At 49.1% G+C, this 236400-nt stretch overlaps 6 protein-coding genes and 2 long non-coding RNA genes across 17 annotated transcripts; 3 read left to right on the top strand and 5 right to left on the bottom strand.

Annotated features, from left to right (window-relative positions):
• Positions 1-15460: 15460 nt before the first annotated feature.
• Positions 15461-48760, top strand: OSBPL2 (oxysterol binding protein like 2). Of its 4 annotated transcripts, XM_064391179.1 has the most exons (16): positions 15461-15596; positions 16628-16717; positions 21750-21925; positions 27464-27621; positions 33230-33377; positions 33622-33697; positions 34895-35029; positions 36064-36161; positions 36838-37020; positions 39522-39629; positions 40551-40640; positions 41280-41400; positions 43216-43344; positions 44063-44186; positions 44826-44916; positions 46081-48760. In XM_064391179.1, exons 4-16 carry the CDS (start codon positions 27585-27587, stop codon positions 46181-46183), a joined length of 1443 nt encoding a protein of 480 aa, XP_064247249.1. In that variant the 5' UTR covers positions 15461-15596; positions 16628-16717; positions 21750-21925; positions 27464-27584; the 3' UTR covers positions 46184-48760. The 4 variants fall into 4 exon arrangements, with proteins under 4 accessions (XP_064247249.1, XP_064247247.1, XP_064247248.1 ...); XM_064391177.1 differs by lacking the exon at positions 21750-21925 and having other exon boundaries at positions 15464-15596; XM_064391178.1 differs by lacking the exons at positions 15461-15596; positions 21750-21925 and adding an exon at positions 16516-16540.
• Positions 48761-49865: 1105 nt separating this feature from the next.
• Positions 49866-56581, top strand: ADRM1 (ADRM1 26S proteasome ubiquitin receptor). Of its 5 annotated transcripts, none has more exons than XM_064391967.1 (10): positions 49866-49949; positions 50645-50855; positions 51103-51219; positions 51299-51422; positions 51845-51931; positions 53966-54047; positions 54268-54497; positions 54820-54977; positions 55646-55748; positions 56356-56581. In XM_064391967.1, exons 2-10 carry the CDS (start codon positions 50646-50648, stop codon positions 56460-56462), a joined length of 1218 nt encoding a protein of 405 aa, XP_064248037.1. In that variant the 5' UTR covers positions 49866-49949; position 50645; the 3' UTR covers positions 56463-56581. The 5 variants fall into 5 exon arrangements, with proteins under 5 accessions (XP_064248037.1, XP_064248038.1, XP_064248036.1 ...); XM_064391968.1 differs by having other exon boundaries at positions 49883-49942; XM_064391965.1 differs by lacking the exon at positions 49866-49949 and adding an exon at positions 50417-50567.
• Positions 56582-56724: 143 nt separating this feature from the next.
• On the bottom strand, positions 56725-142067 carry LAMA5 (laminin subunit alpha 5). 2 transcript variants are annotated; one of them, XM_064391963.1, is made up of 80 exons: positions 141706-142067; positions 136018-136170; positions 106249-106366; positions 102872-102990; positions 102175-102345; positions 101629-101726; positions 96693-96808; positions 95336-95454; positions 94476-94566; positions 94208-94342; positions 93740-93802; positions 92463-92603; positions 91958-92095; positions 91595-91729; positions 91001-91135; positions 89424-89561; positions 89208-89260; positions 88940-89039; positions 88374-88426; positions 87862-87967; positions 86891-86990; positions 86580-86736; positions 84850-84988; positions 81965-82107; positions 81766-81872; positions 80917-81070; positions 80489-80649; positions 79867-79975; positions 79319-79416; positions 78695-78896; positions 78163-78289; positions 77834-77973; positions 76973-77088; positions 76109-76320; positions 75790-75994; positions 75500-75644; positions 74853-74993; positions 74336-74497; positions 74094-74195; positions 73925-74008; positions 73475-73705; positions 72936-73049; positions 72539-72666; positions 72237-72317; positions 71613-71827; positions 71254-71354; positions 70631-70811; positions 70249-70392; positions 70018-70169; positions 69821-69931; positions 68863-68974; positions 68176-68346; positions 67173-67369; positions 66972-67088; positions 66741-66895; positions 65980-66121; positions 65648-65750; positions 65450-65563; positions 65154-65333; positions 64646-64788; positions 64316-64492; positions 63937-64073; positions 63704-63857; positions 63487-63620; positions 63233-63395; positions 62668-62796; positions 62317-62468; positions 61799-61931; positions 61372-61512; positions 61046-61176; positions 60797-60964; positions 60572-60704; positions 60308-60465; positions 60004-60190; positions 59631-59783; positions 59356-59515; positions 59134-59264; positions 58946-59036; positions 58134-58253; positions 56725-58009 (listed from the first exon to the last, which is right to left on the bottom strand). In XM_064391963.1, the coding sequence occupies exons 1-80, from the start codon at positions 142009-142011 to the stop codon at positions 57855-57857; spliced, it is 11091 nt and encodes a 3696-aa protein (XP_064248033.1). In that variant the 5' UTR covers positions 142012-142067; the 3' UTR covers positions 56725-57854. The 2 variants fall into 2 exon arrangements, with proteins under 2 accessions (XP_064248033.1, XP_064248034.1); XM_064391964.1 differs by having other exon boundaries at positions 78695-78893.
• A 31607-nt stretch (positions 142068-173674) lies between these two features.
• On the bottom strand, positions 173675-177034 carry RPS21 (ribosomal protein S21). Its single transcript, XM_064391621.1, has 6 exons — positions 176965-177034; positions 176447-176533; positions 175737-175800; positions 174676-174747; positions 173913-173968; positions 173675-173732 (listed from the first exon to the last, which is right to left on the bottom strand). Exons 2-6 carry the CDS (start codon positions 176494-176496, stop codon positions 173723-173725), a joined length of 252 nt encoding a protein of 83 aa, XP_064247691.1. The 5' UTR covers positions 176497-176533; positions 176965-177034; the 3' UTR covers positions 173675-173722.
• A 190-nt stretch (positions 177035-177224) lies between these two features.
• LOC135281926 (uncharacterized) lies at positions 177225-179768 on the top strand. Its single transcript, XR_010348330.1, has 2 exons — positions 177225-177981; positions 178418-179768. It is a non-coding gene; the product is annotated as an uncharacterized LOC135281926 (long non-coding RNA).
• CABLES2 (Cdk5 and Abl enzyme substrate 2) lies at positions 177979-199458 on the bottom strand. 2 transcript variants are annotated; one of them, XM_064391264.1, is made up of 10 exons: positions 198919-199458; positions 187408-187479; positions 187123-187215; positions 186293-186370; positions 184741-184849; positions 184026-184191; positions 183197-183300; positions 182703-182809; positions 181186-181390; positions 177979-180770 (listed from the first exon to the last, which is right to left on the bottom strand). In XM_064391264.1, exons 1-10 carry the CDS (start codon positions 199422-199424, stop codon positions 180630-180632), a joined length of 1581 nt encoding a protein of 526 aa, XP_064247334.1. In that variant the 5' UTR covers positions 199425-199458; the 3' UTR covers positions 177979-180629. The 2 variants fall into 2 exon arrangements, with proteins under 2 accessions (XP_064247334.1, XP_064247335.1); XM_064391265.1 differs by lacking the exon at positions 187408-187479.
• Positions 199459-207816: 8358 nt separating this feature from the next.
• On the bottom strand, positions 207817-220979 carry RBBP8NL (RBBP8 N-terminal like). Its single transcript, XM_064391729.1, has 13 exons — positions 220863-220979; positions 219531-219573; positions 219056-219151; positions 218587-218699; positions 217406-217478; positions 216003-216166; positions 215446-215534; positions 214343-214506; positions 212407-213187; positions 211902-212010; positions 209876-209937; positions 209437-209557; positions 207817-208308 (listed from the first exon to the last, which is right to left on the bottom strand). Exons 1-13 carry the CDS (start codon positions 220927-220929, stop codon positions 208190-208192), a joined length of 2001 nt encoding a protein of 666 aa, XP_064247799.1. The 5' UTR covers positions 220930-220979; the 3' UTR covers positions 207817-208189.
• A 6942-nt stretch (positions 220980-227921) lies between these two features.
• LOC135281884 (uncharacterized) lies at positions 227922-231486 on the bottom strand. Its single transcript, XR_010348323.1, has 3 exons — positions 231421-231486; positions 230037-230153; positions 227922-228085 (listed from the first exon to the last, which is right to left on the bottom strand). It is a non-coding gene; the product is annotated as an uncharacterized LOC135281884 (long non-coding RNA).
• Between the last annotated feature and the right edge of the window lie 4914 nt (positions 231487-236400).

Below are 236400 nucleotides of genomic sequence, written 5' to 3'. Positions count from 1 at the left end.
ACCAAGCAATGAGAGAGGGAGGGTTTAAGCCCATTTGTGGAGTCCATGGGTATCTCCAGAGCTACCACCAGGTTCTCATGTGAGGAGAACTACAAATGTCAGCTGGCTCGCTTCCTGCAGGAACTCATTGGTAACCTCATGTAATATTTAACACACTTCCTGGGCTAATTAAGTATATTACTTTATATAGTAACTAACATATCTCTAATATATATCAAAATTTAATTCAGTTTAATTTATTATCGCTGCTCAACGTGGGCCCAGGTCTCTTTCCCCTTATAAAGATGCAAATCCATTAATTCTTTGTGTGAATCAAGGAGGGTGGTGGAGCCCTGGGTTCACCAGATCCCTTCCAAACACAAATATAGACAACTTTGCTCTTGTCTCTGCCCAACTTAACTGCACCAAAGAGTTTCTTCTGAGTCATGCCAGGGCAGTTGAGAGCAAAAGCTGTTCCCAGATGCTCCCATCAGGTGTCTTACAAGCTGAAGGGTCCTTCAGGCACAGTATTTGAGGGATTTAAGCAAAAGCTTGTATTTTCTGTATGACACTTCTTCCCCAAGCATATGTGGTTGTATAAGCAACATGGAATAGAGGAAAACACTTTTCTCTGGAGAGTAGAGGGCAAACAAATCTGTGTCTGAGATTAGGAGAATCAGCAGTCTAGCTAACTTTATCTTGTTTATTTGGCCATTTGGCTTCTGTGAAAATGAAAAATGGTGTCCCCAGGTGCTGAGCAGTGTCTAGCCAAGAGGGTCTGAAGCTTGTTGTTATTCTCTCCCTCTCCAGTGGCTCCTGTGAAAGGATGCAGCAGCATCTGCCCAGGCCCTTTGGGCAGCACTCCTTCACCATCTCTATTATCTCTCTGGAGATGTTGTCATTTCAGGCAGGAATTTCAAGTGTTTGTGTCTCTAAAAGCTCTCTCAAGGTTTAAGGTCCACCACTTAAGCAAGAGCATTTTCAATTGTCAAGTGCATTTTCTGCAGAGGTAGGTGCCCTTCCTAGGGAGAGGGTGACACACCCCCTGTCCTTCCAGCCCTTGCCACCTCTGCCAAGTTCCCTGTCTCACCCCTGTCAGCCACCATGGCCACTTTTCCCTTTTTGAAGGGGCTGGATGCTGTTCATCTCCCTGGTTTGAATTTGCTGCCAGAGGATTCTGCTCCCCTTGCCTGCCCGTTGCCTCCCAGATCCTGACCTGCATTCTCCAGATCACTCCAATTCAGGAAGACCTTCATCTGTACAAGGATTTTCCCTGACTCCTGGCTTTTCTCATAAAAAACCCCATGTCCCAACCCCATCTCTGCCTGAGACAAAGCCAAGCCTGCCCTTAGATCTGTAGCAAAGGCAGATGGAGAATGTATTTGCTATTGAGCCGTGGTGTGCCTAATGTTCCCTTCTATGATTGCTCTGGGTCCTGATCTCCAATTCATCATTGTCATTCTTTTGATGTGCGTTAAAAGGCAGCAGAAACTAACAGAGTATGTCAGGCAGCCAACTACAAAGGCATAGGGAAGAAGAGTGAAAAGGGACAGTGACAGGAGGAAGATGAAGATTTAGGAAGCATCAGCTCACTGCAGGCAAAGCTGCAACGATGCTCAGGATGTTTCTGCCTGTGCTGTTATCTACTGTCTTCCTCTTCCAAGCCCAAATCCGTGTTGCTGAAGCTAGTCTGACCTCTAGAAAAATCATTTGGAGTCAGATTTGTGTAAAGATAGTGCAGGGCAAAGGAAGCAGAGCCCTCCTGGGTCTGGAGAGCTGAGACCTCCAGCAGGTCTCTTTATTGGTCTGGCTTGCAGCAAACAGGGTTTCAGCAAATAAATCCATCTCATCAGCCACCCTGGGCTTTGCTGAGGCCCTTGGCCTGAAGGGAGGGAGTTTGCTGTGGCTGTAAGTAACAGGATTCTCCTTTTCCTGACTGTGATGGTGAGAGGGCTCTACCTGTGAAAGCTGTCTTGGCAACTGCCTGGGGGACTTCAAACACTACAGAGCTGCCACTGGATGTCACAGCTGCTGTGGTCTGAGCTCAGACCATCCTGGAACTAAAAAAAGGGAAAAAGAAGAACTGAAAGTCCTTCCCTCTCCAATGAGTAATCATGTCCTGCTGGTTCTGACCTCTGCTAAAGCAGAGTGCAGCCGTGCTGGAGGGAGAAGGTGAGGACAGGGAACATTAATCACTTTCAGTGTAATTTAAGGGACTGAATAACACAGGAGCTGTGGCAAAGCAAGATGTGCAGGTGCTGGGTCATCCTTCTGAAGGGTCTTTGCTGTCATCCCCCTGGCTGTTCTCTGCTGATTCCCAGCACAGCAGGATCACAGCTCAGATCCAACACCTCCACAGGACGATGGTCAGTCAGTGAATTTCACGATGGTCAGTCAGTGAATTTCCTGCATGGTGTAGGCCCAGAGAGTAGAGAAAGAATTTGGGGGAATGTAGAAGCCAGATCTCCTTTCAGGCTGCATGACAAACTGTACCTGCTTATCTCAAATCCAGTGGCCACAGAAACTCCTTTTACCCTTTTGCTTCACACACATCTCTTCCCTGTGGAGGCTGAAAAACATCACCCTAGCAGGGCAGGGGAAGCATGAAATAATTCCCCTCTGTCTCCTTCCTTTCTTTTACAGCGCCTAAAAGGCAAGTGTGAAGCTTGAAAATGAATGTCAACCACACAAAAATCCCTGTCTTAAATTTTTTGCAGGCAGTATTGTTTGATGAAGGCTGGGTTGGTACTTGGTGGGTGGAGGATTCCTCAGTAATTTGCTTGAAAAAAAGAGAAGAGCAGCAAAAATAGGAAGGAGATGCAGACCTGAGCATGGAGTGAGGATGCCAAGGGGTTCCAGAGGTTATACAGCTCCCCTGGAGCCCAGGGGTACCTCTGGTCACTACAAAGAGGGAGTTTTCCTGCTTTCCAACCAGTTGTTGAGGGAGACAAAAAGCAACAAGGTCCCATGGGCAGAGAGGTTCTCCTGGAGCTGTGGCTGAAAAAGCAGAGCCAGGGCAACTGGGAATAGAGGAGGGGACCAAACTGCAGGCAGGTACCACCAGCATCTTCCTGGTGGCTAAAAGTTTTGGCAGCACCTGAGGAACTGGGACATTCACCTTCCCCACACTGCCACCCCTCCCACGGTGCAATTTCTCTTTTAATCTCCCTTGTTCTGCTCTGCTTTAACTCTCTGAGTGGGGTGCTTTGTGGGAAAGGCTCTGCCTGTCATTTCAGGTGCTATTTGCCTTTTCAGGTGCTATTTTCCCTTTTCCCTTCCCTAGCTTGATGCTGTCCATCAGCGTTGTCTGACAGCACGGCATGGCTCATTAAAAAAGGGAGGGATCAGGTGCAAGATGAATTTTCCAAATAAATTTGCAAACGACTGCGTGTAGAGGCACAGAACAGCTTTCTGAAACAGAGTTAATAATTCCAGTTGTTAATAATGCACCACTCACAGCTGATGCTGCTCCCAGCACCCACGGCCAGGCTGTGCTGATCCCACTTGTTTGCAGGCAGGTTGGGAAGGAGAGAGAAGTGATTCTGAATAATATTTCATGTGACATCTGGCATTTAAGAATATTATGGCATTGTTTTACAAATCTTCATGATTTCTAAGCAATCCTGCCACAGACTGCATGTACAAAAATGTGCTTATTTGTTTCTATAGGTTGATTTTATGCATGTGATCTCAGCTTGTCACAGCACTTTTTTGAGTATTGGGACACACCACAGACTTCCCCAAATTAATTGTGCAAAGTGCACAGTGTTTTGAAAAACATTTCCTAAATAGATACTGGGTATTGAGCAAGAAAGGTAAGCAATTGGGAAAGCACATGAGCTGCTATTTGCAGCAGCTGGATTTCAAAAGGTTTTAGCAAGTGCAAGCCCTCTTGAAAACAATATTCCTTTAATTCAATTATCATGATTAAGTCAGGTTTTTTTAATGACACTACTTTTAGCAGCTCAGACCTCCTGAAGTGGACCTCCTGCTCGCTGCCCTGGCCAGCAGGGCTGCAGGAGCATGAAGGGATGATCAGGGCTCATGGAGCTTCAAAGAGCTTTTTTATTACTCTGCCCATCATCCTCAGAGCTCTGGTCGCTGTGTCAGGCTCTCAGCGAGTGTGGCACAGTGGGAAAAACACTGCAAGGACAAGGAAGAGGGAAGATTGTGTCTGTAATTGCTGGGCTGTGACTCTGAGCCATTGTGCATTCCGTTCCAGCTCCTCATTAGCATAGAGCCGGGAGAGTGTTTAATTGCAGCACGGCTCTGCCCGTGGCATTATCTGCGAGCAGAGCAGCGCAGCTCAGCCTCGGGGGGCTCGGGAGGGATGCACAGCCCCGATGGGCACCGGGAGGGGCAGCAGGGCACAGCTGCTGCAGATCGAGGGGCAGAATGCAAATCACAGGGTGCAGGTTACACAAGTGCTGCCAGGAGCAGGCTGCTCCCTTCTTTCCCCTGATCACTTGGGGGTGGCAGAGCCCCACATCCCGCTCAGCATCCCAATGGGTTTTGCAATGCGAGGCTGATTTTCCAAAGCATCCTCCTGGCTGTGGGGACAGGGAACTGCAGGGACCTGGATTTGGGATTGCACACTCCTGGCTGTGGGGACTGGGAGCTGCAGGGACCTGGATTTGGGGTTGCACACTCCTGGCTGTGGGGACAGGGAGCTGGATTTGGGGTTGCACACTCCTGGCTGTGGGGACAGGGAGCTGGATTTGGGATTGCACACTCGTGGCTGTGGGGACAGGGAGCTGCAGGGACCTGGATTTGGGATTGCACACTCCTGGCTGTGGGGACAGGGAGCTGCAGGGACACAGATTTGGGATTGCACACTCCTGGCTGTGGGGACAGGGAGCTGGATTTGGGATTGCACACTCCTGGCTGTGTCTCATCATCCTGTCCTCTGCATGGCCACTGAAATTCAGTCCTGGGGTTGCACAATGGCAGCAGCTGCGTGGAGAGGAGAGGAAGGAACAGAGTTGTGCTCTTGGGAGCTGTGTGAGGAGGAGCGAGGCTGAAGAATGCACTGAAGTCAAGCCATGGCTTGCAGCAGGGAGGCTCTGTGGCAGTGAAATGTGCCTGGCCACAGCTCGCTGTGTTGAGGCACAAGATGAGTTTTGAGGTGCTCTGTGTGGAGCAGCCAGAAGTGGAGGGAAACTCTCAGAGTTTACCTTCAGTGTGGCCTGCAGCACAGGGGGGGATGCTGAAGCTGTCCCTTCCTCAGTCCCTGCTCCTGTCACCCGGGCTGAGCCCTGTTCACCCAGGTGCTCAGGCTGTGGGTGAGTGCACTCTGGTGACCTGGCTCCGTGCTGGGCACACAGCTGGGTACCAGGGGATTCCACAGAGCCCTCTGTGCCACTTTTGTGCCACAAAGTGAAGGGTGAGGTTTCAAACCAATGCTCTCTGCTCTCAGCTGCCCTCTTCCCTGCAGGAAAATGAGTTTTTCCATGGCCTGGCTGGATCTGTGCTCAGGAGCTGATCTGACCAGTGTGGAGGATAAAATCAACACTTACTTTGGCATGTTATCCTCAACATCCAAGTCACCACAGAGCTCTGCAGCCACCTCATCTCCTGCTCCCACTCCCACAGCCTCTGTGCTGGTGCCCTGAAACGCTGCCACCAGCATTAGACATAACAGCAGGCTTAATTAAAGGGTGGCAGCCTGCCAGCATCCAAGAGGCAGAGCTGAGCTGGCTGCACTGCTTTCAAAGGGGTACTGGAAATAAAAACCACACTGGGAAATAGCAGGGCAAGCCTTGTCACACTGATGTGGCTGTGGGTCAAGCATCTGCTTGGCCTCAGGTCCACCCTGGGAAGAAGAGTTGAGCAGGGGCTCTGTGGTTCCTGACCCTGTGGCTGATCCCACTGCCAGGATGCTCACAGGGGCCCTTCCCAGTGGGATGCACAGTGTGGTGTGGAGTCACAGCTCCATCCTGCTGGAGAGGGAGATGGAAAAGGGATCCACCCTGTTCCAATTCTGCAGGCTGGGCTGGAGCTCAGGAATCTATTCCTTTCTGTCACAAAATGAGATGACACCATATATTTCCATGGCTATCAGAGATCTCCACACCTCCCCAGAGAGCCCAGCAGGAGAGAGGGTGCTGACCCCCTGAGCTGTGTCCCAGCCCTGCTCTGGAGTTTTCAGGGCATCTCCTCCACCTGGTGGTCCCAGTGCAGTCTGGATGCTGGAGGATCCCCATGGATGGATACTGACCATCCCTCCTAGAGGAAAAAAGCACTTTTGCATGTGGAAGCAAGTGCCAGCAGCTGCACAGAAGCAGGACAAGGACAGACCCCTGTGGGAGGAGAAAGGTGAAGCTCTGCAGCAGGCACATCCCTGTGGCACATGTGCTGCTCAGCTCGAGGCAGATAACAGACAAAACCCTGATTATTGGAATGCATTTAGCACTGTGCAGTGCCTGGTTAAAGAATAGCTCTTCCAACACACACACAAAAAGAAAAGACCAGAGAGAAAGAAATCAGCCTTTAGCTTCTGAGTCCTCGCTTTGCTTCACCCTCAAGATTTGGTCTGCTGTGTGTCCAGCATAATTATTAAGCAAGTTCTGATGGAAGAATTTTATTTACCCAGCCTCAAAAAGGAAGAAAGGAATCCTTAATAGTGGATTAGATCAAAAAAACCATAATTTATTTTTCAATAAGTGCTTCAGATGTAAGATCAATGGCTCGAGGCTGATTGATAGGAGCTGTTTGCAAAGACCTCAGATCTAATTGTACCCAGGCAATCACCCAGACCTTTTCTTTGACCAGCACTAGACACCATCCCCCTTGTGCAGATGGGGGAAGGGACCAGAAAATAGCAATACTTTGCACTGGAGAGTTGCTCAGCAACTGCCCCATATTATTTTTGAGTTATTCTTGAGCACAATCTCTTTTCTCTTTGATCTTCACGCAATTTTTGTTGCTGTTACCTCTCAAAAAGACAATGTTTTAAAAGAATTGCATCTCCATTTGCCACAATATTTTCTTTTAAACATTTTTTTTCCCTCAAGCATGACCAAAGCCTGATGACACCAGGGAAAGCAGTGCATTACTTTGCAGAGGAAAGGAAATTAATGTCCACCTACTCTGCTAGAGCCTTTCACAGGGCATGGAAGACAGAGATTTAGCATATTTTTCTCTACATGTTGCACAGATGATATTCAGAGGCAAAATAACTGTGTTTAACTCTTGCCACCAAGCAGCCACTCAGCTGGGTTTGGGCAGGCAAGGTGGTGTTAGAGCTCCCATTTTGGCAGCCTTTGATCAAGAAATGCCAGTGGGGTGATTTGTCAAGGGAGGAGAGTTCCAGGGCTGGGATTTCTCAGCAGGCTGTAATTCCAGACAGAGCTTGGCATGGAGAACATCACCCTAAGGTCCTGATTTGGAAGGAGCACCACATCTCATCCACCAGTTATTATGAGCCCTGCTGATAAATGCCTTTGTGTGACACAAAAAGTGATGAAACCCTGAGCTGCTCAGCCTGAAGCAGAGCTGCCTCCATGCTCTGGGTAACACAGGTCCCTCATGGGGTGCAGCAGAATGGAGCTTCTGATTATTGGGGTGCATCTGATCCTTTTCTCTCTTCATTTTCTGCTATTGCCACACACAGAGGGAAACAAGAGTTTTGCACTGCTTTGGTCTCTCCTTGGCACCACACAGAGAAGAAAAGCAGCAAGTAAAACACCAAGTCCCTGAAATAGATTTAAAAAACCCAAAAAACCCCTTAAGAAACACAGTGAAAAAAATAACCCAATATCTTAAACACCATTTGCAAATATGAGTCAGGAGCATCTTCTGTGAAACTGCTGCCAGCTACATGGACTAAAGATGGAATGATTCCAGCACAGCCCCTGCTCAGGGAGAGCACAACCACTCCTGAGCCAGGTTCCAGCCCAGCCAGAGGATGTTCTCAGAGGAAAAACCAATTTCATCACTTCTCTGCCTCAGAGTAACCCTGTTGGGCAATCCCTCACCCAGACAGAGCATGGGGATTTCTTCTTGCACTCCTTCCCCCGAAAGCAGCTTGTTTGTTTTGCTGGTTTCAGGTTTGACCCCCTGAATGACAGAAAAACAAAACCCTGAAACTTTGCACGCAAATTAACCCCCGAGGCAGCAGGAGGGAGCAAATTTCTACATCTAGTAAAAGTCTCAGCTGCAATGATCTAAAAATAGACTCTTCTTGCCTGGGGAATTCTAGCCTTGCCTTGTGAGTCGTGGTGCTGAAGATTATTGCATTCATAATTTAAGTGCTGGATGGGTATAAAATTAGTGGTGTGGGAGTTATTCAATTTCTGGTAAGTACCTTTACATTAAATAGCGGCTGCAGACACAAAAGATAGGAAAAAGTCCTTCCACTTCTGTTTGCCTGAAGCACTGAGAGCATGTGCAGCCCCACAAGGCTGCTTTTGTGATCAGATAATATGTTTTTCCTACTAAAAACCTGTTAAAGTTGTATCTCCTCTCTTGGCATAGGGCTGCTCCAGACTCATCCCTCTCCAGGTCAGAAGAACTCCCAGGGCTGATCTGAGCACTGCCAAGGGTGGGTGATGCTTTGAAACTAAAAAAAAAAAAAAAAAAAAAAAAAAAAAAAAAAAAAAAAAAAAAAAAAAAAAAAAAGATTCAGTGTGGATATAAGGGGAAAAAAATTACAACTAGCATGGCAAAATACCAGAACAAGTTGTCCAGAGAAGTGATGGATGTCCCATCCCTGGAAGTGTTGAAGGTGAGGTTGGACAGGGCTCTGAGCCTGGTCTGCTTCAAGGTCTGCTTATTGCAGGGGGGATGGACCAAAATTTCTACCCCAAACTATTCTATAATTCTATGACTAATTTGATGAAATACTATAATTCTATGACTAATTTGACGAAATCCTATGATTCTATGACTAATTTGAGGAAATGTGAGGTTCATTGGTTCCTTCCTCACCCCACTCCTTCCTGCCTCAGTCTTCACTCCTTCTCCCCCCATGCTCCCACAGAAGGGCTGTTTCTCCTGGCCTCTGCAGAGCCACTTCCAAAAAACTGCTGGCTGCATCTGGAGAGCCATTGCTGGACCCTGCCTGAGCTGCATGTCGGGGGCTGCAGCAGCTGCAGCCCACTGCACCTGCAGCAAGCAGCCCTGGCATCCCACAGCAGCACATCGAGGCTCCTGGGGCACTTGACAGCCAGGCAGCCTGGGGGTTTCAGTGATTTATTTTTTTCTTTGTTCTTTGTTTTAACCCAGAGAGTGTGAGCCTCCCAGTGAATCACACCGTGGTCAATTAGAAGTTTCCTGTCAGTCGTGCCTTCTTGGACATTACTCCCAGCAGTGTAAATGCCATGCTTGGAGCCAAAATTGAGCTCTGTCAGCCAGGGAGAAACCCTCACTTGGTCTAAACGAGGAGAGAGGACCTGCAAAATCCCCCCCAGAATGGCAGGGCTGGAAAAAGACAATTGTGCTTTGCATGCAGAGCAGCTGTGCACAGGTAAAGCAGCTTCTGCTCCTTCCAGGTTCCCACCCCTGGGACAGGAATCCATGGAAATGCCCAGGAGCCCAGGGCAGTGCTGCAGGCAGAAGGGTCCCTGCTGCTGGAAGGCTGAGCAGGCTGCCAGCTGGCAGGGCTCCTTCCTGCTGCCCTGGGCTCTGGCAGGGCCAGCCCAGCCTGGGCAGGAGCTGCCCTGGCAAAGCTCAGTGCCTGGATCTGCAGCCCTGCCCCAGAGCAGGGCTGTGCTTCAGGACATCATTTATTTCGCATGGAAATGAGGACAAGTGGGGATTTTTGCCGTCAGGGTGAGCTGCAATTTCCACCAACCCACCTTCACCATTAGAGATGTTTAATTTGACATTTAGCTTACTTACGATAAAAAAGTCAATTTTTTCAGACTGAATCCACCTCATTCTTCTGATGTCCAATTTACAAACAGAAACCAAAATGATTCATGGTACTTTAATACAAAATAAAACAAACTCCTTCCTCCACAACAGGGTCCTTTCTGTCCCTCTGACAGCCATTCTTCCACCTCATCACTTGTTTTCTCCCATTTTCTGAAAGAGCTTCCTGGACAAAAATAATGCTGATCATGTAAGACAGCATTGTGAATATCAATGAAGGTTTCTCTTCTTTTCCTTCTGCTCCCAGTTCCTTCTCTGGGCAAAAAGTAAATAGAGTCAGCTGTAGCTGACACAGAAGCTGAGGAGGGAGGCACATTAGTTTGTCTGCCTGTCGGGGATTTCTTGTGTAGCAGCCTTCAGATCCAGAGCCAAACTTCCCAACTCCATCTGGGACAGGATCTGGGACAGGATCTGATTTTTTTCTTTTTGTTCATGCTCAAATATCTTATTTACTTCATTAGTTTTTTCTTTTTTTTCTTTTTGGTGGAATTTCATAATGAGACCTTTTTAATACCAGTCTGTAGATTAGTATAATTTATTTTGGGAAAGGTGAGATGTTAATTTTTAAGCACAGAAAATACAGAAGCACCATAAAATTAACCTGGGTCTTGTTTTGATGCATATGTGTGAATTTGTAATTACTAATTAGTTTGTTCTAGTGGTTGCCTAGGGACAAGTGGACAGGACTTTGTTATAAAGTACAGGAGACTATTCCAGCAAGTAATATGTGCATATAAATATTTGCTGGATCAAAGGTGCTAATTTTACTGATCTACAGAAAATTACATGCTAAAACAACCTATAGTCTATCAGTAAACACAGCTGACAGTCTGCTTTACAGAATTTTTTTCTTTTTTCCTGCTTTTCATTTATTTTCTTTTTTTGTAGGTGTTGCTGGTTGTCACAAGTCACAGGGTTAAAATCCAGGTTTTTTTTTTTTGCAAAAATTGCAGGGCAGAACTGTGCTGAGCCCCTTGCTGGGGTCAGCAGGTGCCTGAGCTGCATGGTGAGGAGGTGGCACCCTGGGTGTCAGGGCACTTCTCTTTGTGCTGTGAACCCTGCCAGGGGGGCACAGTGCAGATATGCCATCAGGAGCCCTTGGAAAATACATGTCCATGCCACAGAGAACATTTCACTGCTGTCCCTTCATCCACAAAGCAGCAAAATGGAGAGGGAGCTGGTGCTGCCTCGGGGAAAGGCTGTGCTGCTGGAAAGTTAAGTTGGCTGCTGAGGTTAAATTAGCCAACACCAGTAACACCCAACCTGGGCAGTAGGAATCTGCCTGACCTGGCAAAGGGAAGATCTAAAAGGAAATGTCCCTTCCCCTGTTGCCTGTGAGGAGTTTTCCCTCACTCTGCCCCGTGCTCACCCGCCCTGCTCAGCTGCTCCTCTGACATCCTGGTGACAGAGGGGAGTTACCAAGGAAGCACTCAGGTCAAATTTTACTCCCACGTCAATCCTGACCTTGCATCAATAAGTATAATTAACTCCTATTGACTTGAGTTTCCAGAAAGAAGCCTCACATGAGCTGCTGAATTGATCCACTGCCATCATGGAGGGAAATGTGGCCCAAGAGTGCAGGGGTCACACGCAGCTAAACCCACAAGTGGGAATTAACTCTAAATAAGATGCTTCTGTGGCCAAGTTTGACAAATAAACACCTATTAGTGTATAAAGCATCACTGGCTGAAGACAGATCAGCTGGCAGCAGTGGTGCATAGGCATTGGTAAAATCCAGTTTTTCAGATCTGCTCCTGGAATTCAGGCTGAAGCTGAGGTGTGCCAGCCCTTATTGGGAGGGGGTTCCTAAAAGTCAAATTCCACAGTGTCCCCCTAAGGAGCTTCCCAAATCCTATACAGGTGTGTGATGGATTGAAGTTGTGAGTTAAATCTCATCTATCCTCATCTTCCCTGCCATGAATATCCAAAAAACCCATGGACCTCCATCCCAGGGAAGATGATGTATGAAAGTGAGCTACTTTGGCCCAAATGCTTTAATTCTGAGCACATTCTCCTGCTCATCTCTACTCAGCTCCAGGAACAGGATTTTCCAGCACCAGAATCATACAGGGAACTAGAAGAATTCATGGTTCAGCAGAGGGGTGCATCACATATTCCAAACCCCTGTGGATATGGCACCTGAGGAAATGTTTTAGTGCTGAACATGGTGGTGACAGTTGGATTTGATGACCTAAAGGTCCTTTCCAGCCTCAACAATCCTGTGATTCTGTGCTTGTGTCTAGACTTTGTGAGAAAACGTTTTTAATAAGCTTTCTGGCTTCCTGCAGAAAGCCCCTTGCACTCTCAGGTTTTTAAGCTTTCACAAATTCGACCACAGAGATTCTCAGAACTTTATTTTATATTGAATGGAAGTGGCTCAGCCCCTGAATTGCCCTCAGCTGAATGGGTGCAGCTCCCAGGGAAATTATCACTGAAGCGGAGGATACAGGCTGTTGTGTCTTTTCCTTTCCATGCCATTACAAAGAACATGCTTATTCAGCCTTTTAACAGACTGGCTATTTCTACTTATTCAGCTTTTGCCATGTTCCTCATTATTTACAGATTCCTTTTTCTCTTGAATTGCTTTACTTCAAGGTACTGGTTAAAATTCATGTGGTTTCAGCATTACCACGTTTTTCATTACAGCCTTATCACTCTTACCAATGTCTGCTTTTTTAGTATTTTCTTATATTAAATAAATTTCTGTGACTGTAGTCAGACTACAGAACTGTAGTTCTTTCACACTATCTTCCCTTTTTTAGTGCCAGCAGCTCAAAACAATCTATTACTGCCAATAGAACTCAAAATTACCGTATTTTAAAACGAGGTAGATTGCAGGAAGAAATCTTTATTATTTGGATTATGGAAGATTTGAATGTTTCCCATTTTGCAGAGCTGTGTCAGGCTCACTCATATTGGGATGCAGGAAGACAGAGACCTTGAAAACCCTTCCATCAACTGCTTCGATAACTTGGGGCTTTTTTGCCCAGAGATATTTTGGGATTCCCATTTGCTTTCAAATCACACTGTCCCTCAATCCCAACAATCTTTCAAGTGTGGGCAAGCCCCTCACTCCTCGAGGTGAAGCTGTTGGTGACCAGGAGGGCTGGGAGCCTTCCCAAGGACATTTGGACAGAGCTGTGGGGACTCTGCTGTGGCTCCGAAGGCTGGGCAGGAACAGGGGCTGGGAATTCCAGCCTGGAGGAGGGACACGAGCTGGAGATGCTGGAGCCTTCACTAAACAAATGGGTTTGGTTATGAAACTCCCTGGCAAGGAGTCACGGACTAAAAGGAGCTTCCCAGGGCCGGACAACTTGCCCAGACATGTTGGGACTGAGCGGCTGCTTTGGCTGCTGGATGGTTTGGAGGAGGAGGGAAGAGGATTTTGTCTCACGGGTGATGGACTGACTGCTGGCAATCAGCACTTCTGCTGCAAGGTGCCACATTTCCTTGAAATATCATCATCAACACCTCTAGGTTTTTTTGGTTTTCCATTCTGCCCTTGTATCACCATTTATGTTCCCCAATCTGCTGCAGTGACAAGGTTTGCTGGGATCAGTTTTCCACAGGACTGTGTTTCTCCACAGGAGGGAAGCACTTGGGTTTATGGTAGGTGGAGCTGATGGTTACACCTTTGCCTGAGACAGTTGCCCAATACTTTCCCCCGTGAACCCCCTGTTTAATTATTTAACGTTGCAAAACTTTGCCAACAAGGCAAAATTTCCGTGCCATCTCCTTTAGAAGGTAACTGCTCTCCTCCCTCACTGCCAATGCAGAAGGGAGGCAAACACAGAGTTAAATTCTTCTCCCTGTCCAGTTTTGGGGTTTTATGGAGTTAAATTGCTACAGAATAGCCTATGAGTATTTAACAAAGGAAGAAATTGTCAATTATCCTCATTTTTGCTAAGCGTGGATATCTAGCTGAAATGCTTACAAACTGGACTGGAGAAGGATGCCCATGCCTTCAATTAAGACCAGAAAAAGCTACAAAAATTCAATATATCTTGGTCATCTAATCAGTGGATTTGTCTTGCTGTGGTCCTTTTGGAGAACTCTTCCAGATCAGCTGCTCAGTCATGACACAGGCCTGCACCATCAGAAAATAATAATTTAAATTCCTGATTACTTTCTGTTTGTGGGCTTTGCTTAAAAGCTGCAGCAGAAATATTTCTGTGCTTCATGTGGAGACTTCTAAGGTTGAGCAATCCAAGAGGGGTGGCTGAATTGGAGCTTACAGGGGAAAAAAAGTATTTCTGGGCAAATCAGGAAAACCTTATAAAGATATTTTGAGTAATACAAATTACCCTTTAGCCCCCAAGATTTGTACTCCCTAAAGATGGGTAAATGAAGGGGTGAAATAACATGTGGGTATGGCAAAATTGGATTGAGAAGGACCAAGAGACATCCTTGGAGGCAGCTGTGCCCACCCCAAAACACTCCTCAGTGCCAAGGCGTGTGAGAAATTTCATTAAATGTTTACACTTGTGCCAGAGCAAGGAGCATTATCGCTGTTCGTGTGTGTCTGTACATTGTCAGCATTGTCAGCTGGCCAGGAGCTGTCAGCCCGTTTAGGGGTGACTAACACTCCAGAACTGTGCCAGCAAAAGTTTTTGGGGATAGCCGGAGGGAGCCCTGCGGCAAAGGAGAGGCTCAGATTTTGAGATGAGGTTTGGTTCAGATTTTCCCCACTGCCCTTGCAGCCATTCCCTTGTTAAAGAACGCCTGTATCCACCCCTGATGGGCGAGCTGCAGCACGGATCTGCTCATCCCTCTGCGTGCTTTGCACTGGGAGCTGAATCAACGGGAAGAGAAGATAATTTTGAGGATGAGTGTTTGTGTCTCACCTCCCTCCTTCACTCCCTGCCATTTCATGGTCACACATGGCTCCGTGCACTGTTTCTCTGGGGTTTTGGGGTGTCCATGGAACTGCTGTGAGTGCCAGGGCATGGAGGATGATGATGGGATGGAGGAATTCACAACCACAGGGACGATGGTCTGTAAGTTACATAACCCCACAAACCAGCTTGATTTCACATTAAGGAAATTTAGCTACAGCATTTAGAAGTAAATTTGCAGCTGGAGACCTGCACTCTGATAAACCATCAGGACAACGATAAACCATCGGGACACCGATAAACCATTGGGACACCGATAAACCATGGGGACACCAATAAACCATCGGGACACCGATAAACCATCGGGACACTGATAAACCATCGGGACACCGATAAACCATGGGGACAAAGATGAAACAGAAGGATTCAACCGTCCACCTAACTTTATGGACACCATATTTCCCCACACGGTTACAGCGAGTCAAGCTTGCACTGTGAAACCATCCACGAGCTGAAATTTCCCACAAATCCCACAGCTGAGAGCACCCACAAGGCTGTCATTCTTCCCGGGGGACCCAAAAATCCTCTGGGAATTCTCTCGGTGAGGCGTCCCCGGCCGCGGGGGCTGCCGGTACCGCCTCATCTGCATAGCCACGCCCTCATCTGCATATCCCCTGCGCCATTGGCCAGCGGTCTCCCCAGCGGTGGCGCGGCCCGGGGCGGTCAGGCTCGGCGCCTCATTAGCATTCGCCCCGCCTCCCAGCGGAGGGACGGGGAGCTGATTCGTCGTCTTGGCAACGGCGGGGCGCGGCCTCGCTCTGCGATTGGCGGAGGCGCCTGTCAATCCACCGCGTCCAGGGCCGCACTTCCGCCTGGGTGTCCGCGGTGCCGTCGCTGGAGCCGGTGCAGGTAACGCCGCGGGCCGGGCCCGGGGCCGCCGCGCTGCGCTCCGCGTTCCGCTACCGCGGGGCCTCCGCTCCCCTCGCAGCCCCAGCGCCCCCACGGCCCCGTTCGGGCCCGGCTCGGGGGTCCCGCCCCGTCCCCAGCGGGCCGCGGGCCGCGCTGTCAGCGCGGCGGGGGCGGGCGGTGCAGCGGCCGCCCCAACGCTTCCCTCCCGTCGCGGCGGCCCAGAGGGGCCTGGATGTGCCGGGGGGGCTCGGGGCGCTGCGGGCCGCAGGCCCGGGCTGCAGCCTGGGCAGCGCTGGGGCGAGGTGCTGAGCTGTGCCCGGGGCTGAGGATCCTGCCCGGGGCTGTGGATCCTGCCCGGTGCTGAGGCAGTGCCCGGTGCCGAGCCCTGCCCGGTGCTGAGCTGTGCCCGGTGCTGTGAATCCTGCTCGGTGCTGAGCCGTGCCCGTACAGAACCGTGCCCGGTGCTGTGATTTCCCCCAGGGCTGTGGATCCTGCTCGGTGCTGAGCCGTGCCCGTACAGAACCGTGCCCGGTGCTGTGATTTCCCCCGGGGCTGTGGATCCTGCCCGTACAGAACCGTGCCCGGTGCTGTGATTTCCCCCGGGGCTGTGGATCCTGCCCGTACAGAACCGTGCCCGGTGCTGTGATTTCCCCCGGGGCTGTGGATCCTGCCCGTACAGAACCGTGCCCGGTGCCGCGATCCCGTCCCGCCTGGGCCGTTCCCGGTGCCGTGATCCCCCCGGTGATCCCGTCCCGGTCCTTCCCCGTCCCCCCATCCCTGGGTCCGCGCGGCTCCGGCAGCCCCATCGCTGGGATTTTTCTGATTTTACCCGGTTTTTCCGATCGCCCGTGCAGCTGGGCGGTTGAGCAGAGGAGGCCCGGCTCCCCCGAGGAATGTGCTGGGCTCGGTTTCAGCACAGCGCAGAGCCTCAAGGGGCCTTTCAGGTCACAGCTGAAGCAGTTGGGGTTTATTCGGGGTTGGCTTTTATTTAATTTTGTTTTTCAGTTACCTACTCGGTGTTTCTCTTACAGAGAAGGGGAAAAAGCAAGATGGGAAAAACAGCAGGAAAAAAGGCTTCTTTTTAAATAACATGCCACCAGAACTTCTGCATGGTAATAAAGGTAAAAGATCAATTTATTTAATTTGGTTATTGATCGTGTTTGTCCTCTCTGTATGTTTGGATTCAGGGCTTCTTTTGGAAGCAGTTTGTTGGTGTGCAGCACTTGCAGGCCAGAATTTCAAATGCAGTTTCAAAATCACCTCCTGGCTTTTATGTGTGCAATAACCTTGTGTTTCCTCTCAGAAGTGTCTGCCAAGCAAGCAGATACTTCTTCCATTTGCTGTGAATTTTCTCAGCTAAATTACATAGCCTTCATTTGAGATTCCAAGAAAGTAAAAGGAAGCATGGTGGATCTGCAGTGTTCACTTGCACCACTCTTCCCATATTGTTTCCTTTTCTAAAGCTTTGCATGTGAGGGAAAATAAATTTGATCATTCCAACTTAACCTTCTGAAGTTCTATAAATCCACGTTCATGTTGCCATCTGGGGGCAACCACATGAACAAACTTTACACCAGCATGCTCAGGGACTTCTAAAAGCTCAGGGCAGTTTCTGGAAGCAGTGACTTGGGTCACATCCAAACATGAGGCGCTGTGCCGTGGGATGGGACTAGGAGAACTGGCTAAACTAGCACGGAAGCAAGAAATTCCAAGTGCTGATTTTCCCCCTGAATAACCCCTTGGGTTTTCAGTTACAGTAAACACAGCTTTTTCTTAAAATAGTTGTGGAGCCATGCACGTGTTTGAGCACATGGCAGAAAGCTGAGGGCAGTCTGGGAGAGGATCAGCAGTGATTGTTATGGTTTTGCTTTCCTGGACCAGCAGCACCTCATGATGAACTTGTAACTTCAGGAAGTCCTCAAAAGGAAGTTGAGTTGTCTGCTGTCCAGGAAAAAATATATGGCTTTTTCCCTCCAGAACTGGCTCTTCAGCCATGCCAAAATAATCTTAGAAACAGAAGGCAAAAGTTTGAGGTAGAAAATGGTGATTAGACAACAAACCCTGTGCTTGCAGGCAGTTAAGGGCTAGATGGGCTAAAGGTTTCAGCTGATGCAGTATTGAAAAGCAGTGTGGTTATTTGTTTGCTGACATCTTTTGGTAACTGATCAAGAAGATTGTTTCCACTCTTGGATGGTTTCTTTAAGTCACTTTTAATACTGTTACTGCTTTCTATGATATGTACTTGCTGGCAGGTCTTATGACTGAAACTGGAATTTCTTTCAGTCTTTCTTCTTGTGAATTCTTCTGTGTGAACTTCACATATGCTGACCTAGAACAAAGGTGGAAAGCTTTGCTTTCTGTTATCTTAGTGTTGGCTGGAAAACCAGCCAAAAATCAGGCTTTTTTTTTTGCTTTGATAAGGCTATATTTTTAAATCACTGTTTGTAGTGCCAGTCAGATGATATTTTTTTTTGCTGTTGTTTGAAAGCAAGATTAGCCTGCAAGTACGCTGAATTTTTAAGCAGATAATTTATTAGCTTTGATATTTGAGGTAGCTTGTCCTTGAACAAATGCAATGTTACATCATGCTGTTCATATCTGGGCCTTCTGTTTACAAGGTGCCATTTTTCTGGTCTTTCACTCCATCAGTTTTGTCACCTGCCTCATGGAGATGTAAGAAATGTCTGTATTTGACACTGGTATGATGTTGTAAAATGCTTAGTGTTTAGTCTTTTTTTGTGAAGTAGCTAAAATGTTTGGTTCTTACAATTCTTGGAAGAAATGCACCAAATGAGGCGTGCAAAGAATATGTGTTAAATTAGGAGTGCTCAAGAGCAGGAATGTTGTTGCTGAGCTTGCAGATATGCAGCTGATCACATGGGTGTCTTTTCCAAGCTGAATAAATTGGAAAGTGAGAGCAAGGAACAAATTGGTCACTCTGTGTCTGCCACTTTGGAGATAGGGGACTTTGATGTTTTTCCTGTTGCAAAAAAAAATAGAGGTTATGCTTTATGGCAAATCTTTAATGGATTTTATTATTTTATGGAACAGAATTTGGAATTCAAGAATTCATTATCTCAATCCTTGCATCTTAATAATTACTGTGCAGACAAATGTATGTGATGTAATTATTTACTTTGTATCCTTAAAGGCTTGTAAAAGCAAGTTGCAGGAGAGAGCAACAAGCATTTCAAATGTGGCTTACCATAACTTTCAGTTATACTCTTTAAAAATGTATTGTTGATTCAGTGCACAAAGATAATGTCTTAATTTTCAGGATCAATAAGTTACAAGAATAGACTAAGCTTACTTAATCTTGATTTTTTTTTTTCTTTCCTCAAATACAGTTACAATTGGAAATTCATTTGCTGGTCTAGACAGATCATTTAGATTAATTCAGTTTATTTTATTATGCACATAATTTAATGAGACAGGTTTGTAGTAGATTGCAGCAGCTCTCCATTCAGAAAATGCAGAGTGTTGTCTTCCTGGCCTTGTTTATCCATCTGCTGGGAGGGAGGGTTCACAAAAGGTGAATTGTCCCTGCAGCTGCAGAAGCAGAGCTGGACTTTTTAGTCTTGGCCCTCTTGGTTTTGTAGTCCCAAACTTGAGCTGTCTCTGCTCTGTTGGACACCTGATGGCTGTGCTTGGTGTTAGACCAAACTGGTCTGTGCTGTTCCTGCTCCAGTCCAGCTCCTTTGCTGTGCTGGTCAGTTTTGGATGAGATAAAGGCTCTTGGGATGCTGTGAACCTCTGGGGTACTGCAGAGTTTGTGTGCTTGGGGTATTTGTCAAGAAATGTGTTTTTGTGACTGGATAAATAACTTCATTATGTTTTTACTAGCATTATTTTTACTCTTCTGAGTAAATTTTTTTTAGGCCTTCCAAAAGAATCTGTTAGTAGATCTCATTGTTTTGATTCTAGTGATAGTTACTGGATAGTTACTCCAGGTATTGGAGTTTGAAGGTGGTAAAGTGTGAGAATTCTGAGGTGTCTGTGGTTCACATCCCTCTTGCTCAGCTCACTAACTCACCAGCCGGCTCCTCTGCTCCCTACAGCATGTCAGGGCAGTCAGGTGAGGATGAGAATCCCTTCAGGAGCTCTCGGTGATGAATCCTGTGTGTGTTAAGGCTGCAGAGAATTCTCTCTCCAGCCTGTTCCTAAGGGGCCCTTCAGCAACCTGTGCTGACTGAAATAAAAACTTTTCCAGGAGAGCAGAACTGCCCCGTGCATGGATTCTTTCTGGGTGGTGCACTAGAACAATGAAACTGTTGAGTGGTTGTTTAATAGTGGAACAAAGATGTTACCCATCTCCAGAGGTGTAAATAACTTTGTTTACATGCCCTTGTTTTGTTTTAAACAAAGTGCTGTGCACGTTTTGTTACCCAAGGGGGTTAATGTTACTGAGCAGATAGCTGGGTGGGTTCTTTATTAAAACTGGGCTCTAAATGGAGATATTTGTCCTGTCTTGAGAAGTCCAAGTTAATTTTGTTTCATTTTTAAGCAAACGGAGTAGCAGCCTTATACTGGAATTCAGTAGGTATTTACTATAAATGCAGCTTTAAAGGATATTCAGTCATAGCATAAAATCTGACTTCCTAAAGCTTTTGCTAATTTGTGGTATCACCTTAAAACCCCCCTCAGAAATAGGCTGTTAGCTGTGTGCAGGTGCTCATGCTGGAATCTGTGTGTGAGGAGGCATAAAAATATGGTTTCTTCTACTGCAGGGCTTTGCACTGGCTTAGTCACTGTCATCCTCCTGCTTTATTTGCAATATAATTGCTACCATAATTGTCTAAAAGTCGCTGTGAAAATTATTTACAAAATTCCTTGTGCAGAGTGAATGTAAACCTGCATCTTCCTGGAGAGAATGAGTCCACAGAGACAAAGCTGCCTTTGAGGAGGAAGATCTATGAACTCACACACAGAACTATTTTTGCTGTTCTAGGGGTTTTCTCCAGTGATATTTTATGCTGTAACTGTCTTCATAAGCTTCAGTGATCAATTTGCAGGGGTGGTTGCATTATGATGAGAAATACCCAAGCATCCTTAATTTTATCTTCAAAGAAGTGTTCCTAAATGATTAATTATGTATCTACTGACACTTGTGTCCAAAGCCACTGTGCTTGGAGTTATTGATTACTTCCCACCTTCTCTCTTACAAGTAAGATAAAATAGATCCCCAGGAAACAACTATGAAATAACTAGTTTTACAATCCAGTATTGAATGATTTATTTTTTTAACAGTGTGGCTGGAAATGAGCTGATTTATCACTCCTGATCAAACCTAGCATTATGCATCATGCGTGGAGAGGTGTGCAGAACAGAATTTTGTCATTTTTTACAGTCATAGGCCATGAAATAGTTTCCAAGGGAAGGTTACAGAGTCTGAAAAATGCTGTATCAGATGCTCTCAGGTGCAGAAATGTCTCTGATATTGAGGTATTGTTAAGAAAGGAGAACATTTACAGAATTCTGTATGAATTTCAATGAAGTGTTTTGTACCAAAAAATATTAATCTGCTGGAATCAAGTTTCCTTGATCTGTTTGTTACATTTGAGGGAAGTTCTGCAAGCCAGTATCCTTGGCTGTAGAACAGAATTTTTGGCTGAAGTGAAAGTGGGGAATAGCCATTGATTCCATAGGTAATTGAGGTTATTCTGGGAGGATGTGTTCTGTCCAGATTCATCTTTACAATTTTTATGTTCAGTAAATAATGCTTCTGGTGGCAGCACTGGAGCTTTGTGCTGGGACAATGATTAGTGTGTGGGACAGTTGCTGTCATTTTTCTGATGCAGAAACAAGTTTTGTGGCCTTTAATCCTTTGAAAGCCAGACTTGTAATGTTTCAGTTGTCTCTTAATTCCTGTGAAGCATCACCAAAAATTGCTATTTCTGAGAGAACAGAACGTGGTTCTGTCTGCCATGAATGGCTCAGCTCATTTGTTCAGAGCTAACCTTTCAGATGTTCAGTTTGTTGTCATCATTGTTTCAAGTGCTGGCACTGAACTGTCCCCAGGCCATTTAATAACTCCCAACTACATAAAAGCCTGTGGTAGGGACAGCTGCAATTTCCCAAGAAATGGAAAAGTGACAGTGGGCTGAGTGTTCAGCTGATGCTCCTCATTCAGCCTCTCTGCCCTTTATTTAACAGATCTGAGAAGGAAGTTGCCCTACTCTTGCTGTGGTTGCAGAGAACTTTATCTTGCCAAGACATCTGGCAGATGGTATTACATTCAAACTTTGGACTAAGAAACAAATCTCACTTGGGAAAGAAAATCCTCTCTTGGATTCTGCTGTCTGTGTGGCTGTTCTCTGGCTGAAGAGATTGTAAGTGCATAACAGTTAATCTAAATTGCCAATTAAATTTGCTTCTTGGCTAATTTTTGTGGATGCTTTAGATCCAGTGTTGCTGGTAACCTAATTTCATGAGTCAATTAAGATTCATCCTTGCTGAAGCTTTCATTCAGAGATGAAACACTGCATGTTTGATGTTTTCAGGAGATGTGTATGAATTAAACACACATGAATATTTATCTGTTAGTTCAAGTTATTTATTTCTGTCCCTTGAAGCGCTACAGCTATGTTTTATTGCAGCTGGCAACTCAAGAGATTATGGGGTTGGCTCTTATTCCAGCAGTCGTATTGTACACTGGGGGATTTTGTGTTCTTTGTTTCCCCATTTCTTATTTTTGCTGTTATTATGAAGGATGTGGATGTGTAATCTTCTTTTGGCTCTTTGGGAATCTCTTTCTGGACAGAAGATACATCCTGAACACAAAGTGTCACAGAATCAGTGAGTAGTTTGGGTTGGGAGGGGCCTTAAAGCTCATCTCAGGGGGACACCTTCCACTGTCCCAGGCTGCTCCAGGCCCCTTCCAACCTGGCCTTGGGCACTTCCAGGGATCCAGGGGCAGCCACAGCTGCTCTGGGCACCCTGTGCCAGTGCCTCAGCACCATCACAGGGAAGAATTTTATTCTAATATAAAATGTAAACCTGCCCCCTGTCAGTTTGAAAATTCACGTTCTCCCTTATCCTGTCAAAGTAATGAAAACGTTTTTCATGAGGAAGGTCCCAAGTGACTTTTTTTTTCTTCTTCCTTTTTCTTAATTGCTTGCAATTTTTCTCTTTTCATGTTGAAAAACTTAAATGATTTTAAAATTTGCTGTGAAAATGCACACCCAATAAAACCTTGTTAGGCGTGTGAAAAAGCTGATGAATGTGCTAGTTCATGAATTCTTTGGTGGCACTCTTAATTCCAGGGTACTGAACTCCTACCACCCTACCTGCTTGTGCTGGTGAACCTCTGGGGTTATTTTAATGACTGCTTATTGATTCTCTGCTTGGTTTTACTTAAATGCTTCTGGATCTCACAAGTAGATTCTGTGTAATGAATAGAACCAAGTGTTTTATATGTTATGTACAGCTAGAACATGTGCTTTCAAAAAAAAAAAAAAAAAAGGATTTTTAATTTAGAAGGGTGGTGTTAGCAAAGCTTTCCAGAATTGATGCATGATGAAGATTTCAGCTTGAGGTCTGGAGGAAAAAGGCACTGCAGCTGTCCCCAGCCAGCTTCAAACCTGAGCTTGCTGAGCCACATTCCAGCCCAGTGAGCCACTCATTGTAAATGCTGCTCTTTCTATAGAAATGTAAATGTTTCTTTAAGGAGGAGTAACTTTTGGTTATCCAGCTGGGTCTTTATTGAGGATTAACCTGGAAGAACAAGTTAGGATAGAGGAACTAGTCCATTTAACTTAGTGTAGTTACAGGTTTAAACTCTTTCAGGGGTACAAATTTTTGGGGTTCTTTAATTGGTGTAGAAGTTCCTAGGATCCAGGAGCATGGTTGACATAAGTTGGTTGTTTTTGTTACTTTTCTCCTGAAAAATGAAATTTGAGTGGGAACAAGCCTACGAAGTGACAAATTTGAGGGATTACTAATTTCCCCAGATAAAGGCAGTGCATTCCCACACGCTGGTTTTGGAGAGCAGCCCTGGAGGTGGAACGTGCATCTCCTCTCAGGGAGATGCTCACATGCACGTCACAGAATGCCTGGAGCAAATTAGGCAGTTTATAAAGTGATTTTCTTGAAAGTCTTGTGCTTTTGTTGTCCTGGTTTTAAAAATAAGTTCAAGTGGGAGGAAATGGTTTAAAATAGAAATTGTGCAGAGTCTGGGACTGGTGTATTTCTGGAAGAGAATTTGTGTGCCTTCTACTGCTGGGGCCTGTGACCTTGTAGGGGACACTGTGACCTGCAGAGAGCTTTGCATGCAGAGCGTGTTATTGGCAGCCACATCAGCTGGGACTTGTCACTGCCGAGTGACAGGTTCAGCACTTTGTGTGACATTATTCACAACCACTTTGTGCTTCCTTGGTCGTGGGCCCTGGCTGGGGCTGGCTGGTGTGAATAGTTTGTTACATGCTCTGCATCAAGGCTCTGGGGGTCACTGGGAGAAGGGATTTTGCTCCTGAGCTCCTCCTGGGACCTGTCTGGTGTTTAGGAACTGCCCTTTCTGTTTGTTTCCTCTCCTGTGACAGACCTAGTTCTGGAAGGCAGGAATTCTGGAATTCTGAGTCATCCCTCCCTTCTGCAGAACCTATTTCAAGGTGTGCTGTGGAGGTGTTCCTGCAGTTTTTATTTCAGCTGCATGTTTTGTTTTCTCCTTTAAGGAAGGGGCTGGCCATGCTCATCAGTCAGGAATGTGTGATCCTCTCTGATGAACTATAAGAATTAAAAGTTTTAATGGTTATCACATAGTCATAGGGTGGTTTGGGTTGGAAAGAGCCTTAAAGATCATCTCATTCCATCTCCTGCCATGAAACATAATAAATTAGTTCATACCAATCCATAGCCTTGAAATATGAGGAAGTAGATAAGCTTTGTTGCTTACCCTGTAAACCACAAAATCTATCCTGGTTGTGGCCAGGGGTGTGTTGTCATCATTAAATGAGGATTTTCCAGTTCTCTGAAGGTGCCTGTACTTGCAGCTTTTCCCTGTTATTGATAAGATGGTTTGGGGAGTGCAGCTGGGCTGAGATCCCCTGGAAAAGCACATTTTGGGTATCTCTGTCTCTCAGCTGGGCTGAGATCCCCTGGAAAAGCACATTTCTGGGTGTCTCTGTCTCTCAGCTGGGCTGAGATCCCCTGGAAAAGCACATTTCTGGGTGTCTCTGTCTTGGGCACCCAGGTCCAGCCCCTTGGCCCTGCCTGGAAAGTGAAAGCCACTGAGATAATTTATTTTAGCCTGTAAAGCAGCAAACCTCATCTGCTGACAGTGTTCTCTCAACAAGCAGAGTCTGTGTGGAATCCTGTTTGTTACATCCCTGTTGGTTACTGTGTATGCAAGAAAATGTCCAGACAGACTTTTTGTGTTCCTTCAGCTCTGCAGGGCTGAAAGGTGAGACCATGACAGGATGTTTGTGCTGTATGAAAGATTTTCCAGGAGAGCAGCTGGGCCTGAGTCCTGAAGGTCTGTCTGACACAGGAGTGTTGCACCCTTCTTTCAATGGCAATTTTTGATAATTTCTTTTTGATAATTTTTTTTTAAAGGGTGCTGCTAACCACCCTTGCTGGTGTGCAGGTGAATTCTTCTGGGAACATCAGGGAATGGAAGAGGAAATGCAGGTTACAGATGCTGAATATGAAGCCACCAGGATGTTTTTGTCTTCTGGTATTTCAGCCTAGTTAAAAGTAACTTTTGGTGTTGCTCTTAGTAAGAGAACAGGATTTAATCCCATCATCCCATTTTTTTGGCTCATGAAAGCTGAATGCTGTTATCACTCTGTGTTCAGCTACATGCAAATTCATGTTAATCTCTGCTGTATAAAAGAACTGAATGTAAAAGAAGTGATGCAAATGGAAAGTTATTCCTAGTGTAACTCAGCAAAATATATTATTTTTTCCTTTTTTAAAATGTTCCTAACACCTTGGGACATTTTATCGCTGTAATTATGTAAAGTGATTTCAATGAATATTTTGTATATGACTTACTGGCATATGATTGAATTTTCAAACAGCAGTGAGCTTCAGGTGTGGTGTGAGGCAGATGTCAGGAGAGCACAAGCTAACTCTGCTTTTCATTTGTCTCTGATTCTGGTCACTTTTATTTGTACTTGGTGAGTGTTTTTATGGGAAAGCTTTGTTGTCTCTGCAGTGAAACTGCACACTGTGGGATGTAGTTCCACTTCACAAGGCCTTTTGTAATGCAATTATTATTGTGCAGGAGAGGGGAGAGGAGAAACTGGCATTCATCTGTATGACCTTATTTATTCTAAGGCTCTTAATGATATTTGACAGTTTACTGAGTCATAATTTCTATTTCTTAGTGCTTTCTATACAACACTAAACAGAAAAAGGGAAGATGCAAGAAAACATGGAGAAAATAATGTAGTTGTAGTCCTGATCATGAGAGGGCTGTGTCTTGTACATATATAAGCTTCCTTCTGGAAATATTGGCAGCTGTTTTGTGAGAAGGATGCAATGCTTGCAGACAATTGAAAGCATAAATGTCTTCCATCTCCAAAGATACTTGGAGGGTGAGGATTTGTAAATATGATATTGCTGGTGCAGAGATTGTTATAAAATCCTAGAGTAGCAAGGAGATGGGAGGTTCCTAAGGGAAAAGTGACAAACTGAAATAGCTATCCTTGAAAGACATAAACTACCTCAAGGCAAACACTAAATTAATTCATTAACTTAGATGAGCCCCATAGTGGGCTGGTTTAGCTCCTCCCTCTGAATGGACAGTTAGAACTGTATGTATGTGAGACATTCAAACAGCTTTTGTTCTGGGCAGTGAGGGGAAAAAGACCTGAAACACAGTCTGGTTTCTTGCAGAGAAAAAGAAGGAATTGGCTTCAAACATGGTACACTCTTCTCCTAGGAGCAGAGTGCACTTCTGGCTTTGTTTCTCTTAATTGGAATGGAATTGTGCAATTATAATTACTCTGGAGAAACTACTGTCACAAAAGCAGTGGAATCTTCGGGATCAGAAAAAATTGAGACTGACAGATTGAGGTTGTTTTGGAGGAGATATCGATAGCATTGCCATGCTGTCATTTATTGCTGTGCACTGGGCTCGTTGTTGCAACCTGGTGAACGTTTGTAAGATTGAAAATGAAATTTTCCCATTCTTCTCCTTAAACTAAAATTGGGTGAGGTAAAAATATTTGCATTACACCATTGTCAACCATCTGGAAAAAATCTAATTTAGTCCATCCATAAAGTAGAGCTGGAATGCTACATAAATCTGTAAGTTATTTGCAGAGTGCATGGTTCTCCTGAGGAAAAGTTTGTTGGTTCTTTACATTCCTTCTAGAGGGAAAAATCTCCAGTTTTCTCTTTGAGAGTGCATAGCAGTGGCCTGACAAAACTTCTCTCAGGGTCACTGCATATTGATTGCATGATGGAGAGTCAGGCCCAGCATTTTCATGCAGTGGTCAGACTTTGAGATACCAAGGTTCTTTCTTGTTCCCAGCTTTCTTGGTTAAGGATGCAATAAAGCTTATCATCTTGCTAAGGAGAATTTTTGGTTTGCCAGCTGGCTTTTTCTTCTGTCAGTTCTCTGTTCCTTCTAGCTGTACTTGCCTGAAGTTTAACTTGCTGTAAATAAGATACATTTTACAGTAATGTATATGAAGTATTGATACAGAGAGAAGTGTGACACAGTAAATCAGCTGTTCTCGTGGCAGGTAATAGTTGTCTTCAAAATTACTGTGGTTATCAAAGAAAGCTGTTTACTTATGAATGCAGAAATCCATCTCTTGCCATGGGAAGAAACAGGAAAATTAGTGTTTGTCAAGTGTGAGCGTTTGTACACAGGAGAAATGTGGAAGCTGCTAATTCTGTTTCCCTGTCTTGTCAAATAGATCATCTAAAGCAGCTGGGTATTTGCAAAAGAAGACCCTGACAACACCCAGATACTTTAAATCAAGTTCAAGGATGCATTAGAGAGAGCTGCACTGGCTGCACCAGATTTCACCCTGAAGGATGAACAGTGAAGAAGAATTTTATGATGCCGTTACGGGTGAGTGATGGGCACGGTGCCAAGGGGAGAAAACCCCTGTAAATTGCATTGTGTCTGTGGTGGGGGGCTGGCAATATATGGCTGTTAATAATAAATCAAAAGTGAACTTGGGTTGGTAAAACTTGTAGTGCTGTCTTCTGAAAAGTAGAAAAGGAAAATTGTAGCTCGTGTCCAGGCTTGCAAATGAGGGGGTTTTTTGTTAAAGCTTAATGCCAGTTATTATTTCATCACTAGAATGGTCCTTTAGTGGCCAGGTCTTGCTTTTATTTTCTGTGAAAATCAATTTAATAGCAGCTTGAGAAGCAGACCCTTTGAAAGGTGAAATATTTCCTGTGGGTTGTTTTTATTGTTATTGTATTCATTTTTTTTATTTTAATGGAAAACTTATTCTAAAGAATTGAAGTAGAAAATGTTTTTCTAGTCAGAAACAAATTGCTGTAAAAGCATGTTTTCAAGATAGGGAGCCAAAAGTCTTTGCAATCCTATTTTCTCTAAAAAAGCAAACATGAATCACTTCACACTTGAGCAGTGTATCAAATAGTACTTTGCTTTCAACTAATGAGGATGAATAGTTATTTATAAGAGCTTTAGATGGCTTTAGTGGTAAAATAAAATGCTTGAAGTATTTTAATAAAGAAAAAGGAAATCCTCTTAAAGATTTCAAACAATTTTAAAGATTTCCACTTAAATGTCTCTCAAGAAATCCTGTAGCAGAGGTGAAATGAGAAATATTGAGTGTGCAGTAGTGAATATAAAATCACAGGAATGAAAAGAGAATAATGGTAAGTGTGAAAGCTGCAGGAATGGAAGTAGCATGGTAGATAGAAGTGGGTAAGGTAGACTTAGATATGGATGGTTGGAAATTCATGTGAGGAATAAACAGAGGGGGCTGGGTGAAGCAGTGTGACTGACAGCAGACTGTACAGGACTTGTCACAACTATGTCACAGGGGAGAGAGGAAATTTGGTTTGCATTCATGCCAGCTGGGAGTGATGGGGACTAGTACTCCAAATTCGTCTGTAAAATCAAACCATTGTACCATTAAAATCTTTCTGTGTGTCATTAATAATGGTGAGCTCAGGGTCACTGCCATAAATGAACTAGATTTTTTTTCCACTGAAAAAGGTGTGAAAAGAAATGTACCTCTAAACATGAGGTCTGCATTGTGCAGCTTTGATGGTGATGCATTCCTTTGTCCCTTGCTGCAGAAACTGCACAGCCCTTGGTGTTTGACCCATCTGTATTTAGACACTCTGGTTTTGTCAAACTCTTTCCTCTTCCTCCTCTTTTTTCCCCCTACCTCAAAAAGTTGATTCCCCCTGCAAGAGCTCCAGGTGGTGGTGACTGAGCTGTTCTTGTACCTGCAGTCCTGGCTGACTCTGCTCAGAACTGGACATGGTCATGGGAGGGAATGGTGTGCTGTGTGATTGGGAATCATCCTGCTGGCACATGGTTTGTCCCTGACTGGATGATGATGGCACTTTTGGAGCTGCAGCATGGACTGGGCTGTTGATGAATCAAGGGGATGGATGAGTTGGTGACAAAATTTCCATGGGGAGAAGTTTCTTTGCAGTCAGAGGTTATTAGCATTGCTGACACTTGACAGCCTTACCTCATCAATGAGTACTGCCTAGGGAATCCCTTGGGAATGTTACCTGTGATCTCACTGAATTCCAGACATCACAGTTGCCATGAATCTGCTTTTTCTCAAATTCCAGTGGCTGCCTTCTCTGGGGCTGGATCAGGACAAAGGTGGTCAATCCTTAGATGAATTTCATCTTCTTAGAATTTTTCTGAGAGACAAGGAGCATCTAGCTTTGATCCCTGTCACCTCGGGTGTGTTAATGTCATCACAGACTTTGTAAAGACTGTGTGCCATCAGGGACCTCTTCTGAGCTGTATCCTTCATTAATATTGTCAGGTATCTTTTTGCCAAAGTGTTTTGTGGAAGTGTTGCCACAAAGCAGGAAAATGCCTGGCTGTTTACCAGGGTAGTTTATTTTTGAGAACACAAATAATTTAATTTTGCTTTTTTAAATATTAGCCTGCAGTTGCACAGAAATGTGTTCTGTGCCCATGAGGCTCAGCTGGTTCATCCAGCCAGGTGTATTTGTGAGGGTGTTGTTGCTTTCACGTGGGGAGGAGGAAGTGAGGTTATCTGCCAAACTGATGTATTTTCATCTGTCTGGATCACACTGAATCAATGGCTGTGTAAGAATTGCAGATGTTGTGAAAGGCCAACCTGCCTCCATCAGCTGCAGCTTGTGACAATTGACTTATTTTGGAAAGGGGAGAATGGTTAATTTCTGGCAAATAAAAACAATACCTCTTGCTTCACTTGCTGTCTGCACTTCCAGCATGTTTATCCCTATTCCTTTTTTTAGGGGTGAGGGCTCTCAGTACCAAGGTGTTTTGATTCCCTTTCTGCCTTGGCTGACAATTAATGATTGCTCAGGGAGGTTGCTGACTGTCCAGGGGGAGGGCTGCTGTCCCTGCCCATGACTCAGAAGCAGCAGGCTGCTGCCTTGGCTCATGGGCAGCACGCTCTGGGTGGACTTGGTTCATCTGCAGGATGTGGAAGAGGAAGGCTAAGAGATGTAAAGTTACTGGCAAGTCACTTTTCTTTAAGCTCTTGAAATGTATTTATGTTGGCACCCAACTTAAGTATTTTACTTTGAAAGTTTGTCTTTTTAAAACCTTTTGTTTCTCACTCTTAACACATATAAGTGGGACTTCTGATAAAGCTAATTGTTGACATTGTATTTCTGTCTCTGGTTCCCATCCTCCTTTTAAATCTCCATTTTTATCCTCACTCCCAGTGGCTTTTCAGTATGAAAACTGTCCTGTAAGTAACTCTAACCTACTCGGTTTCTCAAGTTCAAAGCTTTATTGGCAGGTGGTGTAAGGTTCTTTTTGGAACTTAGAAAAACTACAAATCATTTCTGTGTGCTCTTCTTCTGCCTCTCCATAAAACAGTGTCTGGATAGTTCTTAATGGAGCTATAATACCTAGAACTTCATTGAGAAGCACCTTGCTAAGCTTTCTCAATGGGCTTGTAGTGGATAAGTCATGTGATGCTAAGGTGGAAAGTGCAGCTGAAAGTCTGTGATTATCTGGCTATGTACCATAGTGGTTTTGGTTTGGTGTTTTTTAAAAGTAATTAGGTGGAAGTGCACTCTAATAAAAGCAGACTTACCCTTCTGATGTACTTCCTTTTCTGGAGCAGGGATTTAATTTTTGTTGTTTGTCTGCAAGACACTCATTTGAATTGGCATTTATTTACTTACCAATGACATATTGTTGTCCATAAATAATATATATACTTGAATCTAAATTCCTCTTGTCCTTTACAAGAACAGGACAAAACAATTCTGAATCGTAGGAAACAAACACTAATGTGGACAACACAATGACCATTTGACAGGATTTGCAGGGTTTCAGGTACAGTATAAAGACTGAAATCACAGTAACCTTTTTCAGAACTATTCCCCTATAAGCCAGTGGACTATCCCTGTTGTGAAGCTTTACTTTTACATTTAGGTGTTTTAATCCCATTGAAGTGATGCTGTTCCTTGTTGTTGTGTGAGTTTGATCAGATTTTTGGATGAACTTGAAAAAGCTTTTTTTTTCCAACTTATAGTTAAGCTAATAAGTTATTTTGCTGCTTGTACTGTAACAGGTTCCAAAAAAGCTAATATATGGTTAAACATACTATTTTAAAATCAGAAATATTTTGTTGTGAGTTGACTGAAGGTTTTTTTAAGACAGGTGTTTCAGGGTACTCCTCATTTTAATGACCTGAATCTATGTGTGACTGACATGCTTTCCAGTTGAGTACTAAGAGTGCCAAGGTGTGATTATTGCTGTGTAATTACATTATTGTGACATCAAAATGTAGGAGACAGGGCAAGACATGACATCACTCATTACACCTGCTGTTTACCAAATAAAATCCTATCAGTGGGACTTCCTGGTGCAGTTCTGGATATTATTGCCATGGTCTTGATCCCTGAAAAAAGTGCAGCTTTTTGTTTCTGGATTGTGTGCCTTGCATGAATTGCTCTAATGTATCAAAAGCAGCTATTGGAGAGGTTAAAATAAAGTTGAAGTACTGTTTTGTGAAAAAGTTAATGGCAAAAGATCACAGCATTTTAGTCTATTTAAAATGGAATAATCTTTGTCACAACTGATTTCTTTACTCCATTAGAGTGTTTGCAGGATTTGTAATATTTCAGAATCTTTCTGTGCCCACAGCAGACTCTGGGACAGGCCATAGCTGGGTGTGATGGGAGCTCAGTAAAAAGACAAGGGGCTGCCCAGGCTGTGACAGCTGGAACAAAAGGAATGCAAAAATTATGTATTCCTTAAAACCATGGCAAAAAGTGTATGCCAGCAAATACCCTCATTTAATGTTGCTTTTTGACTCTTAAATTGGAAGCTGGAAACTAAAGTCTTGAGGAAGAATTGACCCCTATGGCACTCAGAAAGGATTAATGATTTCAGAATTAATTTCAGCAAAAATGTTCCTTTATTACACTGCCTGATCAGCAGTGATTTGTGTGGCAGTGCTGTGGCAGCTGTGAAGGATTGTATTAATTGATCATTTTAGGGTGTTCTGTGGTGATGCTGTTGTGGTTTACAAGTGGTTTGTTTCTGCAGCACTGAGGGGAGGCCTCTTGCTGTTGACTGAGACCAGGGGTGTGTGTAGAGGTGCATAGAATGCTTTAAAAATCTTCTCATTCAAAGCCATATGCAAAAATTGTCATTATTTATATTACTATATTTGTAATTTATATGACTAAAAATCATTAGGAATCTTGGATACTTGGTTTAATCCAACTTTCACTTAGGGCTGCTTGATAACACAAATTTGTGTTCTACAGATTGCTGCTGGTTTAACATTTAGGGATTAAAGCTGGTCCAAGCAGGTTGCTGCAGGCTGGGCTTTGGTTGCAATGGTGTTTCCAGTAGCTCTGGACCAAGTGGATGGATTTGGGAGATGGGAAGTGCAGCCACCTCCTGCAGGTCACTTGTAGAGCTCAGGGAATGGTTCATCCTGGTGTCCACATGTTCCTGTGCAGCCATTAGGGAAGCATTAGATGGTTTGCAGGTATGGGTGGCAAAAAGAAGTTCAATGTCCTACATTTCTGTGGTTCCAGTTGTCTGGGTGTTTGCCCCTGCATTGTGAAATAGCTGTTTTCTCTTTTTTTAAAATTTTTTTCCTTGCCTATTAGTAATGTAAATTTAATTTATTTGATGTCTTTGAGGAAAACTACATAACTGAAACAAATTATTGTAATTACACTGCAGCTCTGGAAAAGAGAAAATGCTGCTAATCTGATTAGGAGCTACTCAAGAGCTTTTAAGATTCTAAATTAGTCTTACATTCAGCAGCGTGAAAAATGATAATTCTTTATTCTAATGCAATAGTTGGCTCATAATACTCCTGGAAATTAGGTTGCTTAATAAGGGTTTTCACTCTAATAGTCTTTGAAATAAACTAACCTAGTCTAGGCATTCTTCAGGTGTGAGACTTGCAAAATGTGAGTGGCACTCTGTGGCATGGGAAGGCTCCTAAGAAAACTGTTGCATTTTGGTTTTTATACAGGCTTTGATTCTGACAATTCTTCAGGAGAGTTTTCAGAAGCAAACCATAAAGGTCCAGAAATGCTTGATCTAGAGCCACACCAAAGCAATAGCACTGGAAAGCATAATGGAGAAACAGAGATCCAAGAAAATGGGATTAAGAGACACAGGTAAACACAGAGAGCTGCAGAGGAGATGGGAGTGGAGCACGTGCTGGCTCACACCTTTTGGGACATTGCTGTCCTCAGAGGGTAATTCTGTGGGGTTGGAAAGGCATTTCATGGTCTGCTTCCTGTGGCAAGTCTGGGGGGATGCTTTGCTTCCTTTATAAGTTGCTTCAATGGAAAATAAAATGGCTTGTTGTTTAGTGGGCTGATAATGACAGTTGGTTTTTGTTTTTTTTTCCCATTACAGGACATCATTACCTGCCCCAATGTTTTCTAGAAGTGATTTTAGTGTGTGGAGCATATTAAAAAAATGCATTGGACTGGTAAGTTAGCTTGAATGAAGCATCTGTGTTAGGTCTCCTAATGTCAGCTAATTAATTTTATTGCTTCAGCATCGAGACACAAAATAACATATGGTGCATTTTCCTTTTTTTTTTTTTTAGTAGGAAACAGTTTTAAACTGCAATTCCCAAAATCTCAACATTTATTTATTAACAGTACTATTTCCATATCTTCTTTAGGTGTTAGAGCAGCATGTGGATTGGCATTTTTGAAACTGTCCTTTAAGAACTAGACTAAAGCCATTAAAATATAATCAAATGTTTGATTGACACAATGCTCTCTTACCTGCTCTCTTTTTTAAATTCTTTACTCAGCAAAAGGTGATTTAGGACTTTATTTTATTAATTAATGTCATCTAGGAGATGCAGTTGTTCCCTCAAAACTCCTTTTTGGTGGGATGAGTGACCTATCTACTCAAGCTTTTGCTTGGACCAAATCACTTGAAGTTAGTTTTTTTCCCTTGCTTGTGCCAAGGTGAGGAAAATGTTGCATAAACTTCATCTACTGTCTGCTGAGTTTTAAGCATTTACACAGATGTTTTAATGCTCATGAGTGCAACTTTGTAATTAAACAGCCAGATTTTCTTGGGTGTAGTAAAAGACCTGGGGAGTTGGAAATCTCTGTGTGAACTTTGTGTCTGTCTTTATCTGCACAGGCAGAAATGGTCTGACACAAATAACAGGCTGCTTAAATAAACCACTAAAATCTGTTAGAGCAATTCAAGTGCTATTCTTTATGTAAATGTTCCTTTCAAAGAATAATTTGTGGTTGCTGCAGTGAAATAGATAGATTTTATGCAAATAAGCATGTGAGGTTTTCCAAGGAGCATGTGGCACTTCAGTATCAGCACAGAGCTGGTTGGCACATTATTGCTGCTACCTAGGGAGATTTTAACCTCTTCTGCTTTACACAGAGCACAGCAGAGAAGGTAACATTCTCTGTGGATTTATTAGGTTAGCTGAATCAATGTTTTAAGTTGTTATTTCAGATTGCAAGTGGGGTTCTGCAGTGCTTCCAGCCCCTTTCAGCTGTAGCAGATCTGCTTCAGGCTTGCCAAATATCCTTTGAGGAGTACTATAAATAAACTCACCCACAATTCTTTTTCCAAAATTCTTGTTGTTGCCAGTTGTTTACTTAATGTTGTGTCTAAGAAATCAACCTGCCCTTTGGTTATGTAGGAGCTGTCCAAGATTACAATGCCCATTGTCTTCAACGAGCCCTTGAGTTTCCTTCAAAGGATAACAGAATATATGGAGCATATATACCTCATCAATAAGGCTTGTAGTCTTGCAGATCCCCTGGAAAGAATGCAGGTAAGAATCCCCACCACCTTCTGGGTAATTCACAAGTCTTTTTTCTCCCAGTCTTTGATTTTAAGACAGTTTCTCCCTTGAGTGTATCTCTTTCTCAGGGGCTACAGTAAGAATGCCCAGTTTGTCTGTCTAGATGAGTTTCTTCTTTCATAGTGGCTGTGTAAAATATTTGTGACATTTTGACCCTTCATGCATACACAGAGCTTAAAAGAAAAGTGCCACAACTGACCATGCCCAAGGATCTCAACTCATTTCTTTAACTGTGACTTTTTAAATGGTTTTATGTGTTGTGAAGATGAAATCATGGCTTTATATCACTCTAAATTGGTTTGCTGAGTGATTTTGAAGTTCCTGGATGAAAAATTGTTGTGACAGAGACAAATTTACCACAATTTTCTTCTCCAAAACTGGTTGTTATTGGGAGTAGGATACAGCACCTGGCTGCTCTCCCACCAGGGCAGTGAATATGGTGACACCTGTGTGCATCAGGTCGTGCTGGTGTTGCTCACAGCTCTGGTTTTACTCAAGTGCAGTGGAGGGTTTATCTTGGTTCCTGTGGTCCATACCTCCATTTCCCAGCCTGAAGGAGCTCCTCAGTGTCCCCTGACACTGGATTGTCCCTGAACCTGCTGGCCTGGCTCAAGAAGTCTCATCTGTGCTAGAAATGGTTCCTACCTGGCACTAGGAGAGTGAGGATCTGTTCCCAGTGAGCTGAGGGTGGGGGCAGTCAAAGCTGGGGGAAAAGTAGATTTAAAAAACCAGGCTGATCTTCTAGAAGTAGGTGAGGCAGAGTGTAATCTGGCAGAATTTACCACAGACAATAATTCCTGTTGGAAATGAGATTCTTAACAAGTGCTTATATCTCCCCACTTCCTTGTCACTTTTCTATGGCTTACAAATGTTTTTGCCTTAAGAAATATAAAGCAATTCCTTTCTGGAATAATAAATACTGTAATGTGCAACAAATAAAGTACAATAAACTTTGAGTTTTAATGCACTGTTCTCATAACAATGTGTTCTCAATTTGTTTACAGGCTGTAGCTGCTTTTGCAGTTTCTGCTGTAGCTTCTCAGTGGGAGAGAACTGGCAAACCATTTAACCCACTGTTAGGAGAAACCTATGAATTAACCAGGTAGTAATTTAATTTGGGAGCTGGGGCTGTTTGTGTTCTTGAGTTAGCAGACTCTCACACTGGTTTGGTTGTAGTAAAATGCCACTAAAGTATATTTCTGAGTATAGCTAAAATTCTTTTCCTCAAACTATCTCAGAATTTCTGAGAAGTTGTTATAAAAGCTAATAATTTTATTTCTAAGTTTAGGCAGAATATTCTTTGAATTATTTAGAGAAAAATTGGTTCATGTTCTTCCACCAAAAATGCTTCCTGAGCAGACACTGTTAATTAATTTTAATATTGTTTTGTTGATCATGTCAGATAGAGAAATTAGTCTGAAGGACTTTGAGATTTCTCAAATAAATGGGTGATATGTCTGCAGTAGAGTAAAGAATTTTCTGTCAGACCTTTTCATGTTGCCCAAAGGGTTTCTGTATTTTCATGAATTATTTCAGTGAAATTTCTTCAGATGCCTTTCTGGGTAGAAATCTGCTTTGGGGTATAAAAGGAAAGTGTTCAGAGTAAAAATCCTTTAATTTCATTAATTGTAAAGGTGTCACAGAACTAGAAAAGGAAAAGTCTCACCTTCAGTTTAATCTAAAAATAATTCACTTTTTTAAAAATAGCAAATCTTTTATTTTCTCTTGCAGTATTAAAATATGCTTACTGTTTAATGCTCTTTTTTTGTTGTTGCCAGGGAGGACTTAGGATTTAGGTTTATATCTGAACAAGTCAGCCACCATCCACCTATTAGTGCATTTTATTCTGAAGGCCTCAATAAGGACTTCATATTTCATGGATCAATCTATCCCAAACTAAAATTCTGGGGAAAGAGTATAGAAGCAGAGCCTCGGGGAACAATTACTTTGGAGCTTCTGAAGTGAGTATGAGACGTAAATAACTTTTTTTTTTACTTTTTGTAATAACCATGTTGGCTTTTCAGCAGTGATTACCTTAAAACCCCTTGCTGAAGAGGTTCTAAGAATTGATTTACAAGTTAATTTTCACTGCTAAATTTCAGAGCTGGGGTTTTTTTTTGTGTTGTGCTTTCATAGCTGTAGCAATTTGACCCAGTTTTTCCACCATGAAAATTAGCATTTCTTAGATATTGGTTGTTACTGAAAGCTAGTTCTGTGAAGGCATGTTAAATTTAAATATAGAGATGAAATTCTCTTACTGGGCTGTTCACGCTCATCTCAATTTTCAGTGTTGCTGTTGGTTTTGGTGGTTTGTGTGGAAAGAGCTGCATCTCACAGTAACTGTTCTGTGTGGTAAGGGAACGGGAGAAACCTGTCAGGATCCTTCCAGAGAAGGATCAGCTTCCTACTGAGATCAAGAATGCCTCTCCAGCTTGCTCCCAGGCTCGTCTCTCATGAATTACGTGATGTCCCACGAGTTGTTTTGTGTCCTGGTGGCACAAAGACTCTGGAGCTTTCCAAGTGGGACATGAGGATGCACTAGAACAGTTGCAAATAAAATATTCTGCATTTGCTGCTTTTATAAAAGCCTTTCTGAGGCCTAACTCAGGTGGTTTTAAAATGTTGACTTAAGAAAGTTGTAGACATTTGGTTTCAATAAAAAACCAACTTGTCTTGCACAGCAGGCATTGGCTTTTCCTGTACTTTATTTTGGAAGAAGTTTAATTTTTCAGCTGCTGGCATCTAATATTCCAAAGTTCATAAAAGTATGAACTGGTCTTGGAGATAAATGATGATGGAAATAAAGGAAATTTCTGAGGTAGAAGGAACTGTGAATGTTAGTGTAGAATGCAGGTGTTACCAAAATAATGTTTGTTCCTCGAGAGCCTTTCTTTAGAGAATTATTAAAATTCTTGCTGAACCTAATCAAGGCTGAGATTTAAACTGGAAAATAAACAGTTAAAACATTTCTTTTCAATAATTGCTTCAAGTTAGCAGCAGGAGTTGAAATCAAATTTTGAGCCTCTCAGTGTTGTGATTCAGACCATTCTGTTGCTTTGAGGAGTCTGAGAACTGCTCAGGGCCTGAGTGAACAAGGAGCTGTTTGGGAAGCAAAGCTGTGAGTCAGTATTAAATTGTGCCTTTATATTAACCATGACTATTTTTCAGAGCATTTAAAGACACTTTTCTCTCACTTCTCCAGCACAAAAAGTGCTTCAATTGTTCAGCCCTGATCATAAGTGCCTTGTATTGTGTTTTGGTTTATGCTGTAAAGAATTTGTGTCAGAATAGTTCAGGAATAAAACTGTGTTTAAAGGCTGGGGGGTGAATTTGAGGGATTCTGGTATTCTTTCCCCCAGCTGAAGAGTAGTCATTGTTCTAAAGACTCCTTGAAGAAAAGGAGCTGTGGGAAATAGTGAGACTTCAATGATCTCTTGTTTCTCTGTACTGGGAAATGACAGATGGGTTGGAAAGATGACATGGGAGTGTTCTCTCCATGCTCACTGGAAGCAGAAGTGCAAGGCACTTTTTACAGAGGACGCTGCTTTTTTCTGTATTTTCTGTTAAAACTGAGTTTACAAACTTTTCTGAGATGGATAGATTGTCTACCAGGTAACTTCAGTATTTCCCTTACCAGCATGGAAAGATGACTGTGAATAGATGGCTTTGACTCTGCTAGTGACAGTAGGAATCCTGTTGTTTAACTTTTTGATCATTTCTGGAATAATATCTTTTAAGGATTTTGAATCTGTAAACTCACCTTCAAAGCTTTTCACAAAACAATAAACCAAAAATAAAGCCAAGTGGAAAATCAGTTCTAGGATTTTTCCTTCTTCTCAGCAAATCTTTGGAGAAAGGATGGAATTGAGTTGTGAACTGAATTTTAAAATGTCATGTTTGTGGAGCTTGCAATAGTGCTGTTGTGTCCCAGTGGTGTTAAACAACCAAATAAAAAAAAGCAAAAACCACTGACACCCCCAAAATTACCTTCAGTGGCACTGGACCAGGCCTCAAATACAGATGAGAAAACTTGTGGCATGTTTGTGGAAACCACTTATGCAATTTACTGCTGCTGCAGCAATTGAACAGAAGACAGGCATTAGTCTGGTTCTCCTGCAAATACTATGTTTTATCACTTAAAACTTCAAAATTCAAATGAAAAAGTGGAATTCCTGGACTGCTCTTTATGTTGGGCTGAAATTTGTAATCGAAAGCACAGCAACTGTAAAACTCATGTGAGAAGGGAGAAGAATAATGGCAATATCACTTCATTAACTTGCACCAATGCTTGGATACAACACGTTGTTGGCTTGTAAAGAAAAGTCTGTTTCTCTTCTGTTCTGAAGAGAGTGCTGGATATTCAGAGAAATGCTAAATATTTTACCTTGCCATGAACAGAATTGAAAGCAGGCTTCCATCTCAAGCTCAAGAAAATGATTTATTTCTCTTATTTCCTTGACAGGCACAATGAAGCTTACACATGGACAAATCCAACCTGTTGTGTACATAATGTAATTATTGGTAAACTGTGGTTAGAACAGTATGGAGTGGTAGAAATTATAAATCACAGGTAATGCTGATCATGAACCCAGGGGCTGTAGGGATTGTTGTGGTCTTTTATGTTACAGAGCAGATTTTGATTTTTGTCAGACACACAGGAAGCTTTGCTTTCTAGCTCCAAAGTCTTGGGGTTTTTTTGTTTTTTTTTTTGTCTTTTTGTGGGGTTGTTTTTTTTTTTTTCTTCTCCTGATGAATGCAAACTCTCCCTAGGCCTGAGATTACTTTTATAATATTATTAATGAAAAGGCACAAAGCCAGATGGCCTATGAAGAGCAAAGGTTTTACATTTGTGAGTTACCCATCCAAATTCAGCACCATTGCCAGAGAACAGAAATTAAATTCAACTGCAGAACCATTGAATGGAATAATTGTCAGAGGCAGGTTGGGCCTCCATTGTGTTGATTGTGATTTTTCACTTTTTTAGTTTAGATAATGGACAGTGTCTTAAATTAAGGGCACAGCACAGAAAAATGACTGCAGAGTTGGGAAATGGGAACTTGGAGACTGTCAACTGCTCTGCCAACTGCCTGTATCAAAGCTTTTTACTTGGATAAAATAAATTACCTTCTAAATGAGAGAAGGAATTTTGTGAGAAGCATTACTACTGCACACATTGCTCTGTCAGTAAATGAGAGCTTCAATCCAACAAGCTGCTGTTTGATACTTCTCATAGCATCAAATCTGTAACCCTGTCTTCTGTACTTGCACAAAATTTGGTCTCTGGAATTTTGAAATTTGTGTGTCATTTTTCATGTCCTGGTCAGTCAGATAATCAACCATAGTTAAATAAAAATAATTTTTTATATATATATATAACCATAACTAACCACCAGCTAACTGTGACTATATTAAAAATTTAAATAAGGTAAAATAAATTTTCTCATGTATTTAGGGGCTTGCTTCTCTAAGCATGTACTTATTTCCTCCACAGTACTGGAGATAAATGTGTCCTTAATTTTAAACCGTGTGGACTGTTTGGGAAAGAGCTTCACAGAGTAGAGGGATACATCCAGGACAAGCAGTAAGTGAGAAAAACCTCTTAGTCTCTCTGATTTTAACACTGGGGCATTTCTTTTGCTGGCATAGTGACCACAATGATGTGAGTTTAAAGTTGCTAGCAATGTAGTTTGTAACTCATTTTTGTTCTCTGTGTCAGTATTAAACCCCCTGATTTCAGTTTGATAATTTTTAAGCATTATTAGAAAAAGTCTCCAGTCCAGATTTTGGAAATGAAGGGAAAATGCAGAGTAGCTGCAACTGATTTACTATTGTACAGTCATAATTCCAGTCTTCAGTTTAAAATAATGAGAATGTGGTTGTTAAAAGTTTTTAATTAACCCAGACCTGTTTTGTGACTTTGAGTCTCTGTATTATAATTGGCTTTGATGTACCCACATTCATCTAACAGTGGCAAAAGCATGTGACTGTCATGAGGATCTGTTCTGGAGGGCTGGAATGAGCTGAAACCTTTTCTTTGCCTATCAAACATCTGTGTTTTCTAAGAATCACCCATTCTGTGCTTCTGTGAAATCTGCAAATAGAAACAAAATACAGCAAAGTAGGAAGCTGAGTATTTAATATAGATCAGAATCTGCAAGGCTTGGCTTAGCAGCCCAATCAGAAGGAAGAGCTCAGTGTCCTTTGCTTTGTTTCTGTGCAGCAGGAAGAAGCAGTGTGTGATCTATGGCAAGTGGACAGAATGTTTGTGGTGCACTGATCCCACCACATACGAGACCTACAAAAAGAGTGAGAAGAGAGGCAGTGAGCCGAAGAAGAAGTCGGTAAGGGGAAGGATTCTTTAGGGAGAAAAGATTCTGAAATATCAGAAATTAAATCAAAACATCTTATTTGGGTGAATGGGGGATAAAAGCTGCCTTTGGTTGGGGTTGGATGGGGCAGTGCAAAGGCACTTGGAGCTTTGCAGGCTGTAGTGTGAGCTGCTGGCATGGAGGGGAGCTCAGAGGAATGGTGTCTGCTGGAGATTGGTCAGAGAAATCATGAATTATCAACCCCCAAGCTGATGGTGTCCAGTCCTTGGATGAGGAAAGTGGCTCTACTGCCAACTCCAGCAGTAAAAATAGTTGGATTTGGGCAGGAAAAACAATAGCAGTTTTGTTCAAGTCAGATATGCTTTTTGGTGATGCAGATTTTCAGAAATTAGGATGTAGAAAGTCTTTACAAAAAAAGAGGTCTGGAAACATACAGGGTTTTTACTTCATATGTAAGCAGTGTCAGGGAAATTGCTGCCAAGACCTCAGTGTCACATGGAAAATGGGAAATATTGTATGTGCAGCAGAGGACTCTGGATTTCCTTATATCAACAGTTACTCACTGAAAATGAAAAGTTAAACAGAAGCTAATCACTCTTGATGTTAAGAGCCTCAAACTTTAAAAGTATTCACATCAGAAGAACCTAGAGCAACAACAGGCCTTGCTTTTGGCTCTGGATTCCATCATGGTGCAGGCTTATATTTTGACTCTTTAAAAAAAATAATAAGGTTCTGTTCATCTTAAGAAAATCAACTCTTTCTTTCCTTCCTTCCTTCCTGTTGAGACTATTTTTATATGGGGAACTCTAACAGTAAACCAGATGTTGACATGGAAAGTAGCCTAGAACTGTCTTTTTAAATAATGAATACTCAAACCAAATGATTGAAATTAGACTCTTAACCATATGGAGCTGTTTTCTAGTGTATAAAACAGGCTCTGTTTAACCTAGTAGGGTATTTTTGATTGAAACAAATGAGCCATGTCAAAGAGGGCAGAAAGAAAAGGGGTGGGAGCAAGGAAAACTGTTACTGTCACTCCAGGATGTTACTGCCTCAAACTCCCCTTCTGGTTGTTGTGGTTTTAAATGGGTTCTCATGGTGAAATGCTCTGAAATTCCACAGTGCTGCTGTCTGTGTCCTGCAGCAGTCAGATTCTCTCAGGTTCTGAGAGCAGCCCCCTGAGCCATTGGAGTTTTACATGTGCACACAGCAGTGCAGCTGGTAACAAAGGAACTTGGAAGGAAAGTCACTGCATTCATAAACTTAGGGACACACTCTTCACAGTGAGAAAACTGGCACTGATAATTGTGATTGGAGTCTGGATCAGACTGAAATGAGGGCCTCTCTTCTTTTAACTGAATGTTTTGCAAACAGTGAAGCAATATCCAAAACCAGGCATGCCCTGTTTATGACTTAAGAACTAACTTGGGAACTGGTGTAAATTTCAGTCTTGGCTTATTTGCACCTGTAGAAATAATGGTCATGTGAGGTGAAATTAAGCTATGGCATAGGGTAGAAAGGAAGCTGGAGAAAACACTTCTGAAAGACATTCATTTACTATTATTACTATTACTGATTTATTTTTAACAGATATTCAAGTTTTATTTAAGTGTTGGGAGACTATTCAGGAATATCAGGAGCAAGACATGATAAAAATGAGAGGGGCTGTATACAGAGTGAGGAAAAGCAAACAGGAGGGGTGAGGCAGAAGTACAGGAGTGTTCAGTATCTGAAATGTGAACAGATTCTTCAACAGTCACTGCAGAATCCGAGATGAAACCATCCAATGTTCCTTTGTTCCTCTGCCAAATGTTATCTCTGTTTCAGAATGAAGAAGATATTAAATCTGAAAATGATGAGGCTGATGATATGCCAGAGGTTCAAGACACAGTGCAGTTCATACCAGGCAGTAAATTGCTTTGGAGAATAAACTGTAGGCCACCAAACTCATCACAGGTAACTGTTTCAATCTGCCCCTGCCTTGCTCTTGCTGGTCCAACATGAGTAATGGTCCAGGGAGCCTTGTTGCAGTGTCACTCCTTGGCACAGGACCAGGCTCTGGCAGTTCTCGCTGCACTGAAATTATACTCCAGCAAGCTGTGCTTTGGTCCTGTGCTGAAAGCAGCCTGCTGTGCCTGAGCTGGCACAGGGAATGTGTGCTCTGAGTGCAGCTGGGAATCTGGGGACTCAGCTTAACCTGTCTGGGAGATCTTTGCACTGAGAGTGGCTGAAGTATGGATACACATTCCCTTCTGCTGGCCCTGCTGTTCCAAGACAAGCTGCCACAGGGTGCACTAGCTGGGCAGCAGGATATTAATATCCATAGTTTCAACAAGCCTCTTCGGTCTTTTAGGTGTGGGTGGTTTTGTTTGGTTTTTTCTAAAAATGGTGCTGTTAAATATCAATATTGTAGGCAATCTGTCTTAATCCTCACAAGCAAAGACTGCTTAAAAAAATGAAAGCTGTGATTTCCATCCCCATCTGTCCTTTCTTGTTCTTCCCCTCCAACAAAAAATCAGCTGGTGTTGTATGAACCTAACCTTGCCTTCAGGGCAGGCAGTAGGGGTTTGACTCAGCAATTTCTCTTGGAAGCTTTGTTGTATCCACTCATTGCAAGGAACCCAGCACTGCTTTGCTGGAATAACTTGAGTGTTCTCTTCAATTTGCTGTTCAGATGTACAATTTCACCAGTTTTGCTGTGAGCCTCAACGAGCTGGAGCAGGGCATGGAGGCAATCCTGGCTCCCACGGACTGCCGGCTGCGTCCGGACATCAGGAACATGGAGAACGGGAACATGGGTATGTGTTTGCTGCAGGAAACACTGGCACAGGAGTACGTTCTGGGAGGGCTGGCTGAAGGGAGGTCGATGCAGGAAACAATCTTCAGTTTCTCATTCTCAGAGCAGCCTTATCTCTTTTTCATCCTGCACACTGAACATGCTTTTGAACAGTGTATGATGTCTGTTTTCTCCCCGAAGAGCCTGGGAGAGCAGATGCATCCCAGGGCTGCTGTCCTGTGTTGTGATGTGTTTGCGTGTTTGTTGGCTTGGGAGGAGCTGCAAAATGTGCTCCACTTGCTCTGGAGTTTGTCTGGAGACATGTGGTGAGCAGACGTGCTCTGCTGCTCTGGTGTTTGTCAGAGGAAACACAAAGTGAAAAAAAATCACTCTCTCTGTTGTTGCCTAATCTGAGTTCTTCCCTGCTGGCTCAGTGCAGTGTTTCTGAGAGATAAAACACCAACATCTCAGTTTCAGCTCTGTGTTTGTAGCAGCAGCTTCTCTGAAATGAGTTGTAGGTTTTTGCTGTTAAAGACTCTGTACAGCAAATGCTTTGTCTTGCTTAAATGAATTCTGTTTCATTTCTCTGCTCTTTCCTGTGTTTTCTGCATTTTTGTTTCTTTTTTGCTAAATTACCAATTTCTCTTGAAACATTGGCTAGATGTGGCAAGCAGAGAGAAGGAGAGACTGGAAGAGAAGCAAAGAGCTGCTCGCAAGGAGCGTGCGAAAGACGAGGTGGAGTGGCACACACGGTAAGGGGCAAGGAAGGAGGAATTTGTTTAAGCTTGGAATAGTTGGGTACTGCTTGAATTGTTTTTGTTCAGGAGAGCATGTGTCTGATTGCTTCCGTGACAGCACAATTTATAGTGTCACTTGAAGCATTGCTGGGTCAACAATTAAATATGTAGCTGGAAGCTAAAATTGTTGATAAGTCTGTCTTGGAAAAAATACCTAACAAATGCTGAAGCCTGTCATAATTAACTACTGTGGTAATGCTGAATTTTTTTTTTAACCTACAGAGGTCATGTTTTTGTTAAAATGAATGTTAAAATGTTAAGTGTCATCTCTCCTTTAACCAATTCCTGTCCAGCTTTTGGTAGTTGAGGAAGACGTTGTGGCCCTCTGGGGCTTTTTATTTTCACACTCTTTGGATTTCTTGGCTTGGATACTTCAGAAATTGCCTTTTTGATTGCATATTCAAGTGATTTCTGAGTCACAGAGTGCATCAGGGAGTGATGTGTGATTTGGCTGCTGCTCCCACAGGGTGCTTTTCACAGCTGCCAGTGCTGTGCAGTCAAGTGTGTGCTCATGGCCAGTTGCTTCCTTCAAAGGCAAGAACTTTGGGATGCTCCATGATTTTATGAAATTCAGAAGAGAAAGCATTCTTTTCCCAGAGCTGGAGGAGTAGCTACAGATTTTTTCCAGTTAATGCCTTGAAAAATCTCTTCCAGAGAATATAAAATTGGTTTTGGTTAACGTGGTTTAAAAGTGAGCAGCTGTTGATGTTCTGTGCAGGGCACAGCTCCATAGAACAGAAACTGTTTCCCCTTGGGAGAAATTTCCAAAAATGATTGTGTAACAGATTTGGCATTCTTTTAAAGTAAAAAATAATATATATAATCTAGAGAGTCAATGTTATTTTTACTTGGAATAGGACAGGAATTTTAAAATCAATTTAATACTCCTTGACTGTATGCTAAAATAAAAGGTGCTCTACAAGGTGATGATAATTGTGTAGGAAGTTCAATTATTTTCATGTTCAGAATATTTCCAAAGAATTTTTTATAAGAAATACCAGTGTATTTTTAGAATGGTTTGTCAAAGAAGCAACACTGGGGGTTTTTTCCTCTGCTAATAACTATTCATTGTGTTTCCTTTTTTTCTTTTATTGTTTCTCTCCTTTTTTTGTTTTACAGATGGTTTCATCAAGGCACTAACCCATACACTGGGACTCCAGATTGGCTGTACTCAGGTGGTTATTTTGATAGAAATTTCTCAGACTGTCCAGACATATACTGAAATTCCAGAAGCAATTGCTCATCTCATCCGGACATCTAGTTACTAGATTTCATTCCAAGCCAGTTACTCTGGTTTTGTTGATAGCAAAAACCAGCTTTTCAAAGTAAATTTTAACAGAAATTCTATCAGTCAACAATCAATGATTTAATTCTCACTAACGTTGGATTGCCAAATATTTAAATACTGCTGCGCTCATTCCGTAAAGCTGCACCTGAAATCATCAAGTTTTCACTAATTTTCAGAGGGACCTTTGGTTCTCCATTTCCTCCCCTAGTTTCTCTGGCAGGAGGATATGCTGTATCCGTAGAGCACATAACATCCTTGAAAACTACATAACTTAAATAAACTAGAGATAATATCCTTGATACTTAGTACAATAGAGAAGAAGCTGAAGTTTTTGGCACTCGGAGCAGGGATGAAAAGCCAACGTGGTACCAACAGGATCAAACCCAGTCCTGTCACACTCCCCATGCTGTATGTAGCACTCCCTGGGGCAGGAGCTCCTGGCCCCACTCTCAACAATTCCATAACTGAGAGCCTTGGGAACACAAAACCCAGCCCCAGGCTCTCTCACTGTAGTTGTCTGTTACAGAGTCTTCACAACTTTGGGACACTGTGAGCATTAAACTGCATACCTGTGATAAATCCCATAGAGCATACGTTAGGAGAAGGGAAGGGCACACCCAAAATGTGCATTTCCTGAGGTCAAATGCTGTCCTTACCATAGGAGAAGCTTTGGAAGCAATAGCAGGAATGTCGAGGTGGTTCCAATGTACAATATATTGCTTGCTACCACTTGGAGGCTTAACTCTTCTGCACTACCTTTGGCAGCTTTGGCACTGTGTATGCTTCTAGACTAAACTTTCCTTTGGGAGCACTTCCGTGTGTGTATCCACGCAGGTTCATGTTTTGGGGAAGTTTTGGTTTGCATGTTTCTCATTATTAGGTCATGTCTGTTTTGTATGTGAAAAAGCAGAATCAGTTTAAAGCTTTGGCAGAGTTATACCTATTACAAGTTTCCTGTGAGCACGTGATGTCAAAAAGTGGGATTTTTTTTTTTAATTCCATATCAAACCATCAAAGCCATATAATACTGGAAATAATCAATTACTGAACTGATGCTTTCATTTTCTTTCAAGTGGTATACTTCAGGGCCAGGCTGTGGAGGAAGGCTTGAAAAATTTGGTCCAGTAATTAAAACTTATCCTTATGTTGCTGCTTCTTTTATGAAAGTTTTTAATTGAGTAACCAGGCAAAAATGGAGAGCAGCTGTGCTGCTGTGTAGTTTACAGTAATTTAGAAATTGTTGGTGTTAAGTGCCAGCAACATGAAGAGTCCAAGAAAGAATTGGTCTGATTTTTGTCCAAAACATCTGTGATTTCATCCAGAAAGTAGATTTTTTTAGTGTTTCTCAGAAAATTAAAAAGCAAAAGAAAATTAACATATTCATAGAGAAATTGTTCCAGCAAATCATGTGTACAACAATTGGATTACATTTGGGGAAAATTTAGTTGTCTCCATTGGAAAAATAAGCCGTAAAACTTCAAGGCAATAAGGAGGGGCACAATCTGAATCTTGTTCTTGGCAACTTGATTCTGTTGCCAAAATTTGTAATTTGTGTTGATGGAAGTCCTCAGAACTTGAGCTGGACTTAGTGGCACAGTGGGGTTGTGTTTGTTCCTAGTATGGGCACAGACACTTCTGAAAAGACACTGCTGATCCACATGGAACAGCATAAAATAGTTTTGATAAAAACCTGAGCTTTAATGACTGTGTCAGGCACTGTTAACCCCTTTCCAGACGTGCTGCAGATACCATAGGGAATTTTTTGTTAGGTGAGGATTAAAATGAATCCCATATTAGACCAGTGGGAGTTTAAAACTTACTTTAATTACATGGTATGTTCGATGCTGGAGTGACGTTTTTAAAACAAGGCATATAAATAGAAATTGCCTGAATGGAAAAAAAACTGTACAGTTGTTCTGTTTCCAAGAGGAGGTGTACAGGTTAGCATCCCTTTTGTCTAAGCCAGGATTTAAATTCAAAGACCTAAAGCCTTGTCATTATGTGAAAGCATGAAACAATTGTACCAATGTGTTTAATCCAAACTTCAGTATAGAATCTTCATGGGATATAAAAAGAAACTGGGAACATTTCCAGTTTAAGAACACTTCATTAGTTGCATCTTCACCCCCGTCTCCCTTTCCTTTAGTCTGAAGTTTTCAGTAAAATTTCAGATTAGTTCCAAACCCATTCTTTTAATTTATTGTTCTTCATTGGCAACACTTTCAGAACCCTTCCCTGCGCTGCCGACACGGCTCTGCTTGGCCAGCCCTGGCATTCCTAATGCTCTCAAAGTCCAAAAGTTTTTATTTTCGATGCAGATCTCGCCTCAGTAGTTTACGTGTCAAAACATTAATAACTTTGCACCTTTTGAAAGAATGTCACTTTTATAACTTGATTAAACACTGTATATAAGATAACTGTGTTAGTATATGTTAATACAGCTGCATAGAGAAACCAGCTAGAAAGAAATTATAATAAATACTTAATAAATAAATACCCTTTGGGCCTCTGGATGGTGACAGAGATTTTTGTGAGACCCGTACAGCTCAGCTGGTGGGGGGGGGCCAGGAGGCCTTTGGCTTTGCTCAGCCAGCTGTGGGGCTGTACCTTGATTTCATTGGGATGGTCACTGGGCAGAGATGATTTAAATCAGAGCTTTGGACACCTCCAGCCCCGGGTGGAGGTGCTGGCTGGAACTGGCAGGGGGAAGAGCCTCGGGAGCATTGCCAGCACTGACCTCGCCTGTGTGAGGATGGAGAGGGAGCTGGGGAGAGTGGGCTTCTGGTAAAAAATGACTTAAGGAGGAAGTTTTTCACAGAAAGAGTGGTCAAATACTGGAATCATCTGCCCAGGGAGGTGGTGGAGTCACCATCCCTGGATGTGTTTAAAAAAAGACTGGATGTGGCACTTGGTGCCCTGATCTAGTTGAGGTGTTAGAACATGGGTTGGACTGGATGATCTTAAAGGTCTCTTCCAGCCTAGAAATTCTGTGATTCTGTGATGTTATCAATGTGAAAGTTCACTTGGTATTGCTGTCAGCATTTGTGTCTGGGAGGTGATGTCCTGCTGTAAACGGGGAGCAGCTTTTCACACATCCAGCGTTTGTAGAACACTTGGCACCTGGATCAATGAGAACAGGAGCCATCGATCCTAGAAGACACCTAATGAGAACTATTTATTCTCGTTTAATAATTTAAAATAATTTTCCAGTAAGTTTTTAGCCCAAAACCGCTTTTAAAAAGCAAACCCAAGACTCTTCACCCAAAGCTGCTGTTGGGAACACACCCGTGTTGACTTTTTTTTTGCCCCTGTGATTTGGGGCAGGGAAGCAATACTGAAATACTGTGAGGCAACCCGGGCTTTGGCCATGGGCCCGGCGGGCCTTTCGTGGAAGGATTTATGTTTGTAACCATTCCCTGCCCTATAAATAAAATAAAGGCGATGTTGGAGACGCGCTGGCGCTGGGCTGTGCTGGGACGGGGGCGAGGGGGTCATGAGGGCCTGGGGGGTGTGAGGGGGGAGCGCCGCCATGTTCCGTGACACAGCAGGGGCGCCTCGCCCCGCCCCCTTTGATTGGCAGCCGCGCCAGCCAATAGCGCGGGGCCGCGGCGGCGCGCGCGCGGGGCGGGGTTCCGGCGCGCGGGGCAGGAAGAGCTGAGGCGGCGGCGGCCGAGGAGGAGGAGGAGGCTGAAGGCTGAAGGTACCGCTCGGGTCCCGCCGCCGCTCCCCCGGGACCGCGCGCCCAGCGGCGGCCGGGCTGGGGCTCTGCTGCCGCGGGGAAGGCGGCACGGCGGCCTCGAGGGGCCTGGCAGAAGATCGCGGCCTCTGGGCGCGCGGGGGGTGCTCGGGCCGGGCCGCGACCCCCCCCCCCCCCCCCCCAGTCCCGGCTCGGCTGCGAGTGTTTGCCCGGCGGCGGGGCCGGGGCCGGCCGGGCTGTGAGCGCAGCGCGACCCCGGAGCAGCCGCGGGGCCGGCCGGGCCCGGCATCGCCGCCAGGCCCGCGGGTCGGGCCGTGCGGAGGAGGGGCCGGGGCAGCGCGAGGGGCAGCGCAGCTCGGGGCAGCCTGTGCGGCTCTGCCCGTGCTGGAGCCGCTGTGTGAGGATACAGCGGGGCTTCCTGCTTTGAGCCATGGTTCCAATTGAAGAAGGAAGCGCCGGGGGACGGTGGTTTAATTTTCAAGCGCCTCAGTACACAGGCTGTCCTTTATTAGTGAGGGGCTGTAGAGCCTCCTGTCTTCATCCAGGGTTCTGCTTTAGCTCAGTTGAATCACCGTGGAACTCTGCAGGCAGCAGAACAGATTGCTTTTGTGAAGCCACCTGGTAAAGGTTGACATTTGATACTGGGAAGAGAGGATATGGGAAGGTTTCTCATCACACCTGCTGCTCTCTCTTTCCAGGATGTCTTCAGGTGCGTTATTTCCAAGCCTGGTGCCAGGCTCTCGTGGCTCCTCGAGCAAATACCTGGTGGAGTTTCGGGCAGGGAAGATGTCCCTGAAAGGCAGCACTGTAACTCCAGACAAGAGAAAAGGCCTCGTTTACATCCAGCAAACTGATGATTCCCTCATTCACTTCTGCTGGAAGGACAGGACTTCAGGCAATGTGGAGGATGTGAGTATGAGCTGGTGTTTCAGTGCTGGGGTGTTATGTCATGCTCGGATCTGCTGGCACTGCAGAAAGAGCTCCTGCAGGACAAATTAGGGTGAGAATGTCACTGACAGACCTGCACTTCCACATGCTCTCTGCTCTGAGGAGCAGATGGAAGAAAGTTTGTGGAGTAGAGCAGTGGGATTTGGGAGGTGAAAAGGAATGTTGATGTAGTTTCTCAAACATTTGTTTCTCCTGACACACTTTCCAGGATTTGATTATTTTTCCTGACGACTGTGAGTTCAAGAGAGTCCCGCAGTGCACCACAGGCCGTGTGTATGTATTGAAGTTCAAGGCAGGATCCAAACGACTCTTCTTCTGGATGCAGGTTTGTGGGAAGCCAAGGACAAAGGTCTTGGATGAAAATCCCCCCAGTGTGACTCATACCAAGAGCAATTCTCTTGCAGGAGCCCAAGACAGACAAGGATGAGGAGCACTGCCGTAAGGTGAACGAGTATCTGAACAATCCCCCCATGCCAGGGGCATTGGGTGGGAATGCCAGTGGAGGCCACGAGCTCTCAGCACTGGGAGGTACAGTCCATTCTCTGCTCCTTCATCTCAGAGGCTTTTTTTTTTTTTTTTTTAAATTTATGTCTAGACTAAGCCCCTAGAGTTCCCTAGGAAGAAATCCCTGATGGCTGTGGAGGGTGAGCTGGGGACAATGTTATTAACAGAATGTGCCTTTAGCAGAATAAACTGTGCTGTTAAATAGGTGTAGGCTGAAAGTTAAGACTGCCAGGAGAAATCTCTTTGTTTCCAGTAGATTCTCTGGAGTCTTACCTCTTTATGAAACCACGTTACATTTATCTTTTATGAAGATCATGAATCAGTAAACACTTGAAACTGTTTTTCCATACAGAATGTGATGCCAATTAATCTCCTGCTGTTTGAGCCGGAGTGCTGTGAAAAAAACCATGTGAATATGTTGTGTTTCAGAATGTTTTTGTTTTTAGGTGAGGGTGGCTTGCAAAGCCTTCTTGGAAACATGAGCCATAACCAGCTCATGCAGCTGATCGGACCAACGGGCTTAGGAGGACTTGGTAAAATGCTTTAATATCTTTATGCCAAAATGGTCTTTTCTCCTGCCAGGTTAAATCTTACCTGACAATGTTCTCAAGCAGTGCTATTGATCTCAATAGCGCTTCTTTCATGTGAGAAGGCAAAGCCCTGCCTCAGAGGTGAGCTCAGGGACAGAAAAAAGGGTACCAGATTCTACACAGCACTCAGCTCAGGGCTTGATCTGCAAGGAACTGTGGTTCTGCTCCTTGCTGTACTGAATCTTCTGCTTTTTTCTTCCTTGTTTTTTTCTACTCCACTTTTTCCTCCTAAATATTCACTGGAGCAGGGGCTGAAAACCAGTGATTTGCTCCTGGTGAATGTGCTGGTTACCAAGCTGTGGGATTGCTTGTGTTGTCTCTGATTCAGTGAATATTTGTGTGCAAAGTAGAAAGAGTTCAAGAGGAAGGTCGGAGTGGTCCCACCCCACAGCACTCCCCAGTCAGGGGGCAAGGCTCAGGGCAGGGCTTTCTCTCCTGGGCAGCCCTGGGGGAGCTGGAATCACTGGTTTCTGAAGGGGCTGGGGGCTGTTCTCATTGCTGTCTGTGCTCCAGGAGCGTTTTCTGATGGGTCAGACCCTCGAGTGTAATTAGGCAAAGGAGCACAGCAGTGACAAAGGTTCTGTGCTTAAGCTCAGAAGTCCAGTTTTGTGGATCTGGCTGGTGTCTTTTTAGCCTCAGATGCATATTGGTGGGATGTTCAGATGCAAATCTCATGGTAGTGTTGGAAAAATCTGGCCTTTCAGGATGTGTTTGGAAAAGATCTTCCTCTTGAAGCTTCACATAATCCTGAGACTGTCCTCCTTTTTTCAACACTTTTCCTCAGCAATTCTTCTTTCCTTGCCTTTACGTTCAGCCAGAACCAGATTGACACGTAGCAGAAAGAGAACCATCTGCTTGCTGCTGCAAACAGTGGTTGTGGTGAGTCCCTGGGGATCATTTCCCCTGGGAGTGTTGTCTTCATCACAGCTGGTTTGCATCTCTTGGGGCTCTGCAGAGCTCCAAAGGAGCTCTCTTGCTCCTGGATCACTTTTACCATGAAATGGAGCAGAGCAGTGTGTGGTGAGCTTCACCTGCCACGCCTGCTGCTGGGGAAACTCGGGAAAGTGACAGGAAGTGCTGGTTCTATGGGCTTGTTCCTGTGCAAGGAGGGGCTGGCAGGGGCTCATTCTGACCTGCAGGGTCTGTAGCTGCAGTTGGCCATGGGTTTGCTCACTGAATGCTGTTCTGTCCTCTGATCCCAGGTGCTCCCAAAGGTGGGTGAGAAATGCAGGTGCTTTGTGTGTATAATCAGGTGTGGTGCAAGGAACTGCTGATGGGAAATGGAGTGTTTGGCTGATGTGGCTCAAAGGAGTTGTAGGGGAGCAGTGAAGTCCCTGACAACTCCAGGGGGCCAGCAGCCAGGCCTTCTCCCAGCTGAGGTTCTTCTCCCTGCCACAAGTCCTTGGTAGCTGGAGGAGGCTGGTTCTGGTTTCTTTGGCATAAGGGTGTTGGTTTCCTGCTGGCTGCTCCCCTGAGAGCACTTGGTGTGTGGAGCTGTCCTTCCTTTGCCTGTGAAGTGTTTAAGAGCTTGGCTAATTCTGTTGCCACATCTCTGCGTTAGGTTTGAAGCTGCAAACCCCTGGTCTGTGAGGAGAGAGTGGTGGCGACTCAGAGATACCTCTGGGATCTTCTGCTGAGGGCCTTGGTTTTAGAGTTCATAGAAAAGTTGGATTTTTGGTGTAGCAGATAAGAGGAGAGGGCTGTGTCACAATGATGGCACAAACCAGAGTAACTTCACACCTAGAAACGGAGTAATTTCTGGGATGTTCAGCTCTCTAATGGGGATGCAAGATCAGAAAAGAAGATTCTGTTAATTTGGAGAAGGGGATAGGAGGGCGGGTTGGGCTCTTTCACCCCCTCCTCTATTTTAGCAAATAAAACCTTTCAGGTACAAGAGCAGCCTCTCCAGAGAAGAGAGGTGCAGAAAACCTGAAGAAATAAACGTCTAAACCTGTTCTTCTTTTATGTTCACGGAAGGTGGGCTGGGTGCACTGACAGGACCTGGGCTGGCCAGTCTGCTCGGCAGTGGGGGACCTCCAACCAGCAGTTCATCATCGAGGTAGGAGCCCTTGTCTGCCCTGGGCTATTGCAGTGGGAACTTGCCACTGCTGTGGGAGGAATCATGCCTTATTGAATGGGGAATATGGTGGGAATCAAGGCTGCTTATTACCTCTCTAAAATGAGGTAGGAGTTTTTCATACTGTAAGGGTTTGAAAAGAAGCTTTTCAGAATACAAGAGGTTTTTGCAGGGGATTAATGACCCTAATTATCTTGCCCAGCTCTCGCAGCCAGTCGGCTGCAGTGACTCCATCTTCCACCACTTCTTCCACGCGGGTAACGCCGGCCCCGTCCGTTCCTGCGGCTGCCTCGGTGACCAGCCCCAGCCCCGTTCCCAGCTCGGGTAATGGAACCAGCTCAGCCACAAGCCCAACACAGCCCATTCAATTGAGTGACCTTCAGAACATTTTAGCTACTATGAATGTGCCATCTGGAGCAGGAGGACAGCAAGGTAACAGTGCTCTGACCAGGCAGCTGCTGGATCCTGGAGTCCTTTGGAGCTGTTTTACTGTCCTGTCCTGTTCCACATTGGTTTGAAAGGTCTCTTAATTTTTTTGTTCCTGTTTTTTGGTGTTTTTTTTTTTTTTTAATTTCATTGCTGGTTTTGACTGCTTCAGGAGACTTATTCTCACTCCAAAACTGAGAGGGAGAAAAGATGGTGGCAGTGTGGTAATTATTTTAATTCTCAGACCCTGACTAGATAATTTGATTTACATGTCAAAAACGTGGGGTTTGGGTGTAGTCTAACAGCCAACCCTTTTGTTTTCTCCTAGTGGACCTGGCAGCTGTTCTGACTCCTGAGATCATGGCTCCCATCCTGGCCAACGCTGAGGTTCAGGAGCGACTGATGCCTTACCTTCCCTCAGGGGAATCCCTGCCGCAGACTGCCGAAGAGATCCAGAACACCCTGACGTCTCCTCAGTTCCAGCAGGTAGATGCTGGCTCTGGGGGGAACTTCTTCCCCCTTTCCCATCCTCCTGATTCACCTTGCCCTGCTTTTCCAGGCTTCTGGCACTGTTCCGAGTGGGAGGTTGCTCAGTAGAAGTGGAAAGGAGTGACATGGTTTAATGGAGCATTAGTTCTTCCTGCAGTCACTCAAGGGCAGATGGGGAAATCGTTTTTACTTTTTCTTTTGGAGTTGAGCTTTACCTTCTTTACTATAAATGTGCTCTGGCAAATGACAGAAGTAGTAGTAGCAAATTCATTACTCCCTTTCCAAATGGCTCCTTAAAGGTAATTTCATGTGACTGAGCAGAGGAGATGCTCATGGTTACTACACTACATCCCTTGAAACACCAGTCCTTAATTGCAGGACACTGTGTGATAAAAGTTGGCATCTTACAGACCAATCTGAACTAGTAATTTACATCAATTGATTAAAATTTGTCCATTTACAAAATTTCAGGAGCTTAAATGACTGGTTTAGATTAGACTGTAGCTACTTCCATGCAAAAGGAAGCGAGGGACATGTAATTGGTGATTATTTTATTGCATATCTGTTCCCAAGCCCTGCCCTGACAGGACTGCTGTCCTCCTGAGGTAACTGCTGCAGGAATCTGATGCAAACTTTATTTTGATGCTGTTGACTCTAATCCACAGGCTTTGAGCATGTTCAGTGCTGCCTTAGCTTCAGGACAGCTGGGGCCACTCATGAGCCAGTTTGGGCTACCTGCAGAGGCAGTAGATGCAGCAAATAAAGGCGGTGAGTGCTGGTGGGAGCAGAAGGGATTGTTGGGGGTGTTGGCACTGCACACCACCACTGAATAAGGGGTGTAAAGATCAGCTTCTCTCTAACTCTCCCTCTCTGAGAGGTGTCAGTCTGCAAGGTGACTCTTGCACTGATGTTTACATGGAAAAGGTGGGTGGGACAGGTATTCCAGCAGAGAGAGTGAGGTGTTCTGTGCAGTGAGAGAAGTTGGGGCTCTGCAGAGATGTGTTAGCTTTTTTTGCTAGAGATGCAGAAGACTCTGGAGGTGGCACAGTCACCTTGTTCAGGAATGCCTTTCTTGTGGGAGCCTTGAATGATTCACATGAAATCAGTGAACACAGTCAGGGCCAGCTCTGGCAGTGAGACAGTCCCTTTCCCCTAATGAGCTTTTAGCATCTCTCCCATTAATGTCAGAATTCTGGTCTTGGGATGCTCACACACAATTAAAGTGCATAAAATGCTGTGTCAGAGAGATCTGGATGTGTGTTACTTAGTTTAAAATTTTCCTCCCTGTTTGCTTTCTAAGTAACAAAGCTTTAACCTTGTGTGGACAATGAGGTCCAGCCCAGGAAAGGCAATAACTCGTGTGTTTAACTTCTAGATGTGGAAGCCTTTGCCAAAGCCATGCAGAACAGTGTCAAGTCAGACCAAAAGGAAGGAGACTCTAAGGACAAGAAAGATGAAGAGGAAGATATGAGTTTAGATTAAGTTATTTGCTCTTCCTTACAGATATTCCTAGATACTAACTTAAGCAACTGCAGTAGGATTACTAACTTCATATTATGCTTATATAAATCTACAAATAAAGAAATTTTCTTTATCTGCCATACTGTTCCTTCCAGTCTGTATAGCATCCCTACAGTGCTGATTATCCCTCTTCCAGCTCATCAGCCTGATGCTTACTCTCCCCAGGTAAAGTGAAAGAGAGTAACATAAAACTTTATTTTGACTCCAAAGTATGTACCAGTGATTTACAAAGACCATCTTTAATACTACAACTTTAAAAACAGGTCATAATTACATTTAAGATGGACATGTTAAAAACCCATTTTACAATATTTACCCCTCATAAAAAAACCCCACAATATAATGATATAAGTTACAAGTCCATTTCAGAAGCAAGATTTTGTCCCCAAGTGGCCAGAGATATATATACACACACAAATATATATATGACGTGTAAGTGCACGAGTGAACTGGGTGTCTTGGGAGAAAAAAGCTGCTTCAAGTGGAGACTGCACTACACCAGGGCTGAGGGAGGCTGAGCAGGAGCCAGGGTGGGTGAGGGCCAGGTGTGGAGGTAACCTTTCTGTTTCTTCCCTTTCAAGCAATGGTTTCTTGCTTCACACAACAGGACTTTTGTCAGTGTACTACCAGTGCTGAGTGCAAGTGCAGAGCCAGTGGTGGTTGTGCCTTTCTGCTTTCCCTCAGTTCTCCCAGCCTATTCTGTTCTTTTTTTTGATTCTTATAAATTATTCTGATAAGAAGATGCTAATTCTGTGAACAGAATTTTGTCCAAGTTCCCCCTTGCAGAGCTCTTTGCGTAGCAGTAGCAGGTGAGCTGAGCCTGCCCTTGGGGGGAGGTTAAATGTGCCCTTGCTTATAAAACCCCAAAACCAACGGAATTAATCCAGTTTGTCCTAATTGCATTTATTATAAACCAGAAACTGCCTGCAGCCTTTATCACCAGACAGTCTGTGACATTTATTAACAGCCTCAAGTGTTCAGTGAACTAAATCTATGTGCCTTGTACGTGTGGGGTGAAGGGACAGGATTCAGGACGAGCTGCAGGGCTGCTCTGTGCTGCACCACCACGGGCCACGGGGCAGCACGAGCCCTGCTGCAGATCCTGGACCACCCAGCAAGGACTCACCTGTCGCCACATCCCGCTCCAACTTTTTGGTTCTATTTGTGAAACATCCCCAAAGTGCCCCTTTCTCCCCAACCATCCTCCCCTGCCCTCCTTCCCCTGGGATTTGCGGCCCAGACCTGTGCCTGCAGTCACTGGAGAGAAGTGTGTCTGAGCACGGTCAGTGCTCTCAGTGGTGACACCAGGGCTGCAGCAGCGTTCTGTCCCTCGGGCTGTCCCTGGTGTGGCACTTAGAGCACGGGGCAGCCCTGCAGGCTGACAGAGCCCCGGGCAGCCCCTGCTCGAGGCAGCTCCACGTGCCTCTGGTTAATCTGCAGGTTCCTGACACAGCCCACGTAGTGAGGGAGGGGAGGTAACAGCAGCCCTGTGCTGGCCTTGTCTGTCTCTGCAGAAGAAACAAAAGCAGGCATTAGTCTGGCAAAGGCTTAAACACCTCTTCCTCACACCAGGAATAGTATCTGCCTTGTCCTTGGGGTATTTCATCCTGGAGCACATCTTTCCCAACTCACCTGGCAGCCCTCCCAGGGAGAAGGTTGCCCTTGTGCTGGGTGCAGGAGGTTGGCTGGGTCCCACTGTGTGGTTGCCTTCTGTGTCCACATCCACCTGGATTACGTTTTTCCATTTGGTAACTTCAAAAGAAAACAACAGTCAGTGCTTCTTCCTTACCCATGGAGCAAGCCCACCTCTGCTCTCCAGCCTAGACCCACTGCTGGAGCAAGAGCTAAACTACTGAGGGTCAAAGGGCCTGGCCTAGCTCTTGGGAAATGCCCAGAGTTGGGACAATCTCCCCAAATCCTCACCCAGGGCTGGCTGAGCAAGATGAAGGTTTAAAATGCAGCTGTGACAAGATGGGGCTGCAGCTGTTCCCCCAACCCCAAAAAGGGCTTGATGCAAACCACCACTTGCTCAATGGCAGCTACATTAAAGGCTGAATTTCCTGTGCAGGTATGAATTCTGCAATCCCCCCTCCCAACTATGGGCTTGGAGCCCTTTGGATACACTCGACACCAAAGCAAATTGGGCTTTCACTTCAAGCTGGACACAGTCCAGGATGGATCAAGTCCTGTGGCACATCCTTGGCCTTGCCAGCAGCTCCATGGAGTGGAAAAACAACCTGCTTCGCCTGACTACCAGAGCTGACAGTGCTAAGATCAGGGAGGAGTTCTTGTTAATTAGGAAATTGCCCTCATGGCAGCTAAGTGCACACGGCAGGTGGATAGGGTTTAAATTCCTGAGCCTGGGCTTGTCCTGAGCTCCCTAGGAGATGTGGGCTGAGCAGGGCTGGAGCAGAGGCACAGAACCAGGGGAGCTGTCACCTCACCTGCAATGGTGTGCCACTGCCCGTCGCAGAGAGCTGGGCTTGTCACCGACGCTGAGAACTCATCAGCCCCAGAGCCCGCTCTCACAGTGACCTGGGGTGAGAGAAACCCATCAGAGCTGGAGAGCTGAGAGGGACAGGCAGCAGACACCCACTCCCTGAAAGCCTGTGGGGGATCCCCCTCCCAGTACCTTGGTCTCCTCCATGTAGAGCAGGAGATGGTGGCTTCTCCGCGTGCCGATGTGGAAGATGAGGCCAGAGGCACCGCGGGGACGCACCTCCAGTGTCACCTCCAAGTCCTGCTCAGTCATCACTGCGTCAGCTGGAAGAGAAACGCCACTGGTGAGGAGTGGGCATTCCCAAGGGGATTCCCAGGGAGTGTGACCTCCTAATCCCTGGCCACAGTGGGGTACCTAAGGCGATGGAGCCACCATCTGCAGCAAAGAAAACGCCGCTCTCCAGGGCGCCCTCGTAGCACGGCGTCACCCCAAAAGTGCTTGAGGGGGGACCCAGGGGCCTCCCGTCCAGCTGTGGGTTCCTCAGGCAGCCATCAAAGCTGGAGGCCGATGCAGCCTGTGGAGAGAGGCCCCTGAGCACACAGCAGGCAAAGCTGGGAGGCACGAGCTAATGCCATGGGACTGGGAACAGGCTGAGAGAGGGAGATGCCATGGGGCCGCCAAGCCCTTACCGGTATGTGAGCCTTGGCTTTTCCAGCTGGAAGCCCCCCCACGTACAAGGGGGTCTGGGCCACGAAGAGCCCCGTGGTGGCCACTGCAGCACCCTGGGCTCGCAGCCCATCGATGACCAGCTGGGCCCGGCTCTGGTCCCTGCTGAAGAAGACCTGCAAGGAGCAGAGGTCAGTGCCAAGACTGGGAGGAGCCCCAGCAAAGGGAGGCCTCAGCTCAGAGGTTCAGCCAGCCCCGGCTGTGATTTCGCTGTCCCCTTTGCTCCCCTGGAAATGCAGTGTACCACACACCCAGAGCAGGGCTGCACTGAGCCAGCCCCTGCAGGGGCACTGCTGTGGTTCAGGGAGGTCCTGCTGAGCCCCGTGCCCCGCTCACCGTGTGCCAGCGCCGGTCACGGTACTTGTCCTTGCTGCGGATGCGCAGCCGGCGCCTGCCCACGTCCACCAGGAAAACAAAGCGCCCGTTGGACACAAAGAGAGCCATGGAGGAGCCCCGCTCGCCCGCCACGTAGAACAGCAGCCCATTGGAGGAGTTCAGCTTCACCTCCAGCGAGAAATGGGACCTGCAGGGACAGGGAGTGTGGGAGCACCCGGCTCTCCCGCAACTGCATGGCCCATGTGCTTCCAGGCCATGATCCCAGGGCCAGGACTGCACGGGGTGGGCACGGGGCGAGGCTCACCTCCACCCAAAGGAGGCTGGGATCTCATCAAACTCCCAGCGGCTGCTCGGGGCCCCCCCGAAGCGGAAGGAGCCCCTGGCTGTGCGGGGCTGGGGGTGCAGCTGGCACAGCCCGTCCTGGTCGTGGCGGCGGCCCTTGGGCGCAGGTTTGCCCGGCACCTGCAATGTGCACCAGGGAATAGAGTGAGGGGAGCATTCCTGCCCTGCCAGCAGAGCTGAGGAGGATGAGGAGGAGGATGTGGGGAGTTCAGGCAGCAGCTGGTACCTTGGGTTTCCGCCTGTCCTTCCTCGGAGTGACTCTGAGCTGCTGTGACTGCTCGCCCAAGGGACAGCTCATGGTGACATTGATGCTCTCCACGTTCTGCTGCAGGTCCACCACCATCTGTGGCTCTGACATCCTGCTCACGGGGAGAAAAGGTCCTTGTCACGGCAGCTGGGAGGCAGGAAGGGGCTGAGCCCTGCTGTGTGCAAGGGGCACGGTGTCCCTCACCGCCTGACGAAGACGTTCCCGATGCAGCCGGTGAGGTTGCTGAGGGCCCCTGGCTCTGCGGAGCCCCCGAGATGGAAGAGCCGCCGCCCGTCCTGGCGCCGCTGCCGCCGCCCCGGCCCGGGGCCCGGCCTGGTGTCCTGCAGCTCATCATCCACGTACAGCCGGAGCCTGGGGGGCAGCAGGGGCTCAGCAGGACCCCGAGGCTGCGGGCACCCCGGCCCCCAGCAGCACCCCCAGCGGGACACCTACCCACGGGCATCGCTGTAGAAGGCCACGTAGTGGGCCCTGCCATCTGCATAGGCACTGGCACTGGTGACTTCACTCCCCAGCAGGTTCAAGGCCAGCTGGCCCCTCTGGAGGGACACCTGGCATGTCCCCTCCTGCAGAAAGCATCACGCAGCAGCTCAGCAGCTGAACCCCAAGGAAGAGCCCATTCACCCCCTAGGAGCTCAGGGTGCAGATCTCACTGCAGATTCACATCCTGGACCCATCACAATCCCCTCTTGCCCAAGGGGAAGCAGCACCCTCTCCAGCAGCCCCACTGCTGGGACATCTGGGGGTCTGCAGGTGCCCACCTGTGTGGAGTGGTGGTAGAGCAGCCCCTCAGGCTGGCTTGTCTGGAAGCTGAAGCCGCTGTAGAAGTCCCGCAGCCCCGGCACATCCGTCAGAGCCAGGGTCAGGTAGCCATGACCATGGACACTGACTGAGCGGGCAACCTGTGACAGACAGCACAGAAGCAAGGTGGGAGCCTGGCCCTGGTCTTGCAGGAGCACTGGGACATGAGTGAGGAGCTCTGCTTCCTTGCTGGCTCTGGCTGTTGCTATAGCCAACCATGTGGAGCAAGCTCCCCACTACAACCCCTCTGCACTAAGGACGTGGGAGGTTTCTGCCTGTTTCTGTGTGAATGAGGGGAGATGGGGGCTGTCCTGGGGGTCCTGTGCTCCCTTTCCCTGCAGACCCTTGCCCAGCACGCTGGCCAGGCTGCCAGGGCTTTGTGCTCACCAGGAGGTCCGAGGTGCAGCCGTAGCTGACGCCCACGGTGCTCATGCGCTTCAGGTCGACGTATTTGCCAAGAGCCTTCAAGCCCTTCATGCAGCCCCGGATGGGCCCACCCGTGGGGAAGAGAGATTTCAAACTGCAGGAGAAGCAGACAGAGTTAACGAGGACAGCCCCAGGCAGGACACAGCCCTGGGCAGGATCTGGCCCTGCAGCTCTTTCAGGCAAAGTGCCTGCGAATGAATTGTGATGGTCACGGGTATCTCCAGTGTCAAGGCTGCTCCAAAGCACTCAGCGTGGCAAAGGAGGACTTGGTGACACCCACCAGCACCTCATCCCTCACCAGAGATGGAACAGTTATAATCCTTAAAGGCTCAGGATGATGGACAGGGAAAGGAAAACTTCCCCCTCAGTTTCAGCAGGGTTCCAACAGCCCTGGATGTGGCTGAGAAAGGCCCAGGGCCACCACCAGGGACTCGAGGGGAACATGCTGACTGTCCCACCCCAGTGCAGGCTGGACCCACCTGGGGGGCAGCACGGCTGGGGGCACACCCCCCAGGTAGTAGGAGACAGCGTTCTCCAGGGAGTTCTCCTGCTCCACCACGAAGATGGTGAGGCGCTCCACCCGCACCAGGATGCGCTTCTTGTTGTTCATTTTGAGGAGGAAAATCTGGATCTGGAGACAGAACAGAGAAATGATCTGTCGGTCTGGGGCAGTTAGGTCCATCACAGAGGGCAAGACAAAGTGTCAAGTTAATGGCTCAAGTCAAAAAACGTCTTGCAGCTCTGACCCCCTCAAAAACAAGGGTCCATGTGCCTCCCACCCTGGATGAGGAGCCCCCTCTCCCATCCAAGAGAGCCCCATTACCTCTTACCGCTTTGTTTGTGGTGCTGCTGATGGTGAGGGATGAGGAGTTGCTCGGTTTTGCCATCTCCAGGCCAGAGCTGAAATCATAGTAAAGAGCCAGCTTCCCATCCCGGATGGCCAGACACAGGAACTGACCCTGGGGGAGGCAGGATGGGCACTCAGCAGGTGCCCAGGATGCAGCTGTGGCACTGAGCCCACCTGCCCTTCAGCATTGGTGGGAGCAGTCCCACTTCTGTGCCCTGTCACAGTTATTTGGGATTTATTTTCAAACAGCAGCCCTGTGCTGGGGCAAAGGGATAACACTGCAAGCTGGAAACGCTCCTTGCAGCACTGCCTGCCCCGGTGAACTCTGGTCTAGCTTGGAGGGTCTCCCAAGCTCTGCAGAGCCTCTCCAGCACCAGCCAAGTGACTGCTGTGAGGTTTGGGTCCAGTCCTCTCATGGCTTTTAACAACAGTGCTGAAATCCTGCTCCAAAGAGATCCCCAAATCCCTCCTCTCCAAGTGTGCTGAACTGGGAACGCCTGAGACCGTCCACTGAGGGATGAAGGCTCCCCAGGGGAGCAAGCACCTGCCTGGTTCTCCAGGAAGAAGATGATGCCGTTGTAGGAGACCACGCGGATCTCCTGCTCGAAGCGCTTGGTTGTGCCGAACTGGCTCTCGAACTTGATCTCCGCGTAGCCGGTGCCATCAAAGTAGGATCCATCTGTCAGCCAGGGGTCTCCCGTGGACTTGGACCTGAGACACACAACAGGAGGGATCAGTCCCAAGGCACGGAGCGAGCAGAGCTGAGCTCCTTGGGGCAGGCTGCTCCTGGCCCGGTGCCCACCTGGCGCAGGGTTTCTCGGCAGCGGTGTCCAGCTCGAAGGTGTGCTGGAAGTTGTAGAGGCTCACCACCTCCTCGTTCAGCGTGTCCAGCTCCAGGCACCCGCGGTAGTTGGGAAAGCGCAGAGCAGGAGGAGGCTGGGAATGAAAAACCCAACACTTGAACGGGGTTTCCCTCCTGTAAGAGCCTCCTAAAGCCCGCTCCCCGCTGCCCGCCTCACCGTGAAGCTGGAGGGGTAGCCCCCCACGTAGAAGACCACGTTGCGTGGGTCCAGGTTGAGCAGCCCCTGCTCTCCCTTGGCCACGCTGTCTCCCTTGATCTCGTGCACCCTCTGCCTCTCCACGATCACCGACATGTGCCCATACTGCAGGATCCTGCAGCAGGGAGGGATGGTCAGGAGCAGGGGAGACCCCCAAAGGAACGAACCCTGCCCTCCCTGAGCAAAGGCCCAACCTGTTGATGCTGATGGTGACAAACTGCTCTCCAATATCCTCATCGACGCTCAGGGAGGTTGGGTCCTCGTCTCCAAGTTTGTAGATCCAATGCACTCTGCGGTCCTTGAGCACAATGCCCAGGTAGTCTCCAGTGGCCTGAATGCAGGGAGAGACAGGGCCACATGTTGGCATTTGGGACAGGCAGGAGCTCTCCCTGGTGCTCCCAGGGCTGCACTGGACAAACAGCCCCCCATTCCACCCCTCACCCAGGCTGATGGATGCATCCAGGGGCTTTGTGTCCCCCACAAAGATATTCAGGGACCAGGTGAGGTGCTGATGTCCAGGCATGGACATCACTGATGCAACATGGGCTCCATCACCCTCTGGCCCCATCTCACCTCTTGGCTGCCCAGGTACAACACGAACCGCCCCTCCTCTGCCTCGTCCTGCTGGCTCCTGGGCTCGGGGTTTTGGATGTAGAATTTGAGGGATGTGTAGGCTGCTAAATCCTGCAGATTGCTGGGCATCCGGACCTGCACCCCTGAGCTGCCATTGAATTTCATAGGCACTTTCACCTGTAGGGAGACAAATCCAGCCCTGTGGCACTGAACCCACTGCCTGGTCACTGCCAGTTCTACCAAACCCCAGGAGAAAGGGACACCAAACACCCTTCCCTGTGCATGCCACCCTCGGGTGAGCCCTCCTGCACCCAGGCCCCCTGAGCTGACCTTGCTGGCAGCATTCCTCGCCTGCGTGATGAGCTGCCGGATCCTCACGATGTTCTCCGACACCGTGGCGTTCTTGTTCCTCCTGTTCTCCAGGCTGCTCAGCTTCTCCAGCAGCAGGGGAATGGTGCTCTCCAGGCTGGACACTGGAGTTGGAAGTGGAGCCAGGAGTTTTGGAGGTTAGCAAGGAAGGGAAATGCAAAGTTCAGGCAGTTTGAGAAATGCAATGTGAGCAAGTCACAGAGAGACTCCCCTAAACCCATCAGCCTTGAGGGGGGGTCTGAGAATGCTCCACTGCATGCAACCTCCTGCAGTAAAGCTACAGGTGATACAGACATTGCAGGAGAGGAAAACAGAAAGGGCCAGGACTTAAAGCATCAGTATTGGCTACCTCCCTCTGCTCTTGATCTGGAGCTGCGAAGCACAGCTTCCAAAAATACTCTGGGGGCATCTGTGCATGCAGTGGCCCGTATCAGACTCACCCTGATAGCCCACCTGGCTCAGCACTCACCAGATTTCCTGGCATCCTGGACTGCCTGGTTCAGGTCTTCATTTCGGAGACCTCCATACTGGTTTTTCCACTCATCCAGGTTCTTCTTCATGGTGCTCAGGGCATCCTCCACTCTTGCAGCTGTTTCATTCGCCTCAGCAGCAGCTGCTTTGGCATTCTGGATTGTGTCCTTTGTGTCCTCTGCAAAGAAAGAAATATCTCTGAGGTGTCCAGGAGCAGGGAGGAAGCACCTTGGATCACAGAGAGTGCACGAAGAAGGGAGCAGAGAGAATCAGTCCAGCTACCCCAGAACAAACCTTGCTCCCTGCCCAGCATGTCCTGCACAGACTGGAGCTGGGTCAGGAGCTGCTCCTTCCTGGCACGGAGATCAGCCAGCTTGTCCTTTGCTGTCTGCAGAGTTCCTTTAATAGCTGCAATTAAAGAAATGCACATGCTGTTTGCTAGAGCTCAGTGCAGCCCAAAGGACAGCAGATCCTGCGAGCAGCCTCTCTCACCCCCGTTGAGTTTGCTCTGCTGTCTCCTTGCAGCCTCCTCCAGGCTGCTGCTGTTCCTCTTCAGCATTCTGGAGGTGGCCCCGAGGTTTTCTGATATGACATTCTGTGAAAAAAACCAGGGACTCTGAAGAGGAATTCAAGTCTCTGGCACTGACTGCACACAAAAACGCTCACTCAGACAACTGCAGAGGGGTGTGACAGGGAGACCCAAACACTGAGTGTGGGCCCAGCTGTGGCAGACTCTGCTCTCAGGCACAGAGCACAGCGCTCATGTGTCAGAGGGAAGGGAGTTTGCTTTTTGCCCATCTGACAGGGCTCCCCACAGCACGTACCATCAGGGCCTCGCTGGCTGCCTTGTCAGCGTCGTGGGCTGCCTGCTCTGCTTTCCTCACAGCTTCAATGATGCTGGCGTAGGCATTGGAGGCATTGACTGCCCTCTGGATAAAGCCATCCTGGTTTGTGTCCTGGATAATGCTGTGTTGGAACATGAAGCCATCAAGTCCATGGAAAACAGCCTCTTGCCCGTTCCCTCACAGACAAACCCCTCTGTGCTCCTCAGCACAATGTGTGCTCCAGTATAAAACTTTGGAGGTGATACCCTATAGCATCAAAGGCAACCCACAAGGAAGGGGACAGAAGGAATTTGACTCCATCTGATCAGAAGGCTAATTAATTACTTTTTTATACTATATTATTCTATACTACACTACATCTAAACTGGATCTGCCAAGCACTCACTCTGCATACAATTGCACAGACTCTCTACCAACAGTCCCAACACACACACTCTTGGCCCTGATAGTCCAAGGAAACAAAACATCATCACTTTGGGTAAACAATCTCCACATTGCCTTCTACTTTGGCACAACATAAGCACAGCAAATGAGGTAAGCATTGTGTTTTCTTTCTCTGATGTTCAGAGAATGTGAAACCCAGAAATATTCTTGAGAAGAATTGTGCCTGGCTTTTCTCTGTGAAAAGAAACCTAGCAACAATAGCCCCCTGTTCCTTTGCCATGGTGGGGCTGCAGTTTCCCATCCCCAGCTCTGGCAGCAGCCAGCCTGGCCAGTGAGGCTCAGGACAGGTGCCTCACCCAGACAGGTTCCTCGCGAGCTCGTCCAGGAGCCGGGCGTGCTCCTCTGCCTGCTCCACGATGGGGATCTTGCTGCTGGCCGGGGAGAACTTCTTGACCCGCTCGGTCAGGGGCAGCTTGGCCCCATCCAGCAGTGCTGCCAACTTCTCGTATGCCTGCAAGGACATCTGTCACTGCTGAGGGCTGCCACACCTCTCCCCCTGCCCACGCCAGAGTGCCTCTGCCACTCACCTCCTTTGCACGCTCCATCATCTGCAGGAAGTCAGAGACCTGGGCAAGGGCATCCTTGGCCATCTGCAGGGTCTCCTGCACCAGTGCATGCTGCTTTTGGAGCTCCTGGCTCTTTTGCTGGACACAAAGACCCCGGGTTAGGGACCAGCAGGGCTGGGACAGCCCCCTCAGCCCATGGCCAGGACCGTGGTGAAAGTCTACCTGACTCTCCTCGAGGTTGTTTCGGTTCAGGCTGTTCAGCTCCTCTGTCTGCCTGGTTTTGTTCACGGCCTCGTTGAGGGCATCTCGCAGATCCATGAGCTGGGAGCTGTGCTGGGCCAGCCGCTCCTGGATGCTGCTCACCAGGTCCTGGTTGGACTGCCAGCGGGCGTGCAGCTCGCTCTTCACCCGGTGCAGCACTGGGGAGGGGGGAGAACTCTGCTAATTCCTCTTCCTGTGTTAAACAGACTCCTTCTGGCTGCCCCAAAGCCTGGCTGTGGTCTTGGCAGATACCAAGGTCAGAAGTGACCATCTTCCACCCCTCCCTCCCTCCTTTTCAGCCTAGATGGCACAGGATCCTGTCCATGACTGTCTACAAACCCTCAGAGAGATGGGATCTCTTTCAAAGACACACAGCCATGCCTGGAAAGATCCAGATGATGCACCTGAGGCCTTGATTACTTCCACTGTGAAAAATTACTTATTTCCAACAAGAGGCAGTTTATAATTCCAGCTTTCAGCTTCTGAGTTATGCTTTGCCAAGTTAATCAGAAGTGCTCTCTTCCTACACTGCCAGCATCCCTGGTTGGGCTCACTGCTCTCATTCCTGCAAGGATGCCCTCAGGACAGCAGAGCCACCGTGGGAGCTGGCTGCTGGTTGTTAGTTACTCTATGGGGACAGCAAACAGGAAGAAACATGGTGTGACATTCACATCCATGTGTGATATGAATACAGGACATAATAATGGTGATTCCTGGTTCTAAGTGTTGTCATTTTTGTTCATCAAACAGAACTACCCACTTAGTTCTGCTCTGAAATTTGCCTTAAGGGAAGAGGAACCAAAAATTATCCTGTTGAAGTGTCACAGGGAACTCCGAAACTCCTATAAAAATGGCTGGGGGTGGCTGGTTCTTAGCAGCACTCTCTAAACATGACAGTGATGTGCAGTGTCTGCGTGGGCTCCAAGCCAGACCAGCAGGACCTGGGCAGCCCAGCTGGACTTACACTTCTGAGCCTCCTCGTGCTCACGCCTTGCCAGCTCCTCCTGGGCTCCCAGGCTCCTCTCCTTCATCTCCCTCAGCATCCTTTCCACCTCGGCCAGCTTCTGCCGGAACTCCTCGCCGGACGTGGTGCTGGCATTCTCTGCCCCAAACCTGGCCATCTGCCGCACCAGCTCTGCAGAGAAACCACGCCCTGTTAGACTGAGCAAACCAGTCCTTCACAACTCCCCGGGGTTCTCCTCCTCACAAACCACTGACAGCTTTCAGACAATAAATTGCTTGAGATCACCCAGAGGCACTGCCCCATGTTTCAGCCCCCGTGGCCACTACCAGTGACACATGTTACATCCTGAGCAGCTTTCTGCGGCTCTACCTCTTGTCCAAAATCCAGCCCCTCTGCTTTGCTCAATCTCTCCTGAAGCTGCAGTGCAGACTACCCGTTTTGTTCATTTTAGTAACATTTGTGGAAGCTGAATGTGTTTTTTTCCCAGACTTGTGTTTAGCTGAGCAGCTGAGACTCACAATAAGGCTGGTCAGGGTAAAAGCTGAGATTCTGCAGGGATCTTCCTTTGTATTTTCCCTTGCTCTCTCCATGGCTTTCTCTAAGCACTGCAGTACTTGGCAGTGGTTGAAACCAAGACCATGGCATACCACAGGCATAACCCCATAGTGAAGATCCTTCTTGACATACCTGCAATGCCCCTCTGGATGCTTTGGATGTGCAGCAGGAGCTGTTCCCCCCTCTGGTACGTGTCTCTCGTGTGCTGCTCAACGCGAATCGCTTCTCTGTGAGTCATGGTCATCTACCACAAAAACACTGGCTTAGTTCAAGTATGGGATGACATTTTATGTCAATTGTCAGTGGGACTTGCTCCCAAAACACACACAAGGCCTGGGAATGTGCTGCTTGTGAGGTCCTTGGAGGAGCCTGTCCTACAAGGCACTGAAGGATGATCTTATTTAGCACTTTCAGAGAAGCACAAGCATTAAGTACAACTCCACTGCAACAGGCTCTGAATGCTGGAACAATCCCAACACCACAGAGTTCAGCACTGCTCTGTGCTCTTAACACAGGGAAAGCCCCAGAGCCTGGAGCCAGGCACACCTGGGTCCTGATCAAGAGACAGGAGCTGCAGTCTGGCTGTCTGGTACACACAGGGCAGCTTGTCCTTGCAGCTGTCTGGGGAGATATGCCATCAAGTAGAGATTTTTCTCTCTCCCTCAGATTAGGAACAGGCAGTTTATAAATCAAATCAAGTGAAATCAAATCTTGCTCAGTTTATCCATTCTCTGAAGATGTGACTGCTAGGATATAGACTGCATCCATGATGGACCCAGATGTTTTGTGTTCCTTACTTGTATGTCCCTTCTATAAATTATATTTGATTCAATTTATTTTTACTGCTTAAAGTTGAAGCCACCCAAAAGCAAGCAGTAAATCAAGAAAAACTACCAGTATTATGAGATGTTCCACAGCTCTCCAAGGAAGGAAAGCAGGTAATCCAGCTTGAGCACCTAACACTGCAACTTAGTTCTGACTGAGCAGGAGACCTGACCTGCCTGAACTAGGCTCCTCACAGCCTTCAAAGCCTACATTTTGGTAAAAGGGGGCTTGTGCTTTGGGAAAGAAAAATGGAGAAATACCCTACTTTGTGCTGCAGAGCATTCAGGTCCTGTGTGAGATCGATGTTCTCATCCTCCAGCTCATCAGCCCTTTGCCTGACCCTGCTCATGGCTCTGTGGTACTCACGGAGCTGGTTCTAGGAAAAACAAAAAAGGAAGAGCCTAAATCAGGCCAAGAGGCCAGGAAACAGGGGCAGAAGGTGCTGTGAAGCCTTCCACGTACAGCAATGGCCAGTATGGTGCCGTTGAGGCCGTGGAGGCGAGCCCAGGCGATGGAGCTGGCGTTGAGCGTGACCAGCTGGCCGCGGATGGACGGCAAGGACATCTCGATGCTCTGCAGGTCCTCCAGCAGGAGCAGGACACAGCTGTCACACACTGCAGGGAACGCAGCAGTCAGCACAGGCCCTCTCCCGGGCTGCCCTCCCCTCCTTCCCCAGGACAGTGGGACACAGACCTTCACACTTCATGCTGTTGGGGCCGTTTGCCACCAGGATCTCGTGCTCGCGCTGGCAGACGTCGCACTGCTTCCCCGTGAGCCCGTTGGGGCACGTGCACTCCCCAGTGCGAGGGTCACAGGAGCCCCCCCTGCACTCACACTCTGCAGGGTGAGAAACAGAGAATCATTTTGTGCTTTTACCACTCTGGAGTGAGGGGAAGGAGAGGTTTTATTCCAGCTATGGTGGGAATAAAACCCCACACGCCACTGGTGGGGGTTCCCTGTGCAACGCAACGACGCGCACAGGCCCTCAGACAGCTGCCAGCTGTTTTCTCCACCCAAAAACTGCACCAGCAGCCCAGCCCTGTCCCAGTGCCCCTGGCTGGGAGCCCACACTCACTTGTGCAGCCGCCCTGGCCGAAGCCCCAGTAGCCTGGGGCACACTGGTGGCAGCGGGAGCCGCTGACGCCGGGCAGGCAGTGGCACTGGCCGCTCTGCGCGTGGCAGCTGCTCCCCACGGCGCCCACGTCGCAGTCACACCTCCGGCAGCCCGAGCACCCCTCAAAGCCGTAGTACCCCTCCTAGGGAAAAGCAGGACATGGACGCCCTGGTCAGCAAGTGTGCCTCTCTCCCGGGTCAGTGATGGGCGACCACAGCTTTCCTTTCTAGGTGTGTTTTGAGCACCACAAAATTCAAAGCAACATGGTAGAGATGTGGAGCTCCATTGAGAATACAGAAACCTGTGTCCTGTGCCCTGTGAACCTGCCTGTGCCCAAGCTGGATGCACCCAGGAAAATGGGGTTTACTGCAGTTTCACAAATGATGCCACTTTACTGGAATGCTGCCTGCACTGCTTGCTGCCAGATCTTTAATAGGCTTTTGCCATGTACTCATGCAAATTCAGCCTTCACCAGCTAGCAGCCAGCCCTGCTCAGCTCACAGGCCGGGGGGTTGACACACCAGGGCTGCCCCTCATCCCCCTGACAAGGACAGGCGCCATCCCAGGGCCCAGGTGACCCTCACCTCGCAGCGGTCACAGTGCTGGCCTGTCACTCCAGTCTTGCAGAAGCACTGGCCAGTTTGTGGATGGCAGGAGTCAGTCCCACAAGGCGAACATTTGCACTCTGCCAGGGAAAAATCCATCCAGTATTACACTGAAGAGCCTGTCAGCCACTCACAACACTTACTGCTAACAGCAAAATTGCTCTTCCCCCCTTATCTATCAAAGTTAAGACAGAGCCTCTCTCCTCTTGGATTTGCTTCTCACAACTTATGCCCACCACCCCTTTTACAAGCTGCATTGGGCTGCTGTTCCTCAGAGGGAGATGAGCAGTGCTGGGCACCCTCCCCTTGCCCCTGGGCTGGCTGCCTGCCCCACTCACGTGTGCAGTTCTTGGCCACCACGGCGTCCCCGTAGTAGCCGGGCGCGCAGAGCTCGCAGCGCGCGCCGGCCGTGTGGTGCATGCAGCCCGAGCAGGCGCCCGTCAGGGAGTCACAGCTGCTGAACAGCATGTTGGGATCCGTGTTCCCGCTGCAGTCACAGGGCTGGCACGAGCTGCCGATCACCAAGGGGTTGCCGTAGTATCCCGGGGCACACCTGGAGAAACACAAGTTACAACAGAGTGAGGATCCTGCAGCTCGCGCCTGCACCGCGCGCTGGAGTTGCACAACTGGAGCAGCCTGAGCACGCAACACCTGCAACTGCTGCAAGCCTCAGGGATCTCAAAGCACTCTGTGTTTTGCCTCGGGATGCCTCAGAAAGGTGCCTGTATCACAGGCTGCAAGTCAAGGCAAAGCACACACCTAAGTCACACGCCCACAGTAACAGAATTTCAGGAGTCAGGCATTTGCAGGCTGAAAAGGACTGAAGAAAATGCTGCCAGAACAAAGCACACAGGGGTAGAGCCAGCTGCTTCTGCTGCAGTCCTTAAGGAGAAAAGCCACAGCAGTGGCTGCACAGGGTTGGTGTCTGAGGCCCCCCCAAACATGGGTGCCACCCCCCTTACCGCTCACAGTTTGGTCCAGCGTAGCCTGGCTTGCAGAGGCACTGCATGTTGGATCCCTTGTGGACACAGCCAACAGCAAAACTGAAATGAGAATGGGGACACAGGGAGGAGAAGTTACTCCTGATGTGGTGCCAGGGGAGCTGGTCACTCGTGGGCTGCTGGGGCCTCAGGCAAGAGGCCATGAACACGGTCTGGGGACAAGGACAAGGTTGGTACTGGGACACCTGCCCTGGTGGGGCACAGAGTGGTTCCAGTGGTTAAACAGTGAGGCCAAACAGGAAATCCCATCCTGGGGTGCTTACTTGTTGGAGGCAACTGAAAGAGGGCATGGGCACCCAACACACTGCAGGGGCTCCTGGGCAGAGGGGCTGCCCATGTAGCCATCCTTGCATCGCTCACAGTGGTCTCCTTCTGTGTTGTGCTGGCAGTTCTGCAAGGAAAAGGCAAACCCTGGGCTCAGCGCTGACAAGAAACGGTGGCTGCACTAAAAACTCCCCATCAGGATGCCTCAAGTCCTTCCTCTCTCCCAGAGCCTTGCACCCTAAGCTGACCCTGAGCAGGGTCACCACTGAAACAGTGAAGCCAATGCTCTGACTCAGGCATGGTTCTGCCAGCCCAGTTAGTATGTAAAGAGCTTTTGAATCACATGCTACAAACCTCCTAACTCCAAAACATCACACTGCTCCACTGTATACTTACAAGGCATATCCCAGAGCCTGGCAAGCACTGATCTGAGTGGCCATTGCAATGGCAGGGGATGCATTTTCCCAGGAAGAGCCCCTTGGTGTCCCTGTAGTAACCTGGAGCACATTCCTAAGGAGACAGAAAAAGGCAGAGATCTGAAAAACAGCCTCATTCTTTTGGGAAAAGCAAAGAAACTAAGTTAGTTTCCATGACAGAATTCCCACTGGGTTATACTGATGGGGAAAAGATTATAAGCAGAGATGAAGATTTTTCAGGGCAGTTCCTTCCTGCTCCTTTTAACCAGGAGAGAATTGGCCAGAGAGAAGGACCCATTCCAAGGTACTGTAGCACCTGAATGATTTCCCCATCATGTCCCTTCCAAGAAGGCAGATGAAACTTTTGCATATCTCACAAGTGTAGGGTGTAATGGGGAAATGTTCCTTCCTGAACAAGCCGAACTGTCACTTCAACAGAAGCCAGCCTGGAGGCAGCTGGCACCCAAAACATGACTATCTGACCCCTCTGACTGGCACAGTATGTGACTGCCCCCTTACCTGGCAGGAGTCCCCCTGGTAGTTAGCTGGGCAGAAGCACAGCTCCACGTTGCTGGCACGGACGCCCGTGGCTGTGTCCGTGGCCATCTCCAGCACCACACGGCGCAGGGACACGGAGGAAGAGAGCTGGGAGAAGAGTGCCCGGATCTGCAGCTGCTCCAGGTTTGCCAGCACCATCATGAGCTCCTCTCTGGACACAGGGTTGTGAGTCTCTGTGTGCCTGAAGTTACCCTGGTGGGAGAAAACCTGGCATTACTGGCAGGAAGCACAAGCATGTGAACATGCAGCCCAGCCTCCACATCCCTGCTGCTGGAATCTTTCCCCTCTGCCTGGGTGAAAGAGCCCTGCAGCACCTAAAATGCTGAGATTCAAGCACCTGTCCCTCTGTCTGCATGAGGTCTTCTCCTTTCCTGCATTATCTGAGCACTTCACTTGTGTGTGCAAACTCACCTCCACCAGCTGCAGCCGGCCTTGATGTGCCTCCCCTGGGGATGGGTAGGCACCTTCCAGAAACATGATGCTCATCTGATTGCCCTGGGAAAAGCAAGGAAGGTGTCAGTCATCACCTCATCCCGCTCCTGCCTTAGCAGGGGACACCAGGGCATTTCTTGGGCTGCACCTTGAGGATGATGTCGGGCCGGGACTCCATGGGAATGAACACGTCACCTCTGCGAGGGTTGGAGTGCAGCTCGTAGCGAAGGTGCCCTCCATAGGAGGAAACCTGAGGGAGACACAAATCCCACAGGTTGCTGCAAGTCCAAGCACTGAAACACCTCAGGGATGGCCATGTTCAGCTGGGGTGTGAGCAGTGCCTGCGCGTCAGGCTGCTGGTGAGGTCAGGGAGGTTCCCCATTCTCCTACCTGGTCCCCAAGGTAGGAGCTGGGTGCAACCCAGTAGAGCTCCTGGTAGGCATCTGGGAGGTTTTTGAGGTCAGCAGTGACGAGCTGCTCCCGTGGGCTCAGAGCTGTTGGCACCTCGTGGCGGTCGCTGCTCAGCAAGAGCCACCCGTTCATGTCGACAAACTGGAGGGGAAGAGCAACTCTGGGTCTTCTGGTGGAGTTACAGAAAGCATTTGTGTGCTGATGCTCCAGAAGAATAGGTCCCAGAGCAGCAGAAAGGGGAGTAACAGGCTCACACCTCACATGCATCCTCATGAAGCCACAGGAAAGGTGATCATCACCCCCGCCCAGCACAAGAGACCCCAGAGACCAGGAAAAGGGGCTGAACGCAGGAGATGGGCACAGGGAGCCAAAGACAACCCTCCTCACTGTGGATCTTCAGCAGGATTAATGCAGGACACAGCCCCGAGGGCAGCAGCGAGCCAGGTGGATGGAGCACACCTGACCTGCAGGCTGTGGTGGCCCCAGCCCCTCTCACCTCAGCTCGGTGCTTCTCAGCACTGCGGCAGCGATCGGTGGCACCGAAGCAGAAGCACTTGGTGCAGCCCTTGGGGTTGGTGGCATCCAAAGAAAATGTCCCCAGGCGGCACTGGTCACACCTCAGGCCCTCCACGTTTTCCTGAAAGATAAGCAAAGCTCAACAGTGTCAGCAGCTTCTCACAAGGCCTCAGTGGAGGACAGGGATGGCTGTCTGAGTGATCAAAGCAAAGTGCCGTGGTGCTGGAAGACCTTAAAGCAGTCCCTCAAACAGGTTTGCTTGTACAGCACCCACCAAACATTAAATTCACCTAGAGAAAGCACTTTAAGCCCTACAAAGAGGCTGGAGCTCAGAAGGTGTTTGAGTTACTCTGCTGCCACGGAGCCAGGAGCCAATAGGGCTGACAGCTCCACCTGCAACCAGCTCTGACACTGGGCTGGACTCAGACTGGCCATCTCCCCCAGAGACAGCCCAAGGAGTGAAACTTCCTGGCCAGGAAGGATGAGGAGGTAAGAGCTTTTCAGGGTTATTTTGAACCCACCACCCCACGGGGCAGGCTGGGTACACACAGCCTCTGCCACCCCCTGCCAGAGCTGGAGAGCCGAGCCAAGGAGAAAGGCACCACATGGAGGCACTGGGGGACTGACCTTGCAGTGACACTGCCCCGTGACGGGGTCACACACGCTCGCCTGGGTGCCAGCCTGGTGGCAGTCACACGGCCGGCAGTCGGGGTAGTGGTAGTAGCCAGGGGCACAGAGGTCACACTGTCGCCCGATGACGTTGGGCTTGCACCTGGGTGGACACAAGAGCCACAAGAGCTTTCAGAGCTTTCCTCACCCCCATTCTGCACATTTCCTGCCCCTTCAGCTTGCCATCACTCCAGCAGGGACCAGGGATGCTGCCAGCTGTCCCCAGCGCCAGGACAAGGCTCCCTCACCTGCACTGCCCACTGTCCACGTCGCAGCCTGGCTCTGCCAGCTCCTGCACGCCGGGCCGGGAGCAGTTGCAGTCCTCACAGCCAATGAGGGGGTGGCAGCCAAAGGTCTGGGGCTCACAGACAACACACTCTGGTTTCAGGGTGTGGGGAGGGCAGATGCACTGCCCTGTCACTTCATCACACAGACGCGTCCCGCAGTCACAGGCTGCAAGGGACAGAGAAAGGCTGGGTTTGGGCCAGCCACACCCAGGCACCCAAGCGTGGGGAATGGACACAGAGCACAAGCTGGGAAGGCAGAGGGGCAGCCAGGGGAACTCACGCCTGCAGTTGGGGAAGCCCCAGTAGCCGGTGGCACAGCGGGAGCACTGGCGGCCGATGACGTTGGACTTGCAGGGACACTGTCCCCCAAAGGGCTGGCACTGGCTGCCCCGCGCCCCGGCCTCGTGGCAGCGGCACGGCTGCGCCCCGTTGTTGTAGAAGAGGGACAGAGAGATGGCAGAGTCACGGCAGAACCTCGAGGACGTGCTGGGGCTGCAGGGGGAGGCGGCAGGGGTCAGCGCTGCACATCCCCACAGCCTCCACACCACCCCACAGCCTCCACACCACCCCAACCAGTCAGAGCTGCACATCCCCACAGCCTCCACACCACCCCACAGCCTCCACACCACCCCAACCAGTCAGAGCTGCACATCCCCACAGCCTCCACACCACCCCACAGCCTCCACACCACCCCAACCAGCGCTGCACATCCCCACAGCCTACACACCACCCCCATCAGTCAGTGCTGCACATCCCCACAGCTTCCACACCACTCCACAGCCTCCACACCACCCCACAGCCTTCCCACCATCCCAACCAGCCAGAGCTGCACATCCCCACAGCCTCCACACCACCCCAACTAGTGCTGCACATCCCCACAGCCTCCACACCACCCCACAGCCTCCACACCACCCCACAGCCTCCACACCACCCCAATCCAGCATCTCCTGCAGCCACGGGGACTTAGTGGGAGGGAGAGCCCTGTGACACTGAAAGCTCCCAAACTGATCAACAGTTTGGTCAACCCACGTTTGGTCAACAGAAGGAAAACCTCAACCAGCCCCTGCCTGCCACACGTGAAGGGAAGGGGTGCTGCTCCCTGAGGAGTGTGCAGCCTGCAGGCACCCAAAGCCAAGCATCTCACTTGATGTAGAAGCTGTTGATGCCGCAGCTGCTGATGAAATCATAGGACTTGTCCAGGGGTTCCTCCTGCAGGTACTGGGAGGTGTAGCTGTCCTCAGGCACCACAAGGATGTAATCCTGCAAAGCAAGGGTGAGACAGCTCAGACAGACAAGCACCATCCAAAATCACTCTGAAGTGCAAATGCACCTTTAACCTTTCATGCCTTGCTGGGACAGAACACAACACACCAAGCACTGCAAAGACCAGGAGCCACCTCTCTACTGAGGTCTGTCCATCAGGGTCCATTTAAGCTAAAGCTCCACATGAGGAACAGCACAAATTCACCAGACTAAAACCAGGCAGAATACCCCAGAGCACAGCACTGGCTGTGCCTTAGGAGGGAGGCAGTCTTTATAACCTGAAATTTCTACACATGAAGGCACCTGGCTTCCAATTCTGTTTTTCAGCCATCTATCCACACTTTGGTCAACCTTCCAGTCCTGCTGCCTGAGAATAACAAGGGCTACCTACTCTCATGATGCCTGAACAAACAATATTATGCAGGTTTAAAATATTGCTAGAGCAGGAATAAGGCTTATTCTGGATTATCGCAAACTATGTATGCAAGGTAAAGCTTCAATTTCTGCCTGGTTTTGATACCAAAACCAGACAAGGAAGGACACTATCATATACAGAAGCTGCCCCTGTAAATTCTGCCCCCAGTTCCACACCATGAGGCTGGAGACTGCAAGTTCCAGGGTAGTTCAGAGATAAGTGATGGTGGGTAAGACTCCTGCTGTCACACAGTGACAAAAATCCAATGAAAAGCCCTCTGCTGAAGCCTGCCCAGCATGCTCTGGAGCTTCCTGGAGAGAGGCTCACCAGCCACAGCTGCTTGCCCTCTGGCACTCGAACAACCACAGTCAGGTCATTATCAGTAACATCCAGGATGATCTGGTCCTCAGAAACCACCAGGCTCCGACACCCGTAGCCATGTGGGCAGAAGTTTGCATTGGTCTGACCTGAAAAGACAACAGATGTGTTGGTCTCACCTGTCCCCTGAGTCCCACCCCATCCTCCCACTTTGGAAGGGGTAAATCAGTCTTGCTTCATTTTCGCAATCCCTGAACAACCCACAGTCAGCCTCTGGCATGGAAAACTTCTATTGCTTCTGCCAACCAGCAGCTTCCCCAGGCTGCTGCTCCTCTCACCTTGCCAGATGCGCCCACCATTGATGAGCACCTCCACGGGGAAGGTGGGGTGGCTGGGCTGGTAGAAGTGCAGGATGAAGGCGTAGCGTCCCAGCGTCTGGATCCGGCTGTTGAACACCACTGCAGCCTGCCCCAGCACGGGAGAACACAGACAAAAATCCACGTCTGACACACACACACACAGCTGGGATGTTTCTGAATTACTGCACAGATTTGGGCTCTTATTGCACAGCTGCCAGGTCATGAGAATTCAGTGAATCAAGCCCCCCATGCCTCCATACTCTCTCCCCTCCAATGCTGCCACCTGAAAAGCTTTTCCTGGGATCCCAGAGAACCAGACAAGGTTGGATAAAGCCAAAAGTGGTGAGTCCACAGGAATTACAGGTTCAGGGAGAAGTTTAAAACTCAGATTAAATTCTGAAAATGCTAATTGATAAAGCATTAATCAACAACTAATGAAAATTTCTCCTTGCCCCACTGGTCCAGTGTCACAGCACCAGCAAACCAGCCCAGCCCAAGCCTGTGCCTCTACCTGTGGGGACTGCAGGAGGATGAGCTCTGCAGTGGGGTCCATGGCTGTGGGAGGACGAGGAGCAGGCTCCACTGGCACCCCAGATGGAGCCACATGGACAGCCTGAGCCAGGGGCACCTCTGGGGCGATGGGCAGAGCCTGGGCCCCCTCCAAAATGATTGACTGGGAAAGCTTCAGGAACCTTGAGGGGACACAGGAGCTGCTGAAAAACAAGGAGCAAACAGGATGTGAGTATCTCCAGAAAGAGAGAGAGAGGAGGGAAGCACACCCTGTAACTCCTGGTGGATTACAAGGAGTGCCTGCTGAGGGAGAGCTCACTGCCAGCACCCCTGGGGCTCTGGGATATGGGCTCAGCAGGAAGAACAGGAGCCTGGCTCAGGCCAATTCCTCTGCAAATATTTATCTGAAGCAGTGTCAAAAATCTGGATACAGCAAGGGTCTTGCAGACCTATCAGTCTGATCCCAGTCTCTGCTCAGAGGACACAACCAAGGAGCTTCACCTCAGCTGGAGATTTATTAATCAAAAACTTTAAAAAGTCTCTGAGCCTGAGGGAAGCAGGACAAGCAAATGTTTTTGGAAACAGTCCCATTGATGCTAAGCTGAGGGGGACCCGAGACCCTCACCTGTTGGATGAGAAGGTGCCATGGACACTGATGCAGTGCACCTTCGGCTCGATGAGCTCCATGGTGAACTGTGCAGCAGGGATCAGGTACACTTTGTGCTGCCACAAGGGAGAGACACACCTGGTTATGTGACAGCCTCTGCCCCTGGAGCCACAGCTGTCCCTGTGCCCACCAGCCAGCAGGGACTCCAGCTAATGCATGGCAGTCACACCTCTGCTTATTCCTTGGCACAAGCATTATGGCATTTAGATGCTCCACATATTGGTGGGATTCTTCTGTTCTTAGCTAAACTAGGAATGTCTTCAAGATAAACAAAACTGCCCCACTGCAAGAGCAGCTGCTTCTCCCCATCTCCTCCCCACTCCCAGCCCCATGATTTCCTTCAAAACACCCCACTGACCACACTCTCCACTTGGACTGGTTGTGACACAGACTAACATCCAGTATCCAGTCCAAACAGGACCAGAAAACCCTTCTACAGGCTGGGTGCCATTCCACCTTTCCTCCCTGTGCCCTGCTGACAGAGCTGCCCTCAGAGGGAGCCTTACCAGGAAGAAATCAGCCAGATCAGAGGTGAAACGAACAGTGGCCTCGGAGGTGAGTTCAAAAGTTGCCATTCGACTCTGGGAATCTACAGCAATCCCTCGGCAAAGGAAACTGTAAGAGAAACACACATTTTGAAATCAGCCTTGCACAGGGTCATGACCCATTTCTTGTCCTGCCAGCTCCATGTCCTGAGGGGATTTACACAAAGTCCCTGAAAATCTTTTGATGTTTTTTCTGGCTGCTTGCAAGAGCAAAGTTTTCCAAGGACACCCCAAACATTTGTTTCCTACTGCAAAGGTTGCAATCTGAAGCCAGACAGGGTTTGACCTGTCTCCAATAAACCTGCCTGGAGGCCATTCCCTAAGTCAAGGTCCCTACCAACAATTCAGATGTAAACAGACACCCAAGATCATCTCCTGCAGGGGCAGGTACATACCTCCTGAGATGGGGTGGCCAGCCACTAAAATCTGTGTCCAGCTAGAATGAGTCTGGACATGCAGAGCTTAGGTGGACAACACTGAAACTGGCTTTGTTTATAAGATAAACCCAAAAACTTCAACTGGAGGGGAGGCTGTCCTTGCCACGGCAGAGAACTGGACCCTCTCTGCCCCGAGGTGCCCTTACCTGTAGACACAGGGGTAGAAGGTGAACGTGCCCTGCTGCGTGGCCGAGCGCGGCGAGCTCACGGCGATGCCCACGCTCTGCAGGGCGTTGGTGTTGGCATATTCCACCAGCAGCACGTACTTCCCAGGCTGGGCCACGGACAGGGACAGCTGCACTTCCACCTGGAGCACAGAGGGATCACTGAGGGAGGGTGTGCAGGCTGCTACAAGCCAGCCTCCTCTGCAGCTCAGGGGACAAATCTCATCAAATCCTTGCAAACCTTTACATGTGAGACTCTGGTTTGGGTGCCCTGAACAGGGCACACAAGCACACAGCTGCAGGGGTGCAAAGCCTTTCTGGTGCAGGTAAAGCCTGCCCAGGTGTAGTTAAAGCCCCAGACAGGGCGGGCAGGCTGGCTAGGAAGGGGACAAAGCAGAAGTGCCACTCACATCAGTGCCGCTGCAGCTGGCCATGCGGGGGTGGGAGGGGGTGAGCTGCTCCGTGGGACACAGCCTGGGCAGCCTGTTGTCCAGCCTGCACACTGCATCCACCCCTGGCACGGCAGGGAAGCCCTCCACGGACAGGTACTTGTACAAGAGGCAGCTGGAAACACACAGAAAATAATTGTGAAGTGCAAAAGTTACATCATGATTATAAAAGCTGAGAGCACCCACACAGCCTGGGCCCAGCCAAGTTTGCAAAAGGCTTTGGTCTACCAGGAGGGCCAAGGAGCAGCTCTGGGCAGTGGGGAGCAAGGAACTGGGCATTACAGGACCAGGGAGGGCAGTGACAACAAAAAGCTTCTCCCCTGGCAATGGGTTTTATCCTGGGGACCACCACTATAGTGGATGGGACAACCAGTGTCCAGAGCCCAGCCAACCTTCTTGCCAACATGGTCAGAAAGGTTCTGGGCAAGCAGAAGCACTGAGATGCTCCAAACACTACCAGACTGCTCATTTTAAATAGTCCAGCAAAACCTACTCATGGCAGTCATTTCTGAGGACACAGACAAGCTGGCACTGGGAGCCCAGCCCAGCAGAGAGGTGGGCTATGGTGTCACTGTGTGAGCTGGCCCTCCAGGGTCTGTGAGAAAGCACGGACTGGCTGTGCCATGGATGAGGAGATCTATGGGCTGGCTTTCTGGGCTGCTGCAGGTTCCACAAGCCTTACTGGCCACAGCCAAGTGCTCTACGAGCAGTTTTACTGCACCACTGAGTATGGACTGTGCATATTCCTTAACCCCAAGCCAAGAGGAGCTGAGCAAGCCCCACACAGCACAGAGATGTGCAGATCCTTACTTCTGGGTGGCTTGTTCGGGGGCTGGCTGGTAGACACAAGGCTCTGTGACCTTCAGCTGCAGGATTGGTGCTTCGTAGTATGAGCTGGGCAGCAGAACCAGATAGTCCTGGGAGGAGAGATGGGAGGGGTGTTATGCTTGTCACACCTGTCCCCAGGGAGCTGCTGAAGCCCCCACGGTGGGAGGAGCACATGCCTTACCAGCAGCACGCCCTGTGCTTCAACAACCAGAGACCAGGTGCTGGGGTTGAGCACGAAGGGCTCCCCGAAGCTGTTCTGGGGCACAGTGACAAAGGCTGGCTCCGTGCTGGGAGCAAAGACAATCTGCTTGGTCTGCTCTGTACCTGGAACGGGAGGGAGGAGAGGCTGTGAAGGGACTGGAATGGAAAACCTGGGGCTGGACATGGCTATGCTCAGGGAGGCAGCTCTGTGGTGCAGGGGGGAGTGACAGGTTCCCACTCTCTCGGGGCACCACAGTCCCACAGTGTCCTGGAACAGAGACATCCACTCTCAATCTGCTCAACAGCCTAATGGGAGAAATAAACATAAATCACTGCAATCCTCAATGCAAATCCAGAGCTGTCACAGTGTGCTCTGCATCCCCAGGCTGCAAAGCACAGAATGTTGAAAGCCAAGGAGAGTTTTGCCAGCTAGAAAAGGAAAGAACTCATCTGTGAAGAGTAAACCATGAGACAGACAAAAAGAATTGCCCAGATACATTTCTTCCTCAGGGAAATTCTGACCCCAGCTCCACAGGCAAGATACCTGTCTTCTGGCAAAGTTTCAGGCCCCCAAGGTGTGCTCCTGCCTTTCTTCCTGCCAACCACAGACCCTGCACTTGAGATTCAGACGTTATTTTGAACTGACAGAACAGAATGGGGGGAAGGCCTGATCCTGCTGCTGCTGAACAGCTCCTTGGCTCATCTGACAGTCCCACAACCTCTTCATTAGTGGATGCAATCACAACACAGCACCTAGAAGCAGACTGTGCCTGCCCAGCAGGCTCAGGAGCTTTTGAAGAGCACAGGTGACAGGGATTCACCAGGAATGGCTGCATTTTGAGCAGGTGGGATGAAGAAGGAAGTGGGAATGTGGCACACTGACTGTCCTGGTGTGGTGCATGGACACCAAGGCACAACACACAGGGCCAGAGGCTAAAGCAAGGGCTTGTGCTGCTGCTGGGATGGTTAATAATAACCCCTTCCCATGTGTGGCAGCTCTGTGACACGCCTGGCATCAGCTGAGCCTGGGACTTCACTTTTCCAGATGGGAAGCAGAGGTGAGGACTCAAGCAGTGAAGAGATTTCCCTGAACTGGCACTGGGGTAGATTTATTGATTGAAGTTTCAGATCCCTTTGAGGCAATACACAGCTCCAGCTGAGACAGCTTCTGGAGGCAGAGTGGAAGAAACCAGGCTGAAAATCCCATACTTGGAAAAGGCTTTCCCTTTTGCAAGCCACATCTTCCAACTTTTTCCAGGCTGCTTGTTCTTTGCCTTGTGAAGCCCTTTCCATCCAGACATGAGATGGCTCAGCACTCCTGAAGCCTCCCAAGCATGCTGCTGTCCTGTTGCTGGGGCACCAGTTTGGCTGCTTGCCTTCAGCACTAAAAAAATCACATTGCTTCTGCACAAGAAGTGAAGCACTTTTTAAGGCAAACAAGCTCTGCTGCTTAGATAGGACAGGTTAAATACTTCTTGATCTTTGGTGGGATCCTAAAAGCATGACCACAGCTCCAGCTCTTCTTTTCTTCTGCTGTATAATATGACTGGACATTAAAAAATGCCATTTTTCCTCTCAAAAAAGAAAAAGAAAGGTGGCAGAAAAATAGTATTTTGGCATTTCAAACCTTGAATACCACATCAAAGGCAGAACCTATGCCAACTCAAGACAGAGGAGAGAATTTCACACAGATAGTTTAGGTAGTCAGTGTTGACAGCCTTGTGCTGTGGATGTGTGGTCTGGAGGAAGAGCTTCAGCAGGACAGTGTGGCTGTGGCATCTGAAGGGGTAAAATGTGCCAGCCAACCATCCACCACTGCCTCAGGTGTGCTCCCATGTCATCTGCTCAGACTGTTTCCCAGAAAAATTGCTGTCCAGATTTCTAGGCTTGTTCAGACATCTTTTGGTGGCTCCTCTCCAGCAGCTTGTGGCTTGATGAGAGGACATTGCACCAGAGTGCAATGCCTGTGTAAGATGTGTAATTCCACGGCACTTCCAAGCTCCACACCACATTTGGGAGAAGCACATGGGAAAGGCAGGACTGCCACGTCAGGGCGTCTGGCAAATAAAACCACATCCAGCTGCCAAAGACTGGATCCATTTCCCAGCTCCTGGCCCATTCTGCTTTTGTGGAAAGTCAGCTCAGCTTTGCCTGGGGCACTGGGGTGATCTTTTCCTGTGCTGGAAAGGTTGCATGGAATTGTACAACAGCTTTGTCTCCCACCAGCCTGGCTGGTATCAGTCCTCACTCAGAGTGCAGCCCCAGGGCTGGGCCCACCTTGCTGCTGCTTTGGTAAATAAAGGGGGCTGCAAACTCAAATCAGCCTTTCAACTGGGAGAGCAGGACTAATGGGTAAAGCCATATGGAAGCGTCTTCTGGAAAGGATGATGCAGAAGGCTGCCTGGGATGGGGAGGAGGTGGCGATGGCACAGGGAAGCAGAGCAGTCTGGGATCCTTACCTCTCCTTCGTGGCTGATAAGCTGTAATTTTGCCATACACAGTGGCCCCTCCTGAATTAATATACCTCAGGATGACATGGAACAGATAGAGCTCTGCCTCCTTCACGTCTACAGTGACTCTGATTTTATTCTGCAAAAAGCAAAAGAGCACACGGGGCACACATCACTGGGGGGGCAGCTCCTGAGCGCCCACCCTCTCTGGGGAGGGCCTGACCCGCCTGCCCTACCTGCCTGCCTGCCTGCCTCTCTTCCCCCTCCCTCGCCAGCCCAGGCACGGCTCTGGCCTGGGCACACCTGACACGGGCACACTCGGGACAGACACACCTCGGGCCAGGACAAGGGGCACAGGAGCAGTGTCGCAGCGTGGGACGCTCTGAGTTAGTCTAGAAGTGAAAAATGCACTTACAGTTGGCACAAACATTAAACTTTCCTTCCTCAAGGACCGAGACCCTCCCTTCCACACTGGCGGGCCCCCGGCTGACGTAGCGGAAGACGAGGCGGAAGAGGTCGGGGGAGGTCACATTGACAGTCACCACTACCTTGGGCTGGTGGGAGAGAGAGAGGGGAGAGAAGCAGAGCACACCTTCAGTTACCTCCACCACCCTCTCTGCCAGCCCAAGCGCAGCCCTCGGCTCACTGCTCCCAAAGCAACATGCCACAGCGCGAGGAGGAGACAAGCACGCGGACCCTACTGCTCACAGCACCTCGTGACACTGCCCCTCACTCTGGGGACACCTGGGGACAGCCACCGAGGGAGCAGCCTGCCTGTGGAAGGGGGTGGGAAGGCTGTGATCACACCTGGAGGGTGCTGTGGCCCAGCAGGGTGTCCTGGGGCACACACAATTACATAGGAAGGTTATAGGAAGTTGATGCTTTTGTTATCAGTGTGCTGCAACCAGCCACCAGGTACCAAACTCCTGCCCTTGTACTGATGGGGCTCTGCCCAGCTGCCTACAGCTGAGGCTGGGAATTGAGCTGGTGCCTCATCCTCAGGAATGTGCAGGGCTAAGGACCAGCAGGGAGAATGGACCATGCAACTGATGGCACATCTGCTCTCCTCCTGCCTGGACACTGCTTGGCAAGACCCCAGCTAAGGAGACGCTCAGGTCTGACCCATTTCAAAGAGATCTTAGGCTTAAATAACCTCCTGCCCAGGGAGATTTTATTGAGGGCTGTGCTCTCCAAAGCTCACCATCTTCCCATGGAGAGCAAACTGGAAGGGTTTTGATGATAACAAATTACACATGAGACCTCCCAGCTGAAAGCCACGTGTCAGCCCTTCTATCAAGGTCCATTTCTAGCTCAAACACCAATGCAACACTGCAGCTATGAGCTTGAGCGTGAGCTCCATCCTTAAGCTTTAAGGCTGGGATTTTCTCAAGGGAGCCCTACAGGAGTTCACTGCTTAGCTCCTACCTAAAATTCGGTGGGAAACAGCCCCTCTGCTATTTCACCTAAGCACAAAAATTTGAAGAAAACTGAAAGTACATGCACCAGAGTAAGGAGCATCTTACATGGAACAAGACTGTCAGAGAATCACTGCCCTGTACTCCATCCCCAAACGTGCACACACTTCGCAGAGGCCATGCAGAAGAAAACACCAAGGAGAGAAAAAGAGTCAACAGAAGAAACAGCTTCACTTCTAGGGCTTACACAACTCCAGGTTAGCATAAACCATTGTTACAGCAAACCAGCTCACAGCAAGGGCAGAGGCTGAAGGGTAACAGGAGGTCCAAGCTGAACATGGCAGCTGAGGAGGAGATACTTATTTTTGGAAAAGGGAGGAAAGGTTATGCAGAGTCAGTTGAAAGAGGAACAAGGAAACTGAGAGACAGTGTTTATAGACATCCCTGTAAGTAATCACCATGCTACCACCTTTGTCTAAATAGACTAGGATGTCATGGGATTCCCAGTTTAGGATCTTTCCCCTCATCAGTCTATGCCACCCCCAGCACTACAGGAAGTATCTGCACAAACAGGCTATATATACACTGTGCTGTTTATGTTGGCCATCCTGTGACTTTGGGGGTTTCGGGAGCACTTGGGGTGGAAGATGTGTGCCAAAAGCACATCAGTCCTCCACCGGCCACATCCCCCCCGCGGGGAGCCGGGCTGGGCTGCAGCCAGCAGGCGTACCTGGATGGAGGACATCTGTGCATAGCCTCGCCAGCTGAAGCCCTCAAACTCCAAGGGGTTGTAGCCAAAGCGCACAGCCCGGCCGGACGGCGTGGTGCCTTCCTCCAGCTCGAATTTCAAGTGGTGAAGGTCAGGGAAATAATGATCCTGCGCTGGTCTGGGGAAGAGAGAACATCGTTACCTGCGGGGCTGCCCAGCGCCAGCAGGACACCTCGGCCAGGCTGATGTGACAGCAGCCCGGGCGGTGAGGTCCCCATCCCCGTGGTGGCAGAGGACACGCGGGAGGCAGAGCATGCCAAGGTGCAGCTTACTGGGTGCAGGTGGGGCCGCGTGTGCTCTGCCGGCAGCGACAGGCTCCGCTCCGCGCCTCGCAGGACGGTCCCAGGGCCCCGCCGACGTCGCACCGGCAGCCTGAGCAGGAAGAGCCTGTTTACATTCCCGCCGTGCTAACGAGCTCCTGGTCGCTAATCAAAGGCTCATCCCAGCGGGCGGGGAGCCGGGGACCACTATTTTTATTCCATTGTATCCGTTTTCATATTTGGCCCCGGCCCCACTTGGATGGACTCGTCGTCCACCTCAGCGCGGAGCTATTTCCAGGCGGCTGCTGGAACAAGGTCTGCAAACCCTCACGGCCGGCGCTGCAGCCCTGCCACCAGCCGTGCCAGCACTGCTATGGATGGCCCAGAGCAGCCCATCCCCTCCTTTACCTCTTCCCATGGGCATGGGGGAGAGTGGGATCTCCTTTACCTCCTCCCATGGACATGGGGGAGAGTGGGATCTCCTTTACCTCTTCCCACTGACAGGGTGGAGAGTGGCCAACCCCACGTATCCATGCCCACCCTCTCCCAGCAGGAGGAAGGGGCACTGCTGCAAGGATGTGGCCAGTGGTTCAAACACACCAGTTTCTGGTACCCAAAAAGGGGCACCTCACCTGGCTGTTTGCTCCCCAGCCTGACAGACCTGTGTGCAATAGTGGAGAAGCACGACCTCAGGTCTGCAGAGCCACAGTAATTCCCATGCTCTGGGCTGTGTTATAGAATCATAGAGCCAAGGTTGGAAGGGACAAAAAGATCAAAAGATCTTTGAATTCTGACCATCAACCCAGCACTACCACATTTGGGGTGATGCACTTAACCGCATCACCCCAAAAATGATGACTCAAAACAGAAGGTGGGACATCTCTTGCCCCTTTTCTCCCAAGGTCACCAACCGGCCAGTCTGTGCAGTGGGGTCAGTTCTTGTGGCCCCCTCACTCCCCAAACACACCACAGAAGGGGCTCACCTTGGCAGCCAAAGTAATTTGCGTTCTCCATGTTGAAGTAGCCGTCCTTGCAGGCTGAGCAGAACTGCCCACACACGTTGGCTTTGCAGAAACACTGCCCATCGCCCTGGGAGAGAGGCAGGCATGGAAACTCATTCCCTCCTGCTGCTTGTCATGGCTAAGCTGTTCCTCAGTTATTTGGGATCTGGTCTGAGACACTGCAGGAGCAGCAGTCTGAGATTCATGCTCCACACGGCTTCCTGCGCGTGGGTGGGCCAGATAAGGGCCAGATAACTTAAATTACCCAACAATGCAGGCAAACAAAAATCCAGGCATCCTGGGACAGACCCAGAAATATTTAGGTGCCTAATTTATGACAGGTCTTAATCCCACATTCTCATGCAAGCCCAGATTGTGGTGCAAGCGCTGAGAGCTCAGTGTTGGGGCCTCTCCAGCAGCTGCTGGGACAGACAGAGCTGAACACTCCCAAACACAGCACATCAGAGGAGCCTGGGAGCAGAGAACAAACCCACCTGCCGGCACTCTGCGATTCCACTGATGGTGCCCTTGGTGTCACACTTGCAGCCTGAGGAGAAGGAGATGAACAAGAAAGCCAGAAGGTCAATCAGCCCCTGAGAAGAAGCCTGATGGGGTCAGCACCCACCACACCAGAGGACACTGGCTGGGGTAAGAGGAGCCAGGAACTGGTCAGGTAGAAGGTAGCCCTGCACAAGAGCTCAGATTTCATTTTGGTCAGCTACTGTTGAGGATGCAGCTACCAAAGACATCTGCCTTTTCTCCATATTTGGCCATGAAAAATTAGGTGCCTGTAGGGAGGGCTGAGAATGGCATAACTCATTGCATGAGCCCTATGTTTCACCCCAAGCCAAAAGCTCCAGGCTCTGGCCTTTCCCCTTTCCATGTGAGGGTTACCCAGAGGACTCCAGAGCTCTGACACATCACTTCTGTGTCAGAGCTGGGGGAAGATGGAAGGAAGGCCATCACTTCCAATCCTCCTGGTGCTCACTGGCTTGGGTTTGGCTCCTGCACCATGGAGGGGATTTTGCAGGCTGTGCAAATGCAAATGCCATTTCCTTACTCAGGCAGCCATAGGGGTTCTCTGGAGTCAGGTTCCAGTATCCAGGCTTGCATCTGTCACAAGCTGGGCCTTCCACGTATGCCCGACATGCACAGGAGCCCTGGGGAAAGGCAGGGGGAGAAAGGAACAGGTGAGAATCTGCAGCACAGTGCTTGAATGTGGGGTCTGCTGCTCTGGCTGAGCCTAAGGAAGAACTTGGTCCAAAAAGAGATAAAGTAGATCACACAAAAGGACCTGCAGGGTTGTGGCAGGTTCATTTCATACTCACTGGGGCCAGCGAGGGATCTGCAGTCTCCAACCCTGCTGGGTTACAGGAGCCCACTAGAAAAGAGGAGTAAAAGAACAGATTTATTGCACTTGCCACCCCTTAGCTGTCCCTAACTGGGGTTATTTCTCCCCTTGCAAACATTTTGGAGAATGCTAAATGCATTTAACAGCACCCAAGAGACCAGAGTGTGCCAGGAGATGAGGGACAAGGGGCTACCTTCGCAGTGGGGGAAGCCGTAGGCGCCGGGCACGCAGCTGTCACAGCGCAGCCCCGTCACCCGCGGCCGGCAGCTGCACTGCCCCGTGTCCTGCTCGCAGGTGCCGTGCAGGGACCCCTCCCGGGAGCACTGGCAAGCTGCAAGAGAGGGGACAGAACTGCTGGAGGGGCTTCCAGGGCTTCCCAGCAACAGCCTCTTTTGTCCGCCTGACCTTCGCCAAAAGCAGCCAGGCGTGGCTGGTGTGAATAAATATGTATAAATAAAATTCTCATTCTTCGCTTTTGGTTAAAACCGCCCCATCTTTTAAGAAAAACAATAGAAGTCTCAATGCTTATCACAGCCATTCACATACACTTATGTGTACTTCAGAGGCAGGGAAAAGTTTTGGTTGAGGAGAAGGGGTGTGATTTCATTCCCTAAAAGTCAGTTGTCAGTGACATATCAGACCCTTCAAAATCCCAAACACTCCAGAGCAGCATTTGGCCATCAGGGTCTGCCCTGTGGATGCTGGATGTGGGCAGCAGGGTGAGGGCAAGGCAATGGCTCCACAGCTTCTGCACGACCTGCTGCCCATGAATGCACAGAGATGCCACTGCCCTATCACAGGAAAGGTCAGCAAGCTGCCAGGGAGCTGCCCATGCCTTCCTTGCCCAGCCAGCACACCTCAAACCCCTGCCAAAGCAGACATTCTAGGCTGACACCCCCACACTGGCTAACAGCTAAAGACTGCTCAGGAAACAACAGATTTTAAAAAAATATAAAAATCAGGTGGTTCTTTTCTTTCCTTGCTGTGGGTCTTCCACAGCTCTGCAATGTGGCTATGGCTTTATGAGCCCAAAAAAAAAAAAAGTGACTACTGAACTCCTGTGAGACCATTTCATCTCTGCCTCCAGCCTCTTCAAAGGCATACTGCCGGCATCAGCATTTGGGAGGAGAGTTCTGCCAGCTGGCAAGGCTCAGGAGTCCACATTTAGTACTGTGCAAGAGGGTGATGATGCTCTTTTGTTGCTTCACGGAAATTGTATCACGGATTACTTTTTAATGAGCAGTAAATTCTTGCAGGGAGACATAAGAGTACATCTGGCTTCTAGTCGGGACTGCTGACAGGGAGGGAGATGGGGACACTCTGCTCAGGGCTGGGGAGGCTGGTCAGAGCATTTGGGGCTGCCACAGGCATTGCTCAGTCCTGGCACCAGCAGCAATAGTCCAGGAGTGATGCAGTGCCCAGGGAAATGGGTGGGATCAGAGAATCATTAAGGTTGGAAAAGACCTCTAAGATCATCACCTAACTGTTCCCCCAGCTCTCCCAAGCCCACCACCAAACCACGTCCCCAAGTGCCACATCTACATGATTTTTAAATCCTCCCAGTGATGGAGATTCCACCACCGCCCTGGGCAGCCTGTACCAATAATTGACAACGTTTTGGTGAAGAAATATTTTCTAATACCCAACCTAAACCTCCCAGAGTGCAACCTGGGGCCATCTCCTCATCTAGTTACTTGGCAGAAGAGACCAATCCCAGTCTGACTACACCCTCCTCTCAGTGGCTGTAGAGAGCAGTAAGGTGTTACTCACGTGTGCAGCTGGGGAATCCATAGAAGCCCAGGGCACACTGGTTGCAGGTGTGTCCTGCAAAATTCCCGTGGCATCGGCACTGCCCCGCTGGGCTGCAGTTGTTGTCCACTGCACCCCGGGAATCGCAGGAGCAAGCTGTAAGAGCAGGACTCTGATGATCCCTGTGATCTGTGGCCGAGCACTGCTGGTCTGAACCATCATTCAGCCCCCCAGGAATCAGCCACTTCCATCAGAAAAAATTAATTTCTTAATCCCTTGGCAAATCATGCAGTATTTTCACTGCCATATCAGGGAAATGCACTGAGGGGTCTTTACAGCCCACTCAATGTTCCCCAGCAGTTTAGTAGGCTAATGCACTAAAATGACACACATGAAAGGAAGGCAGAGACACCAGGTCACAGCAGGGCTGTGATGAGGAAGTGTGACTGATAAAAACTGCTTTGTCTTCCAGGCTTTGCTATGATCCATGACCCCCAAAACAAGCCTGCCAAACTCACAGTGCAAACCACACAGATTTGACATTGACAAAGACCAAAGTTTTGCAAGGACACCTATGTTCTTTAGAGCAGCAGGAGCTGGGGTTCAGGTGCTTACCGTAGCAGTGGGGGTAGGAGTGGTGGCCAGGGCTGCACTGCTCACAGCGGGGCCCAGCAAACTCAGCTCTGCAGAAACAATTCCCAGCAGAGTCACAGCCTCCTGGCAGCGTCCCGACAGCACTGCAGCCACACACTGCAACACACAGAAACCACCCCCTGAGCTGGGAGCATGGGGCAGAGCTCATGGCAAAATGCCTTTTCCCTGGGGTTCTCAGATAGGCATCAGGTGCTGCTCTAAGCGTTCACACCATCAGTCTCTGCCCACAGCACACATTCTCCAAAACCACCTTCCAGTCCTTCAGTCCCTGCCAGACGACTCTGGCTGTGCCCCCACCCAGGCCTGGGAAGGACAGATACTCACACTGGCACAGAGGGTAGTTGAAGTAGCCTGGAGCACACTGGTCACACGAGTGCCCTTCAAACCCTGTGCGACACAGGCACTGCCCTGTCTCGCTGTCACAGGTGCCATCGTACTGGCCAGGGCCAGAGCACTGGCAGGCTGCAAAGCAACAAGGGCGTTAGTCAATCAGCAGGTTTTTTTGTCTTTAGCCTTCTCAGGAAAGGAACCACAGCATCTGTTCCTCTGGGGTAGAAGAGCAGTTGCTGGAGAAAGCACGGGGAACAGAGCTGACAGCAAGCATGCCTGGCCCATAGCTCATGTCCACAGCCAATTCCTCCAGAGTCCCCCACAGCTTGGGAGGATGCTGGAAGGTCAGGGCTGGGTGGAAAACAACAGCACAAGTGCAGAAGTCGTGGGAATTTATCACTTGGAAGTAGAGCTGTGGGATTCCTCCTCCCCAGCACGGGTGGAGAAGAGGGAGAAGCCCAGCAGGGCGAGCCTGGGGACGCTGCCCGCGGGTACTCACGCTGGCAGCTGGGCCCGTAGTGGCCTGGGGCACACTGGTCACAGTGTGTCCCCTGGAAGTTGGGCTTGCACACACACATCCCCACGCGGGGGTCCTTCCGACAGGCGTTGCCTTCTGTCCCACCCGCGTAGCAGTCGCAGTCTGCAAGGGGACACACAACAGACACCACACACGGCTGTCAGCCCAGCTCTGAGGTCCCACAAGGACACGGCAGGAGCTGCCCTGAGGCAGCTCAAATGCTCAGGAATGCTTCCATAACCTTCCTATCAGATAAGAATGCTTTAACCAACCCACGCCTGGCTCCCGGGGTGGCTGGGAGGCCTCAGCACCACGCTGCTGGGAAGGTGCAGGGTGGGCAGCAGGGCAGCACACAGGGCAGGCAAATGCTGCTTCCACAAGCCCAGGCAGAGCTGAGTCAGTGCTGTGTGGGAATAACCAGAGCCTTTGGCTCATCAGGGTGAACTCTGGGCTTTCTCCGTGGTCACTCCACGCTCAGCTGCACCCAAGACCTTCCCACTTCCAGGGCAGGGTGTTCCAGGCAGGCAGTGCCAAGGCTCTGAGCCAGCCCTGCTGTCACCAACAGCAGTGGTGTGGGGTGCTGGGCTGGGAGAGGCAAGGACAAACATCATCCAAAAAGCAGAGGGAGGGGGAGGTGAGGAAATGAGAAGGGAAGTGAGAAATTCCAGCTCAGGAAAGAAAAAACCTGTCTGGAAGATACAGACTTCAAAATATCAGAAGGAAGGAAAAGGTTATCTGGAGCGTGGTGGGGAGCATGAGACAGGGGAGGATTTGGTGGGAAAAGACAGAAAAAAGCAGAAGGGAGTAGATGACCCAAGAGGAGTGAGCATGAGAGAGGAGGGAGGTGGAGGGGAGCAGGGATGAGAGCATGGATGAGCTTTCTAAACAACAGAGGAAGCAACACAGGGTGAGTGGCTGCCTGTGCACAACCCCACAGCAGAGCTCCCAGCTCAGCCACAGCCCCTCCATGACCTCTGGGAGAGGTTCCTCACAGGGAGGGCAGAAGGGACATCCCCACATGGCCTGGACCCCAGAAAAAAATCACACTGTCACTACAGGCTAGAGTTTCCACATCTGTAAAAAGGGGATCATAAAACTTCCTTTCCCCCAACTCAGCTGCTGGTTGTACTCTCTCAAACCACTCAGGGCTGCCCCAGACAATGTACGTGCCCAAGCTGGAGACCTGATCTTGCACTGGATGGGAGGTGTAACAGATATGATAGCGTTGACAAAGCATCAAGGAAAATTGCACTGCTTACTTATTATCTGTCCTGCAGGAAGCACTTGTTCTCCAGTACTGTTGTGAGAGAAAGCTGGAATGGCTGTGCAGAGAAAGAACATTGCACAGGTGAGCACACACACTCAGAGCAATCCTGATGGAATATCAGGGATTGACAGTCCCAGAGCTGGACAGGATGAATAAAAATGTGGATCGTGGAACAAAACACAGATGTCCCACTAAACAACAAACCATTTTTAGCCTGTCTTTCATAAGAAAGTGGGAGATGAAACTCCAGCCAAATGGGAAGCTCCCGTTGACTCTGTTCAGAGCAGCTCAGCTCTGGTGCAGCTCCCACCCAAGCCAAATGTGGACTTGTGCCCACCTGAAGGAACTCCTGAGACAGAAGTGCCATATGGCACGGGGAAAGGACATCCCAAGAGCCACAGCTGGAGCTGCCGGCCCTTCCCACAGCTGCGTGGGCTCCCAGCAGTGAACCCCCACTCACGGTAGCAGTGGGGGAAGTCGAGGTAGCCCTCGGCACAGGCGTGGCAGTGCTCCCCAGTGTAGTTGGGTTTGCAGTAGCAGCGCCCGGTCAGGTCCTCGCAGGTGCCGTCGGTGAAGTCAGACTCACAGTTACAGCCTGCAGAGAGGGACAAGCCACCAGCAGTGTCACTGAAGCCTCAGAGTGCCTACAGCAGGAAAACCTCCCGGGCCAACCCTCCGGAGTGCCACCAAGGGCAGCAGGATGTCACTGCAGAGCAGTCCACACTCACGGTAGCAGATGTAAGGGGAGTCGATGGGGTGGTCGGGGGATCTGTAGTAGCCAGGGATGCACCTCTCACAATTAATGCCAGTGGTGTGGTGCTGAAAGACAGTGGGTTAGAGAGCCATCAGTTCCTCTGCCTGCAGGATTCACACTCATCTGCCAGATTTACTAACAGAGGAAGCAGCTCAGGAGCAGCAGCACACCAAAGACCTAAATCTGCTCAAAATTCCACATACACCGACTTGGGAACAAAGCACTTCCTGCCAACTCTATCCTCCCATAAGCACTGCGTGAGTTTCAGGTTCATATCTGACCTTGAGCCCATTTCACTTCTTTCAGGTGGTAAAATGTCCTGACCATTTTGTGCTTGAAGGATGGGAGCAATCTGTTTCCTCCCAGCAAGGAAGCACAGCCAGAAGCTTCATGACAGTGCATGAATTAACCATGTCACAGTTACTGTCACCTTGGGAAGGGAAGAGCTGCTTTCCCACTTTCACAGAGACTGAAGACTGGCATTTTGGTGGGCAGAGAGACATCAAGGGAGATGCCAGAGCACTGTGAACTAGGTAGGGATTACACAATGTGCTGGGTAGCAACCTGTCCCTCCCAATTCTGGTATCTCAGCAAACTAAAGCTTCAGGAGGTAGTGGTGCTACTAGGGAACACCTAGAAACCCAAGTGCTATTCTCATTACCGCTGCAAACTCCTTAAATCCACAGCAAAGAGACTAAATTTCCAGGCAGAGACCTAATTTAGATAACAGAGGGGCTTGGTGGAGAGCTCCCAGGAGGCTGAACTCCAGGCTGACAGCAGAAGAAAACACCAACATTTGCAACAGCCTTTTCCAGAGAAGCTCTTCGGGCCTACCTGGCAGTCAATACAAACACCTCCCCCTTCAAACTTGTCCTCACGAGTCCTGCTGGCTTTGTGTCGCTCCACCTCCGGGTCGTAGTAGCAGTCGTAGGCATGGCCATTACAATTGCAGGCTGGAACACAGAGAGAAGGGAGATAAATCACCCATCAGAGCTCCTTCAAGGTGCCACCTCTCCCGCCTGGGTTTGATGGGTTGGTGTTCCCTGAGGAAAGATGCTTGAGTGCATCTGAGGGATTACATGATCTACCAAGCTCTCTGAAGTCTTTTAGCTCAAAAGCACAGAAGCAGCAACTCCTTCACAAAGTCTGGTCTGCAACCAGGAGAGTGCAGCAGGCACAAAATCACAAGTAAAGTATGTGCAGGCATGTATGGACGAGAAAAAAATCACCACACTGTGGGGCCTCAATTACTCTGGTTTAGATAGCAGCATTCTTGCCTCTTTTATCCCACCCTGGATAGAGGTGAGCTGTAAAATCCAGCACGAGGTGAGGGGGCTTTAGAAACTCCCAGTATTTAAGATCCTTTGCCACCCTGTGTTCCTAAGACACTGTTTGGGGCAGCTCTGTGCTCTGCACTCCCAGCGCAGCAGAAATTCCGCTGTCGGCACTGACCAAAGGTTTCTCTGGACAAATAAAGATGTCCTGTATGTAAACACATCCAAACCTAATTCATCTTGCAGACAGGATTGAGCAACGAGACCTGCCTGCATGAAGTCTTGGACATGCTGGAGGAGCTGGAAGGGAAGCAGAGCCAAAGTCCCACAGGAACCTCAGAGACCTCCCTGCGTGAGCCTCACCTGAACACCAGCACCTCCTGTGCACAGTGTCCCTGCTCTGTCACTGCCCCCAGCTCACCCAGTCCCACTCAGCACCAGCCCAGCAGTGCAGCAGGGCTGTGCCTGGCAGGAAGGGAAAGCCCAGCTCTGTCACCATCATATTTCCTGAAAAATCCCTTCGCCAGGATTTCTTCTCCTGGGAAGCTGAGAAGCCTCAGAGAAAAATGAAAACAATGACTATCTGATTGCTTCTCCTGTGTTTTGCTGTTTTGGAATGTAGTCTGGAGATTGTTTACCCAACAGGTGGGTTGTTTGATTGGTTTCATGTGGATTTTTTCACTTAATGAACAACCACAGCCAGCTGTGTCGGGGACTCTGGAAGAGAGAGAGTCACGAGTTTCCATTACCACTCTTGTTAAGCCTTCTGTCTGCATCCTTTCTCTATTCTTTAGCATAGTTTTAGCACAGCATTCTTTAACATCATATCACAAAGTAATAAATCAGCCTTCTAAGAACATGGAGTCAGATTCACTGATGTCTCCCCTTGTCTGCAAATCCAAGGCGGCCCCACTTACGCTGGCACTCGTTGGCGCTGTCGGCGGTGGCAGGCTTCCAGGGGAACTGGTTGTAGCCGGGGCAGCAGCGGTCACAGGAGCCACCACAGGTGTTGTGCTGGCAGTCACACTGCAGCCTGCGGGCACAGGAATGGGGCACAGACAAGGTTGGGGTGATGGCAGGGATGTGTGGGATGGGGAGCTGCTGTGTGACCCCGCTGTGTATCGCTGTCACTGATCTGGTACATGAACGAGTGGGATTTGCTAATCCCAGTGTTCTGGAAAAGTGGCTTTAAGGCTTTTTTTCAACTTTTTAACTGATTTATTTTTTTCTGAGACAAACACCAAACTTTGCTATTCCAGCTGCATTCTGTCCCTTTCTTCTCCTCCACCATTCCTTTTTTTCTTCACAGGGAGACAAGGAAAAGAGAAAAATCAGCCATGATTAAAAAAAAAAAATCAGCCAAAATTTTTAGAAAATCAGCCAAAATCGTGTGCCACTGCCTAGCCAGCTCCGCAGGGAATAAAATGTGAAATGGTTGGAGGTGGGAGTGGTAGAAACTGAGCTGAAGCTGATTATTTGAGAGAGTGTAGCACAGTGCAGGGACACAAAGATGTCCCCGCCACTGTGCAGGGGCAGCATGAAAGGAAGAAATGATAGCCCAGAGCCTGGAGAGGGATGGTGCCACACAAGTGCAGTCTGCTCCTCCAGGTACACCTGTGCTGCAGGGAGGAGGGCATGAAATTTGAATTAAGAATTTCAGTGGATGCTGGCCCCACGCTCCCTGTGCACTGCACCTCCTGCTTTCCAGGCAGGGCTGTGCTGGGTAAACAATCTCAACAGGGCAAGGAATTTCAACAGGCACCCGATGGATCCCTGCCCCACCGCCAGGGTGATTCATTAACGTCAGTGACATCAGCCCCAAAGCCTCCACTTAGCACAGGGCCATTCCCATCCAACACAAATGCTTTCTGTTGTATTAGACTTATGGATAATACAGCATGTTCCAGCTTTTATCTGTGCAATTACTCATTTCCCCTCAGGGCCAGTCTGCCACTCCCATCTCTTCCCTCCTCCAATGCTTTTCCATTCAAAAGCAGTGTGTTTAAAAATAAATGTAATTCTTTAAAAACGTTAGAAACAAAAGGAGCAGTCATTCAGGGTGAAGTGTAGGAGTGCAGACACTGCAGTGAGATGAGTGCCACAGTTTCCACCTACATATAATTTTAAGACCTGCAAGTCTATGTATAGAGAATTGCCAGACAGAGGCAGCAGCACAAGTGACCTCATTTTAATGAAAATAATGGGATGATCTGAAAGTTTTGGGGAATGCAAGTAGGACTCAGACTCGGCATGTTTGCTTCAGGCAGAGGGGTTGAGAGGCAGAAGGTGCCAGGGCTGCTGCCAGCCCTTCCCTTGCAGATGCCACGGGACACTTGGCTGCAGTCAGTTCTCTAGAACTCATCATGCCCCACTCCTGCCCACATTCACAGACTGGGCTGTAGCTGGCAGAGTCCAGGCATGAAACCGAACCCCTGTCTGGAACTTAAGTGGCAGAAAACAGCCCTGAAATATCCACTAGGAACTTTGTTCTTGAAGGGTTTGCAGACCCAAGAGGGAGTCTCAATGAGAGGCGAACCTTGGCCATGTCCCTGGAATGCAGCCACCCACAGACCTCTCACCTGGCTGACCACCACTCAGCACTTTCAAGGAAACAAGATTTTATTGTTTTTTTCCACAGCAGCAGCTGGAATCAAGATTAAGATCCATATACATGCGTGTGGAGAAAGATGGTCACTGAGTCAGGGAACTTATAAACCTGCTGAGCAGTGTTCATCTCCCTGACTGGAGGACGTGGCTCCAGCCACACACCCCACGCTCCTTAAGGCTCAAGATGTTTGAAGAGAACTGGTTCAGTTCCCAGAATGCAAGCAGAAGGCACTGCATGAGTCAAGATGCTCATTTCAGAGGGAGAAGGAGGTATTTATTTAGTCTCTGCTGTTCAGAGTTAGCGATGACCTCTCAGAGAGCTCATCTATTACAGCTTTACTGCACCTTGTGCCCAGTCTGTGCTGCTAATGAATTACAGACAAATGCGCATAAACCACAATATTTACATGTTTCATTGACTGAGTATATACAAGGGAGAAGAGGGAGCGGCTGTGTCCACACAGCACATATTTCCTGGTCATCCTGCTGTAAGAAATGAAACCGCAGTCCTCCCGCTGGAATTGATGCTCAACAGCAGAGACTAAACAGTTTCCAGTGAGCAGCTGTGGCAGAACTCAGAGCAGCACACAAGCACTACAGCATCTGGATTTGGCTGGGACATCTGAGGAGCACAATCAAGGGGGAAAAAATAAGCCCCCTCCTCTGTTTCTGACTGTACGGAGAAAAAAACAGCTGCAGAGAGAGCCTGACAGATGGCACAAATCTGCTGGCACACACAGTGCTTTGCCTTCCAAATGGGAAGCTGGAGTTCAGGATCCAGCAGTGGGAAAGCATCCTTCATCTGTGGATGTGCTTCTGACCAGCCAGGCTGCTGCTGTCTTTGTGGCTGCCTTCAGCATCAGGCACAGAAGGAGCAGCTGGACTCTGCTTGTCTCCTCTCTTTGTGGCATCTGTGATGGGGCAGTGAAGCCACAGAGCAGCTGCTCTTATCAGACAGATGCAGAACCCTTGTAGGGTTCTCCTGAGCTCAGTCAGCCTGCTAACACACAACTCCTGTCTGGGTTCTCCAGTTCCTGAGGATTCTGATCTCACCGCTCCAAGGGTTTGCCAAGAGAAGAGCTGTGCCTCATCCTGCTGGTGTTCACCTTTGAGCAGGAGAACATTCCTTCCCTCTGCTTCACTCAGCCCATTCCAGCTCAGGGCAAAGAGAGAGAGCTGTGAGAAGTGCAGAGAGCCTTGAGGAGGCTGTACTTGCCCACAGGTTCCTGCAAACACTCACACAGGGCCCAGATGTGCTGCCAGCTCAACACAGCTGGATGTGCAGCCTCTGCAGCTTGGCACTCCACACAAACTTTCCAAAGTTGGCCGAATGTTATCAATGATGGCCAGGAAGTCAGCTCATGGACATGCTTCATCATGTCCTGAAATCTCTGCCAAGATTCCTAGCTCACCTCTATAAAAATTCTCATCCTGCCTTTCTGAGCAACAGGCACGAGAAACGTGGGGACGTGCAGAAGAGAGAAGTTAAAATCAACAGCAGAGATCTCCCCCTCCCAACAGGCTGAGACTGTGGGATTTTCAGTAGGTCAGGCCAATCCACATCCTTTTATCTGCATTTCCCTGCCCAGCTGCTGTCACACATCAGATTCTGAAGAGGCAGGACATGTGCAGAGGGCACACCACACAGACTGCTGAAGACATGATGAGTTCCTGGAAGCTGGGCCTGTGTCCCAAGGGGTCAGTGTGTCTGAGCCCCAGCTGACGTGGCATTACAGATATCCCCAAGCTGGCTCTGGGCTGTGTCAGGGGGCTGGGATCCTGCCCAGCAGTGCCCACTTCAATGGGAAGGCTGGACACAGCTGCTCCTTGAGAATGGCAGCATTTCATCAATTACTCATTTTCTCAACTGAAAGTATCAGATTTCTGCTGACTTGCCTGTGCTCCTGGGCTTCTAAAGGGTACAGCAATGCCATGAGAAGATCTATTTATCCAGCACCTTTTCCTGCTGTATCCCAAAGGACTTACAGCTGTTATGTTCTGACTGTACAAAGTACACAAGCAGGAGATGTTTCCTCCCTCAGGCCAGCGTGATCTGCTCTGGGTGAAATGCAACAGCTGCTTACCAACATGTGCTGCAACATCAGACAGCAGGCTGGGGCCAAGAGTGAAGATGCCAAATGCATCCAAATGAGAGTGGAGGAGAGGAATTTCAGGAGACAGAGATGGCTGCAAGCAGAAGTGGCACTGAACAAGGATATCCAACATATCCTTGTTCAACCCTCCCTCCCTTCTTGGAGAGCCCCAAGCCACTGATACACCCAAGAAAAGTCCAGGTATTTCCATGTCAAAGAATCACTTGTCCCCATGGAGCCTTTTGCCCCACACACATGTGCACTTTGCATCCAGCAACACCAATGTCTGAAAAACAGGAACTGTACATTCAAATATTTATGAACTTCCTTTTGTCAAAGACTTTGGCACACTCAGGCAGGCTTGCTTACCAATACATCTTTGTTTTAATACTTAACAGCTTTAACCTTGGCTGGGACTCACTGGAATTTTATTTTAGACGATCCAAAAGTTCTACATGATCCTGATGAGAAAGAAATACAAGCTCCCCTCATCCAGATGAATCTACCTACCCCTTTCCATAAAGGCAACATTCAAGCTGCAAACAGATGGCTGAAAGCAACACTTCCAAGGTCTGAAGCAGCTCTTTGGCATTCCAAGTTGCCAAGGCAGATGGGAAGCTCCATTAGCCAAAATGTAACTTCTTTACACATTCTTATTCTTTTGCAAAGAGTTGTTCAGATATGTACATAACCCATCTATGGTTCTATGAGCAGAAATGGGAAGCAGTCTCTGGTTTCACGGGAGAACATCTATTTATGACAGCATTGCCCCAATGCTTAGGAAGCCACATAGGAAGCAGGAGACTCCTCTGCTCAAGTTCAGAAATGATCCCAGGACTTTGATGGGAAACCTCCCTGCTCTGCATCAGTATCCCTCCTTATCATTCTCACACTGCTCCAGTGGGATGGCAAAGTTGTGGACAGGGAAACTCGACCAGGAAGCTGATCTGGCTGAAAAATACTCTGACAAAAAGTGTGATCTTTGCTACTTTGTCTGGAGCAGTTTCTGCTTCTTTCTCAAGGCAGAGACACGAACAGCAGTGATGGCACCTTTACAAGCTCAGGACAGGACACAACTAACTCTGGGATCATCTTTCATTCTCAGAACAGCAGTTCAATGCTTTCCCACGGGGTGGGATTTTGCAGAAGGTACCTGTAAGGGTCGTTGGGGTCTTTGGCGTCGCAGACGTCAGCGTGGCCGTGGCACACGCAGCGCCCTCCAATGCTGATATCCTTGATGCTGTAGTAGTACTGGAAAGCACAAGGAAAGCTGGCCATTACTATTTTCACAAACCAGATTCACAACCATTCTAGTCATGATTCAGCAGGACTTCAGCCAGGAAAATGATGTGTTGAGACATTTCCCTTACAAACACTGCAGGCTGCAGTGTCTGCCTGTGGTAACATCCACCACCTCAAACAGAGCCCACCAGCTATGAGTGAGGGGCTCCCAGCACAGCCAGAAAGCCACATGTGACACCAAGAGGTGTTTCCCAGTTCCACATTGTTGGTGTCTTCCCAAGCAGCCTCCAGCTCCAGCCACAGCAGCATCTGCTGCAGATGCCTTCAGCTTTAGGGGCTGCAGGACCAAGAGAAAATCCCCACGGGCAACACCCAGGGTGTCCCCTCCCCAGAGGTGGCTTGCACAGCCCTCCAACAGCTCCACCTCACCAGCACGAGGCACCATGGCCTGCCTTACCCTCCTGGTGACCGTAGGGTCCCTCAGAGCTTTGCCCATCAGGTGGCCCAGCAGAGTGTTGGTCTGCAGGAAGCGCAGGCGGATGTTGGTGGCTTTGGTGAAATTCCGCAGGAGAGGAGAGTAGGAGAAGTTCATGGCTCCTGGGCGCCCGTTCACCAGGGAGACAACAATCTGTGCATGGCAGGAGGGAAAAGGCCAGGTTGGACTGGGCACTGAGCAGCCTGCTCTAGTGGAAGCTGGATCTGCTCACAGCAGCGAGTTGGAACTGGGTGGTTCCACCCCACAGTGTTCTGTGAATCTGTGAGAAGAAATCTGGGTAACCCTGTGGGGTAGGAGGAAATCAATCTCCCTCCAAATGACTGGAACAGCTCTCTGTCAATCTCATTTGGTTTAACTGAACGCTTTTAAGTGGTATCCAAAAATCAAGAGGGAGCCCATTGACAGGAGTACCAACAGCCCCTGAGTAACCCTGGGCACTCCAGGGGATGGAAACAGGGAGCTGCTCACCTGGGCACTCCAGGGGATGGAAACAGGGAGCTGCTCACCTGGGCACTCCAGGGGATGGAAACAGGGAGCTGCTCACCTGGGCACTCCAGGGGATGGAAACAGGGAGCTGCTCACCTGGGCACTCCAGGGGATGGAAACAGGGAGCTGCTCACCTGGGCACTCCAGGGGATGGAAACAGGGAGCTGCTCACCTCCCCGTTTTCCAAAGGCACGATCCGGGAGTACTCAGTGGTGCAGATGGCGTGGTCATCCCTGGTGATACGGTCCACAGTGTGCTGGCCAAACTTCTCAATGCAGTCTCTCTTGGAAGCTGTTCATCAACCAGAGACGAGAGCAGTAAGAGAAGAGGAACAATTCCCAGCCCTCCGGATTTTCCCACGCTGACCAAGGAGAGATGGGTGTACAATCTCTGTTAAGCATTTACCACATAGAGATTGCTTTGTGTCATTAACTCTGTCATGGCTAAGTACATGTCCTCCACTTAGGGAGGGTGTCACTCTAACAGTAATAGGCAGGAAACTCCCCAAATCACCTCCCTGCAGTAAATGAGGAAGGTCAGAATAGCCACTGTACCTACTGCCAGCACCTGCAGAGAAACCCACCCCTCAATTTTGGCATTAAGCTCACAGTTTAAGCTCCAGCCTGAGATCTTACTCTGGTCTCAATCTGCTGCCTTGCTGGCAGTGGATTTGCTACACTGCCTCCACTGAACTGCAGAAGGGCTCTTTGCTGCCAGGGCTCTGCTCCTGGGGTAGGAGCTGCACCATCATTTCATGTGGCTCCTAAACCCCCTGGGTCAGTCTCAAAGCCAGCACAGAACCCAAAAAAGGAGCAAACACAAGCCACACTGACCGCTGGGACATCTCTCCCCAGGCAGGGTGGACAAGCAGACATCCTGCAGAGGTCCCCTCCTCACACCTTACTCTGAACTCAGCGAACCAGAAATGCCAAAGCCACCAAGAGCCACTCCTTGGGGACAGCAAACGAGGGCTTCTGCCACTAAGTGGCAATGCAAGGCTGGATAAAGGCAGGGAGCAGGCATCACCAGGCAGCCACTCTGCTGGCTTGGTGACCTTCTTTGGGGACACTGAAGCCAAGGCTGTCCTTGCAGCTACAGGAATGGCCTGGCTTCCCAGTATGACTGCTCCTGCAAGTCCAGCACCCTTGTCCCCAGGTGTGTGACATCCCTGTGCTGGCAGAGCCAACCAAAGCACTGCTGGGGCAGCTCAGGGCCTGACTGTGCAGGGTGGAGAGCACCTGCATCTACCCATGCAGAAACCTGCTACTCTCAGGGACTGTTCCCTCAGGAAGAACCTGGACAGAGGCTGCTGCCCCTTCCCACTCCCTTTTCACCTGTGCCAGGAGCTCACAGCAGAGCCTGCTGAAGTGAATGTCACTGCAGTGCTCCTGAGGGTGCTTCCACGGGGAGAAAAAGGAAGAAAAGGCAGCCAACACAATCTCCTGTTCCTGCCACCCTGCTCAGCTCACACAGGAAACTGAAGGGGAAATGTTAACCCAATCCATGGGAATAATCCTCCAAAATCTGCCTCAATGTGCCTCCAGAAGGCAGGTCCCCCACTCCATGTGCTGCATGGGTAGGCTGAGCCAGGCAGAAGGAACAGCAAAGAGGGAGCAGAGAATTTCTGCCTCCCTGCCTTCACCTCTGGCTTGCACCCATCCACACCTTGTCTCCAGAATGTGGCCTTGCTCTGGGAAATGCTGTTTTGGCAACAGCAAGAGCTCAGTTGCATCCACAGGAAGATGTGGAAATATTTAACACCAGGTCTCTGGCCGCCAAGGTTTGCTTCACCAGGTGCTCTTTAAAATCAATTTGTTTTTAAAGCCCCAGGCAAGGAACCTGTCACCAGTGGCTGGAGATGATTGATTTCCAGAGCACTGCCACGGCTGCATGCAGACAGGATGCTCAGCCCAAGGAGCTACTCAGGAAAACCAAAGAACTCCTCCAGTTATTGCAACATCTGCACAACCATGTGAGCCAGAAGCTGGGCATTCTGAGCTAAAACAGAGTAACCCATTGGCCTTAAACTCTAGCAGTGCTTTAAGGAAACAGACTCACCCAGCAGGCTCTTTCCTCCCACAGAGCAGAGCCCAAAATCACCCTGGCACCTCCAGGGACAGCACTGAGCCAGGCTGGACAGTGCCAGTGCCACCCCTGGCAAGGCTCACTGCCAGCTCTGAAGAAACTCTACATTTCTGCCAGCTGCTTTTAACCCTGGTCCTGACCTGGCAGTGTTTTTATCAGACCACCTACAGATTTCCCTGTGATAAAAATAAACCTCTGCAGAGGACTTCTTGTGCTTGCTAATCTGGCAGGTTTTGGAGCAGCCACCTCTTTATTTCCATGGGAATTTTCCACTGGGCTGTGTCACTGCATCTCCCTTCTCCAGGGCCTGATGTTTTGGGAGGGAAGGGGACTCCAGATGTTGCAGCACTGCCACTACACACAGGAGCACACCAGTGGGGCAAGAGCTCCTGTGCAGCTCCAACCATGCAGGAACATGACTGTAATGGGCCCCAAGAGAGGCTTCAGAGCTGGCAGAGAAACTCTCAGAGAAGGTAGAAGAAAGCAAAGCAGGAATTTGACAGCAGTAATTCTCTACTAGCACACAGCAGAGAGAAAAACATGCACCCCAGAGAGCAGCTACCACACTAAGGCAGCACAGAGGTAATTCCTGCAGCTCCTTCTTGCACAAGAAGAGGCCAGAAATCCAAATCACAGCCTGACAGGTAAGCCAGAAATATGAGCCTTTAGGGACAGCCCAGGGCAAGGCCTCTGAGTGCTCCCAAGCGCTTTCTTGCCAGGTTTTAAGCTCTGGCTGTAGATCTTAACTCACATCTTCTCCCAATTACTGCTGTGCTTCTGGGAGGAGCTGGTGGTTAACAAGTTCCTCGGCATCCGGCTACCCCACAGACCCTCTGGGAGAAGAGTTTTGTAGAACCAGCTGTTTCTTAAGGTTTTAATCAGAGAATTGGGAAGCCAAGTGCACAGACTGGATCTCCCTTCCAGCCAGCTGTCTCTGATCCCACCTTGCACAGCAGCAGGACAGCAGCTCCCTGCCCTGCACAGCCTGGATCCAATCTCCGGTACTGATAAGCACAAGGGAATGTTTTCTGCATCCAGACTTTTCTGTGGTAGCAGCCACTTGGAAGTGAGCTGCTGCTTGGCTTCTGGAGGAGCTGAAATACAGTCTGGGATGGTGCAGGGAAGAGACTGAAAGAGGAGGGCAGGGAGGATATGATAAGAAATCTCACCTTCAGACCTAGAGCAACAACACCCAACTGCACACACTGATGCCAACTTTGGCACTCCCTACATGTCATGACGGTATTTTAAAAAATACATTTAGTACCAGAGAGTAAAACAGTTCTCCAGTCCTGAGCAGCATTCAGCCTTCAAGTCTGCAGCCTTACTGGGCAGATGAAACAGAAGACATGTGCTGCATCACAGCAATGACACAGCTCCAAACCCAACCCTGTATTTGCACAGAGTTATCTACACCACAGCCTCACTACCTGGCACTGAGCTGCAGCCCCCTGTCATACTCACAGGCAAAGTACTGCCAGGGCTCGTAGGTGAGGCCAAAATCAGTCGATCGCTCCAGCACCCAGAGGTCAGGACGAGGGGAATTGGCAAACTTGATCAGGACATACGCCACGTGGAAGAGCTGAAAGAAAGAACACAGAGTTAGCTGGCTGCTTGAGGCACCCTGAAAAGCAGGGAGAACTTCTTGGGATCCAAGTGGAATAAAGGAGCTGGCACTTTGCAGCTCGCGCAGCCTGCGGAGCGGAATCCTCCGTATCTACAGGGATGGTGATACAACAGAGAGCCAGATTAGAGAGCCCAGCTCCCACTGAATGCAAACACAGCTCAGACTTTGTGGCTACAGGCTGTGCTCAGATTGTGCTGGGAAACACCTCAGGCTTAGCATTACAAACCAGCTACAATGCTGCCCTGGGGACTCGGCTTTTGGGCTCTTTGTGGGGTAACAGGCGACACACTGGCCTGCCAGCCAGGGAACATCCCACTGTACCTTGCAGACAGTACCACAAAATCCTTATTTTTGGTTTTTTTAAGGCATTCCACATACCAGCTTCACCAACACAATCTGTATTTGGAAGCGTGTTGCAGAAAAACCCCAGCACAGCTCCTCTTCCCCAGGTGCCACAGGGAGGGGAGAGCAGGAGACCCACTTGGCTCCAGCACAGCTCCAACACGGGGCTGCTCCCATTTGTCTGGACACTGACATGTGCACACACACTCCTGCCAAGTATAAAATAAACCTAAGTCTTTAAAGAGCTACAATGTCAGGGCTGGAGAGAAACAAAAGCCCCAGCAGAATTTCCCTTCCCTGGCTGGCACCGGCTCGCTCCAAGAATCCCCACTCCATCATCCTGTCACAAAGTGATATTTAAAGGCAAATAAAGTTCTCTTATCAGAGGAAATTCCTGATGTCAAAAACAACCCAAAAGGGAGTTTAGTGCTTGAAAGGCTGAGATTTATAGCCCAGGAGTCCCTCCTCATGCAGAGCAGGGGCTGTATGAGCATACACCCCCCTGAAGACTGACAAGTATCCAGAGGGACATTTCTGCAAGGGGAGGAGAAGGACGGCTCCGTGCCCATCTCAGCCATGAGAGAGCCAGAACAGCAGCCAGAACCTCAGCCCTGCCCTGGCCACACACATCACCGAGCCAGAGGACATTCATTAATTATAACATGCCTCCAAAACAGCCTTGACAATCCAGACTGGGTGAGTAAAGGGCAGAAGAAACAAGAAAGAGGTATTTAAATCTACCAAGACGTCTATAAAGCACAGATCCTGCTGGGGTCAGTCAGACAAGGGGTCTGCTGGTGTGCAGATATGGAGCAAGGGGATGTGGGCACCCCTGAGGACTGGCACCAGCTCAGCTCCCCCCTCAGCAGGACATTCCAGCAAAAACCTCCTCAGGAGACTCCCAAATGCTCCTCTGGCTCAGCCTCTCCTCCACTTACCAGGGGGATTGGTGTGAATCCCACTGCAGGCTGGTGACACCTGAAAACACACCTGGGTGTAGACTGAGGGGGCTTGAGAGATGCTCAGGGAGGAGTGAAGCAGATCCAGCTGGGAAATCCACATGAAGATCAAGCACAGAGGGTCAGAGGCTGCTCTCCAGCTGGAATGGGCAGGAGGGTGGGATTTGTCACCACTCTCAGGGTTTTCCATCCAGAACAAAGAAACCAAAGCAGTCCCCCAACTCAGTTCTCTGCTGCCAAAAGACTTTCAAGCCCAGCCAAGGGGGAAACAGGCATCCTTTTCAAAAGCTGAGGGCAAACAGACCTCAGTGCTGCCCTAGATCCCCTCTGCAACATACGTGCTGTCAAGGCATACAAGACCAGGCTTTTTCTGAGGAGCAGCTTGTTCTGCCTGCTTACCCTCTCAGCAGAGCTGGTATTTGATAGTGAAGCCCAAGAGGTTCAGCTCAGGCAGCTGCTTTCTCTGCAGGACCAGCTCTCACAGCTCAGCATCTGCCTCTTGGCATGGGAACAGGGCTGAACACCAGCCTGTGAAGTTACACCTTCCCTCTGCTCTAAACCCTCCTCCAGCTTTATCCTGCGGGGAATAAATGAATGCTCCTGCTGGAATCTAGTGCTGTCTGTAGCTGCACAAAATTCCCTGTGGCTCAAAAATACCTGTACATGTTCTGGCCCCAGGCACAGGGGGTTCTCTGCTCTGAATGAGCAGCAACCACAAACACCAATTTAAAAATGTGAGGTGCATCCCTCTCTTCTGCCTTTCTTTGTGCAAAGCCAGTAATGAATTTACTGCCTATGGAATTTCTAGGGGGTCCTCCTCTTTGTTCATCAGCTTTATGCTGGAACAGAGTGTTCCTAATTAAATGTGCTGGACTCCAACTCCTGCATGCTTCTGGCTCTCACATGTCCCCTCCCTCTGGAGGGCACGGATTGCCATGCGGGCAAATTGATGCAGCTTTTGCTCAAACAGTGAAATTTGACACAAAACCAAGCCTCAGGCTCAGTGATTCACGAAGTGAAAACAACAGCCAGAAAAAACCCAGTGCTGCTGCTGGTTGCAAGCTCAGGTGTAAATGGCCCTGGGGCAGGGCAGGGTTGAGCAGCCACAGGCTCCAGACCCCTCTGAGTTCTCTCCTATTCCTGCTTTTCACAGCAAAGCACAAGAACCTCTGGGTTCTTGCTGGCTTTGTCTGGATCATCTGCAATGCCTCAGCTGAAAGACAGGGCAGATATCGGCTCTCAAAGCCAAACACAATTCCTCTCTCCATACCCAAATCCATCTCTAGCACTGCTGTTACTGCTGAATTTTATTCCAGTTGTGACCACAGTCTTGGGACACAAATAAACCAGCCAGCACTGCCCAGCCACTCCCCTTCCAGCATGGAAGGGTCATTCCTAATGGAGCACAGAAAATATTCAGGAGTCTGTGACCACAGTGACCCCAAACCTGGAACAAGACCCATGTCCTGGTATTCAGGGGGATTTTTGTCCTGTCTGGTGAGTCTCCTGCTCCTCCATCCAACATCCTTATCTTGCAGATTATCACAGCCTGGCCAGAAAAAATAACAGCAAATTGCCTGTTTCCAGTGCATCTGCTGAGAAAACTCAGATGCAAAGATGGAGCAGTAGCTCTAAAAATAGAGCTGGCAGAAAAGCCAGACTTTTCATTCCATGTTTAGTTCCAGTACAGTTCTGCCCAACCAATATTGCAAGAGAAATGGTTGTTTTTTTTTTTCAAAGCCTTTATTTAGCTCCTATTATCAGTCAGATGAATAAAAACCTCTATGCTCTTAGCCACTTCAGACATTTTCTTCCCTTCTTCATGGAGAAAAGAGGTGAAACACCAGACTTGATGCTCACACTTGTCTCCAGGCACACATATCCCTTATTTTCCCTACCTTGAAAACATGCCAGGTACAGCTCAACCTTTGACCAGCCTCTGGAATTCCATAAAACGACCTTCCAGCCAGGAAATTCTGACACTACTTTAATTAGCAACCAGATTTCTTTGAAAATAGTAACATCTCTACATGGAGTTGATGTTGCTGTTAGTGGTTTTGAAGCAAGTTTCCTTAGTAACAATCCCTTGCAGCTGCCCCAGTGCCTGGAAGGATGGAGCAAGTGCTGGAGCCAGGAGGGGAAGATGGAGATGAGGGCATTTCCTCTGTCCCATGCTTCATCCATTGGTCTTTAGATGGTGGGCAGCTTTATCCAGCACCAAAATACCATTAAAATGTAATCCTGATTACTGCCCAGTGTGATAGTGTGCATACTTAAAGAATAAAAACAGATTCCAGAGAGTCAAAAGAAACTGAGCTCCTTCTGGAGCAGCACATTCTCTGTTTGTTCATCCATCCTTCTGTGTAAGCAGCACATGATGGCAAAATCACACATTTCTTCTCTATTCCTTTCCTTAAGACACTGATTTCACTTTTCCATGTGGGAATAAGAAAACAGGACCAGGTCAGTGTTGCTTTGGTGAGGGAGTTCTGGGGAAGTCTCACTGATATTCCAAGGCACCTCAAAACCACAGAGAAACATTCAATAACCAAAATAAATCTTCACATTGTTTTAAAATTGACAACTACATTTCCACCAGCAGTAGGAGGGGTTGTTTTTGGTTCTGGGCCTAGGAGGTCTGAGCAGGCTGTGCTGGCTGGGAGACAGACCCAGCTCTGCTCCCAGACCCTGCAGGAGGAGTTTGCACAGCAAACCACTCGCTAATTTTCCACAGCACAGATTTATTACCTTTGGCATTGACTTAAGAAAATAGCACCATGTAAAAACAAAGCAGTTCAACTCTCCCTGACCACTGCTCCAGACCCCTGTGGAGTGAGTGTGTGTGTGGAGAGCATCACCAGCACTGCTCATCCCTGCTGGGCATCTCCTGGGAGGGTGGCAAGGACCTGCTGAGCCATGCCAGGGCACAGGCAATAATTCCCACTGTTTAGGGGCACATGCAAAACCTACAAGCAGGAAAAGCGGAAAAAGAACTGCTATGGAAAGTGGGGGGAAGTGTTAATTTAATTTTCCCCACTTTCAACAATGAAATTATTTCACTCCCTCCCAAGCCCATCCATCCCCCCAGGCACTGCCTAGTCCATCACTGCAGCCACAAGCCCACCTGGAAAACGTGGAGATGTCAGAGCCTGGATGGGGTTATCAATCCACAGAGCCAGGGAACAGCAGCTCTCTGGGAGCACAGGTCACCTCTGCCCACAGCCTGGGCGAGTGCCTGCTCTGCTGCCAGGAATCAGCCTTGGAAACGCTCGGCAGCGCTGGCACCACAGCACTGGCAGCAGCTACAGCTAAGAAGGTGCCTTTTTGTGCACCTTTTATCCCCACAAACAAATATGCAGGAGGTGGAAAAGCCCTGGAAAGGCAGAGAGCTTCTGTATCACTTTGAATTTCTCCAGGTCAGTGATCTGTCCCTTCTGCATCCTTTGCCTGTAATCATTTATTCTCATGGAAGCAGTGAATTTACTCATTAACAACTTGACTGTCCCCCTGCTGAGCTACTGCAGTCCTACAGCAGATTTATTTCTCCTCAGCCCATCCATCAAAACCTTTTAATAAGACCTCTCACATTTAGTGTGTGTCTGCTTTTTATTTTCAATCACACAAGAACTGCTCCAACCCTCCCAGGCAGCAAACAAAGGTGCTTCTCCTCCAAGTGGCCACGGCTTTTTATCCATTTTTTTATAAAATACTCAAGTGCCTGAGAGCAAACAAACCCCACATATAAAAGCACAAAAGTCTGTGTTTGAAAGAGGGGTGTGCACTGAAATGTGCTTTGCCCTCATTTTGCTCTTTTCCTCACAGCAACTCCTGGCTTGTTCTTGTATGTGTGTGTCTCAAATCCTCACTCCTAAAAATTACATTTTTCCAAGTTATTCATGGAGGATGACAAGGTTCTGAATGAGAAGGTTCCCTATGCTTGTATCTCAAGATTTTAACAACCAGGCTTTAGAAACAACCACCCATCCCTTCCACCACAGGGGAAGGACAGAGGTGCAAAGTGGCAGCTATTAAACACCTCGGCAGGGCAGGGGAGAGAGGTGAGCACTGAGAATCCATTTTGCACCAACCTGTTTTCAAGTTTTTCTCTCAAAACTCTGGGATTTTATTGAGAGAGATCAAAGAAAACACTCTCCATGAAGCCACAGATTCAGAGCTACCAGCCAGCATGAAACCTGCTCCGTGCCATAACAAGCAGCAGCAGCAACCCAATGCTTCATGGTGTTATTTTCTAAACAGTGCCTGTTCCCTTCCTAAGCAGCTTGGCTTAGATGAACAGCTGATGGAGCGTTTTCCACAAAGGATTTTTTCTTTAAACACCACTTCTGAGAAGGATTTGGCTCGTCCACTGATTTCACACACAGCACTGCTTTATCTTCACAGCATCCTCCTGTTCAAGCTGTCCTTCCCCTGCCAGTGCCACACACACCTCCTGCCAAAGATCCTCGGGGGACTAAATCTGCAGCACTTGGCACATGGCAGGGCAGAGCAGTGCCATCCCTTGTGGCTGCACAGTGCTGAAGATCTGGGTAGCCAAGTTTTAGAAACGACCTCCACCAGGGCAGCAGCAAGAGCCTGGCTGGCAGCAGGCTCAGCCAGCTGGCACTAAGGAGAGGCACAGAGGAACACCCTGCTAAATCCCTGCCCAGCTGGAGCTGCCAACAGCAAATGCCACACAGGTACAGGTGCAGCATCCAGGGATGCTGACACACCAGCCTGGACACGGCCAAACACAAGCCTGTGCTCAAACCCCAGCAGGTGGGGATCAGCCCTTTGTGGGTGCCCAAGAGAAATCACAGCAGAGCAAAACTGGTCAGGCCAGAGGGGGACGGCTGGAATTCCTTGGGATGAGGCTTCAGTCACTCCCAGAGAAGGACTTTGCCCACAGCAGCCTCTCACTGCACAGTAGGAGATTCCTGCACTTGACTGAGATGGAACTTTGCTACTTCACAGTTGAAGGGCAAAGCATTAAGTAACCCATTAAAGACAAACCTTTGTCTTTTTTTTTTTTTAATGTGTCCATTTGTCTTTTAGCCCAAATTTAAGCTACAACACCCTCAGGGAATTGCTCAGTGGACCCCCCTGTCCTTGGGCACCTTGTAAGGGGTACAAGCACTGCTGTGCAAGGCCAGCTCAGCCCAGGGGCTGACTGAGCCCAGAGAATGTGCAGAGGGGCAGCTGCCTCCACCAGCACTCCCACCCTCTCCAGCTGCTTTAATCCTCCTGCAAACACCACCAGAAACCCAGCAAGGGGTGGCTGTAAAGTGGCCCTTAAAACTTCCTGGTGCTGCAGAGATAAGACACTCTAACTACATTTTCAGGATTTCAGGTTCTCATACTATTTACCTTGAGGTGTCAATTATCCTTGATGGTTAAATACTTCTAGGAAGCTTCTGGGAATGTTTGTTCTTTTTTTTTTTTTTTTTTTTAACAGAGTGGTGGTTTCTGAGAAAATACGTGAATTAATAATTAGCTGGTAGGATTAGCAGCAGTTCATAACAGGGTCTTCCTCCCAGTAAAAGATAGTATTACATGAGAAGAGGGATAAGAAAAAAGTGACTCAGAGGAAAAAAAATCCTCTTTTACAGAGACACAAAGTGCCCTGATGGCCCTCACTGTGCAGAGCCACGTGCTTGTGCTGTGCAATGTGCAGGAGTGGAAAAGCCAAAGCTCCTGCAAGCAGCTTCAGGCAGACAGGTGAGCAATAAGCAGGTGTTCCAGGAAGACTTGGTATTCTAGAGGAATTTAACTGGAAGTCACACAAAACCAGCCAGCTAAATAAATCCAGCCACCTACTTCATGAGAGAGAAAAAACCCCACATAGTTCTCAAGGCTGATTTTCCAAGGGCCTTGGGTCCACTCCCTTAAACTAACAGGAGTTTGAGAGTAATTTTAGCAAAATGAAAACTACACCACAGCAGAAACTCTTGTAATCCCAGAACATACAGAAAAAAAAGTGCCTTCCTATAAATAGAAAAAGTGGGGAATTCCAGCTTGTTAATACTGACTGGTGTGCTTGCAGTCTAAATCTGAAATTGCTATGAAAAAGGCTGACTTGAGGGATGTCATCTGACTGCAGTTATTTGAGACTGTGAGAAGCAGAGTCTCTTCAGGGAGCTGTCACTCCACACGCCAGGAGAGTGAGGTTTTTGTTACTAATGGGAAAGAACTGACTCAGCTTTTAATGCCAGAAGACTTTGAAAGGAAATGAACAAATCTCCTTGGAGTGCCCCATTCTGCCATGGTAAATTCCACTCAAGGAGCACATCTCTGTCCTGGAAGGAGATGAGCAATCCCTGTGCCCAGGATGAAGAGCTCAGGGCTCACACTGAGCTCCAGCATGGCATTGGAAATGAGCCTTTGAAGTCCATCTGGGTCATCCTGTGGTGTTCACATGGACAACATCCCTCAAGAGTGGCTGATCCCAGTGCTGCCTCTGCTCAGGGAACAGTCTCACACCTGTGTTGCAGGGACACCAGCGGGGTGCTTTGTGAAGAAGACTCAGAAACAAAAGATAGGAGACATGAAGGAGAGGATGGCACTGCCACAGCTTCCCCCCATGTGGCCAAAAAAACGCATCTATCCATTAGTTCTTGGGGAGAAAGTCCAGATTTAGAGACAAACCTGTCCCTGTTCTCCTCCCCGGTGACTGGCCATCGCTGCACAGCAAGCACAGCTGGGAGGAGAGCCCTGCTCAGGCCCTTCCTTACTGCCAAACTGTCCCAGCAGCTGCAGGAATTGTCTGTAAGGCCTCCCTGGGCATCTGCTGCTGGGACAGAGAGCCACAGGCTCAAAGGCAAGAGCTGCAATACTTTTAGCAACCACAGCCCTGCCTGGTACCTCCTGTTTATCAATGTGCAGTCTGACAGGGTAAAAACCATGACCTTGAGCACAAGGAAAAGAATTCCATTAAAAATCAATGTTCATTCCTCTACCTGCCAATGACATCACCACTGTGAAAGGATTTCACCCAGAGTTCATCAGTCCCTGCTGCTCGTCCTTCTCATTTCCTCGGAGAATAACTGAACAGCTCTGGGTTAATTTGGTTTAAGTGTTCCCCCAGCTGCCTGCGTGCTGACACACAGGGAGCAGTGTCCACAGTCACGGATTGTTTGCTTTTAAAACATATAGGAGGAATCCGTGACTCTGGCAGCGAGCGTGATGAAACCAAACCAGGGCACATTCCAGAGCCAGATGTATGGGCACAGCTGGGACAGAGCCCAGCTCAGAGCTCTGCTCAGGTCCTCTCCTCCTCCCTGAAACGAGGCAGAGTGCTCTTCTCACAACTCCCATTCTCACAAGCCCCCACAGCACAGCCTGCAAGGTGCAAGCCACTCGTGCCCTCATAAATAAAACTCCGGGCAAAGCCTCGATGGATTTGCCTCCCCCGAGCTGAAGCTCCCACACAACCAAGCAGGAATTTCAGCCTGCAAGGGCCAAAATTCCTCAATTTCCTCCCAACAGCTACTCACTAAAAAATCTGGTCTGACCTTTTGTACCACTTCATTTCTTCTGCTCTGCAATTAAAAAGTGGCACAGCCAGGACATTGATTTTTGCACGTTTCTGTATAGAAGCAGCGTGGGCTGCTGAGGATTTGGGAGTACTGGGGCAGATTTGTGTGGCAGATTATTATTAGTATTATTATTTGTATGACACCTACACTGTACTGCTGATTCTCAACTTATCAAAACCTGTCTGTGGGCAAATTACACCCCAATAAAGATGGGGAGCCGACAAATATGGAACTCCTGTGGGCAATTAAAGGCAAGCAAAGAAATTGGCAGATTAAGAAAGGAGTCTGCCTGGTTCTCAGTTTGGGTTCAACCTGAGAACCGAGTTCCTGAGAGATGGAATACTCAGCAATTCTCAAAACCATCTTTCAAGAAAGGATTTTTGTTTGAACATGTCTGAAACCCCCTGGAGCCAGCGTTACCCTGCAGCTCACTGAACCTCCCCATCATCACTCTGCCTTCAACACCTCCCAGTCCCAGGCATTCAGAGAGAAAAACCTGCAATGCAGACAGGCAGGAGACCTCTCTGCACAGGGTCAGCAGAACCCTAGTGATATAACACCAACCTCCCAACAAGCTGGATGGGAGGGTGCACAATCAAGACAAAATGCACAGTGATTAATTTCTCCTCGTTGTAGAAGTGTCAGATACCACTGGATTCATGGAACAAGAATGCAGGGGAGGAAAAGCTGAGGAGGGTACATGAGAAACCTTTCCATTTAGGACAGGTATTAAGAGCAAAATACTTTAAATGGACCAGTATTTAAAAAAAAAAAAAAATTAGTGAAGTAATAGATATGATGTACAACTCTGAACATAATGAACTTGTATCTAACAGGTGGTCCCAGCTAAACTAAAAGCTCTCTCAGGTACCTCACAAGTCAATGCTGTGCAGAGCAGCTGGTGGGAAAAGTAATCATCCTGAGCAGCCAAAAGTTCAAATTTCCTTGAACTTTTGGCTCTGCCAGTTCACTCATACTCTCTGAAGTACATTATCTCTGCTTGCAGGGTTTACTCCAGCCTTTCATTGTTGTCTTATCTCCAGCCTCTTCCTGCCCCAGCTTCAAAAAGAACAGAGAGCATCACAGAACAATATGAATGAGCTAAAAAAATATATTAATAAACACCAGCCCAAAACCTTCACCAACCAGGCTGCCCAGCTCACTTGGAGAGGCAGGAGGGGGTTTTGCAAGAACAGATGAGGAGAAATAATCTCTCCTGCTTGATACAGGGTAACTACAAAATTCCCCAGACCAACCTATTTGCAGCCCATCAGTAACGTCAAGCTAGGCAGCATCCACTGGGACACAGGAGCAGGGGAAAAGGCAAACACATCTCAGTTATGTTTGTGCCAGCAACATAAACTATGGTCCATTCTTGGGTATGATGGACTAAAGCAGCTTATCTACAGCTCACAGTGCAAACTTTTTGGACAACAACCCTGTAAGCAGTTGATTCCTGCAGTTGTGAGAGTGCACTGAGAAGGGTTTCCCAGGAGCTGGAGAAAACAACCTTCTCTGTCTGGCTGAGGAGAACATGTCCCAGAGAAGACCTTTTCCTTGGACAACAGCCATGCATGACTAGTGGGAGAAATCCCCACTCATGTCAGACCAGCAACACATGCCAGGTGGTGGGCAGCCCTCTCCTGATAGCACAGCAGGATCCACACATCTGCACAGACCCAGAACAGCAGTCAGGCATCCAAGAGATGCCTCAAAACACACCTGAGCTGGGCCTCTCTACAATGCCCAGGACAACAGGCCCTGCAGCTCTTCTCATCTGCCAGTTTAAAAAAATAATACCAAAAAGATGAAAGACAAAAACAAACCAAAAATCCCAAAAGTGGTCCAGCACCTCCCACACAGTCCAGGGCTTGTGAATCACAGCCACACCAGATCCCAGGCTGCTGCTGTGGGATTTCTGCACAACCTATCTGCCCAGCAAGAGCACAGTTATGACACCAGAGCAGACTGGAGACCAGCATAATCTCCCAGATAAGGCTTGGCTGTGGTGAAAGGAAATTGGCTGCTTTGTTTCACAGCAGAGCTCCCTCCTGAGCACCTTTCTGCACAGCCTGCATCTCCCCCAGCCCTGTGGCTCTGCTCTGGAGCCCAGCAATAAATCCCTGAGGTGGGCTCTGGGCAGCACAGGAGGCTCAGCCCTCCCTGGACCTGCTTAATTGGGCACCTCAGACTCATTTCACATCTCCAAAAGAGGCCACTGTGCCCCACCACTACTGGCTCACTGAAGGAGCAAACCCAGGAGCCCCATCCACCAAAGGCTGATGCTAACGAAGAGCAGAAGCCAATTAGCAATCCCCCAGCTGACTCATCAGGAGTTCCTGCGTCCTGGATGTGCTGCAGGGTGTTCACCTACTCTGACTACACTGAAAGTCTCTTGAAAAGCAGCTTTGAGGTCATGCAGGCTATTCACATTTTGGGTTATTTTTAGAGGTCCAAATGATGCCGGGATATCCGGGAAGACTTCACAGATTTAGTCCCATTCCCACAGAGTTCAAGACCAAATTGTTCAGAAACTCATTTTATCCTCAAGGGTTTTTTCCTAATGCTTGGCTTATACCCTCCTGCTTCTAGTGGTATGTTAATTAGTTTTGAAAAAACTTACTAAACATTATTTTAAATTGAAAATATGCTGCAGTTTTTGTGGTCAAAGCAGATATTTTAAAGCACTTCCCATATTGGGAATAAGGTCTTTAACATCTGAAAAGTCCCATGTTGCCTTTCCCATTACTTTTGAACTGTTGCCACAGAGAATGTGAGAAGCAAAAAGAATGGAATAATTTTTAAAGTTACATAGGCAGGATAGAGCACAACAGGTGATTCAGAATCCAGGTTAGGCTTTGCAGAGATGGCAAGTCCAACACCAACAGCTGTGTTACAGGGGTAACTCGCCCAACATTCCCATTTGGATACCTGTGCCTCCTTACACGCCTCAGAGGCCACATGGGCTGCAGGTGAGCTGCCATCCCAGGGACAGAACAGGGATCACAGCAGAGACCGGGGAGAATTCCCAGCCCTGGGAATCAACCACCTTCCCCCACCCACTGGGCTGCTCCTTCATCTCCTGTCCGAGAAATACTGCAGTTCCATTTTCCAGCTCGGCTCTTTCCCTTCTGGGGCTCATGCTGGCTCATACTCCTTTGAATTTTGATCAGCCCACAGCATTCTTGATATTTTTTCCTTTCACATTACAAATTATCATCTACAGCACCAACTGCTGCTGTTTTGCCCCCAGGAGTCCTTCATGGATGCACCCTGGTTACAACACCACTCCCATGATGTGGGTCAGGGGTTGCTGTTACCATCAATGACAGCTCCCATCTCCATCTTTCCCAAGAAAATCCCCTCAGATCTGGACACTGTCACAGCTGTCCCTGGCATCACCATCCCTTGGCACCTCCAAGCTGGATGCAGTGACCACAGACAAACTCCTGCAGTGCCCAAATTTATCTGTCCTAACCCCATGCACCTTCTTGACCAAAGAGGAAAGTAAGTGCCAAATTCTGGCAACCCAGCTACCTAACATCATCTGGAATGAGTGCTGGATGACACCCTGCAATTCTCTAATTTCTGGAAGTGCCCAGGCCACGCTGGCCAGGGCCACTAGAAGCAAGCTGGAGCATCCTTGCTAGGACCAAAGCCAATGCTGGCAGAGGACAGAGCAATCCACAAAGCTGGAATTCACCCCTCCTCCTCCTAATCCAAAATAGCCCCATTGCTGGCTCATCAGGCTCAGCCCAGAACTCAACTGCTTCGGGGTCAGATGAGGAGAAAGGAATTGTAGGAGGCAGCTTTAAGTGGCAGGGCTGGAAAGTTAATGCAAAGGGGTTGCTAAGGATTGCTGCTGATTTCTGCAGTGGGGCTCGGTTCTGAAGGCAGAACAGGCACTATAATCAATAAAGTGCCTGTGCACAGCCTGGGGACAGCTGAATCCCTGCCCTGTCCATCACACCAGCGCTGGCTCCCTGCAGCCACCAGGGCTGCTGCCCAGAGAACAAACCACAGTAACTCACTTGTCCACAGCAGATTATGTTGTGGAATATTTATTGCCTTCCCGATCGGAAGAAAGAAACATTTCTCTCTTGGACATAATGAAGAACACATTTCCAGCACTTAACAGCTGGAAGCTGGAAAGGTGGCCAAAGAAAATCCCTAACTATTTTTTTTCCCTTTAAAGTAAGCATCTGGAAAGCTAATTTCTGAGGAAGAGGAACCTTCCTAAATCAATCCAAGGAAAGAGTCAAACTTGGTCACAATTTACAGGCAGGGGCTGATAAGATCACATTGTGAGTGTGATATCAACAACATGGTTTCTGTCTGCCCCTGTCAGCTTGACTCCAAGAGGATGAGGAAAGGCTGTTTTTATTTAATGAAAAGAACAACTCACACTGGCAGAGACTTTCAGTATGGTTTTGATCATCCACTGAAATATCAGGGAGTTCTTTAATCTCCACCCCACATGGCTGCAGCTGATACACTCTGGGTGATGCTGACCTGTCCCCAGCCCCCTGGGATGACAAATGAGGTCCCTCCACTGCCTCAGCCTCAAACTGTCCCTGGGACCAGCTCCTCCAGCCTGTGTCAGCACGAACACAGGGAATAACAACTGGCACACGTGCCTGCAAGCAAAGCACTGCTCTGCCCAGGCCAGAGCCCCACACTAACTCTCCAAAGGATGAGAGGGTCCCTATTCCTCCCCTTGCATGTTAACAGCATCAACCTCCACACCATGAGTGCACCTCGAGGGCTGGAGGCAGTCATTGATGATAACTGCAGGGCTGCATCACCTGCCAAGGAAGCCCTGTGCCAGGGCTATTCACCACCTGAAGCTGATGCCAGGCTGCCCAAATCTGCTCCAGGACACAGAAGGAGCTGCTGGGTGGGCACTCCCCAGGCCAGAGCTCCGTGCCCCCACACCTCAGCAAGCCCTGCCCTGCACACACTGAGTGCTCTTCCCAGAAACACAAGCAGCTGACGAGAACAGAAACGCTCCGCTTTGGATGAGATGTCTGGGAAAATGCTTCTCCTCTAACTTTCATGACAGGTTCAAATTCTTTCAGAGGGAGGGCTAACGCGGGTTGTTTTTAAACAGGCGCTGTGTTATTGTAAGCAATAACAGGAAATTGATGGCTTGCAGTGTGGTGGGACACAAGGCAGCCCCCCTGGGGCAGGCTGCTGACTGTCCCCAGCATGGCCAGATGCTGTGGGCTGGCTGCCTGTGGAGCAGAGCCTGCAGAAAGCACCCAGCACCCTTCAAGGGCCAGCAGAGGGAAGGCAGAATCCAGAGCCAAAGCCTTTCCAGATGCCCCATCCCATGTGTCCTGTAGCTGTGGGGTAACTGAAGCCTGAAGCCTTTGTTCAGGTTTGGTGCTGAACACCAAAGGCACTTCAAAAAAGGAAACAGGGGACAGGCAAAGAGATTCCCCTCCCTCCTGAATCAGCCACTGGGAGAAAAGATGCTGCTGGCAAATTCAAGACTTATTTGAGAAGCAGGCTTAGCTCACGCTGTTCCCCAGCATTATCCACCCCAGCATGGGCCCGGGCTGTGCCAGAACAAACAGCACATCAAATAAACAACACATTAAGGCAGAGCACGCTGCGGACACGTGCGGTCACTCCACTCTCCAGCCCAGTGGCCCAGACATCCACAGCAGCTTCTCTCTGCTCCCTGTAAATGCTCCTCTGACCTGCCCCAGGGCTGCCACAGCAGGGCTTGCTGCTGAAAAAGAAGTTCAGCCCAAGTGCAGCAGCTTCACCCTGCTGGGGACTGATGCTTCCAGCACACCTCAGCAAGGGCTTGGCACACAAAGGAGCCAGAGGCCAGCTGCAAAGCACATCACTGAAGTGCTGCTGCTCACTCAGCACCCAGCCAGGGCAGCACGAATCCACCTGCTCACATTTCTCACACTGAATTTCTGGCTCGGGCAGCAGCAGGGACGGGAGGAAGCGGCACAGCCCAGAACTCCATCCATCGGTGGGTTCCAGGTCACGCTCCTGACCCACTTCCAAATCCGGGTGGTTTTTATTTGCAGGGCACGGGGAGCTGCACCGCCAGCCGTGCACCTGTCACCCCTCTCCCTTTCAGCAACCTGAGCCAGGGCCACCACGCCGCGGACACGCTCACATCCTGTCCCAGCCCCGGGGACACTGAGGCACGCAGGGCAGGAATGCTGAGCTGCACCAAGACTCACGGCTGATTTGGGATGTGGGGAAATAAACTCCAAAGCCTTTCCAACACCAGCACCAAAGACAACACCCCAGCCATCTCACATTTCCTCCTTCCTGGCAGTGTAGGGACATAACTGATCAGTCCCCCCACTGCACAAATCCAAGTCCTTATGCCCACTCCCTGCCCAGAAAATAACACCACCGGGGGCAATTCATTGTCCCTCAACACAAGGGGAAAAAAAAGGAGCAGCACTCACATAGTAGTTATGGATACAGCATGAACAGGGGGTTACAAACTCAGCACGCCTGGAACACCCAGTGCATGTCCTCAGTGGACACGTGTGCAGCCATCAGCACAGCGAGTTCATCTTGATCAGGGTCTGGGATTTGCTCTGGTTCAGGCAGGGACAGTGCACCCCACACTGCTGCTGAAATCTGGAATCTGTGCTGCTCCTTGGAGCAAGAATTAAGGACACCAGGCTGGTACCTGGCAGATGGCAGTAGCATTGTTGTAGCACATCATGCCACTAGATAAGAACAAGAAGCTTTTATTGATCTTTTATTGGTGTCAATGTCCCAAAATACCTTTAGAGCAGCAAAATAGTAATAACAATAGAATAATTCTACCCTTTGCTGAACACTCTTCAGCTCTTCCAGAGGCAGAGCCCTTTGAGTGCAATTTAGCATTGAATACAGCCCTGTGTGTCACAGTGACATGAACACCGTGGGGTCTGCAGTAAGTGGCTATTGGGAATAAGTGGGATCCCAGCAGGACAGCAACCTGAGCAGGTCTGGCTCAGAGCAGCTCAGCTGTACTTCAGTCCACAGGAGGCCACTGTACTGTAAGGATCTGCTCCCAAGGGGAGCTTTGTAAATATTTTCCAGGATGAACATTTGTAAATAGTGTCTTTCAACACGTCTTGAGAACAGATTCTTGATGTCCTGTTTTCAAAAGAGAATCATCATCTTCAAAGGCAGGGAGGCAAAGCCGTTCATGCAAACAGCACAGCTACAAGCAATGCAGTCTGGCACTGGTCCCCAGAGCTGCTCAGGTGGGTGTTTGCACTAGATATGTGTCTACCAGGCACAGCCACAGCCTCCCCTGCCACGGCTCCCAGCCCTGTTCCCAGGCACATCACCCTCAGAGCCCCCAGCAATCCGATCTGCCTGGGGAAACGTGATCGCCTCCCCCTGTGCTGCTGAGGGACACGGGTCACATTCTGCCAAGATCACAGCACAGCAGACTGGCATCTGCCCGGAGCCTCACGGCTCATGAAATCAATATACAGGCCACGGGAGTCATTTTGTCTCCTCCACTCTTTGAAGAATGACCTCCCTTCCTTCTCCCCGACCACAAACCCCTGCTCTGGGTGGTCCCTCCCAAGACTGTAAATTGACTTGCTGAAAGCCTTAGCAAAAGAAAGGTCAGATGCCTTCCAAACACAGAGCTGACAGTGCTGTACAACTGTCCAGACATTATTCCAAGGCTGTGCACATCCCCACAGCTCCCTGCACCACAGCAGGCACTCACACCTCAGCCAGGTGCACTCACTCTGCACAGGTTTCCCCCAAAACAGCACCTGCAGATGCAGCCTGCTGTATGGCCCAAACCTGCACCTCTGGTCACGGCCCAAACCTGCACCTCTGGCTACAGACTGGGGTAGGGGTGGGGTGGGCTGTGGAGCTGCTGCCCTTCCCTGGGTGGCAAATTCCCACAGGATTTCACAATATCCTTACTATGATGGTTGTGAATAAAACACAAGGGGACACAGAGCAGTGACAAGACCACAGCTACACCTGACAGCAACCTGCAGGACAGTTTTCAGTCTGTTACCTGCAAACCACACGAGAAACTGCAGTTCTGGACCGCATCAACACATTCACTGCAAATCCCACTGCCTCAGACCCTAAAACATAAAATCACCTTGCAGAACTCCCAAGTGATCAGCAATGTGAGAAAACCCAAGTGTCCTATAGGTGCTCCCAGCCTTGCCTGTTGCTGTTAAGCCCCGCAGCATCACTGCAGGGCAAACAGGCATTTACAGCCCCTCCTGGCTCCCTGCTCCCACTGCCCAGCCCTGGGAAGGAACAGAGATAAGGGGAGTGCTACAGAAAACACAGGGGCTTAAGAAAGCTCTGATTTAGTGGAGATAAGAGGTCTGGGTGAGTAAGCACACACCACTGAAACAAAGACCACTGCTGAAAGAAGGGCAGGCGTATGGGATGGCACATGTCCAGGGTGGGGGCACAGCACAGGTGTGCCTGACTTCAGAGGTTAAAAACCAAGTTTTTAAGCATAGCTATGTTGTCATTCTCATGGCACCACATCCTGATGAAATGTGCCCAACTGGCCTTCATGGAAGTGGCTCTCTGCTGATGCCTCGTGGATGCCAGAGCTGCCCAGAGTGGGCACTCACACGTTTCAGGCAGAAAGCAGCACTGGTATAAAATACAGAGTGCAGAGCAGCATCCTCCCCCTGACCTGGCTGATGGTGTGTGAGCACAGCCTCAGCACAAGCCCCCAGGACACTCTCCTAGCCGGTGTACAGACATGACACCAAAAGTGGGGAGCTTCCAGCAATGAGACACACAAACAACAAGGCGGTGGGGGAAGAACACAAAAGATGAACTGGACAGAAAAATCCCATCTCCAAACACAGGGCTTGCTCTGTCAAGAGGCAATCCCATGTCTGCAGCAAGCTCAGAGCCTGAGGGAGCCTGCTAAAAACAAAACTGCAACAACTGGGGCTCTGCAGGGTCCAAAGGAGCTCCAGTCACCTACCCAGTGACTCCAAACCAAGCTGGCAACCCCTGGGATAACACAAGCCAGGAGTAACAGCTCAGCACAGCCCTTACTCTGAGCACACAATTCCCCGGGCTCCTTAATGAGACACACTAATTTTTCACACTGTTAAGGGCAAAGCAAACAGCTGAGACATTTCTGTTCCTACACCAGGCTCTCCAGCACATTTGCTGCGTATCTTATCAGCAGCTTCAGCAGCCTTTCCAAGCCGTTTCAAGACTTTGGCCTTCAGAAACCTGGAGAGGGGGTGGAAAAACCCTCCATTCATTCTTACCACAGCACATTTTCAAGAGGACATTCCTACCATCCAGAGCAAACAAATGTTCCCAAGTGTGTGTTCTGTGGAGTTGTTTGAGTTGCAACAAGTAAGATCAATACAGGTTCACTGCACAAGGTATTTAAATATTCTTAAGAGGAGTTCCTGGGCCAGTTTAGAATTAAAAGGGAGAAGCCAGACAAAAGAATACTTGTCTGTGCTTTAGACAGTTTGCAGGCTGGTTTTTACACCCAGAGTTTTACAAGCACAGCTCCATCAGTCAGGACCACAAGCTTGTTGGGACGGGCTCTCCAGAGCACGCTAGGAGCTGTACAAATCTGGCACCTGCTCCTAGGCACTGCAGTACTAAAAATAAAATATAAAAAATACCATAAAAGAGCTATAGTAGGACCCTTTTCAGTACTGCCAAAGCCTTGCTGATTTGCTAAGTTTGCTAAGGAAGCCCTTGGCTAAATCACAGACTGATAAAAGAAGCACTCAATACCCTTCCATAGGATACAAACAGGATTTTGTGCTTTGGATGAGACTTGAAACAGCATCGGCTTCTTCTGTGGCCAGCAGTGGATAAGATCTCTGTGACATTCCCAGTTTCCTGCAGGTCCTGGGCAGGGATGCCAGGATCTCACCAAAACACAGCATGTGCACAGGTAAATGCCACCTGATCTGCTGTGACAAACAGGAGCCAAATCTTGTGTCCCACAGGGCACAGAGCAAGGTGTTAGAGCACAAGACCATGTGTCACCACAGTGTCACCTCCTCTATACAACACCCCAGGGCCCTGGACATTCACTGTTTTTCTTGCCATTCTCAATACAGCTCTGAATTTGTGACAAAAAGGACTTATGCCTTCATGGAGCACTCAGGAATCACTAAGCAGAGCTTCCAGCTACAACACACTGAATGGTGCATGGTCAACCAGCATCTTCACCATAAATTGAATTGTAGAAAAAAAATTCTAAAAAACCCAAGCCTGCTGCATCTCAGCTCTTAATCCAACTAAAAAAAACCCCAAGATTGATTTTAACCTTGACAAGGCACAACTTGTACATCTCTGACACAGCAATTTCCCATCAAAGAGAGGATTTCAGACTCAGCCTGTCTGTAACCTACCCAAGTCCTCTTTTTCCTTGTCTTTATGGGATTTAAAAAAAAAAAAAAAAACCAAAAAACACATGTCATACACTTCACTTCCAGAGCTGCAGGAAATCCACTCTAAGCTGCATGCCAGCTTCAGCTCCAAGGGTTTCCTTGGGCTGTTCTCTCAGCACAAGGAGAACAAAACAATCTTGGCAGCAGGCCATGCTACAAGAAAGTATTTCCCCCAATTCCCTGGGATGCAGTGGATATCCTGTCACAAACCTGCACGCATGGGAAGGGTGAGGAGAGGAAGGAAACAGAAGAGGACGAATTAGCTAAAAACTGGCACAACGTGAGAGGTCTCGGCTTGCCACCAAAGCCCCTGAAAGGCTTTTCATTTTAAATGGCCCAGTACCAATGATGAATGATTCACACACGCCTCAGGAACCCCAAGCTGTCCAGCACCCAAAAGGAGTACACTGAAATCCTCCCTCCATTGGATTTGGAAGGGCACACAGATGCTCAAGCCCTGATTTGTGTCTGGCTCAGAGGTGGCAAATGCCTGTCTTTCCTTGTACTTCTTAGTTCACCATTTTCAGGGCCAAGGGGTTTTGGAAAGCCCCTCTCTGGATCACTGTCAGGCTCCAGATCCCACACATACCAAGATGACTCATTTCCAACAAAAGTCTCCCTTGAATCTTGTGTGAGGTCTCTGCACCCAAGCCCAGTGCACCCAGCTTCCAGGCAGCACTTTCTGCCCTTCTGGAATTCCTCTGTTGGCTCCTGCAAGCCTTGACAGCGCTGGCTTTAAAGCCTGGTCGTTAGCAGATTTCAACAAAGCCAAGCTTGACACGTGCCAGCAGGTTCATTCTCCTCAAAACGTGCATCCCAGGCGTGCAGCACGTTGGCATCTGTCAGCAGTTCCCCCACGGTGACACTGCCGCGCAGCCCGCCGAGCTGACCCAACAGCAGCACACAGCGGGGTCAGGGCTGGATTAGCATTCCCTGCAGCACTGCTAACACCACACAGACCTGCAGCCACAGTGCTTGTGTGTGGGGGGTTCCTGCTGCTGGTCAGACCTGCCAGGCTCACAAGAACAATCTGTCCTCACAATTCCCCCAAGACCCCTTTGTACTTCCAGCCCCATTTACACAAACTTGAAGCAAGCCTGCTCCAAGGCAGAAAACAACAACTGGAAGAGAAAGAAATAATCAAACCCCTTCCTGGAGTCCAGCCAAAATCTTTGTGCCCACTAAGTTTGGGTGGATGCAGACTTTGCCAAAGCCTGGAATAGGATTAAGGAACAGCTTTAGCAAACAGCCAGGACAACAAGAGTGAAGTCACGATGAAACCAGCAATACAGATTTCTGTTTGCAGTCATGAGCCTGTGTTTACAGTTTGCAACTATGTGCAAATACCAGAAAGCCATTCTTTTCCTCTTCCCATTGGAGCTTGGCATTATGCACATTTAATTAGATCCAACAGATGCCTACAGCAGCATGCCAGCTGGATTTTGGGCACAGGGCTCCAATCCACAGTGATGGGAACTTGCAGGAACCATAAATAGAGCTCAGCTGAGCGTGTGTGTGTGAGGGAGAGCTCTGTATCACAGCAGGCAGAGAGAGAAATGGGAAAGAGAAACTAAATTGTGGCATTCTCAGTTTGGCTGTTTGCTTGTCCCTGCATGGGTTACACAAATAACCACTGGCAAGACTCAGGATGCCAAGCAGAAGATGCAAAGTGATTCTCAGGCAGGGCACAACAACTAGGGCAACTTACAGACACAAGCTTTGCCAGGAAATCTGCTCCATCAAAGACACAGTTTACAGCACACAGCTCCATGGAAAAAGCCATCAGTGATATGCAAATCTCACAGATAAAGGCAACTTCTTCTAAGGGAAACTGCTGTAAATTCCAGATAACCATGCACACCATGCAGCAGGAGCTCAGCTGGTTTACCCCTGCTGCTGAGCCCCAGCTTCTCCAGGTAGGTGTGGCTGGGAACAAGAGGCACAGTGCTTTCTGCCACATCACCTCCCATGAACGTTTTGTTGTATGACAGAGGGAAGGACAAGAATGTCAAACTACCATCCTAACACTGTTCTCCAGGAGCTCTGACTGACGAGTCCTGGCAGGACTTGGAGCAGCAGCAATCACCAGCAGTGATGCCTGCTCATCCTCTCCCTGCCTCTGTCTGGCTGCCTTGCCAAAGCCCTGGGGCCAGGCTGGTGTGCCTGGAGGAAATGGGCAACGTGGCTTCCTCCACTGCACAAACAGGAGCTGGCACCCTCCAGACCCACCTTCCATTAGCAGTGACCTCATGCTAACAAAGGCGTTGTTATAGTTATGCTTGGCAAGCCCTTCTGTGGGGAACACAACGTCATTCCTCTCATTCTTGTCAGTCTCTGGTGACCAAAGAAGCCCCAAAGCACAGCTCAGTCCTTGCCTTGAGCAGAGTCATCCATGTGTCACTCCCGAGGCTTTGTGCTCTTCCTCCCTGGATGTCCCAGTACGAATCATCCCTGCTCCCAGCTCCCCTCTCTAACCTCCAGGATGCCTCCAGAAACAAAACCTCAGCTACCACGTCTGTGGGAATTGGCCACATTTCCCTAATCAGATATACCACTGATCTGGAGTCTGCTCTTAAACCAACCACGAAGATTCTTCCCCAGCACAGCAGGCATGTGCCTTCCCCTTGTGTCTTCCTACTGATCTCAGTTTTCACTCCCATCAAACAGGAAGCAGTGTGCTGTTTATTGCACTGCTTGGCATTACACACAGGAGTGGAAGTCTGGAATGTGAAGAGCACTGAATCCAGAAAACAGGAAACAACTGAGGATCAAGGCTGGGCACAGCCTGAAGGCCCACATTTATGACTATAATAAAAGGATAAGGCAGAGATGAATGCAGGGCTGAGCCAGGCTTGGTAAAGCATCAAACGAAAGGTGCAGGGGGCTAGAACAGGCTTGAAAGAGCAGGGAAGCTGACTCGGCAGATGATCAAGAGTGTATTTAGCATCCTCCCTGCCAGCCCTGTGGATCTGAGCCAGGACATAGCTGGGCTGGAGCTGTGCAGGGCAAGGACAGCTCCTGGAACAGCCCCAGGAAGCAGGAAGAGCTCACTTGAGGGGCTTCTCATCCCGACCAGGACAGGCATCGAGAACTGGACGGGCAGTGCAATGCCACAGGATGAGCCTGGCTCTCACAAGAGCAGGACTGGCAGTGACTGCAGGCTCACAACCCTCGGGGTGTGTGCAGGACACGAGTTCATGGACAGACGAGCACTCACAGGGCTGAGGGATGCTCTCACTTGCTGAAAAAGTGACAGACAGGAAAAGGGCTGCACTGAGCCAAGCCAAGAGCTTGACTCAAGAAATCATTCTGGTCTGAAACAGATTGGTCTGGTGCTACACAGGCTCCTGCACAGAAAATGATGGAGATAAAATGCAATATTCCCATCCTGCAGGTGGGACAAGCCCAAGCACAGAAAATGCTAAACCACTCGATGGGATGCCAGCACGCTCTGTGTCAGAGCCGTGAACTCTCTGCTTCCAGGGACATTCCCAAGCAGCTCCCTGTACCATCTCCCTGAGGGAGGAAAACAACACCAGCAGGGGCCTGACCAGGCAGTCCTGCTGTGTTTTAACTCGCCTGGCACAGCCAGGCACGGCCAGGCAGAGCTGACCCCGGAGCACGTGGAGCCACACACACACCCCAGTCAAGGCACACTCTTGTTTTCCAGCCCAGCCAAGCAGACACTTTCCAGGAGAACAGCAAGAAATTGCCAGGCTTGCCTTCCAGCTATTCATTACAAACTAAAGCCTCCCCTGCTCCAGCCTGACCTCTCCCCAGCCCACGCTCACCCCGAGGCTCTCTCCTAATCTTTGAAGAATCCCTGGGAGCTGAGAAGAAGGGACAGGCTGGAGGAAATAAGAAGCTCCACGGCAGGAGACCTCACTGTCAGCCTCTTTGTTTCTCATCACAACAACGTTATAAATAGGCAACAACACCTAGGGAGAAACTAGAGTGGAAATCTTGCATGCATTTCTTAGAACCAGCAATTATCCTTTCATCAGTCATTACCTGGAGCTGTTCTGGGGGGGAGGCTGAGGCTTATTTTAACACCTGGTTCAGGTCTAGGCAGAGCAAGCACAGCCTCTGGGAAGATTAAGCTGTTGAAGCACAAGGGTCATTTGTATGAGATGCAAAGAACAGGCAGAAACAACCTCCTGAGGGTACAAAAGGTGGCACAACTCTGAGTGACCTGCCCAGAGCTCCTGCTGCCCTGCTCTTCCCTGTGCTCACAGCCTGGCAGACGTGAGGCAAGGCAGGTCTTCTGGGAATCAGACGTTACAAGTGAAATCCTACTCACTGCAGCCCTGGAAAATTGATTTTAAGCAGTACTGGTTTGGTTCATGACTTGAATAAACATAACAGACAATTAAAATTCATGTGTCACCAGTGATTTACCTACGCCAGTATTCTGCACATCTTTTCCTTTAACAGCAACCAACAAAGAGGAAGGAAGTTTCAGCCTTGGCTGCTCTGGAGCTTGGCATCCAATTTGGCAAGGCTGTTTGAAAAGGAGAGGATGGGCCTGCTCTTGCTGCCAGAGGAGACAGATCCCCACTTGATTAACAACCAGACACTCCCTTCCCGCTCACCTGAGCGGCTCCCACACAGCCCTTGGAGCCAGGAATCTGGTGGGAGCTGGCACATGGCCCTTCTCGACCTTTCTGTGCTAAGTGAAAGCAAAAATCAGCACCAAAAAAAGAAAAAAAAAATTCAATAGCTGCCGGTCCGGGTCCAGGGAACCGCAGCTTTGAAGAAACAGAAGAGACTTCACAGCTAAGTTAATTTAAACAATAAAGTGTGAAATAAACTGGGAGAGAAGATCCATCCACTTGGGCTCAGTGCCAGATCCCAGTGCTGCATGCTCTCCCAGTCACACCTTTTGTGCCTTTCCCAGAAGCACTACAAATGTACACCCTGCTTCCATCCCACATCCATGGCCAGGACAGCAGCACTAAATGTGCTCTGCAGGTAAATGTGAGCCACAGACCATCTCAGATCAGGGAGCTACAGCTCTGAAGCCTACAAACAAAGGTCCTGACCTCCTTTTGAAGCATTTTATGGCAACTGGAGAGGACTCTACACAGGAGAAGAGACCACAGGCTCAGCTGTTGAAAGTAAAAAAGAAAAGTTCTGCTCAGCCTACTTAATGTGCTTTATTTTTAATGCTGCTTTTGCTCCAACAGCCAGAGAACAATTTGGAGAAAGAACGTCTTTGTTAGAGATTTTACGCCCCAGCCCTTTATTTAAGGTGCAAAAGCTCACAATAAATGTCACTAAGCTCTCCTACCCCTTTCCCACAGTGGTGCCCCAGCACAATGAGGACCAAGGAGGAGTAATTACCAAACAGCTACTCCTCAGCAGTAAGAGAAGAAAACTAAAAACCATGTAAAAATAAATCTGAAATCCTGACCCATTCTTGCAATGCTCCGTGGAAAACACGCCAGGCAGGTAAGGCAGCCTGTGGCCCTGAGAGAAATGGACACTGTGAATTTTCCAGGGCTGAGTGCTGGGGAAAATGCTGCAGAAGACATCCCCAGTGAGGGGAAGGGAAAGAGACTTCAACTTTCCCCCTGTGAACAGCAAGAATGAACAAGAGTGCCCTTGAGGGAAATGCAAGCAGCAGCTTCATCACCCAGAGGCTGTGAGGGCTCCCACAGCTACAGAAATGAAGGTGCAAAAGCAACAAGGTGAAAAAACAGAAATTTAGAAGGTTTTCAGCTGAAAATGCTTGGATGACCATCACCCCCATCCCACATCAAGCATAGGGAAAGCAGCCTCTAGGACATCTTTATTCATTAAGAACTCTGAGTGCTCTCTTGGGATTTCACGAGTTAACTCCCTCAAGAGGGGAATTTTCAGTTAATGAAGCCAGAGAATAAACATCAGATTCATCTTCATGTTGAAAGCTTTTGCTGGGAACAGCAAGGTGAGCCTCAAGCCCATCAGTTTGCAGGATTTCCTTCCAGCTGCCTTTCACAGAGGGCTCCTGAAGACCTCCACCAGCAGCTCCCACTACTATTTCAACTAAATTAAAACAAATGGGAAGTGAGAAGCTGAGGTGAAAGAAAATTTCAGTGTTTTTACACACAAGGTACCATGCTCTGGATCAGTGGTGTTACTTTAGCATTAGGCCAGATCTGCCAAAGATGAGTAAGAATTTAATACTGATTAACAAGAATACAGCTCACACACCAAGGATTGAGCTGCTCATGCAAGTCAGGCATTCAGCTACACCTGCACATTTGTAGGCATCCTGCACATCAGACCATTGTACAAAGCTGGTCCTGAGGGGCCACGTTTGCAGTGCGGAAGGGAAAGGAAGCAGGTTTATGTCCTGAAAATCCACCACAGGAAAAACACCCAGCTCCTTTAGAGCCAAGCTTCACACTGAAAGACCAGCAGCCTGCTGCCAAGGGCTGAAGCACCTCGCGTGCTTTGTGTATCAACACCTTTACTCTGGAGGTGGAAGAGCCTAGCAAGCACAAGTTAATCAGTCAGAGGCCAAAAAAATGCAGCAGCTTTGGCAGATCTGATTGTAACTACTAGAAAACTCAAGAGGTGCTTCTCAAAGCACCCCAAAAGTTATCAATTTACTCCCTTGCTGAGACACATCCCAGTGACTACAAAATCCACCTTGGCACTGGCCCTGGAGCGTGGCTCACAATGCCTTTCATTTCCTTTCCATCTCTGTGAATGTAATACTCTTTTCCTCCTTCTAAGCCCAAAGGGAGCTGCATTTCAAGGAGTTCTGGAGATCTCCAAAGGAGGAGTGGATGGATTCACTTCTCCTCAGCAGAGGTGAATGGATGTCAGCGTTTCTGTCAGGCACTGCCCCCCACTAAATACCTCTGGGTATCAACCAAAACGCCCTGCAAAGCCTCAGTCTGAAATCCTGCTGTTCTCTGGTGTCACCAGGGCCAGCAGAGGGGCAAGGGGAGATGGGGGCTGCTGCCCAGCCACCCTCCCACTGCAGGAATTAACCACAAACAAGCACTGGCACGAAGCTCCTGCTCTCGCATGACTGCGAGCATTCCTCCCCCAGAGTTTATCATACAGCACCAAATACCCATAAACATCTCAAGGAAGGGCTGGCCTGGGTTCACCTTCATGCAAGGAAGATGTCAGGCTCTGGCAGGGAGCCAGCCATTCATGTTTCCTTGAGCTCTGTCAGCTCTGACTCAAATGACCTTTTTGGGGGGCGAAAAAAAAAAAGTCTTCCATCACACCCCTTCCTCCCCCTCCACCCACTGTGGCACTTAATCACAGCAGGATCACAGGGGACAATTCCCATGGTGGCAGTGAGTCATGGTGTCCTGTCCCGCTGCAGCAGAGGCACGTTCCCATTTCCAGCTGGCCTGGAGGCTCCGGGCAGAGAGGAAAGAGCCTGGAGCTGAGCAGCAGCAGGTTTAAGAGCCTCCACCACAACGTGGATCTTTGCCCTCCAAGCCAGGCAGGACAGACACTTTTTGAGATTTTGACAAGTCCAGATTGTCCAGTGACAGCAGTGTCCTCTCAGTTCTACTCTCCAAAACCTGAGCTGTGCTTCATATGGTGCCATGATGTATTTTACACCACATTCAGGCAGTGGCCCAGCCATTCATCCAAAATATACTAAGCACAACGCCATGATTACAAGCAAGAAAAAAAAAAATCTCTCTCCATACTCCTCAGCATCTCCTAAAATCCATTTAACTTTCCTCCCTGGAGCTGTTTGTCATATTTCTGGCACTCAGACCTGGGTCTGACATGGAGACCTTCAAGTGACTTTTCCTCTTCTTGCAGCCTTTCTCTCCCCCACAATTCTGAAAAGAAAAATCACTCCTCCCCAAGGAGGCAGAGCCAGACAAGGTACCAGCAGGAGCAATTCCCATCCAACCCCCAGCAGGTAAGTGGACACAGCCCCTTCCCAAGCCATGGTGGGAGCCCTGATCCACCTTGCTGATGAAGCCATGAAGATTAGGCTGCTGCTGGCAGTGTGATGTGAGGAGAGTGTTTAATATCCTCACACCAGCTGGGTGGCCAGCCCAAGCCATTTTGGAGCTTATTTGCTGGCTGTGAATATTCCTTCTTCTCTCCTTCCCACAGGATTTTAACACCCCTGTGAGGAGGGCAAGCTCCCAGCCAGCAAAAAGCAAAAGGCTGCTTAATTAACTGACCCTCTCCCAATTGCCACAGCCTCGCCAAAGGCTGGAGAAACCTGATTGCAGCTGGTAATTCAGCACTTATGGCTGGAGAGGGATGGAGCCAGCAGGGAAGCACAGCAGCAAAACAAGGGCCTGACACCACAACCCCTGTGCCAGCCCTGCGTGCCCCCAGTGCCATCAGCACTCCAGGCACTCAGGAGCCCCCAGAGGGACAAAAGCTTTTAGTGGCTGTGAGTCCCTTAAATTAAACCTTAATTGGTCCAAGAGCTCTCTGGATTGATACACAGAGCAAGGAGAGGCCTGGTTTGCCAGCCAAGAAAAAGCCCCGCTGTCAGACATGCCTGGGAGGGTGTGCAGTTCTCACTGGTATCCAAGGAATTTGGGAAGCCTGGCTGCCAGGTACACTGGCCTGATCCTGCACCTGCCCTGCTGACCACACTGGGTCCCAAGAATTTCTCTCTCTTCTATCCTTTCAACCAGAGTCAACTTCAAAGGGAGGAAATTGGCGATTCTCTAACTTTTAATCTGTTTCTATTGCCAGACCTACCAAAACAAAGGAGTTAAAAGCAAAGAACTGACTCTCACCAGGAGCATAAACAGGTGATTACAGCAATTACATGCAATAAGGCCATGTATGAAGGGGAAGCCACTAAAACCAGCAGAGGCTTGTATTTAGGTATTGTATTGGTATTTAGGCTTGTGCTGCTCTTGGGACCAGCTGGGTCTGTCAGGTCTTGCAAAAGTGACAGGAAAGCAGAGGTTCTGTGAGAAAATCCACCCCAGGTGACGCACCTGCCACCAGCACCACACATGCAAATTCTGATAGCAATCCTGCAGAAACAATGGTGCAATCCCACCTGCCTGGGTACCAAGGGCAAACAGACTCAGGAGAGAGAATGTCAACGTAGACCAGCTCAGTTTTAACAGCACTGAAGTCCTCCCAAACGATTCCAAGCTCTGGCTCCCAGCACAGCAGCTCTGAAGGCTGCAAATCCCCAGGTGAGCCAAGCTCAGCAGCTTGCAGGCACACGGAGCAGCTGGGTTAGCTCTGGCCTAAAGCCAGAAGGCTGCCAGGGAGAATGACAAAGAGGAGGAGAAGCTGCTCTCCAAAAAATCCCTCCGCAGAGGAGCAGTGACACAAAAGCCACATTGCAGGCTGGCCCTTGGTCACAGGGGGAGTGAGTGCAAAGCAGCACATCCCTGCCAGCTGGGATGTTTCTGAGAGACAAACACAGCAGATGCCACCTTGGCTGGGGAGGGCTCTGCTCCCAGAGGCTTTGCCCACACAGCTCTTGTGCAGATATTTCACTGCTGCTCTACAGCACAGCCTGAGACAGCTGGCACTCATGGAGAGAACAAATTTTTTAAGGATGTGTGGCAGACTCCAAAATGAGTGCTACAGCAAGGGAGGGAGCAGAGCAGAGCCAGTCCTGGGGACTGAAGTGTGTGTTAGAGGCATCTAACTGAGGGGTGCATCATCAATACAGACTGGCCATCTCTGGATGTAAATTTGGAGCCAGGCACCTGCAAATTGCACTGACAAATGAGCCTTTACTATAGCAGAGAAAGATGCACCTGAAAAGTCACTGTAAAGTTTTGGTATCTGAAAAATCTCGAAATCCCTGCAAAACAAAGCAAACTCGCCAAGGGGCCGTGACTCAGCTCCCAGAAGGCTGCTGAGCAATCACAACACACAGGTCTCCTGGGGGAGAGGTGAGCTCCAAAACTGCCCCATCCCACAGACTGCTCTGACTTGCCACCATCAGAGAGCAAACATCCATTGTCATCCTTCGTCTTTTATAGGAAGACCTTCAGCAGGGACTTGCCGTTTTTTAAAAAGTTGTAAACACATGAGTTAAAAGTTTTAGAGCCTTGAATTTCTCAGGGCTGTATTTTCCCATTTTGGGGTGAGGCCTTGCCAAGTGTCCACCTTTGAGAAGCAGGTACCCTCTAAAAGGAATGGCACCTACATAAGGTGACTTAACTTTTAGGGAAGACCTAAATAGTAACAACAAAGAGCACAGTGTAGTTAATATTACAAACAGGCAACAGGTTTTGCCTTCCCTGTTTTAACCAAAGCCTCCTGCCCTGTCATTAAAGAGTGCATTTTATTCCACACTTCCAGCGAGGTCCACTAAAGGATTTTAGAAGCAGAAAAGCAGTTCCTCACCACCATGGCCTATGACATAAAGAAGAAAGGATTAGTGTTACCTGTCCGAGGTCCAGGGTGACGTTGACCTGGTTGAACTCCAGCCCCCGGGAGAGAGGGGGGCTCTGCCACCAGCGCTCTGTCCCATCAATGGCATTTGTGATGGGGTGGGCCTTGTTGCTGTTTGCAGAGGAGCAGATGTCGCAGTACTGGCCCTGGAAGAAAGTACAAAAAAAAAACATTTAACTCTGGCCAGAAAAACGTGGTACAGAGCAGTCGGGTATCAAGCAATTCTGAAAATACAGGGTTTCATTCACTGCAGAAAATACAGCCTGCTAATGCAAATCAAGATACAGAAAGTTTTGTTCGCACCAATTTAAAGCGTGGGTGCAAAAAGGTTCATGAAAAAGGCTCAAAACCCCCACAACCAGCCAGTGCAGAATCTGGGCTGCTCAGAGCAGCATCCCCCTGAATTTCAGATATGCAGTGAACATGGACAAAGGATCCCAGACTCAAAGGAGTGGTTACCAGAAGCAGGAGTAGCTGAGGGAGAAGCTGCACTGCAACGGAGAGCAGAGGCTCAAACTCCATGGTCAGCAGCTCCTGTGCCGAGGCTGCCACTCACACCCAGCCCTGCCCTGAACCATTCAGCCATTTCCATGGTCCCAGACTGGCAGCTCCTCTGCCCAGCTCCCTGCAGTCTGTTTCTTGTCCACCTATTCATTCCACAATATAGCTCTTTCAGCTACATTTTCCAGCTTAGTCTCGCAGCCAAGTTCCTTTTGCTGATGATGCTGCAATGCAAGGCCAGGAAGGGACAGCCCCAGCTGTCAGCTGGCCAGGGACTGCCACCACTTCTCTGCCTTGCTTTTGTGGCCCCGGGTGGTTTTGTCAGCTCCATGGACACGCTGCCAGAGAAAACAACCCCACAACTTTAACAGCACCTCCTGAGCAGGATCACACAAAGACCTGAGCTGTTAGGGGCAATTCTTTCTCTCTCATTAATGGACAAATGAATCTGACCCACGCTCAAAGAAACCTGCAAAGCCCCCTGAAAACTGGCAAATTGTTATGTGGAGCCTCTGTTGTGTCGCTTGAATTGCTGCTACAAACAGAGCTGTGTGAGAGGCAGCTTTCCTTTTAAAGGCACAGTTATCCCCAGGCAGGAATGCTGCCCTTGCCTGTCCCAGCTGCAGCCAGCGTTAATATTGCACCAGGTACAAGATCTCAAGACAGGCAATCCCCTTCCTGCCCTGCCAGGGCTGAGGCAAGACAGGGCCACTGCAGAGCAGGTGATCGTCCAGATGCTCCAAACTCTGGAGGGATCTCCGTGCGAATGAAACAGATTTCACAGCATTATTTCCCACTACCACGTGCTTTGTTAGTTGCAGACAACTATGCAATACAAGTTATCCTGAACAAGAACACTTTTTAATTAATTCCTACAGAGATGTGGAAATAGAGATGGGCAAGCACACAGCCAAAGAAAAAGGGAGCTGAAACCATCCAGGTAACCCTGACATACACACAGGGAGCACTCAGTGTACAGAGGGGTCACAAGGCTGGTTTGGACATGCTTTGAGCCAGGAGGGAGAGCAGACCAGATAAAACTGACCCAACTCTTCAAGCTCAAACCTTTAATGGGAACCGGTGCAACAGGTTGTGTGGAAATTTCTGCTGCACAACACACAGCACTGAGGTGGGGGGGAAGTGAGGCAAGGTTACAAAACACGGATAAATAACAAAAAGATTACTTTCATACTTTAAATTCTTGCCACAGATGCAAAAACCATTTTGAACCCAGACTTCACATTGATGGGAGACAGTCAACTCAAGCTGGGTAGGAGGGGAGTAAAAATTAGGATCAGCTGCTCCACATTCATAATGCTGCTGTTGTCCCTCCCTGGGCAGCCTGCTGGGCTGGGAACACATCAACAGCTGAACAGGTCTGCTGTTCAAAGTGTGATTAGCCTCTCTGATGCACCAGTTGCTCATTAGTTGTCTCATTAGAGCCAGACCTGAACCTGACCAGAATCATTTCCAGCTATTTGTATTTTAGAGCAGCTCGGGCTCCTGCACATTGTGTCGGGTTCTCCACAGGGAAGTTCTGACATCAGCAAGAGGATTTTAATTAAAAAGCAATAGTGAGCTGCAGGCTTAGCAGAGCCTGCAGGTTGCCAGAGCAGGAGAGGCGTGGACACTACAAAGGTATGGCCAAAGGAAGAACTTCAGCAATGCAAGGAGTTCAGGGCAGCTCCAAGAACATCAAACTGCCACTATCAGAGCAAACTGCAAAGAGGGAGAGATAAGGAAGGAGTTTGAATGAGGGGCAGCTTGCAGAGACCTGCAAAGCCTGATCCTGCTCAGGACACTGGCAACTTTGAAATTTCCCCTGAGCATAAAGACCAGCTGGGCACCCTGCTGGCACCTCTCTCAGGGGACACAGGTGGCTTTGTCCCAGTTCATCTGGCCCTGCCATGACCCAGCACCAGCTCCCCCCACCTGATTTATCAGAAAGCCACAGGGAGCATGGGACTGCTGGGGATGAGGTAAAAAGGGCAGGAAATGGGGTGTAAAAAGTACAGTTTGAGACAAAGTGCCTGCTTGCAGGCTGCTCCCAGGGAGACAACTCACACAGAGTTAGGCAGGTGCTGTCTCACCACATGTCTTTCCTGTGGGCAGCAACAACTTGTTCCAAACCTGTGTTTTCATTTTCAGCCAGTTAAACCCCTGAAATCCAACACTGTCATAGCTGCAAACACAGAAGGGACACCTCCAGAGAGGTACAGCACCAATGGTCACCTGGAGCACTGAGAGCCAGATTCCTTCTGCCACATACCAGACACGACATGGGATAAAGGGGCACCAGCACAAATGGTCACTGACACTGCAGCACATCAAAAGACAGTGCCACTTAATTCTGAGACATTCAGGGATGAAACAGCTTCAGATCCCATCTCACTCTGGAAGAGTGAGAGGGCCAGAGCTCTGGTCAGTGCCCACACTGCCAGGCAGGGACAGCTCAGGGCTGCAGCTCAGTGTGCAGAGCAGAGCTGTGAACACAGGCACAAGCAGCACAGCCTTGAAATCAGTCAAATTTCCTGTACGTTCTTAAATTCTGAGGTCTGTAATTGCTTTAATTCGTGCCAGCAACCTGCCTCACTGCTACAATCCTCATCTGAAATAATCACCTACAGCCCTGCCCCACCCTCAGGAGCAGCACCATCCCGGCTGGCTCTGGAACAGCACCCAGGCACACGGGTGGGATGGGGAACATGAGCACACAGCTGTGCCTTTGCAGACTTGTCTTGGAAGACAGCACCTCCAGTAAAGCTTAAATAAAAAAAAGAAATCTGTGATCTCTCTTCTGCCTTATCCTCGAGACATTATCATGCAGGCAGGGCTGACCCACGCTGAGGAGTGAATTTGACAAGGGAAGCAAACCTCCAAGGCAAGTCCCTTTCAGCACACCTCAGCGTTGCTGTGCCTCACATCCTTCCAGACTGAAAAGCCCCCCACAGTTGGAAATGCAGTCTTCTGCCAAAAAGCCCTGAATAAAGCAAAGGGAACTCCTTGAAAAGGTTTACAGCCTTCCCACAAGCTGTGCCAAAACCACTGCAAGTGACTTTAAGGCAGTTTTCTGAAGTAAACTTAATGATTATTGACATTTTAAGACCATCATGTTTAAAAGTTGGTGAACTCCCTTTTCTGAAGCCTCCTATAATGTCAAATTAAACTAGAAGAAAATAGAGAACTGACTCAATTAATTTATTAGACAACTGCATTAACGTTTATCCCAGGTCTTGAACCAAGCAAATGCCCCTTCACCAGCACAGCATGTGGATGTCTCTTGCAGGGTCCCAAGAGGCATTTTTCCAGTATTCCTGATGAAAACCCCTCATGCCACATCACACATGAGCAGCAATGAGCAGGTGAATGAAGGAGGGCAGGGACTCCAGGCTGGCAGGACACGCAGGCAGTGAGGACATGCATGTGGAGCTCATTATTGTTGTTTCAGTCTGCTCAAATTGAACACTTCCCTCCCACCTCCCTCCTTGCTTTAGTCACCGGGTGGTGCCAAGACCCCTGAAGGGGATGAATTGGCAACTCTGACCTCTGCTCTGATGCCTCCTGTTTCCTCCCCTCCCTTTTAGGTGCTGCCTGTGGTCATGGAAAGGAGCCACTACAAAAGGAATTTTCTAAAGCTTTCAGACCGAGTGAAGCCCGCTGGCCTGGGAAGTGGTGCTCACATCAAAGCCCCCCTGTGCCAGAGCTGCACAGGGGACAGGAGGGGGTGGCTGCAGAATTCCACAGCTCAGGAGCTGTCTTTGGCAGCAGGGGGATGCTGGGGCTGCCCCCAGAGCTGGTACAGCCTGAAGGGTTTATTTCAGTCAGCAGCATCCTTAGCGCTGCGTGTCACGCTGAGCTAGCAGGGTGGCCAGAGCACAGATGGACACACGTGGAGTGATAAATGCACACCCACATTTGCCAGCTTTTCCAGGCAGCCTTATCCTCCCCGTTTTGCTTGGCACATTATTCACATATTTATTTGCAAATGCACAGAGCAGCAGTTACTTCTTCACCCTCCCTTACTCCTTTGCCTCACAAAGGCACAATTACTACATAGAGGTCCCTGTAAGCCTCCTGCTACTGGGACTCCAGGCAAAGCTTCTTTAGGTTACACTATTTTACAGTGCAGTGAAGTGAGACGTGGCTTTAAAAGGTGGCAAAGCTCTCAGGAGGACACGTCAGGTTTCTGCCATCCAGTGACATCTTCAACCATTTATACTACACAGAGAGCAAAATTCCGTGTCATAACCACACAATAGCTGGAAAATTCCTAGTGCAGGAGAATGTGGCCAGAAAGAGAAAAATGCTTCAGAGATGATCTTGTAACAAAGCCACCCCCGCCGAAAGGCTGAGAAAGTGACAGATTTCCTTTGCTCATCATTATTAGTACAACAGGGACAACAGCACTGCTCCACCGCAACAGGTGAGTGGCACCAGGGCTCTCACAAGCAGTCAGCAAAAAACCACTGAGCAGCAGCTGGTGGCTCCATGGCTGGCTTCAGGCTGTGAGAACATTTCAAATCAGAGCTGTTCTTCCCAGCTTGGGCTGCCCTCAGGGGGGACACTGGGTCTGGAGCTCCTGCAACTCAACCTGGTGTTTTACAAGCCCGTTTACAACTGTTCTTTCCTCCCTTCGAGGGAGCCATAGCTCTTACACTGCACTGCAGCTTTTGCCGTACATTCCTGGCTGCAAGCTCCCTCCGGGCAGCTTAAAATGGGACCCCTGAGATGAATCACCTGATTGTAAAATCCGCTCTTGTAACTTTCCCCTCGGCTCATCCCAACGCCCCATTGAACACACGGGGAACGGCGGAGTTAAAACACATCAATGTAAATATTATCAGCTCGAGACGCATCAAAGCGACCACTATCGCGTTTACCAAAACCATTCCCTGACTACCAAAGCGAATTTAGGCGCTGGCTCGCCCGGGGTTTTACAAACACAAAGAACGCGCAACTTTAAAAAGAAGGAGAGCCCGGCGAGCCGCGTTGCACGCCAGCAGCTCCCGGCACGGCTGCGGGAGAGCCGGAGCACGTGTGTGCCCCCAGCCCCGCCGCTCCGGGCGATGCCGGGCACCGCCGAGCCCCCGCACCGACCCGCCCGCCCCAGCGCTGCGGGGGAAGCCGGGCTGGGAGCGGGGCCCTGCCCTCGGGGCCGCACAAAGCGGGCCCGGCCGTACCTGGATGGTCTGGTTGGGGTCGCCCCCGGCCACCGGGCCCCCCACCAGCTTGCAGTACAGATCCTCCACGGCGCGCCGGCTGCCGGCGCCCGCCGCCTCCTCGCCGCAGGTGGCGGTGGCGGAGATGCGGGTGCCCTCGGCCAGGTTGAAGTAGGGCGGGTGGAGGCTGTGCCCGTTCACATCGCTGGGGAAGGAGGCGGGCGGCCGGGCGGCGGCGGGCAGCGGACACAGGAGCAGGGACAGGAGCAGCAGGGACAGCGGCAGGAGCAGGGGCCGCGCACCGCCCCGCTCCGCCGCCTTCGCCATCTTCGCTCGGCAGGGCCGGGCACGGGCTGCGCTCCCCGGCTCCGCTCGGCTCTGCCCCTCGCCGCCGCCGCCGCGCTACTTCAGCCCCGGCGGCGGGGAGGGGCCGGCGGCCCCGCCGCCCCGGTTAACCCTTTGCCGCCCCGGGAAGCCCCGGCCCGGCGGGGGAAGGGATGCCGCCCCTCCCGAGGGCAGGCGGACGGGATCCCCCGGGAACAATGTGCCCATTGTGTCTGCGGGGCTGCGCTTTCAGCGCGTTAAACTCCATTAACCGACGGATCGGGTTATCTGCAGGAAAAACTCTATTACTAATTAACAAAACGGGGGAAGGCTTGAGCAAACCCGGTTGGCGCTCCTCGAGGTGTGCTGTGGGTTCTCGGTTGATTTGGGCAGTGAAAATTTTACTTCCACTTTCCCCGGAAAGGATGGCTTTGGGGAAATGACTTTACCTTCTCACCTAAGGGGGAAGGAAGCAGCTCAGCGATAACCCAGCTTTCTCCCATCCCCTGGCTGCCCATGGACAGCCCCTCCGTGGTGTGACACTTGCACTGTCAGCTCTTTATATGCTGCTGGGGGGAAGACATTTTACAGATAAAAACCTGAATATAAATACAGAGCAACACATCAATTAACTCATCGAACCACTGCTTTGATTTTCTGGCAAACAGAGACTTTTTAAAAAAACAATAATTAAATAATATACACGAAATGTTGTGCTGGAGCTGGACAAGACTGCATCTTTAAACTGGGACATAGCAGGAGACCGGGTCAGGACTCCAAACAGTTGGGTTGCTGCGGTATTTGAACCCCACAGGAAGCAAAACAAGCTCTAAAGTGTGCCCAGGTCTTCGCAGGCTGCTGCTGGGCATTTGCTCTTTGCATCACATCATCCTCTTTCTTTCTTATTTTCTGTGGACACCCTAGGAGGTACCAGTCCTCTTGAAAAAGCTAGTGTCTTAAGTATGAAAAGCTTTAAAAAGAAAAAAAAAAAAAAAAAAACCAAACTAAAAAAAAAAAAAAAAAAAAAAACCCAAAAACTTTTGATGCGTGTGGCTCAAATATATAGCTCCACAAACTTTTGCACAAAAGTTTGTGGCTCAAATATATACTCCACGAGCACCCAATTTTTATTTTTTTTTACATGGCTTGTACCAGCCAGGCTCTGCAATTACACTGATTTCAGCACTTTCGGGGGCTTTTGAAAGATCCCTCTTGCTGTATGTGGAGCGCTGTAAATGGATACAAATGTATATCTGGATTTATTGTCAGGTTTCCACAGGGTTCCGCAGGCACTGGGGCACTCGCAGCCCTCCAGCCAGGTGCTGCTGGGGAATGCTGGTGGGTCCGAGCATCGGGAGGTGGGGGATTTGCCATTTTTGCCGTTCCCGTACTGCCCTAAGCCATCGGGAGCATCCAGTGCCAGCTGTTTCCCGGGATCACGCTGTCATGACATCAGGAGCTGCGAGCGCAGGGCGGTGAGAGGTGCCCGGTTCCACATGGTGAGGGAGCACTGAAGCACGGCCGCCAAACCCATTCAGTCAGAAAGATTTCCTAAAGCGCTTTCAGACATCTTTTAACCCCTTCCTGCTCGCCCGTCTCTTTGGAGACCTTTCGCCTGCTTTCCCCACTTAGTGCAAGATCTTATCTCTAAGCGGATGAATGTATCCTTTAAAAGCTAAATAGAACCTTTAAAACCAAATTCTTATCAAGAGAACAGACAGTCTTTGCCCTTTAAACCGTGCTTGAAAATGAGTAGGTTCCGCTGGGAACAGCCACCTTTGAAAACACTTCTGCTCTGCAGTAATCGTTAACTAACGTGTTTATGTGGGGGAGACCAATACTCCACAGGACAGGAATTAAAACCTCCTTCAACTTTATCAAATACCGTATTTAATTAGCTACTTACACCCCACGGCACCTCTAAATACATAAAAAGAGTTAACAAGGAAAGCAGGGCCCAGATTAGGAAAATAACTTTCTCCCACCCCCACAAGAGTTTCAGGGCAAAACGCTTGGGCCAGTCTAATATCTGTAATCCCTCTAGTGGTAATATAATTAATCTCCCTTCCAAAATGCAATTAAGGAAAGTGAAATCACAGATAGCACGTGGGTTTTGTGGCACAGACTCAAGAGCACCATGCAGAAAAAATGACCCTTCTGCAGTCTGAACTGGCCTCCAGTTGACTGCAGAGTCAAAGACAGTTTGAAGACTGGAATCATACTTAGGCTACCTGTAACTGAGGGGATCTGAAGTTTTCCAAGAAGCAATGGAAACAGTTTAAAGACAGGGCATTCTAAGGGTCTTTTTCCAGCACAGGAAGAAAAAGACAGAGCGTTTCTAACATTGCTAAACATTCAATTTAGAGGTTAACCAAAAAGTTGAGGTTAACAACTTAAACTCCTTCCCTGATTCCATCTCTTTTCAGCCACACTCAAGAAAAAAAAAGTCGTATTTACTAATTTGGACGGGACAGGAGTCCCATCTGGTCTAACATCTCACCTGAGAGTCACCAGCAGCAAACATTTCCAGTGAAAACCCCCATGGGTGGCTGAGGAAAACTCTGCTCCTCTGCTCCCCGAAAAGATGTTGCCTGATTTATAACAGCTAGAACTTAGCTTGAGCAGTGAAGCCCTTCTTCCATTTAAGAGCTTTTTCTAAGCATAAATTTCAACATCCCTGGACATTTGCCATTCCTTTACTGCTCTGATCCCTCTTTGAATTTTACTGGTTTCTTGAGCCTCGCACTGGCGCTTCTTGGCTCGGCTTCACAAAGCTGGTCACAGTGACATGCTCTCAAATAAGAGGTGCTGAAGCAGAAGAGACTTTTCATTTTAAATCCAAACCACGACCAGTGAATGCAGAGAGAACTGGAAAAAAAGAATCCAGCCTGTAGCATTCCTGCTCCAATCTTCTGTGAGCCTACATGTAGTAACACGACCTCAGCCGTGCTGTTATCCATCTGCACCCATCTGCTAAAGGTATCTGAGTTCCACTGAAGGTTTTACTTTTGCCTCCCTAAAAACTGCAGGGCCATGAGGAGCTTGCCCAAAACTGCCAGCAGAAAACACAAGCTCTTTCTTCAAGCAAGCTGTAGAGTGGCAGAAGGAGTTTGGGGCAGGGACAGGAAGAGCTTAAAAGAAATCTGAGAACAAATTCAATGTATGGGCTCCCAACAACTTATCTTGATGAGGGAACCCAGTTCATAAATCTGAACAAAGATTCTGCAAGTTACAAGTGAGAGTTTTCCTGTCTATCCAGGACATTTTAACCTCCAGCAGGAGCACAGGGAAGCATCCCACAGCCAGAGGCGAGTAATTCAGCAGTGACACAGACAAATTCTGCTTCCTGTGAATAAATTCTCTGGTTTTATCTTGTCTATCACACAGAGAAATGTAAGGAGTTCTCCTCACTCCAGGAAAAGCAACATATGGCCAATGGAGAAAGAGCCATTTCCTTGCAGTATTTCCTACCAAGGCACCACCACAGCCAGAGCCATCACTGAGAGCAGGGCCTGAGCCAAGAGAAATAAGTGAGCACATGGTTCTTGTAGGGTGTAGGGTCAGGAAGACATTATCTTAGGGAAGATTTAATCACTTTCCTGCTACCCTGCAGCAGGCTGTGTGAAGGAAGGTGTTTCCTGAGCTGTGCTCTGTGCTGACCCCAGAACTCCACACCATTTATTAGGGTGCTGTGCCTTGACTCAGTGTGTCAGGAGCAGCTAGCAGGAGCTAAGAACTAATTCTGCATGAGCTGGAGTTGGACTAACACAAGCCAGAATTACAATCAATATCCTTCAAGCACATCTCCAGCTTTATAATTTTACATCCTCTTTTACATTCTCTACCTGAGGAGGTTGTAAAACAAACCCACAAAAGGCAGCAGGTCCCATGCAAAGTTTGCTGAGCTCACAGAGGCTCAGAAAGGAGCTCCCCTCCTGTTCACACAGACCCCCACACATGCACATACAGACAGTTCTGCAAACAGCCCCCAAACAGAGACCTAAAGTACATTTCCCCTGTTTGTTCTTCAAACTGACAGCTCAATTACAGCTTTTTAAACCCTTCTGCGTCGGGGGAGAAAGGGCACAGCTTGAATTCAGTGGGAAAGGACTGGAGAGTTTTGTTGAAGGCATGAGGAATTTGACCAGGATCTGCCTTGGTTTCTCAGACTGGTTCTTAGGAACACATACAGCCAAAAGCCAGAGGGGATGACCAAACTCATCACACTACCATCTGCTGTAGTCTGCTTTTACTAAAGTGTTCCTGGTGCTGGTTTTGCCATATTGACAGAAATAGTTAAGACTGGACAAACCAGACAGACTGATAAGGTGATTCAATAGGAAGCAATTCTAGGAAAGACATAATTCTTTATATCTTTTTTGGAATTGAATTACACCATGTGAAAATACAACCCACTAAAACTTCCAAGTACCAAGGAGCGTTGGCAAGAGCCAGATTAGGACACATCTGGAATGAACAGTTATTTTTCCTCTGTCAGTAGAATTACTTTAATGTGTTTTATCTTTGTTTCCTTTATAGTGTTCCTCCTTTAACATTTATTCAAAATTGAAAAAGACTGTTTTGAGGCAGAGCTGGTCAACTTGCCATGCCCAAGCAGCACCTTTTAGTTAAAACCAAAAGGAGCAGACATCTGTGTTTTGTCTCCTGTGGACATTTTCACGAAGAGATCAAGAAGATTCATAATGCAGCAGGACATGTTACTCTACACCAGAGAATTCAATTCCCTTTAAGGTCAGCCTGTACCTTCCCGGTAATCAAATGGTTCCAAAACCCTCCCAAAGCCAGAACAGGTGTTTCATTCATACTGTCTGTCTACCTGGCAAGGACCCAAATACTTTCTTTTAAAGCCTAAACTCTGCATTATTCTGGGGCACATGGAAAACAGACCTAAGTGCTGTCTCCTAGGCACGCTTCGGGCTGGGTCATCACTGGCTACGTGTTTTTCTTTGCACAGCTCAAACAGGAACACAGCTGCTTTTATGTTAATAACTAAATCATGCTTTCAATGTGCCACACAGCCCTGCCTTCAGCCAGAAGGGCCCTGCAGATTTAACGAGCTGACATGTCAACAGAGATCAGTTCACCCACCAGAAAAGTGCAGCTACTCCTGGGGTGAGCTCTGGTACTTGTTCAGCACTGCAGGAGGACCAAGAGCTGTGTCAAGCTGAACCCATGGAGCAAGCAGGGGGACGAGTGAATGTGCTTGGGGTGAAAACCAGAGCAATGCTGGGGTTACACACTCCCTCAAGTGTGACAGAGCACTGGGGGCAAACTGGAGACGGACAGAACATGCTTTAGCTCCTTGTCTGAAAGGTGGGACACATCCAGCACTGCAAATGGGAAACTGACTCAAGCCTGACTCAGAGAATAGGACTGCTCCTACTATGTCATTGTAACTTCTTTGAATGCCTGGAAGTTCATCCTCCCACAGATTACTTCACCGGGGCTGTTTCTGTGTCCTGTGGGTATGTGCACATAAATACTCATCAGGCATGGGGTCATGACATACCCTTGTTGGCTTCCATCAACATATCTCCAGTTTTCCAAAACTTAGATGGAAATTACTGGTAGCAGATAAAAACCCAGTAGCATTTCTAATCTCTGTCATACAGGATAGTTGTATTGCCATTTTCCTATAAAATCCTGTTTCATTAACGAGAAATAATACACAGCTAATGACAAGTGTAATTAGGAACAAGAAACAGACCCCACCAGAGGAAAGAACATCTCAAGCAATGTCCCACACCAGCAGATGCCCTTTTCTTTTCACGTGTTTTCCCAGAGGAAGAGGATGCCCAGTCCAACACAGGGTGGCTGTGGCTCCCCAAGGGAATCAGCAAGAGCTCTTGTGTCAGTGACAAGGATCACAGTTAGGGGAAGGTGCACAGAGCCAGCAAACACAGCAGTGACAGCCACAGCCCTGAGGTGTGAGGGTGGCACTGCCCCAGTTTGAGGGCACCAGCCTGTACTGGTGCAGGTTGTGCCATTCTCCGAATGGGACCTGGCACAGCTCTGCTGCTCTGCATCTCCACATGCATGAGGATGAGCTCATACCTGCATTTTCCACCTATTTCAGAGCTGGAAAGAGGGAGATTATTTGCTTCCAGGACTCTCCTCAAGGCACAAGACAGTGCTGGGTGACAGAGTTTAGCTCCAGCTGTGCATTGTGGCTCTGCCTATGGGAAATGCTTTACCCTTTCTTTTTTTCCTCTGGGATACATTCAATCCAAGCACAATATTGACAATCAGCTCTTCTTTCTGAGATTCCCAGTCCTAATCCATGGGACTTGCAGAGGGCAGAAGCATTGTAATGAAATATTAGCAAGAGTTGCCTTGGTAACTGCCCCTCTTATATTCACTGAAGTCCTCCCAGCGTGACTAATACCTCCAGGGCTGTAGTTACACCAGTCTGAACGTCCTGAATGCATGACCAAGTCAGCAGAGCAAACACACTCAAGCCCCATTTATACAGTTATGGCTTAATCTGATTATTTGTAGTTTGACCAAGTGCAAGAGAAATTTGTGGAGCTTCACTCTGCAGCTCCTCTCTTTCATCTCACCCCTCTCGATAACACAGGCTAGGCTTTCCCATTCTGCAATTTCTAAGACAGAAAAGCCAGCAGCTTAACAGCTGAGTGCAAATTGCAGTCATCTGTTAGAATGCATTTGGTAACATTTTCTTTATCCTGTTAACCTTATCAGAGAGCAGAACACGAGGGGAATGCTGAGGGCCTTCATGCAGTACAAAGTAAGAAATGCTCCATGCACACATCCCAGCGGCCCTTCTGCCACAAAATCCAGATCTGACCAAGCCTCTCCCCTCCTGTCCCTCCCAGGCTCCCTGGCACTGCAGGCACACTGCTCCCCATTTGCTGTCTGAGGTGCTCAGGTACGTGCTGCTGACCATGTACAGCTCCAGGCTGCACAAACCAGAAAGTCTCTGTTTGAGCAGATGCCTGTGAAGAAAGCCCTGGATTACAGCCCTGCTGTCCCCAGGAAGGCTGGCACCATCCCACCCACAGGGCATTGACAGTAGGAGAAACTTCAGCTTCAGTTCCCTCATAAACTGCACCTGAGAGCCTGGAGTGCCGTCACTGCCCCAGACCTGGGCTTGCTCCTTGTGCTGGCTCCCTCCATCCCTGCTGTCCACCCCAAGCCTTAATTTTCATTTTGTCAAGCTCCTTTCACAGCCAGCACTGAGGATTTACAGGTCCCAGAGAGAATAAGTCAGTGAGTGCCCTGATCCTCCCTGCCTCTCACTCTTGCTCTTATTCCTGGGAAAACAACTCATTTCCCTGAGCAGGGTCAGGGCAGAGTGCCTGCAAGAGAGGAAGGTTTGCAAGAGCAAGAGTTGTCATCATTCACCAGCCCCAGCTGATTCACACACTAAATACACACCACAGGCTGGGAGCTCTGCATAAAAAGGATATTTGTGCCTTTCTTTAGTGTGTGCTCCCCATGTGCAGCACAAGACAGATTTCACACCTGTGTCCACCATTGATAAGAACAACCCACAGCTTGGGCTCCATATCAGGAAAAGATTTAATTTATTTCCATTGTCACAGCCATTAATCTGAAATCTAAATGACTTCCTATTTGGGAAAGCATCTGAGGCTTTTTTTCCCATGCAGATTATTCCTACAGTAGCCTAATAGGAACAGCCAGCTGTTTTGTGCTTAAAAATAATTCCCTTCTGTAGGAAGAGGTTACAAATAGGAAAATAGGTGCTTTCTCCACAATAGAAGAGCTATGAGCCTGTTTCAGACATTACAGAGAGAGATGGTGCCACAGCCAAGAACTTAAATTATTTCTGAGGCTCAAGTCCCTTCACTGCTGCTTCCCTGCATGACCTTGGACACATCACTTAACTTTTTCTTTCCCTCTTTACATCAACTCAAAATGAAAAGGAGTAGCAGTCATAGGGGAATGATAAGAATAAAAGCTGTAAGATGCTCAATCATGCAATATAGGTGCATTTTGAAATTTGTAAAAAATGGATTTAACAGCTAAGCTCTGCTTGGACCCCATAGGTCCAGTAGCCTTCAGTGAAAATCCCACATATTCTGCCCAGCCTCTTCCCCTTGCAGGAGATCAAACAGCAAGCACAAGAGCTGCTGGTGTGTCAGGGCTTACACAGATCAGTAGCACAATGAGCTCTAAACTCAGCTCCAAGGGCTGGTGAATGGCCAAGCCATGGCCAGCTCTCATCCCAGGGCAGCTGAGGGGCTCTCCAGGCTGGGAGTTCAGGAGGTTGCAGAGGGATGTTTCCCTACAAACAGCCCAGACATGCTGGAGAACCTTGGATCATCCCAGAGGACGAGCTGAAGTGCAGAGTGGCTGCAGGCCTGGAGGTCAGGAACCCTTTTTCATTCCAGGGGGAAGCACTTTGGGGTCCTTCAGTGCAGAGCTTTGAGTGCAGTTTTGCAGCCCTAACACTTCAAATAAGGCAGCTGGAAACATAACAGAGAGTAGTCCTGGGCTCGTTCTCTGGCTACTGGTTTTCCCTTGCCATAAACTCCAATTTCCTCAGCACTTTAGGGAAGGTTTATATTGTGCATTACCTTTGTACAGCCCAAGTAACCCAAGAAATCTCAAACTCAAATGCCTGGTTGCTAGGATAGATCCTATTACTGCTTTTAAATGCTTTGCATTCATATAGAGGATGATATTATAAATAACGAAAAAAGAAACCCCATAATCACAGCCAGGCTATTTGTAGGAGGTTTCTTCTCAGTTTTCAAAGATCCTTGAAAAGCTGGCAAGGAAACCAAAAGCTATTTCACTTTCTTTAGGAGCACTAAAGGGAAAAAGGTACTTTGTGGATTAGGAGATTAAAATTACAAATACACTGCCTGATAATTTTATAGTAATTAAAGTAATTAACTTGATTGTGTGCTACCATTTCAGCTGGCTTGGGCTTTTAGAATCTTATTTAAAGGAGCCACATCATTAAAGAACTTCAGATGTGGAATTACTGCTGAAAGGTATCCACCCTGGATCGATCCATAGCTCTGAACTCATAAGGACTCCCAAGATGAAAGCCATTTGGAAACTCCTTACGTGATTTATGCACATAGTGCTACACCTGACATCCTCATCCTCATGGCAGGGGATTTATTCCTTGCCTAATGAGGTGAAGGTCAGGTGTGCCACGCTCCTTGTGGAAGCAGAGAGGGTAGGGGCGTGTGCCCCTTGGCATTCCTGCCTTGGGCTCTGCACTCCAGGAGTGAATAAAGCAATTTAATTAGCTCTTGCCTGCTTCTACTAAACAGCTCTGGAGGGAGGGATGCAGAGACAGTGTAATAAGGAGAATATGTGATTTGCATGCTAATAAAGGCATGCACACTTTCTCTGGGCAAGCCTTGACTTGACACCAAGATTAGGAGTTGCCCCAAACTCAACTGTGTTCCAAAGTGAGCTGCCACACACAGCAGCAGGAGTTTCACAGGGGTTTAAAGTTAATTACAGTCTATTCTGCTTCTGCTCTTTAATGTCTCTCTGGCTGTTCCCTGGCCTGCAGCTCCCTGAAAAAGCAAAGTGCTTTGGGGTGTTTATCAAATCCTTATTATTGCAGGCCCTGGCTGGCTTTGGGAGAGGAAGTGTCAGAGTCCCTGTGCTGTTTGTGGCTGGTGTTTGGGGCTGCAGGGAGTGGAGGGGACGTGCTCCCCACACAGGAGGGAGCGAGGCTGTGGCTTCACAGCGTGTTGTGTTTGGCAGCAGCACTGACACCATCAGTGCTCACCCTTCTTCCCCTCCGCCTGTGCCAGCAGAAGCGTTTGTGGAACCAGGTTGTGAACTGACCCAGCTATAAAAAGGGGTGTAAACAATTCTTTTAGAGTTTGTTTTTGTAAGCTCTCCTAACCCATTTAAGGAATAGCCCTCCCTGTGAGGCTGCACAAGGCAGGCAAGTGGAAGCACAGCTATTTCTGTGTGAGGCTGCTAGCACAGGTAAGCACTGCAGGCTGCTGAAAGGCACATCCAGCTCTTGCTGACTTCAGACAGGAGTTCCTAATATGAGGAGTAATGATGTATAGCCAAGTGGAGTGTCATTAGGCCAGAACTGAAAGTGGTCCATCTGTTTTGCAGGAGAGAAAGACAGGTCAATGCACTTAAAGCAGGGTTTTTAATTCTTAGAGCATGCATAAGCTGTGCTGTTTCAACCAGCCTTACAGATCTTGTCAGGGCAAAATCCCAAATGTTTTGCTGGAGTAGTCTCCAGCCAAATCCAGATTTTCAATGGGGATGGCTGAGTTTGTCAGGAAAGATAAATGAGCTGCAGTAATCAGCAGCAAAAAAGAAAAAAACCCAAAATATTTTAAGTGCTTATCTGGAGTCTGGATTAAGTCCTTGATTTTCATGAGTTTCCTACATGGTCTTGGAAGGATTGCTTGCCTGCACCCCAGTTTCCCAGCTGGAAAGCAAATACAATCAGACTGCAAACATATTGAAGTGAAATACTCCTAGGAGAACAGGAAAAAGACTCACCAACAGCCCATGGCACCAGCTTGTACCCACTGCAGAGACGAGATGGCAACAGAATCTCACAGGAGTTTGAAAGCCATGTTCTCAGGGAAGATCCTGGGTGGTCTCTGATGCAGCTTACATTGATAATTTGCAATAAAACACCATCTTGGCAGCATACCTCAAACACCTTCCTACTAAATGAAAGCCTGACTTTGTCCCTGGAGCTGTTCAACCTGACACAGCTGCTCTGAACACGGTCCAAGGGCCCTGCAGAGGTGGGAGGAACGTGGGAAAACCCTGCACGAGTGTAGGTGAAACAACCTCCTCATTTCCCCCAGATCCCTCAGCTCACAGCCCAGGCCTGGCTTCTGCTCTGCTGGTTCAGCCACCCCACAAGTGCCTGCTGGTTTTGTTCCCTGTAGATATTCCCTGTCCCACCAAACCACCTGCACCAGCTGGACTTGGGACCTTCACCCAAAATCCCATCCCAAAGGATGGGAGCATCTCTTGTTGGGTGCATTTTCACCTTTCCCAAACTGCCTTGCTGTCACCAGCCAGCAGAAACTTAATTTCAAATCCAGTAAATATTCCTCATATGCTGTGGGCTGGATTTTTCAAAGGCTGCAGCTGTCATAACCCAGTTCCCATCTATCCCATTTTTGGGAAGATCCACCTTCACACTTTTTAACTCCAGAGTATTTCACAAATTGTACTGAAGGATTGAGCTTGGGGGGTTTTTTTTTGAGAGAGATGTGACTTACAATCTGCATTTGTACACTGCAAAATGGTTACATTTTGAGGTAAACGATGAACTCCTGAAAATCAGACGTGCAGCACGAGCCACAAGATCAATAGCTGTGTGTGCAAAATTCTGCCTGGTGTGCAAAAGATTGGGAAAAAAATTCCACATGGACTCTCTGAAATGTATAGCGTGACAGAGAATTGCTGTTCTGCCAGAGAGCAATGGTGCTCTGGAGTCAGAACTCCTTCCCTGAGAGCACCACAGCACGACCTGAGCCAGCAGAAAAGCCCCAAATTCTTTGACAAGTACACACATCCTGTTACCCTGCTTCACAAGGGCTGAGCAGCAGCCATTTACACGAGGTTACACTGAATCCGTGCCAGACTCCTTCAGAAATACTTGAAAATCCTCCATGAGCATCTCCAGACAGCAAGTTTGAAAGGACATGAGTGGGGAACAGCACAAGCCCCACCAAGGAGAAGGAATCCCTGCAGAATTCCTCAGGAATGCAGGAAAGCCTCACAACTCTTCCCAATATTTTCTCTACTCTTCTGGTGGTTACTAATCTTTATGGAGTTTACATTCCATCTATCATTTTTATAACCAGAGATCAGAGAGGGATTATGGCTGGGGGTTGCAAGCTACTCACACAGAGACCCTGTTTGTCTAAGCAAAGAGAGCAGCTCTCCTACTTTAACCATTTATAAGGTGGCAGAAACATCATCTGGGACATGTTCAGAGCTAATTTCTTGTCCTACGCCAGGAATTTAGGTGGTTTATATTTTGTCAGAAGCATCTCTAATACACAGCAGTCAAAACAAGGACATGCCCCAGCAGATTGTCATTTTTACATTCGGTTCACATCCAGCTTTTCTTCTTCTTTATTTTTTTTAAATCAACATCAATAATTGCATCCCTTCTCCCACACTGGGAGTGTGCTGGGAGCTGGAAGTGCTCTGATGATGGAGAGCTGTGACCCCAGGACCTCTGGCAGTCATAATTTAGAGAAGTCACAGTGCAGATCTAAATTCGTACTAAAGGTCAGATCATCCCCCGGGGGCTCGCTGCGGCCAGAGCTCGGCTACAAGAGAGCTGGGCTGCCCAAATTGACCAGAAAGGAGCTGAAATCCAGCCCCCTGCGCTGGGTTTGGTGTGTCTCAATCACCCGTGCCTCGGATGAAAAGGCTGGTTGCTTAAAATGCGGCTGCCACCTCTCCTCGGTAACAATGATGTTTGAAATGGTTCCTTTGATCTTCAGCAAACACCACAGCCCTGATACCAGAAATGCTTGAGCCACCCAGATCCCACTTCCCGTGAAGCTGAGAGGTTAAAAGAAAAAAAGAAAAAATTAAAAGAAAACAAACACCAACAAGCAAAACAAAACAACAACAAAAAGAGGAGCAAGAATTATTTTAAAAAATAAAATATTTGTAAATATTCAGTGGCTAAGGAATGAAACTGATTCCCTGATGCACAACAGCATCCTCTTAAATATCAGGGAGAGCTTTAATCCATAAATTTACATGTGATGAGAATAAAGCAACTGATGAAGGGAAGGAAAAGGGACCTCAGGAGACTTTTTGGAAGAGAAGGGGGTCCAGGTTACAGCAGAAAGGGAGAGTTGGGGATTTAATGCTGGTAAGGTCATAGTGCAGACTTTCTGAGGAGTGGTTTTCCCCCAGTATTTTCTTGCCCTGATACCTTTGAAGTGCTATATAAATTATCCAATAACCATGAGGAGTGGGCCTTACTGGCCTGATAGTGAGTCCTTTCAGTAAGTACTTTACCCTAATTTAGAGACCACTCCCTCTGTGCAGATACTCGCAGTTACTTCAAAGGAAGCTGGCACCCACTCGTTTCTCCTGCCAGGTGTGTTTTTTATCTCCTGCCCAGCTATTGTTTCAGCTCAGACCCTCAGCAGGCACCAAGCCTGCCCAGCCCACCTCCAGCCACTCCAGCGGGGTGGCATTGCAGCTTTCCTGCCTGGGCACAGCCAGGAGTGGGCATGAGGCTCTTCTGCTGTGCCCTGCTCTAGGATAAACCACAAGACCGAGCTGCTATGGCATCTGGAAACCAGCTTTAAATGGAAGATCTTCTGTTAAATAGTTCTGAACATCTTGAGTTGATGGGGAGAGGAAGAGTCACTTCAGAACAGAACTTGAGCCCCAGCATTTAGGAAGGAGATGCCTGCTGGCAGGTCTGGGGGTGCTCTGCATCCCACAAAGGTGGGCAGAAATCTTCTGAAGCTGCTCTTAACCACCCTCAGCATGAGCAAATCCAGCACTGGGGGTCCCTCCCAAAAACCAGACCTTCTGTGGGTTTGGGGGCAGTGTCAGGACTGGTTATAAAAGTGATAGATGGAATGTAAACTCCATAAAGATTAGTAACCACCAGAAGAGTAGGAAAAAATACTGGGAAGAGTTGTGAGGTTTTCCTGCATTCCTGAGGAATTCTGCAGGGATTCCTTTTCCTTGGTGGGGCTTGTGCTGTTCCCCAGCTCATGTCCTTTCAAACTTGCTGTCTGGAGATGCTCTGGAGGATTTTCAGGTATTTCTGCAGGGGCAGAGAGGAGCTGTGCTGCTGCTCCCTGGAAGGGGAGAGGTGTCCCTGAGGCTTTCCAGGGCACCCTGCACACACTCCCCACTGCCAGCCCTGCAGGGATGAGCAGCCCCAGCCCCTGCCCACCTCCCCCACAGCCCACCGGTGCCTTTGCAGCCAGAAACAGCCCTGGGGACAGCCCCGGGCAGCTCCGGAGGCAAAGGTTACAGGTGTGCTCCACGCTGCCTCCCGGTGCCCCCGGGGAGCCCGGGGTGACAGCTTGATGGATGACATGCCACATGAAGGCTGGCAGCCTCTCTGCCTGGGAGGAGCAGGGAGGTTCAGGAGCATTTTTCTCCTCTGAAATCATCTCCCTGCCTGCCTGCCATTTCTAGCCCCTGCAGCTCTGGTTTTTTCCCCCTTAATAAAACGTTTTCAAGACAAAATGTACCAGGAGAAGATCCCCTCCTTGAGGTGAAGACAATCAGCATTCCAGGGATTGCCATACTTCATGGCTGGCTGTTTTCACAGTCACCTCCTGGCACAGCAACGCAGCTGTGGCACAGGGGACAAGTGGCACTGGTGACCTGGCACTTCTTGCACCTTTCTTTGGGAGAAATAGGAGAGAGGGGACAGACCCTCGTCCCACAGTCACTCCTGGTTATTCAGAGCACTATAACCTGTGCATATCTGCTTTATCTTCTTCCCAGTTTGGATACTGGGAAGAGTTTGGCTCTTTTTAGCTCTGAAAAGGACCCAGTGATTACCCTTCACTTCCAGAACAGCTGGGAGCAGAAATCACAGCAGCACAGGCATTAACTCCAGTCCCATTCCTACTCCAGGCAAAGCAGAGAGATGCTGCCTTGTGAAAACCTGAGTTTCACTTCAGACTCCTTTCCTGCTGGAGAGAAGAGGCTTTCTGACAGCAAGAGACTCCCCAGGCAGCTTTGGATCAAACCCAGGGATCTGCACAGCCCCACCGTGCAGCCTCAGTTCCTCACCTCAGCTCAGTAAAAAATGTACAGAAAAAGCCAAGTCCACACAGAAAACCACAATTTCTTCTTTTAAACTGAAGATGTGAAAGGAGCAAGACTACAGAATTATTTTTACCAATGGAAAAAAGCCAAAGCAAGGAACAGCAAGGGAAAGCCTAGCACCTGGGGCTGCAGGCATCACTCAGAGAGCTGTGCTGTAGCAGGGACACCAATGCATGGGAAAGGACAGCCTGCAGCTCTCCTCCACGTCCAGAAGGCCCAGTGCCCACCCCCCTCTGTTTTGGCAGTTTCAAGTGACATATCCGACCGTGGCTCATAAATCTCAGCTAAGCAGGGCATTTCCTTAGGCCCTGTATCTTTGTTTAATCTCTGTCTCTAGACCAGGCTGACTTCTCAGGTCGTGCATGCAATGGCTCAGCAGTTCCAGCAAGTGACAGGAATGAATGATGACCCCATGAACCACCCCAGGGCCCCATGCACCAGTCCAGGGCCTCGTGTGCCACGCCATGAAACACCCCAGGGCCCCACATAGCACCCCATGATCCACACCAGGATCCCATGTACCACCCCAGGGCCTCATGTATCACCCCATGAACCACCCCAGGGCCCTATGTACCACTCCAGGGCCCCATGAACCACCCCAAAAACCACCCCATGGCCCCATGTACCAGTCCAGGGCCCAATGAACCACCCTAGGACCCCATGATCCACCCCAGGATCCCATGTACCACACCATAGCCCCACATATCACCCTATGAACCACCCCATGGCCTCATGATCCACTCCAGGACCCCACATATCACCCCATGATCCACCTCAGGACCCCATGAACCACCCCATAGTCCCACATATCACCCTACAAACCACCCCATGACCCCATGTACCAGTCCAGGGCTCCATGTTCCACCCCAAGAGCCACCCCAGGGCCCCATGAACCACCCCATGGTGCCATGTCCCACCCCAAGAGCCACCCCATGGCCATGATCCACCCCGCAGCTCGGGCTGCTGCTGCCTCTGCTCCCACAGCAGAACATCTGCAGGCACCCTGTGCTCCTGCTCAGGGCTCACAGCAGTGCCCCAGTGCCTGCACAAAGCTTTGCTGTTCCACACAGGCTCTCGTGTGGTTCACCATGCACCATCTCCCCTGATGACAAAGATTAAATGAGTCATTCCTTAGCAAGTGTTTAGCTGGCCAAACACAACCTCATGGGGCTCTCTGATTGTAGCTACTTCAATCTGTTCCACATTAGATTCCCCTAAGCCAAAGAGGGTTAATTTAAAACTTATGTTGGGGTGTTATCACAGCTTTCACTGCAGATTTGATAAAGCCCCAAGTGCTCCAAGACCCACTGTGATAAAAATGAGTTTTCAGGAAGGTGCCTGAGTCAGCCAGGCAGTGTGCTCTTCTGAGAGAGAGGGAATCTGACTCAAAATGCACCTCACTTAGATCATGTCTGATACCAATCCATGGGAAAAAGTTGGTATTAGCAAGGCCCGGTAGCAAAGAGTTTAACTTGTCCAAGTCTGGGGACTGTTCTTTGGGTTTTCAGTGAGTGCCTGCTATTAAAATCCTTGTGCTGTAAATAGTCCAAAATCAACTATAATTTTAGCCTGTGACTCAAGCAGAATTTAAAAAAAAATCAAAACAAAACCACCACAAAAACATTTAAAAAGTAAAACAAAAGACACTTCACTTTCATTTCTGAGTTACAAAGCAGCTGAGAGTGGACTGGGGGAGAGGACATTAATTCACCTACAGAAGGAATGAATTGAGGCAGTGGCTTATATTTAATGAGTTTTCAACATACTGGCCATGAAACTTCAGTGTCCCATGCATCCTGGCATTTTCCATCATTGGAAGGCTCCAGCCTAACATTTAAAAATTAGAGATTGGTGTTTGCATGGGATAACAAGTTTAATCTTTTTAACAATGGAACTGCCTGCCTGGCAGTGGTGGGGAGGATTAGGTATTAAGATGCAGTTTTATGAATGGGGACAATCAGCCAGAGCTGTCAAGCTGGGTTTGTTGGGATTATCAAGGTAATATCCAGAAGTGAAGGTGTTCATAGGAAACAAGATGCCAAATGCAGCAGGGCTTTGCCTTGCAGCAATTAGCAAACAGGTGAAGAGTCATTACAAAAGAAACTCACCGTGGGCAGACACAGACAGGAAAATATTTGCAAACAGAAATCAAACAGGGCAAAATAGACTGTCCTGATGTCACTTTCAAAAAGCATCTGGTACAGATCTCCCACTTGTCCCAGTCCCAGTGGCTGCCCTAACCCATGCTGAGTATTTACCTCAATACAGAACCATGAGAAGTGGTGTCCTGTGTGCCAGTGAACACCACACCACGTGCTGAGCTGCTGCTACATGCACAGGATCCTTTTGGGGCAGTAAAATGCTCAGTTGTCTCACATTTGCCTCCACAGCTGCTCCTCCTTGAGTGAATTTGCTGGGAAGGAGCTGTGCAGTCTCAGCCAGGACACAGCCATACCAGGGTGACTCTAATATTAATTTCTGACTTCTGTCCCCTGGACCAGTTCCTGAAGGGAACACCTCTCCATTCTGCTCGAAGAATCACACTTAATTGAGTACAAGCTGATTTTTCAGAACACCTGGGGGAAAAAAACACACCACAGATGGTACAGAAAGGATATTCTCAGCTGCCTCCATTCCCAGCACTCAGCAAAACATGAAACACGTGAGCAGGTGAAGTCAGAGCACACAGGCAGACACTGTCTGTCATCAGCACAGCACAAATGGCCCCTGCAATTAAAAGCACAGGCTCTGTCTGGTTCTGGCATCATTCATTTCTGATAGCTGCTGCCATGCAAGATGCTGTAGGTGAAACTAAACCTGGAAAGCCATCATAATATATCACTTTTATCCCAATATCTGAAGTGAAAAGTATGCTTATGCTGGAATGTGACAATTTAAGTGTTGTTCCTGTCAATCTCCAAAGGCATTTGCAGTCACGCTGAGCTGCCCAAACTTCTTTGCTCCATTTGAAAATTTATGAGTAATAAAAGCAGTGTTAGGTGATGAGCAGAGGGGACAGGTGATGCTGAAGTGAATTAGCAGATGAAATCTTGGGGACTTCTCTGTTCCTCCTCACCCTGCAAGCACCTGTCCCTTGGAATATTCTGATATATGTGGTCTTGGTTCAGGAGAGCACAGGCAAGTGGGAACAGCAGGGAAAATGAGCATGCCTGTGTCTGAAGAGTGTGGAACACTGGGGTGGAGGCAGGGAAGAGAATAGGTTCAGAGCCCTGGGGATCCCCTGATGGGCAGCCTGCAGAGCCTCTCCTGGGTGATGGTGACCACACAATCCCCCTTACACAGGGAATGGCTTCTCCTCCCTCCCAGCGCCTCCATGGAGAGCACACTGTGTTCCCAGCCTGTGCACTCCCATCCCCACACACCCTTTTTCCATGTGGGAAGCCTGAGGGCGGCCAAACAAAGGGATTTTTCAAATTTCATGTACTGTAAGTGCCACGGCTACAAACAAGATGAAAAGAGGACCCAGCCCCACTCCTGCAGGGGCACTGCCTGTGCCAGTGCAGTTGCATGTCCTTTATCTGTGCAGACAGGGTCCTCAGCTCCCCTTTCAGCCTGGTACATCCAGCACAGGATTTAGTTAATCATCCACAGAAAGAACACAGCCCTCTTTGTCAGAGCCCCGCGGGTGTCAAAGGCTCTCCGGGGAAGGGGTGGGCATCACTTGAAATTATGACACTAACGAGGGTCAAACACTCCTTGTTTCCCTTCCATCAACCCCACTGAGCCTGTGAACCACTGTGGAGAGCCTGAATCTGGAGCAGGGTGCCCACAGAGGGACCCTGCCCACCGTGCCAGGGCTGGGCTCTGGGCATGGACAAGCTGGAAGAGGTGGCATGTGGCCAAGAACAGGGTGGCTCTGGCTCCCTTCCCCAGCAGGGGACACCTGTGCAAGGCACAGAAAACTGGGAGAGGCTGCTGGCCCACCAGTGACTCCCAGAACTCTGGTCTTGGAGGAAATGCATGTCAGCGATGCTGCAAGACTGACTGTCACTGGAGCTCTGGCTGTCACTGGTGCTTTGGGTGTATAAAAATCTGCATCCACTTCTGCCTGGCAGCACCCCTCCAGCTCAGAGGGGATGGAGCAATTTGGATTTTCCAAATTTTTGGATTGCTGTCTTGAAAATGGCAGTGTTCTTTCATCCCTTGCCTTCCCACTGCATACATGGCCTCCCTTGTTTTGGGATGAGGCACAAATCCTTCATGAAGAGAGTGGGGTTTGATGGAAACCCCGTCAGCCTCTCCTCAACCAACTACACCATGGCAGCTCCTTAGCTCAGTATCTTCTTGAAAACTTAATTATTTTGCCTGCTAAAGTGCAGCAACTCAAGCAACAATTTCTAAACATATCTCCTTTGGGACTGAACCTCAGAACAGCCCAAACCACTCCACAAATGCTCCCCACATTTCTTGTGTTCAATCACAAATCTTAAGGAAAGCCCAAGTTATGGTGGCCTGAGGTAAAGCCACAGTGGGCACGGTGACCCCAGAGTTGTGTCCACTCCCAGAACGGTGTTTTCAGTCTCAGGAAAGAGGACTGAGGTCATGTTGGTGATGTTGGTGTGGGCTGGTGACTGAGCACAGGCTGCCCTGCGTGGGCTGACCCACTGTCATCCCAGGACCTACAGCAGCCAGAAGAAATGTGCGTGGGCAGAATTCCTGCATCCACAACTGGCCTCAAAAATCAGATAATACCATGGGAAAATGCAGGGATGACCCTTGGGGAAGCAATCCTGTATCCCCAACAGCCGTTTGAGAGTGGCTCTAAAGCTGTCACCACTGCACGTAATGCCCCTGGGTTTCAGCAAATGCTGAATTGTTTGAGAGCCGAATCCCAAACAAACTGCCTGGATCTGAGCAATTAGAGAGAAAAATAAGTATGTTCTGCCAGCCAACTGCTTAATTATCGAGGGTATTAAGCACAGCATGCAGCTAATAGCAAAGCTTTGGATTTTCAGGACAAGCCTTTCTCCCTGCTCTGTTTGTTGGAAAGAATCTCAGAAATAACAGGATCAGGACTCATTCCCAGCACTACCACCCCTACTGTGGGATGAGATGGAAATGCCACTGTTCTGGGTACAAACTCTTTGCTGTGCTCCCAAGGGAAAGGGTGGACTTTTAAGAATTGGGCAAGATTCCCATGATGGAGAGAATTCCCTTGGTAGGTTTGTACTGCCCTGTGACCATAGTTGGCTTTCTGTCGTTCCCTGAGCCCTGGGATGGGCAGAGCAGAGGATTTGGTGGTGTGGAAGAGGGCAGAGCCCTGTGGGCTCTGGGGGATCCCACACTCCTCTGGCACTGGAAGCCCTGCAGGGGGATAACGCTGTCCTGAGGATGAGCCCACTGGCACTGCTGACACAGCACTTCTTTTCAAATGTAAACACTGGTTCCTGGCCCAGGAAAGCATTTCACACTGCCCAGCCCAAACATTTTAATAAAAACCCTCCTCTCCCTGAGTCTTGCTTAAGAAGCTCCATTTAATTTCCATTAAGTTAATGAGCTTTAGTGTTTGCTATCTTCACTTTGCTTTCTAGACTGTCTTTGGAGTAGTCCTAAGTTTTTCCCTACAGATTTCATGAGAAGAAATACAGCTTTTTAAAAAAATGCAAGAGGAAAAGGAAGCTAGTGGTAAAACATCTGATACTGCAAGACATGATAAAATCAGGGGAGCTGGCAGAGCTGGCAGGCTGCCCTGTCCTCCTCCAGCCCTGGCCTATGTCCCTTTGTGAATTGGCCTTTGTTCGCTACAGATTCACTCTAGCGGTTTCTCACACCAGAAATTAAGCCCTATTTTATCCAAACCTGGCCCAGAGGGCCTCTGGCTCCCAGCCAGAACATACAGAGCATTTCTTTTTATTTGCTCTTCTTTTCTCAGTCTCTCTCCCTGCAGGGTACTGCTATTATTATTATTATTTTTTTTTCAATCTTCCATTTTACTGATTAAAGTGCTTACATTCATGTTGATACATTTGTTTTGTGGTGCCTTTGGGGTCATGAGGAAGCACAAATTATTCTGGATTGGATGGGAGCTGGGAAAAGCTGAGGAGAAAACCAGGATATTATCGGGCATTCCTTTGGTACTGACACACTGCTATCAGCCTGGTGATGATCCAGGGCTGGGGGGGAGGGAAATGGCATTCGGATAAAACGAGATGGGCTGTGATGTGCCTGAGGAGGGCTGGGGAGCAGGCTGTTATCAGCAGGGCCGTGCTGTGTGTGGTGGCACAGGGCTCCTGTCACAGCCCGGGGGCTCAGCCAGGCTGCCCCTGAGCACAGCACTGCCCCTTCCCTCAGTGCCACACCTCAAACCACAGGAACACAGCACCAGGGGGCTGCTCTCAGCATCCCAGGAGGGAGACACATGCCTGACAGCAGGAGCAGTCCCCCCAGAGCTCTGCCAGATGTGGCACCTGCAGCATCTGCACCAGGAGCAGCCAGCAGGGCAGAGCTCTGTGCTGCCTGCAGGTGCCTGTGCTGCTCCCCACGGGCTGCTCCTCTCCTGCTGCACATCCTGGGCTCCTGGCTCTGCTCCCAGGGGCTCCCAGGCTGCTGCTGTACACCAGCACCTTGCCCAGGGCAGGCAGGAGCCCTGGGGTGTGTTGCTGGTGCCCTGAGAAGGAAGGAAATATCAGGTGAGGGATCTCTAAGTGGAGGCTGGCTGAGCAAAGCTAAACATGCCCTCTCAGCTGGGTGTAAAAGTGGCTTCAAAAAGGGGTGAAAATCTGCATCTGAGACAGTGAATTCTGACAATGAATCCAAGCATGGGGGTTTGAGAGCAGAGACCTTTCAGCAGCTCACAGATGCTGCCACCTTCCTAATTCACAGGGTTGGGGAAAGCAGTGCCCACAGGGTCAGGAGCATCTCAGAAGTCACTGATTGTCCCCTGCAAGCTCCTCAGGGATGCCAGCACCTTGCTTTGCCTCTGGCCTCTCTGGCTCTGCTTGGTCTCAGACCACAAGATGTAGGGTGAGATCTCTAATGGGGGAGAACGAACAGAATCAAATGGGGAAATGTTAGAGGACTGTAGGACAAAAAAGGTTTTCTTGGCATCTTACAGATTTTCTTTGCCATCCTCCTGTTATCTCAGTTCCTTCTTCATATCTGGTTTCCATTTCCACCTTCAAATTCTCTTTCCTGATCCTAGAGATCTGACTGTGTGCAGCCTGTTTCCAACAGATAACTGGCTCCCCCCAACACTAACTGAGCCCTTTCCCTTCCCTCTGTCCCAACTTGTGCAATTGTCTGGGTTTTACCCCCAAGGGCTGTCTGCCTTCGTCTGATAAGACCTGGACCCTGTAAACATTTGCTGAAAAGCATGCAAAAAATATCTACATCTACCACGACCTCAAGCAGGTCAGAGAACAGAGTCTTTATCCAAATCTGGAGTCGACTGTCTCCTTAAATCAATTTAAACTGAAATGAGAGCCATTCCTCCCCCGTTCCCCATGCAAAAGTCAGCTGTAATCACAGGACCCTGAGTCTTGCAGAGGCTGGAGAGCAGAATGTGCCTCTGACAGGAGTGCTGGGCAATTTATCACAGCAGATTACACTCGAGGGTGCTCATGTGACTGGGATTTAACAGTCAATTAAATAACACCAACACTTCTAACAAAGGAGCTGGGGTTAAGGAAGGACTCCAAAATGACTCCTTTTCCTTCCTGGCTCTGATGCCAGCGCTGGGAATCTCCCTGTTGTTAACCCAGATGTTCAATTAAAGCTGACCGGAACAAATGAAATTGCTCTGAAATGTCCCTGCAGTGGGAGTCAGACAGCAGAGCTGCCCCTGAGGCACTTTGTAGGGAGCTGTCCCATGTCTTGGACTTTATCAAAAGGACTCCAGCCATGTGTTTAGTGCAAGTGATTACGCTGCTGCTGCTGCTCAGGCCATTTCCAAGGAGCAGACAGGGAAGTGCTGCTTCTTGTCAGGGTGAGCCAGTGCCAGACAGGGCAGATGAACACGGTGCTGCTGGTTCAGAGGGACACATCCAGCTGCCCACACATTGACCAGAGCACGTGGGAGTGCAGTGCTTGCACAGTGAGCTCAATGCCTGGGCCCCACAGAGCACATAAATACACAAAACCTCTCCCTTCCCCATCTCTTCCAGCAGGCAGCAGTGCCTCCCTCCAGATCTCTTATGGCTTTCCTTGAAATCCCCCCCAAGTCCTGAGCACCTCAGTCTTGCCAGCTGTTCCTCCCTCCTCTCCCACTGCTCCTGAACGTGCCCATTGCTCCTGCAGTTATCCTGCTTATCCCTCCTTACAAGCAGACTCACTCCCAAGGCTCAGGCATCTCCTGCTCTGCTGGCACCAACTCCAGCCCCACATTTCTCTGCTCTTTATCTAACTACCAAGCCACTCTGTCTCTCCTCACACAGCTGTGGAGCGTCCCCTGCGCCTTCCAAAACTGCAGCAGGACACACACAGGCTCATGGTCTCAGCATTCACGTGAGCAGCTCATTTCAGGACAGCAAGAAAAGCTTGCTGCTGTATTCACCTTTCACTAACCAACATTTGCATCTGTTATATTCCAGTGGCTTTTTATAAGAGTAAAGAAAAAAATGTTTGTGGTACTTTTTGCTCATTTTATCCATTTTCTTCCCCTAAATGCTGCTTCCCAGGGCTGTTCTTTGGGAATCCCTCTTTGCAGTGGGTCACCCCTGGAGCCAGAGCTGTGGCAGCACCGGGCCTTAGCACACAACAACCCTTCTGCCTGGACACAAATGGCATATTTAGAGGTTACCTGATAAATAGAAGGACACAGCTTGTGTGACACAGGTTTCCTCACTACACCAGTCAGGAAGGGGCTGTTACACTCTTGTGAGGCTGGCCAAGATGCTGAATTTTTTTCCCATGGCAAAAGAAACCACTTTCCCCATTCCATACTCTATCTCTCTCATGGGGTGAATCCAGAGTTTTGTTTTATAGGTTCCTCTAAAGCATCAGAGCTGTTCCCAGTGTTCTGTTCTGCACAATTCGTCCCAGCAGTGTAGAACATGGTGCTTTCCTAAAAGACTGTTTTATAAGGTCACTTCATCATCTGGTCCCTGTTCCACGAGGTCATTCAAAAGTCACAACACTGGAGTCAAAATCCCCTTATGCTCATTTTGGTGTATTGGAAACTACCAGAATGTTTGCTGGAAGAGACAAAATGTGGCTGAAATAAATCCACAGATTTTCCCCTAATAGACTTGCTAGAATAGTATTGAGGTCATGACTCCCCCTCACTCCTCATAATTGCTGCAGCACAGCCCTAAAAATACAATTTTTTTTTCCATGTATCAGGAAGGAGTTATTGAGAAATCTCTTGGAGCACATGAATATTTTACTTGGGAACTCTTTGACAGGATGCTCATTTTCTCACATCTACACCATTCTTTAACACCAAATCCACACCTTTCCTTGAAGAAGCTGTTGGATTTTTTCCAAACAGTAAATGTATATTTTCTACCTTGTTTGTATGAGGATGTAGTACCTAAAAAAACCAAATTAATGCTTGAGGTAAAACTAGAATTAAGAGACAAGACCATGGTGTGGTCTTGTGTCCTTCTCCTGAGATAATCTCCATCTGCAGTGGCAGGGGTGACACAGAGGGTGACAGTGACAGAGAAGGTGCTGCTGTCCATGTGTTTGTGCTTCAGAAAGGCCATCAGGTGTCTATTTACAGCTCCCAGGAGAGACACTGACATTGTGTCTTAACACAGACTTCATATTCCACCAGGCACTTGAAGCTCAGACCCAAAAGCCAACACTTAAACTTAAGTTCCCTACTCCTGGCATGTTATTTTTGCCAATATTTGCTGCTTTAATCACAAGTGACAGCCAAACAGTAATTTGGGCTGTTCATTAGAACAGCACCATGTTCTGCTCCTTCTGAGGCCACACAGATATGCAGAATTAGTTTTCCAGGGAGTGGTGGCTTCTGGGAAGCTGAAGGATAGAATGGAAATTGCTGATCGGAACAAGAAGCTGTGGATCCCTTGAGGGGACACACAAAGCAGCACGGGATGCTGCTGACACTCTGTTTAAATTGGGTGGATTTATGAGCTTTTCTGATAAGAACTGCTATCTGGGGCTGGGATCAGATCCTGCCCCCTGTGCTGGAATTTCTCTTGGTTTGTTCTGTTCCCAGCTCCGAGCACTTCTGGAGAGTGTCCACATTATCTCGTGCAAATTCATGAAGATGGGAATCTAAGGCTAGTGGTGTCCTGTGGATTGCATTAAAGGCTGCTCTGACCTTAGAGATGCAGGAGGTCTTTAGGCTGGGCAGGAGCAGCAGGAGCAGCCCTGGAGCTCCAGCTTTGTGCCTTGGGCTGGGCTGACAGTGACCAGTCCTTGGTGGGATTTGCACTCCTGGGTGCCAGCTACTGATACCAGCAAGGGGTGACTGAGAGCAGGCTCCCCAGGAGCATGCATTTTGCATTTCAGAGTCTCCAAATGCCAGAGGCATTATCTCAGGCTGCAGAACATTGTAAATCAGAGTTAATTCTTTCCAGCAGTCAGCTTTGATATGGCTCTCCCTCTCATTACCCACTCCCTAAAGGAAGAAAGAACACTCAAAGGGTCCTACCCCCATAAATGTTCCTGGATTCAAAAAGACAAAAATGACACTATTTTATTTGCATGCCCAGAAAATTGGTGGTGTAAAATTCCCCTGCAGGATAGAGGATAAAACCAGGGGTTAAAAAGTAAATTAACACACCTTCCTCTGGCTCAACTCTACTGAGTTCATTGAAGATCTTTAAAGTTTATTCTACTTGTGTAAGTTATTTAGAAAACTATGTCACCTCCTTGTATAAGTTATTTAGAGAACATTTTTTGAGCACTCTTTTTATTGATTTAAAGCTTCCTACTTTGTAAAATAACATTCATTTGGGAGATGGGTAAATTCTGGTATAGGATGTAGCAGTTGACAGGTCTTGCTGAAAACCAGCATCACTGCTGGAAGCAGAAATGAGTCTCCTGAGCCTTGGTCCCAGTGCTGCAGTTTTATGGAATGCCTGGGATGCACACTTGGTGGGAAGCACACCAGGAACAGTTCCCTGCTCTGCAGAAACAAACAGAACTTTTTTTTTTTTTCTTTTTAAAGGCACTGAAAGTAGTGAAGGCTGAGTAACAGAGCAGGCATGAGCCACGAGGTGTCTGATGAAATGACATAATTTGAGATTTTTACGTAACCACATGGAAAGCTGTGATATGTGCATGAGACTTTCCTGGATATTCAAAGTTTTCAGGGAATTTTGACTTGCAGCAGTGAGTCAGCACTGTTTCAAGCGAGGCAAGCATTAACCTTCCTGTCAGGACAGTCTTAAACAAGCTTGAAAAAGCAAAACCACAGAGATAGGTGACAAATAATACATTTTGGGAAACAAAAGATCAGCACCTGGGGCCTTAAGACCAAAGCAGATCCTTATCAACCATTCAGCCAAGATCAGAAGTGAGCAGTGGCCACAGTGTCACTGGCAGGCAGGCACTTCCACCTGTCCCACACCTGCAAAGCCTCCTGTTTCCTAGATAACTTCAGCATTTGGGAGAAGGTCAGAAAAAAAACCTGTAAAATTGTCTCCCTTTAACCTGAAAAGGGTTTATCCCTACTGTGGTCGCACTTGTACCCCTCTCCAAGAAGGCTGCTGAGATGTTGATTCCCTGTGCAATGAAAAGAGCCAAAGTTTGGCTGTGTTACCCCTGCAGGAGGATGCAGGCTCTCCAAAGGCAGTGCAGTATCCCCATGTGCTGGCTTCCCAGCCAGATGAGCTCTGTGCAGTGATCAAGCTCCCTCTCAGGTAATATACATTATAATATACATCCCAGCCTGAAAGCTGCTTCCTCCACCTCCCTTTGTAGTCCGTGTTTTAATCAGCACCATCTGGGATTAGCTTCCTTTTATTTGCTTATTTTTGGGTACAGGCAGTCTTAGATCCTCAGATTTTGGTCAGCCTGCCTGGAAACTCTTCAAAGTTTGGGATTACCAGCTCATGTGCTGGAGACTGGGGCAGGGATTCCAGGCACTTGGGAGCAGACAGGAGCAAAAGTGACCCATCAGCAGACACTGAATTCAGCTGCAGCATCAACTTTTTAAGGTTAATTTCTCAGCACAGCTGGCTTGGGGGCTGTTCTGTCACACATCCACGCTTGGCTGAGTGATCCAGCACAAATGACCCCATTTTCCCAGGAATGCTGAGGGAGTTTGCTGCGAGCATGGCTCCACTGGCCACAACAGCAATCAGGCGTGTAAATCCCTTTCTTTTAGCCTCAAACTGCTCAAAAGGAGAATTAAATCCCCAGCCTTTCTAGCCCTTGTAGGAGAAAGAACTGAATGAAGCAGGGACAAGCAGCAAGTAATGATCTCTGCCACCTCCCCTGTGCACTACCCAATTTATTTTGAAGTGCTATTTTTGTTCATCCTCAGACATTTGAAACATTTTGCCTGGAGCAGGAAATATCACATTTCCCAGCTCTGTGAGCAACCTGCACAGAGTGGTGCTAAACACTTTATGAAAATGCTGTTCTGTAAAAGAAAACAGGCGGTATTTCAGCATTTTTGCTCAACCTGACTTACCTGACAGGCACTGCAGGTCATGAGAGGGACTGAGTGACTTCACATCAGGGCACCAGTGCATTGTATTTTGGTATTGATGGATGGATGGATCAAGGTGCTTGTCTGAGCTCTGATGCCCCATGAAAACAGCAAGAAGATTATTGTGTTTACAGCCAGATAAGCAGCACCTTAATTTGGATGGATGTGTTGTGTCCCAGCACACAGCTTAAGCTCACCAAAATGCAAGTGTGACTCTCACTTCCATCCCTGCAGGAACCCCCAGTCAATGCCCACAAGCCTTGGCTCCCTGCACAAGGATTGTCCTCCACCCTCTTGGAAGGGCACCTCAATGAACAGAAAATGAATGTACAGCTCTGGGGCTCCCACGATCTGCAGCCTAATCCTGGTGCTATCAATCCAGGTCTGTTTTAATAAGCAATAAATGGATTTTCCTGTTTTGCTCACAATGGTAGTTGGTAAGTGACCTCCCTGCTGTCACCCATGTGTTTTTCCACCCTGTTTTCTGCCCTGTTGTGGAAGGGGAGAGGGGAGCAGCTGGGTGGGCACTGGCAGCTGGCCATGGTCAGCCCAGGACTGCAAACAGCAGCCAAAGAGGCCCCAGTCCTCAGCAGAACAGGCACAACCTGCTCTGCTCCATGGCCCCAGTCCTGTAGAAACAAGCCATGGAAGAGGATTTGTTAGCAAATTTGTGAAGTTTGCTCATTTGTTAACATGCTCAGGTGTGTACATTGCAAAATACTCTTGGTTCAGCCTGGTCACAGTAGATTTATTCATTATCAGCTATCTGAAAATAGATGTTAAAATAATACATTTTCATAATAATTTATTAACAAAATAAACCCCACATTGACCTTATCAATTGTCCTTAATTCTTAAAACCTCAGTACCTGCAGTTCCTGTTGAAGATTTAGCCAAGCAGAACTTCTGTCTGATGTTAAACAAAAGTGTGTTTCCTAGCAGGGAAAAAAAAAAAAAAGCCTAATTAATTTTCTTTGGTTTTTTTCCATGGTTGATTAGTCCAATATACATACAGGGAAGCTGCCTCCCTAGGGATGCCTCAACACAAACAGCCATAAATGAATTAACTAAAATCAAAACCTCCCCTAACCTGCCCAAAATAACATTTGCAGCAGAGGTGTATTTATCTCCGTGTTTGACTCAGAGTGACAGCAATTGAACAAAACAGGAGCTGGGAATAGACAGCTCTCCACAACAGCCAACTGGAAAACAGAACTGCTGCCAAATCCAGTGGAACTAGATTATCTCAGTGCTCTAGGTGGGCTTTCAGCAGCCTCCAGCACCAGCACGTGCTTTGGGAAAATAAACAACATCCCACAGAGCTGTCCCAGGTTCCCTTCTGCAGGGAGCACTGCTGGGACAGCTCTGCTCCAGAAGCTCTTTGGGTGCTTGGACACACATGGAGCAAAAGCAGAGCCTTTTTATTGTCCTTTTTTCACTGCTCCCCTGAGTCTGTCTCCTCTGTGCAGAGACCCACGAGCAGTGCCAGGGGAGCACTTTTGGCAGGGCTGTGCCTGTTTGGCACCTGGAGCAGGGCTGATGCTCTCAGAGCTGTCACCTCTGTGCCAGGTGACAGGAGCAGCTCCTAACCCAGGCTCTGATCACAGCACGCTCACAGCTGCGACCACTGCAACAGCTTTTTAGCACTGTGGGGTTCATTAGAAGAATGTCAAGGCTTAAAAAGAAAAATCAGTATTATGAGACTTCTACAAGCTCCTACCAAGCCCCCAGGTGTTTTCAGGAGTTTCAGGCTCTTGTCTGAGCAGCCAGCAGAATTTTGGCTGAAGACACTAAAATAGCCCCAGTTAAATCAGATGTCTTTAGGATGCCACTGCCAAGTCCTCGTAAGTAACAGCAAAGAATTTCACGACTTGGTGCAATGTAACCATGTAAGGGCAACTCTGTCCATCTTGTACAGTAGAGTACAGTTCATTCCCTTTCATGGCCCTCAAACATCTGAACTATTCCTGTTCCGGGAAAACAAAGAACATTTTACATCACAATACTAGAAAATGCAACTGAAAGTGGATTTTTAAAGGGACACATGTCCCCCCTTGACAGGATTCTGCAGGAATTTTGGTAGGACTCGCATGCAGTCGTGCTGGTGAGGATGGTGTGAAGTTCAGGAAGCCTTTAGCACAGCACTAATCCATTCCCAAGTGAATTGTTTCAGCATATGGCACCATTAACATTTCATATTTTGACAAGAAATTAACGAGAGAATAATTTGCTTCACTTTTTTTTTAACATTCCAAAAACCAAATGGCAACAATCAGTGTTACAAAGCACAGAACATTTTAAATTACAACATAATCCTTAAATACTCAAACCAGAAGTGTAAATTTGGGTCAGCTCTATACTAATGGGGTTGTACTGCTTAAAAAGACATCTGAGAGACCTCAAGTTCATCTTGAACTTTTAAGCTGTCAGTTTGCTCTGCCTTATGGAGGAATTCCACTGAAATCCACATGGATGAACAGAGTCTCAGGGGATTAGGAACAAGCCAACAATATTTAAACTCTTTGGTAAACCAGGCATTTATCAGCAGCAAACAGTTAAGGGTTTTATTTAAAGTTCTACCCTAATGCCAAGGCAGAAGCAGCTAATTTAAGACATGTCAGAAAAAAATATCAAGTCCAATTAAAACTTATCTCCTCTTACTGTGTACAAAAGAAAATAAGGATTGGACATAAGCCAAGCTGAAATCTCTCCAGTTTGAAGACTGTATTTTTCTTTCCAGAAAATGTTTTCACAGATTTATCTCCTGGAAAAATGAATTATTTCTAGGAGAATCACAACATTGTCATCCCTCCTCCCACTTTTTTTCAGTGCATCTTTCATGGTTAACTTAGATGTCAGAAGAAAATAGCTCAAAAATAAAGCATGGATGAACTTCCCCCCTTGCTTTGGTATTTAAAAGGTTTCTCTCATGTGCTTTGTGTATTAAGTTCAACATGAACCAAATTTTTTGGCTTTTTTAGCCAAGTTCCTCCCTACTTGCAACACCCAGGAGTTCACATTTTAAAAGTTCTATCAGCTCAGAGTAGTAGTAAATTCAAGTTTTATCAGTGGGGAGACTGTGCAGCCAAAGATGTTTCAGGTTATGGCTCTGCTCATAAGGGCTCTCAGCCTGCTGAGTTTTGATTCTCTGCTGCAACTCTCCTGGAATAAATGTTTAATTAGGGACTTCATTGTATCTATACAGTAGCTTACACTCTAAATCCTAATTAATGATTTGCAAAAGAAACTTATTAAAATTACAAAAAATCTCACACTATGCTCTAACTCCACTTTAACATGGCCTGATTTGCTCTGCCAATATTCAGTAGGTATCCATGGTGCCAAAACAGGACCTTCCAAACAAATATGCTGCACTTTGTCACATCTGAGAAGCAAAATACAGGGAAGATAGCACACATGGGTAGTCCAGCCACTCTCCTTAGTCCAGAAGCAACAGCATCCCTGTTCCTGGCTGTGCTGAGGCTGAGCCTCGTTTCCCACGTGCACGCACAGGAATGGCAAACAAGTCAGAAATAAAGCACATGGTGACCCCTCTCAACGTGACAGCTTGCAGCATAAACAGGAAAGCAGCACCAAACAGCCTCTGCCACTTGGAAGAGCTCTGGGAGGGCCTGTGCAGAGATCAGAGGATGGACAACTGCAGATGTTAACCCAGAGATGACCACAAGCAGGGAAGTGTAATCTGGATGAACCTCTGAGAATGTGCAGATCAGGATACACCACCAGGACAGGCCCTGTGTAGTTGTGGGTATTGTGGAACTGGTAAAATGCAGCTGACAGGGGAAATTTTCCATACAAGTCATACCCTATTACCCCATTTTATAAGCCAAACCCATATAGGACATTTATTTAAGTGATAATTACAAAGTGACAAATAAATCTGCTGTGTGCAAACAAAATCTACCAACACAAAAGCAGCACCTGGAAGAAAGGACAGACCCTTTCTTGAATCCTAACAAAAAGAATTCCCTCAGTTTTTCCAGTGAAAAAGCAGCAAGCTCAGTTAAGATTGCTACATTGCAAGTGTTCCATTACAGATGCAAAACTTATTAGATCTGGAAAAGAACAATGACAGTGAAGCCAAGAACAAAGTGGAAATCCTTGACTCTGGCACTGCTTTACAAGCTGATTTGTTTTTAAGAACTCACAGTGAGAATCTGTATATTTTTAAGACACATTTCCAAGTCTTTCAAGACTAACTATAATAAACCCACTTGTGTTTATGACTTGAACAAAAGACACAGCACAATGTAGTTTTGAACTGTTTATTTCACATGTCCCATACCGGAGTTTCTTCAGTTAAAAGTTCCTACAAGAAAATGAAACAAACATTGTTACAAATCAGTTTGCTTCAACAGCTCAAGTAAACATCTTTGACCAAGTGTGTAATCATCCTATAAATGCAATGTACAGATTGTCATCCTCAAAGCTGGATTTGGGAATGGAAGTTCCCCCTGCAGGAGTTAGAGGGTAAGATAAACATACGTACTTGGACACAATTCCATCATTTTTTGCCAGACGCAAAATGGAGTCATCTGATTCACCCTGTAAAGAGAAAAGGAAATATTCTCAAGTGTCCAAATAATTGCTGACATATGTGGAAGAGAGGCAGCTGCAGCAGTTAGTGCAGATTAGTGTATTCAAAATAAACTGTTACTTTTTTGTCATCCTTAAGGGCAATTCCTTACCTTTAAGGATGACAAAAAAGTAATAAAAATATAAATGCATATATAAAACAAAATATAAATGCATATACAATGCATATTTAATATTAAAAATATGCATTTGCATGAACAACATATATATATGGATAAGTGGATTTGTGATACACTCCTCATTTTAAAGTCAAGGTTGTATCACCTCCAGTAATTATAAACAACAGATAAAAGCCAGAATTAGTACTTGATACACATTCGTAAAAGAAAATAATTTGTGTATTTTATTTTGAAAAAACAAACATCTCCAGAAGAAATTGATTATTCCAAGCAATCCAAGGCCCTGGCACAGGGAAGCTGTGGCTGCCCCATCCCTGGAGTGTCCAAGGCCAGCCTGGGACAGTGCAAGGTGTCCCTGCCCACGGGAGGGATGGAGCGAGATGATCTTTAATGTCCCTCCAAACCAAACCTTTCTGTGAGTCTGTGAATCTGCTTACACACTTCACAGAGTGTTTTCAGGGCCAGACACACAGCCCATCAATGACTGGAGATCAGAAGCAGCAGCACAGCAAAGCTGCAGCTCGGGAAGGCGCTCACCATTCTCCGGATGGGGCCGCAGATGGCGTAAGTCTTGAACTGGCCGTTCACCCTGCCTGTCACCTTGTCCACCTGCAATCACAGCCCAGCTTTACCAAGTCTTACACTCTCACAGCACAATTGCCAAGTTAAAAACTGCACAAAGATACTTGCAGTGTTCAGAAAATAAACCCCAGAATCTCAAGGCAAACACTGGAGTTAGAAAGTCAACTACAATGATCTTTGCACAGCAGCTTTGTAGCTACACAGTGCAGGCATAAAATGCAGTGGATTACACACTGACAAGAACTGGTTGCTAAAAGAAAAAAAATATTTGAGTTCTGAACAAATGGAAAAGCTCTTTGTAAAGTAGATTTTCCTGCCTTTACTCTTTTTTTGTTTCTTTTAACTGAGGTCATATAATGGAAAATTGAACTGAAGGGGGAAAGGGATAGACTTGGTACATGGGTAGGAAAATGTCCAAGCTGAGAGACAAATTGTCTCACTTTCTCCAGCTGCTGAGAAATTTACAGGAAAAACACCAAAAGACATAAATTATGGATTTAAACAGGGTAGTGGATCCTGTCATACCAGGTGGGCTCATTTCCATGTTCTGCTAATCTCTGATCCTTTGAAAACAAGGAATAGGGATCACTGGAGGAATTAAACATGCTGAACAGGAAAGCACTTGCCTTAACAATTACAGGAATTACAGGGTGGTTTTTTAAAGGTTTCTCTTTTTTTTGTGAGATAACTCAGGAGCCTCAGATTTTTAGTGGGGATGTGGTCTCCCATTCAAGAACCAAATCAAGCTCTGTAGCTCGTAAGCGACAGGAACATTCTGTCCACAAAATTCCTGAAAGCTGAATTTAATAAACAATTGGGAAAAAAAAATCCATGCTACAAGGAGCTTAAATTAATTAGAACCCACATGTATTCACTGGGAGCCTGCAGGAGTCAATATCTATTGTGACTTTCTTTACTGAATTACTGAAGATACATCACAAGCTGTTTAATTCTGCCACTTTTATCAAAGTTTAAAGGTTTAGCTCTCTCATCACATATTCTGTTGATAAACTTACCTCAGAAATGTTTATCTGGATGGAAGCATGATCCTTAGCACCAATGATTCGGTTGCTAGCAGAGCTAAGGAACAAAGCAGGACAGATTTAAACAAAAGGAAACAGCAGTGACAATGACAAAGAAAGCCACTAGAGCCAATCCTACAGGCAAATTAAAACTGCACAAGGAATTCAGACAGCAACAGTTTAAGCTTTCATTACTTAGAAGATTAAAATGCAGTTTTAAGTACATTTAAAGGATATTTTCACTTATTAGCCAGTTTTCCCTTCACTTTGGTTTCTATGTGCCCAGTTCACCTTCATGCAGTGCACAGGGCAGTACAGGCCCCCAAAACACACAGAATGTTGTTTTCTTTTCTAAAATGCAGAAATACAGTCAAGATAATTAATGAAATTAGTTCCTATGCCTGTTTTGCTGAGAGCCACTACAGCTGTCAAAGACAGTCAGGCTGGGATACTCAGGAATTATAGGCTGTAAAACATATTTAACTTAGTCTAATAAAATTCCTGCAAGTGGCTTATTTTTAGTGGCTTTTTAAATTGACAGAAAACTGATTTTTTCTCCCCCTACAGATATTTGTTGCTACAAAAAAAAAAAAACTCTTTTGCACAGGCTGCACAGATGAGGGCTCCAGGGATGTTTTTGGGCTGGATTTTGGGGTATTTTGGGCACCCCTCCTGCCCTGGCTGGCCCCTCAGTCCCTGCTCACCATTTCCGAGGGACGTAAAGGTCCACGAACTCCCCGGCGTCGTTCTGCATCTCGTCCTGCTGCTGCTGGGGCACCGAGCACACACACCTGCAGGAATCCCGAATGTCGCCATTGGGGAGGGACCCACAAGGAGCACCGAGCCCAGGTGCTGGCCCGGCACAGGCACCCCAGCACCCCCGGCAGCGCAGTCCCATTCCCCGGGGAGCCTGGGCAGTGCCTGCTTCTGGGGGAAAACCCTTCTCCCAAAATCCACCCTCGCCCTCCCTGACTCAGCCCCGGCCTTTCCTCTGGGGCTCGTCGCTGCCCACAGTGCCCAGAGCCGTGAGGCGATGCCGGAGCCCGGCCGGGCCCACACAGCATCCGCGGCCTCAGCATCGCTGCCGCGGCTCCGCCACCGCTCCCGGCCCCGCTGCCCTGGCCCCCAAGGCCCCCATGGCTCCCGTTCCCATCGCTCCCACGGCTCCCACAGCCCCCAGGGGTCCCGCCGCCCTTCCCGGCGCCGCCGCCATCGCTCCCACCTCACGCGCGGCCGGGCGGAAAGGAAAGGGCGGGGCCGGACGCGGAATTGCGTCACAGCCCCGCGAGCGCTTCCCGCGCGGCCGCGTGACGTCACGGCGGGCTGAGGCATGGCGCCCGGCCCGGCCCGGCCCGGCCCTGCGGGGCGTGTGGGGCTCCTCCTCGTCCCCCGGGCAGGGGCCGCACACCCGAGCGGGCCTCTCGGTGCCGTTCCGGACGGCAGGTGCCGCTCCCTCGGCAGGGGGGTACGTCCAGGGGTGCCCGCCCGGGATTGTGAGCAGAGCAGCCCGAGCCCTCACGGAAACCAAGAGAGCGTTCCGAGCTCCTCCCAGCGAGCACCAGGGCTCTGGAGGAGCTGGGTCTGAGAGGGGAGCCCCTCAATCTGTACAGATACCTCCAAGGGCTGGCAGAAAATGTTGCCTTTGTAGCGGTGCCAAGGAGAAATGGCCATAAACAAAACCAAAAAAAATCCCACCTGAACTTGATGAATAATTTTCCATTAGGGGTGGCAGATCACTGTTACAGCTGCCCAGGACATGGGCAGTCTGTCTCTGGGGACATTTCAACCGCACCTGCACACTCGGTGTCACCTGCTGCAGGTGACCTGCCTCAGCAGCGGGGGCACAGGGGATGATCTCCAGACAGCCCTTCCAACACCCCCCATTCTCTTATCCAAAACGAGACATTTGGTTACAAACCAGGTACCAAAACAGGTTTTATTTCACAGCATCTTAATTTCACAGAAGAAAAAACGAACAAAAAAAAAACCTCAAAACAAACAGGCTACAACTGAGACTTTTAAATAATGGAATATGACAAAACTAGAAGAGTTTTTGTTTACAGGAAAATGTACAGGCTCTTCTCAAGAGAGTTCTCCGTGCTGAGCCACCCCAGCAGCACCTTCACAAAGCACAGACCCTGCTGTGGTGTAAACCTTCAGAGCAAGAGGAGTTCGGCTGTGCAGACGTGAACAGCTCTGGCTCCGGCTCCGGGTCCCGCGCCGAGTTTGAACACACACGGTACTGAGAGTGCTTTGCCACATGGTGGCAGCTTTTAGGTGAAAAGAGAGAGATTCCCGCACAGGAGGGCGAGCTGGGAAGGGCAAACCCGGCGGGGAGAGCAGGGGGAGCTGCGGGAGGATCCTGCAGGAGGGCTGGGCTGGCTGTCCCTGCATCATCCCTGGCTGTCCCTGCATCATCCCTGGCTGTCCCCGCATCATCCCTGGCTGTCCCCGCATCATCCCTGGCTGTCCCTGCACACACACATGCTCCTGCACAAGCCCCAGGCTCTGGCAGCACCACCCCAAGCTCTGCCACGCAAGGCTGGCACTGCCCTGCATCACCCCTGGCTTCCCAGCTCGAGTGTGTGCCCAAGCCAAGGGCTACAATAACTATCAGACAACATTCAGCTTTCTGTAATTTAATGCTCCTTTATCCCAATTTGTTCTCCTGGAAGGAAACAAAAGCTTGCCGGTTTTATGACGTAAACCCACGGATTCTGGGAGTGTAATTACAGCCCAAATGGCCACCTGAACTAGACAAACTTCCACTGAATACAGACTGCAAAGTGTTGCAAACCAAAGTGCCTTTTGTTCCTTGGATGGTGAGAAAGGAAAGTTAACTTTGTTACAGAAAACTCTTTATACACTAAATAAAGAAGTTCCCAGAGAAAGACACCTTCAGATCTCATTCATACTAATCAAGCTGTTCTGTGAGAAATTTCTTTGCTCTGTTGTACCTCTGGCCCCTCCACAATGCCTTGGGAAGTGGTGGACCACCTGAGCTGTCTGCACCACTGTTTGCTAATTGGAGGCTCATTACACACTAGATGTTTAGTACATCACTATTTCTGCATGCAAGGACAGTTATATTCAGTAGAAAGTTTAACTAGTAGGCAATTTTTTAAAACATTCTGGAAGATATCTGGCAAGCTTATTGTCTAAACTATTAGCTACATCTCACTTCTGGAGACTGGAAAGTCCTTCTGTGTTAAGAGAAATCACAAGCATATTAAATTTCACACAAATAATTTGAAGCTACATACAGCTGAACACAGTTACAAAAAGTTTGATAGTCACTGTAATTATTATATATGAAAAATACACTTTGAGCCCCACTCTGAGAGGAAGGGGCTCCAGTAAAGGTTGCTGCAATTCTAATGAAGCCAAATTAGCTTCAGACAAAACACAGCTGAAGAGCAAGGATTCAGCTTTGGTTTTGGCTACCACCAATATTTAATACAAGGAACAGGAATTTACATTACTTACATGTTGGATAGCAAGTCCCTGACCTCAGCATGAGGTCTGGCAGTTTATGAGTCAAACCTCAATTACAACTTCCTCAGCTGGAATAACCAAGTATCAGTTTTGTTCCTTGCAAAGGGACCCAGTAACTTGTATCATAATATTGCTTCAGAAAATGAACCCATGAGCCAATACCACAGAAGGTTCCACGGATAATCAAGAATTCATTCCCAACCTGGATACTGTAAAAATAAAGGAAGGAATGAGCCAACAGGAAGAGAAGTTATTTGAGCTCTGTGTATGCACTAGAGAGCTGCTGGGCACCAGCCAGTAGTGGCTGCTCAGATGTGCAAGAAATGCCAGTTTTATGAGGACCATCACAGTGATGCAACGCTTGGAAGAACAGAGAGTAAAAAAAGTAGCATTTTAAATACCGAGCATGCTTTGTTTCATTGGCCTCGGTTGGCAGCAGTAACTCTACTGGCTTCATATTTGCTCAGATAAGACCATCTAAAATACAGTCAATCCTAAAAAAGGTGCTTATTTCAGGCTACAGAACAGAGAGAAACAAATAAAACCCCTAAATTACACATTTGACAGCAAATTGCTCTTAGTCAAGTGCTCATCTTCCACTCAAGAGTGAATCAGGACGGCAATCACTTCCCAGCTACCTCACTCAATGTGTGGTACTTCATGACAGGTTTTCAAACCAATTTTCCTTCTAAAGCAAAATGTATATTTTAAAGTTATTTATAGTAAATAAATTGAAATGGAGTAATTTCAGTCTTGCTACTTATAGATCATAGAATAGATGCCCTGTATATTATTAGTGCAGATATACTGGAATTGTTTTCCTTGTATGCAAGGCCAATGCAGGTAAAGAATAAACGGCTATACAAATTCAGGATTCCCCACTAAATAACAGAACTAACTTAAAAAGCACTGGTACCAGACCAGCCAGTTTTAGGCACATCTTTAAAAAAATAAAGTATGCATTTCATTAATGTAAAAATGTGAGAAGGCTCTTAGAAACATCTGAATTTTATGGTGCACTGGAATGGAAGTGATGTTCCTTCAGTTTCAAGGAATACAATAAAGGCTTAAAACAAAACAAAACAAAAGAACCAATACCATAGTATTCTTCATAGGGAAGAACAGTTTTAGTAAAACCAGGAAGATAAATAAGAATAATAAGCAGCCATGACAGCTGACTGGTGAATATTTGTGCTTTAAATGTCCAAAAGAAAACAAAAGTTCAGTAACTCTTCTCGTACCATGCCCCAGATTTGGCATCTGTGTCACAGACCTCACAGTTCCCATCACCCTGCAGCCTTCCCAACGAGCTGGAGCCAGTGGCACCTCCACAGGCAGCATCCTGGGGTGGGATCCCAGCACAGCTGGATGCCAGCTGGGATGGAGCTTTGGTTAAGACTGTTGTGTGAGCCGTCTGTAGTGAGGTAAAACTTGGTTTTCAGGGAGATACAGAGCCAGTTCCAAAGCCACGAGGACGGTGAATTCAAAACCAATGAGATCCCTTCTGTTGAATCTGAATCTCTCTTCTAGTTTCTGTCACAGTGGTAACAAAACAAAAAGGAGGGGAGAAAGAATCAGTTAATCCAGGTGGTTTCAAGGCATTGTTAGATTAAGTCTTTGATGCACAGCCTGAGCTTATTTTCAGAACCAAAACCAGCTTATCAGCTCAGCTGTGACACCCACACAACTGTTACTGCTTCTCTGGCAAACATATACAAGTGCAAAAATAACTTTACTGGAGGATCAGTAAGACACTAGCCTGCACCAGGCAGATAGTTTTAATGTATTAAAAAACAAAGCAAGGAAGAGCCCTAATGAGACATAAAACTGCCTGGAAGAGCTGGTCTTCCATGCTAGCATGTGCCACTGAAAACCTTGCATTTAATCTCTGCCTGTGAGCTGGGGAGGAGGCTCTGACAGCAGCTGGAACAAGGCTCATAGCACTTACATCTATTAGGTGTTTCACTTCATGTTTCCTGAGGTCACTGCTGATCTTGGCTGCGAGCAGAACACAAGCACCAGCGCACAGTTTGCGGTTCTGTTTGTTGAGTTTGCCTTGGAGGACGAGCTTCTCAAAGTAAACGTAAGCCATGGAGACAGTCACGGGCTCCAGACTGCATTCCTCACTCAGGTTTCTCATCTCTCTCTTTAAACTGGGAATAGGAGAAAAGACACCCCCCCAGACATGACAGATTTTATTAAATGCTGTAGAAATACTGCAGCACAGCAGCTCAGAGGACCATATGGGCAAGATTCCTATTTGGAAAACCATGACAAGTTCTGCTAGAGTGGAAAAACCCAGCTGGTGCTGATGCACAAACTGATTTCACTCTTCCAAAACACTAATTCACCTGGCTGACAACATCCACTGTGGTAGAACAATTCCTCATGTGCCCATGAAGACCAGAGCTTAGCTGCCTCACTGGCACACAGGCTATTGCTGTAGGATTTCTGGATTTCTTCTGGGTTCCCAAACTGCTTTGTGATTCATGTTGTAAGAGTGAAGCACTCTGACCTACAGAAAACCACAGCAGAGCCCTGCAATAACAGCAGCTGCTGCACAGAGACCTGTCGAGTAGACACCTTGTGTAAGAGCCAGGTGTGAGGGGAAGGCAGCCTGCTTGCCACACTCCCCACACAGCCAGCCCTTCAGCTCAGCATCTAGCAGGCTTGGAGGTGGATGGCTCCTCCCAGAGCTGCCATCCACACTGCAGCTGCATGATCCCTGCAGGAACACACTGCTCTGAACTGCTGCAGAGGAACATGCAGGACTCAGGCAGAACAGACTGCCCAAGCAAACCTTCCCCTGGAGCTGAGCTGCACCCGGTCCTGGTGACTCAGCAGAATCGTGTTCAAGCTGGCTATTTCAACAGGCTCTGATTGCATTAATCTCCCTGTAACACCAGCAAGATTACAGCTCTCTGAAGGTGCAACAGTGCATCTTGGTGAGAAGCAACCAGATGCATTTACTCAAGTGTGAGAAATTCTGTGTGGCCTCCACCAAAAGCTTTTCTTTACCAAGTCTTTCCAGATCTAACACTCTTTATCCTACAATCTTGTTAAAGTCTGTGGTCATCACTGAGTCTGGTAATTGAAAGGCAAAAATAGCCAGCGGGCCCAGAAAGCCAATCCAGTTGGAGTGGGATTGCAGTGCAGCCAAGCAATCAGGTTACAAGTGTTTGTTTCAAAGCTAACGCTACTCCACTGTTAATTGGCTCCTAGTGTTAGTACACCACAGTTGGTGAAACAAAACCCTTGAGGTGGAACTTTGAAAACCAACTGTTACCCTTTCTCAGCATCCTGAAGATTCCAGCACGGGGCTGTCATCCTACAAGTCAGCTCAACTGACAACAGGAGATTAGTGTTTAATCATATATGCTATTAATAGATTTAGTATTTGCTGCATACAAGTGCAGCCTCAGACAGTGTGGATGATGTCCTTGTTATTCAAGGCTTATTTCTTACCTCCTAATTTTGCTCAGTGTCAACTTGATATGAGGAAACTTCTCTCTAAAGGTTTCATTCATATCCTTTTTAAGGTCTGAGGGTTTCACATACTCTATGACTGTAGTCTGAAATGCAAGAAGCAAAATTTATCATTTGTCTTGTGAACAGGACTGACAGCCAACAACTCTTCCAAAAACACTAATGCAAACTTGAGTTTTATTATTCGCAATGTAACATTTCTGAAATATCCCAGAGTTGAATCCCAACTATAGACAAGGTCTTTAAAAGAACAGTAAACAAATGGTTACAAGAAATAAACAACAACATGAAGACAGGTGTCAGGTTGGCCTTTGACAAACTCACTGTACAAACTCAACTGTTTGTATTTTTCCTAATCAATTATCAGAAAAAAACACTTTTTCTTCCTAGAGGAATTTTTCTTCCTCAAAAAAACTTTTTACAGGAGGATCTGTCAAGGAGTCTCTCCTCCTTCAGGTATGCCAGTCACTCACCATGTAGGAGGCAAAGATGAGAACACGTTTATGTTTTCCACAGGGCCACTGAGGATCATCCAGAAGATTTGGATCATACTCTGCAGCTTCTCCAGCTTCACTTCCTGAGGGAATGAGGAAAGCACATTGGGTCACCAGAAAAAGTGCTTCAAATTCCCTGTTTCCTCCTTAAGAAAAAGTTTTCAAATAGCAAACATTAAGTGTTGGCAGATCTCACAGTACAGGCAAATTGCAGCTACAGGCACATGCTTGCATTTCATAAATGCACCAGTCACAAATTGGAACAATTAAATAAACCACAACACATTAAACAAACTCCTTCTCCACCACACACACACCATGCCTGACACACCATTTTAGATTTAGTACAAACTGAGTTTGCATGTACAAATATACCCAGACAACAACTGCCCAAGACTGAATTATTTTGCCTGTAGTCTAACAGACAGCAGAGTTGTTGTCAGGTTTGCTCTTTTACACAAGAGAAGGGATTCTTGGCACAAACTCTGGCTTGTTACTGTGCTAGAAGGCAAGAAGAACCACCTGGGTCTACGTTCACCAGATGTTTCTTGGTGATAAATATAAAACTCTACATTCCCAAGGAAAAGCTTTGTGCCTCTTGAATGGCATAAACAGAACTAGGCCAGATATATGGAGGATGTAAGGAGTTTGTGGAAGCCTCAGTGCTAAGGCTCATCATTTGCACTGCACTAACGAGCTGCAGCACCTCCATCCCAACAACACACCGAGCACCTGCAGTTGTCTCAGACAAATCTCTGCCTTTTCTGCTGCGTGCACCAGTGATGACAGAGCTGGCTGCTGTCCTTACCAATGTCTGTCCCTGCTGGTATTGTTTTTGCTGTCACAGGTTTGTATCTTGATCCAGGAAGACTCCGGGGAGCACTGGCTCGACAGGGGGGAGCAGCACCGTAGGCGTCGGCTTTGCGAACAACCAGAGCGTTGGTCGGGTACAAGAATTTTGCATAGGACACAACCTGAAAGAAGAGAAAGTTGTAGTGGTTATGGGGGGAAATTTATTGAAAAGCTTACTTCCAGACACCTAGGATTTTCCAAATGAGAGTCCCCTAGAGTCTAGATTTGGGAGTGGGGAGCTTGGAACTCTTAGACAGGAGGAAGGGAAAAGTTGGATGAGGAGTGCCTTGTTTCCACAATTTTAAAATGAAGTGGTGTAGAAGATTTGGTGTGATGGCAAAGAAAAGGCAGGAATCACAAGTAAAATTCTGGCATTATAAATTTAACTAAATCAGCATGAATTTCATCCATATTTCTATCAAACTTCACTCACATGCTTCCTCAGATAGCAAAGCCAACTCAATTCTGCAGAAACAGAGGCAGAAGTGATCACAAGCTTCATCAGCCTCTTCAGAAGAAGCATTATTGCAAGCCACAATTTCAAACTATGGGTCTAAAGCTTCCACTGCTCTGAAAAGCCACAGCTCTCACATAATGGACAGCAAAGCACTTCATAAATTGATTTGTCCCAGCATGAAATGGCCCTGGGATGAAAAAATAAATGTCCTTACCTTGCCATCAGCACCCAGCTCTACTCCTTCCAGTCCAAGCACCATCTCAGTAGATACTGAAACTCCCCCAGAAGGATGTCGCTGTTTCTGTCCCTCCATTTTCAGATCACTAAATGCAGGTAAGAAAGAGCACTATTACACAAAATGCAAGCCCAGCTTCCCATGGTAAACACCAGCCAACACCACCAGGTCAGAGCTCTCCTGCGTGGAAACAAGCCAACCCCTCAATGCCACCTCCAGGAGAGCATTAGTTTTTAATTACTCTTTTCAAAAAGTGGAGATGCTCATTAACCAAAGAATCAGATTTCATTTCAGTATAACACAAATCTACCAATCTACCTATTGAAGGTAAATTGTTTTTAATACGATCTTTCTGCACAAGACCATTCCCAACCCTCTAATGCTCAAACACATAACAGCAAACTTGATTTACATTACTTGTTTCCCAGGATCAGAAACCTGCCTTTCAAGAGCAAATTTGCAACCCCTGTGCACACAAGCTCAAGTTCAGAATGAAGCTGCAGATCTCTGTGTCAGCGATGGCAGCACGTGGCTTTGTCACCAATATTCCAATACAAAATCCAGTTTTCAAGTGAAGAACTGCCTTGCCAGCTTGCAAGCAGAACAGCACAGTGCTCAGAACTGCTCTGAAATAGCTCCAGTGACCTTGCTGATTTTCTATTATGTGGGAGAATATTTTCCCATCAACTATTTTTATGGCATGTATTTGCATACAATACAATTCCCACCACTAAGCATCCGTTTCCTTTGTCCATAAGTTACGGACAGGACAGAAGTGACAACACAATTGTTTTGCCAGAACAGAATTAGTGTTTTGTATGGTGTATTTGTAGATAACAGACCTTCACAGAATGGACTTAAACTTCACAAGGGACTGAAGAAAGACGCAGGGAAATCCAGTTTGCGAGTTTTGTTTCTCATAAATGAAAACAAAAGCTGTAAACAAAAATGTAGTCCAAACAGTTTGTAAAAGCAGTGTGAATCAGTCCAAGCTGTTTCTGCTGTTCTTAGGTTGCAAATAGTGATATTCATGGTTTAAAACAGAAACAGAAGAGTGTCTGTAACTTGTTTAGGTGTAAATTCACTATAAAACCTTAAGAATTTCCACTGAAGGCAACAGCACCCTTCCCTGACACTCCCTGTGCTTTTTTGCTGATATCAATGTTTGTGGCTCTAAAGACAGTTGATTTCTGACCACTTTAGGAGTATAGAAAACCTACACAGCAGCCAATCACATTATCTGTTCAAAGCTGATTTCAGAGATTTCACAGGACTGGAGTTCTTTAAAATGTGAATAAACACTGGAAGAAAAGTCTGCTTTTTCCAGTATTTTTCTCTTGGAATTGGAATGAACACTGTTACTGTGGCAGTATCTGGTTTTACTGCTCTGACAGCAAGCTCTTGTCCTTACACATGAATGGCAGGTTAAATAGGCTCACTTGCTTCAGAACAGGAGACCTACACCAAGCACACTCATTCCAGGAGATCTTTTGAAACAACAGAGCAGACATCTCACAGAGCAGAGGCTCACCTGATCCGCAGCCCCTCGCCGTAAGGCAGGATAGAAAACGCCACACACAGCGTTCGTTTAGCACAGATCAACACTATCCTGCAAGCAGATGGGGAAAGATCAGGATATGAAATAAGATCCAGAAGTTACAAAGCAGCTTTTTGTGGGATATTAACACAAGGCTCTTATCTTGCTCTGCAAGTCATAGGTACTGCTATGGATTAAACATTTTCAGAAAGCAGCAGAAGAGCAGAGGTTTAACACTGACCCTGCAGGTCCTTGGGGCTCTCTATCAAACCTCAGTGTTCAGGACCTGCCATCACCTTGGGAGCTCCTCAAAGGAGATCCCAGTCCTTACATATATATCTATATTTATGTAATTTTTACATAAACATTGTGAAAAGATGTAGATAATATTCTACATTTAGATGAAACCTCACACTTCTATTAATAACAAACATAAATGCAGCCTCCCTTTGTCTTCTGTTCAGCAACCATGAGCCAAGAATTTGGCTAAACCAAGCCATTCTCCTTAATGGCTTCTCCATTTCTCCTCCATTCTCAGCTCTGACCTCTCTGTGCCAGAGATAAGGAAAGTGAGAGAAATAAGAAAAGTGAGAGAAGAGAGAATGATTTAACCTCCTCAGAGTAGGCTGGCAGAATCATCAGTGTATTGCTGCAAATGTAGCAGATATGAGCACCTAACCACCTTTGACAGAAGTCTGGATAAAGCTAACAAGGCCCCAGGGGCATCCTCTAATTCTCACTGACATTAAATGTCTTTCTGCATGGAACTGGAGGCTGCTTCCTACTGCCCACAAGTACAGGGGGAACCTCAAAATCCATGTTACCTGCTGTTCTTGGTGTCATACTGCCTCATGTTCTTGATGAAGTGCATCTTCTTCAAGCTTTTGTGTCTTGGAGACCCAGATATGTGCTTGGTTCTGCAATGATAAAAAGAAAAACAAACAAAAAAGCCAAATCTCTTAAGCGTTCTGAGAAAAATTCATGCCAGTTGTATGATCAGATGGCAGCAGTAGCATGCAGGACCTCAGATATTGGCGTGGAAGAGGGTGGAGGGAGGAGAGGACTGCATGCAACGAGCTGAGGTTAATGCTGCTTTTGAAAACAAGTACCTTCGTACACTGGCATATTCCACTATGTCTTCTAAAAAGTCTAGAGAGCAGCGCTGGGAGATAAAACGCCTTCTGCAAAATGCACAACACCACGAAGAGTGAACAGCATTAGTTCATGGCCTCCGAGTTTATGAACTGCAACAGATCTATGAGCTCTTAGGATGCATGGCAGGTTTTCTGGATTTTTGTTTTGTTGCAAGAGTGCTTAACTAAGAGTTTAAAATTCCTTAAAAGGCCAAGAACTTGTCTCCCCCTCTAGGACTCCTGAAATACATATTTATACCAACTTCATCAACAAGACCATTCATCATCTGCCACACAGAAGAATGCCTACCTCTAAGTTAAACACCTAAAAAGCTTCCAAATACTCATTTAAAGTCTGGCAAGAATGTTACAAAAAGACCCCACCATCAAGGGAGGGGAATAAATAATTTTCTATCAATTTAAGCTCAGATCCAGCTACATCTGTATGATGACCAAACATCTGTGTGCATTCTCCATTCAGAACAGCTGTCTCCAGCTCCAGGAGTCAGCAGACTGTGAGTCTGTGACTGCAGCTCAATAAAACTGACAGATCTCTCTGAGAAACAATAGAGAGGGTTATTAGAGGAAGCAAAAAGTATTTGGCATCCATGTGAAGTCCCAGAATGGAAGATGCAAGAATAATAGTAGGGCTCACGTGAGTTAGTGTAACAGCAATAGGATATTACATTCAAGCAAAAAAAAATAGACTTTGCCAAACTAAGATGCATTACTATTGTCCAAGTCAAGTCTTTCTTTGCTGCTAGAGATTTACAAATGAATTGTGCAACTTTGACTGCCATTTCTACAGGAACAATGCACTCCACCAGCAAAAGCTGACACTACAACTATCAGAGTCCATGTTTTCTGCCTTTGTTTGAGCATGCATTATGCTACACTTTTAGCACAAGCCATGTGTGTTCAGCTCCAAGGTTTTCTTCCCAAGTGAGACAGAAACTCAAGTAATGGGCAGCACTGCCATGGAAGTCAGTGTAGAAGCAGCACACAAGACAGAAGTTGGAGAACTCTGGTTTGACAAGACCAGCTTCTGGCAAAAAAAAAATAAAAATCAAAGCTCAAGCTGCAGCAGAGCAGACTCTCAGCTGCACTGTTCAGGCACTCTCATAAGGAAGTAAAGCTCAGAACTCAACCAGGTAGGAGGATGAAAAATTAGTGTCCTTTCTGCAAACACAAGGGAGGCAAACACTCCCACAGGACTAACACCTTCAGTATTGCTAGAGACTGCCTCCTACAAACCCACTGCCATTAAGGTGCAACTGGAGAACATTCCTGGCACAACTTCAACACCCTCCACCAGCACTTCAGTTTTAAAATTATTACTGGTTTGCTGCTTTTCAGCAAGAATGGCACAGGAATGTTCAACACTTTCACATTTACATGGCTCTCCAGTCTAATCTAGCATCTAAAATTCAATAAAAAACCCTTCACGAAATGAGGAAGTAACTGCAAACCTCCTGGCTCTGATGCAGTTGGTAACATTCACAATCTTCCTCCCCTCCCAGGGGAGACCTGGCTGGATGGAGACAGAAAGACGCCGTGTATGGCAAGCAGAGGGAAAACACAGCTTATGCCAGTGGGCACGGGTACAAAAAAAGCACACAGTTCTGTTAAAGGATGCTTGGTGTGAGCAACAGGATGGACTGGGAGAGCCATGGCTACATCCTCACTCCTAACTCCATGGTGGAGACTCAGCCAGGGTGTTACACCTTCTGAATACCCCCTTGTTTTCTCAGTAACAGGGACAAGAGTGCAAACACCTGAACCGAGAGCAGATCTGGAAGTAAAACCCTGCTGCAGCGAAGGGAAGATCCCACCCCTTGACTCAGAACCACAATGACTCATCCCCACTCTGCCAACAGGAAACTTCATTTTTAGCTACACTTGTAAATAATTTCTGCCTTCAGCGAAGCTTTCACCTTGGAGGAATCCCTGATGCTGAGCCAGACACTCACCCTCAAATCCCAAAACGGGGTGTATGTAAAGAATTCTCACTAATCCAGAGAACCTGAAACAATTTCTAGGCCCAATCCAAAACTTTCCAGCAACACAGCACCCTCAACATGTTCTGAGAATCACTAGTGCAGTACTTGGAGAATGCACCAAAATTTGACACTTTTTGAGCAGTCTGCACTTATAAATATGCACACACACAGATATTTGCTTTAGTTTGAGTGCTCTTCTCATGCAGCCAACTCACACTTGCACAACAGGCTGCACTGGGTCACTCCAGTGACTGCTAACTTGGATGACAAAAAAATGTCAAGTCACCTATGCTGTGCTAAGCAGCTTCACCCAGGATAACCCTTCTTGCTTGGGTCCGTGGAATTCAAAGGATTTTAAGTGGTTTCCATAGTGTGTTTGTTGCTGAAAGCAACCTAAATACTAAGAATACCAACACCTCTACATGTGCTATGTTATGCAGCCTTACCCACGTGTGACTTGGCAATTTGAAACTGAAATACCCAATATTAAAATGTTCATGGGTTCCATGGAGCAGGCTGTAATTCCAACAGAAAATCCAAACATGGCTGCTTGCCAGCACCAGCCATTGCTGTGACAAGCTATAGAGGGTTTGGGTGCTTGCATGTCCCTGACCAGGAGCTCATTTTTGGGTGCTTCCCAGCCTTTTATTTCAGGAGCCAATAAAGCCAAAGCAGTACACTTCCAAACCATTAAAAACAGCAACTGTGTTTACAGAGCCAGAACCTCGAGGGGACTGATCAAGAGCAAAAACACACAGAGCCCATGCCCAGAGATAAGGGGCTATCAAGTAGAGGAATTCTGGATTACGCCGTGGCTCCTTATCTCCCTGTGCACACCCAGGCTCACACAATCCAACACTGCTGCCAAATCCCTGACCAGCTGAACACGCACTTAAAAAAGCCCAGAAAAACCCAACAAATTATCTTCAGAGCTACATTTTGACTCCTGCCCAGCAAAGCAGCATTTTATTCTTCCTGATGGATCTCCCACAGAGCAAACTCAATGTTTAAGTGCTTCCAGCTTCAGAGCTGTCCTGGTCCTGCCAGGGTCCCACACTGGACACTGGGGAAGCAGCAGGGGGATCCCCAGCCCCGAGGGTGACACAGCTCTTCAGTGTTCCCAGCAGGACAGGACACAGCTAAGAGCAATCTATGAATAGCAAGGGTAATCCCTACATGTCCTGTCTTATGAATGCAAAGAAGAAAGCTTGTTAAGTCACAGCTCCAGATTAGACAACACTGACCTTTCTGCTGCCTTGCCAAGAGTTTTCTCCCTCCTCCCACCTGCACTGGGCTACCTGCAGACACCCAGGAGGACAAGGATAAAGCTTTGGGATGTTGCTGCAGTTGGAAGTGTGCAAGTTCTTTAGCAGGTACTGAATGCAAGAGATGCTGGCCCTGTGCTGTCAGATGTGGCTTCAGGCACAGACCAGCCTTGTCCACCCCTGTTCCTGGGCCACTGACAGTCCTCTAAGGCACTCCCATGGCCCCACTCTGCACTCACAGATTCTGCAACAAACAGCACAAATCTCATTTTAACCCCGTAAAGCTGGGCCTTAGCCTCCAGTACTGGACCTGACAGTGGCCAGTGGTGCTGCTGGCATTTGGCCACTTGGAAGCTCCTCTGTTTTGCTCTTCTGGTTCCTGCATTTCTGCCACAGCAGGTGAACTGACCAGCTGGCCTCCTGAAGGGTGAAACTGAAAGCTTCTAAAATCTCAAGTATTTCTCCCCCATCCTGATTAACCCCCATCCCTCTCAGGTACAGGGCTGCACTCTGAGCCCACCACACAGCCAGAGCTCAACCAACATTCAGATGTTTCCACCCAAGTTCACCTTATGCTGTGATCTCTTGTTCTCAGCACCTCCAGGATCACCAAGCCCAGCAATAGGAGCATTCAAAGATGCTGCCAAGGCTCTCCCTCCTCCAAGAGGCCCAGCACTGTGGATTTGTTTCTATTGGAGCTGCATCCATGGCCCTGCAGATGCTGCATGCACACACAGGCACACACCCCAGGCACTGGGCTAAAATTAGCAGCAGGGCTGATACCCTCTGCTGCTCTTTAGCCATCCGTACTGCCAATAGATGAGTGCAATGGGGGAGGTCAGGGATTTTTAATTACTGTGGAAAATTAGGGCCTAATAGAATTTGGTTTCCTATTTCTCACTTGAGTTTTATTTTAATATGATGTCCCTTTCTAATGTCCTTTACAGGCCTCAGTAGGATCACATTTGTCAAGAGGCTGAGTCATTAATACAACAAGGACAAAAAATCATTTACTGGTTTTTGGAAGCACTAGCTTAAAAACAACTGTCAAAGGTAATTTGCACAAGAAATCCAGATCCCAAATCCTGTTTACAACAGGAATACATACCTGTCAGCTTTGTTTTGCCAAGACATATTTTAAACATTAAGCTGTATTGTTTTCATTCCTTAAGGCAAGACAACAAACAGATATAAACTGTGCTTGGGCTTCACTAGGTAAAATACAGGCATTGGAGGATTAAGAAAGCTACTCCCTGTATTTAAGCTCACTTTTTAGCAGCTGCCATTTCTCCTGCAGCCCAGAAGATATTCAGAGATTTCAGAGTGTGTGAGTGGGAGCATCCCTGCTCTGCTATCAGTGCCCTGTGCCTCACCACCCTCGGCGCTCACACTAATGAGTTTCCTGCTCAAAAGCAGATTGAGTACAGCTCACTGGTAGCAACAAGTTATCAGTAATTAAAGCCAAAAGAAGCCTGAGACTGCATTTACACTGAATCATATCAAAACCATGTCTTTGGTAAAACAAATGACTTCACAAAGGATCTGTGTCATGAAGAGCCCAGCACCGAGCAGGCCATTTTCATGGGTGGATGGTTTCAGCTCAGATGTTCCTTGAGAGGCAGAGAAGAAAGACACTTTGCATCACCAACAGTAAGTGTACAGCTCAGTGCTCCTCCTTCACAAAGTCGGCTCTCACTGTTTTATGGCACCACAAACATGCATTTGGATTGCAGGCCCCATCCCAGGAGCCTGACATTTAAGTACCAGCCTGCCAGAGAATAAATAGGAGTCTCACAGCAGGGCTAGTTTAGCTTATTCATCCAGTAATCTTCATTTTAAAGGGTAAACTGAAATCAGCCACATGAGTATGAAAGATACTTTTAGGCTACAGAGCAGGTCCCTCTGTGACAGCCCAGGATGAAGGAGGAGGCCTAATTCCTTCAGCTTTGTGCTCCTACTCAAGGTTTGCCTGCAAAATTGAAAGGGCACCAGGGGCTTTCCTGCTGGTCCCAAACAGCCAGGAGAAAATCCTGCACTCCTCCACCAGCACAGCCACATGCAAGGGAAGAATGTGTCACACAGCGTGTGGAACAGATGAGAAGGAAGAGAAATGAAGTATAATTTGAATGAAGGTGGAGGCCGAGTAAGTGGGAAGCTCACTAAGCCTGGAGAGTTTTAAATACTAACAAGGAAAGAAATTAGATAATCTTCACAGCAGCTGCTACTTCATTGCTGATTCACAACCACATATGATTAAGGCCTAATAGAGAATGAGCTTTATATTCATTGAGTTTCATAAATCACATTGTTTTGGTGCTCAGAGTGTTTAGACAATGCAAGGAGAAAATAATGCCTTCCAGTAAGTATTGTGAAAGCCCAGCTGTTGCAACAGAACCACCAAACCAGATGTGAAGTTTGCTGTGCCCACGGCCCTCTCCTAAAGCTCACTCCTAAAAATCCCTTCTGCTTCTCACAAAGCAGGCTAGATGTGCTGGCCAGAATACCACCAGCATTTCTCCAATTTTCTCCCAGTTTCTGGAGGTGTTGATAGCTCACCAACCTGGCTGCCCCCGGGCTTTGTGCTCTGCTCACTCAGCACTGAACTGCTGACCAAAACAGGCACGTGAAATGCAAAGTGTGTCCTTGATGACACTGTGGGCATTATGCTAGAAATATTCATGCACTTCACTGAGAGATGATGCTGTCATTTCATCATGTGCCTTGCTAAATAAAAGCCTTCAGCACAATAAACTCCCAAGCTGAAAAAAAAAAAAAAAAGGAAGATTAAAAAAAAGAGAAAGAGATGCTCTTAACTGGGAAGGAGAAAATTAAAATTGGTGACTGGAGGAAACCAAATCAAAGCAAGCTCAGAGAGGTCCCACAGTGTTTATATGGGCACCTGTTTTTTCCCATTTCATCAGCCATCCCCTTCAATGCACAGTCAAGAGGTTGCAGCTTTACTAGGGCAAAATTTTATGCTTAAATTGCAGCAGCCACAACAGAGCAAGTGCAAATCTGTCCTTGCTGCTGAGCAAGAAGCCCTGACCTGCAGCAGTTCAGCCCATGCTGTGGGGACTCCAAAATGAACCAGCTAGGCAGCTCTGAGGCAGGTGTGCACTTGGGTACCACCACCTGAGCAAGAGCTGGCACAGGAGGAGCATTCCCTGGAGAAGAGCTCCAGGATCACAGCCTCAGCAGCAGGGTCAGCTGGCAGCAAGCTTTGAGTTCTAAGGGCTTGGTATGTCTTGTGAAACAGAGAGCCAGCTGAAGGTTCCTCCTTTAACACCTTTTCAGGGAATAGGTAAATTCCTCTTACAGCAGGTTACAGTAATTCCAGGTGAATTCCAATCACAGTTGGTTAAATACACAACAGCTGTAAACCAAAGGTCAGGAGTCTGGGGCTCTGTCTGAAGAACTGGGTTGACTGAGTGGCTTTAGCTGAGCACCCTCCAACTGCAGTCACCTGCTTTATCAACAGTACCTTGTGCTCATTAAAGAGCCTAAATTTCATTGTGCATTTTTAAAACTCCAACTACAGAGCCAGACACCTTCAGAACAACCTTCAAAACAAGGCTCAAAAATATCTTCAAGCTCGCTCAGCCTGACAGCCGCAGAGCTTTAACTGGTTGACAGATGGAAAACAGGAGAACACAGTATTTAATATACTATATATCTAATATACTATATATAACTAAATAATTACTTTTAATATACTATACTGTAACACTCCTACAGGACTTCCTCACTGGAGGTCTGAATGGGATTCCCAAAATTAAGCTATTCTGGTTTTTATATTTAATTTGGTAGTTTTCATTCTCTGATGAGGAGTCCTTGAAGCAAGACAACATCATACTGACCACCCTCATCACCTCCTGCAGAAAGGAGCTTTGAGCTGGAATCCCAAAACCTGCAGCATCCCAAAACCCACTGCCAGGCCTCCTGCATCACTCTGAAAAGCTGCAGAATCCATCCACAGGTAAAATCAGCTGCGAGTGCAGTTAATTGTGCACAGACTACTCCTGCCTGGAGAGCAAAGATACTTTAAAGGCTCTGGACTGTCTAAATTGAAGAGGTCAAATAACCTCGGTGTTGGAAGTGTCACAGATCGCCTGACCCAGACCCATTCACAGGAGTGCACAGGATACAAGGACTTGCATGTTCTGATCTCCAAGCTTCCTGCTAGGCATACAACTCACTTCTGCTTAATAAACCTGGCTGGGAATGTCCACAGGCAGCTATAAAACACTTAATACTGGACACATGTAATTCACCTGCAGTCAAGAATATGAGAGAAATCTGCTGAAGCAACCTGGGGAGGAGACTGCAGCCTTAACTTTTCAGCTGACTTTTAAATGAAGTTCAGGCTTAGAATATGCTCATTTTCAGCCTCGAGCAGCATATCCCAGTCTGCTGTTCACCTCTGAAAGGTCAAAGCTTGTCATCTTTGACAGAGCTCACTGCTTCCTGAAAAGCACCATGTGCCCAGCTTATTCCAAATTAGGTTCAAAATTTAGACTACAACTTTTTATTTCATCCATCTCAACAACATCTGTTTATTAGCAAAGGGGTTTTTATAAAAATATTTATATTCCTTTAAGTGACAACAGCAGCTAAGCTGACAGTAGGATAAAACAACATATTAACCACCATAAGTAAAAAATCCTGACAAAGCATTTCTGCTGTTCCACCCACAGAACTAATCTGATCACACCTATGTCAGCAATCTGGCATCCAATTAACACTCAAAAGCAGAGTAGGTCCAGAGTGTTGCTGTTATCAACTACTGTTTAAACTCCCACTTTCAAAATGACCTAAATTTGCTGATAAATCAGAAATGACTGAGCTATCACAAACACTCAGTTCAGCTCCCTGACCACTGAACTCCAAGGACATTAAAGCATCAGTCACAAATAATTTAGTCTCTGTGTTTATTCTTAGGCCCAGAAAAATGCAGCAAATTATGGCAAAACCAGCTGCTTTTACATTACACTATAATGAAACCTCAGAAGCACAACAAGCATTGACATCCAGGGCTGTTGTTTCCATTTTTCATGCTTTCATAACCTGGCTATTTCCAGGGCTCTCTGCTATCTGTGTTTCCTCAGAAAGCTCTGCCAGTTTCAGACCCAGCTGCAGAAATTCATTAAAAATCTGTGAATGCCGATTTGTTCCCTGTTTGCTGCCTCCCTGCACTGCCTTCTGTGAGGCTCGTTCTTTGAAAGAACAAAAGAACAGAGCAAGATGGAAAAGGAGAAGGGAAGAGGGATGGCAAGCAGATCAGGCAAGCTGGTATAACACAGCATTGTAACTTAAGATCCTGTAAACAGAAGATTTCTTAGGAAAATGAAAGTGGAAGGTTAAAGTCATTCCATTTGCAACGCTCAGCCAGCAGCACAATGAAACCGAGCATCCAGGTTTGGATGGTGCCTCCTCTGCTGAGTTTCCATCCTAAAGGACCTGAGAGCTATGGAGGAACTCCAGGCTAATCTGAAGGTGTCTCCTTCCCTGGGCTGTACTGCAGATCCTGCCTGTACCAATAACCAACCCCCAACTGGAGCAGAGGTGCTGGCACACCCTGCCCTGAGCCACGCTGGCCGCTCTCATCAGCTTCTTGCAACCTCTCAATCAAGTCAAACAAGGTCAAGTTTTGTAATAAAGCTCTGCCCAATGATAATGTCAGTAGATAGAGATGCTGATAGGAGATAGAGATCTCCATGGATCGGGGCAAGCCCCAGCAGGATGAAATTCCCAGATATGGCACAAGACTGGTCACTGAACACAGGCAGAGCGAGTCTGGAGACCCTGCAGCCAGTGATCCTCATGCATCTGAGGAAAATTCAAAGCAGCTCTTGACAGGGACTCAAAAAGGACTCTGAAGAGAACAGCTGCCTGAAGTGGATACCAAGGATGAAAAGTCCAGGATGGCAGTGCACATTCCACTTCCTCCTTCCCTCCAGCAACTTCACTCGCCTGTACCTCTGCATGATGCATTCATGATCTGGAATAGCAACATCGCTGTATGGCAAAACAATTCTCAGATTCCCAAATCCTAATAAAAGAAGATCCATTTTGTAATTGCTGACTTTGGAATCTTAGTTTGCAAACAGCTCACCCAACATGAAGGGGACGGAGTAAAAGCACCACTGTCCTGAAGGACATTCCTCCTTCAATTCCCTGAATTATTCCTCACGTATTTACAACAACAAGAGATGCCTCTGCTCAGTGGGGATGGGAGATATTCTGTCACAGACATGAAACTGCCCAGTGAAACATAAGGTGGTAAGTCACTCACCCTGTGAGTTGACAGTGAAATTGTCATTACAGAGGGATGGTCCATTTCAGCCACTCCTGTGCCCAGTGTGACTGGGATGAGGCACACTGGCTCTAACACATCTCCACAGGCAGCACAAAACTTCCTTTTGTCAGAAGACGTGTGTCCATGTGAAGATGTAAATCTCCCTTTTGATGGTTTCAGCAGATGCCCTTTTTCTTTCAAGATGAAAACCAGATGAACTCCCACTCCAAATCACCCTCAAAAGTAGTATGCAAACTGATCAATACAATATATCCAGCCAGATCTTCCATGCTTTATTTTGTCATTACTCAGACAGAAGCCTTTTGATTCCCTTGATTGCCTCTTGCACTTCTCTCTACCTTTTCTTTCTGATTCATCATTCTTTTCAGCCAGATTGATTAGAATTACTGTAGTGGAACAGCTCAAACCTGATGCCAAAGAAAGAGGCAGGAATGATATCGAATGGGAAGATCTTAGGAATATTTTCTTAGTGACTTGTCATGGGAAGGGGAAGGATCATCTCTCCAGAACTCTGCATGCACAGGCACAACGAAAGCCACATCCACAAAGGCAACTATGCTTTGAAACTCTTGATACAAAACTTGCCCTCAAGAGCTTCGCCTACAATATAAAAGCAATGAAATTAAACCACACAGCACCTCCTGTGCTGGCTTTTGTGGACCAGGAGTGCTGGGTAGGAACTGTTCCACAGCAACACCCTCACTCCAGGCTTTCCTGCTCAACAAGCGGCACACAACTGCACAATACAGGGCACCCAGCTGGCAGCCACAGCTCCCATTTCTCCAACAAACAAGGAGGGAAAGGGCCCTTCCATGACAAGAAAAGCAATAACGTTTCAAGAGGAAAACACCCCAGGAGGGACAGCGCATGAGGACCCCCTCACATTACTGACAAACAGCTACTTCTCTTCAAATTCATCTGAACCCCCAAGCTGGGGATACACAGGGCACCTCCACTGTGAGATGCACACTGAAAAGGGATACTGCATTAGCAAACTCTCCAGCTTTAAAGCACCGACAACATCTCTATTTCAGCTCACTGACAAAGCTCTCGAAGCTACTGTAAAGACCACAGAGACTTAAAGCCTTTGATACTGCTGCCTATCTGCAGGCTCAGAGGGCCAGCTCACTTTACAGAGCTGTTTATGCAAGAAACGGCCTGAAAAGAGTTCTTTCAGAGCTCAAATCCCCAAGATCTGAGCAAGAGCCTGCCTTCCAGTCGATCGGAAAAGCAACATTTTCAGCCTGACAGAAGTCCCTTGGAAACGCAATGGTAATCCTGCTCTGAAGGCCAGAGCATCCTCCCCCGAGGCTGACTCCAAGTCCCCTGTGCACAAGCATTCATTAATACACAGTTGCAGAGACAAGCAGCACAAGAGCAGGAGAAGGCACGACACCAGCAGCGGAGGAAGCGCTCTGCCTAACAGAGACCCTGCCAGCTCCATCTGGAAACAGAGAAACGCAGAAACCGGGCTAGGGAAAAGCAGAAGGCAGGGTTCAGGGTACCGCAGACCTGCAGCCAGAGCCTCAGCGAGAGATCCCCTCCGCAGATCCCCCTCATCCGCCGCTGCGCCGCCCGGGGCATCCTCCGCGTCCCCGGGCCCGAGCGGCGTTGCCGAGGCGGCGGCAGCGGGGCCGGGCAGCGCTCCCGGGCCGGGCCGCCGGGGCAGGTGCTTCCTCCCGGGGCTACAGCGGGGCCGGCGCCGCCTCCCGCGGCCGCTGTCCCCGGGGGCGCCCGTTTCCCATGGCCCGCTCCCCTCCCGGAGCCGCCGGCCGGCCGAGGGCCCTGGGAAAGTCCGGCTCTTCCCAGGCCCGCGGGGGGTCCCGGCGCTTCCCACGGCCCGCGGGTCAGCGCGGCGGGGGCGGCGGGTGTGGGCTGGCCCGGCGAGCCCCGGCCCCTCACTCACCTCTGCCGCTGCGCCTCCAGAGCGAAGCCGCCGCCCGCCGCGCTCTGCGTGGGGCTCAGCAGCCCCGGGGCGCCCGGCTTGGGGGCCGCCAGCATCCCCGGCAGGGCGGGCGGCGCCGGGGGCGGCGGGCACAGCGGGCCGCCCAGCAGCAGCTGCGGCAGGAAGATGCCCCCGCGGGCGGGGTCCGCATCCCCCTTGGCTCCGGCGGCGGCGAGCGCGGGCACGCCGGGCAGGAGCAGGGCGGGCGGCGGCTGGCATACGGGCGGCGGGGGCAGCAGGCGCGGGGGGGCTCCGGCCGGCTCCGCCGCCGCCTCTTCCCCGTCGCCCGGGCCGGCGGGCAGCGGCGGCTTCTCGGCGGGCGGGCAGGGCGGCCGCCCGTCCAGGGAGATGTTGTTGAGGAAGAAGAGGGCGGCCTGCCGCCGCCGGGAGTCGCCCCGCTTGCGCGGCGGCGGCTGCTCGCGGGGCGGGCGGGGAGGCGGGGAGCCGCACGCCGTGGCCGCAGCCATTCTCCGAATGAGCCGCGGCCGCCCGGGCGGGGCGGCTGGAACGCAGCGCGGCCGGCGGCTCGCGCGCCCATTGGCTGCGTCGCGCCCGAATGCAAATGAGCCCGGCGGCGGCCCCGCGGCCATTGGCTGCCCGCGCGAGGCCCCGCCCCCCGGCCGCGGGGCCGTGCCGGGTCCCGGCGCCGCCGGCGGGGGCAGCGCCGGAGCCCCGCGGGACGGGCCCGGCCCCGCGCCCCCGGCCCTGCCCGGCCTTTCCCTTTCCTCGCTCCGCGGCTTCCCTGCCGCAGCCGCGAGCCCACCGTGCCCCCATGCAATCCCCCACCGTGTCCCCGCACGGCCACCCACCGTGTCCCTTTGTGCTACTTTCAAAAAACTTCTCCTCCGCTCGTGTCCCCACCCAGCCATCAGCAGCGCCGCTGGCCGCCTGTTCCCAGGAGGTCCTGGCCTTCCTGCAGGACACATCTGCTGGACCCATCGCGGGCGCTGAGCCCGCCAAGCGCTGCTGTCGGAGCGGGTGAGGATGCTCTTGCTCCGTGGCAGCGGGCTCGGAGCCCAGCCCGAGGCTGGCCGCGCTGAGGCGGACCCAGCCCGCCGGCCCCGGGCGCAGACCCCGAGTCACCCCCAGGCAGCCCCCAGGGCCGGGCGGAGCGATGGATCCGCGCTCTTCCAGCTCCTGAGGCAAAGCCAAGGCAGTGCTGATGCTGGGCCGTATATGGGCAAGGCAGAGCCGGGGCTGGGAGGACATAAACTCGGTATTTATCTCCGCAAAGTGACTCAAGGCATCTCTGCGCCACACGTTTCTTCCCGGACTGGTGTGTTTGTGCTGCGCGGGATGAACATTCCCCTCCGGCACTCGAACCATGTCTGTCACATCCCGGGATGATGCTCTGCCCTTGCCTTTCCTCGGGGTGATGTGTGCTGGCAATGTCCGTGCCGCTGGAAGGGGATGTTTGGGAGCTGTGCTGGGCGCGATGGAGCCTCCGGAGCTGAGAACAGCAGTGTGTGGGTGCTGGTGGCCTCTGTGTTCCTCCGAAACCGAAATGAAGCCTTCCCATGCTTCCCACCTCTCATGCCCTGAAGCAGCTTGTGCTCCCAAGCAGGATTTTGCCCACACAGTACATATTTTAAAGTACAGACCAAACCTGCCGTTTGAGATGTTTACCACTGAAAGTTGCAGTTACTGTATTTGCAATGCTGGACCTTTAGAGTGGTGAATGCTTTTGCCAAATAGGCTTAAAGAAGCCACGTGGCAGCTCTTAATATTGCCTGCAGTCTACACCAACAATCCAACCGATGTCTGATGACATGGCCTGAAACATGGACACTGAGTAAAAGATAGGTTTTGAAACTGTCCTATAAAACACATACGGGTTCTATGTCTTTTCATATGCCTGTTTCATAAGATCGTTTTTTGTACATTGTTGCAAGTGGGCCATCAACACCTCTTATAGTATTAGTAACATATAATAATAATAATAATAATAATAATAATAGGATTAAGATAGGAGATGTAAGACAATGTTTTCTTGTAGGCTTCCATTAAAAATCCTACAGTGAAATACAAACTCTGCCCTTAAAATCCCAAGAACGCATTCAGCATCTTATACTATTCAATATAGGTCAGATTTCGAGCCTAAATTATTTGGCAGGACCATTTCATATCACAGCTGTGGAAAAAAATAGTTTGGGATAAAAAGGAATTAAAATCCTTCCTGCTGGCAAGCTCATCAAATAAGCCAGGGGATGAATAGGCATGGAAACCTATCTAGGCTTGCTGCAAACAATTCCTTAGAACCCAAGATTGGATTTTGAAAAATAAATGTGTGGCTTTTTTCTCATTCTTTGCCTGTAAAAATAGCTGTGGGATGTAAATCGTCCCACTGAGTCAGCGCAGAAAGGAGCATCCTCCATGGCTTAGTGAGTTGCTAACTTCAAAGCTGAATTTAGCGGTTGGAGTGTTGCTGCTGTAAATGTTGGGGAGCTTTTATCTGTGTCTGACAACTCCCAGTGTTTGAGTACAGTGAGCACAGTGCTGTGTTTCAGAGAATGTGATGCTAAAACAGAAGAATGGCACATCAGCATCACTCCCACAAAAGGCAGAGCCTGGGTACAGCCCTGAACCACCTTTTCTCCCTGTCTGCTGCAGGGAGGGAATCCCTGGAGAGGGGAATGAAGGAAGCCCAAGCTCGTGGGTGTTCTCTCCTCCACACACAGGGATGCTGCTTTGGAGTGGCAGGCTGGACTCTCCACCCTGCTGCTTCAAGTTCTGGCTGAAGCCTTTCCCAACCTTAACCACCATGAAATCACATGGAAATGGACAAAGAGAAAGGCAGGCAGTTCTGCATTTACAATGACGTTATTGCACAGATGTAAAATGTTCTCTGAATCACCAATACTCAACTCACACTCATTTTGCTCCTGGAGCTCCTGCTCTGCCTTAAAGGAAGCCCTGGGCTGTTTGGATACATGTCTGAACAGTCAGGGGCTGCTGGGATAAGGAGCTGGTGTGAAACAGGACAAGCCTGCAAATCCTTATTCCAATACTATTTGGGGAGTGGAATCACCAAGGTCACAAGGATTTTTCTCCATGCAAGAACTGCAGGATCTGGTCTGAGCATCTGATATGAGACAGCATTTTAAAGTACTTATGTGGGCTGGCTGTTATATTTTTTGCAAAATCATGGCCCTGAATCAAGCAAAGATAAACAGGTCACAAGTATATTTAGGCTGGGAACCAGAAGTGCAGCTTCCAGTTGGAGGAACTACTGGTATTACGATAAGGCACCAGAAATTGCTGTAGACATTTTTCCAGCCTAAGCAGGGTGGGAATGGGGGTCCAAGAGACCTCACAGGGACCAGGATAATCTCTGGGAGTCTGGGAGGAGGACAGAGAAGTGCATCCAGAACTTACTGTCCCTTCTCTCCTGAACAAGCTCTAATCCTTGTCCCAAATTTCCTATCATAGCTTACATTTAAATTCTCTCCTGAAATCAGCACACCTGGGGGCACCAGCACTCTTTGGAGCTCAGCCTCACACTCACCACATCCATATAAAGACCAGCCACTGAGTTTTTGGGAATACACATTCCCCTAAGCTCACCTTCCCCCCCTCTTGGGTCTGTCTCAGAAAACACCCGCAGCTGCCATTCCCTGCTTGTGTTCCATGTGCAGGGAATGATGAAACCCTTCCTAACCCCATGCACATGTTGGACCTCTCCTGCTCCCTGCTGGCACATCCATCCCCATTGCTCTCCTCCTGCATCCCAAACCCGTGACACAGGTTTGGCCCAACTCTCAGTGCCACCAGCTGGGTGGTTTTAATCTGCCTCCAGTGGGTTCCAGTTTGGGGTCCTGGTGTTTTCTGGCTGCTGCTGGAGCAGAGCAGCAGAATTCCCTGGATTGCCGTGGGCTCGCCCTGGTGGGTGACACAACCCTCTGCTCTTGCTGTGTGTTCACAGTTACAGCAAAACCAGCTGCTGCTCCCCAGGAGGCAGACATTGCCAGCAGCCCTGTGTGCCTTGGAGAACAGCTCAGGTTCTCCTGCGTGGCACAGAGCATTTAAAACACATGGAACTGGTTGATTTAATCCCATTTCTCTGTGCTCAGAAGGGCCCCGTGCATTCAGGAAAATGTTGTGTGCTGTTTACAGGAGGATTTGTGAATGAATGGATCAGACTCTCTTCCCTGAAGCATGTGGTGCTGCACTAAATGCTGTTATTAATAAATCAATAATTTTCATGGGAGAATCTTGGGAAATGTGCTTTCTGGAGAGGTCCCACTGGAGCAAGTTTGGTATGAGCAGGGTGTGCAGCACAGCCTGAGGAACTCCTGAAGTCTTGGTGATGATATTCAAGGCAGAGCAGAAAGCTGTGGTACCCAAGGGATGCAAGAGGAACTTGCATTTTGGCTCAAAAATTCCTGCAGTAAACTTTGCTTGAGATAAAGGAGCAAAGGAACTCCCCAAATCTCTTCCTTCCAAGAATCGCTGCTGCTTGCTGGATTTGCTAAATCTATCCACAACTTCACAGCCTCCTTCCAAAAGTGTGAAGGCTTGTCCCTATGCTCTGTTCTGAACACCCAAGCTGTCCCTGTCCCCGCTCCCTCTGAGCTCCTGGCTGTGAACTGCAGAGCTGCAAGAGGCTGCCAGGGTCCTTTTTCTGCCTTTTTCACACATTCAGGGCATATCTGACCCTACACAAAATGCCCATCCCACTTAAATCCCCTAAACAGGATTAAAGCAAGGCTTCAGTAATGCTTGGAATGAGTTTTCCTGTGGTGGACTGAGGAGTGAAGCTGTGTTTCCAAAGCCAGCACTATAAATGGGCACTGCTCACAGACCAGATCACAGCTAAAAGCATTTCCCTGCAGAGAAGGTGGTGCTGAGGCTCATGAAAAGGGCATGGATTCAATCACCTTCAGATTATCTATTGCCATGAAGGCAATGCCACAGCAGAAGGTTGTGAGGGGGAAGAATCTGATGTGCATATCTCTATTTCTGGAGCTTTTGGATCCTGCATTGCAGGCAGCTGAGTTCCCAGCACAGTTCCCTCTTGCTTTGAGCTTGTGGGACTTCCTACCTTTCCTTCCACATACAACACAGGAACCTTTGTGGGTGAGAGATTTTTTTTCCCCCTGAGATGGAGATTTATACTCACAGCTCAACTTGCACAAATTGACTTCTCACAAAATTTTACAAATTAAGCCTAGACAGAAACAGAAGATGTCATTTTGCTGGTTAGTTTGGTGGGAGGCTGAAGCTCAGGGATGCCTGGAGGGTCTGAGAGCTGAGATGCTCTGTGCTGTGAGGATGATTCAGCATGTGCAGATCCTTAAGCATCAGGAAGCAAAGGAGTTGCAGTGGTCTGTTATGGGAATTGTTTGGTTTGACAGGTAATAAAGGAACCACTTACTGCTGTTTCTGATGGATTAAAAGTGAACAGAAATGGTGACATCATCTCTCTCCCAGATTTCTGTGCAATTTCAAATCCAGCCCCTGACCTGGGTGAACCCAACCCCTTCCTCTGGGCAACCACTGCACTGGCCCACATGCCCTACCCACATCATGGCACTGGTGACACCAGAGCTGTAATTTGTCTGAACAAAACAAGTGTGAGCTGCCAGCCTCTCAGAAGGACTGCTCTGCTCTTGGGACAGCTTCCCTTCTGCTCTATTGCTCTGTGGGATGTAACTCATGCACTCTGAGGGTAATTTCAGTGCATTTTTGAAGGTTATTGTGTAAAACCTCCTTCTCATACTGAACAGAAGTGTGGCAACAAAAGGGATTAACTCTGCAGAAAGCAGAGGCTGCTGGGTCTGGTACACAAATGCCATTTGGAGTCATTAACCAAAGTCCTGTGGAGTTATTAAAAGGCTGCTGTGCTGAATGCTGCCCTGTGTGCTCCTGCAAACACAGCACCTCAGGCAGGGCTGAACCTTCACATGGAAACCTCTGCAGAGCTCCAGAGCTGCTTGCAGGGCTCAGATTTCTTCCTTACAGCAGAATAATTCAACTGTGAGGCTGCCTGCGTATCACCAGATCAATACATGCATTTACCTGTCAAGAATGACTTGAACAAAAGACTGACAAGCACAATTTTGAGAGTTAATGGACCTCAGCAATTATCCATCTTTCTGTAGCATGGTGAGGAGGTAACAGCAAGCCAGGGGATGGTAGGAGCAGAGAAATTCCAGGATCAAGTGCAGCATATAAAGTTTAATTTACTACAACAACTTCCTCAGAGGAGCACTTTGCTCAGAGCTGACAAAACTGTTTTTTGTTTTTTCAGATATGGCATTGCCCTAACTGTGAAATGTGACCCTGCCAGCCCCTCAAACACACCCAGCACGAGATATGGGTGAAAATGTCTAATGAAAAAAAGACAACATAAAAGGTATTTAAAGCCCACGAATTTAAGGTGGATTCTGTGGTGGTGTCATGCAATGTGAGGGGAAAGAATCTTTGTGGGAAGAAAAGGAACTGATGACTTCATTATTTTTGGCAGGACTTCTGCACATTTTGCTTATCAAGGGACTGTCATAGGGAGGTGATTATTTTACAGTCCATGAAAGTTCCCTCCCTCCTTCATTTCTCCCAATCCCAAACAACTTCCCTAAGTTTCAGGGGCCTCTTTATGGGATTGCATTTCAACTTCTTTTTTTCCTTTTCCTTGCTGGGGTATTTTTAAAAGACAGGTTTATCCAATTCACCAGTGTGGTCAGTGGGTTATTGCTCTCCCCTCCAAGCTGCTCAGAGAAGGGACAGAGGTTGTGCTGTCTGCCCAGGACTGAGAGGGGAAGGCATCAGTGATGGTCCTGATCCATTTCCCATGGCCACAATCCAATGAATGGTTTGAGCTGGGATAAATCAGCCCTGCAAGCCTGGTGACCCCACCACTGCCCTGGGCAGCTTGTTCCAGTGCTTAACCCCTTCAGTTAACTTTTGTTACCTAACATTCAATCCAAACCTCCCCTGGTGCAACTTGAGGCCGTTTTCCTCTTGTCTTGTCACTTGTCACCTGGGAGAAGAGACCAAGCCTCACCTGGCTACAGCATCCTTCCTGGGAAAAGGTCCCCCCCAGCCTCCTTTTCTCCAGGATGAGCTCCCCCAGTCCCCTCAGCAGATCCGTGCTCCAGACCCTTCCCCATCACCCGAGGAGCTCTTCCAAACCGTGAAGACAGGGGGAAGATGACGGCTGGCTCAATAATTTTTCAGCCTGGGAGAGTTTCTCTCCTGTGAAATTCCGTGACAGCCGCGCCATCCCCGCGGGACTCCCGCCGCTCCATCCCCGTGCCGGAGCTGCCGGCTGTCCCCGCTCCCTTCCCGTGGCTCCACAGCAGAGCAGCTGTGCCCTGGGGAGGATGAACCGCATCCCCAGCGCTCGGGAAGCGGCCCCGGCCCGGCCCGGCGTGCCCAGCAGGCGGCACTGCCCGCCCGCCGCACCGCCCGCACCGCTCCCGGTCCCGGGACCGCTCCCGCACCGCCCGCACCGCTCCCGGGCCCGGGAGCGCTCCCGCACCGCCCGCACCGCTCCCGGGCCCGGGAGCGCTCCCGCACCGCCCGCACCGCTCCCAGGACAGGGACCGCTCCCGCACCGCCCGCACCGCTCCCGGGACAGGGATCGCTCCCGCACCGCCTGAACCGCTCCCGGGACAGGGATCGCTCCCGGGATGGCTCCCGGACCGCCTCCACCCCTCCCGGGACCGCTCCCGGATTGTCCACACTGCTCCAGCTCCCGCTCCGCTCCCCGTCCCGCACCGGTCCCGGTCCCGGTCCCGATCCCGCACTGCCCGCACCCGGTCCCGGACTATTCCCGAACTATTCCCGCACAGCCCCCGCTCCCGGTCCCGCACTATTCCTGCTCCCGCTCCCGGTCCCGCTCAGCTCCCGGTCCCGCACCGCCCCTGGTCCTGGTCCTGGTCCCGCACCGCCCTCGGACCCAGTTCCGCATGCTCCCGGTCCCAGTTCCGCATGCCCCCGGTCCCGCACCGCTCCCGCAGCTCTCCCGGTCCCGCACAGCCCGCACCTCCGACCCCGCTCCCGGCCCCAGTCCCGCAGCCGCTCCCGCAGCGCTCCCGCCCGGCCGGGTGATGCGGGGCTGCCCCGGGCAGTGCGGGGCCCTCCCTCCCAGCTCCCCCGCAACCGGGGCTCTCTGAACGGGATTTTGGGGTTGTGGAGATGGGAAGGTGCTACGAGCAAAGGGTGCCGCTCTTGGCTGGCTGTGCTTTGCCTTCGTTCGTGTGAATGGGCAAAACCTCCACGTTTAAACAGAAATAACTGCAGGTAAAGGAAGTGGGAGTGCCCCATAGCAGGAATTGGCTCTGGCACTTCTCTGCTGGTCTCTTTTTGTCCCTGTTCTCTCCACCTGTGTGCCAGGAACAGCCCAGCCTGGCTCCTGGATCGATGTTGTGAGCAGGGATGCTCCCTGCAGCCCTTCCCATCTCATCCCATCAGAAAAAGATTACTAAGAACAATTTATCCACGTGAAAAATAGCTCCCAGCAATGCTGCCAAGGTCAGTGTGAGCTGCTGAGCTGTGCTCTGCTGTGAGCTGCAGCTGGGTCTCACACGCTGACCTTTCCCAGGCAATGCAGGACAGGCATTCCTGCAGGGACAGGTGGCCCTGGGGACAGGGAGCACCCAAACCCTCCCTTCCCATGCTCTTCTCCCTGCCCTCTCCAGGGACTCATCCCACCTCTCTGCCCACGTACTTGCTCCTCACTTAACTAGAAGAGAAAACCCTGGACTTTCCCCAGGTCAGACAGGAGCCACGTGTGTATGAAACCTGGGTAGGGATTTAATTGAAGCAGGTTTGTGCTTGGGGCTCTGCAGTGTTTGGTTTGGCCACCACCCCTCAGCCAGCCACTGGGACATCCTTCATGAGGAGAGGAGTCTGGTGGTCCATTCTCCAAGTGTGAAATCCCAGGGATGAACACAGTTCTGATGCAGGGTGAGGGCTCCAAAGACACATCTCCTCTTCCTGGATCCAGTCTGAGGGTCTGCTCTGGCACAGGGCTGGGATCACTGACTGTGGGGCTCCACCAGCAGTGACCTGGCTGCTCCAGGTGTCACCTGCATGGCTCATCCTTGCCCAGCCTCTCCTGTGTTATTGAGTGAGGAATTTCAGGGTGCTCTGCTCACGAATGAGTCCTTATGAACTCCCCACTGCCTGGTCCAGCATGACAGGAGGATTCACTCTCCCAGCATGGGTGGGATTCTGAGGTCTCTGAGCTCTGTCCTTTGGTCTGCAGTTGCTCCATCCTGCCCTGCTGTTAACTGTCCTTGGAGGGATCATTGTGGGAAGCAGAGCAATTCTCCAGTTCCTTTGTGATCCCCACCGGGCATTGCTCCACTTTGATTTTCTTTTTTCCTCTCATTGACTTCTTAGATCCTGTAAACAGCCAGATGACAGCAGGAGTTAACCACAGAGAAATGGATTTACACTTCTAGAGTCAGCGTGGCCTCATCCCCAAACAGAGACAGCACAGGAGGAAGCAAAGCTCAGCACAGAAAAGATGAAGAGAAACCCCTCACATGTGAGATGTGTGGGTATCCAGGGGAGGCTGCTGTGCTCCTGGACACAAAACAATGTGAAGCAGAAACAGGCAGAGAACTGACCTGATGCAGAAGTGTCCCTGACAGGGTACCCAGAGCAGCCAGATGCATTCTGTGGATTTCTCCCTGTTCCAGTGTGGTTCATGGCTCATACCACATGCTCCATCACCCCACTCCTGCCACAGCTGCACCCACCCCTCACTTGGGACATCCCCATCCAGTCCTGCAGGGTTGTGTGTGTCTGCCCTGGGCCACACAGCACAGCTTCCCCCACATTGCTCCAGGTGGCTGGTTTTGTACAGCAGACCCTCTTGTCACCTGGCTGTGGTGGTGTCCCCTGAGTGAGCAGGGCCCTCTGAAGGCCAGGCTGCTAAACAAGCTCCCTTCAAGCTTAAGCACCAGCCTTCTCTACATTTATGGCTGGGCCAACCCTTCCCTGTTTTTACCACCAGGACAGAGCAGGTGAGCAGCAGGGTTTTTCTGACAGAGCCTTTTTAAAGGCTTGACAGACAAACTGGCTTATCCTTGCCCTTATCAGGAGCAGTTTTGTGCTTGTTCACCTGGAGGGAACATGGGTACAACACATTCCTCTGTCAGCAGGGAAACCTCCACAGCCACAGTGGAAGATCAACAGAACTGGCAGAAACCTTTCTCTGAATGTCAATAACTCACCCCTGGGAATTTGGCCTTCCCCAGTCACCACCTCCCTGACCAGATAAGCAAACACAAGGGACTAAGCTCTGTTAGCTTAGGTGCTTGGGGTGCTCTCCTGGTCACCCTGCCCAGGCTGTCCTGGCTAACCATTAGCTGGACTCCTCTGGCTGCAGATATGAGTGTTGCAAAAACATGGCTCAGAGGAGAACCCTCCTCTCCCCTGTCCTTGGGCATTTCTCACAGGAGTCCCTCTGGAAGCAGCAGAAGTGGTAGCCTTGAGCTGATGCCCCAAGGAACTTCTCCTCCCTACCTTTTATCCAGGGATCCTGTCCTCTTTTTCTCTTCCTCTGCTGCCCATGAATTTTGTCTTTGGTGCAAAAGTATTTCCCGTCAGCCTCAGCTTCTTGTAGGATCTCATCTTCATACTTCTCCTACACCAACGAGAAGAACAGTCAGCCTACAAACACCCTGGCTTTCCCAGGGAGCTGGTGGCTTTGCCAGGGACCTTTGTGACCATTGCTATGGAGTGATGACAAATGCTATTGTTCATAAACACTCTTGACTGGCTGGAAAGAGTGGAACTTCTACCCCTCAGCAGCAAGTTGTGCAACAGGGTGGGAATGAGGTTTGGCACCTGGTGCAGGAAGAGCCATCGCCTTCTGCAGGGAGTTAGGGCTGGCACAACCTGTCTGATGCCTCTGGGACCCGGCAGCATAAGCTGATAGCTGAGAACAAACAAACAAACTAACCTCGCTGTCCGTTGTGTCTGCCTCATCGGATTCTTGCTTCCCAGACTCGGCATCATTGTCATCTAAAGAAACACAAAAAGAAGGGTTTTGGCTGGTGGCAGGCTTGACAAGCTCATGAGCAGATGCAGAGCCACTGGCCCAGGCTCACAGAGCCAGTGAGACAGAAAGAGCTTCAGCAATCAACTGTGCTGTGAGGCAGAGGCACTGCAAGCCTGGAATGAATGTTTAGGAGTGCTCCAAGATTCTCTTGGGAAAACAGCTCCCAGGAAAGCTGTATCCACAGGACTTTGCTACACCAAGGTCACAAGAGCTGCCCCAAATCTGTGGCTACATACAGGAGGGAAACTGGGGGGTATTAAAGCCCCAGACTGCACCTTCCTGTTTGAGCCCCAGGTGGGGAGAAGCCTGTTGGGGTGAAGAGGCCAAAAGGGACAATCCCACGTCTGCTGCTGGTTCAGCCAGCAGCTCTTGGCAGGGAACGTGTGCTGAGGAGCAGAGGAAGGAAAGGCAGGGGAGACACTTCCCCTCCCAGCAGAAGCATTTCACTGTGCACAGCCCCTGGGGCTGCACAGCCCCAGACATGTACCTGCACACACTTGACCTCTGCACTCACTGCATCTCCAGGGGCTGGGGCCAGGCCTTGCTGGTGGTGGCATCACCCTTGTCTGCACACACAGTAACACCTCAGCTGGCCACGGTGGGCAGAAAGGGCTGGGCACAGGGCTGTGCCCTCTTCTGAGGGGCAGGGGCACCCCCAAAGCTCAGAACTTGTTGCTCATCACACCCAGCCCTAGACAGCATGGAGCTCAGCAGGGCAGCCCCCTCTCCTGAGGTGGGAGAGCAGGTGATGCTGCTTCCAGGCACTCCTGCATTCCCTGTAGCCTGATCCCATCCTCACCTTATCCTTCTGCAGGTTAAGGTTCACTAGAAAGTGCAGAAGTATTTGTGTATTGTTTCCCGGGCTTTGTGTCAGCCTTAAGGTGAGAACTGAAGAAAGTCCTGTATTCCCACACCCAGAATGTAATCAGCTGAAATTCTTCTGCCATGATGATATCTCCTTAGCATGTAAATCACAGAGGATTCTTTCTTTTTTCTTTTTTTTTTTCTTTTTTTTTTTTTCCACCGTGAAAATCCTGCTCTGGAGAGTGTTCCCAAACCACTCCGACACGCCCAGACCAACTAATCCAGGCGAGCTCAACTTTCTGGCCAAGCCAGTAAGGCTGGTACTGAGCAGCAGACGTGCTTCCCACTCTGATCCCCATGGCTGCTGCCTCCCACCTGCCTGGACAAAGCTGGCACCTGTGTCTCCTGGGGGTCAGGCAGGGGGAAAGCCTTGGAAAGGCTCTTGTGGAGGGTGGAGCAAGGAGAGGAAGGAAAACATCCTGATCTACCTGCTGCAGGTAGCAGCATCCCTGGCCCTGTGCTCAGTCCGGTGTGCTGTGCCATCACAGGACACGCTTTGCAGCAAGGGGACAGACAGGGATGGTTTTCCAGTGCTAGTCCTGCAAACCTCTTGCATTTTCCCCATCTCTGCTGGGACATTCTGAGTTGCTTCTTCCCTGAGAGGAGTGGGAAATGCTGGAGCAGCAACACTATCTTGTTGCTGCTCATGGTGGAGTGGGTTTTGCCAAGAGGTCAGAGCTATGCTGACTCCTCAGCTCCTGGAGAATTCCATGCCCCCAGCGTGGAGTGCAGGGTGCTCTGCTGAGTGTCAAGGACACCCCACGGGTGGCTCCTCTCTGTGCTTTTCTCCAGAAAAACCAAATTACTTTCTCCCCATTTATACTAAGCCTGAACTTTGGATGTATCTAGGGTGGAAAGCTGAGCTCTCAAGGACAGAAATGTGAAACCTGAAGTTCCCCCAAAGGCCCAGAAGAGTGGAGAGGCAGGAGCACTTGGTCCCTGGCAGGTGGGTTTGCAGGAGTGTGCAGAGCCCAGCAGAGAGCTCTGGCCTGGGAATGCCTTCACCAAAAGGCACCTTTCACTCCTGCCTTCTCAAATGTCACATTTGCCTGGGGCTTCTTACCTGCTTCTCCCTTCTGTGCAGCCACATCCCGTCTCAGCCCAGCCTCAGGAAGGGCCTCTGGGTCACTCGGCGTGGAGCTGTTTGTCAGATAAGCCCGTGAAAGCGTGAGCTGTGGGACACAGGGAGCACAAACGCTGCTGACACCCGGCAGGAGAGGATTGTCCCCAGCCCTTACCCGATGACAGTGACACCCACAGGGACAAGCATCACAGAGATGCTGTTGTGCACTCTGGTGTGCTTGTAGGGAGCCCAGCAGCTCCTGCAGCAGCCTGTGGGAAGGGGCACAGCCACTGCCTGCCCTTGGGCCTGGATAGAAACCCTGAGGGCACTGGAGGGGAGGTGGGGAGTGAGAGCCAGGACTGAGCAACCACGGCTATGCCTTGTGCAGATTGGCTTCACACCCATCAAACCCACCCTCCCACAGGTCAGAGATGTCCCAGCAGCAGTGCTGGGCACCCTGGGGTGGGGAAGGGGCTGCGGTGGATGCCACAAGAGCCGCACTCACCACAGCTGCATCCTCCTCCTCCTCCTTGGCAGCAGCGGGCAGTGCCCGGGTGGCACCGGGCCAGCGGTGGGGGCAGCGCAGCTCGTCCCGCTGTGCCCTGTGTCCCCCGCGGGCCGCGGCCACGGCCGGGCTGTCCCCGGGGCTGTCCCGCAGCTCCCGGCGGCCGTCTGTCCGTCTGTGCCAGTCCGTCTCCCTGCCGCGGCCGGACTCGGACAGGTCCAGCGGCGCGTCCCCATCATCGTCCCTCGCCTCCTCCACCTTGGCTCGGAGCTCGGGCCGCTCCCGGCCCAGCCAGAGCGCCTTCTCTTCCTCCTTGCCATCCGCAGCATCCTCCAGGAAGACCCTCTCCTCCTTGCACGCCGCGGCGATGCCCAGCCACGGGGACAGCGGCCGCTGCCCGGGCTCGGGCTCGGCGTCGCCGTCCGCCCGCTGCTGCAGGAGGAGATGCTGCAGCCGCTCCCGCTGCTTCAGCAGGCGCAGCTTCTCCTCCAGCTGCTGGTCCCTCACGTACACCATGGTGGCAGGCAGCTTCAGCAGGGCGGCGTGCTCCTCCCAGGGGTCCCGGGAGCGCGTCCTGCCGTCGGCAGCGGGGCTCCGGAGCAGGGGGCCCGGGAAGGAGCCGCCGTCCCGCTCGCCCGGGGCGCGGGGACTCGCCAGCCCCAGCTGGTGCAGGGAAAGGTGCTTGTGCAGGAGGCACAGCTGCTCTCTGCGGGCACTCAGCTTTAGGTTTTCGTAGGATGGAGCAACCTTGGGGGAGTCCAGTTTGCTCGTTGTTAAATAACTAAAAAATGAGTGGGGAAAAAATTACATTAGAGGTCACATCAGGGGAAAAAAATTACCCTAGAGGTCACATCAAGGGAAAAAAATTACCCTAGAGGTCACATGAAGGGAAAAAAAATTACATTAGAGGTCACATCAAGGGAAAAAAAAAACCCAACCCCACACGTTAGCGTCAGAGCTTTCCCATGGGTTCCCAGTCGTGCAGGGATGTGTGTGGTCTCTCCTGCTCCTTCCATGCCCTGTTGCAGCTCTTGGTCAGTAGATCATGTTTGTGTTTGGGTTCTGTGCTGGGGAGGAGGGTCCTGGTGGCCAGGGGCATCAGGCAGTCAGCAGTAGGAAGCCATTCCCATCCCACACAGTGCAGGAAGCCATTCCCATCCCACCATCCAGCAGCAATTCCCTGTCTCTAGGCCACAGCAGCTCAAGGCAGGGGTTTGAGTGACGGTAAGGATGCAGTGACCTCTCACATCAGCACTGCTGCTGAGAAGTCACTTGTGAAATAAAGTCTTACAGCCAGCAACATCCTTGCTATCCCCCTGGGCTTTCTTAGTGCCTGAAGATGCCCAGGACAGAGGAAGAGCCCATCCTCCCCTAATCTCACTCAATGGGAAACTTTTACAGCCATCCTAGGGAGGCTGGTACAGTGCAGGAACCTGCCCTGCAAACCCAGTCCCTGCTGGGTATTTGGCAGCTTCCATGAGTGCAAGCTGTTCCCAGGAACGCTCTGCAGAGCTACTCACACTCTGGGAACCTCTCTGTCTACAGGTGAACTCACTGGCCTGGCTCAGCCCTCTGTGCTCCTGGAATCAGTGGGGAGGAGAAGCCTGGGAAGTGCTGAGCCCTGCAGGAAAGCCCATTAGAATAGATAAGGAGGAGCAGGAATTGCTGCCTGCCTGGGACAGTCCTGCCTGGATGTGGGGACACCTGGTTCACTTTGTGGCTCTGTCTGAGGAGCTGGAATAACCAGGGCCTGATCTTGTCGGGCTGGATTCCAGTCATTTTTTACTGGTGTAAACTGGGATATCCCCCCCTTCCCAAGGCTGTGGGAGAAGTCTGGGGAGGGAGGTGGACAGACACAGTGAATGTCCCATCCATCCCCTGAGGGACGGCTGCAGTGGGCTGTGGATCAGCTCCCACCACGACTCCCAGTACTCACGCCTCGAGGCCGGGGCTGTGCTCGCGCTCCGGAGGCAGAGGAGCCTTCCTGGCTGGTGGAGACACTGCTGGCCCCGAAGGACTCTTTTCCAGCAGGCAGGGTCTGGAGCCAGGTCTCACCAGGGCAATGGTTCCGTGCAGCTGGTTGGAAATCCTCTGGGATGCCTGTGGCAGAGGACAGAAAGTGCAGGTGAGCTGTTCTGCAGCGTGCTCCAGGGAGCCTGGCTGAACTGGGACACATCTCACCAGTCAGGACAAGACAGACAGCTCCTGAGTGCTCTGCTTGATATGGTTCTGGTCAACAGCTCTATCAAGTGCTTTATTCGTTTTTCCAGGAAATTTTCCCTTCATGTACTCTCCATTTTCTGGCTGCACTGATTTGTAGCATGGGAAGTTTTGCATCTCCTCTTGAGTCATGATTCAGTGGCTTAACCAAGATAAGACCCTGCAAATTCCTTGTCCCATAGTCAGGCCTTTTTACTCATGCAAGACTTTATTCATGCAAGCTCCTGGCACACACTGGTCTGGTGGGTGTATTTCTGGTGGAGTACCTGGGCCAGGACATCATTGTCTCCATCAGCTGCCATGAAAGGCTCACCACATGTTCTGACTTGACTTTCCCCTGCCCACCTGGAGATGTCACCAAGCCTTCCTGTGATCCCTATTAATTATCCCCACAGCCTGCCTGCAGCCTTACCAAAACCCCTTTTCACCTGCTCTTTCAAGTTTTTTTGTGGAGGTCGAGTAAGCAAAACCTGTGCCAAAACAGAAGAATCTGTGTGGGTGTGTATGTGGGCTTGAGTTCCCATGACCAGGAACAGGTCCAGGTCCTGCAGTCTCATCTCCCAGTGCCCAGTGTCACCATGTCACTCAGCAGCCCCGAGCTGACACCCTCTCTGTGTTTGTCCTTGCAACCACTGAATGCCAGGCTCTCTGAAAATGCCAGGCTCTGGAAATGACAAACTGCCCAAGTCTGGATAATTGTTCCACCCCCCAAGTGCCTCCTACTCCTTCCCCATCCCAATCTGCTTGTCTGGATCCAGTTCAGATGACCACAGCAGTGGGGAGAAGCCTGAGGACATCAGGCTGCCTCTGACAACTCACTATTTCTGCAAGGCTGACTTCCTGGAGGAGGGTGCCTGGAGAGGCCCTGCTGCTTGGAGAGCTTCTCTGGAGCTTCTCTGGAGGCTTTTCTGCAAAAAAAGACACAACCAGCTGCAGTAATGGTCCCCCAGAGCTGCTGCAGCCCTGCCCTGCAGTGGTTGGAGCCATGCAGCCTCCCTGGGATGCCACTGGCTGCTCCCAACCACCTCTCAGTGAAGATTTTGAGTCAAAATTACCTTTTGGCTCAAGCCAGTACCTGACTGAACGTGCCTTTTGTTGCATGTGTGGGTGGCAGGAAGGGAATGCCATGGTCTCTGCATGAATTTTCTTTCAGTGAGGGCAGCAAGCACTCTTCTGCTCTAATGCAGAGCAGGGTGTTTCTCCCTTGACCTGCATTTCCCCCCATCATCTTTTCTGCCCGTGGCAATGTCCCTCTGAGCTGCCAACAGCTTGGTCTTTGCCCTCCAGACCCTTTCCCAGAGCAGTTGTGCACCATGGCTCAGTCAGTTTCCACATCCCCGGGTCCCTCAAGGGTGGCAGGAGCCAGCAACACCCACCTTCACTGAGCTCGAGGTCTGGCACGTCCTGCTGGGCTCCTGCTTCCCTGTGCTCTGCCTTCTCGGTGCTGGCACTCCTGCTCCCTGGGGACAGCAGAGTCAAAGGGGAGCTTGGCGTGGAGCAGCTTTCTCTGGAGGAGACTCCTGGGGTCTTTGTCCTGTCCCTGTTGGAAGGAAAAGGACATGAATGAATGAGAAGGGGCAGGAGAAGGAAGGTTTTGGAGCTGCTGTACTGAGAGCTCTGAGCCTGATACACAAATATACATATTAATGTGTGTGTGTATGTGGACATTCCAGCTCCTCAGACTCAGCTCCTTCCTTATCAGCAGCCCAGTGCAGTCTGGAGCACAGACAGAGCCAGCATGACAGCCCCACTTGGAGGTGAGATTGCCCCACTTGGTTGTGGGTAACGTCGCAGGAACCACAATGTTGGGTAAGCCAGGCCCCAGCTGTGGCTGTTGCAAAAGCTCTGTGGGAACCCGGCCCTGGCTGGGCCTTCAGCCTGATGGAGGGCTGGATTCAGCACAGGGATGTGGTGTCTGTCCCTTGCCACCAAACCAGGATGCAGAGGGTGATGCTCAGTGCCACAAGGGAGTGCCTGAGCCTTGGAGACACACACAGAGCCCTGGATGGACTCTGATGCTGAGATGTGGATGTTGGGCTGGAAATCCTATCCAGCATCTCAGGGGAGAGCAGAGCAGAGCAGGGCAGAATCACTCAGTGCTCAGCAAGCCCAGCCCAGCCTCCAGCTCTGCAGCTACTCAGCTCTGGGGAAGCACTGGGGAGTAGGAGCCAGAGTTTCTCTTTAAGCAGATGGTGCTCCTGTGCTCCAAAGAAAACACATTTCTAAACTAATCCCTCAGTGCTAATTCCTCTGGACTTTAAACCCTTGAGGAATGAGCTGATTTGTATATATTGGCCAGCCTGGCAGGTTACTTGGCTTCCAGCACAGTGCTCTGCTGGGCTGTGAACCTGTTGGTGCAGATCACTTCTCCCTCTTTAACCCCATCACTGTCCCTTGTGTGTCACTCTCCTTCCCCCAAAGCCACCTGTGTCCTGCAGACCCTCTCTGGCTGCTGCAGGAGGTGAGCTGGTGCCGTGGAAAAGCCATGGAATTCCAGGCTGAGGTCAAAGCAAGCTGCCCAGGGCTTTGTTTCCAAGGGGTTAAATATCTTTGTTTCCCAAAAATTAATCATTGGATGCTGGTGGACAGGAGAGTGAGCAAAGGCCAGCAAGGATTTTGAGACGATCAGGGATTTTTCCATGTCTTACATACATAGGAACCAACGGGAATTAGATGCTAAAATACCCCTGAGGATGCCACCCTTGCCCTGCCCAGCTCTGGGGATGGCCCGGTTGTTGCCAATGCCCCTTGTAGAGAATGAAACCAGGAAAGTGCTTACTCCAGGCTCTGGAGCCTCTTCAGTTCTTCCTTGAGAGTTTTATTCTCCTCCCTCAGGCGATTGGTCTCGTTTGCTGCAGGGACAGAGGAGGTTCTGTGAGTTCTGATGCTGCAAGGATGCTACTCACAGCTCGCTGGGGCACCGGGGGAGGAGGGAATGGCACCGACTTTTGGAGGGATGCCCAATTTCCTTCCTTCTCTGTAAATGTGCTGGGGCTAAGGAATAAAAGGGAGCAACTTTCTGACTCAGGTTGCATCAGGATTGGGTCTGCTTGCAGGTCACCTCGCTCAGGGGAGGAGCACGAGCCACAGCCAGAGCCAGATCTAGACCCAACCCTGACCTAGACCTAGACCCAGACCCAGACCCAGACCCAGACCAGAGCCAGAGCCAGAGCCAGAGCCAGAGCCAGAGCCAGAGCCAGAGCCAGAGCCAGAGCCAGAGGAGGCAGTGCTGGGTTGGGCACAGGGAACACCCTGCACCAGGGCAGGGTGATGAGTGGGTGCTGGGTTAGGGGGAGGGCTGGGGGTCTCAGAGGGGATCAGACAGAGGCCAGGGGGAGATGTGAGCACCCAGTACAGGGTGCTGCAGTGAGGAGGCCAAGGAGAGCACGGGTGGGCTCCCAGGCATGGTGCCTTGCCTTGCTCCACTCTGGGAGCAGTGGCATAGCAGGGGAGATAAACCAAGGGCCCTTGGCACCTCTCCATCCCTCCTAAATGCCTTATCTCCTTTACCCCGTGACCCTCCCTGGGCTGGTCAGATCCCCAAGGAAAAACAGCCTGTGCCTGAGCGGCGCTGGGAGCTGTGCCAAGGGCTCAGGAGAAGATCCATCACACGTGTTGCTTGATTTCATTTACCCGTGCTGAGCTGCTGCTGTGACTTTCCTGTCTTTGCCAGAGTGTTGCTTCTGCAGTGCCAAATGCATCCTTTTCCCAGGCAGCAGACACAGCCTGGAATCTCTCATTTTTCTGGAGGTGTGGGGGGCTGCGACCCCCAGCTCTGATGGTTTGTGTGAAGGGTTGTGTCTCCTTGGACAGTCCTGCTCCCTCCCTCCTCCCTATCCCCAAACCCTTCCCAGATTCCTGCTCACCACAAGGGCTCATGTGCAAATATCTGGGAGAGGAATTAACTGAGCAAAGACTCAGCCTGCCAAAGCCAAGCTCACAGAGGGTGTCAGTACATACAGAGGATGAAGATGTGCTGCAGGCTCTGGAAATGAGAGGTCTCATACTCATTCTGCTTCTTTTTGGCCAGCTCCTGAGTGACCATGCATCTGTCACAAAGACCAGCTCGCAGCCTGGAGGAAGGAAACCCACAGCTTGTTACCACACGGTTTCCATGTGTGTGAACCAAGAAATGGGTTTATGCCCTCCCCATGGGGAAATGTGAACACCCAGACCATCACAGAGAATCACCCCCAGAGCCCAGCACTGGCCTCTGCACCCCTCCAGACCCAGCCCCACCACCAGCAGCCCAGGAAAGCTCCTGTGCATGTGCCCAGACTCCTCCAGCTCTCCCAGCAGCTGAGTATAGGAAAAATAGAGGTTCATGTGCTACATCCCAGTCCTGGGAAGACAGCAAGCCCCAAACTCTCTCCCCAGGACTGTGCAGTCACTGTCACTCAGCAGCACCCTACTTAAAAACAAATCCTACCTGTTTTCTAACACCTTTACATTTTCTTTCAGGACCTTCTGTTGTTCCCTTAACTGGTGATTTTTAGCAAACAGCTCTTCGATTCTCTGAGCATCGCTAGTTGAAGAAACAGAACAAAGAAAGGAGGGTTGTTGGATTTCTTCCCAAAACCCGTGCCTTCATCCACAGTGCCCTTTTTCTTGTGTGGCAGGAGGGGAAAGAAATGTGTTGGAGTCTGGATGCTGCCCTGTGACACCCTCCTTGGAGTTAGCAATTTAATTCCTCCCAAGGAGAAAGCACCGGGTGGGCACAAGCATCACCTGCCAGTGGGAAGGCAAACTGGAGCTGGGCTGGGATCACCCAAGCCCTGCCTGGAGCCAAAATCTGGCAGTGCCAGAAAGGCAAATGGTGCTCTGTAATGCAGCAGTGTTGGGGAATAACTCAGAGGTGTGAGAGTGCAGTGGTGTGACTGCCCCTCTGCCCCACCATCGCTCACCGGCACTTCTCTGTCGTCAGCTCCGTCACCTTGCTGTGCAGACCTGGAATAATGAACAGAACAGAGAGGGCTGGGTGTTTGTTGCCAATTCCCCAGCACTCAGAAGCAAAGGGCACTGATGGGATTTCAGGAAGGTGCGTGGCTTTGCAGAAATCTCATCCATTCACAAGCCTGATCTCCAATAAGGAATAACACATTGCATGTGTTAAACACAGTCACAGTTTAATGTAGCTGGGAAAGGTGTACAAAATGAGAGCTCGTTTTGTATCCCCACTATTCAATGAGTCTGCATCTCCTTTGCAGATCCAAAAAGTCTGGTTTAGTTTTGTTTCTACTTATTTCTCACTACAGCTCACATTTCCCAGGTGGGCAGTATTTTATAGCTTTCATGGTTGGAAAGCATCTTGGAGAATATTTACAGCTGAATGGCTTTCCTTGATGGATCTGCAGACATTGTATCCTGTCAAATCCATTTTATGCAAAGTAGATGTAAACATGTGGTTTAAATTGCTCAACAGTTTCCTCTAACTCTCACACGGCTTGAAATTACACAAGAGAAGAATGAATTCATAAGCCAGAATCATCCAAAAGTGCTGAAGTTTTGTTCATAATATTGATACTGGGAATTATTCTAATAGGAAAACAATTGGACTTGGCACTTGGTTGCTTAACCTAATGGGTTTTATTTTAATAATGTATGGCCTGAGAAATAATTTATTCCCTAGAGGAATAAACTATCCAACCTGACTCAAATGTTTTCTTTAGCAGAGCTTTATCTCCTGCTGCTTCTGTCCTATAGATTATTGCATCTTTCTGCTTTGCCTTTGATCCCTCAGTATCCAAACATCCTCCAATCCTCACTGCTTGGAGCAGATGCCCAGCAGGAGTGTGTGCCACCCCTGCAAACTCCCAGCTCACAGACCTCGACAGCAGGGGCAGGAGGAGCCAAATCCCCCGTGGTTAATGCTGGGAGCAAGTGGGATTCCTGCAGGCACTGGGCACCTCCATGGCCTCCTTTCCAGCAGCATGGAGTGCAGGAATGTCCTTTCTCTTCTGCTCCTTCTCATCATTCAAAAAGTTACTTTTTTCCTCAGTATGGCAGCCAGAGGTGCAAATATGCCTTCAGTGGGTGTTCTCCCCTGAGGGACAGGCTGTGACCTCATGTCCCAAGCCATCCCCAAGGGTGCTGCTTGCTCAGCACTAATCCCCAAATCTCCCTAATCCACACCTGCTCCTCCTCCCTTCAGGTTATTTGACACCACATGGATCAAGGTGGCATTACAAAGAAATGGATCTTGGCCAGGTTTTGGTAAGAAAATTTTGTCTCCCTACCTTGGACCTCTTTCTCATGGATTTCCTTGAGCTTGTTCAGGAACTCTGCAAAACTCTCTGTAGTCATGTTCAGAGCTGAGCCACACACCAGGCTGTGTCCAGTGCAAGGATGTCCTTTTGCTTCAAATTACTCAGGTTTCAGCCTAAATTAGAAAGAAAAAGTCCAACAAAAGAGATGTGTCTGGTGCATGTGGTGTTCTGGAAAGGACAAAGCCCAAAGCTAGGAAGGGAAATAATTTGCTAAACCATGGGATGCATTTTTGTCCACCCTGCCTCAGTGCTGAGCATAGCAAAGAGCAACTTAGATACTGGGAGAAGCCCAGCTGGAAAATCAGGCTTTTCCTCTACTTGTTGAGCTGTTTGAATTGCACTTCTCTGGGATGAGGTGGGGCAGGGCATCTTCTTGAGCATAAAGAAGGGACTGCAGAACTCGTGTTGGGACCACATGGGGACTGATGATGGGGAAATTCACAGCAGATTTGGTGCTCGAGCCTGATGGACTCATCTCCTGCTGGGATGCTCCCTTGCATCCCTCATTCCTCTGGCATCAGGGAGAGCTTTTATAGAGGGAATACACAGCACTCAGCCACCCTACTGTCATTGCTCAGGCTTCCTGCATGGCCTTGCTGGCTGTAGCCTCTTCCAGCCCTTGGGAGACCCCCAACAGAGCTTTTCCACCCAATTTTACAGAGAAACCAGGAGAGGAGGTGTCCAGAGACCAGAGTTGCAGGAAGCTGTCATGGGCACATCCATGGGGTCCTCTGGAACCACCAAAACCACACTGGGAAAGAGGAGCTTCCACATGAAGGCATTTAGCGTCTCCTCATGGGAGCTTCTCCCCCCAAAATCATGAGTCATGGCGAGTAATTCCAACCCAAACAGAGCACCTGGACACTCAGCCTTCAACCACAAAGAGATGCACAGGGAGCAAACCTCCCCTCTGTAGCTGGAAAGTGAAGAGTGGGCTGGGGCTGGGCTCTGTAGCCCCACGGGAAGGTTTGTGCTGGCTTCCAGCGCTCTCCCAGCCCGGCTCCCGCCCCGTGCCTTTATCTGCTTGGGGAGCAGGGATGTGCCAGATCGCCTGCATATGCAAGATGTGGGCACGCAGAGCTGGAAGAAGAAAGTTTCCCCTAAAGCATCTGATTTTCAAAAGAAATGAGGCACGCGCCAGCAAGCAGAAGCAGCGAGCGCGGCACGCTCGGCGCGGCAGAGCACTGCCTGAACACGAACCATCCCCAGCCACTGCCTGGCTCTGGAGCAGAGCTGATGCAAACTGAGCAGAGGTCTTATTCTCTGGGGAAATAACTAAAAATAGTCATTACTCCTGCTTCCCTGGGAATAACACACCCGCTGCCAGGGCTGGGTGATCTAACCCAGCAAGTGAAAGCACGGTGTGGCTCGTCCAGCTCGGGGTCTGCCGCTGTGGAATGGGATTGGGAAGTGATCTCTGCCCCAAGAGCCACAGATGAAGAGCCAGCTAGGGGAAACAACGTGCAGCTCTACTGCAAAACAGAAAAAACCCTTCTGATATTAATGGGATGCACTTGCCAGGATCGCTGAGTCTAAATTAGGGTCTGCCCTGGGCAAAGCACCTCCCCAGGGCTGAAGGGAGCTTGTGAGATCAAGCACTGCCATCACAGGACTGACACCCCAAGTGCCAGCTGGGAGGGCTCTGAAGCACCCAGGCACTAATTCCCATTGCATTCCCCAGTGCTGTAAACTGGGAAGGGATTGCAGCTGGGAGGAGGTGGTGGCTGTGTGTGCTCCTGCTGCTCTTGCTGCTGCTGGATCAGGTCCTGCCCACCTTGTACCAAAGGGTTCAGCCCTTTCCCCAAGGCTGGTGTCTCTGCAGGCTGAGCCCAGCCTTTTGAGGCACAGGGATTCAGCTCAGGCACCCCAGGAAGGTGACACCCTGGCTGGGACTGGTGCCAGCCCTCTGCTCAGGGAGGCAGGGCTGGGCTGGCTTGTGGTGGGAGGTGGGAGGTGTGGGGGCAGCCCAGGTGTCCGTGCTGGATCTGCATCCCTGCAACTGTGACTCAGTGCTGCAGGCAAATCAGGATTTGGGGCTGGGCTGTGGGCAGCAGCTTCACCTTCCATGCACAGCTGAGGCTGTGGTGCCACCAGGGTTGGGGTTCACTCCTGATTTTCTTTTCCTTGGAGCCCTCAGGTGAGTGGGGACCTGCTGCTGATCCAATCAGGGAAAAGCTGCCAGTTTTGGTGCTTTTTGAGATGCCAGGACCCATCTCTGCCTGCAGATGGAACAGCCACTCTGTGGCAAACCTTGGCTCTCCTCAATGCACACACATGGTGACAGAGATATTTCATGAACATGGCTCCCCATGTGTCCTTTTCCCAGGATTCAGCCTTTTTCTGCAGCAGAACAGCCCCACTGACAGCCCAGGCTCCCTGAGGGGCCCAGCTTTGCTCCCTCTCACACTGTGGATGGGTGAAGGTGTGAAACTGCAGCTCACTGCTCCTCTGCCCTGCTCTGGAGGATTTATTGAGGGAGATTTACTGCTGAAGCCCAGACCACAGAGTCCCTGAGTGTGGAGCTGGCTCCCTGAGACAGGGATTTCATTTAGAGCCCTCTGCAGAGCTGTCACTGTGATATAGAGCCTGTGGTGCTGGATGTGGCCCTGTGGCAGGGCTGGAGCAGCCCTTTGGCATCCCAGCAGGGCTGGGAGTATTTCAAAGTGACAGGTGCCCTCTGCAAACAGAGCCCCAGTGTCAGGGACCAAAGGCAAACTCCTGATCCAACCCGAAATGGAGGGTTTGGGAAGCCCAAGACCTGGGGGGAGATGTTGTTACCTGCTCTGGCTGTGCTCACCTGCTCTCTGCATCCCTGGACGCTCAGCTCAGGCTGGGACAAGGCTCCAGTTTGGGGCACAGGGTCCCTGGGGTGTCTGCTCTCATGCACGGGGCTGGAGCAGCCTCCAGCATCTCCTGGGTACCAGTGGCATCACTCCTTGGGCAGGGTGCTCCTGGTGTGGCTGGGGAAAGGAAAAGCACAGGGAGGTTATTTTGTGTCCCATCTGAGGAGCTGGGAAAGGATGGGCTTGGACAGCTGGCTCTGACAGCACAGCCAGCCCCTATTCCTTGGTCCCCAGGGAGTTCCTGGCCTCTCAATGCCATCCCCAGCATGGCCTGTCACACTCACAGTGTGACATCCCACCCTGAGCCCTGTCTCCTCTCAGGGGGATAAAGCAGCTCATTAGCTAAACGAGCTTAAGTCATTAAAATAAAAAAGGCAGAAAAGAAAAAGGCAGGACAGTGAGATTCTGATACTAGGGGATCAGTGAAGCTTAATGGATTTACCACCAGATATTTCCCCATCAGCAGTGCTGGAGCTGCTCAGCTCCAGGCTGGATTGATGTCACACACCTTTCTCTGGGCAGAGCTGCTTTTACCAGCCAGACTTTCTTTCCTTGGCTACACTACTGTGTTCCTGGTTTAATTTTAGAATTATAAAACAAGTTTGTACTCAGAAAAACTGCCTGATCACTCATGGAAAATCTGCAGTCCAGGAGTATTTCACAGGCCAGTATGGAGCTAATGCTTTTTGCTGATGTACTTCACTTGGCAGCTTGAAGAGGGCTTTTTTGGTACATTGAAGGATTATTATTTATTTTTTCCTGGCTATTTATTTATTTGCATGACTTAACATGGCACAGACTGCCCTAAAATGGAGCCCAGTGCCTGCACTCCACCGTGCTGGCTTTGCTCTGGGTGCTGCACGTGGGCTGCCAGATTGCAAAATTCCCTCCCAACAAGAGAGACAGGAGCAGCAGCCTTGGCTCCTGCCTCTCCAGGGGGGAGGATTTGCTGCCTTCCTCTGCCTCGCACAACCTGAAAATCCTCCCCAGAGCAGAGCAGCTGCCCCGTGCTGCTCCACCAGCCCAGGGGCCGGTTTGCAGGGAGCCCCAGGGCAGAGCTGCCTCTGCTGGGCGCAGCACGGGGGTCCCAGGGGGCTGGTGGGGAGCTGCAGCACGGCTGGGACCTGCCCAATGGCCCTGTGGGTTAGTGGGGACTGGTGCAGGGCACAGCCCCCCGGACCAGCCCAGCAGGACCAGCAGCACCAGGGAGATGCTGCCCCTGCTCACTGCACTGTGCAGGGAGAGCTGAGCTGGAGCAAACCCTCCAAGATGCTGCTCCAGCCTCAAGTCCCAACCTGCACACTCTGGAACTCTGATTTACTTCTACCCCAGAAAGTCTGTGTTGCCATAATACAGCACAGCCCTGCTGATCACAAACTCAGCAGCTCGATTTCTCCCCCACCACCCTGGCCCTGTGGAGGCAGCCTCTGCTTTTCCAGCTGCTGTGGCAATCACCAACCCCCCAGTCTGAGTTTTCTTCCATCACCTCATTTCTGCTAAGAAATTAGCAGAATTATTCCCTTATTCCCCTCAAGAGTATTTGTTATTCCTTGCAATAGGGACATCTCTCCTCCCAGCAGAATCTTGGCTGCCCTGGGCTTGCAGGATCACTAAAACCAGAGCTGTTGGTCCTCTGCAATACCTGAACACAGCCAGGAATCTGACTGGCTTTCACACAGCAGGGTGAGCAGTCTGGGGGTCTCTCCTTGCCCTGGCCCCATCTCAGAGGGAGGTTTTGTCCTCCTGCTCCCCAGCTCCTGCTGCTTTGCTGAGATTTAACAGTAAATATTTGTTCTGCTCCCCTCTTGAGGACAAATGGCATTTGGAGCCACCAGGTGTGCCATGATGCTCCCCAGAGCGTGGTGGGCTTTGGGCAGATCTGTGGGCAGGCCTGTCTGCCCACAGGAGGATTCAGAAGATGATTAAAAGTATTCACTTATCTGCCTGTGCATCTCGGGGTAACCACAGGTTCTATAAGCATTCCTCAATTAACACCTCAAAATGCCCTGGGAAGTGGCTAATGAGGCATTATCTCGTATTTTGGGTGCTTTAATTGAGAAGTGGTGAGGCTCAGGAGTAGCTCAAGGCCCTGTTGGGATTGGAGGCACGTGGTCACTGCCCATCCAAAACATTTCCACTGCCACCCCCAGCTCCAGAGCTGGGCAAAGTGGCAGGGAAATACCCTGGGAATCTCTGCTGGATGGTGGATATCTCCCCACCTCTGCTTGTGATCCTGTTACGCTGCTCATGGTGCCCAGGGAGCTTCTTGGTCCCACTGTCTTCTCCTGCATGGCCAGAGCAGCATGGCTCAGGGCCCACTCTCTCTGACATGGGGAATTCACCATTCCTGGTCCTGCATGGGAAAGCAGGTCCTGTGTGGGAGAACGGGCACAAAGATTCCTCCCAACCACCCTTCCACACACTGGCACCTCTGCTCCTGCTGTGTGAGGGTGCTTGGGCATCCTGAGCCAAGGTAATGGCCACGCAAAGGGAAAAACACAGCTCTCTCCCCTGGCTGTGGAGACATCCCTGGATATCCCTAGATGGAGAAGTCTTGGGGAAGATCAGCTTTTCTCTTCAGCACCATTTAAAAAAGGAGAAATGTGCTAGGAAGACCTAGCCCTGCAAGCCCCTCCTGGGTGATTAGCCCTGCTGCAGCACCAAGGATGAGTCTTAGTAACTCAGCCCCGAGTTGTGCTGTCCAGCAGCTGGGACAGACAGAGCTGGGCATTTTCACAGACTGAGGCACCTCTGCATGTCAAAAATGCAGCTGTTGAGGACACATGGCTACCTAGGCTAGGTTTTGCATCAATGCATCAGTGTCCTGCATCCTGCAGGGGAGGATCTGTGCTCATCTCCTCTGAAAGCTCTCTCAGGACATGGCCCATCGTGGCACTGTCAGATAAGGAGCAGTGGGGACAGCTCAGCCCACAGCAGCAAACCCCCGTGCAGGGAGGCAGTGTGTGTGGGCACAGCCCCTCCCCTGCAGCTTTCCCACCACCACTTCCTTCCTCCTGGATTGGGAATAGGGAAGGAGGATGCCAGCCCTCCTGCCCGGGGCTGCTGGGAGCCCAGCGAGCTGCAGCCTGAGTTTGTGCTGCCTGAAGGAACAAATCTGGACAGCCCAGGAGGGCACTGCCAGCATGTCCCACAAGGGACAGATGGCCACCTTGCCCAGCTAGCAGGGGGCACCACAACACTGAGGGAAAAAGCAGCAAATTTGTTCTCAGCTTTGGCAGCAGAGATGAGTTCCAGCTGTGAAATGGGGTGGGAAGGGAGACCCCAACTCCATTTAAAATATTTACTGCCCAGCATGTGCATGGCTTGGTGCTGGGCAGGGCTGCCTGAGATGCTGCCTGGAAGGTGGATCAGGTGTGGAAGGGGGTGATGTCCCCCCAGCACTGACACCCAGGTGCTGCCTGCCCGGGATGGGCACGTCCTGGGTCCCTCACAGTCCCGCAGTCCATCCCATATGGTCACAGCCCTGCTCCCCCATGCCTGTCACACTGCTGGATATTTGCTCAGAAAACTCTTCTGTTCCTGCCTCTGGTCCCCCCTTGCCAGATGCAGACATGGCTGGGGCTCCCTGGTACCCCCACAAACCCTGACACCCACCAATTGCTCTGACCCTCCACAGCTATTTCACTCCATCTGAGCGGAGCTGGTTGCTATTTCTCAGCATTTAGGATCACAGAGATATCCCATTACCTTTCAGGCTCAGGTGGAAAACAACAGAGGATAAATTTTTAAGAGGAGAGCCCTGGGGTCGTGGCTGGGCAGCGTGGCACAGCCCGGGAGGGCTCAGGTCTGCTCCCCACCAACCCCTCAGAGCTGCCACTGCCACAAACCACCGACTCCCCAGCTGCTGCACCAATCCAAATTTCCTCCTCGAGCCCTGAGAGGGGACAGAAAAGCAAGCAAACCCATGACACACCAACCTCTGCCCATCAGATGGGAGCTGGACCAGGCCCCGTGTGCCGGCACGCAGTGACAGCTCTGCCGGCGCTCTGCTGAGAGAATTTTGGGCAGCTCTCCATGCGTGGCTCACGCCAGCTCCCTTCCCAGCTACACAGCACTGCCCAGGATGCTGGGGGACAGATAAAAACCACAATACTCACGTCGGAGCACTGTGCCTGTGTCTGTTCCTCGGCTCCTGGAGCTGGGTTTAGGTCGCGATCAGGAGTCGGTCATCTGGGACACGGCAGACAGGAGTGAGCAGTGTGGGTGAACTTGCACAGACAATAAGCCCTAATTTTTCCTTGCAGCCAGACTGGTTCTACTGGTTTGCGTTTCTTTGCCCCAGCAGCAGAAAGGAGGCTCAGCTTGGCTAAAGCTGCCCAACAGGTTCTGCTGTAACACAAAAAGTGGCAAGACCAGTATGGTGTGAACCCAGATAGAGATTTGATTGTTTTCCCATAATTACAGCTCAGCCTGCGCTGTTGGTTGAAGTCAATCACATTAGCAAACAGACCCTTTTAAATAATTCATCCAGCATTAAGATGGGAAGTTCTTTTTGTACAAGTTTTATACAACTTGGCATCTTTTGAGAAGAGGAAAAAAAAAAAAGAAATGTGACAGCAGCAGCAGCATCCGACTAAACTAGAGTGGCACAGCCCAGGGCACAGAACAAACCCCAGCCCCAACACTGGGGAGAGGGAAAGGGATGTGCCCAAATTGACACAAATGGCTGCCTCAAATGCAGGATGAAAGCCCATGATCATCCTGGATTTTCTTCTGGGGGCCCTTTGCAGTGGCTGGGGATGCTTTAGGGACAAGTGAGGAAGGGTTGGGTGACTTGGGCTCTGATCCTGGCCAACCCTAGCTCAGCCCGGGATTCCTCCCAGCTCCAGCTGCTGACACAAGCAGCTTTCACCCTAAACCGTGGGCTGGTGGAGCCGAGGGCAAAATGGACACTTCCCGAGCCTTTGAAGTACAGCTACTTCAGCATCCCCTGGGGGAAATGCTGGCACGGATTCCCCTGCCCAGGCTGGGCAGGGACAGCCTTGCCCCGCAGTGCTGCAGACAGCAGCAGCGCCAGGAAAAAGCAGGAGATGCCCTCGCTCCCCATCAGCCGGGCAGTGATAAAAAGGAACAGAAACTTGTTGCCCACGTGTGTGGGACCCGGGCAGCACATCCTGCTCTGCCAAAAGCCGCCCTGCGAGCGGGGCCCTGCTGAGCTGGCACAGCCACCGCCGAGCGCCGCTCCGGCTCGGGAGGGACGCGTCCCTCTTGCTTAATAGGACACGTAACCCGAGCAGGGAGGCTTCCCTGCGACATTTCCAGAGATAGGGACAGCTCCTGTGGAAGGGGTTTGGAGCACTGAGGCTGAGCTGCTCCTCCTCTGAGCGATGCCATGCCAGCATCCCCAGGGCTCGGTGCCCAGCCAGCAGCTCGGACCCTCTGCTGCCCTGAAGTCTCCTCCATCCACCAGCAGCGATGCTGCCAGGCTGCCTCACACCCCAGCTGCTGAGCTGGCTCCTCAGCCATCCCAGCAGAGCACTGAGCATCCTTGGCACTGTTTTCCCTGTGGCAATCACATCTCTCAAACGGTGGCTTCGGGCTTTGCTCCCGCTCCCGGACAGGTCGGGCAGGTGGGGGCAGCTGGGGCTCCCAGGAATGTGGCTGCACACCCATTCCATGGAAATGGGTGGCAGGTAAACAAGCAGCTGCTCAGCAAGCCGTGGTCCTGGGCAGACCTGTAGGGGCTGTTTGGTGATTGCTCTACGTGCATGAAATTCCTGACTCATTCCTCTGCAACACAGCACAAAGTTAAGGGGGTGTTTTCCATCCAAGCCTTCTTATGAGCCACCTGCAATGGGCAGAGGGAAGCTCTTGGCCTTAATATTCCCTCTTTCCTTTTGAACCCTTTGTTTTATTGTCGGATATGACAATTAGAGATCGAGTGCTTGATGTGGCCTGGCACCTCAGGCTGATGCTTGCGGTGGTGGAATTAATGGCAACCACATGGAAGAGAGGTCCCTGCTCAGACCAGCCTGGTGACATCATGGGAGGGGCAGTGGGGTACCTGGGAGGTGTGGGGCTTGGGGAGATCACCTGCAGCAGCCAGACCTCTGAGCAGTGACACTGGGAGGGACCTGGGGCACGGGCACCATCCCACACCTGCCTCCAGCAGTTCCAGGGCAGCTCTGCCTGGAGCATCAAGGAGAGAAACACCCAAAGAAGGGTTTAAGGGAGCTGCTTGTGGGTCTGGGGAGGCTTGAGGCAGAGCAGCTGTCTGGAAGTGTTTTGCTGGTGCACAAGAAGGCAGAATGGACATTTCTGGGAATCATCTCCATGTTACCTCCTCTTGTCTTGCAGGTGTCTACTGATGATCACACAGATTGCTCACAGAAAGCAAGGCTTGTCTGCTTCCTGGCTGAAGAGCCAAAAGATGTGGGCAGGAAGGGATTTCTTTAATCTAGGGAATTGAAAAAAAGAAATTCAAGTCCATTTTATAGAAGGAAAAAAATAAGAAAAGAAACACAAATCCACAGATGCAATGTGAAGGTATTTGCTCAAGGCTGAGACAGGTGGCTGCAAATGGAAAGCCAGGGGGATGACAGGGCACCTTCACTGGACAAGACAAGAAGGACGTTCAGTAGGTTCCAGCCTGCTTTCTGGATATGTAGTGGGGAAACTGCTCTAATGGTGAGAGAACTCATCCCCCCCACAAAAGCAAAGGATAAGAGCAAGTTAGGCTTTCAGGAAAAGCTGGTCAACAAAATTAACATCTGTTATGGATGCAGCTTATCCTTCACTCCACAGGATCAATAGAATGAAAAAAAAAACCCCTGTTTCAGGAAGGAAAACACATTATTTATTCCTATTGAAGGGGACAGCACAGGGCACTAAGGACACCCAGGGGAGGTGTTCCCTATGGGCTGGGCTGCTGGAGCACAGAGCAGAGCTGGAGATCAGATGCTGGCACACCCAGAGCCCAAGCCACCAGGTGATTTCACAGTGACACGGCCAGAGCTGGAGGCCGGCATCCTGCAGCATCCCTGGGACAGGACTGGGCTGGAATGGGCTCCTGGGCCTGGATGTGGATGGAGGCCCCGGGTGAGGATGCTGTTCAAGCCCTTCAGGGTGCTGACAAAACCATCCCCACCTCATCAGAGTAACTCATAGACACGAGGGATCAGGCAAACAGCTTCTCTGGGACAATGTGCCAGCACCTGGAGGATTTCTCCCTGATATTTAATCTAATCCCACCCTCTGCCAGTTTGGAGCCGTTCCCTCTGGTCCTGTCACTCGTCACACGGCAGACTGGGGACACTTCACACACACTTTTCACCAAATCCCATCAGAGCAACCCCAAAAGAGTTCTTGCAGCAGGAACAAGCACATGGGAACAGCATCGCTGGGCAGACGCTTCTCCACAGAAACAAAGACAAAAATATAAAGATGAGGTGGATCAACGGTACCAGGCGGGTGCTGGGGTGAGAGAAGGAAATATTCCCTCGGTGATCCGCCCCATCGCCAGGAACCCCGAGCGGGCTCTGGCAGGACACGCTGTGTGCAGCACGCACATAGCAGGCAGCTTCCACCAGAGGCTGCTCGATGGCTTCGGAACAGCTCTGCCCGCAGCTGCCTGCACGGGACACAGCCCGGGACAGGGTTTGGGAGCCACAAGCTCGGAGGGCTCCCAGACCCTGGGCAGCACCCGAGGGATGGAGCATCCTTACCTGCAGGACCAGGGCAGGGAGGCTGCTGGCTGCTTCTCTCACCTTGGAAAGGTGGAAAGGCTCTGTAAGAGCAAGACAAGGAGAGGCTTAGCTAAACCGGTAGTTTTCTGGTGTTATGAGCATTTAAATTGCACTAAATAACAAAGGCAACCTTTGTGGGCTCTGGTTGTGCCATTTCTCCCTGGATTTGCATGGGGTCACACTGGGTGACACAGGGTGCAGGTGAGTGAGAGATGCTTTAACCCTGCAGGTCACCCACACATCTCAGAAATGTGCACAGAAAAAGCTACCTTGAATTTGCATTACTAAAAGACACAAAACCACATCAGCTGGGAAAAGGGCAGCCAGGTGTGGGGATTTTCTCTCAGCTGGAAGGAAAAGCAGATGAGCCCTTTCCACTCTGGCTGAGCTTTCCTTCACCTTCTCCAACCTGCCCCATCTGGGCTGCAAATGCCCTGGGTGTACAGCTCTTGCCTTCCAAGGTGCTGGGAATGTGCAGCAGAGAACAAAGACATCATCAAACTGGGTGGCAGCTGCTCTCAATGATCTGCAAAGGGGTGCTGGGAAGGCAACTGTCCATGCCAGGCTTTGGCACAACTTGTCTAGTCAGGAAACACCTTGTAAGTTTTGTGATCCCACCTAAATTCACCTGTTTCTGTTGCTGTTGGTCACATTTTGCCAATAAACAAAAGTTTAAATATTTTATACCCTGTAAAAATTTGTCTGTCTGTGTGGATGGCTTGCAGAGCTCGGGGTGCCTGGCTCCCTCATGAGGATGCTGAGGGCTGGTGTGCCAAAAGTTGAAACAAACTCTTTTAAACTTTACAAAAATGTTCTTTTTTGGACTCACCCATCTTTATGTCAGCTCTCAGCCAGCAGCAGCTCAGCCCAGTCTGGGGGTACACAAATGAGTTCAGCTGTTGGGGTTTCTCTCTCACCTCTGCCTTCCCCTCCTTCTGCAAGGGGGAGATTGATGCAATTGGGGTTTTGTGACCATTTCCTCTCTCACATGAAAACATGTAGGGGGAGTTCACAGCTGGCTCCCACTGCCCAGGGATGGAGGACAGCCAGGCAGCCCCTCTTCCAACTTGCATTCCCATCCAGGCTGGACCAGGATGCCAATCTTGGCAAACTTGCCCAAAATTCCTCATTTTTTCTGTGCGTAGAAGGGAGCCAGGTCTTTTTCCAGCTGGCTCCCACTTGACTAAACCAAGGAGGACCCTGCTGTCCTCTGACACATCCTGGCTCTCTTTTAAGCAGTCATGACCCATAGTTTGAGAAACTCTGCACTTAATAGTCCTTCCTGTCTCTTACTCCTCCATCTCTGCTCTGTCTCCTGCAATATCCATTTTCCCTTGCCCCTCCCTCCTCCCCTGGCCAAAAAGAAGTAAAAAATTAAGTGTGAATTTCAGAGCAAAAGATGTTTTTGTGGTTTTTTTTTTTATTTTGCAGAGACACTGAGAAGTGAAGGCAAAACCCTTCCCATAAATTACAGTTCCATGAAAATGGCTCAAATTGCATGGAGTTTGCAAATCACAGAAGATGCAAATGTCAATTGAAGAAACTCTGGCAGTAAATATTTTTCTCAACTGCTTCGTTAGCAAAACTTTTCACTGGAAAGGCTCCTACTCTTGAGAGCTGGGGAAGGATGACAGCTCTTAGGCTTTAAATGTTTCACCCATAACACACAACTGTGTCATTTATCCCTCTGTAATTAATCAATCAATAATATATCAATATTAAACACAAGAAAATTTATTTTGAACTTCATTTCTGGCACAGATCCTTGGAAAGAAAGAAGCTTCATAGCTCTCCTTGGCTGTCCCTGATGTGTTATCTCCAGTGTGGCAGCACCTGAAGATCCAACATAGGAACCTTGAATGTGCCAGAGTTGGGTTTTTTTTCTGTTTCCATCTCATCTTTCCCATGATGGAAAACCAGCAGGAAACCATGTCACAATAAAAAGCAGGAATGTGATGATCTGCATGTGTCCAGTTGAAATGGAAAGAGCAAATATTGAACCAGCTGTGGAGCATCTAATCCACTGATCCATCACTGGTTTTTCACCAATCTCTAACTAAATAATAATGTTTTTTAAGGAAAAAAAACACCCTAGAAAATAAAATTCTGTAGTTTGCAGGGGTGGGTGATCAACTTTTAGGCAACCTACAGTTGCTCTCCACCAAGTGTGGCACTGTCAGCGTGGTGTACATGGCTGTGCCATGTCTGGGGTTTGTGTCCCTTCCTCCTGAGCACAGACAAAGACAACATCACCACAAGTATTTAAAAGAACCTCTACAGAATCCTTCTCCAAGTGTGAAAACTCCTTTGTGGAATGTGCTAGATTTGGGCCAACTTCTCCCCCACAAGGGCTGTGTCCAATTCAGAGCCTTCCAGGATGGGTTGTTGCAGGCTCCCCTTGCCTGCCCTGCTCCCGTGCCTTGCTGTGGGATGGATGGGATGGAGCTTGGCACAGGGGGGTGGCTGGATGGATCCTGCAAACCTTCCTTCTGCCCTGCATCTGCCCAGGCTGCCTGGAGGGCTCAGAGCACACCCACCCTAATAAAATCACTGGGTGCCCCCCAGGAGCCTTCCCCTCACACAACTCATTTGGGGAAGTGTTTTAGCACATTCCTCTCCATCACCTGGTAAAAGCAACACCCACTCTGTGCTTTTTGCAGCACAGAATGTGAACCTGGGAGTGAAGGGCTTCGCTACCTGCCCCCACGCTGGCCTGGCTGCTCCCAGCCCCATGATTTATGCTTTGATTTGGGAATGCCTCTTCCTGCCAGGTGATCACATGGGTCCTTGCCTGCACATTTTTGTATTTGCTTTTGCTTCCCTTGCCTCCCTGCTCCCCCCTCAGAATGGTTTTCATTTTTATTAAAGCAATTTATTCTGGCGGTTGCCAAAAGCTTATCGGGTTCGGCGCACGTTCAGACAAGTTGAGCACGGTGATTTTGGAGGTGGGGGGTGCTTGGGGTGAAGAAAATGAATGAAAGCAACTCCAAAAAGGCAGTTGAGCAGGGCTGGAGTGATCATGGCCCAGCTCCAGCACCAAGATTTCGGCTCCAGTTGAGGGTGGAGGTCAGGAGCAAGACAGTCTGCATGGAGCTGGAGAGGACCAAAAAAAGGTCAAAGGGAATGGGGGGAGCTATGTCCACCCCCTCGAGCTGCTTGCCATGTGGCCACTGCCAACCTGGAGCTGCTGGTATTTAAAATGGCACGTAGAGAGGCGTCCCTCCTCCCTCAGAGCTATGTTAATGAGCATCCTGTTAAGAAACTCCTTGGAAACTTCAAGTGAAGACAAATTCTCTTGGTTGATAAATTAATTTTCTCCCTTTGCTTGACCCGTCAGTCTGTGCTGCCAGCAACGTTCCCATTAGCTTTGGCGGAGTTTGCCAACATCTGCTGAGATCCAAGACCCATAGAAATCCACTGGAGCCTTTCCATGGGTCTCGAGGAGCTTTGGGTCAAGTCTTCAGCCTGTGGGATGGGGCTGGGGGTCTGTGTGCTGGCTGCCTGCACGGAGCCTGCCGGTGAGTGATGAGCTGCTGAACAATGTCTTCATCTCCGGGCAGGGCTGGGAGGAGGGACGGGGATGCTAACTGGAACCAGCCTGAAATGAAGTCATTTGTTTCGCCACGCTGTTTCCCTTCTCCTGAAGGTTCCCGGGGAGGGAAGTGGAGCTCACAGGCAGTGATGTCCGCAAAAGCCCAGGGCTCTGTTTGGTTGTGTTAAAGCTTCACGACCTCTGAGGACGTCGCCCAGCTCCAAATATTGCCCCACAGCGTCGGTCCCACCACAAGAGACCTCCCACTGCTGCTTTCCTGCAAACACCATGGCTCTGCTGGGAAAGGGCTGTGGCAAATGCCAGCAGCATGAGGCAAAGCACAGCCCCCGGGAAGGCTGCCCTGTCCTGCCCAAAGAGAGTGAAAAATCTCCGCACTGACAGTTTTCAAGCGCTCCTCGCGAGGCAGCTGAACACGGCCTTTATCAGCATATGAGAGCTTGCAAAGATAACGCTTCAAAGGAAACACGTTCTAAATACACCTTTAAAAGCCTTAAAATGTAATTCCATAAATGTTTGTGTTACTCGGGCAAGAGATAAAGCCAAGTGGTATTACTGAATTGTAGTGGGGCTCAATACCTGCAAACTTCCCTCGTGTCCCTATCAGATGAATGGTTCACTTATTAATCTGTATCTGGGTGCAGTGGAGCCCTTTCCTTTCCCCACAATCTTTTCCCCCATCTCTGTGTGCTGGCCACTTTGCTGCTCTGACAGGACCTTGGTGTGGGTGTGAATCCCAGCAGGATTGTGTCTCTGGCTTGATAGAAGAACCCTGTCCCTGCAGCCTCACCCCACTCCTGGAGATTAACAACACCCCCAAGGCTGTGGAGAAATAACAAAAAGCAATTGTCACTTAATTGGTGATGCCGATTCCAGTGGTTTGGAAGTGGCTGATCAGTTTTTGCTCTGCTGTTGGGGGATCAGGACTGTGATGTCTCCCTGTCCCAAAGGACGGACTGCAAGGCCATATTTCCATAGGTTTAGATTAGGGATTAACAACAAATTCTCTCCTGTGAGGGTGGTGAGTCTCAGGCTGCCCATAGAAACCATAACTGCCCCATCCCTGGAAGTGTTCAAGGCCAGGGTGGACAGGGTTTGGAGCAACCTGGAATAGTGGAAGGTGTCCATGGCCATGGCAGGGAGTTGGAATGAGATGGCCTTTAAGGTCTCTTCCAACCCAAACCATTCTGTCCTTTTATGATATTTCAGCATTATAAAATCTGTAGGAGACATTCCTGACACCCAAGGACTGTGAGGTAAAAATATTCAATTTCAGGTTTTTTCTTTGTATTAAAGAAATAAAATCAGAAAGACAGGACAGAAGCAGCCTGAATTTAAATCCTTCCAAATACTGTGATCAAATGAAAATGACTCCCACTAACACAATTCCAGAGAGGCTTGGCCCTGAC

This window comes from Passer domesticus, chromosome 16, assembly GCF_036417665.1.
Source record: "Passer domesticus isolate bPasDom1 chromosome 16, bPasDom1.hap1, whole genome shotgun sequence".
Classification (NCBI taxonomy): Eukaryota; Metazoa; Chordata; class Aves; order Passeriformes; family Passeridae; genus Passer; species Passer domesticus.
The sequence above is the reverse complement of the archived record's forward strand: the minus strand, read 5'-3'. Positions and strand labels throughout refer to the sequence as shown.

Excerpts from the sequence above, each read along its gene's own strand:
- OSBPL2 (XM_064391179.1), top strand. The coding sequence starts at position 27,585 with ATGAACAGTGAAGAAGAATTTTATGATGCCGTTACGG. Across the intron at positions 33,378-33,621 it reads AATGGGATTAAGAGACACAG|GACATCATTACCTGCCCCAA; the intron begins GTAAACACAGAG and ends TTCCCATTACAG. Across the intron at positions 44,187-44,825 it reads CATGGAGAACGGGAACATGG|ATGTGGCAAGCAGAGAGAAG; the intron begins GTATGTGTTTGC and ends AACATTGGCTAG.
- ADRM1 (XM_064391967.1), top strand. The coding sequence starts at position 50,646 with ATGTCTTCAGGTGCGTTATTTCCAAGCCTGGTGCCAGGCTCTCGTGGC. Across the intron at positions 51,932-53,965 it reads AACGGGCTTAGGAGGACTTG|GTGGGCTGGGTGCACTGACA; the intron begins GTAAAATGCTTT and ends TGTTCACGGAAG. Across the intron at positions 55,749-56,355 it reads AGATGCAGCAAATAAAGGCG|ATGTGGAAGCCTTTGCCAAA; the intron begins GTGAGTGCTGGT and ends TTTAACTTCTAG.
- LAMA5 (XM_064391963.1), bottom strand. The coding sequence starts at position 142,011 with ATGGCGAAGGCGGCGGAGCGGGGCGGTGCGCGGCCCCTGCTCCTGCCG. Across the intron at positions 87,968-88,373 it reads GAATCGCAGAGTGCCGGCAG|GGCGATGGGCAGTGTTTCTG; the intron begins GTGGGTTTGTTC and ends CCTCTCTCCCAG. Across the intron at positions 77,974-78,162 it reads TGGTGGGCGCATCTGGCAAG|GTCAGACCAATGCAAACTTC; the intron begins GTGAGAGGAGCA and ends TTGTCTTTTCAG.
- RPS21 (XM_064391621.1), bottom strand. The coding sequence starts at position 176,496 with ATGCAGAACGACGCCGGGGAGTTCGTGGACCTTTACGTCCCTCGGAAA. Across the intron at positions 174,748-175,736 it reads TCCAGATAAACATTTCTGAG|GTGGACAAGGTGACAGGCAG; the intron begins GTAAGTTTATCA and ends CTGTGATTGCAG. Across the intron at positions 173,969-174,675 it reads GCGGCCCCATCCGGAGAATG|GGTGAATCAGATGACTCCAT; the intron begins GTGAGCGCCTTC and ends TTCTCTTTACAG.
- CABLES2 (XM_064391264.1), bottom strand. The coding sequence starts at position 199,424 with ATGGCTGCGGCCACGGCGTGCGGCTCCCCGCCTCCCCGCCCGCCCCGC. Across the intron at positions 186,371-187,122 it reads TATGACACCAAGAACAGCAG|GATAGTGTTGATCTGTGCTA; the intron begins GTAACATGGATT and ends ATCTGCTTGCAG. Across the intron at positions 182,810-183,196 it reads TCATCTTTGCCTCCTACATG|ACTACAGTCATAGAGTATGT; the intron begins GTGAGTGACTGG and ends CTTGCATTTCAG.
- RBBP8NL (XM_064391729.1), bottom strand. The coding sequence starts at position 220,929 with ATGACTACAGAGAGTTTTGCAGAGTTCCTGAACAAGCTCAAGGAAATC. Across the intron at positions 219,574-220,862 it reads CCATGAGAAAGAGGTCCAAG|GTCTGCACAGCAAGGTGACG; the intron begins GTAGGGAGACAA and ends TCATTATTCCAG. Across the intron at positions 213,188-214,342 it reads CACAGCCCCGGCCTCGAGGC|TTATTTAACAACGAGCAAAC; the intron begins GTGAGTACTGGG and ends CTCATTTTTTAG.